This window comes from Athalia rosae, chromosome 5, assembly GCF_917208135.1.
Source record: "Athalia rosae chromosome 5, iyAthRosa1.1, whole genome shotgun sequence".
Lineage (NCBI taxonomy): Eukaryota > Metazoa > Arthropoda > Insecta > Hymenoptera > Athaliidae > Athalia > Athalia rosae.
In genome coordinates, this window is record NC_064030.1 from 5,775,149 (window position 1) to 6,054,124 (window position 278,976).

Genomic DNA, 278,976 nt, shown 5'->3' on the forward strand with positions numbered 1-278,976 from the left:
AAGGAGGTATCAATGCTACTACACCGTAAACGAACGAATGAAGATGAAAAGAATAGAAAAATATTCTCCGACTCGTGGAAAATCTTCACTAATGATATCACCAAACGCTTTTATTTATATTCTTTCTCATCTCGGCTTAAGTATCGATAGAGTTGGCATTATTGTAGCCATTATTCTTGTTATTATTATATAACTGCCTCCTCTTGTCGTTCCGTAGCAATTTTCGAACGTCCCTTTCTATGAAAAATCGCATCAAGATTTCCTTTCCTCAAAATTAACGACCAAGGAATCAACTTTGGATCCCGATTATATATCCTCCGCCTTATTTATACCCGGGAATCCGAGCAGCCCGGAATCAACCCGCCCGCGGGAACCCCAGGGGTATATAAAAACCGTCGGGACGTCGACCGCTCCCAGGGTCCTTCAGGTAGCGGAAATCGGGAACCTACCTACCCCGCGATTCCAGCTAACTGCTAGGCGTTGCAACGTCTACCTTGATCGCTGACCGCGCGCTACTTCGCTTGAGGCTAACAAAACGGTAACTGTATTATTACTCGCTTCATTTAAGTTAGATAACGACAAGTATACAACGGGCAACTCCCGTTCCCAACGAACCATCCGTATACAACGTACACGAACCACCAGCCAACATGGAAACCAGGGAACCAGACTGCAACCGCTACCGTGTAACGTCGTCCTACAATATCCGCTACATCTCTCGCCTCCAGCCTAATTACTTCCCGCTACGATAGCTATAGCGGTCTATCGCAAGAAAGATAGCCTCTTTCATTTTATTTCTTATACCCTAGTTTAATTAGTTTCCCGATAATACCCGCTATCTCACCTCTCCACCGACCGGGGAGCGCGCCGCTCTTGTCTCTGTGGACCGCTTTGAATTCGATTCGAATTATTTGATATTTTAGATTCGGAACCCAGAATCAAACCACCGCTTGGGTCTGCCCTGCAGCGTATCGTGGCCTTGACAAAATTTAACTCCAACCATAACGTCATCTGGGTCTACGCGAAATTTTGCCGATAAATCAAAACAGTGATCGTACGATTTTCGTGTTCGGGATCACCGACTTCACGCACTACAAACACAAAATATAGTTTAGTCTAGCATTGAACGGCAATGACTGGTCAGTAGAATTATTTATCTCAAGTATCACGTGATTTCTCCAGACACATGTACGAATTAGGAACAACCTTTGAACCATCAATTAGATATTTCTGTTCGACAAATAACTCAAGAGTTATAGCAGCATAGATAAGTTCGATATACGGGGTGTCCCAAAATTCGCGCCAAGTATCTAAGTACGTAGCGTTGATCCACGTGAAAAATATGGAAGTCGAGGTAAAAAATATCCCAAGTCTGACGAGTAAAAAGTAACAGGATGCCAAATTTCCGCCAATCGGTGTAACGGTTACAGTCAACGGTGCGGACCTAGGACATTTCTCACCTCGACTTCCAGATTCTGGTTTTTCTCAAGGATCAACGCTACGTACGTACCTACTTGGCGCAAATTCTGAGACACCCTGTACGTGTGGTTACACGTACGTTCAATAGTATGCCTACCAACGAATGGCTTGTGAGAGATTATTAACATACGCTTGTCAAAAGAATCGCGAGGGACGATACTGTACATACCACACAAGGCAAAAGATCCTTGAAACGTAATATCATTACACCGGCAAGTGAATGATCTGCGATGTGTTCTTTTGTAATGGCTGCTATTATTTCGCCAATTATTCGCGATGAATGTACAAAAGTGACCGATAGATGAAGTAACTGTTATCTTCTCAATGAAAACCATCCAGACAGATTAAAATTATTATTTCGTGGCCTTCGGCGTTAGCAGGTCGTTGATGTATACCGTACGTTTCACTCGACGTATATATGCTGCGTCAGTTGATATTTATCAATTATGTGATCCAGCATGACACGGCGAATCGGATCAATCGAGTATATATTCCGCTTGAGAACACTAGGTCGCTTTGTCCGACTTCACACCGAAGTTCATAATCTTCGGCAGTGAGATCTCTCCGACCATGAAAAGTTTATTTAAAGTTAACACCGTTATTGCGCTTCTGTGCATTTTCAGTGATGTTGCGAAAGCGGCGCGAATACTCGCGGTGTTTCCCACCCCTTCGATAAGTCATCAGGTAATTGAGCAATGTCAACTCTATTCGAAAGTGAAAGAGTGGAAAAAGAACATCGCGAAACAGTGGATTCCGATTATAAGGAGTAATGGATTAACATATGTCTCTGTACTTCTTGAACTAGGTTGTCTACCGTGAATTAACGGTTGAGCTATCGAAGAGGGGTCATGAATTCGTAATATTCACAACCGATCCGATCAACGACCCTAGTCTCAAGAATTACAAAGAGATCGACATGCACCATACGTACTCGTTGATGCCGGACTTCGTTAAAACCAGTGAAACTACTTTCATAACCGATTGGTGGGGCACCGCGGAGTCGATATTGGAGCAATTTTTCTCACATCCGGAGATGCAGCGAATAATAGCCCCGAATAACACCGAACACTTCGATCTGATAATGCTGGAATACATGTCTTGGGAGGCGACTTGTGCGCTACACGATCGTCTCAAAGCTCCGATTATCGGCATTATATCTCTGCAACTGTTTCAATGGGGACATTACGGAATAGGTAATTATGTGAAGCACATTACACGTGACCGACGAATGTGTAAATCTGAATCCAATAATTCGCACATTCCACGTGACACAGGAAACCCAACCGCTCTGGCTTATTCTCCGACGGTCTTGGATTCGTTCGACTACGACGTGACAAGTTTCTGGCATAGATTGCGTCTTCTTTACGAACACTCCGTCCAGGCTTTTGGGCATCGGTTTGACAACATGCCACGTCAAGAAAGACTCGTTAAAAAATACTTCGGAGAAAACGTTCGAGATCTTCAAGAACTGAACGCTGAACTGAGCTTAGTGATATCCAACACTAACCCAATACTTGGCTACCCAAGACCCAATTTACCTATAATCATCGAAGTAGGAGGTATTCATTTGAAAATTAAGATGAAGGGTTTCGAGAAGGTACGACTTCCGCACACTGTTCGACCGATGTCTGCGAAATGCGCGTATGGATTTTCACTTTATTTTTCCTCCGTCAGAACGTGAAGAAATTCTTGGACAGCGCCGTCGAAGGGTTCGTCTACTTCAGCTTGGGATCGAACGTTAAGAGCAAACATCTACCCGAACACAAATTGAAGACTCTGATGTCCGTCTTCGCCAGTTTACCTTACAAAGTTTTGTGGAAATTTGAACTGGATACGCTTCCGGGCAAACCGGACAACGTTTTCATATCGAAATGGCTCCCTCAACACGACGTTCTTGGTAATAGTTTGACGATTCGGCGAGTGTCTTACTTTTGGTTCGAGTGACGCTGACGGATGGACAAAAATTCATTCTGATTCCAGCCCATCCCAATATAAAGGTGTTCGTTTATCAGGGTGGATTGCAGAGCACGGAAGAAGCTATCACCTTGGGCGTCCCTTTGGTAGGAGTTCCAGTATTCGGAGACCAGATATTCAATGTGGTAAAATTAGTTTCCGTTCGAATTGCTAAAATGGTGCATTTCAACTCGTTGCCCGGAGAGGAACTCAGGAAGGCCATTGTCGAGGTCGCCTCGGACCCAAGGTGATTATCCGTAGTGATTAAATATCGATAAAAACTCAAGATTAGTATCGTCAGTGCTGTTAATCGGACTGTCCGACGTTGATGGGAAGAATATTTTCAAGTAAAAGTACGATTGGTTTTCAGTTGGAAAGAGAGAGTAATCAAATTCAGAGAACTGCTGACTGATCAGCCGGACACGCCATTGGATCGAGCCGTGTGGTGGACGGAGTACGTCATCCGGCACAAGGGAGCTTATCATTTGCGCCCTAAGGCACGTTTTCTGTCGTGGTATCAGCGAGAATTTCTCGATGTGATGGCCTTCGTTATCGCGATAGTATTATTGGTCGTTTATTTGACGGTGAAAATTGTCAGAAGGCTTCTAGCGTATATTTGTAGGAAAGTGTGCGCGAAAGTAAAAACAAATTGATGAAATATTTGGTGTAATCCTCGGTTTGATCCGCATTTTTGTAAAAAAAAAAAAACCTCTTTTTTACGCAATTCGATCGATGATTTTTCCGGCGGGTTAGAAGGGGGTCGAAGCTTTCGGTGGTTAAATTCCGAATGGGTAAAGGGAAATGCGGTGGCCATCGGCAGATCGAGCAAATGCTCAGGCTTCGAATCGACGGAACAAATTAGTCAGGTAATTGTCAGAGCGCCTTCGATGATGTTCGTCGATTCGATATTTGAAAATTATTACTATCGTTAGCTAAAGTATTCCACGATGGTTACACCTGCACGATCGAATTAACGCGGTAGTCGGTACAATCGGCGTTTGCTTTTCGCGACCAACGGGCTGTACACAAATAGGCTTTATGCATTCGGCAATTATTTGTCGGGGAATTTTCCTTCATTCCACATCGCAATGGTATTCGATACGAATATTATTCAATATGCATCGAGCGCACGTTTGATTGCGCTCGACAATAATTGACGTTTGTCCGTCCTCTGTCTGCCCGTATGCGCGTGTTCGTCGGAATAAGCGAGCCCTTGCTGTGGCGTGGCGGTTGCCGTGTGAAATAAATCATATAACGCACGGGGAACCGCGGAGCTCGACGTCGACGTATAATTGTTAACGCCCGCCAGATTCGCTTTTATACATTACTCCGTATAATATAATATACATATACGCCGAATTCATCGATAATTATTGTTCAGTGATCTCATCGTGTACGGCTAATCAGCAGGATGCCATTTTGTACGTACCGATTCTCCCCACTTCGGTATACGTTACAGCGCAACCCTCTTCTCGTCGAAATAAAATTTTCCGCCCAAGGATTCGCGAAAAAGTTACTCGCAAGAACTTTGTAAGCGAAACCACCGTGACACCGGTACCTAAGCAAGGGATGCAAGAATCCTGGGACAAAAGGGAGCCGAAGAGGTGCACGGGGGTCGGAAACTGGAGGAAAGCGAGTGCCTTTTAGGAGCTTAGAGATTACACTTGGAGCGAACGAGCGACCTGCAGCCTCGGAGACGTGAGACGCGTGCGGCGGAAACTGCACTCGCTGTTTCCCACGAAGGATCTGCTCAACTCAACTTATAATACGACCGGGGTTTGAGGGCATCCAGCCAGTCAGTCCCTTCCACCGTCTATTCTGCCTCGATTCGTATCACGTGGAAGAGGAACACCCTTCGAAACTGAATGCCTCGGCAGCTCTTCGTCTTCGAAAACTGTACGAGCTACTAGCCACATGCTCGGTTCCGTTGTATCGTCACCAGCTGAGAGACCTCTATAATTTACGCCCTGCTCTGGATTGCTGTCGTTTATTAGGATTGAATAAACATGACGGGATAACATCGCGCGCCAACGAACCACCTCGAGTTTAATCAATTATTTATAATTATCATTCTCTTTTAGGGGGATCTAGAAATAATCGCGGAGATCACCGACGAGGTGTTACAGTTTTAACGAACAACTTTTAATTCTCCTTGAAAGATATTTTCGTTCGATATAGGGTTGCCGCTACTTTCCAAACACGTGTCGCGAGAAATGTGTGCGTATGGAAAATGTGACGATTTTCATTACGTTGAAATTCTAGGGTTTGTTCGGTGATCTAATTAAATTCTCGAAGGCTTAGGATCCGACGATCCACCTGAAACTTGTATTGCCTCAATCTCTGGAGACAATCTTGTAAATAATTGTAGTAATTACCGAAGAGTCGCAGCAATGCAAGGGACAATGACAAGATAAAGAATGGGGTCTAAAGAGGGAGGATTGAGGTAAAGGGAACCCACAGTATTATTTCATTAGCAAAGACGATAAATTGATTGATAATATTGGCTCAAGTATTCCTCCCAACCCCCTGGATCCGAGTATCCTGTAATTTCTCTTTTTCCCTTCTTTTCTCTCTCTTCATTTCTTCATCCTGAGAGATCATTTTCGCGGAGAAGATGAAAACTTTTCTTCGCATCGCGTGCGAAGCAAACTTATTCTGGCACAGTATTTGTTTATCTCAAACGAACGAAACTATGAGGATATTCAAATTTTCAGGATCAATTACATCTCTCGCTTCGATCGCGTAGCAAGTGTGCGGTGGTGGCGAGGGCGACAGACATTGTACAGACCTTTGTACCGGGTACAGAGTATCTGTACCCACATAACTTACTAGGAACAATTCAGGATCGCAGTATACAAGTATGCCATTCAAAGCTTTACCTAAATGAATAACTAACTATGCAAATACGACAGGAGGACGTTCAATGTTTCTCGCTGTCCTTCCCGTCGACGATGTCTTCGTATCGTTGTCATCGCTGCGTCTCGACATGCTTTAGATGGGGAGAAAGACAAGAGCTGGAACATGCCCGTTAACCCTCTTCGTATTTGGCTCTGTTATTTATACATGAGAAACACTTTCGAGGTACTTCGCCCCGCTGCTGCCGCCGCTACTTCTGACGTAGCTACAGACTACTACCCCCCGCCTCTTCAACTCCCTGTAACGATGATTTTACGGTTACATGAACGGAAACGAATTGGCACTCGACGCTTTTCCTTCGCCCTTATCGCAACTGCCTTCAGTTTCAGCGGTTTCTGTAGCTATCGTTCGACTTTGGGCGAGAGAGCTCTTTGTTAGGGAGGAGATTTGCTTTTTGTCGAATTAGAATTGAAATTTGGCCGGGGAAAGTGAAAAGTTTTTTCGGTTTTCGTGAAAAGAGCGATCCCTTTAAGAATCGTTGGAATCACGACGATGTAACGGTGGCAGGTGTGCAACCCGCAACCCTTACAGACGAAGGAAAAGAACCACCCCCGGCGTGTCTCTAACCAAGCAAAGTAGTACGTGGCCCGTGTATTTTAGTTTCGACGAACGACGCTATTTATTTTGGCAACAGAGAAGAGTGGCGGTGACTGTGACTGCGACTACGACGTGGCAGCGCGTCTTTTTCGCGAACTGCGTCCCGCAAAGACGACGTCGGTTGTACCCCGGTACGATGTTCGCAGTCGACGCACGTTCACGCGACGGAAGCACACGGCATGCTTTGTGTACTCCGTTGAAATCAACAATGCTGTGGTACCTTCTAGGGTACGAGAAATAACCAGCCTACTAACGAGAACAGACGCGACGCCGCCTCCAACCCCCCTTTCACCCCCTCGCTCTTTCTCGAACCTACCAGAGTCCGAATATTCGCGAAGACAAAGAAAATTCAAAGGAATATGTACGTTCGCCAGCCTGTTTTCTTCGAAAGGAATCTTTATCGTAGCCAACTTGCCCAAAACGATAACCGAATTTTTTAATTCTTTGAAGAGACTCGAACTGATCATTTTGACGTCTTCTGTTCCGCTGCGTGAATCAATTTTTTCTTTCTTTCTTGGAAGGTATACACAATTGGGATTGAAATCGACGAGGCTGTGTGTATTAAATACAAATATATCCGTTTTATTAGGTCGCGTGAATATTAAAACACGTATCATTCAACGCCATTCACAGAAATAAATATCTACTTACAATATAAAACATATATACAATAAAAACTCACTCATTTGTCTCTTTTCCACCACTGTGATATCGCATTGGTAGTCATCGATGCTTATCATATTATGTACCCTATTTGCACTTTTTACAAACTAATGAAACAAACATTTTAAATTATGCGAGGCTACTCGGCTTTCTTCACTTCCGTTTTCTGCTTCGTGAAAACGAGTTGAGCCAATTCCGAAAATGGCGCTTCGATAAAGAGATGCAGCAGAATCGAGGGACCCATTACGAAGGCCACTTCACCAATCATATCTTTTGCCTGCGATACAAAAAAAAAAAAGCACAAATGAAAACTGTTCGGTATCATCGATCGACGGGTCGAGCAATCAACCCCCTCATCTGCACCGGTTTCACTTACTATTGACGGAATGTCTGTGTGCTTAGGTCCTCTCATATATCCAGCGAAACAAATAAGGATACCCAAGTGAAGCAAGAAAACGGAATACGATATTCGCGCCAAAAACCTCAGGACTCTGCTCGAAAGAACTTTGTTGACGTATCCTGAAACGCGAACAGCAAAGAAATGAAATGACAACGTCGCCAATATTCACTTATCGGCTCGTCGCAAATAGGAAACAAAAAAACAAAAAAAAAAAAAAAAAACCGCCGAACAAACCTCCGTATCCGTGATGGCAAGCGAAAATTGTCCACGATATAGCCACTGCCCAGACTGACTTATGAAATGCTCCGAAGTAAGCGTGCCTCCAGGTTCCCAAAGGATAGTCGACCGCCAGATATCCCAACGAGCCGAAAAGAGGCCAAAATAATCCAAAAGCCGCCAAGGCCCAACCGACGGTCACCTGCGTCTGAAATTCAGAATTCAACGAATCTTGATACGTTCTATTTCTGTCGCAGTGAATGACATATTTTCGAGCTAACAGTCAAATAGCTGCCTACCTTTGATAGGCTGACATTTTTGTAGTTGTGCATAACGTATCCAGTTGCGATTCCTATCAAATACGGCATAGCCCTCGTGTGCGAAACGAAATAGAAAGTCTTAACGTATGTGAGAATGGCAGTGTCGCTGAGAAAAAGAAAAAGAAAAAAACGATTACATATAGATATACGTACGTATACGTGGATAAAAATTCAAGCAGTCACATCTTTATGGTATATTAGTTACAGTCGTAATATTAACATCGAAGTTTAATTACGATATAGAAGGTGGTGCGCGGGTATTCCGTTCCAAGTTCTATGTTGAACTCTATGGAGCCCAATGCAATTTAATTCGTTGTCAGACAGCGGCTCAACTTTCCCGACACAATGCCGATTATGCGCTACACTATACCGCCGTAATCGCGGTACCCGCGTGTTGTACACTTTCTACTTGTGTTATGCACCTCGCTTTAAACTCGCAGTTGGATAACCGAGTCCCGCGTTCTCAACGTAACAGAGATTTCAGCGCAATTAGCGGACATTGAAATATCCGAACGACTCGGGTGGTACATCGTCCTTCATCTATGCATCGTTCGATACAATGCAGGATACCAAGTCGCACAACTTACTCGGAATGGATGGTTATCGGAAGCCCCGGTAATCGCTTGAAGACAATCGTAGCGTATTGTCCGGCCGTTGCGATCCCGGCCACGCTAATTAACAGAATCGATCCCAATTTAGGGTTTCGCCAAAGTGGGACCACGAGAAGCGGCGCCAAAAGGTACAACTGCATGTCCACCGAGGTGTACCAGGACTGAAGTAGACACTGAAAAAAAAAAAATTATATAAAAAAGATGGGAAAAATGATTAATCGTATTCCATCGATGCACCCCGATGGGATAACTTGAACATCAGTTTTTCTCCGATGAAACTCACCAAGTGGTAACCTTCGCTGTCGTTGTAAATGTAGTTATTGACGTATAAAACGGTCTTCCACCAGTTCCATTCGCAGGCAACTTTGTTCTCGCCGACCTGACGATTCCAGAATGGCCCGTTTCCAATTCTGTACATAATCGATACGTAGAATCCGATGACGACCAAGAGAGTAGGCGTCAATCTGAGGTATCTGGTAATCGCACTCTTCCAGTGATTCACCGTACGCTTTTCCAAGCCCGGGATCAAATTGTAACAACGCACCAAACCACCGATTACGAGAAACGTATCCACGGGAAGGAAGAAGTTCCAGAGAAGCATTAGCAGCGTGTATTTCTGGGTCTAGAAATTTCATATTTAGTCAACCAAGTGTGAACTTTACGTTTCCAAATCTGCGGTACGAAGTTAAACATTCGCAACCCTCGGACGTTTTAGGATTACCATTGAGATACGTAGATGCTTTTAACGCGGATTAAATCAGTTGATTTGCAAAGCAGTTACCAGTACAGTGAAACGTTAACATAACAACCTCTCGGTATTCAAACTTTAGCCGCATACATTTGATTTAGCTAAATAACTCAAGGTGGTTATTATCGAGTAAATTTCTGTTTAAAGAAAAAAAAAATAGTCATAATAATTATATTCAGAATAATTTACGAAGGATGTTTTTTTTTTCTCCGAAAATTGAATAACTGTGCGTGTAATTATTTGCATTGACGTCTGTTAAAGTTAACCGTCGTGTAAGACGTATGTCGTTCAATCTTTTGTGAAACCCGGGACGTAACGCAAATGATTCTAGTTATTTACATGCTTTCGAATTTTTTTTTGTGCTCGTAATTGTATATGCGAATGATCGAGCTAATCACGAGGATCGATTACCGCGTACGAACGTAGGCGGTTTGTTTCTTACATTGAAAAAAGTAACTTTGTCGGAGTAAGGGTTCGAGGCGGCCAGCAGTGCCTGATGACCCATAACGACCCATAATGACGAAATTCCTCGCATCCCGTCCAAACACTCTATTTGCCTGCTTGACTTACTGGGCGAAAAGTCGGTGAGCTTTTTCCACGAACGCTTCAGGGAGAACGCTTCCAATATCTTAGTGCTAAGTTGTTTTTCTAGAAAAAGTAAGAATCATGAAACACACGAGTACTGACAAGACCACGCTTTTTTTCCACTCGAACCAAAATGGTGACTCAAAATTTTTGATCGAAAGATTTTTGTTCCAGCAAATTCGACAGCTTGTCAAAAACACATTTACCTTCGTTCTGGATGTTGGTACCGTCGGGTCGATCGTTAATCGTGCAAACGATCACCGTGAATACAATACCAAGTACGCTAGATCTGTAGAAAAGTACATACGAGTTTATGAAAACTATGCCGCGGGGGCGAACGCAGAGTGTGAAGAATGAAGAAAAAAGGACTCACAAAATGAGCCGGTCTCTGAGAGAAAATTCTGAGGGTTTCGCGTTCGTGTAACAATCCTTGGCGTGTACGATAGCCTTGATGTCGGATCCTGGAAAAATTCGTTTCCCGGCGACGTTCATCATGATTTCAACGTCCATGTTCGTACATGTGGCCGGTACGCACATGGCCCATTCGATTCGTCCCGACCTTTGCATGGGCAAGGTCCCCTGAATTTGCGAAATAAATAAGCGGTGGATAAAAATTCGCAATTTACCAACTGAAAAATCGAGCAGATGTTCATTTGATTACAAATGTTCTTCTGCGATACGACGTTGCACGTCACTTACCATCGTCGTTTCGTACGTTTCCATAGTCATTCTACCGTACGTCATGACTCTAACATAATTTTGGAGCGCTTCGTACGCGGGATGGGTGTCTTTCACATCCATATTATAGATCGAGGTGAGACAGTATTGCGGTTCAATATCTTGAGCCGTTTCTATCCAAAGACACTCGTCGAAGTCTCCCAGGCTTCGTATGTTTCCCATCAGAACACCGTGGGGAAACTTTGCGCTGGCATCCATCACTGTGCATAGGAAATAGAGGCGACCGGTGTGAGAAAAATTGATCGTTATCTTTTGCGTCCAATTCAAAGACCGTATGAAAGTGATACGTCGTTTTCTACGCTCGGGAATCTGTCGGTCGTATCAGATAAGATTACATCGATCGCCGTAGTCACACGTTTATTCAATACTTTTCGCGAACCTTACCAAAGCCGTTGGGCTTACCGCTTCATTTACCTTACGTAAGAAATCAAAAATATTTATACGGTGAAAATTGATAAGTTGCTCGGTGAGGAGAGAAAAAAAAATTTATATGTGGGTATACGCGCATACACGTCGGACCGATCGATGCTCCGATCTGATCGTAATTGCGTAAGGTAACTCTCAAAGTCTGCTGGATACCATCAGGCATAACTACCAGTTTTTACTTTCTTTCGCGTTACGTAACATACGCCAGAGATCCGAGTAACGATTTCTTACTACTGAATGAATCGCGTGCGCGTGGGACACAAAATATTTATATATAATGACAAAAAAGCAAGAAAAAAGAAGTAACGTATCGCGTGTATATATATCTTTGTTCGATTGACACAGTTTAGTCATAATTATGTATTTCAAACGGGTACGAAACTTTTATTATTTCAAACGCCTGCACTGACCGTCGACAATTACGTCGATGCCTACAACTGTCACTTTCGTACCGGTTTATCGGTAATCACGGTGACTTTCACGCTTGAAGTGAAAAATAAATTTTACCAAATAAAGGAAGATCGTTTCCATTGATAACTATGGCCATAATTTTACCGCCGACGAATAACGATTCAATGTGAAATAGCAAAGGGCTAAAGGAATTACTCACTGCGAACGGCCCAGTCGGTGTAATTATTCAATTCCCTTAGATAAATCTCCGTGTCTCTTCGACAAGCGGTTCCAAGGCCATTTGGAAGCGGCACTAACGTCGAGACCACCTGGGTAATCCAATTTACAGGGGCACTGGGTCGCGGCGTTTCATTAAACAGTTCAACTCGCATTTCAGGCACAACGTGATCTCGCAGTGAATAGTTATCTTCGTCTTCGCTTCGGTTGATTTTTTGTTGAAATGCATGTTTCGGGGAATCGGCGGTATCGTTGCAAAAGAAATGTATACCACTCGTTACCACGGGAGGTAGTCGAATAGCGGAGCCGCTGTTTGAATCGTCACTGTTCGCGGCACTACCGCAACTGTCCAGAATAACATTACTCCGTACGTGCAGTACGTTCAGACACACACCGTGTAACACCATCAACCAAAAGGCACGCATTTTGACTGAGGAATTGTCTGAGAGAGAGCGTCGTCTTATATAGACTCTTTAAGATCTAAGGGCTTACATAAAACTCACTGACAGCAATCCCCAAACAGGATAGTCGCTACTCAGTTTCGGCTAGTGGCAGCAGGAAACAGAAAACCTCTCCCTCTCACTCGGACCGATTGCTTGGGAAGAATAGTCCTACGAACTAGTCGACGACCAAACTAGTCGAACTAGGCATAGAGTTGGGCACTTTCGCGCGCAGACTGGCCCCTACTAAAATCATTCACTTCTTATGGTTGTGGGTAAACACCACTATTACTGGATTTGCTACTCACTGCGGACAAACCACCTCGCCAGGTGGTTGCTAGACGGTTATTCGAGTTACCGCTTGCCCAACATTCGACCAACAATGACTGTCTCCCCCTACGCCTGGGATATTATATGTCCTCACATAGCCTAGGGTAACGTTTGAAAACATACCAACATCGCTAAATCAACAACGTAGGAAACTTCCGATCGTTCGATTTTCTATTATGCCATCGAAACCAGAATTCATAACTATGTCTACGTTTCTGAAAGCAGGTGTTTTTTTTTTGTTATCTACTCGTCATTTCAACATTTTTTGTATTTTTTTCTCCCCCTGACTCGTCATTTTTTCATCCGATAAAAATCGCGCTGCGAGAATTCCGTACGATTTCTTTCATTTTCCAATAACGTGGATAATATCGCCGGAATATATGTACATACAGCTAGCTACCTTATGTTCATAACTTCGGTTCTGCTCTGACATAAGTTTTTCAGACTGCGCGTTCTTCGATAGATTTCTTAATTACAGGAAAATTTGTAACATACCGAAGTATAAATATGTAAGTCGTGTATAACGTGAAGTAGAGAAAACATGCAGAAGGTTTCCATTTGTTTGATATTAACAGGAAATTACGTTCAATACATTAGATACAGCGATAAATTTGTTGTTTATTTTCTTTTAAACAATTGTTTAGTTACACCAAACAAAGGGAGCTCAACAATCATGTAAAGCGGTAGGGATACTATAAAGATGAAAACGAAATCGCCCAGGAAATCTCGTATCTGAAACAAAATCATGATAAATTTGACGATACGAATGTACCGATAAGCATAACACCGCGGATGATCGTACGAGATACGGTCAACGGAATCAAGAATCTCGTTGAATTTGGTAAAACTTGAACGAAGAAGATGATTTTATTTCAACACGAGGAATAGCGGTAGCTGGAATCCAGTTTTTCACGAAATTTTCCAGCATCATCTTTATGACCTCCCGTTTGAATGGGAGACCAATCTGATGGTTCCGAGGTTGAGTCAAAAGTCCGAATATATCAACGTGCAGCTGGTTATTTCGTAATAAAATCGGATGCCATCCTTGACCAACATTAACAAAATTTTTTAGCTAAATGTGAGTGTGTACCGACCATACTACCCTTTCACTTCTACAGAACCGATAAAATAATAATTCGAAAATTATTGTTTATCATTTCAGTCGAGTCTGCCCGATTGCCCAACGAATAAAAGTTCTTCCTGTTAAACGAAAAAGGAATAAGGAGGAGAGGAAAAAGAAAAAAAAAAAATGAAAGAAACACGTGACGAGATCGATGGTTCGTTGCCCGGGGTCGACATTTAATGGGTGGAATTTTTAATTGTCTAACTAAAAATTCCCGTGGGCTGCATACCGATATCAACGTGAATAGATCAACCGCGATGATACAAAATCATCACTTACGGTTATGTAGACATGCAGTTGCTTGGGTGCTTGAAGAACTGCCGCATTGTAGAGCAGCACTGCTAAATGAGAAAGGTAAATCGAGTAGCTCAAGCGTCCGAGCAACCTGAACGTATTGCAGGACAAGAACCTGTTGACCAATCCTGGTAAAAAAAATAATAAATACAATAAAAATGAATTGCAACGTATGCAACGAGTGGACGTCACAGTGGGGCAAACAGTTGAACTCGCGCGATCATTATCATAACGACTTTGTTGCGATTCATTCTCTTTCATTTCGTCATCCGTGATCTTGATCTCTTACCTCCGTACCCGATGTGACAGGCGTAAATGACCCAGGCCACAGAGACAGCCCAGGAGAAGCGATGAAGACCTCCGTAAAGGGCCGACTCCCACAGATTGAAGGTATGCCGAAACGAGGTCATGTTCCTGGCCCCGTAAAGAGTCGCGTACATAACGCCTAACGATGCTATCCACCCCGCGGCAACCTTCCACTGTTTCGTAAACGTGAAATACACGAGAAAAATAAAAACAACCAATCAAATTATTTAACGTAGGTACTATAGACGTGTTCTCCGTGTAAACGGCGAACTTTTCCGAAGTTCAAAAATGGAATTTCCATTTATGGAAATTTGGTAAGGCTCACTTTGTGCATAAATCGACGAAGTATAACGCAACGGGTATAGAGACTCCGATTCGAGAACATTCTTATCCCAAAAACAACAATTAAATATCGTACCTTTGAAAGGGACGCATTTTTCTTCTGCTGGAAAATGTAGCCTAACGCAAGTCCGACGAAATACGGTGACATACGGTTATGGGTCGCCATGTAAATGCGATGCGCGTACGAGTTGAGAAGTGAATTTCTGTTTGGATATGAGAGATAAAGAAGTTAATAAAACGAATACAAAAGAAGAATTATTCTCACATTCAGCCAGAGACGTTACATAATCTTGATTTCTGTAAATAAATGGAGCGTATCTTGGGCTCGCATGTGCAATAAGCTGCATCGTGAAATTACGGTACCTAAAGGTGAACATGTACGTTCCAGGAAACTCGTTTATCCAGGTGGTAACGAAGGGTAGGGCAACAGACACGATCGTCGCGAACGCGATGATCGATCTGCCGAAGAGTTTCCATTTCCACAATGGATACACGAAAAACGGGGCCAACAAAAAGAGCTGCATGTCCGTTGACAGGTACCACGATTGCAGAAGACACTGAAAAAAAATTTGACGAATGAATAGAACCGAGAAACGAGGCCAACATTTGATACGAAGAATGATTGAACGATCACCTTGTAATTGTGAGGCATGTAATTATTGATGTACAACAAATTTTGCCACCAATATTTTCTGCAAGCATCGGAATTCCTTACGACGTAAAGATTCCATTCGGGTCCCGAATCTAACCGATCGAAATACGAAACGTAGAATAAAATGACGATGAGATAAGAAGGTGTCAGACGAAGATATCTCTGAAGGCTGGATTTCAGCAGATTAGCTCGACCCTGTGCGAACTCCTTGGTCAAATTATACGAACGAAGTAGCCCACTGACAAGAAGGAAGGTGTCCACGTTGAAGTAACTGTTCCACATCGGGTAATAGACAAAATCGTCGTGAGTCTGTAACATGATTTTTTCAAACCTGGTATAGGTACGGCTGCGTAAGTTTACCATTTACCTTCATGTCTTCGTGAAAGAAATAAAAACTATTTTAATGTTAAAAACATCTAGATTCGAAAGAGTTTATCAAATATGTTTAAGCATCGGGCACACGGTTCAATTTGGCTTTCTCCGGAGAAAGTCTTCTGGATCATCGCGGTTGCGGCTTAAATAAGTTTTCAAAACTATTTCCGAGATGCTCTTGACGACAAACTTACGATCGTTAAATTAATACATGATTTACATAAATTCGTATTTTTCTTTTCTTTCCGGTTACTCTTTTCAACTGAGATTTTGCGTTCGTTATTTTGTTTTTTTGTTTTCTATATTTTTTGCTTTCATCTTTTATTCAAACCGTACATCATACCACTTACGTGGCAGACATTGCTTACGTTTTGGTGCGTAATAATGTGTGAAATTTCTGCCTTGCTTTTTTTCAATAAATTTTTTTCATCGTTTTTAATTATCTTCATAATCTTGATTCTTTACTTTTGAAAACAGCTCCTGCTTTTCTACGTCAATTATTCATTTATTTCTTCAGACTCGGTGCGTCATTTACGCAAAACTAATGTTCCCACATCCATCAAATTATTACCTTTATACTTTCGAGCTTATTGATGTAAGCAAGCTGGCCAATGAACATGGTTTGGTGCGTCATTATGACCCAAGCAGTCGACAGGGTTCTCATCCCTTCCAAGCACGTGATCGAGTCATTCGGGGGTGCGTCGAAATTCGTCAATTGCTTCCAATTGTCAACCACTGAGAAGGCCCGTAAAATTTTCACAAGGACTCCGCTTCTTTCTGGCACAAGGTCAAGTTCAATGTAACGTTATTCATCTAACTCGTGAGTACAGACATATTTGCCGGTCATCGGTGTTCTTTTATATTCCTATTTTATTTATTTATTTTTTTTTTTAATTATATATCGTGTCATTGCAAAACATCGATGACCTCAAGTAATCCATCATTGAATGCAACTATAGAAATTTGCTAATTACAAAAGAGACATAATAAAAATGGAGAGAAAAAAAAAAAACAATTATAGTAACTAATCGAAATTTCGAAACTCACTCACTTTGAACATTGCCAAACTGACAAGAAGCCGTTCCAATTATTGTAAATATTACAAGGCCCACGAATATCGTTCTGTAAAAATGATACGTACATCGTTGAAATTTCCGTACAAACGAGACTAAATTTAATCTCAATGTGCAGTCTGATGAGCAGGGATGATCATCGTTTCGGTAATCAACGAATATCACCTGTTAAATTTTATCTTTAAAATCATCAATAAACCGCACCTTCGTGCAACTGAACGTTTAAACTTGTACTCAGCCTTTCACCGTAGCCACGTGTTAGAAAGTAACAGTTTATAAGCAATGATGCTCGTTCAAAAGGGCATTGTAGGCAGTGCAGGTTTTGTGAATTAGGTACACCGCATTGTGCGACAGACGTACGGTTGCACGTACGTGCCGATGCCCATCTACCCCTAGATACGTATTCAGCTATTGGCATTATCTTACGTTACGAAATAATCGACGATCGTGAAAGGTTTCGATCGAGATGCTGCGCTGTAGCAAAGATCATCGTCCAGGTAAACGCCAACCTCTAATCCGACGTCAACGGTCGCTCGTTCGATTGCTTCTCTGGTCAGGATCGCGATGTCGTTAGTCGAGCACGTGGATGGAAGACAAACCGCCCATTTGCCGTATGAATATGTCGGTAGGATATGGGTGCCCTGGAGAAAAAGAGAGAAGCAAATTGATCGCTTCGATTATCGTCGGTCAATATGAAATTGAATCCCTGTATTCGATAATTAATTAGTTTGAATTGAAACGGATTCGCGACAGTACGATCTACACCGGTGTGAATCTCTGATGGATCGCGATGAATATTTCATCGTGACTCATTAACAATTAACGAAGTAAGTTTTTGTTGGGGCCAAGATCTGACCGCGCGTCGTGTTTCCGACTTTGAAATATTACGAGAGAAAAAATGAACAGTGTAAAAAATCACGGTGGCTGAATATTTTACAGTAATTTTGGTAATTCCCGCGATTTGTTATTTTGACCTCTCGCCTAAATTTGCGCATAGTACACGATTAGCAAATTTAATTAACGTATTTTTTTTTTCTAAATTTTTTCCCCGTATTTAACGTTGCGAGCAACTCGATTCTCGGGGCAAAGGAAGGCTTGACTCTGACAGCACGCGATCTTGTCTTGCGCAACCGGTAGAGAAAGAGAAAGCGAAAATGCAGGCGGCTCTGACATAACGCCTCTGTGCTCTCAATTCCAGTTCCCAATTCATACAGGAGATGAATGAACTCGACCGATTTCATCGATAGTAGTTACGATGCAATAACCGGAATAGCGTTGTACCCCGTTATTGAGATCCACACTCTCTGTCATAATTTTATCGGGAAGCAAAGTTTGAACATCTGTTCGGATTCCTCGTCCGGAAAGATAATCGAATCGAAATCTTGGATTCTTTTTTTCTATCGTTGGTTTCGATTTTCCCTTGATTTTTATCCGTTCGACTACGTGAGAAAAAAATCGTATCGCGCGCGACTAGAATAGCGGCTCGGAATCGCCCGACAACAAAATCGAACATCGTTTTCGCGACTGTAACATGCCGGGAACGACTAGGAGAGCAACGAAAGGTCGTCGTACAATCGCCGAGAATCCGACGACCGGCACCGCAGTATTCTAGAGCCGCATGCCGGCTGAAGAATATATTCGCACGATTCGTACGAACTGGCGAGGAATCGATCGACCCACAAAAGATAATCCGCGGCCGCGAGTTATCCAGAAATATCTGCCCAGACCGCGAACGGAGGTAGCCGATAATTTTGCGAAGTCTCATCAGTCGGGAATATCCGACGAGAGGCTCGAGATTCGCGAGAGGGCGCGATTCGAACGTGTGCTACTTTTCTAAAAGATGTTTTTGCTTTTTCATATTGGCTAATTATTGTTATCATTGTATTGAAATCGTGCCCGCTCCCCGTTCTCTATCTTTACTCCCGAAGCGTCGATGATGTAATCATAAATACTCTGCTCTGTACGAATTACATACGTTGACCCAATCGTCGCCGAGTTCCAGCATCCTTCTACCTGCCGTTACGAGATCGACGTACTTGTCCAAATCTTCGTTATTACTTCCCGGTAGCTGGGAGTACGTCAATCGAGCCAAACAATATTTTCCTTGATAATTGCCGGCTGGATGCTGGACGAGAAGACATTGATCGAAGTTACCCATCGACCTTATGTTCCCTGACAGAATTCCCGATGGAAATTTGGCCGTTGCGTCGATCACTGGAAACGAACGTGCGTCAAGTTTTTACAAGCATTAGTTTTGTTGTTCGTAACTGTTGTTCAGGAAATACGAACTACTTAGCGCCCAGAAATTCGATGCGTTTTTTACTGCTCTCAGGTACTCCAGTGTATCATTCCTGCACCTTTCGTCGACGAGAGATGATATCGGCTCCATAAATCCTGTTATCTGAGTCATCCATTGCGTCTGTTGTACTTCGCTGGAATTCACCGAGGACAAACAGATGCTGCAGACGATCCAAAAAACTATGAAATTATACGCTATCGTTGAACTCCGCATGGCTTCGATTTTCACGGCTTCGATTTTTTCTTTTCGCTTCTATTTCTCCCCCGTAACGCTGCAAACCGAAACATAAATTATTCATATGTTCGTCATTATCATATCACTTTTGTACTTTCAATGATTACTTTATTTTTATGCAAAGGAACGAAATCTCTGAAGAGTATTTAAAATCACGCGATCGTCCAATAATACTGTAATCGTTTGTATCCACGTAATCGGCAACACAAGGATGTCCTCGCGAATTCAACGAGCGCGTTTATGCAGTGATGTAAGAAATTTTACAATACTTTTTTACGAAACCCGCGGAAACATCGGATGTATTACATTACTATAAACACGATAACGTTAGACTGCGTCTCAGAACATATCCTCGTCACAGCATCCTCAAAACTGTCCGAATATATTCCGCGGAGAGACGCAACAATTAGCTATACGAGTTGGAAGTGCGCGGTTGTATCACCCATTCGGCTATACAAATATAACGAAACCGTACGTTTAATTTTTAGCAAACACACCTCGGTGTATATTGATTGTCTGCCTGACACATGGTAGGTATAATATTTGGCGTAGGTTCACCGTCGCAAATCTGCGACAGTGTCGCAGTGAATGGTGAAATATTCAGAAATCCATGGCTGAAACATCATAGCCCTACACGAGTGAGCCGTGGTTCGATAATTAATGCATTTTCGCGGTGTACTCGTCCGACGCGATGTTAGATTCCGAAAATTTTTAACGTCTATGTACGCAGCGTCGCCATGAGTTGAATTTGAAAACCGTCCCGGCCGAATTATATGGTCGCAAAATATTAAATATTAACTTTATTCGCATCGCTAATTCAGTCATTGGTACACAGTCGAAACTAAACTCACCGCCACATTCTTTCGCAACGTTTTCCTCTTCTTATGGGTGTACAAAAAAAAAAAAAAATGAGAAAGAAAAAATACTATTTGCGCAATATTTTTTTTCTACACAATTTTACACATCTTTCGTAAGGTATCGACGAAAAACGTGGAAATTCCGTTCAAACCAAATAATATCTAAGGATTCGAAAGTTTGAAGCTTGCACAAACGCTTCTGGTATTCTTCTTTTTGGAGAATCGGTCCAAGATTGTTTATGATCGACACGATAAACATAAGATCACGCTGCGGATCGATCCGGTTATACCGAAATTGAAGAAAAAATGAATACGATATTCGAAGAGTTACGTACGTTTGGGAAAAAACTTGCTGATTCGATGAAGAACCTTGATCTAAATTGCATGCCATTAAAATAACTACACATTACGAAGCCAATAACATCTACAAGTTCATCCAGAGGAGATTCATTTTCCCATTTGCATAGAGATGAATTAATCGATGAATTATTTATAAAACTATCTAGTGATAACGACTAGATAACGAGGCGCAGAGAAAGCTTAGCAGACAATGGCGGCACTTTTGCCAAGCTATTTCAGAAAATTCTCGCTTTTTCCTTAGATAACAGACGTTTTCACAAAAAAACGAAGACCCTAAAAGTATTGTTTCTCACAACTTTGATTGAATTATCAATTGAATGACACCCTCGACTTCAGATCTATTTCAAAAATGTACAGGTATTTCTTTACATTACATTATTAACGATTATATTAATCGAATGTATCGCGTGACAAAGTGATTTTGCGATATTCAATCACGCGAACATTCCAAAAAAATTTTCACTAGTGGCTAGACGATCTATGTAATTGCCCGGAAACGCTGATTGGGTTGTATACAAATTTAATTTTAAAGTACAACGCAATTGAAAGAAAAATAATTAATTCTGATCAAGTGTAGCGGTGACCTATGGACGACCTTCAATTAATGTTCGTAGGAAAACAAAACTGAATTGTTGTGGAAATCCTTCAGAAACTGCGACTCCACCTTCAACCCCAGGATGAACTGTACAATAGATCTTATCCTTTAATCGTCGAGTTACACGGCTGCATTAATTAAAAAACAGTTTATTTTCTGCGCGTTGTCAGTGAGACAATGTTTCGTTAAGTCGTGTGGAGTAGAAAATTAAAAAAAAAAAAAAAAGTATTAATAACAGTCCTTCAATCGAGATTGATAGGTAATATCTATCCAGTATGCAAAATTTTCTATTGGGGTTTTTTATAAACTTGGACATTCAGACCTACGGCGAGTTGAGCAGGTAGAGGATTTAATATTATACTTCAGAAATTATTCCGTTTTTCATTATCTGGAATAAATTATATGCATTTGAGTCAATCTGACCGAAGAGCACGATAACCGGAATCATATTGGAAATCGCGTGAACCTGAACCGCTGCACCGACAAATCAATTCGCTGATACCACAGATAAAATCTTCGAACTTGAATAACTAGGAGCAGATGTTAACAAGCGATGTAATAATCATCGATGATAAAAAATGACACATTTCTTAAACCGTTGTGCTTCGTTTACGTCCAGAATATGCATTGATTGGAAAAACTCATGAGCTCATTCGAATTTTTTACTGCACAATAACTGGTCAGTACGAAATTCCGTGCATCTGAATAAGATTTTATGAATTGAACTCTGTACGTTCGTGCGGGAATCGGTTCAAGAATTTTTTTGCAAAATGTACGAATGCTGCGAGGTTGTCATAACTCATAACGCATCGCAACAGGGTATATTCTTCTGGAGAACGCAATATGCATGCGGGAGCATAACTCTGGTTGCATGTGGTTAGGCGATGTTTAATAATTTTGGAGGAAAAAAAGCCTTGGAATATACGGGAAAGAGCGTGGGAGAATTCACCATTTCGCACGCATCTTTCTTCGTTGCGACAGAAATCTACGGAGAATTCTGAATCATTGGAAATTATTTGGCGAGTAAATTGTCGGTCAGAATTTTTTTTTAGTCATAGAACATTCGAATGATCAACCGATCGCGGAATCGTGACGCGTATTGACGCAGGCCATCGGTTGCACAATTTTTTCCGCGACAAGGTTTTTTTTTTTAGATACGTTAATGAAATGCCCAGTAGCGATATGGGGTATGAAAAATCCAGCGCAGGTATTTATACTTCTAACGATAATTCAGGCACCGTTGACTTACCCCTTCTCTTGTGCGAAATTATCATACGTGTACAAATCATTGTATTAATATTCAGCGATTTATGTTTGCAGAAGATTTATTCTTGGGATCCAAAAACTTGCAGATTTACATTCGAATCACAGTTGATAATATTTTCAAATTAAGTAATAAGATTCTGAATTATGATTTTTTACAGGTATAACGTGAGACGCTGACATCTTTCATTTAGCGTCGTAGGCATAGAAAATATCATGAGCAGTAACGGAAATTGCTGAGGCATTTAAGAAGAAATCATCCGACGTACCTGTTGTGGCCGCTCGTTACGTTTCTTTTAAAATCAGTTCACACTAATCCGCCAAAGTAAAACGAAAGTATTAACTGACATGTTGCTATCAAAGGCGCAAAATATCAATCTACACAACCTGATATCCAACTGAATTAATTAGGAATACCTCCTTCGCTGAACTACTAGCTGACGCGGAAATGATAATTCCAAATCTGATGACCGTTGCACATTTTGTCAAAGGTTGTTCATCTACCCGTTTGCGAAACAGCGCGGCATCGCGACTCAGGTTTACACAATCGGTGAAGGTGCATTTCATTATTGAGTAATACTATATATAAAGTAGCCATAAGTCGAAATGTAATCTTATCAACTTTTACTTTAATTACATTTTTTTGTTTTTTTTATTTTCCAATTTGATTTCTCCGGAACGAGCGGTACGATCTTTCTTTTCCTCCATCGGCTGCGGACGCTGCTTGTAAAAAGTGGGGGGAAAATTCAGCGCGAATGAACACCCATCCTGTGAAACATTTAAAGGCGCGAGCCACATGAACCAAAAAACCGAAACCATCGACTCTTGATTTTGCAAAGTTTCCCCCACGTTTCCCCCACGCTTCCCCGAGTCAGAAGCTACGTAAAAGATGACTGTACATATACATCGTTCGCAAATAGTAAATTGTAGGCTTCCCTTCTCCTTGAGCACAGCTGCCGAAACTGCCTTCGGTACTTCTGCAGCGACGATTTTCTGCTGAATTGCTAAAACAATCTGATTCTGCTTACCACTGACCAGTGGCATGTGAACCAGTTACATCACGGACACCAGACACGTCCAGCGAATTATAAACTTGAAGTGGACAACGAGGTAGTGCGTCAAGTTGATCGCAAAAACGCATTTCGCAGGCGATTGTCTCTCCCGAGTGACAAACGTGCTGAAGTAAAGTACACGTCGGTTGTTTGGTTTCTACATGAAAATTATAGTAACATTCGTAACGTTTAATTTGAAAAATGAAGTGCACGGGTATCCAAAGTAAATAGTTATAGTACTCGAAGTAATAGAAAGGAAAAAATCTATGTTCACATCGATGTGAAGAAAGACGGGGATTCTTTACTTACAACACCCTGATCTTCGGAAAATATCGTTTTCCCTCATAATTTGCAGTGAATGATCGTACAGGGAAAAATTTAATCAGACCCCGTTCAAGTGTGGTGAACGTTTAATGTTGTGAAATAATAATCGTTCAATGTCATTTATACTATACAACAACTGACGGGAAATGTTGGATTGCGAAACTAAAATTACCGTAAATAAAAAACAATTAGATGAATATTGAAGTGGAGTCGGAATACGTTGAGATATTCCGTTTGAAAAAAGACGCTTAAGGCAAATTCATGATTTACTGTGACTGAAAGAAAAAACGAGCAGAACTTTTAAAATAATCAATCATGATCTTAGTAGGACAATTATTGTCGATAATCCTTCTGGTAGGACTGATACAGGGGATCAAAATCGCATCCGCCGTATCGGAAAATGTGAACGTATCAAAACCGCAACCGTCGGAAAAAAGTGAAAAAGCGCAAGTCGAAGTCGTCTACGAAAATCATGGAGACGACATGCTTCCCGTCTTGTCAAGAGATTTGACGCTCCTCGGACACGCTATTGAAATGATCGACAACGAGGACTGCAGAAATCAGTGCAAGTTAATGATGTCTGGAATCCGTAATCTGACTTCTTGGGCCGTGAAATGTAAGACACATTACAAAACTTTATGTTAACATGACATACATATCAGTAGAAAAGAGAGAGGAATTTATTAATATTTTAGTCAATCTGTCGGAGATCACGATTTTTATTCATTTCAAACCCGTTCGCTTTGAATGCACTTTATTCGAGATGCTACCGAGTCCCCTCGAGGCGTCCCGTAGATTGTGACTGACCTCTCACATTATCGACACTCGATCATCGATTCGAAATATTTCAATATCTGTCCGTACTCGTCAAAAGAATCCGCCGACGTTAATTATCCCAACTTTCCCATAGTTTACGATGCGTCTGGAAAATTTCCCGAAGGAGTACTGGGCGGTTCGTTGTACCAGTTAGGAAATTTTGACGAATGCCTTCAGATCGGTCAATCCGACGACGCACCACCGGGAGTCTATGGCCAGTACTGTCTCGGTGAAGTCGGAATCGGGGTGCCCAATCTTTATCTCGATAGGAACGGTACCATCTGGGACGATTTCAGGGTATGACAAGTTCACTTCCCCGTTCGTTGTCGACCCGCTTTCCACCCCACGAATTAAAACGGACGAATGTCCGACCTTTCCCGCTTTTCGTTATTACCGAAAAAAAAAGTTTTTTTTCCATATTTGACATGATTCATTGACTCGTTGGATTCCTCAGCCTTCGAACGACAGATCCCGGCAAACGATCACCAAACTACACTGGGGTATCTGCGTACCCTCGGTATGCCAACCCCAAGAAGTCGAGAAGGTGGTCCGCACGGTTCTCGCCGTAGCCTTCAGTGGTTCTCGTTTGAAATTGACACCGAGAATCCCGGAGAAATCTTGCTACAAACAGACCACTGCGGTTTACTCTCCTATCGACATTGTTTACACGTGAGTAAGGATATCTAATATTGCAAATATACCGTATAGGAAATACCCGGTACACAATAAATTGCTCATGCGCAAATTTTTATTGCAAATATTATAACTTCGTTGCTTGATCATACATTCTTCGACCCCAAAAACTATATCGTTACCTCAGTCCTGACGCTAATTTATTCATCACATTCATCACCAATAACAATTCAGCGAAGACTCGAAGTATTCGTATCCGCTCGTGTGTCAATAGCGAGATTAAACTCTTCCTGGATGATCACCATTAATCATTCGAAGTGAAGTACTTGTACACGCGTCAATGGCTTCAGGCACACGCAAGCCTATGGCAACACTCGCTGGGAGCAACAACATTTTTTGCCGTTTGCTTATGCTGATTGTTTCAGAAACATTGAAATCATTTTATATCGTCCTCATTGTCGGTAGGTATGTGAGAAAAAACACAATTAAAAGTGAATCACACGGCCGATCGTGCACGCGATTTCATTTGATTGTCAGACGATTCGATTATGTTAGATTGGAGATGTTGTTCAATCTGGCCTTGCATGAGCACGTAACTCACACATTTGGTTACACATTATGCGATGAACCGTCGTTCGAATAGTTTTTTCTTGTTCCAAGTAATGACTGTTAATTATATTCAGCAAATCTCAAGGTTCGTGCGAGCATTTAAAACAAACACCACACAACGCTACGGTGATAAGAAAAACACATTTTTTAAACCCTTAAAAAAATGGTCGTAAGATAGTTATTGATCAACCTATTCAATATTCGTCGAAGTAATATTCGCAGGTACGAGAATCCCTAAAGATTATTAGGATCGAAAATCTAAGGCGATTCGAGCTTGTCGCGATTTTGTTTGAATAGAACAGGGAGTACAAGTACCTCTTCATTTTACAGATGCGCGTTAATATCGTTGACGTTTGTTCTGATCTTCGGAACAGCCTTTCATATCAAATACTTGGTGAGAAGTGAAGAAGTACCCGGAGGTGAGTGAATTTCGATTACGATTGACAGAGGACTTTGCATAATCTGGTTTTTCGTGTCACTGCTCGCACGAGAGGGCGATGATCCACTTCGTTTTTAATTTCTATTTTTTTTTATCCCAATCCGTCTTTCCAGGTTATTTGCCTCAATCGTTGCTGGCATTTTCTGTGATTTATAATTTCAAAAAGTTAAGAGGAGGAACGCGATCGACAGGAATTAATTTGGACTGTATTTCTGGAATAAAAGTTACCGCTATGATCATGATAATCGCGGGTCATTCACTGATTTTCGTCATCAGCGGGCCCGTGCTCAATATCAATTTTTGGCAATACGTAAGCAACCATATATCCGCTATTATCGACGATTTCACTCAAAAGCATAAGGGAACCGAACGAAAATACAGAATTCCCAATTCCAGGCAGTGACCAAAGTTGAAAACGCGGTCTTCCTCAACAACCCTCTTTTGGTCGACACGTTTCTTTTGCTCAGTGGATTCTTGGTGTCTTGTATCCTTCTGAACGAACTGAACAAAGGAAAGAGGATAAACTTCATCAACATTTACGTGATGCGTTACGTGAGGTTCGTGCATCGTAATAATCGATAGCCAAATATCATCGTGTAGAATAATTGTGAAAGTGATTTATTTCTTCAGGTTAACTCCGGCTTACATTCTCATAATCGGCCTCTACTTAACTTGGTTTCCGCGAATGGATTCGGGTCCGATGTGGTCTCGAGTGTACCTAGAAAGAGATAGATGCATGACTTCATGGTGGGCCAACCTACTTTATATAAACAATTACGTAAATACCGACAAACTGGTGAGTGTAACATTACGTGCATAATTCGATCGCACTTTTACTGCAAACTCGGCCGTAGTGGTTCTTAATAAGAAAAAAAGCTACGAAACTGTTTTTCGAGCGGATCGAGTCTGCGAATTTGAATCGTGACCGATTGTAATGTTCGTCAAAAATTTTCTAGTGCATGTTCCAATCGTGGTATTTGTCGGTCGATACCCAACTCTTCATTTTGGCCCCGTTCATGATATACCCGCTGCACAGGTGGCCGAAGATCGGAGAATCGATCCTGGCAACCGCAACGGCACTTTCGATCCTCGTTCCGTTTGTCATCACCATTAGGAACAGCGCAGATCCAACGTTGATGGTTTACAGCGCGTAAGAATTACGTTCAAGGATACCGCAATAACGCTAGGATGCTAACAGTGCAATCAATGATATATCAATGCGTGAAATTACTTTTTCGTTACGTTGCATGGTCGTTATTTTACTCAACATTTTCTCTCTACTCCACTCATTCTAGCGAACTGAAGGACATATCGACGAATAACTTTTTCCTAACAAATTACATCAAGACGCATATGAGGGCGTCGTCCTACTGCTTCGGATTGGCGTGCGGATACATCGTACACAGGATACACTTGTCGGGTCATAAGTTATCGAACGTTCGTTTCAATTCTCGTAATGTAATTCGATTCGCCGACTACATGATAATCGTGTAATTTCGTTGACATGTTACTTTTCCAGAACACAGTACGGATGGGATGGATTCTCGCGAGTTTATCTCTGATAGGTTCTTTGCTATCCATCACGATATTTTACGGACCCAGAAGAAACTTTACACCGATAGAAGCTGCGATCTATGCTTCGTTGCACAGAGCTTTTTGGAGTCTCGGTACCGCTTGGGTAGTGTTGGCCTGCGTAACCGGCAACGGAGGTATGAGAATATTTTTTTTTCGTCGGCTAGACAAATTGCAGAATTGCGAGCGACCGTTCGAACCTCTTATGCAACGCTATGCACTTTCGCTAAATTAGGCAATCTGATTGATCGACGCATGCGAGAGAAAAAAAATTGCTGAAAAGATATTACCGAGGATATTACATATCGTCTACGTTCGTTGCAGGTGTGGTGGCTAAAATCCTCCAATGGAAGCCGTTTTTACCGCTCAGTCGGCTGACCTATTCCGCCTACCTGGTGAATGGAATGGTCGAATTGCACAGCGTCGCGACGACGCGAAGCCCCCAATATCTCAATAACTTTAGCTTGGTAAGTAAGAATTTTTCATTATCTCGACGAACTCGTTAGAGAGGGACTTAAATTACCGTGACGCCCCACCGTGCCAAGGTCTTTGCGCATAATCATTGCAACCAAAGACAGAAATCTAATAATTCAAAAATTTCAATTACATCATTACCTGTTCGAAATAAGAAAATCTCCATGTTATGCGTACGCGTGGGCAGATATAATCATATGTTAATCGCATTATTTTACGGTGCGTACGTATAAATTTCGTACACATTACAACAACTAATTATTAAAGTTTGATCACTTCTGCGGTAAACCGATTCACCTTCTCGTTTTTGGATACGGAAGGCTGTCCAGATATTTGAAACTGCGTCCCTCGATCGAATTTCAATTGTCCTTGTTTTTCTGACAGACGCGACAGCTCATGGCTCATTTGACGGTCACGTTTATGGGCGCTCTGATTCTGTCGATGGCCTGCGAATCACCGATGCTCGGACTGGAGAAGATCGTTCTATCCGGAGGTGACTTTACTCTTAGATCGATGCGAATATACATTTTATATCACAAATTGAACAATCGACCTAATTCATTGGTTTTTCCATAACTCCAGGTAGAAAAAACAACAAAAATGATAAAAAGGATGAGAGCGAAGAGACCAACGCGACAGACGCCTGAATAATTATATGAAATAAAACCGAATTTGTAAATATCTACAAGTACCTGCTTCCCTTTTATTATATATACTGGATTATTTATCAATTAACATGGTCTGGTTTATTATTGATAGATTATATGATTCGACGTTTTTAGACACACGGAATCCCAGTTTTTTTTTTTCTTCGTAGCTAACTATTTTCGAAAATTCTTTCTTCGCCGGGATTCTCTTTTTTCCCGACGACTGAAACCTGCGCTTCGGTTCTTTACCCCGGACTCAAATCCGGTGATAAAACTTTTCGTCAACACGGTGACAAATCAACAATCATTCAACTTGATAAAGAGCCATTCATAGTTACCACTTAACTCATCACGTATCTCACCGGTAATAATCCAATAACACTATAATAAGCTCAGACATATATCGGCGATTATTATCAGAATCTATTAGCGGTAGAATAATTGAATTTTTAAATCTATCATTATCACGGAACACGGCAGTAACCTTGGTGGTCTAAAGGTTTATTTACACGAAGCTGGCAAGTGCTCCAACTTAATAACCCGACAGCAATATAACGTAAGCTAAAATTTTATGAATGAAAGCAGGAAACTGTATGAGAGTAATAACTAATTGTAGAACATGAATCATTCTCCAGCCACGAGCGGAGTAGATGTTGATTTTCATCGAATAAAATTAAAACTAAAAATTAGTTTTTCGTTCATCAAGTCGAAGTATACATACGATGACTGACAATAAATTCCATGGGTGCAGTATACAAAACGTTAAACCCTTGTGTTTTCTGATACTATTTTCGTCCATTGTTTGGAGCGGAATGGCTCCTATACGATTTTTCTTGTAACATCTGAAAGAAAACGATCGGTGGAATTTCGCGGTAAAAAAAAGTTGATTTATCGGACGATTTCAACAAAAATGAGAAACAGAAGCCCGGTGATGCGAAGTTCTCGTACACACCGGGCTTTCGATCGCAAATCACGGAACTGGATATGAGGTGCAAGTAACGAGTGCATGAAACATGTGGTGAATTTACGGATCTCGGACTCGCGGAACCCGTTGCAATTGCATCGACGATACCTCTTACCACCGTTAAAAATCCCTGCAAAGAATACACCTATAAGTATATTTTCAGCGGTGTGATACTCTCTGCAGGCGTCGCGACGCCCGCATTATATAACCAACGGAGTGGGAGTACTGGACCACATGGCTCAGCATCCCGGCGCAGACGCCCAGCGCCTTGTTCTCGTCGTGGCGGAGTAGCATTCAAATGTTGATGCTAAATAAAACTCATAGCTGCTGGGATGATGCCATATGCTCTAATTCTGCGGATCCGTCGTACAGCGACCGGCCGGGATCAACTTGGTGGTTGTGGCTCTGAGCGATTAGTTCGGTCTACGATTCGTTTGATCGTCGAAATAATTTTCACTTTTTGAACAGTGCGAGCCACCCTAATATTCGAACGAACTTCGCACACTGAGGCGGGTGGACCGGCGAGCATAAATGCGAAGGTGATGAGCTATGGCTGCCCCCGACCCGGGCATGGTTCGGTTTCGACGAAATCGCCGTGGAGTTCAAGCCAGTTTCACGATCCTGGTCTTGGTCTTGGCACTGCTGACGACTCTGGGCCATGATGGTGCGTGGGCCTTCCGTATACGGGACGGAAGTTCAGCATCGTCGGAGCTCACGCGACCTACGACGTGCAACCCTCTCCTCGGCAGGTGTACGGAAACGAGAAACCCGGTAGGAACATCGGCGTCTTCGTCATCCCCCACGCTTGGTATACGTAAGAGATTTGAAAGTTCGAACACTTCACCACCAAGTACGGCGAAGATTCAACAACCACTTGTTGAAGAGTCGGTCGAAGCGGTCGAATTTGACGAGGGAAAGTCCGTCGGTCGTTCGAGTTACGGCAAATCAAAATCCGTCAGATTACAACTGCGGACTCCGTTCGTTTCCAAGGCAAATATCGGCCGAGGAGGTGGGAAGTCAAACCCTCCCTTGTCGAGCGATGAAGACGATAAGGGCGAAGAAACTGAAGAAAATGACGATGACGATCAAGAGGGTGGAGACGATACTGATGATGGAAACGTCGACGAAGAAAATATGGACGATACCGAAGAAGAGAATGACGACGAAAATATCGGTAAGAGTGACGCCGAGGACGACGACGATGACGACGATGAGAAGAGTAATTCTGTTGACAACGAAGATAGTGAAATAGACTCAAATGAGTTGGATGAAGGGGAGGATGAGGACGAGTCATTGGAATCTGAGGCTTCACAGAATGACGACGAAGAAGCTGATGTCGAAGAAAGAAATACAATAGAAAACGACGATGACACTGATTCCGACCAACGTGATCCTAAAATTGGGAAATACACCAGTGGTAACGTTAGAGTTACAAATGAGCAGGAAATATCGAATGATAAAACAAATGTGAGAGTTGGATCTACACGTGATCCAAGGTCGGTTGAAAAGAAGATGATTAAGAGGACAGTCGACGATATCGCAGGAGTTGATGAAGTGCAAGCAGTCCCAAAAGAAAGAAAAGTGGACGTCAATGTGGCATCAAACAGTGATCAAATGACGAGTAGGCCAGTAAACTTGATTCACGTGAAAACAAGCGATGAAAAAGTTGCTGCTCCGAAATCAAAAATTATTAATGAAATCGTGCAGCCTCCAGCAAAAAGCAAAATGGACGCTGATAAGAATGTTAACGATACCGAAAGCGACGACGATGATTCCGATAAAGACGATGAAAGTGACATAGTGGTGGAAATTGCGCTTCCCTCACGAAAACTTGAAAAAGTTAGACTTGCTGACAAATCAAAATCCATGGAGGCAACAAGAGCTAAATCTTTGGAAGAAACAGCGAAAAAGACCGTGTCGCCAAATGTTGAGAAAGCTTCGAGTGAACGAAAGACAATCGAGCCTTCCAAACCGGCGAAGCCTTCTGTGCAAGAATCTGAAGTGAAATTTGATAAAAAATCAACGGAAACGATCGCTTCTACTGTCCCCACCGTCAATTCGCGGGAAACGAAAAAATCCAAAGTGCAAGAATCGGGAAAAACAATACCTCAGCAAAAAAAAGAAAACAAGCCACAGCCGAAACAATCCGAAAAAATGGCAGCCAAAGCACCTGGACCGAAGATAGATCAGAAGCCGGAAAGTAAGTATATCGTTGTCCGTTGTTCGTCCAATTACGTTTCTTCATTCTTTTAAAAGAATAAAACATCAAGGGATGATATGTTTTAACAATAAAAATATGTTCAACGTGATTTAGAGTTGAAACCGAAGCTTGAGAAACGGACAGGAGCTGTCGTTACTCTTTCGGAACTGAACGACCTATTACTGCACGTGCCATCGTTTACTCCAAATTTTACCGCAATAGAAGACCCGGTTTGTCAGCAGCATGGAAAAATATTTTTGCGACAACTTCGTGGGTATAAATTATGGGCTTTACAGAGTAAGTTCAACAAATTCTGTATCGCTATAATCTTAGCAGTTCAATAGGATTTACGCGAACAAAAAACCAGTGTCGACGCATTAATTTTTACCACAAAAAAATGGAGAAATTCAATAAGTTACGAAGTGACAGGGAATCCGTGGGAATGTCGTTCGGCACTTCGCCAAGGTAGCTACCATTATTCCCGGCCGATAGAGTTAAGAGTTGGACTTGTACAAGTTATAGATGTTAATTCAAGACCAAAGCTTCGTGTATCGCTCATGTTTGACTTTGTTCCAAATCCGGGACGAACGTAAAGTGAAATCGAGTAACTGCAACGGTGACAGTTGACGAGTTATATTGTAATTCCAGTGTTGGATGCGAGTGCTAAGCTTCCATCGGGTTTATTGCGTGGGAATCTGAATCAACTCGGAGACTTCGATCAATGCATCGGTGTAAAGGCGCACGTAAAGATAGACGAGAAGACCGTTAAAGTTCAGGGAAAGTATTGTCTGGCGACGATCGATCTTCAAGCGACGCGGCAGGAGATGAAAATTCCCGTGAACATGATGCAAAGTCGAGCTTTTCTCAGGGCCAGTATGAACGAGGTAAGCTCAGGGAATCGTGTCGTCGCCGATACCCGTCGCGTCTTGTGAACCTGGAATGTTTTCAGCCGGCGCACTTTATCCCACGATTTACAACCGTCAATTGGGCTCTCTGCGTTCCGGCTGCATGCTCGGCAGAAGATGTTCGGTCCGTGATGGAAAGTGCTTTGAGTTCTTACAACGTCTCGTTAGGGTTGAAGTTCAACGTTGGTCTTGACTCAGAATCTTGCTACGTCAAAGAAAAGCCGCAACCCTACTCCAAGGAAACAGTTGCCGTATTGTGAGTCCACTTACATTACTTGTAATTTCATTTACATGTCACAGAATCAACGGTACCGGTTCAATTTCGCGCGTTGTTTGAGAGCCAAAAACACGAAATAAAAGAATCATGCGCTAAGCGCAGGCAAAATCAAATTATTAATAGCGTTAACGCTGCAAGCTAAAGATGAGGTATAAAGCACGTTCCGGTTGGGACGAAAATAAATTCACGCTTCTGCAGTAGAAGCCAGGACGCTGCACCCGCGAGCAGTAGTGCACACCCTTGGCCTTGGACTTTATTGGAATGTTTAATGCCCCGGTCTTGATCAGCCAAGTATATTTTGATGCTTTCGTTTAATCAATTTTCAACCGGAACCCCTTATTCTCTGGCGCAGGTATTTTTACGCGATGACTGTTTGTCTGGTCTTCGTAGCGACGGTGCGCGATTTCATTGTCACCTCCGATGGACCAGGTGAGTGAAAGTGGAATTTTTCGCCCCAAATTACCTCGTATTGATTGGCTACACAGATTTTGTATGCCCCCAGGTAGCTACTCGGAGAGAATAATAATGGCATTTTCTTTACGTCGAACGACCACCGCATTGTTGGTGGACTCCCAAGATGGCAAAGACATTCGTTGTATACACGGCATCAGAACTTTGGCAACAATTTTTCTTTACATTGCTCACAAACTGATACCCATCGCCAGGATTCCATTTGCCAACAGAATATCCTTGACCGAAGTAAGACTCCGTTTCATCCCTGATTATTCATCGTTAATTCGCGCTCGTTTTTTTCTCTCTTCAGGTGGCCAACAGTCCCATAAGTTCGGTTCTAAGAGTCTCGCTTATCTACACAGATTCCTTTCTTCTACTCAGCGGAGTTCTTACAGCGTATCACATGGCCAGTGAGTTCAATAAACGCGGAGAGATAAGATGGTTTTGTAGATTCGTCACGAGGTTTATCAGGTCCGTAGATCTAATGTGATGATAACAGAGTTTTTTCACAGTCATTTCCGGTTTCCTACAAGATTCATTTCGCAGGTTGACCCCAGCTCTATTAGCGGTGGTGTATTGGTATGCATTCGTCATGGAGCATACGGGGTTCGGACCCCAGTGGAGTCCAGTCGTTAAAAGCAACGCCGATCTTTGCAAGAAAAATGCATGGACCAATTTGCTTTACATACAGAATTTCTTTCCATTCGAAGAAATGGTACTCAAACTTCTATAACGTCCGCTACTTTATTCGTAATATTGATCCATCTACACATTCGTTTACAGTGTGCAACTCACACCCATCAGCTGGCTTTGGACATGCAGCTGTCTCTGATAGCCCCAATGTTGGTCTTTTTCCTCTACAACAAGCCCATAGTCGGGCTGCTGGTCATACTTTTCTTACTGCAAGTTTCGGCTACCGTTCGCTACTTAGCTACTACGAGCAACTACTTGTCCCTGGTCATCTTTCACGGCATGACGTGAGTGAATACCGGAAAACCTCAATAATTTGTACAACCGATCTTTGAACCATTTCCATTTTATCGCAATTTCAGATTGAAACATCTTTACAAAACGGCCAACTTGACCTACGCTTTACCACTGCACAGGGCAACACCCTATTTGTTCGGTGTAGCGCTCGGAGTGCTGTTGCGTAATACCGGCAAGCAAGTTCGAATTCATAAGGTAAATCCCATTGAATCTAGTTTCTGTTTTTAAAGTATCAATAAAAATATTCCTGATCACCTAACAGGCGTTTGTATTCGCTGGATGGTTGACGGCTGCTAGTCTGGGATCTTGGTCGTTATTTTCCACATGGAGATTAGCCAGAAGGGATTATTCATACGACGTTGAAGAAGCAACGTTCTACGCTGTTATCTTACCAGTTTGTTGGGCTGCTTCGTTGTGTTGGATTATTTTCGCCTCGTACACCGAGCACGGAGGTTTGTACGACGGCGTACACGTGGACAAAAATCCACAAACTCGCCGTGGCAAGAAATCTCATGAATTACAAATAAACCTTTTTCAATCGCAGGTGCGGTGAACAGATTTTTATCTAGCTATTGGCTGGTCGTATTGAGCAGGTTATCATACTCCGTTTATCTGACACAATTTGCCGTATTTTTCTATAATGTTGGAACTACGAGATACGCATCAGAATTTCAAGTTCACAGAGCCGTGAGTATCTTTCGTTCGACACTTCGATGGATGGAACTTTTATTGTTGCGATCAACCGAATCGAAAAATAATTGAATTTTTGCTTGCAGATCGATTTGTACGAAGTAGCGAGTGTCATTTGCGTATCAATTGTACTGACGCTCCTCTTAGATTTACCTATGCAAGAAGTAAAAAATGTGATAATGGAATGCACAAATGACCCGGTAATCGAAAAAATTAGTTCTGTTGGGCATGATGCCGAAGTGACGAGAGTCGCCGATGAACAAGTTCCAGAAGAGCCACTGGAAATTCGAGAACCATTCGAATTCCGAAACGTTGATCCGGTCAATTGGGGGCAGCAAAGAAGGATCACGCCCGGAGAAGGGGATGAATATGCAGAAGACAACGAGCCACCTGAAGGCTGGACTTACAGGGACAATGAGAACGTAAGGACACAGTCGTTCGTTCGACGCATCGTAGACGAAGAAGAGGAACCGACTTGGGGCTGGACAAAAGGTCCTGTCCGAAGGATACCGAGACATAACATCGAGAATGATCGGGTCTTAGGAGCGGAAAGAAGGAGTCAAAGTCGACAGGAATATTCAGACAATGACTACTCCGACGAACCAAAGTTCGTGAAAAAACAACAAGGGCGGGATGAAGAGGAATATCGTAGGGATCAACGGTCGCAGTCCAGAGCGTTTGAAAGCAGAAGATCGTTGAGCAGGGACTTAGATGAAATTTCGTTGAGCGTGAAAAAAAGAAACGGTTCCATTCCGAGAACTGGAGAAATGAACAGATCTTCCGCGAAAGACTTTGCTGCAACCCCGAGAGAATTCGCGAGGGCAGAACGATCTCTGACAAGAGAAACTGACAATAATGCGATCGCTTCGAAGTGGAGATCGGACGAGCAACCATCGTGGGAATACACCAAACGGGAACGTTCGGCATCTCAGAGTGCTAGGGACGGCGAACGATTAGCGGTTAAAGGGTTAGAAGCACAACGGTCCGCGTTGAGATTATCAACGGGGTCTTTACCACACGCGAGTGGAGAATTTCAGGTGAAAACCTCGAGTGGGAGTGAAAGGGAGTCGAATCGAGAAGAGAAACCAAAACTTGCAAAGACAATGCCGCTGGAAGAACCGAGAGTCAGTGACGAAGAGGGCTGGGAAGAGGAACTCAAACTGCGCAGGGAAACGATATCGAAAACTTTACCCTCCGAGGAAACTACAGGAACCGCAAGCGAAGAGGAAGAGTGGAATGTTTTGAAGAGGCGCTCTTCCGCGGAAGGAAAAATGGCTTTACTCAATGACTCGGCCAAAATTGAACATTTCGGTGCATGGAGCATGAGAAAAGTACCACAAGGTTCCGACTCCGTTTCTCACGAATTCAGTGAAAGCGATGAAGAAAATTCTTACCACGGTTCGAGAAACGATTATCGCGAGACTCGACCACCGTTCCGGGAAAGTTACGAGACTCAGAGTGACGACGAGGCCAGCAGTTGGAATCCTTCGAGGCAACAATCATATACCAGTAGTCAGCCAACGTCGGTAGACGAGGAGGGGGATTCTTCTGCTTATGATTTTGTCCTGAAAAAGGTGAGCAAACGATCATCCCTTCAGAATCTGAGCAGAATATCGCAGGAGGAACCGGAACCCGAGGAAGATTCCGGATGGGATTTTGTCAAAGAAGAAAACACAGATACCGGAAATCTAAAGACCACGGCAACGGGGCTCTTCAAGCGTGCTTCTATAGTAAAAAGTCAAGCGAGCGAAGAAGACCCTGAGTATTTGCTACCGGAAAGACCGAAACTCGTGGAACAGGAGCAAGAGCACCCTTTCAAGAAGGCATGGCAAATGCAGAAATCAAGATCAGAGGAAGACGGTCCAACTGGATTCCTAGTGAAGGACAAAGATGCCAATCCAAAGACAAGCGGCGCTGAAAATCGGAAAGATAATTCCAAGCAGGAGGAATTGGCGAAGCGGAGACCAACGTCGGGTGGGCAAAAAGAAGATCTGAGTTACTTTGCAGGTGATGAAGCGGAATCAACTTCGGTTTCGTATCCCGCAAGCAACAGCGGCGATAGTGCGAATTTAGATTGGGCTGAAGAAGAAGAACGATCGGAAGGCAGCAGGTTTGATGATACGGAGCTGGAATCGACGGAATCGCTGGACAAAGAGATGCCGCTTTCGGAAGAAAGGGAAGAACAGAATCGATACTCGGAAGAGTTGAACTGGAAGTGGAACCAAGAAGAGACTTGACGATCGCGGAATGTGGATTTGAATGATCATTGAGCTGTGATTGAGTGATATTTATGAAAAAACAGCTGGCTGAAATGAAGGGCAATGAGCAGCGAATCCCTGTTTTGAAAGAAGCAATTCCGTGTGTTCAAAAATGTCGACTCGCCAATCAACCAATAAGCTAAAACGTCAATTAACAAATAAATGAAGGTAATATTTTGAGAAGAGGATGCTTGTACATATTCAAGAATTCGATTTTAGTTTACACGATCACGTAACCTTCTGTATAATTTTGAGATCGATGCTATCGCCTTTGTCATTGCTTTCAACATTTTTTCCCCCTGGAATCACTGCGCATCAACCCCTCAAGATCCTCTGCTCAAGATCATATATTTTTCCATCATATATTTTAGCTGACAAATTGCAATCATGCTGAATTCATTATTAGTCCCTCATTCATGGAAGAACTAATTCACATGTTTCGGGCAAGATCGAAGTCTACGTTTTACTCTTGATAAGTTAATGTTCCCCCATTTCTGTCGTTACTATTTCGAGTTCCTGCGTTGATTCAAAGTGCATTTGAAAGTTTATTTAGCCTTATCACTGATGTGACTCATGAAGTGGAAACTCAGAATAACAATGGATATCTGCATTCCAATGTCTAATTTTTTCACAATAGATTTGAAATTTAAATAGTAATCAGAGCCTTATCTATCAAACAGGCTCAAAAATGTCACAGTCATCGTTGTTATAGATGTCAATATATTTCATATAAATACGCTATTTTCTATCGAAGTAACATCAGGTACATCAAAAAATCTCACTGTTGATTTTTAATGAAAATTTTCAAGCAAACCGAGGAATTATATTTAACGACAGAACGCTAATCAATACTCGGCAATCGTTAACGTCCGCTCATAATCTTCCTAAGAAACGTACGTGGTTGGAGATAGCTTGACGATTTTCGTTTGTTCATGGAAATAACTTGGTATCGACACGAAAGCACGTCAAAGAGGATACGTTGTTACTAATCAATTTTTGGAGCGGAGAAATATATCGAATAATTTATTGATACATAAATTTCCGCACAACTAAACACAAGTACAAAATTAAAACATTATCATACAAAATGAAAGATGGATAAATATTTTACATGGATCGGATATAAAATAATTAAAAACTAATCAGTCTTCTGGGGGCATCGCTTTATTCCGAATCCCCCGCTCCAAGTCCTCCTTGGACTCTTGCATGAGAGAGGCTCGTTCTGCCTTCCGGCCACGATTAGACAACATTTTTTCCAAAACTACGACCGGCGATTCAAAGAATAAACTCAATGCGAAAGCGATCGGGATAGAGAGAGCGAGATCGCTCCACACCTCGCTGAACTGCAGAAAGAAACGCTTCCATTACAAAAACGGGACGATATAATTTTGGGATCAGCGGTATAGGCGAAATAAAAACTCACCAGTTCAAAGTCCTGAAACAAAGTCGCCGTTTCCGCCGCAGAATTTCTTGTTATTTGAATTACTATATGCACCAAATAAATGCAATACGTCAAACGACTCAAAGGCAGAAATATCGGGGCTGATAGAAACCTGGTCACGATACCTGAAATATTACGCAAAATTCCAGCATTTTTCGATGGTTTCGATTCCAACCATGAAAGTCTAAAGAATTCTAAATTGCCCACCTCCGTATCCTTGGGTCGTCGCGTAGACGATCCAAGCCATTGAGACCGACCAAGAGGGTCTTAGCAAAATAGCGAACATTATTTCCATGATCTTGTTGTACGGATGGGTGGTGTTATATGCGCGATGAGTGGCCCACCCGCAAAACAGAGCGAGAAAACAGGCCAAAATCCAACCACACGCGACTTGTGCCTAAAATAGTCATGCATGTGAAGCGATTGGTAAATTATAAATTGGAACTTCGAAAGATAGTCCGGTTATCTCGATACTTTACTCGACCGAGGTCTCTTTTCTTGTTCGCAACTTCGTAACCCAAAACAATACCCAAGAAGTAAGCGCAAGCTCGATTATAAGTCGGCTTATAGTACTTGTTGAAACCGTCCATGATCTTGTTTAAACTGTGCAGTAAGAATAATCGGTACACAAATTTGATAAATGGTCAATAAATGGACTGTCAATAAATTCCTCCGATAACAAGTCCACTCACTCATCTATGTCCAAGCGAACCAGAGCGTTAGTGTATCCGTTAACAGCGAGAACGATAACCGGTGTGATTACAGAGGCAATTAAAAAGACAACCAGTAGCCCGATTCCGTATTTTGGCCAACGGCATACGGGGTACAAGATAAAGGGAGATATCCAAAAGAGTTGCATGTCCACTGCCAGGTACCAAGTATGCGGCAAAAACTGGAGCATTATCGAATATTTATTAACGTATTGCCTATTTCGCGTATCGAAATTTGGTAAAAGAGCAGAGTAACTTACGCTGTCTCCTTCTCTCACAATGTTTTGTAGGTATAACAAATTGACCCACCAATTTTTCTCGCAAGGTGTGGTAAGAAATGCGATCGAACTCGCCCATAGAGGACCGTTAGCTACTCTGTGTAAAAGTACTGCGGTGAACAGCATAACAGCGGCAAGGCATGGTGTTAATCTGAATGGATAGATATTAATTAAGATCAGTCTACAAGGTGTTGAAAAAAAAAAAAAAATTATAAAATATGGGATTACGCAGCCCACCTGAGATAACGGTGGATGTACATCGTGAGAATATTGAAATTCTTCCCTGATTTTCTGGCCTTTATGAACAAATAGGCCATGAGAAATCCACTGATCACGAAGAAAGTGTCAACGGCAAACGTCGCAGCTTGTACGTATACAGCAACCCAACTATTGTTCCACTGTACAAATTCATGATGAAAAAGGTCTTAATTACGCATTATAAAATACTTGTGATTGTTAACAATGACCCCGTTATACTAACGGCGAATATGTCCAGAAAATTGTAGACCGGTCTAACGAGAGTGGTGACGTAACGATGACCAAGTACGACCCAACACATGCTCAAAAACCGTATTCCTTGGATGGAAGGCATGGTCTGAGGGTTGACTTTGGTACTGAGTAGAGCTAGTGCATTCGTGTAGAGCGAAAATTTAGAGATTTCGTTGAGGGCGAAAGACGCAGTCGTGGGATTGCATCTCCTCAAAATATCGCAAACTGTGCACAAAATTATGACACCGGCTACCGTTGCAAAGAAAATTCTGTAATATTAATTTCAATTAATTATAATTAGCTCTTCTGCAGGTATTCAAACGGGAGGAGAAAAGAAATTTTATCGCGCCAACGTACAGAGTCAAAATTTCACCCAGTGTAAAATCCTCCGGGTCGACTCGAGCACACGATGCACCATTCACTGAAATCCCCGGGTCGACCATTTGCGACAAATTCCTAATCGTGGAATTTACTATTTCAATGATTTCGGCTTCGCTGCAAGATTTCGGTACACATACCGCCGATGTAAAACCGAAACCACCGGAAGAAGGCATGACAGCCCTAGACGCCGGTGAGGATGCCATCCCGATCGAAACCATGCAATGTTTTCCCTGGACCGTAACGTTGTTGTACACTTTGTTGATCTCAACGCATTCGCTGTACATACCGAGGTCGCGAACATTTCCCTTCAAAATTCCCGACTGCAGTTTCGACCCGGAATCCACCACTGTTAACAGAAAACACCACCGTGCAGTAATTTTACAGTCAGTCACCTCTCGATACTCGAATCCCGCACAATCATTCGATTGCCGAATGACTGAAAATTATTCAAAAGAAGTTCTTACTCTGCAGAAGCCACGTCTCGTTGGCGGAAAATGCTTGCAACAGCGCGGAAACTTCATTTGCACAAGCTTCAGAATCGGCGGAACGCGTAAATGCATCGAGTCCATGGACCCAAGAAGATTCCAAGGAATCGATCACTCCCTTGCTCAATCCCTGCATACCTCGCGTCCCATCTTCCAAAGTCCCGAAAGCCAGACTCTGGGTTAAAGTGAGGAATAAAACTACCGCGTATTCGCTGCGTAAAACAAACATTCTGTTACTGTACTCTGTCTCTGATTGCGGGTCAGTATAACAGCCGGACATTAGGGACGTATAGATAACGCGTAAGTACTATGGTATATCTAGATGTTGGACTTTCTTGCCGTATTGGCTTCTTCTGACCAACTGACCGAACTTCCATTAGAGTCGCATAAATAGCCATTGATAATATCGAGTGGATGTTCAATGGGGGCATATAATGAGTAGACAATTGGAGTAGGATTTCGTATGAGATATTTCGACATGATCGTGTCTACCTGCAGCCGTAGCTGATTCCTTTTTTTTTTTTATTTATCTAACACATCAAGATCAGTTTGATTATTATAGGTCAAGTTTTTTCGCGGGATAGTGTAATCGCGATAGTTACATGGATGGACGCCACTATGAGCATCAGGGTGAGTGAGTCACAACTCAGTAGCGCTAGTATAGTGTATAACAATTTGATATTACATGTCGCGTTGAATACGCGACCTATACAAGAAATGGGCTCATAATTCATCATAGGTATGTAAAGTCAGTTCAACTGGGCATGAATTAATGGAAATGGAAACAATGGCAATTTTTTGGCTTGCATAGAACGATTAGTGAAAATCCAATCGATACTACGGGGATGTCTCAAAGATTTCTTGTAATTAAGGAACTGACAATTTGCAACGAATGCTATTTCTGGATTATACAGGTTGCCGTTTCACTACGTAATAACAGATAACTGCGTCTTCATTTAGTCGAATTATAGATAATGAACGTGACTAATAATCCTTTTTTCGACTGATTCAATTTTTGTCGCACAGATGTTCTGCTTTGACAGATGATTGACGTGGTTGTCTGCTTACATAAAAAACCCAGAAAGCATATACGTGAATTATACTCATTCATAGCGCATAATCGTAATCATAAATATTATCCTACCATTTTTCAATCAATCAATATTTTTTAATCATATATTTGCAGGTTTCAAGTTATTGAAGATTCGATATTTGACAGTTTGTTTTTCAAGTTTCTTCGTTTCTCAATTCGTAGATCATTGTCCTAAGTATAAAATCAAAGAATGACATGCTCTATTTTTGACTTAGAATTGAAGTTGAGTCGGGGAGCCCGAGCTTTGCTGGAGTCAGGTTGCCAGCAGCGTAGCGCTTTGTTGTGAAACGTCACCTTCGGGGCTGAGCAGAGGTGACGCCCCACAACAAACCGCGCGCCCGTGGTTACCTGACTCCAGCAAAGCTCGGGCTCGTTGGTAAATTGAAGAATTCGAATATTTCGACGCATGTATGGTTTGCGACAATTCAAAGTGGGTCCACGACTAAAACCAATCGATGGGTCTTAATTTTTCTGCTCCCAACAGCGGATAATTTATGATTACTCGATCCATTGCATGAGTAAAAGATTTTGGCTTTCAGAATTGGATTTCTGAGCTGATTATATGTGAGATTACTCTTGAGAAACCAAAAAAAAATTCGATTTTCGAGCAAAAAATAAATCATTCTTTTAATTGGGTTTATTATGCTTTTCTTACGTATTTTGACCTCAGGAATCCGAATCTGAAAGAAAAATTGATCTATCTCTAAAATTGACCGAGTTATCGCCAATTTTCAGCTTTTTGGGGTCAAAAATAAAAAATTGATTTTTTAGTCTATCCTAATGTAGTTTGAGCTCAGAAATCCGAATCCGAAAGAAAAATTGATCTATCTTTAAAAATGACCGAGTTATCTCCATTTTTTCGCATTTTTTGGCATAAATTTGAGGATATCTCGGAGGGAAAAAATCGTAGCTCAATTTGGACAACGGATTCGTGTTCCTGAGGTCAAAATACGTTAGAAAAGTGCCATACGGTCAATTTTGAAAAATAAAAATTTTTGGTCAAAATTTGAGATTTTTCCAAGGGGTACCCCTTACGATTTTTTCAAATTTCGGCCAAAAATTTTTATTTTTTAAAACTGATCGTATGGCACTTTTCTTATGTATTTTGACCTCAGGAACACGAATCCGTTGAGTAAATTGAGCTACGATTTTTTCCCTTCGAGATATCCTCAAATTTATGCCAAAAAATGCGAAAAAATGAGAATAACTCGGTCATTTTTGAAGATAGATCAATTTTCCTTTCGGATTCGGATTTCCGAGCTCAAATTACAATAAGATAGACTAAAAAATCAATTTTTTATTTTTGAGCCCAAAAAGCTGAAAATTGGCGATAACTCGGTCAATTTTAGAGATAGATTAATTTTCCTTCCAGATTCGGATTTCTGAGATCAAAATACATAATAAAAGCATATTAGACTCAATTAAAAAAATTATTTATTTTTCATTTTATAAAATTGAACTTTGACGTCGTCTCGGCGACGTGTGGATTTACAGGTATCGAAATATTCCATCGTCGGTTGGTTCGCGGCGATTCGTATTCCCAAGGAAATAAATCGACGTTACAAAGAGAAGAATGGCCGGTTATTGCGAACTGATAAAAAAATCATGAATTATACAGCGACTGATTGTGAGGGGTGTTCCCCCAGCGCAAAGATAGGACTATTTTTGTTTCCAATACACAATTGAATTCTACTCATGTATTATGGCAAAATAAACAATACATGCATATCCGATACAATACGTACTCCTTTATACCGTCGGTTATAATGAGTACATAAGATAAAGAGCGTTGCATAGTGCATCAGATATCAAATACATATGCGTGAACAGATATCTATTCGAAGATCATAATCTACTATTCCACTCGATTTAACTGCAACTATATCTATTTGATATTTGCTATTTTGTATTTGTGATATAAATTCCTAATAGCTCATTAATAACAAAGAGCTGTATCATAAACTCAGCATAGTGTCATAGAAGACAACACATACACACCTACATCAAAACAACGTTTCGAGAAGCTATACGCACTTCTTTGCGTTGCTAATTCAATAAACAAAAGGTACTGAGCAGACATTCATTGAATGAAATCGACGATAAGCTCTTGGAGGATTATTGATGGCGTGATTTTATATCGACGAGTCGCATTTCGAATTCCACCGATTGTGAGTTGTGAAAGGAAAGTAAAGTGTTGAAACTGTCGCGAAAGTTAGTTAGCCATTTCAAAAGCGGATGCAGTCCGATCAAAGCTCATCAGTTAATCGTAGGCGCGCGTTCGTCGTTTTCTGTATAAATTTCATCCAAATCTTCCCAGCGTTGTTCGCCTGCAATCATCAACATAAGCAGGTACACGTACAATCTTGATAAGTTTTTCCATAGATTCGCGATATCGTAAAAAATGCACTGAATTTCCTCGTACTGCCGGCTGATAAGATCGGAAGAGATCTCGGATTTTTTACCCCTTGTGGTATATTTCTATGATCAACGTCCATGCACGTGCATGATAACGAGGCGCTATATCAGGTGCTCTCTAAGTCAATAAAAATTCGCATCGTCCATTATCACGTTCGAAAGATATCATTGATTTTTTCCCCAGACCATGTATCATGAGGCTTACGAATTAGATTTACGTGAACTGGGTTCGTGTTCTTGAGACCAAAATGTGTCAGAAAAGTGACCTATAATCGATTCAAAAGATACTTCATTTTTGGCCCAAAAATTGAAATATACTACGTAATATTGTCTACGCTGGGAAAACTATTGCTGCTCTTCCGATCAGAAGGACGTCTTAAACGACATGTAAATTTATACGAGATCTATTTTCACTTTCTTGAGTTGATTTTTCTTACGGCTCTTCTACGTTCAAATATACGAGCAACTCACCACCTGTCGAGGACGACAACATACGTTCAGCTATTCTGCTACTGAACAAATTGATTTCGGTCGACGTTACTTTGCGGCATGCTAAATACATCACGTGTATGGTTTTTAAGAATTGTCTGTAAAATGGAATTTCTATAACCGAAGTGGTTGAACCTCTTTTCAACGAATTATATTACAAAAACAACATCGGCATCCCAATACCTGTTAGTTGTGAAGTAAAAAACGTGAAATAAAAAGTCACACAGCTAATAATTTCATTTACTTATCTTGATCTGGAAATTGAAAAAAAGTCGATTTTTTGCGTTTGGTATTTTTCTCACTGATCGGCAGATGATCACTACTCAATTCGCACATTAATTTTTTGATCATCCGATCAACAGATGGAACTTGATAATAGTACAAGTTTTTTCAGAATTGAAGGAGATGTGAAATTATGAACTGAAATTAAAGATTCATTTTTATTTATTTATGTACATACATTCTTGACCTAATCCCCAATCACTTTTCATCGGTTACTTGATGTAGTAGATAATATTTAACATGTGTGTATATCGATGCGTGCAACCAATGGAACCTGTTGCCATTCGGCAATGAAGATTTAATGTAAACGTGCCTTAGTTGATTTTAATGAACCTTTATCACTTTTCCGTTGGTCGTTTCGTTTAATTTCTGTCTCCCATTGAGGCTGTCACCTGTTGACGTAACTTTAGGCGAAAATGATTTTTTGACGACACGTTCCAAAACCATCATGGGAGTTTCAAAGAACAGACTCAAAACGAAACCCAGTGCTGTCGATACCACCAAATCGCCCCAAAACTGGTGCAACTGGAAATAATTCATCGGTAAGACAATAATACATGAAAATTCGCTCTGTGAGTATTCCTTACAATGAATTATACAGGTACGTTAATAATACTGGGGTACACGACTCACCAGTGCAAATTTCGAAAAAACAAAGGGCACACGTGAAGACAGTACCAGTACCATTTGCATCACAATATGCACTAAATGTATGCAGTAAGATAATCGGCTCAAGGGTAGAAATATCGGAGAGGATAAGAACCTCCCTACCGGACCTGAAACATCATTTGAAAACACCGTAGGTATGTTAACTCTGAATACAAACTTTCCGCAGATCTCTGTCGATCTGTCGCATCTAGAGATCATACGGTGACAAGTCACAGCGATTGGCAAACTGTTTAAAGTCCACACGGTGCATACGATCTTTTGATATTTATACCAACCTCCATAGCCTTGTGTACAAGCGTAAATGAACCACGCCATTGCTATTGCGCACGCGGGGCGTGCAAGAGCTGTGTAAAGTACTTCGAATACCAAATCGTATTCATTCGTATCGGCGTACACGTAGTAAGTAGCCAAAGTACAAAGCAACATCGTTAGACCAGCCAGTGCCCAACCAATCACAATTTGTAGCTATCAGATGAAATTCAACAGATTAGAGAAGCTGGCAACTGCATGATCGAACGTAAGGATATCGTATACTCGAGTTGAACATGATTACCTTGCTAAGACTATTCTTTACGTTCAGATCAATGTATCCTAGAAATACTCCCACCAGATAGGCGGAAGAGCGAAAAACGCTCGACATATAAAGGTTGAGTACATTGTTTTGTAATTCAGATTTACTGAAAAAAAAAAACTTGCTGTAACACTTGTTAAAGGTTTTTTCATCCACTCATCCGCAGTTGGAACTCACCTTGTCTCTGGACTCAATTTGAATACCCCATTTGAATTCTTATTAATTACTAGAAGAACACAAGGTGCAAGAACACTCAATAAGAATGATACACTGAGAATACTGCGAGCGTATTTTGGCCATCGAAATGACGCCAAAATGAGGATCCTCGATATTATGAAATGTTTCATTTCCGCTGCCAAGTACCAAGTATGTGGTAGACACTGAAATTTGACGAGTTATTTTCAAAACTCAAAATACAAAATTCAAATATGCAGCTTCTCAAATTATTTATCGTCACCATGTACGCAGCATTCACAGAAGTTTGGACGAAGAGAAGATTAGTCCACCAATTCTCTTCGCAAGGATCTATAATCAATTTCATCCCTTGATTCCATATAGCGCCAGAGCCGATGCGACGGAGAAAGAATACGGTTATCAAAGTTACGATCGCCAAGCTTGGCATTAATCTGTAACCAACACAATATTTTCACATGAATTCGGCCTAGTTACGATCGCAAAAAATAATCGATAATTCGGTTAGCGAATACAACACCTGATGTAACGGTGGAAGTACACCGATAGCAAGTTGATCTTTTCTCCTTTCCGAATTGATTTGAGGAATTGTCGAGTAGTTAAGAAACCACCAACAAGAAACGCCAAGTCAACCATAAAAGTTACCATGTAACAAAAAAGCGCCAAAGGTGTTGACTGCAACTGCAAACGGAAAACCATAGAAAAATCATACAACAAATCTTCTCAATCATGATTTCAAATCTTTATCGAAAATCACCGTAGGAATACCCACTGCTAAAACATCGTTCGCGTTTGCTATCGGTCCAAAAAACGTGACGAAAGCGCGATGGACTAACACAACCCAACACAAGCTCAAAACTCGTATGCCAAAAATGACGGGCACTGCGTCCGGAGCTGGTTTGGTGCTCAATAAATAACGAGAATTGGTGTACAAAGAAAATTCAGCAAGTGTACTCAAAGTAGAAGCTTCACCATTCGGTCTGCCTCTCTGTAGATATTCACAAACGGTGCAAAAAAATAGAAAAGCCACGATCGTTACGATGAACATCCTAGAAAAGGTAACCGTTCTTTGTTACACTCTTTGGGTGTTTCTGTAGTATTTGTCATTAGCGACTCACATTAGTAAAACCTCGCCTAGTGAGAAATCATCGTTCTTTCCCGACGAACATGTCACTTCGTCAACCTTAATACCCAACATTGAGATACTTGGAGTAGCTGTGATGCTTCGGTTGATCAGTTTGAGAACATCGTCATCGTTACACGACGATGGCAAACAGACGGCCGAAGTAAAAGTCAATGGACTTCCGAAATTTTGACCAAATGTCGATAGTTTTTGCAGTATTATCATGCCATTCGCATCATGGAATAACTCCGGAGGAACTGACAATGTGACCATGCAATGACTACCTCTAACGTTAGCAGGATTACGCTCTACCCCAACAGCGACACATTGATCGTACATTCCCAGGTCACGGATGTTTCCCTTCAGGATCCCCGACTGAACTTTTGATGCAGCGTCGAACACTGCGTGGAAATTGAATTTCCAATTATTTTAATCCTTGCCGTTTGTGCAGGTGATTCTGTTTCTGCTTCATCATATGCAAAGATTAAAATGATTTGCTTACTTTGAAGCGCCCAAACTTCACCGGCATCCGCACTTTCCCATAGGATATTGACATCCCTCGCGCATGGCGATCCATGTTCATGTGATCTTGTCAGATTTACAAGATTCGTTACGACGTCCTGAAAACTCACGAATGCCCTTTTCAAATTTCCCTCATGCTTGTTCGCCACTTCGTTCGAATGTACCGAAACGAAACTTTGCAGGGTAACGGTGAGCAGAAGAACTTTCACGTATCTACATCGAATGGAGAACATGTTGAAAATTGATGATCAAAACTTGATTGCGGGCGACGAAGACACTTTAGCGATACCGGTCATGGGAAAAATCCCGTCAATGCATCGAAATGCAACTGCCGCGTGAACTGTATCGTGCAGCAGGACGTTATGGGTAACAAGTCTCAATAACAACCAGTTCCCCCACAATTTTCCTTTCTCGAGAATCAACCAAACTTTCAATGATAATAAAATGCACGCATTACATCTCGCACAAACGTACGATTGATCCTTGAGTCACGAACATCCGAATCAAAGATCTTGACCTGCCAGGCGATGTCCTACTGACCCAGCTTTACTCTGGTAATTGAGAGATGACATTGGAACATGATAATTAGTTAATGAGATGATTGAAAATTCATGTGAATTTGTGCACAGAAAAATTTATCGGAGATCATAAATGAATGTTGTAAATGTCATCATTTTGAAGCAAGGAATTTTTGTGTAAGAACAATACTCAGCAAACACGAATGTGTGCTTAATCGGTTCCAACTCGACTCGAATAAGATATAATTAAAATACCGACTCCTGGATGACTACCGTCGATATTCCTTGGAGAGTCGAGTGTGCTAAAGAGGTGAAACGCAAATCGATGTCAGTATCAACGCCCTGTAAGAATAATTATTTCGTCGAAAAACCGGTTATCATTTGGTACAAAAAAACCTCGTATTTTATTTGCGCGCACTGTAGTAAAAACCAATCCCGATCAAGGTTACTCTCTTCAAAGGAGTGCAGCGATCGGGAAAAAAATCGAACCGTGCGTCATAGGAAAATATACGAAAAGAATTATTTAGCCGCAATTGCGATTGGAACAACAATCTCGTCGTATTTACTATCCTTGCAAAATTGATTTGGGAAAGAAAAATGTCTGCAAGCGCAACTTCTTTCAATCTGAGTAAGTTAGATCAAGCGGCTGCAAATTTCAAAAAATCTATCTAGGATGACATCACGTTATCGATAGGCAATAATTTATCAAAATTTGTGGAAGACCAGATCCTATATCTTCTCTCATTGTTAAGTTAAAAATTCGAGTATTTGCTTCTTTCGAGACTCCTGACTTATAAAAAAATCCTACACTATTTGGATGTCATTCCTCGACCGCGAAAATACGCCATTGGATACCATCCGTCGATTAAAATCATCGTGAAACATACTGAACTGCAGTTATCGTTAGTTGGTTTCTGTTTTACAGTCGATAAATTAGAAATACTACATCATTGCATAATGGTACTGATATTAAGTGCAACATTGACTGTTTGAAAATTATGAGAAGTTCTCCGTCAGAAAATACGTCATCCATCAGATGCGCCTGCACTTTGCAACGCGACTTACGCAACCATCAATAATTAAGTAACATTAGGCGGTGCTATTTGCGCACAGCATTTTAACGTACAATTCTTTTGAACATAGATCAATTGCGCACAGATTGATTGAACACACGAATGACTAACCGTTGGCTTTTTTTGACACAGCAGTGATCGAACGATAAATACATTCCCGCCAAAATCTGTTGGGCACAAAAAAGTCATTCGTGTGTTCAATCGATCTGTGCGCAATTGATCTGTGCCTCAAAAAGCTGTATGCTAAAAATGCTTTGTGCTGGTGTTGCTGTGGGCAATCGAACGGTGCGCAAATGGCACCGTCTCACGGAAAATAGAAAAGTCTTATTTTTGGATGCATGTATCTCAAATATCTTTGAAGAACAAAATCGAAGAACTCCTCGGCGTATTTCGATTTTTTTCAGTAGTGTACCACGCAGTATATTGTATTGGCGTAGACTTTCAATGAAGTTTACACCATTATGAGTATGAGGTCATAAATATTATAGGTACGATATTACCACAATAGATAAGGTGAAGAATAACAATTAATTGTGAGCAGGAAATAAGCGCGATTAACGATGTCTGTTTCAAAAAGAAATCCCTGTCAAATAGCTGCTGCGTTATCCAGTTGATATTTTTCCATTATTACTCGAGCTTTTTAGCATGCGTAGTTTCTCTGAATATAACGCAAACAATTTCCTAGGGAAGTGAATAAATAAAATAAAAAACCAGCGATTTGGAGTGTGAATTCCACAATGTTTTTCAAAATGTTACAACTGTTTTAATACATGTTAGAAAATATCATTCACTCTTACGTAAGTTGTCAATGATGTAGTAAGCTGCCATTATGTATACTCGTCGAATCACGATATTTGATTTCGAGCCGTGCATCTGATAAATGTGTGCAGATTATATCAAAATTGTCAAGTATCTTGTAATCGTGATTACTTAACACAATGAAATTATATTTTGATTCGCTCTCAGTTTTTTCTTTCGAATGGGACTTCATCTAATAATCAATTTGACTTCAACATATTCGTCAGCTCACGATCGTGGCTGTATTGTCTATTTTATGACAAGAATGGAACGAGAATATAGAAAATGATGCGACTATTGCTGACTCGAATCCAAAACATGTACGATATTAATCGCGCGGCGCTACTTCATATTCATATCACAATTATCACCCGCACCGATTTCTGTTTATAGGTACAGTGGACGATGTAGCAGGCGAGAAAAATGGTGCGCAGAAAAAATATCGTCGGTCAATGATGTTTGAACGAGCCTCGTTTAAGTAACGAACTATAGTAATAAATTCTTGGAGATAATTACTGTTTCAATGTCATCATCGTTACAAGTTCCACATTTCAGTGCATAGCTTAGGAGTAACTTGATCCGAACGCAAGTCTTCAAGTAATTGGCTTTTGGAGATTAGAATCTTATAGACGATTAGAAAAATGTAGCATTACATAATGAAAAATTCCACACCACACACACTGCAATAGTATCACAAAATTATATCGTAAATCGACCGAGCACTTAAAACCAAATGAGGAAAAAACTTAAACTAAAACGGAACGTGCGATAAGGAAGTTCAATCGTCACTGCATGCTGATGGTATCTTTCATCATGTATTTCGCGAAGTGGAAAAAAAAAGAGATAGATCGAATGAAATTATGAGTAGCTATAGGTCATTTTTTTTTTTGTCATGGTTTAAAATTCCACCGGTGCGATGAATTAGGTAATTCGAATGACTCGAGCAAAAGGATTACCGATATAAAACCTTCCTCTCTTTCAATTGATTCATATTCGATCGATGGGGTATCAAACTGGTGATAAAACGAGACCCGCGTGTTATCCACGTGGGAATGAAATTGGTAGTGGGGGGGTAGTGATGGGTAAACATGTCGATCCTGTGGGCGGCGTGTACGTAAAAGATATTAAGTGTAAGTTTCAGCTGCGTAACGAAGACTTGTGGATCACTTGTCAGTCGGTTGGAGGCGAGACTCGCTTCAAGAGTTCGGCGCCAACGTTCGCGTGGCCCAAAAACCTCCTCGCCTCCTTCACGTTTTGCCCGTTTATATTAAAATTCCTTCGAAGTGCTTCGTATTTATTTTATTTTCCGGCCTGAAGCAGTAACTGCAATACCTGAAATAATACAACAAACCTCGTCAGAACAACTCACGAAAATAGGAATTGAATTCGTAACTGCTAAATACTCAAAAATTGACTGACAATAAATAAAACTTCGTATCGTACCTACACAGTTGAACAGCGCTAGATCGTCTTTCAGAGACACATGAAATGCGTTTAATTGGTAGTTCGACGGCTCCTTGTGGTTTGTTTTTACCGGATGTAAGTCGAGACGTTGCACGATAAACTTGGGCGCTCATAACCAGCTCATAGATCAATAAATAGAAAAGTTGAATCACATGATTGCTCGGATATAGAGTGAAAAATATGCAACGGTCAAGTCTACTCTTCGATTGTACTAATCAACCCGCAGGATCGTTTAGTTTTTGAACAACTAGATTCAAAGACTGCACACATAGATAATTTGAAGTTTTGTTTGTGTCACTTCAAAGACTGACATTTCTAGTCTCCTCGCCGATCGAATAAATTTATACTTGGTGAGGATTTTGAATTTATCCCGTAGTCTTCCGTAATTAAAGAGAGGAACGAAGAAATATATACTATAAGATGATCGATTTGCTGAAACAACTTTTCAATCCTTTTCTATTAATTTCTTTATTAATCGGTCTAATTTATTACTACTTTACGGCTACGTTTGAGTACTGGGAATCTCAGGGGGTCCCTTTCCGAAAACCGAAAATTTTTGTCGGTAACTTTGGCCAGCTATTACTCTTCAAAAAATCACAATGCGAGGGTATTCTCGAGATGTACAACTGGTTCAAGAGCGAGCGATTCTTTGGAGTATTTCGCGTTCGTTCACCCGCCTTGTTCCTGAGGGACCCTGAGCTCATAAAAAGAGTTTGCGTGAAGGACTTCGCGATCTTTACTAACCGCGGAATCCCGGTGAACAATTCCCAGGATCCCCTTAACGGGCATCTGTTCAACCTTGAAGGTAGAAAATGGAAGAGCCTCAGGTCTAAATTGACGCCAACTTTTTCATCTGGAAAAATAAAAAGAATGTTTTATCTGCTGGCCGAGTGTTCGGACGAATTCGAGAAAATGATCAATCATTCTTTGACTGGTCATGAACCAGTAGAGGTGCGTGAGTTGGCTGCAAAATTCACCATCGACGTCATTGGATCTTGCGCATTTGGCATACAGATCAACGCATTGCATAATGAAGACTCTGCTTTTCGAATAATGGCAACAAAACTTTCTAAACCTTCGTACAGAAAGGCTCTTTGGAGAATGCTCCGTACTTCGATGCCCACCTTATTTAAAATTCTACGGGTGCAGGTCATCGACACTGAAGTCACTAAGTTCTTTAAGAATGTCGTCTCAGAGATGATCAAGGAACGCGAAGAGCAGGGCATACACAGGCATGATTTTATGGACCTACTCATCGAACTGAAAAACAAAGGAACTTTAGATATAGAAAATGTAAACGGTGGGACTCAGCCTCTCACTGAAGAAGATATTCAAGCAGCTAAAGAAATAGGTATATCGATTTTTTACATTCGAACAGTATTGAACGTGGATTAATTTAAGCTTGTGGAACATTAGGGCGACTTTCATTATATCTCAAGTCGTCATTAAAATACCCGAAGATAACGGAATAGTCAAATAATTGGAGCGATTACGTAAACTAACTACTAATCAATCATCGAAAATGTAAATACCGTTAGCATGCGTTAGCGCGTACTCTTGTTATGAAGTCACAGCTTGCACAGCGTCGTAAAACTGGCAATTGAAATCTTAAATTTAATCAACTTCTAAGCTTCATAGATTGATAAAATTCCGTAGAGTTTGACGTGAATCATGAATCATGGCTAAGGATAAAGATAAGGTTTTCTACGCCGATGTCGATTCGTAATCATGTAGATGTATCTAAAGCATTTAAAAATTGATCCAATATATACGCATATTATTTATGTTTATTTCGATCAAATCTACAAGAGGATTGAAGTAGTTCGAACTTCTATGCAGATATATTAAAGGCGAAAGTACACTATATCAATCAATCCAAACGATGTATCATACACATATCGATTCGTCTATTTCGAGCGTCATAGTGCACGTTTAACATAAAAACTGTCTAATACGATTGCATAATTGCATAATAACGAAATTACGTCGGTAATAAGCATGGAAACATAAATTTTCAAGCGAAACACTCGGTAGCTATCGATAGGAACATTATTATTGAAGATTGGAGAGTTTTACAATGGTAATATGCTTGGACGTGATGTCGAATCTAAACATATCGATAAACTACAGCTAACGCGCATTAATCAAGTACTTGAGAGCGATTAATTTTTTACTTGACCCTGCGGTTGTCAGCGTTATCGGTAAGGGAAGTGGGATCACTGCCCTAAATTTTTTTGTTGAGGTGCTTCGTTTCGCGTCCCAGGCCCCATATTGCGCGTTGGAGTGGTTCCTGTCTCGTAATTAATCAAACGGAAATAATATACGTCAATTAATTAATTCTATGTTACAGAATTGGATGAAAACGGTATAGCGGCACAAGCATTCGTTTTTTTCGCTGCTGGATACGAAACCGCTTCTGCCACAATTTCCTTCTGTCTTCACGAGCTGGCACTGAATCCTGAGATACAGGAAATGACGAAGCAGGATATTCGAGATAACATTGAAGAGCACGATGGAAAATTGACGTTCGAATGCGTCTCCAATATGAAATATCTCGATAAAGTAGTTTTGGGTAAGTTTTCGCCAATTTGGAATGTCAAAAGCTGACAATCAGTAAACTTCGATGTCGAGTTCACACTTATATCCCTATGTAGAGACCTTGAGGAAACATCCGCCGGCTCCGATGCTATCAAGGAGGTGTGAAGTGGCGTATCAGGTACCGGAAACGAAAGTGGTACTTCCTCCAGGTACACGTGTTATTATTCCTATCTACGCATTGCATCATGATCCTGAACATTATCCAGAACCTGAAATTTTTGATCCGGAACGTTTCTCTGAAAAAGTCAGACGAACTCGTCATCCTTTCACGTTTCTTCCCTTCGGAGAAGGTCCCAGAAACTGTATTGGTAAGAAAATATATGTACATTTCGCACTCCTGCGTATTTCTCCGCATAAAATGGAATTGTTCGATTGATCCCATGTAAAAGTAGGTACCTTATGACTTATGTGAATTCATTGGCTTATTACTTCCAAAGGTATGCGATTCGCGCTTCTTCAGACGAAGGTGGGGATAATCTCGTTGCTAAAAAACCATTGGGTAAATCTGTGCGATAAGTCGGCTGTTCCCATGAAATATAGCAGACGCAGCCTCGTCACGACTAGTGAAAATGGAATTTGGCTCCAGTTTAATCCAGAGAAATGATGATCAAAACCATTTTTCAAATCATGGTTGTCGAATCGGAGAATTTTCTAAAGGTATCTTCAGCTCTCAAACATATATATTATTTCATATATGTCGTGCAGAGTCCGACCTCAGGATTTTTCGAATGTTTATTACACCTACGTGAATACATGAATTATGCAAAACATCCGTCCGCATCCCCATCCATTACCGTAAAGGGCAAGCATATAAAAATACAATGGTGCATTTTTACGATAATTAAACGTCGAAAATGCGAATTCACTTCGTATGCGGCGGATACAAAAAGGTTGTATGAGATAGAATAAGCTGGAATGGACGCATTCTGCGTTTTTTTCTCTCCAGATCACGTTTCATCATAACATTTCATAAATGTCTACTATACGTATAGGTATGAACATCACTGATTCATTCCACACTCAGTTAATTGAACAAATCATAAGTTAATTTTTGTTCCAACTCCCTTACCCTTATCTGTAAAATATTTATCGCCGTTGAAGTTTTAATTAGGTGTATGCATTGCACACTTACGTTCTGACAGCTTTTATTTGTAGCATAAGCATATTTCGTATTATATACTTAGTCCATTAAGGTCGTTACATTAATATTCAAAAACGAGCATATTATTAGTGAATTGATAAGTATTTGTGGATAATACATCTAAGTTTGTGTAAATAAAGTGTATATTTTCCGAACATCAATCACATAGCATATTATAAGTTCGTGAATATATAACGTACTTATGATTTAATATCGAACCAATTGATGCAATGCAATGTAAAAAGATTTCTGCAATTATTTTACTACAAAACAGCAATGAACGGCGCCTCTCCGTTTGTTTCGCCAAGTCAATGAGAAAGTAAATTAAACCCTCGGATTCATTGCTCGTTCCAATCCTTAGCGTATGACGATCAATTAATACAAATGGTCTTCATAGAAAATTTAAATAGAATTTATTAGCATCAAGAAAAATGCAACCGAAAAGATACTGATGCATCATGAAATGAGAGTCCACGTTATTCAAACAAAAGTTTTTTTACCGAACAAAGTTTTATGATAAAATTCTGAAAAATGGTTCAAACGAATGTTTTTCGTTGATTTAATGAACACTTTTGTTATCTGCTTGGCACACATTTAGACAACACTTTTTTGTTGTGAAAAAATATTTATCCTGAGTAGTAGGAGATGAATTGATACGTATGTATCATGATGTTTCAATAATAAGTATTTGAATTTATAAACAAGTAGACCCATGCGTTTGGTAATCAACAATTTACAAATACTTTGAATAATTCAAACAAATTTTTTTATCTGACGCCCGAGGTATGGAAAAAATCTACTGTATGGCACGAAAGAAGATCAATTATCTACAACATACATATACTCTTGCTTGTGCTGTTCCGCCGAGTTAAAACAAACAAGATAATGAAATTTCTATTTATAACACGAGAAAAAAGATTGAATCTTCCCTTCGGTCGACGATTAAAGTGCGTTATAAAGTTTGGCATTTAATATTGGAGTTGAACGCAAAATTTTTGAATTTAAATTTTCGATTGCAGTTCGAAAGAGAGAGAGGGGATATGCAGCGTGAAGTTTGTTCAGAATCCGCAACTGACTTCGGTATGCTTCCTGACAGTAGTTCGATCGCGTATACACGGCGTACGGGATAGAGGACTTAGGTTGTGGGCTGTTACGGGTGTTACGCGTCTGTTACTGTGAATTACAAATGTCACGTCTCTGAACTGTGACGGTGTTTAGCTCCCACTTCTTGATTCTTATTCATGAACTTTTTATAAGAGCCTAATTGTAATACATTTATTATCATGCCAGGGTAAGTCTGACATTTGGTACGATGACATTGCCCTAACCACTTATGTATTTCGATTAATTTTTTTTATCTATTCTGTGACTTGCGGTGTTGATTATAAACCACGAATCAAATTTTTTAATCCTTGATGAGTTAAGAATATTTTTATCTTTCCATTTTTCCAGGTTAGATAACAACGTCAACTTTCTTCGGCTTATTCTCATCATTTGTGACTTTTCTCCTTATCCTCCTTATTTTATTTTTTACATTTCATAATACCACTCCTCCTGCAATTTTGTAAATGGTTGTGCGTTCAGAAATACGTGTATTTTTAGAGTTAATAAAAATTCTCAAAAATACTTTCACAAATATCAACCTTCCTTATACCTACTACCTTTTTCCTTATTCATCCTCGTTCTTTATACTTGAACTAGCAAGATCCTTCATCTCTGTAGAAAAAGTTGGCATTACTCATCTGTATTCGAATAGAAAGTCGTCATATTCATTGCAAAAAACTATGGATTCTATTCCGAAACCTATTGTAGTTTCAGGATGACTTTTTCTCTAGACAGTGTTTGCTACGCTCTTCATCTCTCTTCAAGATTGTTGCTTAAACTAGTTGTTATGAATTTTTGGTATCAAATTAAGTTATGAAACCTACGCTTACAAATTTAGTGAAATACCCACCTACGTTTACATGACAAAGTAAAACTTTTTCACTCAGCATAGTTTAAAGTAATATAACAGTATTTATAATTCATAGCAAGCTGAAAAATGTGCTGGAAATCTGAAAACGATGAAACAATAAATTCAATCACTTTGAGAATCCATCATCACGCAATAATAGATAATTTCTATCAAAAATTTTTTTTCACGTGTGGGGATAAACTTTTTTTTCAGATGTCAAACTACCGTGGGAATACACATACTCATAGGCAACCGGTGATAGATTATGATCGCCAATTTCAAGAGGACTTGGAACGGGCACAGGCCCTCAGCTTGGAAAGTTTGGCGCTAGAAAAATTTAGATTACAAAAAGAACAGCTGGAATATACTGGCCATGTTCGGCGGACCTATGATTTGCCACATGGCAAGCACAATAATAGCAACGATAATAGCATTGCAACTGAGATTGATGGGGCACCTAGCAGCGATGGGTATGATCTAACAAAACGACAGGCCAATAAATGTGATTTGAAATTGTATTATCCTTTACCTTTAGGCTTCTCTTGAGAAGTCGCCCTAGGCCAGGATCATTCAATACCGGTCAACCAAGAACTATGGCTATAATTGCGCCTCCACCTCCGGTTCCATACAGAAGAAATTCGTCTACATCTGGAGGTCCAAGTCGAGGATCTACAACTGATTTAATTAATTTTACAAGTCCCATAAAACAAGATGGTCTTGGTCCGTATTGTACACCACCACCTCCTCCACCGTTAGTATTTTTCTTGCGGTAATCATAATGATTTGCACTGTCTGCTGTATATTCGTATTGCTGGAGATTGAGCTCACTAATGCAACTGTATCTCAAGATCACCAAATGATTATACTATACAACAATCAATATCGACATGCATGTAAATAATATTTACAGTCTATACATTCCAAACTGCACACATTTACACATATTTGTGCAATCATCAGCAGCTGTTTTGATACTCAAGATATCATTGTGGCTTATTTGCTGACGACGTTCAATAATATTTATGTGAAATATAGCTGTCAATGATTCTGAAAATTGCATGCGAACATTAATTACTTTATTTTTCTTATGAAGTAAACCTTTGCTATTCAGTAAAGCACCAATCGAGCCAAAATGGGACAACCATCCCTCTTTGATGAAAAGAGTTCCAAGAGTATCTCGTAGTAATAGCTCTGCAAGCTCCCATCAGTCTCGAGCCTTGAGATATCACTCTCCATCACCAGGACCAAGTTCATCATCTCCTTTATGCACACCTGGAACACCTAGTACCCCTGGTATTAGTCCTGTAATGCCCAGATCAAGCAGCATTAATAGTAATCCATCGGATAGTATTCCACAGGTAAATGATAAACCATTACTCTTCTATTTGTGGAATGTTTTGTAAGTTTCTTTACAACAACATTCAGAGTAAGTCCATAGCTTCCAACTCTATTCAATAATAGTTTTTTTGAAGAGCAATTTTTGGAATGATTTCAGATTCCTCCTCTACCAGCAAACTATCGTTCATGTGCAAGCCCATCAGTATCCGGCGTTTCAACTCCGACATTTGCTGTGGACATCAGGCAGCTAGATGTCCTTAAAGTAATAGAGAAAAAACCAAATGGTAATCTGATAGACTTGAGTACGTTCGATCAAAACGAGGATAAAGCTAATGTCAGAGTTAGCGTTCTTGAGGCCTTTGACCCACTACTTGTAAAGACTGAAGTGAATGATGACGCCAGTATGGCAGCTAAGGATGGTAACAAGTCCATAGAACAAGGTACTATTTTTGCGTCCAGTGCAGTCTTGCTAGCAATTTATACTCAGCCTTTCTTTCATATATTCCACTGACTTTGTACAGATACAGAATCGCAACTTAGTGGATCAGTGTACGATCCTTTCGATCCATTCGACTACATGTATAGTACAAATGAAAGTGTGAATTCGGATCCAGTTTATGCTGCTGTTGAAAAATCTGCAAAATCACCCGCAATATCCCCAGCAGCACCTCCCCCACTTCCACCAAGAAACTCATCTGCATGGAACACCATTGAAAGACGACGAACGTCATTGGATCGTCGTGTGAGTATACCTTGAAGATTACTCCTTTAATTTTTAGTATTATGAAACCTACTTTATCAAATAGAATTGCTACATGTCCCCACAGCAAAAGAGACACACTCGGCTTTATGAAAATATTACAGTAGTTAAAGCCAGAGCATCGCTACATGATTGTGACCTCAAAGCCTTTCATCAAATGATTAAATCAGTCAGAAGTGAGTGGCTAGCAAAAAATTATTTTGGCAGTCCATGAAAAAATTTTCAGTGACGATTGTTTGTGGTATTTTTAATCCAGGTGAATTCCCATTCAATAACCCTAGTACAAATATCGGTCATATAGTCAGCTCTATGATGGAAAACATGTACCCGGATGGGACCAGTATAAAGATTGTCGTACACCCGCAAATTCCTACTGACAGTGAAGGACCAATTGCACCAATCTCTTTTACTTGCGATGGTGAGCTTGATCATCAATAAACTTTTCACAGATATAATAAAAGGTTGTTGACTCAGTCTTATATCATCTTTCAGTGAATTGTAGTGTTGAACACGTTATACTGAATGTAGCATGCACCTTAGATGACGACGATACAGTTAATGTGGATAAATATTGTTTGAGAGTCTTGGGATTGGCTGAATACCTCTGTCCAAACACAACTTTAGCTCAGTATGAATATGTACACCAGTGTATCAAGTTAGAAAAAGACATCGAATTGGCGATTGTTACCAGAAGGCAATTGAAACGATCCCTTGCTAGAACAGTAAGTTAGTTCACAAGACGAATGTATTTCACAAGATTTTTGAATTTTACAAACTTGTATTTCCTACAGCTACAAGACGATAATCGGGATCAATGCTTGCGGTTGGAAGAAATTCTACCCAATGAACCTGTTCAGCCAATATCCTATGACACGTTAATTATTTTGTTAGGTAAGTAGGGTATCTATCAAGATGAATTTAAATCTACTAATATTAACGATGGGCATGTCATTATATGTATTAATATGTATAACAGAAACTGTAGAAAAAGAGATGGAACGTGTCGAAGCAACTGCTCTACAAATGGCCACAGCTGAACATATTTCTAGTCTATTCTCGCAATTCAAGCCCCGTGGCGTTCTCCAGGCAGTGAAAGCAGTCTGTGCCTTGATGGGTAATATAGAAACTGTGGAAATAACGGAAGCCGTTGACAATTTTGTACATGCTTTTTGCCAGTTCTTGCCATCAGCCCACACAGCGAATAATGAGTGTAAAAAACCTGATGCCTTGCACGAAGAAGGAGATTACTCTCCTGTAGCATTAAGAACCAAATTTCCAGAAGTGATAGCCTCAAATTGTCATACAATTCGAGATGCTATCCAAGATCTAGTTGAAACCTATTGTCACGCATTTCGAGTTGATTTTCAATTAAATACCAGAGGAGAAAATCCAACGAGTAAGTAATATAATTCATGTACTGTGATACAATTCGAAATCTGAAAATCTCTACTCTCTCATAAGATTTGTTGTCCTCAAAATTTTGCGTGCTACCATTTTGATTGTTCTGAACAGATTTCATTAAAATTTTGAGAACTAGCTTCATTAATCCCTCTTCATTTAATCAAAACTTCTAATTATAAGCTTGATAATATCTATATTGTTATTGTTGCAGCTACGTTAGATTCATCTGAAGTCATTGATACAGTTCTTGTCAGAGTCTGCGCACTCCACAGATTGCCAAGTACTTGGAAACATGATGACTATATAATCGCTGCTCAAATATTCCATGGAACTAGACCTGTTGGCCAAGCAGTTGTCTCTGAACCCATGGCAATTAGCTCAAGCTTTTACCCGAGAGTTTTATTCAATGCTTGGTAAAATGTGGTGATTTCCTGTATCAATGATGTCTCCTTCACATTGAGAATATGAACATACCTAAAATCCTGCCACATTTTCAGGCTTGAATTTCATGGAATAAGTGTATGCCAAGTACCAAGAGAGGCTCGACTAGTTCTAGTAGTCTATGGTCGAACTATGCAACCTACTGAACACGATGCTTCCTCTTCAGCTGAAGGCTCAATGCATAAGGAAGAGCTCGGCTGGGGAGCGCTTCAATTTTGCGATTATGAAGGGTAAGCAATTTTATTATGTATTACGGAGTGCAACGAAAATATTGGATAGTTACACCGAACCAGATCGATGAAATTTTTGTATTGTTTGTTCACGTAGAGTAATGAGTCAAGGTAGCTATTTCCTCACTTTGTGGCCACCCAATGCAGATAAGAGATTAGGACCTGCTCCAGCACCTGGAATCCATCCACATGGTAATGTTCAGCCAATAATCGGACTAGAGCTGCCAGACTATGGTGGAAAAGTATTATTTCCAACGGAACTTCGAGATCACGATGTTAAATCTCTCGATTTCAACTCGCTGGATCATAATACCCAAGAATTGCTCATAGATATAACACAACAAGACACATTCTTCAGGTTAGTTATGAGGCTGGCGAATCATTTTCCGCATTTAAAACATCTTATTTTACAGGCCTCCTTTGGAAGAAAGAGAGATCTTATGGGAAAAGAGACATTATTTACACGACAGACCCGAAGCATTACCTAAAGTATTGCTTGCAGCACACAGTTGGGATTGGGCTTGTTTGCCAGACTTACATGCCTCTTTACGAGTTTGGCATTCTTTACCACCAGTTCAAGCATTACAGTTACTCCTACCCTGGTGTGTTTACAATACATTCCATCTTATATTATTTTTCGTTCTAAATTGTTTTTGAATAGTATTTTGCAACTACATCTGTTTGGAACTCAGATTTATAGAGATTCGCTTGTTGTATTTCAGTTTTCCTGATATGAAAGTCCGAGAAATGGCAGTAAGCTGGATTCGTGATCTAACTAGCGATGAACTAATAGACTATCTCCCGCAACTGTTGCAAGCTCTGAAACATGAGACGTACGAAGCATCTCCTCTAGCCCGTTTTCTTCTTGAACGAGCACTTCTGTCTCCTAGTGTCGCTCATCACATCTACTGGCTCTTGACCCAATCACTACCGGGCCAGAGTCCACAGGTACAGGTTCGAAGATCGCTTCATTAACATGATTTTTAATTATGTAATGCATGCTGATCCATATTTATTTCTCCCTCTGCATCTTATTACGCGCCTTAAAATTCGAATATCCATTTATCTTGATATCTAATCGTTTATACATTTATAATTTAATCTTCACTCTCAAATTTACTGCTGGTGTAATTTCTGGAAACAAGATAAGCTTGATTTTATACTCTTGTGATTTCGAACCATATCCTTATGAACTATCACCGTAGAACCTTATAAACCCTTGGAACTATTAGATTCATTCGATCAGACACTCCAAAGATGTCATGACCATACTGGAAAACTAGCTCATACAGCAATTGAATTTTAGAATTCTACCGATGGGCATGGAGAAGATGATGGTAGCAACGTTAGTGCCTTTCGCTACCATAGAAGATTACAATTAATGCTGCGAGCTTTGTTAGCTGTAGTTGGAGATGCTCTGAGGAACAGTTTTCTTACACAGCAATGTCTAGTCAAGGTAATACCTTCGAATTAAATTGTCCAACAATTAATTGCATATGATGAACGATTTACAGAATCTTCACGAGGTAGCCGAAAATATTAAAACTACCAAAGATTCCTTAAAAATGGAGGTCCTCAAAAATGGCCTACAAAATATCAACAGTCAACTAATGCTAAACGAGGGGACATGCTTACCTTTATCGCCGAGTATAGAAGTATTCGGAATTAATGTCCAAACTTGTTCTTATTTTCCATCATTTACCTTGCCTCTGAAGATCAGTTTTGTCAGTAGAGACAATGCGATCATTCCTGCGATTTTTAAGGTGAGTATTTTTTTTATTCACGGAATTGTTTTACGTTTTATAATATAAGCTAATGAGACCAATTTAGGATTGCGATCAGCATGCATTTAATCTCATTGAATTTCCAGGTTGGTGACGATTTACAACAAGACATGTTAACTCTTCAAATGGTCCGTATAATGGATAAACTTTGGCTAAAAGGTGGTCTCGACTTGAAAATGGTTACCTTTGCTTGTGTTCCAACTGGACATAAGCGGGGAATGATCGAAATGGTCACTAACGCTGAAACTTTACGGAAAATTCAAGTGGAATTCGGTTTGACCGGCTCGTTCAAAGATCGACCAATTGCGGAGTGGTTGGCTAAACACAATCCATCTGAATTGGAATATGAAAGAGCAGTAGCCAATTTCACCGCTTCTTGTGCTGGATATAGTGTGGCGACATACATTCTTGGAATCTGTGATAGACATAACGACAATATAATGCTCAAGACATCAGGGCATCTGTTTCATATTGATTTTGGCAAGTTTTTAGGGGATGCTCAAATGTTCGGAAACTTCAAAAGGTAAAACAAGCTAATTATTAACTTATTTATGTCATGAATGAATTATGATCTCCAAACAATCTTTTTCACTCATCAGAGACCGCACGCCCTTTGTGTTAACGTCTGACATGGCATACGTTATAAACGGTGGTGACAAACCCTCAGCAAAATTCCATCATTTTGTGGATTTGTGCTGTCAAGCGTTCAACATTGTTCGAAAACACAGCAACTTGATTCTCCATTTGTTCGGACTGGTGAGTATTGCTTTGATTTTATAAAAAATTTGGTAGCAAAAAAATTGTGCAGGTCATATTTTATCCACAACATAACTTGGTCCTGGACTTGGCTACATTAGGCCAGAGTTATAGCCTATTGGGCTTACACTGTACAATATTTGTATCCAAAAGTATTCAACAGAATTGAAATAATTGAAACATTTAAAAAGTTTCAGTTACTGAGATAAGCTAATCTTTGTTGCATAAAAACAGGAAGTATACTGTGATATGTTTTATTTTCACTCTCAAGAGTTGTACCACATCTCAGTAGAAATATCATGCAGAACTTTTTTATTTTAATCTATTAGTTGGAACAATGCAAGTACCATAAAGAAGATTAGCACAAAAAAAGTATAAGTGCAGTTGTCAACATCGTTTCATCTGATGAAACTTTCTTAATCATGGGGGGTTTTGAGAAAATTGAAATTTTTTAAACTCCAAACACGTTGAAATGATCAATTTCTAACATATATCGTACATTTTCAAAATTTTGAGATTTGACTTCAATGAATAGTCCCAAGCTATTTTCTGGGACCTCCCAAAACATCGTCAGATCAATTAAATTGCAAAAATATTATTCCAATCGTAACCGGCTGAGCGTGTTTTGCCTCAAGTATATCAACATATAAAAACCACAACGGTCTATTTTATTTATTTCAATGCTCTGAAAGAACAGCGGAAGGTCTTATCCTTTGGTGTTATCAGACTCCAAGCCACAATCACGCATAACGTATTAATCATAACCGGACTTGATACTCGGAATAGTTTCTGTTATTGCGAGAGTAGGCTGAGCGAACGTTCTGTGCTTCAATTAGGAGTGCGATACTTTTCATAACATACAGTGATATAATCGATTCCGTGAAAGTGTGTTATTTAACCACAGTAAAATCTTGTAAACAAAAATCGGTATACTGCTAGCATGCTATAGCTCCACAGTAAACATTGATACTGACAAGATGGATAAAAGATCATTGCTCCGATACTTTCAATTTTGAAAGCAATAAATAAAAGAGATTTTGCACTTGAGTATTTCAACATACTTGAATCGATCCTTTTTTCTAATGAGCAAGCCACAATAGTTTCTAAATTTTATAAAGATGGATAACTTAATACGGGCTCAGAAACTGCAGACTGAACTGAAAAACTCAGCAATGATTCGCCAGAAACAACATAATATTCAGATTAAGGATGATTTAAATAAATTGAAGATGAATTTATATACTACCCCTCAGATGGCTTCTTCTGGCATCCCTGGTGTTACAATGGATGCAGTAAATTATGTCCAAAAAGCTTTGCTTCCCGGCCAAACAAATCCGGAAGCTGCTGCAACTTTTGCTCGAATGATTGAAAGCTCACTCAAGAGTTGGTTTACACAGTTCAACTTTTTCCTTCACAACTTAGCACAACTCAGATTTTCTGGTGAACAAAATGATGGTGAATTACTATCATTTATTCCTCGTACATACACGTAAGTAATCCCTATATTACAATCGAAATATTCATAAACAGGTTGATCGACCCAGTCCTTGTCTAATGTAAAGTTACCATAACTAGTGTGCCTTAAAATTTTTGTCAATCTCTTTATTTGCAGAATGCTACAAGAGGGCCAATTGACAAGTGTACAAGTCTATGGATACCAAAAACGCTATGATCCAGAAAAGTACTACATGTACATATTAAGAATTGAAAGAAAGGGACACGCTGATCCTACTTACCTGTTCCGTTCCTATAAAGAGTTCTGTGAATTATACCAAAAGCTATGCATTCACTTTCCTCTTGCTAAAGTTGCCGGGTGAGTTTGGAAAAACCTGTTATATTTCCTTTCATGACAGCTTTTAACGAGAAAATGTAACTCAAATGTAATCTGGTATTAGGGCATATTTCGTCGGCAAACTATATTTATTTGCAGCAGTAGAATAACAATATATGGTATGCAACGTGATATGAATACAATCATTAACATATTTTATTTTACAAATCTGTGACTGGCTTTTGCAAGCAGAATATTATTACAATGCATTTGCTTATACCACAGATACTCCCACCATATGCATCTAAAATTATATCATTAAACTTCTACTATCTTGCATTTGAAAAAAATGAATTGACCATCCATCAAATCTATAGCTCTCAAATAAATTTATCATGTGACAATGTTCACTAGGAAATTGTGGATCAACTTTGAATAATCAAATAATAATTTGCTGTACCGCAGGCAACAGCTGTAATACTAATGGGCAAATGTTGACTATTAGGAATTTGAGTCTGCTACCTTCTCTGTCAAAAATAATATTACTTTATAATTATTTCTAAAACATGCTCAGCTCTATTACACATCAATGTCGCTAGCATGTGACGATTTTCTATCGTTTTTGATTAAAATGAATTGACCACCACCTTGGTCTGTTCTATTAGTAGCATTTATATCCAACTTCAATTTGGGCATGGGTGCTTTGTTTTTTTTTTTTCTGTATTCTGCCATATGTGTTTTTGATACTGGTTTAGGGGTGCTTTTTTCAATACTTAGATCATAGTCTTTTTGTGTCATATCTGCTGTCAGCAATACAGGATTTCCTACTTCAACAGCATGATAATTATCCTCTTCATCCGAATTCAATCCTTGGGTAGACCTGACCGATGATTTTCGTGCTGCTATATTGATGCTTGGCGGTATACCTTTTAATGAACCATCCTTACTCGTTCTTCCAGCTAGAGGATTATTCAACACAGGCATTGAGACTGGCCTAAGATTTGATTTTTTCTCCACTTTTATGTGACCCTTAGTTCTTGTGCTACTATTATTTGACACATAATCAGGTGCATCAAAACTCGATGTTGTCCTGTAGGAACCTGCCACTGCAGATGAATGTGCAGGCATTCTGTTCATTGTCATACGAGCCTTAAACCACTTGAATCCCATTTTTACTGACTTATTTATTCACTCTTGTTGAACTTCACTTTCAAATATTTTCTTGATCCCAGTTTATTTCTGCTGTTTATGCGGCTGCTCAATTGCATTGAAATACCTAGGAAAAAGTAATCATTCTCTTTAATCTTGTAACTATCACTTTATTATAATTAAATTTATATATTTTTTTAGTATGCTGTCGATTCCATGTCACCAACTATGAAAAACTCTTTATACTCTCGTGCATATTAGCGACGATTATTGTGCTACAAAGCCGTTTGGTTCAATCCCATATTTCCTAGAACTACGTTCCATGCATCATAAATAACTGCCCAAATTATATTGCTATTAATTGAACCACACTCTAATCAATATTTTGTCCGTTATCAACACACCTTCGCAGCAAGATAAATTAATCAGCATTCTTCCTATTTAATTATTACTGGTAAAAAGATAAAACACATCCATCGAATATCTTGATTATTACTAAAACTGAGAGTAATTTTCGATATCCACAAATAGGATGTAAGCTTTTCCAATTAGAAATTAGGAATGCAATGTTTTCTAATGTAACAACCATCATAAGGAATTGCAACTGCATTTTGATAATACTATCTGGTCTGAAAATCATTTAAAAATGTCACATTCATGCCATATAAACTTTATCTTATAGTTGATGTAGAACGGCACAAATATGATCGATTGAGCTATGAACTATTAACAACCTTGTATCCATATTATTTTTGCAATAGTAATTCCATGCCTGATAAGCGCTGTACACAGGTTTCATTACATTTGGTAGAAAAACACTGATAGCGGTCTGCGAAGCAAGCTATCAAGTATAAACTGGTATCAGTCTTAGCACTAGCAGAGCTTATCTTCAGATTATATGTACAATAGCCATTACCAGAATATGTAACATCACTCACCTACCACCTGAATTATTAAAACCACCAGGCTCCCACCACCTAAATTATTATTCTGGTCGAGGACGTCACTTCAACAACTCACTGACAATACTACATAATTGAATATTTAACAATTACTCGGAATATCTTCTGCTAATAATTTTAACATGATGATTTACTTCTCCTCTTATCGGAGTGTGATAAAATCAGCAATTTTATTTTTTTTTCTTACCCAAACTCATTATACAGGAGAAATTTGCAATTTTTTCTAATGTTTGAAAACAGCTGTAAAAGAGTAAAAAAAAATAGATATACTCTAAGGACTAATTTTGTATTACAACTGTAAATATTATTGTCTGTGCAGCCTTCCAAGTGGGATAAGCGTTGGACGTTCCAACATCAAACAAGTGGCAGACAAGCGGCGTGCAGATATTGAAAAGTTTCTTCAGAGCTTATTTAAAATGGCACCAGAAATATCGCAGAGTGATTTAGTTTACACATTTTTCCACCCACTTCTTCGTGATCAACAAAATGCCGACATCCATCTACGGAAAGTCAAAGGTAGAAACTCATAAACATAAGAAAAAGGTCGATACTGGTGGATCACACTGATTCTAGATTATCTCCATCAACTAGAATCATTTTTGCTGCAGTGTATATGAATAAGACATCAAATTGAAATTCAAAGAATTAATCAACTGCTGTCGTAGCAAATTAATTGCAATGTCATGTATTACTGTCAGAGATAATAGAATCAGATCCTATCAGGATGCAGTTATCCCTATATGAATGATAAACAATTTCATTCGAATTGTTACCACTTTGGAACAATTGATCTAGGCTGGATAGCAATGGTAACAAACGTTGGTTTGGAAAATGGGTGAATGTACTCGTGATACTTTTCTTCTTTTCTATGCAGTTGGAAATTGGTGGGCTGAAAAAAAAATTCGCGAGGATGGACAGATGGGACAAATAAAACTTTCTTTACACTACACACGAGGAGCCCTTTCAGTCATGATCCATCACGCCCGTGGTCTACCAAAGGTTGCAAATGCTCAGGAACCTAATACTTATGTGAAAGTGTATCTAAAACCAGATCCAACAAAAGCAACCAAACGAAAAACAAAAGTTGTTAAAAAGAACTGCCATCCATCTTTCATGGAAATGGTGAGCATGAATTTTTTTAATTCATCATTTGTATAAACATTTGTGTTTCTCACGTATATTTGATGAGGAATTTCACTTTATTTTGTTCTTGTACGGTAGCTTGAGTACAGAATGCCAATTGAGGTAATCAAGGATCGTACATTGGAGGCAACAATATGGAATCACGACACCCTTCAAGAAAATGAATTTCTCGGTGGCATCCGACTGCCACTAACGCGCTTAAATCTCACAAATGAAACTATTGAGTGGTTTCCGTTGGGCAGTGTTCGCTGATTTATGAAGGTAACAAGAATATAATGGAGTAATCATATGGATTTATACGAATTTTGATAAAAGTTAATGTTTAAGATATCGAAAGAAACGCGCATGGGTAATGATACAATTGTCTAATTCAAAACTATACTAATCGTTGAAACTAATTATAAGAATTGAAAAGTGATAATGATTACGTTTCAATTTAGTGTTGAACTTGCAAGGTATGAATTAAAATTATTGACCAATTCATTGTAGCTATCTTGTTGGCGGATAGAATTCTTTGCATTGCCCAACTAGAAAGTATCTTAACTTTCAAAGGAAGTATTTCGTCATTTTACATCCACATGCAATGCGTTCCAGTACAATTATTTACATTTATTATCTCTTCATCCATGTGAATCAAAGCGATTGTTGAATAACACGAAGAAATTTGTGAATATTATATTGCACAAACTAGGGCTACCTATTTTAATATTTGCTACTGTGGAGTCTTTTTTGTCAATACCTTATTTATTTGAAGTGTGCATGTAGATATGCACGTACATGTACATGTAGATGAATTCGTGCATACTAAAAAATTATTGTGATCAATTGTAATTGTACATAGAAAAATTTTCCATATACTGCCGATTCAGAATGTACTGAACGAAGTTTTTATCTATTATCCACATCACATTACAAGTTGAACTTGCGTATCAATTTTACAAGTCCATTCTTTGGTGTGAACAATTGTCATATAAATTATACATACATAATATCCATTTATGAAGAAATTTACTTATATGTATACATCCAAAATATTTCATTTATGTAGCAGTTCCTAAGGTGATGTGATAAGAATGAGTAATAGTTTTTGCTAATCTTTTTTTTATTGCTCTGATTATTTGATACAGAATATGCGTTGTAATTCATTAATGCACCACAATTGTAATGTATGAACCATTTCACCTGGAACAGCGAAACGGATGTGATCAACACAGAAAAATGAGTGATAGATTATAAGAACTCGTTTAGAGAATTGAGTGAACGAGATTGACGAGCCTATCCGCATCACGAAATTATGTCATTAATATTTTGTAACAATATCGTCGTAAATGCTTACGGGATTCCCGGTAAAATATCTGTATAAGTAATTAAGTTTATTGTCTGTTTTTCTCATTTAAAAATGCGATCTTCAGTTTATTATGTTCTTTTTCCATGTACACTTAAAAAGTGGATGTTAGCACTTTTATGTTTGATCGATTTTGATCATTGATTATGTATACGTCTAATTATGTCTAATTTATTTTTTATTTTTTCCAATCACTGATATCAATGTATTCAACTCTAGACTAAACCGAATCTAAATATGATCAGACTGATGGGTGCCTATCGTAATAACTGTAACGGTCTTTGCACGTTCTTGGGTATTTTTTACCCGTGCTCTTCACAAGAAATGAATCATTCACATCTATTAACTGGGGATGAAATTTACAAAATTATACAGCTAATTATTTCGCATAATTGAAAAAAAATATATATATTCCAAATAAATAAATGTTTTTGTTAATTGATGTATTTTTAGAAATGTTTTTCGTGATAACCGAATCTGAAGGCAAGGAAGATGTAGGTATTGAATGATGCAAAGAAGTACAAAGATTTATGGAGTTTTTCCCCACAGGAAGATTTATTGTTTCAAAATCATAACGGCTGTTTACACAGTTTCTGTATCGCGGGGTCCAGTTACAGGGCGATGATTCTTATACAAGAAGTCAGCGTACTGTTGGTATGGAGCCTTGGTAAGGGCCATCTCCTTCCACAAGTCAGGTGTGAGGTACGCATAGGTCTTGGCGATAGCAGCGTAAGTAGCCTTGGCAAAATTACCAAGTGTACCAGTTGATCCTCTGGCTGAAGTGTAACAGTCTTCAATACCAGCCATCTGTAAAAGCTTCTTGGGAACTGGCGCAGAAACGATTCCAGTTCCTCTGGGTGCTGGAATGAGTCGCACCTGAACTGAACCACACTTTCCAGTTACTTTGCATGGTACTGTGTGGGGCTTTCCAATTTTGTTTCCCCAGTAGCCACGGCGTACAGGAACAACAGATAACTTAGCCAGAATAATGGCTCCCCGAATAGCAGTGGCAACTTCCTTGGAGCACTTTACACCAAGACCAATGTGGCCATTGCTATCTCCGATCGCAACAAAGGCCTGGAATGCAAAATTTTTATTGATAAGGTATGATGATCAAAGGCATTAAAAACAGATGAAGAAGCTCTTTTTACTCAACATTCTATATATAAACCTGTCAAATAGGATTACCTTAAATCGGGTACGCTGACCAGCTCTGGTTTGCTTCTGGACAGGCATGATCTTCAGGACTTCATCCTTCAGAGATGGCCCGATGAAGAAGTCAATGATCTCAAACTCCTTGATTGGCAAAGAGAACAAGTAGATCTCCTCCAGAGTACGGATCTTGCCATCTCGTACTAAGCGACCCAATTTAGTTACTGGGACCCATTCCTTAACATCTTCCTTCCCACGGCCACGTCCACGCCCTCGCCCTCTACCTCCACGACCTCTCCCCCTGGACCCACCACGATCACCTCCGGCTCCACGAGAGCCAAATCCTCCACGAAACCCTCCACGTCCTGCTGCTGCTGGAGCTGCGGCTGGAGCTGCGTCCGCCATACTGAAAGTAGATTCAATACGATAAAGAAATTTTATGGCACTTTCTTGAATACCATTAACAAATGAAGGACCAAGCAGGAAAGGCACACAGGAATTGATACATTATTCAAATAGAGAACAGAGTCAATTAATCTACTAAATTACAGCGTATAAGAGGCGAACTTCTAGTGTGGAAATATTGCTTCAAGTAATCCATAAATTCAATAATATCTCTAATATCTAAATGAATATTGGTATCACGATCCCCATTATACACGTGGCGTGAAGACGCGATGGTTATGAGACTGAAAATATGTGAAACTATCGATCAGAATCGTCGGTGTTTTTTTGATACAGTTTTGAGACATCTTTAAGACATTTATTTTTCACTTCGTATGCCTAGATTTCCTTAAAATACTTAAAAATTAGAAATATTCACGAGGGTACTCACTTTAGTTCCCTTTGACAAACACGGTCACCAAAAGAAAGAACTTCCTCTTCCTGCGCGTTTTCTCCATAGGCGCTAGGGTCGAATTTTCTGTGGTTTTTACTCTTATTTTACAATTATAGTCACTGTCTCAGATTGCAGATGGAACTTGATTCTATATCCTCGCAATTCTCAAAAGTTAAAGGTGTTCCACGTGCGTGATATGGTGTACAAAATTTGTTGATATTATTTTGTGAAGTAATTAAGTCAATTAATATTAGTCACTGACAGTTCGATTTATTCCAAAATGCAACACGACGACGTAAGTAATCCTGCTTAGATATTTCGTTTCACAGTTGAAATAATGTTACATGTACTAACCTAGAATGTCTTTCAGGTTGTATGGAGTATAATCAACAAATCCTTCTGTTCCTTCAAAGTAAAGTGAGTTAATCAATCAATGGTGAAAAGACTAAAATATATTTTCATATAATTATGATACTAATATGTATATTTCCAGCACAAAGACCCAAAGGTTTTGCAGAAATGAATACAATCTTACAGGACTCTGTAGTCGTGCATCTTGCCCACTGGCAAACAGTCAGTATGCTACTGTACGAGAAGAAAATGGTATTATCTACCTATTCATGAAAACAGCAGAAAGGTATGCCTTTGCTAGAATTGTCTGTACTTTTAATTGGTAATTAATAGAGCAATATTTGATTGTGAGCTTGGAACCATTCTAATTTTGATTTCAGAGTTGCATTCCCAAAAAACATGTGGGAAAAAGTAAAATTGTCAAGGAACTTTGAAAAAGCGATTTACCAAATCAATGAGAATTTGCTATATTGGCCTGGATTTCTCAAGTCCAAATGTAAGCAAAGGTTCATCAAAATTACACAGTATCTTATACGAATGAGGAAACTCAGACTTAGAAGGCAGAAAAAACTTGTACCTCTTCAAAGAAAGATTGAAAGGAGAGAAAAACGTAGAGAAGAGAAGGCTCTCATAGCAGCTAAACTTGATACAGCAATTGAAAAACAACTTATGGCGAGATTGAAACAAGGAATGGTAATGAAAACTATAACCTTAGAGAAAAATAGATCATAATTATGAGTTTGAAGTACCCTTGAACACGTATTTCTATTATTATTGTTTTCTATTTTCCAGTACAACGACATTTATAACTTCCCCCAAAAAGTATTTGACAAAGCTATTGAAGAAGTTGAAGTTGAGGGAGAAAGTGAAGCTGAAAGTGAGGTATGTGTGTTTGATCATTGTGTAATTATAATGATGATGAATTATTCCGACGGAAATTATGATCAATTAGGATGAGAAAGAAGATGAAGTTGAGCGGGAGGTGGAAATGGAATTAGAGGCTGATGAAAGGGAAGCTAATCGTCCGGAATTTATTGCTGCTGATAGTGATGAAGATGATGATATTGAAGAAGCTTCTCAGGTGAGAGTATAACAAGATACTAACAATAAGTAGTCATTTTATTCAGTTGTTGATAACGGCTGAATATGAACTGTAACTCATATTTCAGAGTGATGAAAGTGACTCAGGACACAGAGAAGAAGTGCAACTTTCGGATAGCTTTCAATCAGATGCATCAGATATTGAGGTTTGCATCTTTTTTCGGACCAAATATTTTTTTCATGACAAGCTAAAAACTTGTATTCTTGCAGGATGCTACACCTTCAACTAGTAAAAAGTCTAGTAAAACTAAATCCGTCAAATCAGATAAACCTGATAAGAAAGCAAAACGAAGACCCAGGGTGGAAATTGAATATGAAGTCGAGGATGAACCGCGGCAACGAGTGCGAGCTTAGAATTTCGATAATGCAACCACATACTATATTTGTAATAAATCTATCTGCTAAAAGCTTATATCTTTCAAAAATGATATGATACCAGCCCTGATATTGCTTCCTTTTTACCTGTCGAATTCTCCATGAATTTAAAAATCCTCATAAATTTGAGGAAACGATAATTTCCGGGTTCCTGTCTGAAAACAAATTTCGAAGCATTCCTTCGTAGGTATAGATATTGGATCAACAATTGGAGGCATTATTTTTGACAAGTCTCGTAACATACCGAAGACTTTATAACGCATCGTGACTGTCGACGTTTGAAAATGGCGGTAAAACAACCTCCGCGATCATTTCGCAGTATCGAGGGTGAATCGCGTCTCTGCGATATCAAAAGGGGATGGCAGAGAATAGGGAGGATTGACAAACCCCTAACGGCGACGAAACACAGATGGCAACTCCATGGGGGTAGCCGTGATCGTGCTGAACGATAAGTTTTGTGCTAGAAGGTAACCCAATTATTATACTCATCTAAACTCTGCACAATATTCCACCCTTTGATACAGTAAACAAGTAGTTATTAGGGCTGAAAGAGTTATGTGCCAAAATAAACCCCCAATTGACAATGTCAAAACACTGCAGTATCTCAGCATTGCGTATTCCAGTGATCAACATACATATCATCAATTATGTTGACTGCGTGGTACTGATACATATTGTGATCATTCCGATAATCATAATGTACTTTAATAGACTTGTCAGATATCCAGCTGTCATTATAACGAATTATAGCGTTAGAGAGGTCAGAATTCAAATTTAAAAACTCAACCTTCTAATATCAATTTCTTGCTTGATGACACTTCTGCAAATAGCAGGAGTGGGTTATTTAAAAAAATCAATTTTAAAAACGAGGAAGTTGATGAACAACAGCTCAGTGATATTGCTTGCTAATCTTCACACAACTTTTTCTTTTTCCTTACAGACGATGTTCAAAGGAATGAGATCATGCACACGTTAAGATTAATTTCATCAATTATCGTAAATAAATAATACAAATTATGGTGCAGTCACATACATAATCATTCTGGGAAGTTATGTATATTTTCTAGACATGTATTCTAATATCAGTCATTTTACAAAAAAATATTATATCATTTCAAATATTGAATGACTTAATTTTTTAGTAATTTATCAGGTGGTCGATTCAATCATCATAGTTTGATGATATTAATAAATTAAATAAATGTTTGATAAAAGTTGACTGAGAGATCTTAAAATGGAGCTGAATAACGTTGGAAGCAGCAACTCAAGATCTGAAAGCTCAGTTTATTTGGCAGTGCCATTCAGGAAATTATGTTTGGTCACCGTCTCTCTGCCCCTGATTACTCTGCTAATCTGCTTCATTACGGCATATATATTTCAGCAAGATGATATCCATGAAACACACTGTAGAGTAAGTAGGGCAAGACTTCTACACCTTCTATTTTGTCATTTCATCTGCATATGGCATAAATGAACTGGAGCCGGTTTTGTCAAGTAAACTTTTTGAACAATAGTTGGTAAATACTGAAAATAATTTTTTGTATAGGTTTACAACATCATACCGTCAATTTCTGCAATCACAGGAGTATCCCCGCAAAGATATTTATGGCGCATAAGTATTGCGCTACATATAGGACCCAGAATAGCTATTGCTAGTGTCTATCGTTCCTATTATCACAGCATCCTCAAAGCTGTCGAAGAACTACCAAGAAAAATATTAGGATTTCGACTTTTGAATCTATGCTATTGGCTGAATATTTCTGAAGTAGCAGCTCTATGTGGAGTTACATATGTTTCAAATAGAGAGAATTATCGTGAGTACATATTCAAAGACCTGGAAATCATATTCATTTGAGAATTGTTGAAAAATCATTCTGAGTTCACCAAGCACAGTGTTACTTCAGCTTTTAATAAAGAATCAGGTCTTTTTTCAGCTAAAGTAGGTGCTGCATATAACTTGGTGTTTTGTATTTTGGAGTTATTGATTAACTTATATGTGTTTTGAACTGAAGTTGCACAGCTACACAAAGCCGACACAAAAAGGCGTGTTTTATTTCACTTCTGTTGCATCGGTCTGTGAAAACATAGCAAGATCTGAATTTTACCTGAATAACAATATCAATGCATCACTTTCCGTTTCAACTGGGGCTTAATTTTAGAATGAACTAATTGAATTATACTATATGTTTCATGGACCGTATTTGTATAACTTTGATTGGCAAAAAGTACCGAACATTTCAGCGGTTCATGAGAAGATCTTCATAGTCTTCATGTTCAGTTCGCTGGCATATATGCTCGCAGCTGTAAGGCTGGGACGCCTTCTAACTCCCAATGCACAAAGTTTGCAATATAAACAAGTGCTTTTCGTAATCAGTATCATCAGCACCATGGGTCTCATAATTTTCTTCCTGAAACATCGTCTACTGTGCCATGATATGGGTAAGCATTTAAATCAGATGAATGTGGACTGTAATCAAATCATATGTTATTCAACATCCTAGACAATTAAAGTATTGATACCACTTATAATAATCTTTTACATTAATAAAAATTTCATCACTATTAATAATGATTTTTCATGTTACAGCATTCAGCTGGTTTTCGCTCTGTGAGTACTTCATAGCCTCCGCAAATATGGGGTTTCATGTGACGGTGGTTTTGGACTTCCCAAAAGAGCATCTCGTTGTTGGGCATGGCTTACCTGCCCTAAAAGTGGATTAACCCCGTAGTATACCATGAATCTATCAACATTGTCCCAAAGTGCCTACTGCTTTTACCTGTAAACGCTAAGAGTCTGCCTTTGTTGCAAGCGGCACATTAACATCACATGTCGTCCAATTTTGTAAAGGTAAAACTGCACAAGTTCTGATCATAAAGTAGTATGAGTGTCAATGATATCCATATGTTGTTAGAAGAAATATTTTTCTTTCCAAGTAAAAAAACGATCAATCTCATCCAATTGACATCATAAATTTATGTTCATGTTCTTACATCCAAATTCCTAGTTCTTAACTTGATTGTTGTTCATCGTGTCGAAGAGATACAACTTCATTTCATCATGCAATAAATAGGTACCAGGCACAAAATTTTTCTAATGATAAAACTATTGGTGAAGTAACAATGAAAATTGCAGGAAAAAGAGAGCAATTAACTACCATTTGTGTTGCATTGTGTTAAGTTACACAAAAATAAGTTACGTAGACTCATAGCGATCACAGCAGCCACTTAACTTGCGTACACTGTGTTGCCAATAAAGTCAAGCAATTGCATCTGGTATATTGTACAGATGAATGCTATATAATTCAATGAAATAAATTATAATTGACTAAATTAGAATCTAGCGCTTCCAAATAGTGGCACCGAGCAATGGGCACTTGCTGGACAGTGAAACATTAATAATGGCCTTCCGACACATACTTTAAACTACGAAAATAAAAGTTATGATAATAGAATAATTTCGAAATAAAACACTAGAATGTAATCATGAAAATGCATCTGGTACAAGGGAAAAACGTATCACAATTAATACTGGATATTCAGTTGGTACAAACGACAGGTTTTTCTGATCAGTATTGTTGATATTAGACACATGTGAAAATCAGATGCCGATTAGCTTGTTGCAGGAACTATAACAACTACGAGGGATCAGTTTCAATGATTTCGAAAACTTCAAAGCGCACTAGTCTCTAGTTGAGTACGATCTAGTCAAGGTAATTTTATTTATCTATTTATCCATCGATTAATCAGTTAACTCCAGATGATATGTGTTTGATATGAAATGAAAATTCGATTGAGACGTTCAATGAATTCTTATGTACAATAATTTGAGTATTTCAGCAATAATTTGTACAACATTATTGGACTGTTGAACATAACTGGTACATTAAGACGTTGCATATTATCATGACATTAAATATTAAGTAACCAATTCCTAACATAAAACTAAATACTTGTACGACCAAGACCAAAATATGACGTCCAAAAAATATTATTCTGAAAACGGTACACCGTTTATAAGAGCAAAAAAATGGCTATTGACTTGTATCATCTTACTTTAAGGTACCACGAAGATTTTAACTATTTAACAAAGTTTGCTCATAATTTTTCACATACATACATAAATTTCAGTGAATGTGTAGTCAGTACCCGGGTTTTTGTTACCATTTATTCCTATTGGATTTCTGCTTGTTCTATTGCTTTTTTTCTCTCAATTCGTCTAAAAATCAACAATGTCACAAATTTATTTGTAATAACGACGATGTTGAATAGTTATTATGTTATCTAACAAAACCTGTAGAAGAATATATTAATACGGTACATGAGCGTGCTTTTTTTGGAGGACTATTTTTATTCTCCGCTCTTGGCCTGAAATTTTGTTGATAACATTAATTTGTAATATTATCATTAGGTACTCTCCCAAAAATGAGGAGATTTTCCATTTAAATATCATGTAAACTTAGATTTTTTTTTATCAATTTCTGTAACTCTCTATATGTTCATAATCGGCGTAAGAGTACTCAGTTGATTTGTATATTTGAAAATGTTGATGACAGATACTCTTTCAGTTTTAAATGTTTAAATATTGTAGCATATTAATTCGTAAAAAAAATTTATGGACATTACTTATTATACCAAGTCCGAACGTAATTGTAGATAGCACTGGCAAATTAAGCCGTTAGGAAGAAATTTTGCCAATAATTCATACGCCAGCTTACCACATGTATTGATAAATTTGGAAGTGCATATATTTCGAAACATTAAAATTTCGTGCATCACTTGTCTGCTCGCATTCGGTACCATGCGCGCAACTAGTTTCTAAAGGATTAATAGTACATCAGTTTTGCACATTTTTACTAATGAGTGTTAAGATAGCATGTTTTGATAACAATGTGGATACCTTGTTTTCTATCTAATTTCGTGATTCCAAAGTGGAAACCTCCCCTACTAGCCGCAAACATACCATGATATATGAACGGCCAAATATGACGTCGTTCGTTGTGTTAGATATGTCGTAGTATTAAGTTTATCGTTAATTGCGAAAAGCTCACGCTGTTGTACCCTCTCGCGTTCTTGCTTTAAGAGTGAGACGTACGCCATAGTTGCAAGTCGAATTATTTAATAGTTTTTAGTTGATGATTTAATATATTCAAACAGAAATTTGCTGTACTAAACATTTCGAGTGAACAAAATATTGATATACTAATTATTAGTTGCCTTTTAGCATGTTTTTTAGAACCGCACAATAAGTTTCTACATAAATCGTTGCAGAATGATGTGATTCTGTAACGTAGTGAAAGGATTCGTTGTGATGGTAATGCTGTTATAATACCGTGTCAATTAATATGATTAACAATTTAACAAATTAACCGTTCAATCACATCAAGTGATGTACTAAAGATACTGTTATTTTTTTTTTTGTGCGCAATACAGCATTTGTAGTGCGTATTGCGTTGCAGATCATGAATCAAGTGATGTATTTCAGGATGCAGAACCTCCGTTTCACAGTGAAATTGACACAATGAGACGTGGAAAAATGTTAAATGTGTATAGAGTATGCCAAAAAATGAATTTGACATTCGCCACCCACAAAAATATGTCGTTCAAGAAGAAGCCTGGCTCATTGTGTATAAACGAAATAATTTCCTTGTGAAATTATTATGAATTTAAAAAAAATTTCATTGTCGAAATGATATGCTTGATGATGATATCAATATACATGAAGTGCATATCAAATAATAATATATAGTCGAACTATATTCAGTGCACATCGTAGAATGTTGGGAAAATTAATAATTATGAATAAAATTGCACTGTAGATAATTCATATATTAACTTTAAATTTCTAAACGTCGGTAGTAAATCACTTGATTTCACATAATTCTATTCTACACTCATGATAGTCTCATGTTTTACTCTATCACACGTACTACAGTTTTCTATTACTGATTGAATAATTTTTATTCAAAATTATCTCACGTAATTGCTTCCAAAAGAAACTCGGCATTTTCCAAGTTGATCAGTTGATCAAAAGTAAACTAATTATAAATGAAATAGTGTTCAATGTTCCACTCCCCAATATTCGTAAATTGGTTGATTCATAGGTATTCACTTTCATTCAAGCGCCATGGCATCCGTATTTTCGTATCGATAACAGGCGTTTTATTTAATGAAAAAAACCAACCGTAATCCCTGAAATACTGCTTGACAACTTTCAGTGACCAAAAATATTGTTCTTCGAGCAACATCAAATTTTTTTCCAACTTGATTTCAATGCTGAATATGTAGACCCTGCTTATTACATAGCAATAAAAATTAGATCTATAAATCTAGCAGCAAAGAAAATGGAGCTGTTACAAGCAATATTATTTTTATTATAATTCACATTATTACTTTTGCTATAAAAATTATAACATACAACTAGCCAGTATCATGCAATTTCGAAAGTATTTGTAGTATAAGCTTATTGCCATATACAAGAATTATTAATTTTAGCATTTCTTTTCGATTTTATTTTTTATGAAAATGCAATGAGTATAAGAAATTGAATTCGATAAGCGTAGATAGTAGCCTGTTCGCGTTGCCGATGAAACGATAGGAGACATTAACTTCAGCCGGTTTAAGTGAGAAAATGTATACATGCATCTCGTAATAAAATTATCCGAAAACTTTATGGAAAAAATTATTCCAATAAAAACTAGCCACTGAGTTATACGTCGATACAATGCCAAAAGTGAATAAAACATATCTGTCGTAAGACTCACATTTGCCTACTGACACCGTTATAATTCAAAACTAAGCTCATTACACCGTTCAATCAATGGTAAAAGTTACCTACAAATAATATTCTTTTCTATTTTATTTTAATTTTTCTTCTATTTCTGCTAACCGTACCTGCGAAATATCCACTTGTGTAACGCATACATTTGTTAAATTATTGACTTCATTCTGAAACATTTGCTAACCGACGTACACAAGAATTTATCGGCATAATATTTATTGAAAAACAAGGGAAAATAAAAAATTATATGTAGAATTAATTATTTCAATTAATTCATATGATTACTGCAAAGCTTACGACGTGTTCAGCTTTTTTATTATCGTTACCTCTCAAATATTGTTTTTCGTAACGCTGTTCAAGATTCGGCCAATTCACGACCAAGAGAAAAGATCATGTAAAAAGCATTTTGCTTTAAAAATACGCATATAAGCTATATGGTGGAAGAGATTATATCTAAACTTCCTACACATTTAAGTATATAATATATTTCTCGAGATATTCGATCTAACTAGATGTACATAAGAAAAGGAAAAACCCTCTTCTGACAACGTAATATTAATAATCGAAAATCACTCGATTTTTAAGAAAAGAAATTTTACAATACCGTTTCAACAAGTGTATAAACAGACATGCTTTGTACGATTGTCGTTATTATATTTCTCATTGTTTATTTCTACACAGATATCATAGATATATTGAATATATCTATGCAGATATCAACTAACATAAATTTTCCGAAACCTGAATTTTCTATGCAGTTCTCCCGTCGTTGATTCGAATAATTTTTTCAACGCCTTGCACTATACGCGTAAAATCATAATATTATCGATAAACTTTCATGAAAATGGTTGAACATCGATTTCTAATACAATATTTACTCGGAGAAATATTTTATCACTGAAAAGGTTTACCTTTATGATATTTATATTGATCCTTATTATTGGCTATGTACAAATATGAATTTGTTGTACCTGCATCTGCCCGAATGTAAGGGAAAAATAATTTAACGGAGACCAGTTTTTAGGCCTGGTTTGCTTGAAATTAATTGTTCATCCCTTCTCCCTGACGTATGTTAAATGTTAACCGTATATATAAAAGTAATATAATTGCGAATAGAATTATGAAGTTTTATTTCAGCAATAACATATATTGCTGTACAATCGAACCCCAAGGTAGTTATTAAAAAAAGAAAGAAACAAAACGATGAATTGTTGTAACATAATGTAAATTCTTTATGTATTAACCTGTTGAATTATACCCTACATAATAATATTGTTACAATAATGGTGATTCCAATGGAGCCCAGAAAGGATAATTTTATCTAATCATGAGTATTTTGGATGATTGAATTTATTGCTTATGTATAGCACTTGGTAATAACAATCATCAATTAAACAATGTACAGATAATCGATCATTGAATCATTGGGCCACCATAATATTCGTATTTTCTATAAAACCCCGTCTCATCCTATTTGTATACATGCGAAAAATTTAAATATACGGTATTCCTCATATATTCGCGAATATCCCATACGCATATGCATAATATGGTAAAATCCTTTTTTTATTTCAGTTAATCGTTGTGTGGATACGAAGTGAATTCTAACGTTTGCTCGAAAATTTACGGGACGTTGAACGCTGGTATAAAACAATTTAGCTTTAGTAAAACCTTTCACTTTCGTTAACCTCGATCGTATGTATACATACGTATATTTTATATCTCTCGCTTGATTTTCGCGTGTGTGTTTCTGCTCGTATGATTCATATTAATATACCTCCAGGTTATATACAACTACGGAAGTTTAACTTACTCCGATGAATTAATCGCGCGGCGATCACAGAAATTTTCAAAGAGAAACATTATATTATTGCAGCAAAAACGGTAATTTACAAGTACCGAGATTTCATACCTTTAAATTACCTACATGAACTACCGCACTCGCGTTCACATAGGTAGGTATATAAAACACAATACAGGACACACATAGTGTGCGTAATTAATTCTTACGCCACGTTTGCTCATTTTGCTGTACAGTTCAGCAGAATATCACTTGACTAATGAGTACACAGGTACAGCATATACTCATGTACGGAAAACAATTAGCTTTGTGCAGAATAACTAAACAGGTTGAAAGTAATTCGCGAAATGTTTTAAAATGAAACGAAATATAGCTGGTATGTGCATATACTATAATCGGTTGTGTAATCTATGTACACAGACATATACATTTATTTCGTAATTCGACAAATACAAAAAAAAAAAAAACAATAATTATATATACGTATGAATTGATTGAATAAATTAATCTTCAGCATCATTTTTTAATTTGTAGTTCACTTTGGAGTCACTCGTGTCACGGTGAGTTTAGAACCTACTCTTTTTCGTAGATGAAGCCCAGGGGAAGAGGAGAATGAGGAAGAGGTGGAAGAGGACTGATTAGTTTGCCCATTCGTTAATGAGCCTTTTCTAGGGGCTATCACTTTTTCCATCCTTGCTGCAGCGAAATTTTTATCGACCTTCGATACCTCCATCTCTAACATTGTAATAATTTTATCTAATTTAACTAATTGTTGATACATTTATCATATAGGAATGCGACGAATTTTATCTCCTTGTTACTCTCATTCGATGAGCCAACGATAATATTCGTGTACTTGAGACTCGGTCGTGTAATTTATTATCATATTTACGCTTGTTTGTCTCTTTACCAATCGCCTACCGATGCTTGTATTTCGTAATTGAAACTGATCTGTAATTGAAAGAAAAAAGAGAAAAAAAAGTTCAAACCACTTGTCGCCTTATCTGGCTGAATCTGGCTGCTTGAAGGACTGAATAAATGGCTCGAATTACGCCGTATGATACCTATAGGTATACACATAGGCTGCGTATCGTGAACTCTTGACAAAATATTATAGCAAGACCGATTTCAATTTCAAGGATCGTGAAGAAAATTTGTGTAAATGTGCAAAAAAAAAAAAAAAGTTCAACGTACTAGTGAAACAATATTGATACCATTACATAGTACATGAAGAAATCGTACCGGAAATTTGACCGTGCCGATAGTTACAGAGCCTCGTTTTTGTTCTCCTGAAGTAATTGTGTGGTTCGTTGATATTGTCACAGATCATTTCTACGCTAGTCCGTGGTTCGTTTTTTGAAATTTCCATTCCAATAGAATTTTGCATTTGAAATTTCTTGTCTCTATGATCCGCAGCTATGATCGTCGCCGCGTCAGAGAGCTCGACGTCGCACTTGGCGCAATGCCACACTAAACGGGGATCATAAATGTCAAGGTCAAGGACTGGTGGCTGATGGCAAAGCGGATGGTAGACGTCCTCGCATTCCTGACACTCCAGGAGTATTAAAGGACCAAGTCTAGCTCCGTTGCAAACCTTTGAAAATAATTAGAAAAAAAAATCGAACGATCAACACTTATCGTATACGAAAAAGGATTGTTATACTTCGACCTCGAAATTTGAAGGAAAAATTAATGATAAGCCCATTACCTTGCAAAGGGCGCCATCAATCGCGCTAGAGCCTTCGTCGGGGATAGAAATAGTCGGGATGTCCATCCGGTCGACTTCTACGAGAATGTTCGTCATTTTTTTGTTAATATTTGTAGTGACTATTGCGGTGTCGAATGAATCGTACGTTTGGACTGTGGTGGTATTGAACGCGCCCTTCGCCTTTTTGGCGAGTCCTGGTCCATCATTCAAATTTACAAACTGGGTATTCGCGTTCGAGTGCAACGGATCTTGATTAGATATTCCATTTGACTGGAAATCCCGGTTTCCTGGTAACTCATGCATCGTCGGAGACGAAGATCGACACCGCATCCTGACAGCAAGAGTTTTTGCTGGACCGTACTTTTTTGCTATCGAAGTGTCCAACATTTGCCTTAACTTTTCAGCAGAATCATCATCCGTGGAATGAAGAAGACTAAGAGCTGCTAAAAAGTCCTCGTCCAATTCCCCGACGTTATCCAAGTCAGAACTATTGTACATCTGATGAGAGAATCATATCAAAATCAAGTCCATAAAGATCGCGGACGTGCAAGATGAAACTTCATAAATACAACCAATTAACCATACGGTTAGAATCCCTTCCTTCAAATCTAGTTGCAAACTTTTTGAATAGGTATATATTGATCGTAGTACCTTTTCCGTATTCAGAGATTACACGAGTCAATTATCTGGATGGTCCGATGCTGGTTCTGGTTCCTGGAGCCTAACTCCGGCGTGAATTGTTAAATAAATCGTTGACCGGGAAGACTTTTATCACGGTTGAATCGATAACTCGATAATTTTACGATGCTCTTTACTACGCTACTCCATTGTCTTCGATTATTTGTACGATGGCCCGAGGCTCCTCAAAAGCCCCTGCTCCAAAATGGGAAGAAATTAACGATTAGTGCCGCATGGTATCCTTAAAAAAAAAAAAGTTCACCGTGAAAACATGTGTTCACAGGGATGATGTAACAATCAAGCACGGCACAGTGAGTCGTTTGAAGGGGGAAAAAAAAAAATTAATACAGATACCGTTCGAATTTTGAAATGCACGAGAGTCAAGCGGACAAAGAACATCTTCGATTTCCACATCTGGTTTGCTGCGTATAACGTGGTCTGGCACGCTAAAGGCTCCAGAATCTGGAGGTTGGAGGTTGTATGGTCGGTGAGCATGTCGCTGGTTGGTAAGTGTATTTCCTTGTGCTTTCGCGTTGTAGGTATAATATCCAAATAATAATATCTCAAGCAATCCTGGCATACCTTGCTGGCAAGGAATTCGATGAAAATGTGTCGCGATCCTGGGAATTTCAGGTGAGGTCCTTCCCGGCCCCGGTCCCGACCTCCGCGACGCTTCGCCTTATATCTATATTGAATTTGAATATCCCTCAGACTTCCCTGGCGAAGGGCGTGATATTTTAATATCTAGGACGTGAGTAAATCTCTGCCTGCAGGATTCGAGATATTCCTATATCGCGTTATTTTACTTCACCTCTCTCGTTTCTACGTACATACGGAATGTTTGTCAAGTTTATCAAAACTCACATTATATTACACGTACCTAATATACAGAGATCTACACATTTACTGCGAGGAGTAAAAATATTTTCATCTTTGAAAATTTTTTCTCCAATCTAAACTTTTAAACTCATATTAACATAAATTACATACCTGTTTTCATTCAACCGAGACGAAGAAAGCTGTAAGATTTATTGACCGTCACTAATTCTTTACTTGATAGAATTAATGAACGTATAGGATGCGCAGATTAAGCGAAATGCATATAAGGCATAAACATATAGGAGGTATCATATGTATGAAGAAACATTTCTACTCGTTTATTGAACAAAATGTTACGTAGCTAGTTAACCGAGACTCGAGTTCTCCCGAATCATTTCTCCCTGCGTTGGTTTAGATTGCAGCTGCACAGTACAGCTCCGCATGATGCAGCATGAAAATATTCTACATTGCTGCGGCTTAATGGCCGTAGATATCGAGGGCTCGCAATAAGAACCACAAGAGCTCAATCGATACCTTTCTCTACTCGGATGTGAATCCCTAAAAAATTGCATTTTCTGTCATAATTTCGAGAGCAACAACGAAGACTGTTCCCTTATCACGCAATGCTCGATATTTCTGAAATCGGCCAGACAGACGTATCCCTCGGAAATCAAAAATAAAGAAAGTTCCGGACGCGCGAAACGGCCGAATCGTCTGTTTCGCGGGGGTATTGAAATAATCACTATCAATGAATGAAAATTAGAAGAAAGCGGAACTTTATCGGGACCTGTAGAAAAGAATTACGTCCACCCCATTAAATTGTAGAGAAATCAGACATTGATTCCAGATTGTCAACTGGATATCTATTATCCAGCCCCTGTAACGGTCGACGTAAGCAATCCCCTACGAAAATTCAGAGTCAAGAGCTTCGAGGTTGATATAGGAAGGAAAAGCCAGTAAATGCAATATCCAACGACGCGATATCCGATGCAATGGGCATTGCTAAGCTCCCATTGTTACCGTGTCAGAGACTCACCATCGCCACGGACAGGGATCACGAATTACCCGGGAGGGGGGTTTTATTCGCCCGGAATGGGGTGAAACTGATGGGGCGATGTCTATGGGTGAAGGGAATATCATTTGTCCAGGATCGTATTTATAGGATTCTGCGACGAGTTTATGTCCGTTATAGCTGTTTGGGGGTATTAGTCTCGGTTTCTATTGCATACACGCGCGTTTAGTACCTGCATGATTGTTGTGATCGTCTAGCTCCGCGTCTCGTTATCTGATAGCCATATTCCTTCCTACGCCGTGTTACGTACGTACACGTTACGTTCTACGTTATTTCAAAGGCCATTAGTATGCCGAAGGGTCTCGGAATCTGATGTGGAAACGTCTGCGCGATTTTCAACGCTCAAGATTTGCACCCTGATACGTTTATCGTGTACTCTTACGAGTGTAAAACCACGTAGATTCAAGCCTCTAAAATCGTCGATTGAATCAATACATTTTTACACGTGGACGAAAATCTACAAAGATTGAAACAAGGGGAAGTAATCAGCAAGCTTTGCAGATTTTAGGATTCAACTCATTTCATTAAACCTTATAAAATTGAAGCAAGTGAAAACCTGCAATCGTTTAAATCATCTCAATATTCTTTCATGGATTTAATTGTATTTAATCGTTTTATCAATCAGCAAAAATTTGAAACCCCGAAGATTCATATTGAAACGGTATAAAAGATTTTCGGTTCAAAAAGCTTAACTCTCGTACGCGTACTTTTTCAATCAGCGGTATTGTTGGTAGATTATATCGCGCCCGTGAAACTCTCCAATGCCTTCGTACTGTGGGTATAAAACGAAAAAAATGTCGATCCCAACCGCGTAATCAAATATACTGCGAATGGTGAGGACGCTTTGTGATTTAAAATGGGAATATCGGCTTGCAATTTTGCACGAGTTCACGTATACTCGTAACAGCGGTGCAAGAGGTTTGGATAAACATTTCATTACATCACTTAAAAATACTCGGAAATTTATTTGCAAAAATTAGTCAGCCCTTTAATTGTTCTCTTTCGTATAATTCAACGTCTACACGTTGCCGCAGGAGTCGAGTTTCTGTCAATATTAAAAATATGCATTATAATAAATTCAATTAATGCCACTATTCATGACAGTACGTAGTCTATTTTCATATAGAATACTGTGGTATCGTAATATGCAATTTAGCAGTTTTCTTGTTATAAGCTTGCGCTGCTGCAGGTGCAGTCAGTCCTCGGTGTCGATGAACCTGAAAATTCTTGGTACCAACTCGCTGAAGCGCATAAGTATTCCGCGTTATTACTTGTAATAAAGGCGGTTATATAAAAATGAATAAAAAAAAAAAAAGGTGGAATAATAACACAAATAGACCGTCATAAATTCATCTCTCGCCGTATACGGAGACGCTTCTGGTTCTTCTACGATGTTTAAATTTATTTAAACAACATATATTTGCACATAAAATAAACCACTGTATGCATAAAAAAGGAACTTGAGTAGGAAGAGAACAGAAAGGGATGTATGTAGAATAATGTGTATTTACACGGTATGTAACGGTAGCGAGGCTAAAATTGTTGACAGATTCACAGATAACCGATGTGCAAACGAAAAAAAGAATCGTGATTTGATTTGGGTCTACGTCAGGTGAACCTGTAAAGAAGAATAAATAGGGCATTTCCGAGGGTAGGAAGGAGGGATCATTTCCTCGCGGAAAAAACAGAGTTCAGACAAATTTAACAGTCAGCCTATCACCCTATCTCCTCTTCTTTCGGCTGAAATCCTAGCTGCCAACAAAAGTAAGGAGAGAAGAGGAAGCGAAAGAAAATTAGAGAAGAGGAGGCGTCTAGAGTCGGGGGCGGGAGTCAAACTCCCGCTACCGCTACGGCGCGCGTCATCGCGATGGTCACGTCGGAGAACAAGTGCATTCACACCGGTACAGTTTATGTGGCTGTAGTAGTTTCAAGCACGTTTTATACCTTGATGGTGTCTCTAACTATGTGCGCGGAAAAACGATACGATAAAATTCTGCTAAATCCCGCGTAAATGAGCCCCGGATTCAACTGGATGCCCGCGTCCCTTCTGATTCTCCGGGACACGTGAGCGAGTAAACGATCGTTGTATTTTTGTAATCGTGATCGGCGTAAGACCGCATTTAGGGCTGTTGTATGCGAAAAAAGAAATAAAAGTGCAAAATCCTTTGGTCGTGGAAAATCAACAAGTGCCCTGTTTGAATCCGACGCGAGGCGTCCCTCGTAGGTGCGTCGCGCTCGGCTTTTGTTCGTTCGCGTTCCATCGGGATTGTTCGGGTTGCGCGCGGCTGCAGGAGGCGTCATGACGCCGATCGTCTTCTGTTTTCTCCTTTGAACGCTTGGTGTCAGCGTATGCGCAGATTGGCTGCGCACTAGGCGTGTGCGTTGTCTGGATTCTTTGTGCCATTCTTGGCATACCAAAAACAGAGTAACTCTTCATATTTACGGACCAAATATCGTCCTAATTTCGAGAAAACTGCCCGCGGCGCACGTCATCTAGCCCCCTGGTAAGTACCCTTTGACATAGAGGTGATATTGGACATTTTGTAACCGTTGTTTCAGTAAAAATCACCACCAGAATGCCAGTAATGTGATCACGATTCCTCCAATACTTTACATACTTGTCATGTTTGCCACCACCGACTTCCGGCGACTGTGAGGCTTACGGTTTAAGCCCGTCGTGTGCTCGAGTGTGTGCAAACCGTGCGGCCACCAACAACATTATAAACCAAATAACAACAACAACAAAAACAAAAAACGAATGAAAAATCGAAATCGAAAAACGATCGAATAGAATCGTATATAATATTTAATTTCAAAAGAAGCAAAAATCAACGGCCAATAATTTTAAAATAAGAACGAAAACAAAAGAAACAAACAGAATTATCGTAAAGCGATTTAAAACGTGAATTGTGATGGTGAATTATTGATCCGCAGTGTCAGCGAGAAACGGCGTGTGTTTTCAAAACTGTGGCCCCAGCTGCGACGGATTACCCGCGGGAAAACAGTGCGAATATCATGTCCCTCTGCTACCTGAGAGGCAAGTGCATTGAAATTCAAATCTTTCATTAAGTCTACTTCAGTCTTTTATTTTTTAATCTTTTTTTCAAATACTTTAGTTCGTTCATTTGATCGCTATTCATTTTCTTCATTTTTATACTTGACATGCGAAACTCACATGCCGGATACTGAACTATGAGATGTTTGTGGACGCGGGAAAATGCCAGTGATATTTTTTTTGCTAATTGTTGAAGTGTCTCAATTGTGAACATTGTGTACAGATTATTATTTTTCCCTTATCGTCAGTATAGTACATTATTCGGTCATATTTCGCACGTTTTTGAAGTTGGTTCGTTCGTTCGTTGAATCGTCGTTCTATTGTGACCGTCTACGAAAGTAGATAATTAAATCTAAATAAATAATCGGAGGAAATTATTGATCACGTCACAGCAAGAAATCGTTGAAACTATATCTGTGAGAGACTTTGGATGGATGCTGTGCATTATTTTTGGAGTGAGTTCAGCTTTACTTTCATTTAAATCGGACCGCTTTCTTCGACGTTCTTCTGTTTCTGTCAGCGTCTGTCAGTGATTTTAATTTCAAATCTCGTTCGTTCGCGCCTAATTACGAAAAATTGACAAACGAAAATGGAAATCATCTTACGCGATACACAGTATCTACTAGAATCTCATCCAACGTGGTTATTATTTGTAAATTTATGAATAATTAGGACTGGAAAATTGCGCTGTTTGTAATTATAATTGTAAAAAGTACGTCCTACTGGTACGATCGCACGAGTAACGAATCAGCGGATGCAAGTTACCCACTACTACTTTGATTAGCAAATATTCAGCTGTGATTCATTTTCACCGTCAATATTACACGTATTATATCAGATTGACATTTAGATAGATCTTTAGGCGATCACAGGTTCCGATAAAAATCGACTTATAGTACTTGAGATAAGTCAACGTACGATTACGTTACTGCAAAATCAACGGCAAGCCGATGGTGCGTATTACACGATGATCAACCACGCGCGACATGTTCAAATAATTAGAACGTTAATGAATGGTTTAAAAAAAAAAACAAAATTGAAATGTCCGCAGTCGTGGTGTTGATTGTGCACTTTTTTCAATTTGAATTTGTATTTTTCACCGAATCGATTGAAAAAGTGCATTCGGCTTATTCCAGATCCAGATAATATCTCGATTGAAATATCTAATTTCATTCTAATTTTATTATCTCGGATTGGCCAATTTCCAATAAACTAACACCGTCGTAGTTTACGTAATAGTACAATTTGTAAATAATGACGTGAACATATTGATTATCTAAGGAATAATCTTGATACGACGCCAAGCGTTCTAAAGCCAACCCAACAAACAACGCTACCCGTAGCGGAGGCGACGCCGGCCGTCGGTAAGCATCGTCTGGGTTCTTTACTTACGTATGTAATGGCTCGGGGCTCGTTCAAGGTTCAACGGATGTAATTTAGAAACGTCCGAAAGTCATTGGGAAATCACCAGAAGGCTCAGAAAACGTGTTTCACTTGCTATTCTCGTTTAAAATCTGGGGATTACGGTCTTTACCAGCGTGAAATTGAAAAGCGAGTTACGAGAATCAAGAGCAATGGACACAAGCCTTCTGACGCGCGTGATTTTCATGTACGAAGAATCAAGACGAATGACCGAAAAATCTGCCCACAAACCATGAACAAGCATTTTCTCCAATTATCAATTCTCTTTTTCAATTTCCCTCCCCTCGCCAATCTTCATTTTATTTCGTGGGAGGATCAAACGATGTTCGGACAATCTAGGTATTTAATCCTAGTACAGGATGTCGGACCACGGTAAAAATTATTTTTAAATATCAGCGAGCATTAAAAATCGCTCGACCCTCGGTCGGGGAGCTATTGCTAGGCTCGAAAAGTCGTGGAATTTCATTAAAACCTCGGTAAATATTTTGAACAAATTATTGGTTAAACTTTACAGTAACGATATCATTTTTGTACATCATTCAACATTATTAAAATGAAATACGATACCGAGGTTTCACGTGTCGTGGGTATTACACAGTTGTGTCGAGTTTAAATCACTACGTGTACCAATGAAAACTGCGTTGAACTCGCGTCGATTGGAAACTCATTTAGAAATTGTGGGTGTATTTTTACGGCATACTCTTAACGAACCAACAACTTGTTTTAATTATCCTATTGTAACCATGCGGAATGGTGAATCGCTCAGATATCGCGGTGGATACAAGTCCTCTCGGTTTCGCAATTGTAGGCATATAACGAAGTCGTGACATAGGTATCTGGTTAAAATCTACCTTCCGAACCTTCGTTAACTCGAATTACAGCCTACTTTGAGTCCATAATACATATTCGCATAGGGTCATTCCTTTACTTTCTCGTAAAACTGTGAATTACGATCGTATCTCATTCTGCGACAGTTTCCAGACTCGTTAAGCCTCGGCTTTCTTTGTATGCGCGTATTATTTCTCTCTGCAACGTACACGAACGCATTCCTACATGCTGTTGCACCGTAAATACACCTATACGTGAACGTATACCCATACCAGGGCCTATATATACCCACACCTACGTTTACGGTATAAATAGGGTCTTGTCGTTGTCTCGTCTCGTCTCGTCTTGTGTCGTCTCGACTTGACTTGACTTGACTTCTCTTGTCTCGTCTACAAAGTGCGAGCAAATCGACATTCGCGGTAGTACCCACTGTCCGTTCGTACGTCGGTTCTTTGGTCGGTTGGTTTCTTCGTTCGTTCGTTCGTTCGTTCGTTCGTTCGTTCTGTAGGTATTTGCAGCAGCTACCGCTGTAAGTTAACGCCGCAGGTGTTTTCCTAGTTTGTTTTTTGGTGTAGACGGTGCCAAATCGTCAGGTCACTAAAATTACCAGCCCTTTTTACGCGTGGCGCCTGGTCGCTGTGCTCCGCGTCTCTCTTGTAATTCGAATCTCTTTTTACCCCCGGATCTCACCTATCGTCTGCAAAACCGCGAACTCCCCAAATTTAGAGGGGAACAGAACGTTCGCTTCGTTCGAAGATGGCCGATAAAAATCGAACGCAACGACGTTACGCCAGAGCCTAGATTCGCGGGATATCATAATCTCCGTTTCATTACGTGTACTACGTATACCTGCACATATCCCGTGCGAAGCTAGATACGGGCAACGTTTTATTATTTATCGAAAAACTTCAACCGAAAAACCCCGCGTAACTTCCCACTTTGATGAATATTAGATGGTAGGAAGTTTGCCTTTTCGTAGCGATGGAGGCTAGCAGCAAACGGTATAGCGGTCCCGGTGGTTGCCTCGAAACTTTATCCGTGAATTGGTTTCGGAAATCGTCATTTCTGTTGTACTCTGACGGGGCATTATTCTCCCGTACAAACATTTTGAATTTAATTTTTCACCTCTCTCTCATGTCCCGCAGCGTTCGCGGAAAACTCAATAGCCGTCTCGAAGTCAATGATCCAAAATAATTCCCTCTTTTATACACAACCACATGCATAAAGGAATTTCTTATCGATTACCCAATTACGCGGCTAAATACTCACCCCTTTCCCTACAAGGGAATCGGAATACCATATAATATTATTTTAAAGCATTACTTTGAATATACACGGGGTAAGGGTCAGAGTTACGTTAGCCCAGGCTATTCTAGGGATCGGTTAAGTCGGGGCCCTTTGCCGGGCTCTTGGAACTTACGTCATGGTACACATACACCGCCTTTACACCGCGTATACGTACACGACGTTCGTCGTACACGTGTGTGCGTGAAAAATACGGAGAGAAATATCGCGTGACTGTAACATGGTTGGTATGCAGACAGACGATCGGGATGGCGGCACACGAGTTCGAGGGGTTGTTCAGCCAGGTGCTCAGGGTCCCCTAATCTCGGCCCCCCTTCTTTGCCCCCCGAAACACGCAACCGCACCGAAAACCCTCCATAATGTTTTAGAAGTCCGCGTGCCCGCGTGTCATAGATATTATGTGTACGTATAATATCTATAAGCGTGCGCGTAGACATATGTGCCAGTAGACGGGGTGTCTCCGTGCAAAAAAATCATTCTCCAGCCTCTCTTTCGTTCTTTTTTCAAACTCATTTTACACCCCGTTCTCCGCTCGCGTACAATCGAACGTCCGCTGTGCACAGCATGTGTGTGCCTATGACATTGAATCGCCCAAAATCTGGGTTACGTAGTACGCCAAGACACGATTCTCCAAACGAAGGAAATCCTACATGAGAAATCAAATCGTTTGAGACACATGAGACCGATCGATGAATCTTCACTGTGAATCACGTTACCGTGTGCCCCCAGTGTTTACATCGCATTATGTCTGGTTGCCTGCCATCGTGCGCCACCTTGACTATAGCGCCAAGTTCATTCACGGACCTCAGTTTGTGACTTACTGATATAGCGTAAACATGGCGCTTGATGGCAGGCAACCAGACGGCGTTACACAACGCGGTAACGCCGGGACACGCGGTATATGCATATCCTATCGTAGTGGACCGAGGATATTCATATACGTTTGTAACGGAAAAATAAAAGGAAGAAGAAGGAAAAAAAAAGAAGAAACGGGAAATGAAATAAAGGATGTGAGACGTGTAAAAGAAATAGAACAGAAAGACCGGCGCAAGGTACCGAGAAAAGAGACTGAAAGTACGTGCAAATCGAATTGGAACTATATCGCAATCGTAAGATTGTGGGGGCGTCTGGGGCCCGGGGTTCTTCGGGTTCTCTGTACGAGGTCTCTGGGGTCCAAGAAGTGGCGCTTTATACTCTACGCTACAGATCGGTGTATGAGTCTTTCGCTGCAGGATCGGGTTGGCTCAAACCACTTCGTAGCGCGGTGTGGTTGGCGGTGGTTCGTTTATGCGCGAAGGGAAGAGAGGAAATGAGTTGACGAGGAACTACCGTGACGATCGGCGGAGAAGAGAAACGCGGTAATATTTCTTCTCTTTCTTTCCTTGTATATATTTTCTCCTCTCCTCCTTATCGGCACGGGTACAATCCTCGGACACACGTATATTGCCCTCGTATCTGGAACACGTTATTATTGCCAGCATCAATATAACCGTGACATTACGTTACAATAATTATCGATAAGCCTGGATCACCATCACCATCGCCATCGCCGTCGCCGTCGCCGTCGCCGTCACCTCGCCATTCACAACCCGAGCTTGCCCTCGCTGCTTGTGCGTCGCCGGAGGATATATACGGTCGTCGGTTGTGCTCCGAGCAGTCCGTAGTAGTAGTAGTAGTCTTAAGACCGGTCTTTGGTCTTATGCGGTAGACGCGATACGGACGGAAATCGGTAGGTATAACCTGGCGCCCGAGAAGTTTTGCCTGGCGTCACGACGCCCCAGTTTTACGGGTGGTTTACTACCCTGAGCTTAGGTAGAAGAGTGTACGCTCGTTCACCTACCCACCGAACCCTTGCACACCACTTTACGTCCCGTAATACGTACGCTTCAGGTTATTCCAAAGTGAGCTTACCCGATCAGGAAAAGATCTACCTTTCGGATAAGGAGATAACCGATTTGATGGTTTCTCAGACCGCATCGTCCTTAACACCGCATTATGTATACACGCGTATATACATAGGCTCGCTTACCTAGAAATAATTATCGACTGCAGTATTAAGGTACATGATTTCGAAATAAATTTGTTGAACGTACGCGCGATTCTTTCCGTCGTATGCAGGTATATATAATACATATGAAACGCTCGTACATCATCCCGCAGGAAACATATTATTCCCGTAATTCTTAGGTACATACATGAAGCTCGTGTATACGTATAGAGTCATTACTCGGTATTCGTGAGACTGGCCGCAAACTTATTACGTCTAATCGTCGATTTCAACCTTCCGGTGGTGCATCGGGAGCCTTTTTCTCTCGTACGTAACGCGCATCTTATTACATCGCATGACGAAACAGGTGCAGCCGGTTACTGGTCACGAAAATAAGAGAAGTGTGATATTTTAATTTCGACGAAAATTTCGTCTACGTTAATTATTAGTAACATTATTACGTTACTTCCAATTTCATGGGCATTGCGGTGAAGTATATGATAAAATGTTTTTATATATGTATATGCACCATGTGATATTTCAGTGAAGGTTCCTGATCTCTTAACTCGCCGTACTAAACCCGCGACTGCAGCCTTGGCGCTATTTTCAGCGGTCCATTAGTTTGTACGGGTGAGAAATGAAAAATGAAAAATTAAAGAAACCGTGAAACATTGCTTTCTGTCACGGAGCACCTCGTACACATATATATCTGCGTGAATTATATTTCATTTCCATAACCCCCTCGCCCCCTGTACCAAACTCTCATAAAAATTACCCTAAATCTTTTAAACTTTGGAGTCGAACGGGCCACAAAAATTTCTATCACGTGTAACTATAACTCCCGGTATAAAACGCCCCCTAAATAATACCACACGTTTCACAGTTTGACAAGAAATATCTCGCAGTCTGATTCATTGTCAGTGACTGCTCCCGAACACGACGAAATTGTAAGAGTTGGGTCGCTGCAACCTGTCCTTTACACCGAAAGACAGATCTCCCTTTCGCCGATATTATACCCGACTCAAACCGGGGGATCCGTGCCGAAAAAAAGAAGATAGAAAAACTAGAGTTTGAGGATTCGGAGGAAGGTAAGAAATTGAAGGTAAAACAATTTCGTATGATGTCGTCCCGTGAAGAATGAAAATGTGCCAAACTTCGTCTCAACCCCACCCGTTATATATATACCAAAACTATACACGCATATCGATCATGCTTCGTCCACTTACGGTTAACGGACATCGGGCTGCAGTTCTACAAGCTTGCAGTGAATCGACATTTTTATTTGCTGCGATGGATTTTCGGACCGCCAAAGGGGCCCCAGATACGAAAGAACATTGAAGAGAGCAAACCTGGCTCTGAAAATTTTCATCTAACGTTGTATAAATCGTGTAACGTTGTGACGTGTACATGTATGTATACGTATACGCGTACGGCGAGGTATACGTATACGTATACAACTACAAAAACACATTGCCTTCTTCTCTGCAGCGCTAACTGTAAACCAGTTTCTCCAGCCAGAGACCCTCGATTAGGCGGAGAAGTTGCCTCGGGCTAATCAGGTGGTTGTTACTCATTACGTGCCGCAGGGACGTAGCCTGGCGTAGGAGAGTTTCTTTCTATCTTTATCCATTTATTTATTCAGTTATTTTTCTCTTATCCGACTTTGTCATACTTCAGTTACCCCGCATGATAATGGTACAACTCTGAGATCTCTGGCTGTCAAACTCTCCTGAAAAAAAAAAAACGGATGCGTCGCCTCGGATTTTTGGTCTGTAGAAAATCCACCCTGGGAAAGAAACTCGGAAATCAGATCTAGATCTACACACGCAGTCGAAGTGGAGACGAAAAAATCGAGCAAAATCTTTCTTACCCCCACGTTCTGCACGCGTGAGTTGAAGCTGTTAATATAGATATTAATTATGTATACGTAATATACCCTCGAAGAGACGTACGCATGTCTTATATACGAAGAGTGGAAGAATAGGCAAGAATAGAAAAAAACGAAAAAACGAAAATGAAAAGAAGCAGAAGCAACCAGAACAGTGAGAAGAGGAAGAGAGGGGGATATCTGGGGAGAGACTCGTTTCACCCGCGGGACGTAAATGGGTAAGCGGATACCGCGATGAAGGTTTCTCCTCGTCTCTTCTTCGCGTCTCTTCTTTTCTCTTCTCTTCTCTTCTCTTCTCCTGCAGCAGCGGCGGCAGGAACTTCGTAGTGATATTAGACCTGCATCACTTCTACGTGGACCAGATTAGATTAACCGCGCGCGGTCATTATCGCTGGTAAAGTCCAGAGTCACGTCGAGCGTTTCGCCGGACGGACTCCCATTTCTATGTTTTTCGTTTTTCGTTTTTTTTTTTTTTCGTTTTTTTTTTTCTTCTTTTGGTTTTTCATCTACTGCACCTTTGCTCGCACACCAACTCACGTGGTTTCGTACGCGTGTATGTGTTTTCTTTTTCCGGTCCGCTCCCGAAAGCAATTAGCGTTCAAAAACACGACATTATACACCGTAAATAGGCGACAGAAGTAAAAGTTCGTTCTTTGAACGCGTTCGCATAAAGGTGAAATAGGAAGAGCAAAACGGATGAGGAAAGTAACAATAATGATGGCGATAGTAATAATAACGATAGTAATGATAATGAAAAGATCAAAGCAAAAAGATGATCGGACGCTTCACGAACTCTGGTTTCCATGCAGCGTCAAGCCAACGCGGGCTCCATGGCGACGGCGCAGCATCTGTCGTTGTCCTAGGCGATTACATTCGTGCGGTTAGAATTTTTATTCATAATACTCCGTGCAGATGTGATACGACACAAGTTCGATATTTCAGCTACGCTCGTTCGGTTATAGATTACTATTTTGGCGTGTAGACTCTGATTGAGTTCCGGCAGTCTCGCGATTACCAAACTATTACGTATCGATTGATTTTGTCTGGTGAAAGAATCGCGCGAATTACCGGATGCGGATGGACGGACGGATTGGTTGGAAGACCTCGCGAGTTCGTTAGATTTGTATCAAAGGTAGCGAGTAGCGCAGAGAGCGAAGAGGCTCGCTTCGTCGACGGAGGGCCGTTGTCTAAGTATATCCGCGTTATTTCTGGCTGGAGCTGACGCACCGCTTCTTCGACGCCTTTCCTTCTTTTTCCTCCTTCCACTACCGTCATCCTCTCCGTCCTCTTCCTCTTATTCTTCCCTCTTTCTCCTCGTCGTGTCTTACATCTTTTTCTTCCACGTCCTCTCCCTCTTTTTCTGCAACGAACGTCGCGGTCTCGCGAATCCACCAAAAGCGCACGTGTATAAAATATATATACACAACTATCCATCTCTCCGTACATAATTACATACACCTGCACTCCGCTCGCTTACATTCGTATACACGTCATTCGTATATTTTTATTACCCATTTCTTACATCCACATGTACCAAAGTACAATTACCCATCGATCACTACGTGTATTTTTATCGATCCTTTTTTTGTAACGGAAATTACGAGGAAAATTGTATGCATGTCACATCGTACCACGTACATAGGTGGGTATTTAAAACCATCCGTGGGCACCGGCCATTTTTATATTTTTTTTTTCACTTACCCACAAAGTGCGGAGCGTCGATAGATATGTTGCTTAAAAGAACATAAAAAATTTGATAGAGAGATAAAAAAAAAAAGAAAAAAAAGTTATTACCCTTATCCTGAGCGCGTAGGTGTATATTCATACGTGCGTCACTACTTCATTCAGTCCTTCCGCGAAATGTAAGAAACTTGAATTATTATGCCAATTTTAATTATCATTATCGCCTACTATTTACAACAGTTGCGGAATTAAATAGTTACGGAAACGGAGTAATTAAGTATAATTTGATACTGATGATGAGCGGGGAAAAATTGACGTTAATTTGTTGCGTTTTTGCAAAACTTAAGATTTAAATTATACTTTCTCGCATGCGATTTTCCGTATACAGTACGTACATCGTTTAAAAAAATATCTAAATTCAAATGTAATTTTTATTCGCGAAGAAGCTACGTATATCCATGTACACCGAACGTCGATACAACGGTGATTATCGAACTCAATGACACTAGTTTACAAATTTTATACCACCGATTATTTCGCCGCCGCTTAATTATTGCACGAACTCTTACTCATATTACAACGTATACGTATATCACAACTATACTCGATGTTTTTTCATCGTTTCGTACCGTGCAGGGATGAGTCAAGTAGCGGCATAATAAATTGCTTCCTAAAATACCTGCGTGCTGCGGCATTCGTATAACGTGTTAATGCTTCCAAAGTCAGAAGCTTTCAACCAGGTATATAATAATGCTGTTTCATTTCTGCAGTACACCGAGTAAAATATAAACTCGCGTCGCGATTTCAACTCGCCAAATCCCAAAATATTTTACTGCAGGACTTGCAGTACGATTATGTCATTATTTCATTCAATCTTTTCTCATTTACTTTATCGCTATATGGTTCGCCGTACACGTATATCACAGAATAGTCGACGAACTCTCTCTTCCCGCCGCACCTGAGGGGCCCTCCTTTATTATAATTTCCTCAACGTAATGTCCTAGAAATCCTATGTAGACAGGAACTTGAGGTGCCCTCGGTTAAGGGTCAACTTACCGAATTTACGAACACCTTTCGAACTCCATTCCGCTTTGAAAGAACGACCCTGAATTCACTGTAACACCGCCTACCGGCACCGGCTACCTAAACTTCGGAATCGTTTATGACATTCCGTATTCTGTTCCGCATGCACACGGACGAGGGTTCTTTTATTTCGTATGGATATTGCGTTTACACGAAAACGCTCTTTTGGCCGTAGGGAAAAGGTAGAATGTCTTCTCTCTTGACTCGCCAACGTCGGGCGTTTTTGAGGTGTTCGTATCACCTAGAAAAGAAGAAAAAAATCGAGCTCAGAATTTGATCGAGTCGATCTGCAAAGTACCATACATTTATAAGTATAGAGGTACACGTACAAGATGAATACGCGCAGCATCCCGCACAAGTATTCTCCTCTTTCCTGCCGCCGCAGCATCTGTACGACGTTTGTTATATGTACACGTGTAATAACCTGCGGAGTAAAATCCGTTGCACTTGTGAGAGGAAGCTAAAAGTTTCGGGTGAACGACGCGCCTCGTCCGCATCGGCCACGTGGGGCGTGGTGTTGGAAGATTTCGAGTCCGTGTTGCGTCTCGTTTACCTCCGCGTTTATGCTTTCGCGTTACGTCTCGCTCCTCCGATTCTCCGGCCCAACATCAGTCTGTCCTCGTATGAATAATTCATCGGACGACCTGCCGGGCCTGCATGGTTGGGACCGCCTTACCTCCGAACGCCTATACCACTTTGCTTAGCGTAGGTACCGCGCGTATCTCGCTACCTTGTCTACCTACCCACTGAGCTGCACTATCCAGACACTCGAGTCTAGGTTTGACTTTGGGTTCGGGTCTAGGTTTTTCTCAAAATTCATTGATCGCACGTTCAAATGCAGCTGGCGTAGCTCTTATAACGTATGAAAGTTTAAAACCAAACTGCAATGCGTGTAGATTTTGAGCTTTTTATTCAAGTCCTTTTTTCTATTTCTATTTTTTAATTTTCCAACAATTCCCCGAGTCACTTATACGTGAGAACATTCTTTGAACATCGTTTCAACCGAACGTTGTGAAAAACTTATTTATTATTTTCAGAAAAATTTATCATTTCAAATTCTGAAAGCTCTATGTTAATTTGCCGCCTCGAAATATTATCATTGCGTTATGATTTTATACATTGAGAATCGCAGGCTTCCTTCTCACTTCTTCCTTCGCTCTTCTCTTCGGGGTACGGTTTCTGGGTTAATCACTATTTTCGTAAGCGAGCAAAAAACCGAGAAAAAAGAAGGAAACGAATCACCACATGAGAAAAGACAACTTGAAAGAAGTAGAGTCATAGAAATAGAAACGAAAAAAAAAGATAATGAAATGAAAGGAAGAAAAAAAAAAAAGTTATAGTTCGACAAACCCGCGAAAGCTGGATCTTCCTATGGGGAAGCAACAGCACCAGATTTAGTCGACGGTTCGTTAAAACTGGAAGCGCATCTTCGCTGACAGATGTTCTCCATATTTTTTTTTTCATTCACTCGCTCCTCCCTACTGTACGAATCAGTTGGTTCGTTCACTCTTATAATTATATGTATAAGGTACTTTAATGCAAGCTGACTCAAGCACAAATAGGTATATATGACATTCTCGGGCAAATGATGGTACAGAATCCTATTCTCAAAAGTTGATGACCAATCAAAACTTGAAACGCGAGATGAAACGAGAAGAGTCTCGTGCAGCGAAATAAGCGTGCACTGATTAGTGCCGTTGCACTATTGATCTAGTTATCGCCAATTTTTTTGCTTCTTGGAGCAGAAAAATGGAGATATCTCGAGGGGAAAAATTCGTAGCCCAATTTAGCTTTCAGATTCGTATTACTGAGGTCAAAATACGTTAGAAAAGTGCCATACAATCAATTAGAAATCCCTAATGTTTCATCCCTCAAGACATCGAAAAAGTTTCAAGTTGAAAAAATATTTCGGTAGAAGTGGGCTCGTTTGACGTGGAATGCCCAATATGGGTATCACAATAACGTGTCTTCTTGAAAATGATCCGATTATTATAATTCGACGCCTCCTTTTATACACGGTGGACATGCGCATCTATTCATATCGTATAAGTAGATACATATGTATACGTATAAATGATTCTTTTCTCTCATTTATATATAAACCTGATTGAGTACGTACGCTATTATCGACGGTGTGTATGGCGTACGAAAGTCAGATCATCGGTTGCAACGTATGTCTGGCTAAACGCCAGTCCGACTTACCTAATTAAGTTTCGTCATCTGGTTGCTTCCCTGGCTGCCAATATTTGCAATACTTGAATCAAACTGGTCCGATTATAAACGACGTCGAGTCGTGTGCCGCGCCGCAGAACAACGTACGTACGTACGTACGTATATTTTTTCCCTCTTTTTCTGATCGTATAATATCATAAACGTGATATGTACGCGTTAGTATAATCGACAATTTGTTCTTTAATTTCATCATTCTACCGGACCGCCGATCGTCGGCGATGTTTTGCTGGAAATGCGTCGATACGCCTGCGAACCGTTACGGAAAGGATCGTGCATAGGTATACATACATACGCGTAAAGTCGCCGAGAGAAGTGAGGATATAAGGAGGAAGGACACTCCGCACGATCTTAGGAACGCAGGAATCGTATCGTGTATGTATATAAGGTAGGGACCAACTGCGGAGGAACAGAAGTGTACCTAACAGAGGCAGAAGGAGGACCGGCAGGAATCGTATTCGTAGTCGGGTTGTACGTTGCCCCGTTGCCCCGTTGCCCGGTTGCCCAGTTGCCGTTGCAGACCAACCCGGCTATATGCCCGGCATTCAATTTGGTATTTTTCTTTGTGTATCTTGAATAGTTCGGATTGTTCTGCAACGAAGGCATTGATATATCGTTCCGCGGAACCTTTGAGCTCGACTCCAAATTATCGTCCTCTCTCTACTTCGGTGCAGTCACGAAGCCGCAAGGAGCAGTCAATTTACCGAGCGGTATTTTTATCTTGGCCAAATCTTCTTGGCCCTCCTCTCCTTACTATACACTATACCCGATGCTGCCGTTCGTGCCGCCACTACTCCTCCTTTTTTTTTTTATCCCTTTTTCTTTTTCTTTTTCACGAACTTACCCTCGTCCTCTCCTTTTTCTTCATGTTCACCGCGAGAGGGGTTGTCCCTTAAAAATTATCCTGCACTTTCAAACAATTCTTCTACATGTTGCGGATCGTGCCACGCGGTATAGTCCCAAAATCTCTGATTTCCTCCCACCCCCATTTTGATTCTGCCGCGGTATAATTTTTCTTTCTTTTTTTCCATCGACGTTCAGATTGGATCGGAGTGACGTTATATCCAAATTGTTGAAAAGACAAATTTTTCGCCAACAAAATTAGAGTTCCAAGTTTCGAGTTTCTGCTTGACGAACCCGCGGGATGTAGCTGTGAAGTTGTAAAAAACTTGAAAAAAAAAAAAAAAAAGGAATTGTATAGGCAGCGGCCAGGAGTCGGATAGATGTTAGCTAACGTCCTACAGGTGTATGTATGTGTTTTACCTGGTCGAGTGTTATACCTGTACAGGTGGATGAGATTGCCTCGCGGTAGGTTTTCTTAGAATGTGTTGGATGAAGAGAGATGAATAGACGGACTTGAGAAAAGGAGGAAAGTACATCCTCTCGACTTCTCGCTTCGTGTACGAGGGAGAAAAAGAACCGAAAGTTGAAAGGATCGCAAAAAGGATACTAGAATACTAGCTGCTATAGTGGAGTAGAGAAAAAACCGTGGGAACAAAGGATGCGATAATACGATGTCTTCTCCTTGTCTAATTCCAACCCTTCGTTAGGTAAACGTGAGTGAGTACACGTCTTCTGGAGTCACAGATTAGAAAGAGTAGGTATCCCATTTTTCGATAACCCCTCCGAAAATTCTACAATTATTATCCGAGCAATGTTATCATTACTTTGATCGTTCGAATCGTCCTCAAAGTACCCCTGCCCCTCCTCCGCACCTTATTAATTTCGCAATGTATAAAGTTAGCGGTGCGCACAGGTGTATAATATACATAAATATACGCAATATGTAATGTAGAACTGGCGCATAATTTAGAATGAGTCATCGCTCGGTATGGTTAAAGTATTACTTACCTATGCATGAGCTACAAAATAGCTATAGGTATTCGTATGTTCACGGTGTGTAAAAAGGTAAAAAAAAAAACGAAGAGAAGAAAAATTAAGGCATATAATACAGGTATGAAAAACACGCACTTACGCGTGTCGCTTTACGGCTGTTGCCACCGCTCGCTCCTGGCTGCGTCATCGCGGCTGAGTTATTAAACTTATTTCTCTACTCTTTTTCGTTTTCCGTACGATATCATCTACCGTGTACGTTAATCCTAACGGGAATTCAGAAATTCGTATCTCATGACATAAATTCATCGAGGATTTCCCGTACGATTGCTTTACAATTAGACGGCGAACGTTGCGGGTGATCGAGAATCTCGTGGCGATCTCTCAGATTTCGTCAGCCTTCGTGGAATTTTTTACGATACGACGAAAAAACTAGGAATCGCACCGAAAAAGAGAAACGCATCCCCGCGACGATCCGTCGTGATTATTCCCTGCAATTACAGACGGCACACGACGGTAGGTCGTCCGTTAGAGACGTACGTTTGCACAGAATCCATCACGGTATGACGCGTGGAGTTCAGCGAGAGCGACGTTATTACATAGCGAGTAGATATATCATCGGATGTGGAAATTGCCGGGGGTCCCAAGTCGTAAAGTAAACGCTCCTGCATCATCGCGTACGCGCGAAATCATCGTTGTTACTTGATCGCCGCAGACGTACGCGAGTAATTATGTAAAAATCTATAATATAACGACGCACACAGTCAGCAGCGTTAACTAATCTAGTGGGTGGCGGGAGTCTCTCGTGTCAGGTGTTGATGAAATAATGACTAGTTGTAAGAGGCACGTGTCATACGGCGAACGAGACGCGCGTTTACATGTAGATACGCAGCTTTACCGAACCGTGTGTACGTGAGAAAATCGTTGACACCTTCGCGGCCCGATGGAAACAATGGCTTGTTATCCATCGGTTATCCATCTTATTGTTAATGTTTTCTTGCCTTGTATAGTTATCGGCAAAGTTTATAATCCGTATACCGATTAAATTTCACGCTAACTTATTAACGCTCGATATAACACGTGTGTATGTATCTACGTACGTGCGTATTGTACACATCTACCCAATACCTGGTCCCATGGGGTTTTCCATACGGAACGTGACTTCGCTTTCTCAAAACTCGGCCGCTTCGAAAAAAACTGGGAGCTTCCCTAAAAACTCTTTCTTCGTCAACTGCGTCAGTTTCGAAGGGGGTGTGACCCGAATAACACGTCAAATCCGTTTCGTCAATGGGGGTAAAGCTGCAGTCGAGGTGAACGAAGAGGAGATTCGAAAGATCGGCGAGACGTTAAGTCCTCTTCTCATCTCGCGCACGGTTCCTCCGGCTGTGTGGCACTTTTTCATCGGTCCATCTTACCCTCCTCTTTTCGTCGAAGACCCGAAGCGCGCAGGTAACGCGGTCGTGTCGCACCTGGTCATCCGGCTAACGTCAGATTCGACCGGTAGTACTAAACCATACGATTGCGGAGTGATCGTGAACGATTCTTGGGATCCGCACCGCGGGGCTAATGCGGCTTGCATGAATCAGCTGATTTGTCGTTTCACTTCAAAGAATAGCCCGGGGCAAAAACCGCGGCTCTCTCTCTCTCTCCGTCTTTCTTTCTATGTTCGTCGTTTTCTCTTTTTTCCTTTCCTTACCATCTCTTCATCGGTCGCAAGTATGTATGTACGTATATGTATAGCGTCCATCCTCCGTATTATCTCTCTTTCACTTTTTCTTCGTCTCATCTCGTCCCGTTCGCTCTCTTTCTACATCTAAATGATTTATGAATCGCGTCTAATACGGTTAAACGATACTCGACGACTTACAATGACGTCGATAAACATGTTTTACCGCGCTCGCCGTAGTCCCTTCTCTCGTATTATTTATCATCGTTCCATGTCAAACCTGCTGAACGTGTACGATAAAAATTTACCTCTCTAAAAATAAAAATACATCGGCGACGAATTAAAAACAATCGCACTGTATGGACGGTGACGCGCGCTGAGATTTCACATATAGTCTCACGATCATAATTATCACAGTTTGATGCCGGTATCCTATACTAATTATCTAGAAAAAATGAAGAACTCTACCGACACTGAGATAAAACGCCCCTATCTCTTTGTATCTCAAGTACCGTAGAACGTCACGATGATTAGGTGAGCGGATAATGCGCTAAGTAATCATTTTTTTTCGGCGCAATAGTTTCTTATCTTCATATTAGATTATACATACAAATGCGTAGGTTCTAATTGCGGAAAAAATCAGCACAGAGCTTCAGGATTTATCATTCTCGATCGTCCGAGTACAGCGCAATTGTGTCGCCGTAAACGCGACTATAGTTCGAACGTTACGATTTCGAGGTTTGGAAAAAATCGTGGATCCAACGATACAATCTATCAAATGCTTTGGATTATTTTTCGCCGGATTGTTACACCCGTCCATTGCCGTGGAATAAATTCGCAAATTTCTCGTACCGGAAGAAAGGAACCAGATTTGAAATACGCATATACCTACCGTAACTGTATTTTTATACCCGCGTTAACATTATTCCAACATTCAGTTGCGCTTTCTCCATTCCGACAAAAAAAAAAAAATGAAAAACAAAATAGAATAAAAAATTGCTCATTATGGGGAAAGTACAAACTGTGTTCTATTAATCCACCGTTACATATCTGTAACACATTCTAATTATTCCTAATCCAACAATAATGTATTTGCCACTTCCTATCGATAATGATTCTCGACGTAGGTATATTATCACAGGTATAATCGTACGCTTGTTGTTCATCGCTCTTAAAATTAGTCGCATTATGAATGAGTTAATACTAATCAGCTAGCTCCTCCGTTAGAGTTTCGACGCACCACCAACGAACGTCCGAAATTAATTATATACGTAATATGTACCGTACTAGACCTATACAGACCTTTGAGTAGATGAGGCCAAGTTGAAGCGACGACCTAATTTTTCCTAGTCATTCTGCAGTCTCATCTGCAGCGCCGCGTTTAAATCCGCCTTTTCACTTCGACTTTAAGTAGTCTCCCTTCTTTTTTCTTTCTCTATTCCTTTTTCTTTCCTCGCTCTTTTCATTTTCCACCGTGAAGGCTATCAACGACACTAGCTAGTGCGCAAAAGTTAAATGGCAGAAGAAGAAAATCTGAGGCCATTTAATGATGAAAAAAAAAGAAAAAAAAAGAGACGAATCAGAAAGGGCAGACTGATTGCGGGACTACGAGAGTGCAGCGATGAATACCTTCTGTACTGAATCCTCGTGCAAAACTGTTTTTTTTTTCTACAAGTTTTCATTTTTCCATTAATTCGCATCAAAGAAAATCGGTTATTTTCGCATTACTGTCTCACTCCGCCAACTGAAAATCATCATCTGCGTTGACTTTCGGTGCATATGACGATCAAATACTTTCGTCGGTCGTTCCACGGAGTTAACGTACCGTTGCGGTCAGGCCGCAACGACTGCTCGTAAAAATTCTGTGTAAATGTGCTGGAAAAAAAAAAAAACAAAGAAGATGAAAACGCTCGATCACACACCGATATATTGTAATATCCGCGGATTAACGTGAAAATACAATTTCAGTATGTGCGGTAAAACGAGCAATAATTAAGCCGGTACTATCCGTTACGTATACATATGTATACCAGTTGCATCGACGGTGTAACGTGGATATAATTATTATCGATCGACCGCGAGAATTTTCGTGCGCATAGCGAATGTCATAATACAGTACGATGATACAAGTACGTACCCTATATAAAGTCGAAGGTTGGCTTTCCGCAGTTAATTATTTCAGAGGGTCGTAAGTCATTCGTCTCCGGAAAAGTGTGCGGCGCGCTCACCCGATATAACGTAACACCTCCGCACGCCCGTAGACGCCTATCTCTACGTATATATCCGTACGTATAATCACATGCACATGTACGTCTATATATAGTACCGCCACATACTTGTGGAAAGATTTCTGGCTCGCGAGAAAAAGATACACACGGTGCATGCGTGACCGCGTGCAGCATCTGCGATATGTAAAGCACGTATCTATTTACTACGCTGATACCTATGACTGAAAACGACGCTTCGCGCGTACAGTACGCGATAAAAATGTGCCCGATTATTTGCCAAAATTTTCGTCCACCTCTTCTCGTCTCCTCGAAGAACCTATAGTTTTTCCCACGATACCGGAAGTGCAGCGGCTGATCGAAGCGCGACCCTAATCGATCGATGGCCCATTCACGTAATATAATCACGGGGAAATCCTTCTCTGCTTTCTTTTCTTTCTCCCAGCCCCGCCACTCATGTCGCAGATCGGGCGGATCAGTTCTCAAGGGAGTCTGAACGATAGGCATGATAGTCGTCGATTTGGTTTTTTTTTTCTTTTTTTCTTCTCTCAATTCGTTCACTCGTTCATTCATTCATGAATTTCTTGTTCACGAGTCTCGTCATTTCTCGTTTGATTTCTTTCCTCCCTCTTGATACCCTCGGTAGTTATTCGGTGGGCGAAAAAACGATCCTTATAAAACGCTTATACCGAGCGTATGGTATACGGTGTATATCGGTAGCTATGTACGGGTTTACGGTGGGGTCGACTTACGAAGTGAAGAGGCAGGCAGCTCTGAGGTACACTCAACTATTTTAACCGTGAAATAACTCAGCCCCTGTCAGGGTGGTGAGACCATATAAAAGTAGAAGAGGAGGTGGAAATTGTAGGGACCTTCAATCTCCACGTCGTGTATGTGGGACCTAAATATAGAGCAGATCGAAACACTCTTACTTTTTTTATTTGGTGCTTGGAGTACGCGTCGTACTTTTCACTTGATTTATATAATTTCAACATCAAACTGAATCGTAGCTTCCTGGGAAAGTTGAAAAATTTTTTCGTATCTTGTCGAAAACGCGCATCCTCATAGAAACTAGCTCGACACAATCTACAAAAAATTCATCGTCATCGAAGCCGCGATATCGTAGATTCTGAGATACTTTTACACCTGATTCGACAGTCGTTATTAAACTCGAAATCGGCGACGAGAGAAAAAGAGAAAAATTACGCTCGGCGAAAGTCACGTGTGACTTTACGATATTTATCATCCTACACGGTCGTACAGGTAAATTATTGGGAACGGTAATTTTATTGTATGTGTATACAGTACGTACTCCTATATTATAGCGTATAAGTCGAGATATTATATCTGGCGTTATTCGCAAAATTGCAACATCGCGGTAGAGTTCACGGTGCGTGGGCGTTAAAGGGTCATGGTGTATAGCAGAGGGAAGAGTTTACGTCTTGGTTCGCACCCACGTCCGACGCCTACGATCTCTGGCACAAAGATCAACTTCCCAATTATACAGCAAACGGAATTAAAGAAGTTGAAAAAAATCAGAAGACGAAAAAGACAGAAAGTGAAACGAAGAAAAGAGACGCGATGTCCGTACGGACGGACGTAGGCTTGCGGCTAATTCGCGTCGCGTTACCGAAAAAACAGTCGGACGTTAGATTGAAACGTTATTAGCAACTTTTTGCCACGTTTGTTGTGTTCCATCGCGTGATACGGAAGAACGTAGATCGCGAATTAATTAAAATCTGATTAGGGAGAATGAAAGATTCGCAACCACGTGAGGAATGAAAAAATTTCAAATCGCCTATTCTGAATATGCCGCGATTACGAGGTATGATAAACTTGTGCAAACGACAAGCTGAGTTTTCTTTCGTTGTATTTTCGCACCCACAGCTGTAGCAAGAAAGAAAAAAATACCTCATTGATGCTAAGTCTGTAAAATCGGAGTAATAAAAAGTTTGACGACAGCCGTTAAAATAACTGGCTTATATCATCGGATCGCTGGTATAGGTGCGAAATAAAATATAAATGATCGAGTTATCTCGAACTTTTCACTTTTCAGAGCGAAAAGATTCCGATATCTCGACTGGTTTTTGTCGCAGCCCGACTTGGTCAACGGATTCGTGTTTCTGGGGTCAAAATACCGATGGGAACCAGTCGCTCCATTGATTAAACGAATGAAAAATACATAAAATACAAAGAAGAGGTCGAAGACGTCTGAATCGCGAAGTACTTGTAATGAGAGGTGGTTAAAACACGGCGCGCGACCTGCGTCGTTATAATTATGATTCATTCGGTTAAATGGCTCTATTGATCGACACTCGAATGCCGATAGAACTGATTTATGAAAAAAAGGTAAAGCGATAGTAAAAAAGAAAAAATACACGTCTATAGACGTTTATTTGATGCGAAGATGAAGAACCGCGGTCGCGCGGTCCCGAGTCGTTTCTAGATATGCGGGTAGCCTTATTATACAATACCTGTACAGGTATCGTTGACCACGGAGTTTTAAAAAACCAATGTCATCAACGATTAGGCGAACAATTCGCCGTGTCAACGTGATTTTGCGTTCTTTACAGATACCCGTACTTATAATCTCTTATAAATCATACCCAGCTACCCCGTCGATCGCGATGCGACTAGTTTTTTTTTCTTTTGGAAGAAAGATGCAGTCGATTTAGATTATTTTTCGTTTCGCCGGTTCGTCGAGATCGTCGGCGAGTACAAAAGATCGATCGATCGATCGGATATCGGTTCAAGAAAATTTACGGCGGTACAAATAGTTGAAATGCGCGAGATGAATCGAATCCGCCGTGATGAATTGATGGAAAATATAACTCGCCTCTGACAACATAAAAACTAGTCAAATATAACCGCGTTTCTTGGCTGTCTCAGTCTCTTACGTGCGATGTGCTAATTGTGTACAACCAACAAAAAGATATCCGTTGCCGAAATACGTGAAAAAACGTAGAGTTCCAATTGAAATTGTTCTCCCATTGATCAAAAAATATTCGATATTAACCCCGGAATATTTCTCAGGCTTCGACACGTGTGCGTAACGAACGCGTAGCTTCGCAAGAGTAAGTTTCCTCCGTGTCGCATTTAAGAGCAAACTTAATACTTGGCAATATCCGGTGCAGTGATTATAGTTGCTAATCGGTCGCACGTCGTCGCATGACGTCTCGCCAAAGTTTAACTCCCGTACGCCATACGTACGTACGTACGTACGTATTGTAGAGTAGATGTATCGCTTTATTATACGCTGTGATATGCGAGTGCAAATTGTACACACAGAGATACACCTATTCGATGCGAAGTTATTTAACTAACGTTTACGTACATAATAATTAATTATAAATTACACTTCTCGTACATTTATATCTACATTAATCTCATAATATGCGCTTATTATAATTCAATTATAAGGGGTACGAGTAACGGGTAATTATCAATCCGCAGTTATTGACTTTTTGTTGCAGTCGTATTGCGAACTGAAAATTCCGCATAGCGACAAATTATAATGAGGCGATATTCGCATCGATCATCCTCCCTGCCATGCGCTATCGATTCGATAAATTATTCAACGCTTCACATCCCCGTGAAGATATCACCGTTCGGTTCATCGAAAAACGATTGATCGGACTTTCGTTAAACAATGATAAACAAGATCGTGACGAGGAGAGATTATAAAATTGCACATGTCCGGTATCGCACGTCATCTATTTATCCTCTTAATTTTTTCTTATGCGTTGCTAATCTGCGTACATTCATATTATTTTATCTATTATACCATGTGTTCGCTGCATAGGTATACATAATGAATATTATATTGTACGTATTACATGCTACTTATTTCACTTCACGCGCGGGGACATATTCATATTTAATATCGCATTGTATGTATACGTGATATAGGTATTCACATTTCGCGATCGTATACAGATAATGGATATCTGTAATAATTATAACTGCAAACTCGCCTTTTATCTTTCGTAGAATATCCTATGGGTATAATATGTTGTATCATGACACACGATATGAAATCTACGTCCATATATTTTGTTGTCTGTTAACAACGTAATCATTGTGCTCGTAGATTAGAAGAATTTGCCAAAGCTACCGGTCATAATTCCAATGTCCATTGATCTTTTTAATCAGTTCCTGCAAATACACGTGCAGATTTTTGCCCCCATAAAATATTTTCGTCGGATTACATCGCCGAAATATTAATTTGCGATTAGCGCAGGAATAAGTTAGCTGAATTTCGTCTTCGCGTAGTATAAAGAGTTGAAGTTGCTAAAATGGTGGTGAAAAAATGATTGATATTTTTTTAATCATTTTCCGATTTAGCATATTTCAATAAATACGTTTATTTCCGCGAAGTGGCAATGTCAAGTTCAGGAAAGACTGTGCATAATAATTTCATTCGGTTAAATATTCCGATTACTTTTCATTTTTCTTTTCTTTTTCAATATTAATTCCAATTTTTATTTCCTCTCGGATTGCGTAATGGAAATCTAGCGTTCCGAGCTTTACTGGAGTCAGCGGAGCCAGCAGCGTAGCGCTTTGTTGTGAGACGTCACCTTGGGGGCTGAGCAGAGGTGACGCCCCACAACAAACCGCGCGCCCCTGGCTACCTGACTCCAGCAAAGCTTGAGCTTCCTCGTAGACCGAAAAATTCGAATATTTCGACACATGTATGGATTGCGACAATTCAAAGTGGGTCTACGACTAAAAGCAATCGATATGTCTTATAATTTTTCTGCTCCGAACAGCGAATAATTGATGATTACTCGATCGATTACATCAGTAGATGATTTTACCTTTCAGATTTGGATTCCTCAGCTGATTATACGTGAGATTACTCTTGAAGAACCAAAAGAAAATTCGATTTTTGAGCAAAAAATAAATCATTCCTTTGATATGATTTGATATGATTTTCTTACGTATTTTGACCTCAGGAATCCGAATTTGGAAGAAAAATTGATCTATCTCTAAAATTGACCGAGTTATCGCCAATTTTTAGCTTTTTGGGGTCAAAAATGAAAAATTGATTTTTTAGTCTATCCTAATGTAATTTGAGCTCAGAAATCCGAATCTGGAAGAAAAATTGATCTATCTATAAGATTCAACGAGTAATTGCCATTTTTAGGCATTTTTTACCATAAAAATGGAGATATCTCGAAGGGAAAAAATCGTAGCTTAATTTGGACGACGGATTCGTGTTCCTGAGGTCGAAATACATAAGAAAAGTGCCATACGATCAATTTTTAAAAATAAAAATTTTTGGCCAAAATTTGAGATTTTTCCAAGGGGTACCCCTTACGATTTTTTCAAATTTTGGCCAAAAATTTTTATTTTTTAAAACTGATTGTATGGCACTTTTCTTATGTATTTTGACCTCAGGAACTCGAATCCGTTGAGTAAATTGAGCTACGATTTTTTCCCTTCGAGATATCCTCAAATTTATGCCAAAAAATGCGAAAAAATGGGGATAACTCGGTCATTTTTGAAGATAGATCAATTTTTCTTCCGGATTGGGATTCCTGAGCTCAAATTACATTAAGATAGACCAGAAAATTAACTTTTTATTTTTGATCCGAAAAAGCTGAAAATTGGCGATAACTCGGTCAATTTTAGAGATGGATCAATTTTTCTTCCAGATTCGGATTCCTGAGGTCAAAATACGTAAGAAAATCATATCAAATCATATCAAAGGAATGATTTATTTTTTGCTCAAAAAATCGATTTTTTTTTGCTCCTTGAAAGGTAATCTCACATATAATCAGCTGAGGAATCCAAATCTGAAAGCCAAAATCATCTACTCATGCAATCGATCGAGTAATCATCAATTATTCGCTGTTGGGAGCAGAAAAATTAAGGGATATCGATTATAATCTGAATATTAAAAATCTCCTCCCTTGCATTTGCTTTTGGTACAAGATTTTTTTATTTATATAGAGGGATTTCAATTTTTAATTCCTCTCGGATTGCGTAACGGAAATCTAGCGTTCGTATACTCACAGACGAACGTGATTATGCATTAGACAGAAAATCCTAATTAATGTATCGTGTTTTAATAAAGCCGATTGCACGAATAATTATGTATACGTATATCATTTTCCTCACGGTATCGCCGCGTCGCTTATTTCGCCTTCATCCGTATAGGTAACTTATATTATAACTCTGCACGGTGATTTTGCACACCTGCACCACCAGCAGCAACAGCAGCCGCAGTTTATGCGTCATATAGTTTATTATACCCACCCACTTATTTATCCGGTTCCACACAAAAACCGGTATCGTACCTACCTCGCGTCGTATACGTATATACGCATATGAGTGTCCACGGAATATCTATACCTCCGTATACTCGCATATTATATACCGATGAATATCTATAGAGATTTTTACTTTCTATACGTATGTATGCAGTGAGAAAAAACACAAATCTTACGCAAGACTTTAGCGCAGCCGCGGCGATTCCGCGATATATTCCAACCTCCGCGGATTTTCTACCGTTATGATATTCTCGTACGTGCTGAAACGCCACATACAAAGTGCAGCGATCATCTCGTGCGCGCGCGAATACCTCGTATGCACGTATCACCTTAGCTCTGTATTAACTCTGTGCGTAAGTTTGGAATGATCTTCGTCGCAAGCACAAATATGATTTCTTGTGAATCAGCTGCGCCGTATTTATCGTCGCTAATTTCTCATGTATGTAGTTGCGCCTCATTCGCGGTTCATGCATCGGTTGCACGTATATGCCCATGGTTATAAATAATAATGTTTAACGGTATACAGCCCGAGTCACAACTCGTGAGCGAAGCTAGACGCATATTATATGCTCATTTTAGTAGAAAAAGCACTTTGCAATTTTTGTTTTTCCAGTAGCCCGCCGGTAGCTTCTCGCAGGTAACTCCGTGCAGGTAAACTGGACGTCCCTCTTGACGAGCCGATGTACTTAATTCCATTGTTTCTTAATGAACGGGTGATTGCGGTCGGAGTATGTAAGGACGGATGCGGATAGATAGAGGTATACGGTCGCAGGGGTATCGAGGGGTGCGGTACCTATAGATAATTATGCATGCAGTGGACGCGGGCGATTCTTATCTATGAGAAAATCATCTTTGACTGTAAGCTAGCGATCGTCGGGAGAAACGGGGGCGGTGAGAGTAGCGTGTACGGTTGAATTGAACCCTTAGTTCTTGATCCTTTTCGATCCTCGTGGACCCGAACCTTTCGTAACAAAAGGACGATCTATCAAACGGTTGACTTGTTAGCCGCTCCTCGAAGACGAGGAAGAGACAGGGAGGTTATTTTGTTTCGCTCGCTCGTTGTTTCGTTGTATAAAAGAATGGAGGATTGATGAGTTTCCTTTGCACTGTTCTAACCATTCGGCGCAACGTCATTCTCAAGGAATAAGAATAAGAATCAAGAGAAAGAAGACGACGACGACGATGACGGGGGGGAACGTCGGGAATTGAGGATTGGGGATTTATCCTTTTACCTGTGCGCGGTATCGTACACTTCATACGAGTAATTATACGTGACTGCCTTTGCGAAAATAGAAAAAAGAAGAAACGTTCGAGTTCAGCAGCATCACCAACATTCGAATCGGTATTCGATTCATGAAATAATACTTGCGTAGCTGCACAACAGCTGCACCAGACGCTGCAAACGTAACGCTCATTCAGTCCTATGATCTATAGCTTCGTCAATTATAATTATAATATTCAAAGGTGAATCATTGTAATGTAGATAAATTACACACACAAGATGAAAATTGAATACGAGACTACCTTGTAGCCTTACAATGACGATCGATGTGTCAGAATATCTGCACCGTCTCGACCAGACTGCGTTGTAACTTTTCCTTGGAGTTGGAAAAGGCAAAAAAAAAAAACGAAAGAATGAAAGAAAAAAAATGAATCGGAGGGAAAAATTTAATGCACGCGGAAATGCGTGCATTAATTATTATCATCGTCGTTAGTAACAGTGCGGTATAAAAGGCTGATTAAATTCAAAAACGATGCACGCACGGTGACTGTGAGGAATGAAGAACTAGGAACTAGGAACGAGGAAGAGTAACAAAAACAAGACTTACAACTATTAAACATATGGAATTAGATTTGCAAAGAGCATTAAACGAAGCGCATAACCTGGAAACAGGTTGGTGTAATTCGTTCTTCGCCTATTCGCAGATCGTTGATAACCATTTTTATTTCTCCTCACATATCGTGGATGAGTCAAGTTTCATCTGCACAGATAATTTCGTTGAATCCGTCGATGCGATAATGAAAAAGTGTGCAGAAATATGGGGGCTGAATGAAAGTTTGTTTGTTTTTTTTCCTATCTTTCTCTCCTATAACATGAGTGGGCGGGCGGCTTTTTTCATCTCAAGTTCTCGATTCAGGAGAGTGTTGAGAAAAATCGTCACCCAGAATAGCTCATGTTTTGTCTCCGAAGTCACCGTGCACGCAGACCTGCGACGACGCGGCGTCGCGATGTTGCGAGTATACAAAAGAGGAGAGAATAGAAAGAAGAAAATGAAAGAAGGGAAGAAGAGACACGAAACGAAATAAATAAAAAAAAAAAAGAAAAACGAAAGAAACGAAGAAAATAGAACGTAAAAAGAGAAGCCGCGCGGAATCACTTCTCGCGGTGTTTTATACAGACCGGTAAAATACATATAAAACAAGAATCACGTTGTTGGCGAAGATAATAAAATAAGATAAAAGGTGAATAAAAGAAAAGAAAAAAAAAAAAATATCCACATTCATAGAATGTCGCGAAATACCAGTCCGAGAGATATTCCAGGGGAAACCTTCGGTAGGAAACTATACGGTGCGAGTTGCGAGGCACTCCGCACCGCAGCCAGAGAACGATCGGAAGGCACTTCGAAGGACAAATAAGCAGAAGAATGTCCTCGAAATTCGAACGAACACCCGTTGTTGCTGCGTCTGCTGTGTAAAAACAATGATAATAATTTAGCGGGTATCCTTACTCCTCGCATTGTCCTCCGTCATCTGTTATTCCAATTTTGCGTCTACCCGAAGAAAGAGAGAGAAACGCTCTGTACCGATGAGACGTCCCCCGCTTCAGCGCTCTCCCGATAAATTTACACGTTACATTTTCCGAGCAATAACGATAGAGAAGAAAACTGAAGAGATGATCTACTACGGCTCCTAATAACTATACGGCGGTGTAACTGAATGTAGATACGTAGACTCCGTAGAACGGCAGCTTGCTAAAAGTGACCTGTGCAGCGGGAGAAGTTATCGATAAAAGTAACAACAATATGCATTGTTCGCGAGGTATGCGGGAGGGAATTCAAGGTATATAACGTCGCATCTGTTTATACGTAGCGTAAAACGTTGGATTGCCATTGCGTTGAATTTCGTACGTATTATCCCTCCTTCCTTCGTTCGTTCGTTCGTTCGTTCGTCGCTACGTTATAATATACACGCAACCGTTGCACCACGCCACTCCTATCCTCAACATTGCGTATGCTAATTTACAGCTTCCACTCGGTTACCCGGACAGGACACGCTTGTACGGTGTTGTATTATAACCTGTATAGATGCAAAGACTCTTTCCGCAGAGCATTAAACACCGGTAACCGTACAACGAATGGATCCGAATCTGCGTTTCACGTGGCGAGGGTTGAAGTAATTTTTATCATAGAATCGAGATCGGCGGACGGTTTAAAGATTCCAATAGAAAAACTCTTCTTTTTAGCGAATGAAAAAAATGTGAGATGCGTCCTTCTTGGATCCTTATATTCTATTTTACAATTCAATGGTATAACGATCGCGATGCAAAAAAAACTAGATACTACGCGATGGCATGACTGACCTCGGATGGTTCTTACTACGGATTTATAAATGTCGAGAATGCAGCTCGCCACGAGAACGCATCCTTCGCGAGGTATTCGCGTTCGTTTTACCTCCGACTTTTCTATTTTATACACGTACACGAATCCACGTGTAAACCGCCGCCCTGGCGATCTCGACTTTTCGACGACCCAAGTTTTAACCGTAGTTTCGATTTTTCCGAAATAAGAGCCAAAAATAATTTACCGATAATTTCGGGCAAACCAAAGCTTCGGTTTTTCGATGACGTTTCGTGAGTCACGATATACGAAGGAATGTGCGAACGTCGAGTGTAGCGGAGACGACGCGCTGCACATGCAAAGTTGTTCGTGCAAAATAATCCGCGGGCTTGTAGCCATTGACCTCCCGAATAGCCGACGAAGGTGCAGAAAGGATTATGTAAATAAATAAAGGTTGAAATTTTTGCACGACCGAGTTTCGACTCTCGGTTCGAGAACGACCCGATAAAGTTGTGTTGGATATGTGCCATCGGGTCGCCCGTATCCAATTACAGCGGATATGTAATCGTGATTTTTTTAATTACACGAAGCGCGGAATGTCGAGGTACGAAGTCATCTCTCGTCTCGTAACGGAAGTCGCAAAGCGCGGATAAAACAGCTACGAGATCCAGTTCCGTTGATCATTTGTAACTCCTGAATTATATCTTTACACACCCGTACGAATGTGTACGTACATATTATAAATGTGCGTATGATGGAAGGAACATTACGTAGGCTGTAGCGGCGATACGAGGCGAGAGAGTCGACACGTATATCAATAAGCTTATAGCGTATACCGTATCGTATGTGGGTCGAAACACCGCGAGATATTGCTGGCGCCAAAGAGTAAGAAAGAAAGAGAGAAAGAGAGAAAGAGAGAGAGAGAGATGCAGGAACATGCAATGGCACGTATAATCTACATATCGGTATATTGCATAAAGTAGGTGGAAAAGTTGAACCGAAACTTTACCGCGATCGCGGAACAATAACGTTATATCACAGTTTGTGGCGTGCGTTTCGCGTGAGTTTCAACCTCGGAGCATCGATAATCGGGTAGGAAATTTTTTTTCCGTCCAAAATGCGTAACATGCAAATACGAGCGCGACGAACTCGATGGGGTATGCGGATGACAATTCCTCTCGCAGGTGGATATGTATAATATATACGTATACGGAATCTTGCGTGATGGGATATTGTGTGTAGAAACGTCCCTTATAACTTTCTTGTTACAGGAGTGCTAAATTGAAGACGGTAGAGCACATGCATATAACATGGCCCGAGAGGGTGAGCGCGACGCTGTGGCGCCGCGACGCTTGTACATTTCCTCGGGAAGTTGACGCGTCGCTGCATTGTTTCACGCATAGCGTAGTAGACCGCATCGGGTGCAGGTTACACGGGGGTTGCGCCGTTCCCGCGCTGACTTGATCCAAGTTTTTCAAATTACTTAGGTCGGCTGAAGGGGGAAAAAAAAACTTTTTACCACTCGGAGATTGAGAGAAAATGCAGCGGAGGAATCAAAGGCGGAAAAGTTTCGACGGTCGAAAAATAAAGGATCACCCCCTCCCCCCCCCACCACGAGTGTTTCCAATTACACCGTTTTACCGGCTACCACGAGGGGGTGGGGTGGGGGAGAGAGGGAGGAAAAAAGTCGCGGAAGAGTTGAGCGGTAAAACCGTTCGGAATATAAGTTGGGGATGAGGCAACGCGAACGTATAGAAAATGCGAAGGAAATGGTGAAAAAAATGGGGAAAAAGAAAACTGGATAAGGGGAATTGATTGAAAATAGATTGGTACTTTGAGAAAATACGGTGAGAGCCGTGGCTCGGCGGATCGAAGGAGGGTTGAATGTTGACGTTGACAAAGTGACGATTCACGAATCTACTTCAACCTTTGCTTTACCGGCGAATGGCCCCAACCCGAACCGGTTTTCCGGCCAGGTATATATATATATACCTCTCGTTTCTAAGGTAGTACGTAACATCCGATGGGATAGGATTGGATAGAATGGGATGGGATAGCTGGAGCTAGGCAGGTAGGTATATTCCTGTAACGTAGATGCCGACGGTGACGATACCTCTGACTCATCCCTTCTAGGTACCTACCTACCCACATTTCTATGACTATAACACCGGCTAGTCGATCTCGTGCACTCCGGTTTCCCTCCCGCTTGAATCTACGGTGTCAAGTGTATTTCCTGCCTTTCTCGGACCCGCCTTATTTTTTCTCCTCTTCGGATATTCCCTATTCCGTCTAATTCTTTCTTTTTTTTTTTTTTCTCTTTCTCCGTCAAAGTTGTTACCCACGAGAATAGCGTCGGTGGGCGTATTTTAGGGAACAGAAATTAGTCTCGAAGATTGAAGTTGTATCTTCATATTTTGGAATTAATTATTTCTCAAGTTCGAAGTTTAATTTCGATCATTTTATCGTTGATGAACCGTACCCGGTTGTCATTCGTTGGATCGAAACGGGGACGTGTTTCGACCCATCGTTCGCTTTGATCGTAATTAACAATCGCCTAGTTTTCAAGGAACGGAATTTCGTAATGCGGTACAGCTGCGTCCGCGACATGCGGTTTGATCCGGGTTCGCGTTAGGGTTGCTTCCAGGAATTTACATTCGGAGGAATAGCGAACGGAACGGAACGGAAAGGAGAGGCGTTCAAGGGGGTCCGGGGTAGGTTGTAACGCGAATTCACCCCTCCGCAGATGTTAACCTTTGAAATCTGCACGTCCCCCGTTTCTCCGAGGACGCGGACCTCCCGAAGAACCCGAATGGCAAGGTTACTTCCCTTGGAATACGTTTCGCTGACGTACGCTAATGAAATAAAAAAAAAAAAGGAATAAAAAAATATACAAGAAAGGAAGTTGAAAAATCGAGCAAAACTTTTTGTAATTTGTTCGTGACGAGATCGGTGGGTTAGGCGAGTCGTAGAAAAACTGTAGAAATCTTCGCGCGTTAGCCGCCGCACACAGCCAAACGAGTTTTGTAAACCCGGAGGGTTTTACGTTTTACATGAAACGGGAGAATCTCCGGGAAAACGTAAAAGGGAGATGTGAAGTTGTCGAACGTGGAAAGGAGATGGGTGGTTGTAGCGGTAAGTGGAGAGTAAAAGAGCAAAACGGAACGAGGTAAGAGAAAGACAGACGAAGCTTTGAATTAAATTAATTTTATCTCCGGAGAAACAATTCATTTACCAGCCAGCAGTCTCAGTCAGTTGTTGCTCCGGGTCGGTACCAGCCCCACCCACCCCGGGGATGGAGCTTTCGGGGGATGAAGGGAGGTAAAGTTCCCGGCTAATCCGACAAAATTTCATCCGCGTAGCCCCGGGTTACCGACGTGCCAGATTATAAATGGCCACTGGTGACATGTTTACTGTTTGTGGGGAAAACTTTGAATTAAGTCAGTCGCGTTAACTCGCTCCCAAAACCTCCGCAGTCCGCGATCCGAGCCGCGCAAACATACTATTACTCCGTTCAAGGAACACTTTGACAAAATCGTCGCTACAACAAACACCCTGAAGAGAAAATTGTTTCACGTAATTTTCATGGAACGAATGATATGAATGTTATTGGGAATTCCTTTTGTATAGAAAGTTTTTGGTGAGCGAGTTGTTAATATTATACGTTTTAATTTGTAACATCGGTAGGGATGGCGAGAGAAACTTTAATCAAGGTTAAATAAAGCGATAATGGATGAGGGTGGAGAGACTCCGTGTAGAAGTGCCCTTGATCGTGGCTTCTTAATTGAATGGAATTGGAAATCGACCGAAAGATTGGTTGGTAAATTTATTTTAATAGCTCGAGCGTAAAAGTAACAGAGACCGGGAATTCAGCAGCAGCAGCAGCAGCAGCAGCAGCAACAAGTGTGATTCTGAGAGGTGGGCTTTGCTCTAGGGGTGGTATAGCGGCGGTCGGAGGAGTCTAATCTTGTGGTGAGGGAGATTGGTAGTTTCAGACTTCTCCAATTCTCTCTTTCTCGTTTCCATACATTTCTCCGACTCTCTGAATCTTTTTCACTCTCTCTTCGGTCATTTGCATGTAAATGCCGAGTGAAATTTCTTCGCTAATCCAACGGCTTTGTTCCCCTCAAAACTGTGGGGGTAAAAGGAACGTTTAAGGGATCCTAATTCATTTTGTTCCTAATCAACTTTACCGGAGCGTGTTCGGGTCGTTGGTCGATGGTCGCATCGTAGGTAAAATCAAAAAGTTTCGAAGTACACACCTTTAACTTGTGAAAAAAAAAGAAAAATCATTCGCCGTACTTTCTTATTCTTATTTGTCTCGGATCTCATTTTCATCGTTTCGATGAGATTGAAAAATGTATAACTACTTACCCGGAGTGAATGTAAAATAATCATAATTCGAGTTGTATAAGCTCTTAGCTCGGAAGGTTGGCTACGTCACAAAAGTTCCAACGTTATAAAATATCATAACCTGGCGACGCTGACTTTCGGAGTTGAGTGAATTATTCCCTCGTGTTCATTAGCGCAGTGATAAACTCTCTCTTGTATAAGGTAATAATTTCCACGGTATCTTTCCGTCCATTTTTTGTTCCCCTTTTTTTCTCGTCATCTCTTTTTCTCTACCCCCCCCCCCCCTCCCTCATCCCTTTACGGGGTGACAATATTAATATTTAAAGATTCCTGTGCGGGGTGTCGCGACGTACCGGCGCGTGGCTCACGGGATTGCTCTATTCTCAGATTAGTAACGACGCCCAGGAACGCTCAGAGATGTGCCGCACCACGTCGCGTAGTCGTGTGTTGGAATATAAATTAAATATAATTAATTACGAAGTCACGTCAGCAAGGACGGCGAACGGGATGGCGGCTATGAAACGGGATGAGAGAAAAAGAAAAAGAAAAAAAAAAATAGAGGAGAACGACGGGAAGGACGGGGAACGTTGGCCCGCTGTAGCTCGTCGCGGAGTGGAAAGAGAAAGAGAAATGAAAAGAGGCGGAACGGGGTTATTCTGCGGGGTGAAAGACGTCGCGAAACGCTCCCGAAGTTGTGTCAAGGCTGTTCGAAGTTTAATTCGAAAACGAGGTACTCGAAGTCGCGCTGCACTTACGTAAATGATTGTGAGAAATTTTCACCCACTTTTTCGCGGGTATATTACTCGAGGAAAGTATCTCGTGCCCCGCCGCAGTTGATTAATCCGCGGCCATTAGATAATTTTCCAGAAACTCGGGGGGATAATCCTGGTGGCCGGTTCCGCGAAGTCGAAGTTAAATCGGTGGGCCGAACCTTTCGACGGGGTTCGGCGAGTCTTGATCATTTCACCCGGCCGTCTGGCTCTCTTATTTTCTCTCTCGAGTCTCATGTCCCATTTTCCAAACCCTTTCTACTACCGTAGGACACAATGCGCGAAAGGACGCGCGGTACCAAAGTCCACATTCACATTCACTCAACCCTCTTAAATCACGAAGCGTAACGTATGGCGTGCGCTGTACAGTCTTTTGCAAAATTATCAAATTATAATACAGCCCGTCTCTTTCGTCGTGGGTTCTCGGCAAACCTGAGGACGAGAAAAAAAGGAGAGCTTCTTCATAATTACGATTGTATAACGAACAAAGCGAATACCGCACGTGTTGCGGAACGGGTAGCGATATTTCGTTCCATCCATCTCATTGGATCTTTAAAAAGTCCCGTATCTGTCTACGTACGCACCCTATACGGTTATATGTACATAAATTCGTACATCACGGAACAGTGCATACTACGTACCTACGTGTGTGCGCGTGTGTGCGTGTTCCGATATTTTAATTTAGCAAAAATGTAATCACAATATATCGGTTTTGCGAATTGACTTTTCAATATAAATCGGAATAACCGTAGCACAGCTGGCAACATGCACGGACGCTGAACGTTACACGGAACCCCACAACGCTCGGTGGTTTATAAAGTTAGCATTTTGGAACGTAGCGTACCTACATACTGCAATGCTGCTATAGGTAGTCATTCATAACGTGATAAATCGGGTACCGTCGATGACGATAATAATAACAACAAGAACATCGTCGCTCGTTCCTCTTTTCTCTGTTCTCTGTTCTCTGTTCTCTGTCAACAACAGTCTGCACGTAATTGAAATTGTTCATCGGCAATGCAGTTGGTTATCCGCGATATTAAAATACGTACTTTGTTCTACCTGTATGAGGTTTTCAAATAAATCCGATCTGCAATGTAGCTGGAAACGGGATGAGAGATAACAAAAAGAGGTGAACGATGGAAAGGTCGGGAAAGTTGGCCCGCTGTTTAACGTTTTCATATCGCATGGCAAATTTTATCAGCAGCTTGAGAGCAACGGCGCATAGCGTTTTTGATTTCTGCATAAAACCTTCACTCGGAGTTTCAAATATACTCCACGTTGATTTCATAGTATCACAATGATTAGCGTCAATGAAACATTTTATATTCGTATACGTATGAAACATTTGTTCGGTTATAAGAGTTGTGTTGATTTTTTTATCCGATGAAAATACTATGACTGCGCTGGGGTGTGAAAAGCGTCTGAATGATCGAGGGGTGGTACGCGTTCCACGGTTGTTTCTGCTATATCAGCCGCCTCGGGCGATCCATTTCCCTCTATATAAATAAAAAAATCTTGTACCAAAAACCAATGCAAGGGAGGAGATTTTTAATATTCAGATTATAATCGATATGTCGTAATTTTTCTGCTCCCAACAGCGAATAATTGATGATTACTCGATCGATTGCATGAGTAGATGATTTTGGCTTTCAGATTTGGATTCCTCAGCTGATTATATGTGAGATTACTTTTCAAGAAGCAAAAAAAAATCGATTTTTTGAGGAAAAAATAAATCATTCTTTTAATTGGGTTCAATATTATTTTCTTACGTATTTTGATCTCAGGAATCCGAATCTGGAAGAAAAATTGATCCATCTCTAAAATTGACCGAGTTATCGCCAATTTCCAGCTTTTTGGGGTCAAAAATAAAAAATTAATTTTCTGGTCTATCTTAATGTAATTTGAGCTCAGGAATCCAAATCCGGAAGAAAAATTGATCTATCTTCACAAATGACCGAGTGATCCCCATTTTTTCGCATTTTTTGGCATAAATTTGAGGATATCTCGAAGGAAAAAATCGTAGCTCAATTTACTCAACGGATTCGTGTTCCTGAGGTCAAAATACGTAAGAAAAGTGCCATACGATCAATTTTAAAAAATAAAAAATTTTGGCCAAAATTTGAGATTTTTCCAAGGGGTACCCCTTACGATTTTTTCAAATTTTGGTTAAAAATTTTTATTTTCAAAAATTAATCGTATGGCACTTTTCTTATGTATTTCGACCTCAGGAACACGAATCCGTTGTCCAAATTGAGCTACGATTTTTTCCCTTCGAGATATCCTCAAATTTATGCCAAAAAATGCGAAAAAATGGAGATAACTCGGTCATTTGTGAAGATAGATCAATTTTTCTTCCGGATTCGGATTCCTGAGCTCAAATTACATCAATATAGACTAAAAAATCAATTTTTTATTTTTGACCCCAAAAAGCTGGAAATTGGCGATAACTCGGTTAATTTTGGAGATAGATCAATTTTTCTTTTATATTCGAATTCCTGGGGTCAAAATACGTAAGAAAAATGTAATATAATCAATTCTCAAACTACTTCACTTTTGGCCGAAAAATCGAATTTTCTTTTGGTTCTTCAAGAGTAATCTAACATATAATCAGCTGAGGAATCCAAATCTGAAAGCCAAAATCATCTACTCATGCAATCGATCGAGTAATCATTAATTATTCGCTGTTGGGAGCAGAAAAATTATAAGACATATCGATTGGTTTTAGTCGTAGATCCACTTTGATTCGTCGGAATCTATGCATGGGTCGAAATATTCGAATTTAATGCAAACAAGTAGCAATTCTAACACCCCATTGGGATTCATAGCTTCCTAAACAAATCCGCAGGCCTATATTCCGCATTTCCAAACGTCACCCCATCACGTCTAACGGCAATTTTGCCGGCCCGGACTTTTCTTGCTGAAAAAAAAATATATCGCTCAAATGACCGCGTGCGCCGACCGACCATTATACTATATACGCAACCCCGAAACACTAATAAACGGTCCACTCCAACGCCGAAGCCAAACTCAGGCCCGAACTCAAACCCAGGGTTAAAACTGCTTGTATATCTTCTCACGGGAAAGTCCAACCTCCCAAACCTGCAGCAGCATCGGTGGCTTCAACATCACATACACGCATACCTATACGGACGTATATTTATATCGATGGCCATAAAGGTATGTGGGTACGTGAATCACACGTATGCGCAGTATTCAAATTATATACGTACGCGAAACTCTCGGCTCGTTTGACCAGCGGAACGGAGGCTGGCGTGCAATTATACAGTACCGTCGTGTAAGCACGCAACGGAATCGTACCCCAACACATATTCACTTTTACACTATATAACACGGTCGTGCGAATGTGCGTGCACGTGAACCTCCGAGTGATTCACTGGGGTGCCGGTGCTTTGGCAAGCGCAGCTTTTGGCCAGAAGCCAGACCCTGACACGGGCGCCGACGTTCGCTTTAATTATCAGACCTTATTCATTCAGTTTCTCGCGTAACGGTTCGTTTCCAAACTTCCTACGAACCCGTCACGATCGCCCCGTACACCGTACGAAACTACTCGACAGATTCATCCGTCCTACTGCACACGCTCATTTCACTTATAACGTCTGCGTAAAGTATGCACAGCCGATACAAGTAAGTGTCTTTCGAATCGTACGCGTACCCGATACCATCATAATCGCACCGGATACATCTGATCCGGCGAACGCGACCTCCTGCCCCTCGTTTTCGCCAGGACACGAGGATGGTTCGTTCGAGAAATTGCGTAGCTCGCGGTGAACCCCCCCCGGTTTATGACGTAACGTAACGATCCACGATCAAAGCACCGGTGTTTCCAGGGTTGTATTAATTTCGACAGTTTATGTCTTGTCATTAGCATCGGCGATAAATCAGCTAGGGGGGAAAGGAAGGAGGAGAGAGAGAGTGGGGTAGGCGGCACCCTCGTCTCTACATCAACGTGTGGCGAGATTATGTTTGGTAGAACATCGCGCGGTCGGCAATACGGGGATGATGTTGATCGCGCGGTGGTGTTGCCTCGCGGTAGGGGGTGGTAAGTGCTAGCGGTAACGACGATGCCCGGTCTACGTTTCGACAGACGAATCCATCACGTGACCACAGCATGGCTCTCGGACCAGACGGTAACCCACTGCTCAACCTCCTTCAAATGACCTCTGAACAAAGAACGGAACCACTCCAATTCGTGGCAGAGATTATGCACAGGCTCCCTACGATCTATAGATCAAACGTAGATCGAAACTTTGTCGTGGACTCGGAACCAATAGCTTTCCACGAATTATTTCTCGGCCGGTACAATTGCTCTACGTATTAACGTTGAATTCTGACAAAATCTCAACACTTCTTCCAACGGACGGAACATTTTTGAATTCGGCGATCGGGCAGCAAGTTCTGAAAAACTTTGAGACGATTTTCATTCATCTCCTTGTTTTTTTTTTGTCGCTTCTGTGAATTTTCGATGACTGTAGGGACGTACGGGTTCGCATCATACGAACGAATTATACGTGGCAACGCAGCCACGATGAAAATTGAGGGAATTAAAAGTAATCACGGGCACATTTACCCTCGGTGATGGTATCGTTGCAACAACCGCAAAAATGTAACTGGACGTTAAATAAAATTCATTCAGTGAGTTCCCGCGGGAGAGCCGGGCGCGCGTTCGTCTATGGAACGGATGGATGCGTTCCAGCTAAATTACATGATTTTACGCACGCACGTATGCTTCTGTACACCTATGTCTGCCGCATCTGTGTACTCCGCATGCTGCTGCCGCTGCTGCTGTCGGTGTTCGTTGTTCGCTGCAGTTCAGGTTTATCTACATTCATGCCTGACCTGTCCCGTTAAAGTGCGTCGGTGCAACCGTACGGAGTGAGATGAACTCGCTTATCAAGCCCTCGAGGTTTTTATTTTATTAGTATCAATTTTCGTTATTAATTTCGTTCATCAACTTATCGGCATCTCTCGACACGAGTCCTCCAAAGTTTATGTCTCCATCTTTAGTTTTACGGCCGCCAAACATCTCCGAGACTTTGAAACTGATATTGGTGGCTATTTAGAATGGGTCTTCGAGTTCTACGCAACTACGTTAACAGTCGCTTGGCCGACTAGGACTTTGATCCTCGAGCGGTACCGTGAGGTAAATTTATGGTAAAACTTCACCCAGCGGAATTTGCTGGTGCAGCGCACTACCTGCACGTAGATATGGAACACCTTTACTGCAGCCGCAATCGTTAATCTCTCGCTATTCGTTATGGTAGTTTACGTGGAGTGGAAACGTTTTCCGATCCATCAAAGAAGAAATAAAACTGAATCGGAAGTGGTGCTGACGCACTCGAACACATTGCGGTACGGGCGAATGAATTCGCGCGTGCCGGGGTAGTAGTAGTAGTACGCGATGTACGTACGTACGTACGTGGTATCGCGATACGTTACAATGGCTTACAAACGCGACGCGCGATACTATTATTTTGCACAATTGCAGTACCGCGAGCGGTTTACTGAAACCCCCCGAACATCGCGAAAGCGGGGGACACCGTGGCCGCGGTAGGCCAAAATCATCATTCATCACTATTAGACCGCGATGTCCTACGGTCGGCCGCTGTTGCAGTTGCCGGCTACTATCGGTTAGGATTCGTTTACAATACCGTAAATCGCATGGTAACCACTCTCCACGTGGAATGTTGGATATTGGGTCTAAGCGCGGCGCTTGTTGTTTCCAGCAATGAGCAAAATTACGAGCGACCATAATTAAATGTATCGGGACGTAGTTGAAACGGACGATTTTTATCACACCGAGATATCTCTGGATCGATACGAATCGAACTCGTCGATGATTATTGTCCGTGCCGTTGTTCAGATTCGCTATACGAAACAACGATATTAGAAGATTTTCATTCCTGAGTTTCCGTAGAACGTAGGGGTGCCGGAGTTCGTGTATTAGAGCGAGGAATGGTAGAATTCTGGTTGGCTCATTCCGAGCCGCATTGCGCGCCACCGCAGTCTGCCTGAGTTATGTGCCAAATAAACCAATGGACCGTAACTTATGCGATTACCAAAACCGCACTAAATTATATTATTACCTCCATCAGATGGACGGAAGACTCACCGAGATGCGGTGCGGGCTTATCCTCGATTTAGCGATGTATTTTATTTATCGCATTTTTTTGTTTTGGCTCTTTTTTTTTTGCTTCGCATTCGTCTCGCTTCCCCATACTTCGCTATCCCATAAATCGGCCCGGTGGCGTATCCGTAATTCGACTCCTCAAATTTTCGCGTCGACGCGAAAATTTGAAAACCCTTGAAAATTTTCATTAAAATTATACCGACCATCCACATTCGCAAATCGAATATCAATCCACCCGTGACGCGAACGGAGAGCTTTTCGAGGAAGGGGAGGATAGAGGAGTCCGCCCGGACCGTACTCCGGACGGGACAACGCCGCGTATAAAATTCTACTCGGGTTGAAACAGCGTTAATTTTACGTCGAGGCAATCCATTGTGCTGGTATACACCGTTATGGCGAGGCCGCAATGAAAAACGAACGAACTCTGCACAGAGTTAGGATGGAGCTTGTTTTTATTGCGATAAACTGCAACTTTGTTTTACGAATTAAATCGTTTTGCGTAGGAATAACGTTATCGCATCCCGTGGGTACACGATTCGATGGTAATTTATAAACGCACCCAAATTCCTTTATCCGATGAAATTACTTCGGTTTTACTTTCGACGTCCGCGCTCACGTGAAAAGAAAAAACATGCCCACTTTCCCGCTCGGCCAACGCAGATTCCCAATGTCAAAATCGCGACATCCTGCGCTAATCTACCCAGCTGTCGTACGTCGAGGTGTCAAATCTCGAATATATTTACACTTCTTTCATTACTTCTTTTTTCTGCATCGCGGTGTCGAGTTCCCGAAGTTTTTTTTCTTTTTTTTTCATCTCCGCCACGAGTTGTCCAGTCACGGAGACGTAAATGCTGCGGATATATCTGCCCCGCGTTGAATTACAAATAGGCTGAAAATGAATTCGCATAAGTTTCATTTCGCAACTGCACCCGAGACATTAAAAACTGATTGTGACTTCGTACGAGAAAGATATAGAAAACGATAATAAATCGTTCGTTTTATATCGGAAAATATATTTCGAGTTGCGTAACTCGTTTTATATAACGTCTGTACCGTAAGTGCATCTATAACATTGTCTGCAGATTATAAAGGAAAAAAAAAAAACAAAATAAATAAATAAATAAATAAATAGGAATCGTTTTTACAACACTTTGCACTGTTCCCCGTTCACGCTTTCCACGGGCCATACTGCTACCGCGTCAGCGGCGAACACGCGTCTTTGCAAATCGTGAGTAATGGAAACAGCCGGACTTTTACGTGCATAGGTATATACCTATAACGTTGCCTCTGTAACTAGTCTCACCTTGGAACTTGGCGATTTCACTGCAACGGGTGTGAAAGTCAGGATATCCGCGTTACATATGGTACGCTGCATGATTTTTATGTTATTACACCGTACGAACATGGGCGCCTCAAGTTGTTGTTGGTTGTTGTTGTTGTTGTATTTTTCCTTTTTTTATTTTTTTTTTTTTCTTTGCGTTCCCCTTTTTACTCTCCGTCACATACCGGAGTGCAGATGCACCGAATATTATCGATCCGCAGATTTTGCCTACAACATACGCACACTCGCTGTTGCCGCAGCTTCTTTTGCTGCATGCGCGGCGTAATTTGTGGCGAGAATAGGAATAGGAATGGGCCTCCCCTCCCAGGGAAACGATATACTTCGTCTCTGCGCTGGTAAACCGCAGATTTTTAAAAGAAGAGCAAACGAATCGTATAACATTTTATATCGACTACTACCACCTACAGGGAATCGTGACATATTATTGACGGTGTATTATTTATTGATTTATTGATTTTTTTCCCTCCATTTCCTTTTTAATTCAACAAGTGTAACCATACGTCCTTTATACGTGACGCGTGTACGTACGCGACGCGTGTGGATATTTCCTCAATATCGATCAAACATAATATGTTACGACACGCAGATCTGCGTAAAGTATTCTTTCATTTGAAATAAACTGTTATCCACGCTTTCTTACACTAAATGGCGCATTAAAACATTTGTTCGTCATAAATCTTTGTTTGTAAGAAAAATGTCTGAATTGTAGGTGTATCCGCATCGCCGTCATCCTGACCTGCCAGAGAAATCCTCATGAAAGACTGGGAACTCAGTACTCAGAATAGCATCGGTATTGTAGCATTCATTTTTTTATGATTTTATATATTTAAATGATTTATCGATCACATGGAAATTGTATATCGGAAATGGTGGTGGTTTGGGTGATGGGATTACGTATAGTATACACGGTATTTTGCTGATTCCCTACGTGCCTGAGTGTTTCATTTTCATACAGATTAATTTATTTTTAGTTGCACTTCAATTTATTCAATATTCATATTTTACATGCCTCGCAATATTATTTTGAAAATTTCTAGGGACGAACGAAGTGCGTCATAAATTCGCTATCGCGGTTCGAAGGTTTTATCGACCCGCTTTGAAATGCTCAAATAATTTTCATCGGATGATTTCGACGATGTGCTCGCAGCAAACCCCCAAAAACCAAGAAATGCCGTTGATGCCATTAAAAAACGGCTGTACTTTTTTCACTCCAATTGCGTCACATGCCTAAAAGCTGAGCTTTTCTTTCAAACGAATCGCTCGTTTTTTTTTCGTTTCTTTGACGTTGACCATGAAAGAGAAAAAAAGAAAAGAAAACGAGCCAGTGGTAGATTTCAATAACAATAAATCTGGGTATAGATCTTTGTAGATAAAAAATTTATTTTAACCTCCTTTTCTTTGAACGCGATATTTTACAAGAGCTCCTAACACGTTCCACGAGAGATCAAAGACCCAACAATATTAACAAATATGGCCGATTCCCCCGTTGCGTAAGGGCACCGGGTTGTAAATGTATGCAACTATTTTCACCGTATGTACATAGGAGTTGTACATACGGCATTATACACACCTAATAGGTATTGATGTACGTGCGTTTTATTGCGTGTGCTAATTTATTCGACGCGATATTTGTGCACGTAATTTATATTGTGCTATTACGTTAATTATTTTAAACGCACGCGCGGTGTTAATTATCAACGATTTTACGTAACTGGCATATCATGCACTGGAATTCCGCTGTAACCGATTGCGCGTAATTAAAGCGGCCTTTTTTTTATTCTCATTTTTATTTATATTTTATCGATTTTTTTTTTTTTTTTTTCTTCTGTTGCTTCAAATCGCACACGTTCGTTTTCATCTGCTCCCCGAATGAATCAATGGAATTCGGGAATTTTTGCGCATCATAGGTACGGAAATACACGGAACACCGTGGTGGGAAGTACTTTGGGTATACCGCGCGAGGGTATTGTTGCAGGATTTACGAATTAGGGTCAAATAAAGCCCTTTGGGATTCGAGCGGAGCGCGCGTTGTCCGCAGGGGGGGCAGTAAAGGTCAGTTACGCGTAACGGGGAATCGTGCAAACTCAAACGGGGCTGCCGCCGCTGGTCAATCCGTGGTCGTAGCTTTCAAAGGGCAGCAGGTGTCTATTTTCTCTCTTTTTCACTCCGGCGGCTTTAACGATACCATAGCGGACGAATAAAATTGAAATTTAGACGCGACGAATTTCCCGAAAGGTTTTAACCTTTGAACTTTCGCGCGTGTGTTACATACGAACGTGCATGGGAATGGTGATCCTGAATTCCATTTCTGGAAAAGCGCGCGTCGCTATACCTCCCAGAAGTAAAGGGGGGAAAAATCTCAATTGATTACGTTAATGAAAAATTCGGTGAGAACTTAGTAGGTACGTGTCGACCATTGAATCTCTGCAGGGGGTTGTACCGCGTATAGTAACGGGATATACCGTTGCAGCAAAAAATGAAAAAATGAAAAAAAACAAAGAGAGAAAAAAAGGTAAACCAAAAATAGACGGAGGTATAAACAAAATATAAAAGTTGTGCAAAAGTTTTGAGGCTGTCGAACACCCCGGTAGGTATTAATACCAACGTAGGTATATATACGCGTACGATAGCAGCGAACAAATTATGGATATTCCGGTTGCGGTGAGCGTCGGGAATATAAGTTGCACGAAGGTGTGCAGATCCTGCGGTTGTGTAAAGCCGCGTAAAACGTTGGACTGTTTCTGGTTGGTGCTGCAAGAGAGAATACGTAAGCTGGGTAGTTGCAGTTACAGTTGCTGCAGTTTCTGTAGACGAAGGCAGGCAGAGAGTTGTTCGTACTTCGTATAATAGGTATATACAATACTATAATATCGGTTGGTATCGAGGTCAACTGGTTCTCCAACAGCCGGCAGCCGTTATAAGGGACATTGCAACACATTCAACGGGTTGGCGTGCGTTGTGTCGAAGCCGCCTTGCGCGCCGCGCGGCCCTCAAGAACTCCAAGAATTGCAAATGAATTATTATCATTGTTCGTCTCTGTTATTATTATACGATATATAGCTGCGAGTAATGCGGGATTAAAGTCACTATTGGAATACCAATTTTTCATTTCATTAGTCATTTCACTTTATTTTATCTCGTTTTACTTATAACCGCGCGCAATTCGATCGACCGTCCTCTAGCCGGAAGGCAACTTTCAAATTTCGAAATTCTCGCTAAATCGATTCATCATACGTTTCGCGTTGAGGAATCAATCGACGCGATGTCGGACTCTCGATGAATCGTTGACAAAACAAAAAAAAAATAAAAAAAAAATATCTCCCGATCATTTCCTTCCCGTTTATTATACCGCCGCGTACAACGCGCTTTATGCCCATCAATTCGTCAATCCATTCGTCATTTTTCAATATTCCCTCGTCTCAATTCACGCTGCTGCCACCCTATTATCGTACACGCACACACACACTCTTGTCTGACCATCCTCGTTCGTACATACGCATAGATATATCTAAACGAACGACAATTTCTCTCTGGTCGCCAGTTAGTCAAGTTAGACGTGATAATTAGTAACGTCCGTTACGGTTCATTGGGACGATGCTCATATACCTACAGTCCGATTATGGTGGTCGTGAACGCTGTGGTTTTAATACCACCACCCAGCCATCGGTACAACTAGCCCTGTCACCGATTCTAATTGTCGTTATTTCAGTAGACGGTCCGTTCGCAGCGGAGTGAAAGAATGAGAGAGTGGCGCTAGAAAAATAGAGGGAAAAAAAAAAAAGGGAAGAGAGCGTTTATTGGCTTCGGGGATCCTTCGGGGAGCCCGAAGTCACCACGTCACATTGGCGCACCGCTCACGGTGGACCCGTGGCCGTGCAGGGGAAAGAGCAATAAAAGAGGTGACGTGTACGACATCGACGTAGTTTGGAGAGAAATGAATAAACGGGAGAAAACGAGAAGTTTTTCACTAACGAGAGAAGGAGACCGTGAATTGAGCGAGACCGGATGAAGTAATTGACTCCGCCGTCGGGGATCGTAATTTTTCGGTGTTCTCTTCCTTTTTAAAAAGCACCGCGACCCGTTGTGTCTTCGTACTTTATTCCGAGGCCGATGACCACCCGCTGGAGACTGTAAAAATAACGAATTCCAAAAGACGTCGAAATCAGTTTGATTTTTCAGATTTTCCGCCAACGTTATCGCAACGTTTTACCCTCGTATATATGTATACGAATAAACCCCCCCAGCGAAGGCACGTGCAACCTCATCCATAGGTACCTACTCGAAAATTCCTATCGCTTCATTTTCCACCCCCTAAATAAACTTCGACCCTCCGCGCCGCGCCGCGCCGCCGCCGCCACCGCCGCTGTTGCCGACGATGATGACGATGACGATTGCGGTGATAATAATAATAATAATAATAATAAACGGGTGTATAGGTTGCTCGGTACAATAATCACTGCTAATGAAAATCATCGGCCTTTACTGTTCAAGTGCCCGTAATACGATCGGGCATCATCCTCCCATTGAATACAGCATATCCCCTCTGTGTAACCGTACGGCTATCCGGCAGGCAATTTGAATGGGATCGCGCGGGAGGGGTAGGGGCGTAAGAGCGTGTGCGGGAAAGCAGGAAAAGGACTTATATACCCACCAATTACCCTCCACTGTAACGTAATAATATAAGCTCGCATTCGCCGCCCTTCGTACCGTATACTTATAGCGAACGGTACAGATGGCCAAACAGATATCCATCTACCAGGGTCAAGACTCGAGAAATGATCTCCACGTCCTCAAGGACGTTTTACCCGATCAATATGAACGGCCCGTATATATAGCCGTACGCATTGTGCATCGCGACATACCGACCCCTGGATTCATTATTATTTTGCGCTCATCTCTTTTTTTTTTCGCAACCCTCATCCCCTGGGGTTTGCGTTTTTTTTTTTGTTTCTATTCATAAACGCGGCGATAGACGGAAAAGGAGAGGAAAACGACGATATTGACGCTTTTTTGTATTCCCCGTGTAACGTACCCCTTCGTTTTTTTTTTTTTTTTTTTTTAAATTTGAAAATAATATTTGGCGTATGTTTTATTTGTACAGGGTATCTACAGGTGTAATGTTCCCAAGTATTGATTTATCGACTTTTGAGTATGATTAATTATACCGGTATGAAACGTACTAGAGGAATTATCATACGGTGTAAAAAATTCCGCAGCATAGATTCTCGCGTGCAGAAACGTGGGAAATCTAATCGAGCTAAAGATCCTTACAGTTACCGCGTCGCAAACTTACATTACTCAGGAGTGATTGGTACCTGTACGGCCGCCATATGTTAAGTACCTTGGTCACAGTTTTTGTATATCGCGTATAGCCAATAATCGTGTTTTTTATTTGTCACGGTTTCCTTTGCTATCAATTATATATCAGCGTTCTATTGTCATTCTTTGTCACGTTTTTCCTCAACGACAATCGCACGAACTGCTCTCGTTCATTATTTCTGGAATTGTTATTTTTCAATTTTTCGTTTTCATTTTATTTTTGTTTCAAAATCGTAGCGAAACAATATAGTAGTTAAATTTCAGATAAAAACGTTTCGAGTTAAAGAAAAACACGTCAGGTTGATTCTCTTCTTTTTTTTCAATCTAGCTTCTTTCTATAAATATAAATATCAATTTATATTCAGTGGAGTTGATCGAAAATTTATTACCTCAAAACTCTCAAGGTGCTTTTTATTATTATTTCATGTATACAAACAAGTTAATGTGCATTGTACTTGATCAAAACAAAAAACTGCACATGTGGGTATAAAATAATTCTTTTAATCCCGTTGATCATTTTTTATTTTTTAGTCAATCTTTGTCCGTTCGATTCGTTCGATAACTCAGCGCTGAAATTGCCTTCTCCGTTGTCTTTGGAGTTTCGGAAGCCAACCGCGACGACGTGGACGTCGCGTTCTTCCTTAGTTTTGAAGATATGAAACCGAAAACCCCATCGCTTTGTAGATACGTTCAAGAACGTGTGCAGCGTTAAAATCGTTCTTCCGAGAACTTTGATGAACACTCAAAAAGATTTTCTTAGCCAGCGCTACTGCAGCGCAGTGGGTCCGGTGCAGCGATTCTATATGCGCAAGATAGACGGGCGTATTATTAGACGGATAACGCTCAGCTCCAACGTTCGTCTTAATTTACAGCATCCGCCGAGGCTGTACGCTGCATCGCGCTTCTGTAACCAGCGGGAGAGTGATTAATTTCCTCTAATTCAATCCGTGCATGCGCCTAATTGTTTATTTATAATTGATTTATTTCTTCATTTATATCTTGCACCTACGAATCGACTGATACAATAGTTCTCTTTTATCTTTTTTTGTCATCCCTTTTTGCTCTCACACCGTTGCATCGAAATCTTTGAAAGTATCCGTAAAAAAGAAAAAAATTATTTTCGGTACCGTTCAAATCATGGATTATGGTAAAGACTCTTTTCCTTCAAGGAAAACTTGTGGACTATTTCTCGTAGAAAAATCTAATTTTTTTTTTCGTTTATTTTATGGAATATAAAAACTGGCTACGAAACGATGGAGAGATCCATCCGTTCGTCGCATAGAAAATTCGACACCTTTTATCGATACCTGAATATTCGAAGGGGAATGACACGGGGGGTGGTTCGCGTACGTGTAGATCGTTAAGTATCGATCGGTGGTGGGGCTTTCTGTCGCGTAGGCATCGAATGACCGATTGACCAGCTGTTAGATATGTCGGCGTTTGTGAAGCGAGCATTTCTCTGTAAAAAAGCATCGCCTCTTTTCAGTCACCGCTTAACTCATGCCAACCCTTTTTTCATTCAACTTTTACCTTGTTCATTTTTTTTTTGTTTTTTTGTTTTTTCGTTTTATCCTCTTTCATGGTGAATACCGGTATATGGGTATGTGAACGGTTACACATTGTTTCCACTCTTTTATCTTTACGGGGTGATAAAGTTCCAGGCTTATAAACGCGAGTCATTTGATATCTATCGAATTTCATACCAGCGTCAAATCTTTCATTCCGTCTGTGAAAGTTTCGGCGATGGTTATACGATATTGTACAATGCAACTTCGAGCTTTGAAAACGTATCGAATTATCATCGTTCGACTATTTTGTTCCTTCGGTAATTTTCAAATACAATTCGGAAAATCGGAGAGAAAAAAACGAATAGGTCAATTTTACATTCAATTTCTTCGTTTCTTCCAAAGTTAACTCTTCCGATTCCAACGTAGATGATCCGTCTATCCTTCTGCAGTATATGTATACATATATGTGACGAATAACGACGAGGATAAAAATTTCTAGCGATAAATGAAAAAGTAAGGATATGCAAGAAACGGGATCGGTTACGAGGTCGTTGGTATATTTCTGGTTTTAGCCCCGTCGCTTTGAAACTGTGGATAAAATTGCAGCAGTTAGATGAACGCTTAGCGATAGCCGCGGTAAGATACGTGTCAATTAATCCGTATAACGTTCGCCTGTGGTACTATCGTATCGATCTGGAATTGTCGCGCCAAGTGATACGGAGTGATACATAATAGATTGTGCATTTGTTACGTGTACTTGACTCGTATCAAACTATGTAGGTATACTCATTCATGTACGCCACTCATACACATATACATATAGGTGCGTATTCACACGACAGACGCAAATAACTGCTAAGTTCGTAAGTGGTACTCTCTCACTTTGAATGTGGCTACTGTTACCATTGCTCTTGCTGCAAACTACCGGGCACGCCGGTATTATAAAAGAGTACTTGTAACCCAGTTCACCAACCGACTCCACGCGACGACCTCCTTGATCAAATATATCTGCTCCCTCGGGAGTGGGCTGCCCACATTTTCTGTTCGTTCGTCGAAGAGTTCGTTCGTAAGCAATGGTTTTTTTCTTTCGCGTCGATTCGATAAAAATTTACTTACCATACGGAATTGTACAATGATATTTTCGCGGTCTTTGAGATGATTAAATATGCCCGTGGAACGAGGAGGAAAAATATCGTTATCGAATGTTTTGTAACTGTATTTCATGAAAGCAGAATTTATATACAGTGCACATGCATGTGCAATGCGCGCGTATGCATTTGTCCTATCTGGTATGCGATATTATGCATGCATTCGTCCATACGACTAAATTGATTCAAAAGTAATTTACATCTGCGTAGGTATATTATGCATAATGTAAACGTGTTGAGTAAAATCTCCGGACTTACGTACGTACCAGTTCTGAATGAGGCTGAAAATGAAGTCGGTTACCGCTGCAGGTAGAGGGACCTCCATGTCCTACGCTCGATGCCGCTGGCGGTGGTGGTGGTGCCGATGCTGATGCTGTACGTGACGCAGGTGACGTAATTACGAAATCTGAATTTCTCGGACAAATCGAGCTGGAAGCATGAAACTTGACCCAAGACGAATGGGGCAATTGCTATCTTTGGAGCGACTCTTGGTACATGCGCTCACACCTATATAGCCTAATTTGATTCCTAACCAGAAATTAATTACTTAGCTGAACCGAGCGACCCGTACGTTAATTATTAGCTTGTAATTGCGGCGGGTAATGCTCGTTATTCTTGAGTATCGTGCGGGATTAATTAAACCTCCAACAATTTGTCGATGATATACAATAATGTATATTTTATGTAGAACGCCAAATGCACGTCAATTGATTCCGCAACCCGTTATAACGTTAACGCGATTCACTTCCGTATGAGGAAATCGATTTTATACTTCAAAATCCTGCAAGCTTTCATTGTCATTTTCCGTGCACACGATGTGCGGGATGTGTAGGTTAAAAAAATCAACCTTCCGATAGTTTCAATGCTTTTTTTCTGGGATACGTCATTTCATTAGTGCAGCATCCGAGTGGAAAAAAAAAATAAAACGAACGATCGTCGGCCACTTTCGCTTTTTTTCCTCTCTTATTTTATTCGACGATATTTTTTTTAGTCATCTTCTTCTCATCTTATTTTTTCTACCCTTTTACTTTTTTCCGTTCTCTGAATCGAATAAACGGATTAGTACACGGCACACAGGGTTCTTGAACTCAATTTAGTTATTACATGGGACGACGTCAAACAAGCCATTCAGATAGGCGTTTAATTACATGCATCCCATTCCTACGAATACGTTTGAATGTGTTTAATCGTATGTGGATATACAAACGTAAAAAGACGAGATTGCACACGTGGTCGAGAGCCACGCGGTCGATCACCGTTTATAATATGACGTGACTAAAAATATTAACGCAACGCGATCATGTAGGTAAAAGAAGCTTCGAGATCAACGGAAGCAGTTGACCAACGCACAATCGTAAAAATTTTACTCCCGTTACGAATAAATAAATCACTTATCTAATCACAGCTCGTAAAACTTCTCGCCGTTATATACGTACACACGCTGCACTTTCAACAGACTCATATTGTACGCGTAATACGCATTTTACTCACGACATAGATGATTGTTCGCTTCAATGACCAAGAGAGGATTTTCCGTTCATTCTTTGACAGTTAAAAATTTCTAATGCTCGATAAACTCTTCCGTATCATCGTACAACCATTGCCATTATACACCTCCTTTTTTTAAAAAAAAATTATATCTCAACGATTCGATCGCCTCGATAATATCGAAAAAAGACGATAGATGATAGAAAAAAATTTTTACTTATCGTCATTTATTTATCTATGTAAATTTATTTTTTCTTACAAATATTTTATAGCGGTTTGATATTAACGGGTCCGCGATTATTAATCCCGAATTCAATTTTTTCGCACGTTCGCTGTCTCGTTTGCTGTTCTGAAAATTCTTGTTTGACGGGAAAAATTTCGATATCTGATCCCGAGTTTATCTCACATGTAAATGTATCCTATCGGAGCTCGGATCAAATCGTTTTAATTCTGTTCCCCGTTTAGTAGAGTTATAGCTGATAAATAGTTTTACTTTTATTCCTTATCGCGTCTCTATTTTGTCGTTTTTTTTCATTTAAATTCGTAGTTTTTTTTATTTTTTTCTTCACGATTTCAGTTGTATTCGCTACTGAAAACAAGTTCTTACTGCAGTTCACCTTTGCTCTGGAATTTTATTATTGCGATTTTCGAATTTCGTTCCCAATGTATAGATAAATATTTTTTTTCACATCAATAATCGTTCATTTCAATCGATAGAATGTTAGCAATGTTCCAGTAATAATAATATTCCTTTTTTGTTCAATTTGAATCGCGGAAAGAGGTTAAAAATTGTAAATTTTATCACTTCTCGTGGAATATATCGGTTATCTGGTAAATTTTGATGGATGTAAAATTCTTTTTTCTCCCCATCCACGCGCCGGGTTTTATAGATCTATGTTTTTATCCATACGATAAGTCTATAACTTTTAATATACGTAACTGATGAAAAGTTTGCGCAAAGTCATTAATAATTAATTAAATTGTTAGCTGACGGACCTTTCCAAGAATTTAAAGAGCTTAATCGAGTTGTTGGAGTTGATAATATAGTGCAGCATTACCGCTCTCCCGGTCGCCTATAAACTTTTGCAATTCAACTCCGTGAACTTATCTTATACGATGGTATTATTCTTGACGTTCATCCCGAAACTCATACTTCGATCCGTTATACACGCTCGATGCGTTATATAATTTTCACTACATTATGTATTCTACGAATATTCGTCGTAATTATACGTCCTGTTAGTCCACAATTTACTTTGTTAGCCTTCGCGGACGGACCGAAGTGATTTTTATCATGGATTTTAGTAGTAATCTTGATGAAATAACAAAAGAAAAAATATACGTTTCGCATCAAGTAATTACCGAAATGCCCTTTTTCGGGGACTCACTTAGGGAATTACTTTGAATCGGCAAATAAATTCGAAAATGATCGATATCGCTTAATAGCATATAATGACGTTGAGCATCGCTCGCCAAACGAGGTACAGCCATCAAACTCGTCTACATAATCGTTGAAAAGCGAAGTGCAGCTGTGCAGCCCAACTCATGACCGGATTCGCGTCGACAATAAGACTGCGAAAGACGTCATCAGAAAACGAATTGTAATACCTAATCGCCACTCGACCTTTGATACCCTCCTTTGATTCCACCTGCGATTTAGTTGCAAGGTTAATTTGATTCGTTTACTTTGCAGCGCGCAAAGTTATAATCCCCGCAACCGAGTCGAATTGTTCTTCGCTTATCCATTCGTCATTATTCATTTATTTATGCAAACTGGGACAAACGTAGCGCCGAGGAAAAAAAAAGTCTTTCAAACTGGATCGTGGCTGCTTTACACCCCTACCCGCTCATTCGCAGCTATCGAACGTTCAGGAATTATTGCAAGGTCTTTGCTAGAGTCACGTACGTAGAATTATACTTATCAAAGTATGTTATATTCCTCGCAGTCGAAGCAACTCACATTAACGGAGCTAATAAATTAAGACCGTCTAGCGAGGTAGAAGCGGTTTCTTAATTACTCGTCAGAAGTCTCGAGTTTTCGAACGTTTCAAAGTTTCACGCACAGTATAATACTTTTTGATTCATTTGTTAATTATTGTCATTATTATTATTATTGTTGTTGTTGTTAGTGAGGTCATAATTAACGATCCGGCCAAGTTGTATAGCTTACGTTAAATTGCCTAAAAACTTATTCCTTATACGTCTTTTGAGAGAGAAGAAGAAGAAGAAGAAGAAGAAGGAAATATCCATGCGACTGTGGATAAAAAAGATAGGCAACGCGTTGCTATTATGACAATTTTCACATCTTTGACGGATATTCGGTTATTCTAACGAGACTTAGCGAAGCACTATAAATAACTTGACGTGAAAATAATGAAAAGAAAAAATAAAAAATAATGAAACGTCGATTGCGGTACGACGGTACGGTGAGCCGGAAGCCTGTAGCTTGCCTCTATGGGTCGACAAGGAATAACGCATGTTGGAAACGCGCGCGTTGGCGATACGACACCGAGAACGTACGGTTAACACAATATAGCTGGTTTATTATAAATTCAATGAACCATGGGAAATCCTGTTGAATCGTTAAAAGGCCATTGATTGTTAGCGTTTGTCGTCGGTTGACACGCGGACGTAACGTAATAGCGGGTACCTATAATAGCTGGGAGAGGGGAATGTCTTACGACATCCGTTCTCCTATACCTATGTATAATACGTGCAGGAGGTCTCGCGAACGACGATAACGGAGAATACGATTCGAAATGATTGAGAAGAAACAATCGAAATTCTATCGGTATACTATCTCCAACTGCGCAGTGTAACCGACTGCAGTGAAAATGGAAAAAAGAAAGAAAGAAAAAAAAATAAAATAAATTTGATCATCTCGAAAAGTGAGTAAGAGATCGTTTCGTTTTCATCGAATACACGTGTGACGGATTGAATCTTTCCGATCACGATAATTAGCCGGTCGTTGAAAAGAGCGACTGATGTACGTACGTCGGGTTTCGGTCCGCCGAGTCGATTGGCGTTGTGCCAAAACGTTGAGGTGGACAAATTCGCTCTCATTCAGAGTATGGCGCGCACGTGCCAGATTATCGGTAACACACCAGGGTCAAAAATATGACGCGAACGATGCCACCGTTGGCTGGCCGTTGGAAAAATAAATGACCATCGTCACCGGAAACGGAGAGAAAACTTTGCGCACCGCTAACGAGGTCCATCGTCTCTGATGTAACTCGGGATATCTTGCGCACTTTAGTTCGACGGTCCTTTCCCCACTAATTAACTTCTCCGACCGCGGTACGTTCGTTTCCGTTCAGAGTTTCTCAGTATATAGGTATGGTCATCGATTGGGAAAGATTGAAAATCCAATCTGCAATGTTGGAAGTATCCTCCGCCGTGATCAAGAGCGATTATTCGTACCTAGAGCGCGTTGAGAGGAAAAAAATAAACGGAGTAGAGAGCGAGAGCTCGAATTTGGATGAAAATAAGAATAACGCGATAGTTCGTACGAGGAGGTTCTCTACTGGTGTCCTCCGTCGTACCAGCTGGTGAGTCATTTGGTGACATTTGACCCCCACCATCCTAACGTTCGCCGCGTGTTGGCGTCGTGATGTCACAAGTGGTGCTCAATTCGAACCTGATGTTAATTCACGTACAGCACGTTTGCTGTATGGAAATTTGGAATTATTTGTTTCGACTCGACGACGATAAGGTGATTCGTACCGTGTTAAGCACATCGTCAAATCGCGATTCCCAATTATTCGATACACTCGTGTTCGCGAATAAGATGAGGAAACCGATATTCCCGTTGGTGCTTTTATTCACTTCGAATAACATGCAGAAGTTTTACATTTGCGGTTTATGTTTGAGATCGGTAAAGGTCTCCCTCATCAGCTCTCCGCGACGGTGAAAGGAAATCGTATCCATTATCGTATCGTGAATCGCGGCGCGAGGCACACCGGGTTATTGTGTACGAATATACCGTCTCGCAGCTGATGTTGGGTATGCCTGAAATTGTTGAGAGGTTTACCCCGCACGACCAAGGTAAGAAACGAACGCTTCGAGCGCATAATCATTCAAGAGGGTACCGCTACTGTTTTATCCGACGTTCCTTTCCAGGAACGCGCTCTATGCGCGGTGAATTTTGAGGCTCTCGGCTCTTCGTTCCCAAAAGTTGTGCAGGACCTAGAAAATGAATTAGCGAGGAGCTTGAAGGTGATCTATCGATGCCGTTTCCCCGCGAGAGTAGGAGGAGTGGAGCGTGTCGCCGACAATCAATCAAACGTCACACGCTGCAAGCATCGACCTAGTCTTAGTCTTCGTCTCCCTCTTGCCGCTGGCTTACCGAGGGCGGAGAAGGAGATTGAGGCATGAAGGTGCCCTCCTTCCTTTTCCTTTTCCCTTTTCCTTTTCCCTTTTCCTCGGTGCGAACACCCGCAGCTTTTCGTTCCCCTAACGACCTCGGCTCCTGGCGTTTGCCCAACTCCTTATTCTTCGTCTCCTTCTTCCGTTTCTTCGAACCTCTCGACCGACTCGACATCCGCCCTTGTTTTATTCACGGTTATCTACCTGACGCGCGACCCTCCGCCCCCCCCCTCCCCGCCACCGTTCTCTCGGACTATCGTTAATCCAATTGCGCTTAATTTCGCAGCGACAATGAGATCGATGATCCCCGGGGTACGGAGTAATCTTAGCTATTTATTTTCGTTCCCCGAAGGATTGTTCATCGCCGTAGAGGAAAATTCACAACCGAGCGAGCTGAGGACGACGTCTACGCGCATAGCCAATTTAGAAACTCGAGGGTTTATAAGCGTGATACTTATTTGCGTACAACTGCGACGTACATTATATTCGAGCCACTCTCGGAGATCTACTCCAGGAGGAACGGGTTAACGTCCGCGGCTTTATTTATAAATAGCGTCGCGACGCTCCTTCAGCGGTAGTAACTTCTCAGATAAAGTCACGGCTGCTGCCACGGTTTGTGGCGTACCGAAAAATCATCCGGACTATAAATTCGCTCGTGCAGTTATTGCGATTCTATAACACCGCACGCTGTGTATAATATACTCCTCGATTTTTAACCCCACATGTTGTTTCGTTTTTTCGTTTTTTTTTTTTTTTTTTTTCTTTACTCTCGCGCCTATATGAGACTTTCATTTCCGCTTCGACCGCTGTATCAGCGTTTCCACCCCAAGAAACCGGTTTTCTTCGTTCCTGCGAATCCGCACGCCCAATACTTTGCGGTCGTGTTCTCTTCCGCCCATTTTCCGGCGTTGATGGACATGACGAAGTGCAAAGTGCCGACGCCTTTCGCACGTATTACGTAGGTGTACGTACGTACATATCGCGCAGTATGTGCGTCGCGATGTACAGAACAGATGTGAAGCTGGACTCGAGAGCGAAAATTTCGAGAATACGGCGATCGCTACACCGTATTCTCGTGTTCCTTTGCCACCCGCGACAATATTAATGGCAAACTTTTTTTTACACGTGTGTTCCTCATAGCGGTTAAAACGATTTACATTCAACAAAACACGATATCGCAACTTCACCGAGTGTGAAAAATGTTAACGTTTTCGAAAGAGAGTTTTGACAAAATTGTCAGACGTATGTATATACGTATTCTGAAATTACAATCTTTCCGGATGATCCGCACTTAAAAACCGCGAACGACGTATGGAATCGATGCTCGGTCGCGGCTTGGGATAAGGTCGGATAAAGGTAGGCAAAAGTAGATACGAGAAACCGACACGAACTATCGCGTGCAACGCGCCAATGGCACTCCAAGAACTGGGTTATCATTACGTTATATTCCTATTACACCGGCTACGAGCACATACATATACATACATATAAAATCACGTTGTAGAGTTTGTCTCCGAAAATATTAATATTCAACTTATTTTCTTCGTGGATTTCAGGTCAAAATTTCAAACTGTAATAGTTGATATTATACACGCCGTTTGATACGAGTATACCAACAACGAACGATTTTATACCATCTCCGATTTCATTTCCGCGGATGAACCCCGTTAAACCCAACCCGTTTTCAATGTATACCGTATCAATTAAAAGCTGAAAGCAGTCGGGCTTCATTAATCTTTCCACACATCTTCATGTTTTACGTATTTATATATACGAAGGGGTAAAATGTGAGCGTAAATTTTACGAGATTAGTTCACCCGTATATCTTCCTTATTACCTTATTCCACGGTTGCAGCTGAAGATCCATTATTCCGCGTCTGTGTAGACCAACCTACGGCTGATTGTAAAAAATGTAATCTAATTCGATCTAATGGTTGTTGTCGTGTTAGTCGTTAGTTTCTCAGTCGGATTCGCTGACAATCGGCCGCATCGGTCGTACACCGAGCGGTTCAAGAGACAGAAACGCGGCAACAGAGCAGCGCCTTGACCCCAAGTCTCGTCCTCTTCTCCTCTCACTTTCCCTCTTTTTCTTTCATCCTCCTCCTTCCTTTCTTTTTTTTTCCACTCTTTCTCTTTTCATCCGAAAGATTCGGCGCCGCGCCCGACGAAGATGAACACAAAATGCTTCGCGCTGCATCAGCGCGCTCTCCTCTCCGTTGCATGACTTCGAATTCACCGCCCAACTTGGCGGTCGTCCCGCAACACGTTGCCCGATATCGCGGTGGCCAACTTCTTCGACTTCCTCGTACGCTGTACCGGCGTAATTTATTTTTATTGAAAAATTCGAAATTTCGTGAAAATTCTCGCGGATCAGAGAAGGAAGGAGGAGACTTCTCTTTCGCTTCTGTCGTGTAGGGCGCGGGAGGGTCCGATACGGATCGGTGAACATCGGACGTAGCGAGAACAATTAAGGTGCCATAAGAAAGTTTAATCGGCAAAGCAAAGTCGACGGGGTTTGAGGATCTTTCTATTCTATCCGCTCTCTCTCGAACTTCTCTCTTTCTCTCGCGTCGCGAAGTAGGTATAACGCCGAGAAAAGGCGTGAATTACGTGACGCAGATTCATTGTTCTCAGCCAGTTTAATTAATGCAGCTTCAACCGGCAATCTCACCGGTTCTACCCCTAGCCCTCGTTTATATATAGGTAGCGTTATGTACCGTCTCCGTCATTGGAAAAAGCCTTCTTCGTCGTACCGCGAGTCGAGGAAAACAAAATCACAGGTAATTCTGAATCTCTTTACAGACCATAGATCGATCGGCAAACTTATCCGTTTTTCGGAAAATATGGATTTTATGGAAATCGAATCCGAGTAATCCGAACGCTGTAGAATTTTCGGACGGTGATCGAGACGAGGAACCGATAGAAGGCGTTATTGTAACGGAGAATTCGTTCGACGTATACGGATATCTATCGTATGCATAGGGGTGCGTGGTGTAAGGAAATGGGGGATGAAAGGAAGGGAGAAAGGGGATGCGCGGTATCGTGTATTATACCCGCGAGTCCTCGCGTCGTATCTCTGAGGATCATTTAACCAGCATAATTGCCAAACATTGTTTACCTTGTTAGCAAAGTTTGTTGTTGGGTGGAAACTTGCGCGAGTTAATAAACAGCGGCGTGTGAACTCGCCTACAAACTGCTATCTTCAATTTGAAACCGTTCGAGTGACTATGATGATACTCATACTTAGTTTATACAAGGTGTCCAAAATTTGGATCAGAGGTGCGATTATATCGGAGATGATTCGACGAGTTCTTCGACCCATGGATGATGAATTTTTCTTTTCTATTCGAACCCAGGGGCACCGACTATACATTTTTTGCGTTGAAACAACGTTTGATCGCTCTGAAAAAGAGGAAGTCGCACCGCAAAATTCTTCAACTTTAGACGACGAATCATTTGCGAAGTAACGAAAGCTTCTCGTTCAAAATTGGACTCCCTATGCGTAGATGCTTCTTCGGGATACCCACTGTATACTTTGATTATCTGTGCAGCAAACTTTGAGTAATATAGATTTATTAGGATCACGCTAATTAAAGGCTCCGGTCGGGTATATCGGTATTAATTTTTTACTTTTCAATTTTCTCAGCGTTCACATCTTACGAATTAAGATGTCGCCGATATTATTATAAATTTATATGGTCTAACTCGAAACTCTGTAGCATGTCTAATTTTACAGCTGTTAGTAGATCCCCATACGCCCTCCAGAAACTTCGAAGTTTTCGAAATAATTTTCACAAGTTTCTCAAGAAGTTAGGAAATAATTCAATGTAACTGAAATTAATTCACCTTTACCGGTTTCATACGGATTCGCAACTTTCACCCTTCATAGTTCACTACAGATCGTCGATGTATTCGTAAGAATATCGTAATTTTTCGGTGAAAAATAATCGGTATTCAGAGTTGCTCAAGGATTTCATCTGCATCGTTGAAAAGAATGAGTAAAATGTATCGTTAAAAAATTCTCAGAATGTTTGTAAAAGTATCTTATAGCCTGTACGAGCTTTCATTAGCGATGCTGAGATCGTACGACTGTGCATTTCCTGCGTCTCCGTCAGTCTTTGGAATCGATAATCACGGTTAATTAACGTGCTCGATGCTGTATACGGTCGCGCGTGTAAAATGTACGCGAAACTAGTGAATTCCAAAGAATCTCCGAGGAATTAAAATCGATCAAACGGTCACAATTATTCTAGCCTATGAAGCTCCGATTTATCGAAAATCTATATATTTCTTCTTTCAAGTTTTATCGGTAAGATTCGTCAATTGTTAGAGAGTGTGGTACGAACGGAGTACGGTCGATTCCGATTATCAAAAAAACTTCGTTCCCAAGTCGGGTGCGAAGTTCACACAGTTGTGCAGTGCAGGTGCGACTCCGATATCAACTGGTGGTGAATTTTAAGTTCGTAAAAAAACGAGGATTGGCAAAACGATCGGATATCTCCTCATTCAACCGAATCGTAAATCAATCCGTGGCTGAGATAGGGATTGAAATTGAAGTTTGAAATATTCATTAATCGTTGCGTACGGATGATAGGTTTATATTATGTACGTTCGCTTTACATACGAGCGTTGTGCAATATCTCAATAATATCTATAGGTAGTATACGTATTACGTATACGTCTATCTGCACTGAAATAAATTTATCTAGAGCGATTCGTTCTTCGCGAATCTTCCAAAGCTATAATTCATTCTCTAACAACAGCTGTGGGCAGTATGTGCGGGTTCGTCGTGACTAATTTGTATCAATATCTGAATTTCGGACCGCGAAATTCGATTGAAATTTTTTCATCGCCGTTCCATAGTCATAACTATGTTCTCATCGAGTCGAGAAATTTTACTTTCCATTCGTCTTGAATCATTTTATTTCTGTTTACATCGATCCATACAGGACGAACGTGTCACGACGAAAACATTCGGATCTTTGCTATTATAAACTCGTCTTGGTTAGTTGACCGTTGGGGTGTCCCAGTCGTTAGTTCCTCTTCGTCAACGCATGACGACGTCAACATCTCCGTCTCAACAGCGACGCCGGTCGGCCTCGACCCCGACGTGAGTTGACTCAAAATTATTTAACGCTCACTGCGAGCGCGTAAAGAAATATAGACAATTTTCATCCTGTAGTACAATCCGAATTGAAGATTTTCATGATTATTTGTGCGTACGGGGCATTTCAGGTGAATTCGATCGGGATATTTTTTATCCAAAAGTAAATTTGTCTACGGTATTTTATCCAATGATGCAAATGCAGAGGACATGGAATTTGTTAGTTGATATTTTTTATTTTCTATTCTCAGATGCAAATATAACGCTGTATCCTCCCGCCTCTTTGTCGTTTCCGTTTGGGGCGTGGGTGATAAAAAGCGAAAAAATAAAAGCTTTCATGTACAACGTAGCGGAATGCGTACACGCTACCTGTGTATACTCTATGTACGTACTACGCGCACATCCACAATTACGTTCTATACACGTGCATGTAAGTACGCGCGGGTGTACATGAACTGAAATAGAAAAGTGCGATAAGACGAAGACGAAGACTGAGATACATGATGTACGTTTGTCGATGATCCGACGCGCGTAGGCGATACTCCGCTTGGAGCGGTTGTATTTTTATGCTTCTCCGAATTCGATAAAATCCCATAGGGTTCTTTGAACGATTCGAATACGACCGTCCCGTCAGATCAATATTTATCCGCACCGTATGCCCAATTCTTCATCTCATATATTCCGCGCGTTCGATCTCTCTGGCGGCTCATTCGCATGAGATGAAAAAAAAAGCTTCGTACGTACAAAAGCTCCGATTCAATCGGTTACTTGTACTACCATCGAGAGAAAAATGACAAATTTTTACTCCACGTAACTCGATACGAATTTATTTCATGAACAGTGGCCCGAAATCATCGACTCGAACCTCGTCCCGCATCGAAACCATAGAATTTTCGTTCCATCCTTTATTCGACTAATTTTTTTTCTGCGCCGGAAAATGAGAACTTAGATGGTCGCGCCTGAAGTGAAAAAAATTCCGGTCGTTCTCGCTTTTATTATCAAAATTATTACAGATACGTAGACGGAATAAAATGTTGACAAAAAAAAAGATGACAAAAAAAATTGAACCTCTGGTACATTGCATGGCGTCGCCAGTTTACTCGTGAAATGTACACCGCGATGTAATGTTAAACTGTAAGTAGGTACGCGTATAGAGTGAGCGATTGAGAATGTAATTCGAATCGACTGGTTATATGTACCCACCTATACACGGGTACACGAGGTAGTGGGATAGCCAGGCGTACATTTTTTTTCTCTCTTTTCTTTTTTTAATCTTCTTTTTTATTTGTACACAATTTATTTATCATACTCTTCGGGGATTCGTTTACCCAGTCTGTAACTTCACCTGAATCGAACTAGAGCACGTTACACCCGGCGCAAAGTCGAATAACCTCGACGGCGTCGCATGTTTTTTGTTAATACAAAGCTTAGAGAATCTGAAAAGATCAGTTTACCTTTTCTTCCCCTCCGTTTTTGACACAAAAAATTGATGGGAAAAAATTTTTCCCCACAATTTTCGTCCTCCGATCTCTCGTGTAGCGGACCGACGGTGTAGTATGACCAATACCGATGATGAGAAAGGGTTGGATGAAAAAATTACCACACCAAATCTAGTTTGGAATATTAATTTTTTCCCATTTCGATAAAAAAAAACACATGACTTTTCCGTTCAACCCATACTGTATTTTCGCAAATTATTTTACATTCGGTTACATAAAACTTTTCTACATAATTAAAAACGATTTTGGGGTCAAAAATTGATGTTTTATTTTACCGGGTTTTCTATGATATTCTTACGTATTTTGACCTCAGGAATCCGAATCTGACAGAAAAATTGATCTATCTCTGAAATTGACCGAGTTATCGCCAATTTTCAGCTTTTTGAGGTCAAAAATAAAAAATTGATTTTTTAGTCTATCCTAATGTAATTTGAGCTCAGGAATCCGAATCCGGAAGAAGAATTGATCTATCTATAAGATTCAGCGAGTAATTGCCATTTTCAGGCATTTTTTACCATAAAAATGGAGATATCTCGAAGGGAAAAGATCATAGCTCAATTTGGACGACGGATTCGTGTTCCTGAGGTCAAAATACATAAGAAAAGTGCCATACGATCAATTTTAAAAAATAAAAATTTTTGGCCAAAATTTGAAAAAATCGTAAGGGGTACCCCTTGGAAAAATCTCAAATTTTGGCCAAAAATTTTTATTTTTTAAAATTGATCGTATGGCACTTTTCTTAAGTATTTTGATCTCAGAAACACGAATCCGTCGTCAAAATTGAGCTATGATTTTTTCCCTTCGAGATATCTCCATTTTTATGGTAAAAAATGCGAAAAAATGGGGATAACTCGGTTATTTTTAAAGATAGATCAATTTTACTTTCGGATTCGGATTTCTGAGCTCAAATTACATTAAGATAGACCAGAAAATCAATTTTTTATTTTTGACCCCAAAAATAATCAATATGTCTGATGATTAGATTTCGGCAGGTTTCGAGTAATTATGTGAGCGATCACGTGATCTTGTCTCCAGAGTTTTATCAAAGCTTCGCTGCTGCTGTTCTTGTTGTACATGTAGAGAGAAAGAGAGAGGGAGGATGAAAGAGGAAAAGACACGAGCGCGATGATAAAGAGGGATGAACTAAGCGGAGCTCCGAAGAAAACAGGGAAAGGGGGTTGATGAAAGGCCAAAAATATGCGTCTCTTTCTTTATGAATTTTCGTTACCACGCACCCACGCTCGTAATTAAGAAGTACCTCATACATAGCCCCGTCCGTAGTATATAATAGTAGCTGGCTAAGAACAAACAAAATTCCTCCCTTTCATGCTTGGAAATTTTCCCTCCGCATCATGCTCCATAAACATCGCAGGTATACACATATATTTCACGTAATTATCGTATCAGAAATTAGTTGAATTATTCCATGTTTTTTTTTTTTTTCTTTTTTTCTACTCGACGCAGAAATCGCTATACCTCTTCCAAGACGATGGTCTTTCCTATTTTCGCTCCTGATTTTCTAGAAGCGAAAATAAAAGCGATCAAACTATTCGCGCCAATCCAAAGGCGTCACTTTGTCTCTCATCCGACGTCGTATACGGTGCACCGTTGGCTGCACCGACGACGACGGACTCTGCGGCGCTCGAGGCGTTCAACGATCGTGTGTCGTATTCGGTTTTTTTTTTTTTTCTATTTTATTTTATTTTTTTCTACTATCTATCTTTCGACGCCTGCAACGGAAGACCGAACCGGTTGTCTTGAGAAAAGGTATATAGCGTACCTCATGCCGCCGCCGCCGCCGCCGCTGTTGCATGCGTCTTCTTTTTTTGCTTCGTCTTCTTCCTTTCCTTCATTTTCTCTCCTCTTCTTCTACTTCGGCTCCTGATTCCGCCTCCCTGGCTACTAATATAAACCGCGACGTCGCTGATCTTCGGCCACAGCTGGGAAACTGAAGCCCGGAGGCTGTGGTCCAACGTCCGACACTCGCGGGGCACAACATTCGAGAGGTTCTATCTTGTATATCACGTTATGCACACCACGGCCAATCGATTTCCGATGATACGCTTTGTCTACTACACGATGACGGTGACGACGATGATGAAGACGTACGTCTCTGATCATCTCGTGAAACATCCGTCCGACGTTCATCTCATTTTCTACGAAGCGATATTCCAAAACGACGAAAGTCGGAAGTCTAGGGTCACCTCTGCAAAAATACCGACGCCGATTTTTATTCGACCCATTTGCTTCCGAAGTTGTTTCAATTTTTTCGTATCATTCGTCATCGTCAGCGCGAGAGATCTGCGAACGGATAGAAATCAATGAGAACGTTTATGGGAGATGTTCATAATTACGCGGTGTTTTATATCGTGTAGATGTATGTACGGTAATATCATTCCAGTGGGGAATAAATCGGTCGAGAAACGCTCGTGAAAAGGTTTCGACGAGAAAGTGATTCAGTCCAATGATTGTACAGCGTGGGAATCGTACCCGCTAAAACAATCGCTCAGGTTAATGATCATTGAAGGAGACATTTGCAACGTAGCAACAACTGCGATGCTTTTGTCTTCTCGTTATTATACCGTTGAGACAGCTTGAGGATCTCAGCTTCTCAGCTACCTGACTATCCGCCATGGTCATTATTTCGTAATATTTCTCTTCTCTCGTGTCGATTTTTCAGCGGTAGCTCTACTCGTTACATGTATCGCGATTATAACGGTATTAACTTCAATTCACCCCATTAGCTTTGCGTCAAACTACCGAATTGCTCGGTGTATATATATACACAATTAATCGCGCGTCCGGGTAAAAAGTTAGAAAACAAAAAAACTACCCCGCGTACAAAAACGGAGGTTTTATTTTTTTTTTCTTATTGCGCGCAACGTGGCAATTGTCAGGTGAAACCGTTTTTCGCTCGTATCGTCAACCTGCATCGGTCGGACTGCAATTAGGGCTTTGGTGATCTTTCGTCCGGTGCGACGCGATGTATCAAACTCACCCCGATGCGGTAAAATTTCAGCAGACCGTGACGTCGAATAATACCTTATTGAATTCGACATTCATAAGCGGTGAAATTCATTCAACACGATCTTCCGCAGTGAAATTGACACGTGCATTCAATGGACTACCTCCGCCTCTGTTTTCGCTCCCGAGGGAGAGGGAGAGAAAGAGGAATGAAAAAAGAGAGAAAGGAAATAATTACAAAGGACTTTATATCAGGCAGCGTATGTATACCATACGTAGGTACATCCCTGCATTGCCTATACGCGATCTTTAATTGCTGTCTCAAATACTCAACGGTTATTTGCATAGCCTTGAATAATGCATAACACCGTAGTCGAGTACCAGTCTGCGAAATGCGCATGCAAATGACTGACTTCAATTTATAATTGTCAACCAGGAACTATGGCCATGCACAATATGTGTACACACCTCCTGCGCCTCTATAAAGTTTAATAGACGAATAGAATACAATTTTATATTAAAGAACAAAAGACTCGTCTTCTCGTCGTCATTATATTCTTACACGTGTAATTCAACCGCGCATGATATGTTACGTACGTACACCGATACGGTATGAAAAATATGTGCATCCGTACTCCGTATCTGAGGGGTGAAGTAGCTCGGGATAACGAGTCTTTAGAATCCCCGTGTATCCCGAGTTGTAGTTGGCTTAATTTGAAGAAAAAAAGCAAAAAAAAAAAAAGAAAGACAGAAAGAAAGAAATTTAAAAAGCTCGTGCGGATAGTCGCGCTTTAAAAAAATTATGAGGGCGTGAAAAAATATTCGTTGAGGCGTCATAATGTGAATCGAATGATGATGATAATGATTATAATAATTCGTTGAATAAATGAAGAACACGCCGGGAGTGAGGAGAGCGTTAATTAATTCGAGGATCATTTCGATAGACGTCATTAATTGAAAGGACGTAATGAAATATGAAAAATCAAATTTCAACCGCAGAAAAATGAAGGAATTATCAAAAAAAAAAACAAACGGAGAAAAAAAGATTTGAATGCGGGGAATTATTGAAAAGGAATTTTGAAAAAATGTTTAACACTGGATCGGCGGTGAAGCAAACTTCGTACGCGTACGTAGCTGCACAGGTAGTTAGGTATACACGCATGTGAAGTTGCGGCGGTAAGAGGTCGCGATTGAAAAATGTATACGAAAGCCCATCACGTGTGCCGCTACCGTGAATACACGATGCAAAGTGGCGCCAGTATTTTCCTCGGCGATACCCCCTGAGCATCTGTATGAAATGTGTGCGTGTATATATGTAGGTACATATACGTGTACGTAGGTTGTACGCAAAGATAATGCACAGTACGCGATATGTGTAATACCGTAAACCACCGTTCACCTGCGCACTGTATCTCGTCGTTCTCCGTCAGCTCTCCGCTGCACGTTTAAACGTTTTTTTTCATATTTTTTCATTCCGCTATTTATATGCCCATACAACATACCTGCCGATGCCGTAGAGCCTCCTCTAACTACCAGCCGCAGCCACTGCCTTCTGAAAGCTCCGGGCTTAAGTGGCGCGAATAAGCGTGCTCCCGAAGAGATTGAGTTAAATGAACGTTGTGTTGCTGGCAATGTGCGATTTAATGCGCCTCCTCTATGTACGTACGTACTATAATATAACGTATACGTAGAGATATATAACCTCGGGTTCTTCTCTCACACCGACGCACCTCGAATCATTGCGATTCAACGTAATTCGCGATTTATCGTTGTGTTGTGTATCTGGATATGTATATTATTATTCATGTGTATTTCACGTACCTACATATGTACGTACGTACGTACATCCACCTACGGGAACACGTTCTACATATTTTAACATTTGAGAGAGATGCGAATTAATTACGCCATCAACGGTGAATGAGAATCCCACATGATGCACGATATGAACGAACGTCGCCATTTATGAACAACATATTTCTGCTCTTTCCCCCTTTTTTTTTTCGCTCTCGGGTTGTTTTTTCATTACGTTTCGAGTGGTAGCTACACCTCAACGCGCAATCGCACGTATCACTGGTTGTGATTATTTTTCAAAAAAGCAGAGAGATTTGAATTTTGAAAATTACGAATCGCTCAAATCGTTCGTCATGGGCTTGAAATAATGTCGGAGACTCGAAACGCAGCTAATAACTGAGCAGCGGTTCAACACCCTCAATTTTATTCCAACCTTCAAACTCGTAATCTGTCTTCTTGGAATCGTTTCTTCTCAACCCGTGATCTTCGCATTTCGAATTCATTTTGATTGGAAAATCATCGTATCGTAATCATCATTACGGCCCTTCAGTTTCGCGTGCTGAAGCTTCTTTTTTCCCCATCTCCCTTTAAAGGAAAATATTATTGCAGTATAATTTCAAACCTTCTCTAAGAAACACAACGTACAGGAACTAAGGAAATAACAAAAAGGACTGTTGATACCCTAAGAAATCGCGTGAATGAAACGCGAATAGGCTATGCGGTTATTACGATATTTTAGCCGCAGCTTTTTCCGTTGGTACGTAGGCGCAGCGTAGGGAACACAAGGGGGTAGTGTGAGAAAAGCCTGATCCGAAGAAATAAAATTCATCTCGCAACTCACGTTCTTCCGGCATCGGTACCTATCGTATATACGGTACGTGTTACATGCGTTTGCACAAGTGCAAACACGTATAACTACCGACAAGAAGACGTAATGCCGCAGCTTCTTCCACGATGCGATAAAAAATTCATCCCCATTTCCTTTCTTAATTTTACCGCTCGACGGTAAAGTAGTCTCCGCGTGTTTGTGTTTTTTGACGAGAATGAAAAAATATTTGAGAAGTCGTTCCTACACGATCACTTTTTGACTATTTTTTTTTTTTTTTTTTCATTTTTCATTTTTATTTTACTCCATTGAGATTGAAGCCTGCAGTATATTCGTGCGAGGGGTAGAGTACGAGTTACTTCCTACTTTGGTACACGGGCGTCTGAATTCTGATTACACCGTTCGTCGTCGGTTCCCTCCTTTTAATTCAGAATAAGGAGTGCCTTTCGGGCACCAACGGGCGCATCGCATCTACCTACCTTGCCGTAATATCCGCGCGCTGTACAACGGACTCGATCCCCAATTATCTTGTCAACGGTGCACCGTTATTTTCTTAATCACGCGATCGTTAAATTCTCTTTTTTTTCTTCTCTTTTTTTTATTAACAATTTGTTTTTTCATTTTTCGTATACCCTGCATACGTATACTCGTTCTTCACTTACCGATATACGTACATATATTTTTATAAGGTCGAGTTTTGAAGTAGCGAAGGTTGGTGCAGTTGGTATTGGTAGCGGAGAGGAAGGAAATTAAGGCGGCTCTCGTGTGCAAAGAGAGGTATGAAGGTGGGGAACGAAAAGGGAAATGGAGAGAGGGAATTCACCTCCCATACATATATGTAATATACGTACGTATATAGGTACAGTCGTTTAAAGACACTGATTGCAATAATGCCATGTGCGTTTAGTGTCTTCGGGTTAACGATCTTTACGCGTTATTTATACGTAATGCGTGCCGGTGTATGTGCGTATATACGTACATCTACCGTGCTCAATCTCTTTCTGTCTTTCATTCTTTGCGCAAGTTTGCTACTTTTTTTTTTGTATCAGTTTTTTCATCCTCATCCCTCTTCCCACAATATTACTTCTCTTTTTACGTATTATTTCGCGGTAATGGGTACGTACTACTACCTAACGGGTCGACCCTACGCGTTTAAGGCCTGGGAATTACGTTATTTCTTCCGATTATCACCGGACAGTCGTGACCCTGTCTAACGACGAAGAGTCCATATACCTCTACGAGTTTCGTTGATCTCTAGATTTATCTGTTATATATATACGTGTAGGGTATACCTAGATAAGTGCACACACACGACGTCTTCGAATCTGTAAAGATTTCTCCCCCGATTATTTTTATATTATCGAAACGATCATTGTCGAACGTGCGAAAGCTCTTATTTATTCCGTAAATTTTTACGAGGCTGGCAAGGAGAAAAAAAAAAAAGAAGAACCGCTGAGCAAATCTGATTATATAGACTGAGGATAAAACTTATATTACGATCGTTCGCAGACGATATAAAAAGAAGGGGGAGAAGAATAAAATTACGATCATAATACGATCGTCACCCAGGTGGAGAATTATCTTGCATCGAATTTCATGGGAATTCTCGATTTTCGCGTACATTTTACCTCGTCCTATGATCGATGATATCGTTCGTTATATTCGCTAGGCTTTATCCGATTTCTTTTTCTTTTCGCCACGACTTAACGTTCGATGGATTTTTTTTTTTTTACCGTTTCGCTCCTCGAGGGTTGAAGAAAATTAATTGAGCATTTTTTTTTTTTCTTTTTTCACAACTACAAAGGTCTCATCGAAGGGCTTCGATCCAGGTTTCTATATTTTAGCGAGCGAACATTTGATTCGAAACGATTAGAAAAAATGAGAAAAAAAACCAATACGACTGCAAGGGCGATAACCGTATGGATAAAGTTTTCACAATATCGAGTTTCGAACAAAGTTTTGACTATTCAGTGCAAAGTTGGTCGTATTAGGAGTTACATTTTCAATTATATATTACATTTCCCGACGTTTCCAGCTATTGTTAACCCTCTTCTATTATAGCAATTATAATTCGCCATAGCACTTTCCCGCGTCTTTCCTATAGCGGACCTACCCATTGTCCTAGATAAACGTAGTTAAACCCTTGACGATAGCAAGCCGGACTTTGCTCAGTCTCGTGAAATACTATTAACCCGAAAATTACACCGAGTCAGAACCGTGTCGCGTCGAAAACTGAATTCCTCCGAGATAAACCTATATAGCGTATGTCTATGCCGAATGAGATAAGGGGATGATAATATTCGAGTCAGTTATGGATGAAATGAAGCGAGGAACCAATTTTACATCGATTCGCATTCAATTCAATCACGAAGAAGTTGAGAAAGAAAGAAAGAAAGAAAAATACGTGGAGTGACGGTGGTGCAACACCACACAACACGAAACTAACCTACGTACGTACGTATATATGCATATTACGCGTGCAAGTTGGGTTATAATAAATCTGCAGTCATTAAATAGTAATTGATTTTCGCTGGTGTATATTACACCACAGCTGCCATAATGTCAGTTATTCGATGTATTTAAATGCTGAACTTCAAGCTCCGATAGAAAAGTTTATAAATCGGTTAAGATGAATAGCTTTTTAATTGCTCTTATGGTACAGCAATCTGCGGCGCATAAACAGGCGTTATACCAGCTTTGCAACTACGCGCAGGCGAGTCGTTTGAAAGCACACCAGACTAATTGTTTTGTTATATTTAAAAATCAAAACCAATCTCAAAGCAGATAACTCAATTCTTCATACCAAACTCCAAAAAAATCTGAGGTACCTCTTTAGATCTGCACGTTTTTTGGGCCAAGAATCGGCATTTTTGTTTTACAGAATTTTGATGCAATTTTGACGCATGTCAACGAAATTGTGAAAAAAAAAAAAAAAAAAAACACATGACGTCGTCGATGTAACGCAAATCACAATGTTAGGAGAAATTGAGCAGAGCGTTGCGAAAACGTGAGCCCACGAAATTGCTCTATATTGATTCTGACATAATTTTAACGTAGGATAAAATTTCAGGAATTTCATCCTCCAAGATTAATTTTGTCATGATTGACTCTCTCTTGGTGACGTTTCTCCGGTTACTCTCATACGACCTGCCTTGGGCAGACATTATTAAGATTCAATTAGCTCGTTGCCCTCCCAATTTCCTCGCAATTTTCCTTTTTCATTTATTTCGTGCAACGGCGTTATTTAGAAATCATTTTTTTTCTTCTTTTCTTCACATTGTTTCCGTCACCACCCTACCGTGATTCCTCGGATAGAATACAGAGGAAGGTGCAACTGGTAGAGGTAGTGAATCGAAAACGGAGAAAATGTCGCCACCGCTTGACCCGGGTAGCTTCGGCCTTTGGCACGAGTTTTTGAAAACGAGATTCGGATTTGGTCCGGGTCGCCACAGCTACAGGAGAGCTTTCGCGCGTGTGGTGTTTGCAGTTTAGCGTGTCCTATACGTATGTACGTATACATATATATATGTATATATACTTATATACATGTATATATATACACGTATATAGCTATCTACCTGCGCCGTATGTTGGCGTAGGGACAAGAGAGACGATATATAATGTTCCACGATATTAAACGGGACGCATTCCACCCTCTGCCACCACCCCCAAGCCATCCTATTCCACCCCCACACCGCTATGGATGGTTCCGTGTGGCTCCCCGGCCTACCCGGGGACCAGAAACTCCCCCGACCTGGTGCCAAGCCTCCCCTGCCCTTTCCGACCCTTGATCGTTATATGCCAAATTTACAGCTTACGTATTACCCGACGCTAGCAATGGGGCTAAAAGATACGCGAGCGCGATCAAGCGCACATTTATAATTGTCTTCGACAACGTTCGACGAATAAATCATCTCGCGGGTTATTTTCACTCGCGATTGTGAAAATAACTCGTCGACAATTTGAGGACTGATGATTCTCCATTTTTTTTGGTTTCATTGTTTTATTACCGACTGCACGTTTCATTTGCTTTGTCGTTGCAATCCACATAACTCATCAGTAGGTACGTTCCTCATCGGCACATGATTCATATGCGGCTCTTATTTACTTTTCTATTTTCCGTACTATTTAACTTCATTGGCTTTGTTCGTAAACTTTGTACAGCATGAAATAATTTGCTATCATTGTTAATTACTCTGTTCTTTCCTATGGCGGACCCGCTGAATTCATTGTCGTCATTATTTTCATATTTATTCGCGTGTGTTATTTATTCTCGTAAAAGGATAAAGTCAGTCGAGCTTTATTCATGGTATATACCGACCGAGAAAAAAGTCTGTTCCTTTGCCTCGCTTCTATCATCCCTTTAATTTTTTCCTTTTGCCTCTTTCTTTTATTGTCATTTTATTTAAAAATTTTTTTTTTTTTTTTTTCTCTCTACCGCGCGCACGTATATATTCACAGAAGCTAAAAGTTTGTGAACTCCCTTGTACCTGTACCATCATCGTTCCCTCGACAATTTCGACCCCTAACTCAACGAATTCTCGCGTGTAAAGTCGCAATATTTTTACAATTTCAACGAAATAAAAATAAAAATAAAAAAAAAAAAAAAAAATAGAATAAAAGATGGGGAGACACGACCCCTAAATTAGAGATCGAATAAATCGTGCGTTGGATTTATAATACCCACGTTTATCAGAGCGTCGATATTTCGAAATTTAATTTTTTAATTTCACGCCCCACTCAAAAAAATACGAAACCAATTCTTATCGATTCGAAGTTCGCATGTAAGTAGATGTAGCAAAACTGTTCGATGCAGATTTGATTAAATTCTGTACTCTTCTGAGCAGCTACTGTACATTAATTACATAGGTATAAGATCCGGAATTCAAGGAATAGTGTGCGGTGAGTTGAGATAATAATACGTTAACATCAACCTCCGATTCTGGGTTCCAATTCCTGCCAAACCACCGGCAGTTCTGCGGGGTACCAACCGTATGCAATAACGTGACATAATATCGGTCGCAAGTTTTCCTACCGGATTCGCGTTCGCGGTGAAGAGTTCCACGTGAACCAAAGTACGTACCAACCAGAGGCTCGGGTGTGTCGGGGGGGTTATCTTGCACTACCTCGAAACCTCGCGATCGCGCATGAATTCCGGAATACCACCTACCATCTCACCTCGTACACCCGCGCGGTCATTTCGGAATTGGCAGAGTCCACAGGGGGAAAAGGGGCTGTACGTTTATAACCCGGCTATCCCTCTTGCGTATTTTCATCCCTCAAAATTCCCACGATATTATGAGACGAGCTTTATCGCGCTATGTGAAAATGGCTTATCCAAAAGACACGCGTGCATCGTTACATTTCTTCCGTCTGTATATGGGTGTATGGCAACTCGGAAAAAATTCAAGTTCTCGATTCGAGAACGAATGGAATAGATGTATAAATAAATTAACAAGAAATATACGGAAACAATCGAATTTTATAGGATCGCATGTACACGCGTTCGGTTTACGCGTGAGTACATCGCAAACGGTGCTGTTTGTATCGACAACGAATTGTTATTTGCTTTGTTCGGGGTATCCGGTATTACAGCTAAATTATCCACCCCGTCCCCACGCAAACTCGATACATACGTACTCCCGTGCAAATCTCGGATTCCATGCGAGCTTTTAGCATACGCGCGTTGGTGTGCGCACGAAAGCACCGATATTCAATATCTGCTGCTGCGTGCACGTATACGTGCGGACAAACACGAATAATAGGTGTACGCATGTACACTTTATTTGCCAGCTCGTATACAACTGTACACATACACATATCTATATCTCCATAACGCCGTACGTACGTACGTACACCGAGAAATGACTCCTCGTTTTACTCACGTTGTGCACTGCGATCCTTTCGAACTACAGAGAATATTAATGCATCAGAGTTTTCATAAACCGCCAAATTTACCCCCGTCCCTACAGACGCAGGTGTATATATTTCTATGCGATTTTCGAAATCGTACGTCGATCCTTTGTAAACGCGTTCAATGATCGTGGAAAATCTTTCCAGGTATTACACGCGTGAACGTGTGTGTACGGCGGGTAACGTGTAATCATCGCGTCTCTCCGTGTGCAAACGAACGTACATTTCGTATCGTACGGTATACAATACCCCGCGTCGTTATACGATCTGGAAGTCAAACATATTTCGTAATCCGTTCGTCATCGGCTTTCGCGCGCAGACTACGAAACGGACTCGTGTGCAGCACGAACGTGTACGGGGGGGACGTTGTGTAGCTGCCCAGCAGACTGCTAGACTGCGCGTTACAACTAGACCGACTTAATTAACGGCCCGCTCTCTGTATCCGTGTCGTACGTGTATACGAGGGACAAGAAAGCCACGCTTAACCACGAGACAGACAGCGATAATATTTATCGTAGCAATCAGTTATGCCGCTCACTGTGACCAGGAAGCCACGGAACGCCGAACTACCGTCCATTTAATCTACGCGTATGTATCCATATTCATGCTACTGTAATGTACCTGCAATGAAAAATCACATACGCAACGTTATACGCGATCGGCGAAACTTCGTTTCGTTTCGTTTTTTTTTCTCTTTATTCTTCTATTTCGTTCATCCCTCTGCGACGTGTACCGTAGATCCTGGACTCGTTTCGTTCGCAAATAATTATGTTCAGAAGAAATGGTTTCTGTAAGTTTTACGTGAAATGCATGCGCGATTGCGAAGAAAAATCGGGGTGGAAAGAGAATGAGCTTTCCTACCCCAGTACGACCACCCCGTAACAAGTTTACTGTCTTCATATCCGTTCTGTTCGTCGCGTATACGCATAAATGTATTATCGTGCAATTTTCCGGTTTGGAGAGTGCAGGAAGGCTGCTGCCAGCGTGGGGAAACCTGCGAAGGGTGGCTACTTGCGAATTGCGAGTAAACGAGTAGAGTACGTAGAGCTTATCCCTAGTTCGTTCCACCCCCAAGAGGCGGAGCTGCCGCCTACGAGCTACCCCCACCGCAAAATCCACATCGGCTCGGTTACTGATACGCGATATCAAACCACTTGTTGCGTTCAACCTCCCGCTATTTTTTGACGTGCTTATTTCACCGACTCGCGTTATTAAGGTGCACCTACTTCTCTGCTTCCCTCTCCACGGAATCGACGCCCCCGACGATACCTCGCCTCCTCACCCCGTACCCGCGATTCTTGCGCTTTTTTGCGGGACTCTCCGCTCTCCGCTCTCCCCGCACTCCGCACTCCGCACCTACCCGAATCCCCGGATTTGCATCATCCCCGTCATCCTCGTCAACTCGCCTCCGCTGGTGTTCCGTGACGAGAGGGTTAACCACCCGACGACGCGTTACCCTCCGACCTCCTACCCAACTACCATACCTTATACTCCGCAGAATCCGTCTGGCCGATTCACTCGATACCGGGAATCTTATGAAATTCGATACAGTTTATTTACCCACATCTTGCGTGGCAGTGCTAAAGTTTCCATTGATCGGAAAGTGATACACTCGACTTGCGTAGGTATGGGTACTTGCGAATATCAGAAATTCATATCGATCGACGACTTCAAGTTCTTATCCGATCGGATATTTACGAAAATTATCAGATCTTCGTACCTGTACACTTGAAATATGGTTTTTTTTTTATTTTTTTTTATTTTTTTTCGTAAATCTATTTCTGTTTATTCTTCATGCGATAACGGCATGAAATTTGATTGGGTCGATTGAGTTTTTACTTCGACGGAGGGTATATCTATACTCTTGCACTAGCAATAATAAGTGATCGTAAATAAATAACTGATGAATTTTACGACTTTTCTATGATTACAGGCAGTGCGGTGGCTGCAGCCGACACCATTTCCTCACCGTGGACCCCCGCGAGTTCCGGGCCGCCGCCCGATGCCAATGGCTCCGGCTCGGATACAAAGAATCTTGACGTTGGCGACATCAGCGATGTAAGTCGACGAATTTCTATATTGGGGTGTTTTTTGGAAAAAAAAACTTTGCTTCTCTTTTCTCCTCGGAAACAGGCTGGAAAGTTTCGTTCGGACTCAGAATATGCCAGTTGAAATTTCAGCTCTCAATATCACCATTTACACGTCCCTCGTCGCACTTTGTTATGTCTGGTCTGTTATGATTTTTCGCTAGATTCGCTGCTTCAAAAGTTCGTTTCATATAAATTGAACTTTGACCTCTGATTCAACCTTAGAACCAGTAGATTGAGCGAAACGTCACAACAGACCTTTTTTTGTGGAGCGTTCGATTTTCCACGAAAATATGTCTTTGCCGACTCCGTACAATAACACGTTGGCCAGCAACAGAATTCGAAAGCGAGATATAACATTTTTCCTTTTCACCTTGTTTCCAAGTAAAAGAAAAAGCCAAAGTCTCTTCTGGAACACTCTAATCTATTTGATACCTACCAACAATTATCGGACATGTACATTTTCGGCACGTTTTGATAACGCGATTAGAGGGATGCAGATTTAATTTCTCCCGACAATCCCCGTAGGGGGTGAACATAATTCGAAAAGGTGTATAGGCGGTGCAATATAACTGGTACCGTATCTACGGTATATTTATAAATTTATCGTACACGCGATATGCATATCCGTGTACACGTACGTATATATATATATACACGTATGTTTATCGTACGTGAACGTGTGACTAAACGTTAAGAGTCGCGTATAAGTTCGATATGCAGGATAATCGGTAGCTATACGTCGGCGCCAACCACACTGTAGCGAGATCCGATCGGATATAGTAACTCATATCGTTGGTACGACGCCAGTAGAGATCAGTGCTTCATTCTTATCAGCGGTCTCGTGTTCTCGCTGATATATATCGATCGGAAATCGGTAATCACAAATCGTGGATCGTAGATTGTTTGTAATGTCAGTTATATATATCCGCAACTGCTGTGTGACTCGTAAATCGTGATTCATGAAGCGTTACTACAAGATTTACCCCGTGCCGCCTGTGTTATGATCGTGGAAAATCCCTCGGGTGTAACTGAGCTGGTTACCCGAACGTTCGCTTCCGCTTCTAAACTCGCTCCTCCGGGGATGCTGGAGGCCAGCGTGGTCGGTTATTGGGGACAGGAATACGCCCTTTTTGGCACTTGGCCCGCCTTCCTAGACTTGGTATAAAATAGCGATCGTTGCGTTTTTTTTTTTTTCTCAAAACCAAAACCAAAAAAAAAATCACATCGAATCTTCTTTTCAAAACCACTTGTTTTCCGGTACGCAGGACGAAAAGGATTTGTCGGCAGCGGATGCGGAGGGTGTTTGGTCACCGGATATCGAACAGAGCTTTCAAGAGGCGTTGGCCATTTACCCACCATGTGGTCGACGCAAAATTATCCTTTCCGACGAGGGAAAGATGTACGGTGAGTATGAAAAAAAAAAAAAAAAAAAAACTGTAACACTCGACACATTTGAAGCCGTTGCCCTTCGGAGCCATCTTCAACGAATTCACGAATCTTCATTTGGATCGCTGATTTCTCAATTGAGGGAAAAAAAAGTATCCATAATTCAGCGGTCCGGGGAGTGAGGGGGGGTGGTAGTGTTGATGAAAAATCAAACAACGGTTGAATTGAGATGGAATTCCCGATATACTGGATTGTTATACGTCGACAACCACCCGTTAAATAAAGGTACCACTGTACTCGCAGTGTAAGTCTTTCTTCACGCAGAGACTTGGACAATGTCGACGATAAGTCCCTGGGACAGAGGGAAGTTCGTACAGTCCGGAAATATATAGGTAGAAATAGTGGATATATCTATCCCTATACCGCCGAGTTTCTCGGAGCAGCAGCTAGTAGTGCGCTATACCAGCTACCCTGTAGGGAGTAACTTCACGTCGTCGTGCTTCGCGTTATTGCTCGGTCTGCTGAGGTCAGTCTATACGTGACCGCCCCGATATTGCTTGCCCACATCGCCATCACCATCGTGACCGCAGCCGAAGCAATATTCTCCATCACGGTTGAACGGAAAACGATCTACTGGACAAGCTTTATTCCGTTAAATCGAAGAGCTCTCTTCCTCTCCCTCTCCCTCTTTGTTTTTTTTTTTTTTTCTTTTTTTTTTGTTACCCCTGCCTTTCTCTCTGATCTCATTGCACATGGATCCCACTGCACCAAAACATGTTAGCGACGCTGATGGTTATTATTTCGCTAAAATTGTTTCCCGTCTGCGCAAAATATGGGAAAATGAATTATAACGACACGACGAGTTTTCTTCCATTTCGGCCCGGTTGAAAAGCCGAATTGGAAGCACGCGATCGTTTGTCGATCGCGATGCCGAGCGATCTGCTCGACGGTTCTCGATTTTCCGACCACTCGAATCAGAATTAATTCCAGATTCCAGGCGAAGTGAACCATACGGCGAATAAAATTACGACCGCAATTTTTTACCGCGTTATCAATCGGTGAAAAGAATTAGAAGAGTCCGTGGGGCGATGGTGTTTCTTGGTTAGAGCAGAGTAAATATTTAGCGAGTGGGTACTTGAATTGATTCATTACCGTACAATGTGTTTTAATTTTCATCAAGCCCTGAATGAAAAACGGCTCAGCTCACTCCCTGTTTCTCACACTCTCAATTCTCCACACCCCACGGCGACGACCTAACCGTCAGCAGCAGCAATTCAATCGCGGAGTAAAACCTGCCGACTGCTTAATTCAATTCTCGCGTCGTCGGATAAATGAAAACATTTCATTTTACTTCTTCCCTATACCCCCCTTGTAGAAAGTTATTATTCGTTTGCCGTCTGCGTTTATACATGTAACGCGAAGTTCCGTACGGGTATAATACATCCAACATTACATTTTCCTTTACACGTTTTAGCTTTTTTTTTTTTTTTTTGCTCGTAACTCTGAGCCGAGGGAAAATTTTCAATCAAGAGAAACGCCATGGAATAGACAACGGAATAAAGAAACGCCCGCGTCAAAAAGCTACGTCGAACTTTCATTTCGGTAAATCCGTCGAATCTAGACGTAAAAAAAGAAAACAAATTCGTTCTGCAGTGACCAATGTACATGCAAATTGATGGAAAGAAAAAAAAAAAAAGAATCGAACGAATGTCTGATTTGTTTTAAATGCCATTCGGAAGCTCGTTTGTTGAAAGAGATTCAATACTGTCGTCGCCGAGACTTTTCATCGGATAAAACAGGTGTAGGAACCGGAGAGGGAGGAAATAAAGGGGTCGACGGAGGGACGAAGGGGGTGAATCGAAGGTGCGGAAAGTAAATCGACTTATCCAAGCTAGTAAACTTTACCCGTCACCCACCAGGGCTTTCGAACTTTAAATTAATTCGCACTCGTTTCCCGTGGAATTCGAAATCGCGCATCCGGTAACGTCTCTAAGCAAAAGCAATAAAGTCGATTCAGCAGCGGCAGAGAAGCCGAGTGCGGTGCGGCGGTGCGACGAAGATGCTGGACGGACAGGCGGACGGCGATGAAGAAGGGAAAGGGAGCGGAGGAACGAAGTGGCGGAAGCCCGCGCGGATGGAAACAAAGGATAACGAGGCGTGAGGATCGTTTAACTCGATTGCCCATCGATCCTCTCGCAACTTATTTCGCCATCGCACCCCCTCGACTCTCCTCGAGAGGCCTCATTGCGTCCCTCGAGAGCCAATAAAGGATTAGCCTCTCCCTGATTAAATATCCCTAAGCAATTTATCGCTCTACCCTCTCTTACTTACTCCTCCTCTCTTTACATCGGGGGAAAAAACTCTTATTCCACAATCTGTGACCTATATATATATATCCGATCTAATCAAATACCCATAAACTAAATCCAACACTTATCCGCCATTCAATTTTTATCGTCATTAAAAACTCCCCCATAGACGATCAAAATTTTTCAAAATTTTATTCGTAACACGGCGTTAAATTCGCATCGGTGTTATTCAGAGAATAGAATTTTCGCATCGTTGAATTACATACTGTATTATATTATATATACAAAGAGAAGAATGTGTCTGGATTTGAGATTTATAGGTACGGTTGTACATATGTACGAAGTACCTGCATGTATCCTACCTATGCGTACGTAAGTACTCGTTTAACGGGCTCACTCGGCCGAGAATTTCAACGTCGTTAACAATAAAAAAAAAAAAAAAAAAAGTAAAGTAAAGTAAGAGAGAAAAAAGGAAAATGAAACGAAACGAAACAAAAAAAAACATCAGTTACGGCTGGCATGCCAAACGATCCTTGAAACGGCGTAGAGATATTTTCTTAAAGATTGTACTCGACTAACATCGAATTCTTATTCTTACGAGAATTACTCTTTTGTGTCGGTCGCCCGTTACGCGCGCATATGTTACACTATACCCCCTTCATAACGTAATCCTACTCCGATCTTACTTAAAAAAAAGCACACAGCTGACCACCACCTCTCTCCGCTCTTTTTTTTATTATACTATCCTCGTATCTTTCATCGATTCGTTCCTCTTTTACCGCTAATAAAGATGATTTCTTTGACGCACGGAATCGCGTTTAAATACTCTCGTGTACACGTACGCTGAAATTATCCGAATAAAATTCGGGGCAATTTGGAAATTACGCGGGACAAAGAAAGGAAGAAAATATTTCGGTAACCCCGCGGATCGCTGTTATATGGTATATATATACAAGCCACCGGTCGCGTCCTTTCCGGATGTTCGCTTTAATGTAACGTGCAAATTGTTCCCTCCCTCCTTTCCTCTTTCCTCTTTTCTTCCCTTTCCCTTCCTCTCCCCCGTATCCCCTTCCCTACCCCCCCCCGCAACCCCCCCGTCGACTCACACAGGTTTAAACAAATGTTTCAGGCGACACAAAACCACCGGAGCGGATTGCCTCTTGGCAAAAGGCAGGCATCGTGCAAGCTCCGAACTATATTAACGAGTTGTTCTTTTACCATTTTCTACGACGCGTCGTAATTCCTCGTCCGGATCAACGGCCCGACCGTCGATCTCTTCGCCATTAATGCGAGACCTTTTTTTCATTGATAATAATTTTTTTGCATCCTCGCATTTTTCCCGGTTATATATAGCGAGTCACTCTCGCTGCAGTGGATTACTTTCAGTTACCCCTTCGTAGCCCCCCACCCACCCCCCCGTTTATGGGACATCAAATTAAACGATGTCTCGTTACGCCATTGTGCGGGTGAATCGCGAGGCGTCACGTTGCGGAAGTAGTATACCTACTCCAAGTGCACACCGAGCAGGGTATTAATAGGTATACGACCTTGATAGAATGCCCGACGAATCGGGGATAGCATAAACTCGGAGGAAAAAAACGAAAGAATAAGAACAAACTTGAAGAAACGTGCGCGTTACATGTGTATTCACTTTTACTCGTGGTTTAAACGTGACCAGAAATGAGGAGGGAACCTCGACGGCTCGCGTTTTCAAACTCCACGACGACATGGCCGGCGATCTTGAAAGGGAGGCGAACGGTGCCGGCGTTTGAGGTAGAGGTAAAGGTGGAGATGGGACGTAGGGATGGCGACGGTGTCCAGTTATTGACCGGCGACAGGGGGATGGCGCGTCTCGACGTCCGGAGCTCTGGAAAACGCTCGAGTCGTCGTCGTTGCTATCCGTGAAAGCGTCGCGACGTCCCGCACCGTAGCGCGGACTACGGCCGGCTGTAATCGCCCATCCCCCGCGCGGCAATTTCACCCTCGTCGCTACCGATGTTTTTCAAAGCTCTCTCATTTCCGAGCCGTTCGCCATTTTTAGTCGGACCTAGTTACATCTGCTTATTTATTCATAGATATAACGTTAGATACGCTATGAATTCAGCCGTTACAGGGAGTCGAATATTTCAGTGCTTTCCGTCACAGGGTCCGTGATTAGGAGGAATTCTTTTTACGATTCGATGATACGATTCGGTAGACGTACGACTTCTCGGAGATACGTTTTTTTCAACGGCTTTGAATTATTGATATTCTTCGAAGAACGTCAACCCGCCATTTGTCGACGCGCTTCGAGAGGGATTGGAAATATTCTTTATCGTGCGAGCACGAATATCTGAGCCACGCGAGAATACGCGTATATCGTACACATTTATGAATACTTTGGAAACACACCGCGGGTCGCGGGTGTTTTCGATAGGTTGTTTCATCCCTCGCTCTACTTACCCCGACGGCCGATGTCTTCGGAGTTTCCTCGATCTCTGTGGGAATAGAGAAAAAAAGTCACCATCTCAAACGCGAACAACTACCGCGAAAATGGAGAGGTATGAGTATCGAGTATCGGTGGTAATAAAAATACCGAACGATGCGTGAATGTATGTCAAAACCATGAGAAGGCGTTTCCGAACTTGTTGTATAAATGTAAATCTCATTTAGAACAGATGGAATAATTCGATGCATCGAACATGTTCCAGTTGTGTTACGTGTACACGTACACGTATAGTATATAGTCTTGATTTCGAACTGGTAAACGAGTGGGGTGAACCAGCTTTAATAAAGTGTTTGGAATAGCAAATTCGTTGATCCGTAAACCGAATTTAGTCACACGCTGCAGGGTGTATGCATTTTCACGTGAGGGAATCATCGGCGCTTTGGTTTGCATTTGTCCTATGGGTTGGTAGCATTAAAATTAGTTGCCTATCTAGCCGGCAGCTATGGTGTGTATAAATTAAATCAATCCTAGCCCGAATTCACTGCTAAATCAACAAACCAATCCCCGCCGGAAATGCGCCGTTGGAATTGTATATATTTCTACGCGTCCAAAACCAACAATCGATATTATCAATACCGAATATTGGCGAATACGGATTGCATCAACCGGACATTCCAATCGTGAGCTTTCGCGGTTTCGAATCAACCATAAATATTACATAATGATTCCCTCGAATCTTTCTGCCCCACGAACCTATCCCTATACGTCGTTAACATCCCTGATTACAATATCGATCGAACGTTAATCCAAACGAATCGAACGTGTGGGGAAACTCGTATATGCGACTAAATCCAAAATGCGTCGTGCAGCACCACTTCGTTGTTCCGATATATCGATTCCAGCGTGATATAATGTTGCGTTGTTCGCGGAGTATATGACAGTCGGGTTGTGTGTATATACATACTAATTCCAGACCGGCTGTAGGAGGACGGCGTTTGTTCGGATCCATCGCTAGAATCCCGGGATTCTCTCCATATTCCCCGGGTCGACAATGAAAGGACCCCCGGCTCCTTGCTCTCCTTGCTTCTTGCTCTTTGCTCCCCTTCTCCCTTCTCCCGCAGGTTCGCTCTCTCCCTTTTCCCTCCTCCGGTCGGATATCCAGGACGGGTCGCTGTCGCCGTCGCTGCGCCTCGGCCGATGTAATAATCTGCTTCGCATTGTCCGTCTTCTCGGCACGAGCGAGTCCTTTGACATCTCGCCGAGTTTAATTAAACGGGAGCGTAATGGTCCTGGACGGTGTGACCAAGTTGACCAGGACACGACCGAGGCGTGGTTATATATAGACACCGAGAATATGTCCGCTCTCCTCGGTGGTGGTATATATCCGACTACCCCCAACCCCCTCCCGCCCCCCGCGACAATTTCGTATGTATTATACACGCGCCACGCGAGGGGTCAGCAAATTTATTTCACTTCCTCCTCGACCGTATACACTCTGCCGAACCTCCAGTCCCGCGGGGTGCCGCACTCAACGATGGGTCTAGTAATGGGTCGTTGAACTTTCCATTCACTTTACGCAATCTTTCTCTCCACCGTAACGCGCTTTCGTTTCACCCCCTCAAACTTACACCACGTTCCGCTTCGGCGGCGAAAGCTTCGTTTTTTTCGACGTCTCGTCGTCGTCGTCTCGCGCCCCGCTAATTCTTCGGATGTTGACGTCGTTAGCTTATCCTCATATCCGATCGAGCGTCAGACAACGAAACTTTAACCGCGAGGTGCCTCGTCATTTGACTACGGGGCTTTTCACCCTCTCCAGGTAACCAACCACCTACGCAACGAATCGACTGCGCGACACCGTTGTACGGTGTCGCGTTACCGCGTGTACAAGAAATTGAATCGTCTCCCATATTTCAGGTACATGGATGGGGTATACCCTATACTCGGGCCACGTTACACGTATAAAATAATCCTATCGTCGTGCGGAGCGGTGATTATAACATTATTACAACGCAGGAAGACGCGGTACTAAGAGTAGGTATTTAGTAAAAACAGCTGAGAACGAGCGGGAACGTACAAGTGTTCCTTTGTTCGGAAGCTCCGCGTCTCTTGTTTCTAACGAGTTTGGAACGGCATTTGATGGAAATAAGGTACCTCCTCGAGGGTAGGCGTATCGCTATATACGACGTTACGTGTAGCGTGTAGACGTACACACGAGTACCTACCCCCCACGTAGGACTATGGCAACCGGAGTCGCGAGTAATCGTAACTTCGCGAATTAATTATTCATCTTCGCGACAGACACAAGGCGCGTCCGCACCACCCGGTGGCGTAACTGCTCCGCTAACTATTACTATACTACAGACTAGACTGCGAATAAATAACAAATATGAAAGAACGCGGGCGGTTGGCGCTAATTAAAATACCCACTTGGTTCGCGACGGAAAAGTAAAAGAAGGAAAAAGGGGGGTGGAAAAGCAGACGGGGGGTGACGACAAGGGATGAGGACCGCCACGCTACGCTAGACATCTTCCCCGAGATTTACTCTTAACGGAAGTCGAGGTGAAAAAAAGTACGCACCCGTATTAATATATACACGAGCTCGATACACGACCAGCTTCGAGAGAACCGCGTTGCCATCTCGGAGCCCCCCGTGCGCCGTGTATATTTTTTATCTGATTCTTTTTTTTCAACTCTCCTCTCCTCTCTTTTCTCTCTCTTGTCTTTTTTTCATCAGACGTCGAAAGAGGCGGGTGTATGTATCGCGAAGTTCATCAGAACTTATATTTAATTAGTCTCGACTCTTATCATTTTATCACGGAATGTTTCCACTTCCATGTGTTCCGCGTGTACGCGAGCTACAATTTCTGTCGGATTTCCATGCGTCAGTTGCCCCGCAGGATACGAACCCTGAGAAAATGTTGTTTGCGGTATTAATTACGATTATTATGTATACGTATAAAGTGCAATGTATATACGTGTAAAGTGATTTGCATAATTTTAGCATCGGTCGGGGGTGAATCGAGTCCACGTACGCGATGAATCGAGTCCACGATAACCTGGAAACGTTTACATATGTAATATATTTTTCATAAGTTGAAGTTCAAGCACTCAACGTATCCGCTTTCCGGTACGCGGTGGAAGAAGGAGACGGGGGAGGTAGTGAGTTAGCGGTGTGGCTTGGTTCAACGTAACCGTTGCGCGGGGCATAAGAGAGGAAGAAACGGGAGAAGTGGGTAGGAAAGAGAGAAGATAGCCGAGGAGCGAAATGGAGGAGGATCAGAGCGAGAGCGAGAGGGAGTAGAAGCGGTCCGATGAGCTGAAGCGAGACGAGGAGGGCGAGAGAAGAAGAGGCGATAGAGGAGGACGTAGCGCGGGGTGAAAACGGGGTGGAGAGAACTCGGGCGCCTGGCTCAGTGGCAAAGAGAAAAGGAGCGGATAGAAGCGCTAGGTGCGGTAGGAGGAGAAGCAAACCCGCGAAGGATGGCGCTGGAACGACGGTAGGACTGCCGAGGGAAGAGAGGGCGGAGAAGGTGGTTACAACCCCCTGAAGGGTGGCGAAACTATGCGAAGAATCTGCAATTAGTGAACAGAGAGAGCGGAGAGTGCGCGAGGGGGGCGAGGGGGGGGGGGGATGGTAAGGGAGGATGAAGGGTCAGGGGGAGAAAAAGGCGAGGCGGCGAGGCGCGGAACGAACCGGGAATACGGGGATCGGGGGGTAAGGCCAAAGGGTGGGAAGACGGGCGAAGAAAATGGAAAGAACGGAAGATGGATGGAATGGCGCTGCGCGAGAGGAGGAGGACGAGGGAGGGGGAGGGGGGGCGGAATGATAAGGCACACGGAACGACCGGGACACAACCATAGGAGGGTCTTCGTTGTCGGGTCACCGTGTCAGGGTGCGATCTTCGCGTTGGATTCTATACGTACATATATTTAAAAGGATGTACACGTTGCCGTCTCCCTGTGTCTTCCTTTTCCAGACTCATATACCACCGCGTTGCTTGCAAGGATTATCACAGAGTGTAGAATGTGGATAACGTTCGCCGATTGACTTTAGGTGTTTCGGTGACGTTACTCAACTTCGTTTCGGTATAGCGGATGTAAATTTCGATTGGTCAGTCTGAGTTACGAAGGATTCTCGGGAGGATCAAGTCGAGCTTGTGCACGCGGGTCTCAATTATTGATTTCATATTGTATTTTTATAGCCGTAGACGGTAATTCCTGGCATGGAACGTGGATAGCGTTATACAGTAGACGCGTACATCCTACCTATATATTTATGCAACTATACAGCCACGTGAATTCCTAACGAGATTCGGTATCTTGGCTTTTGATGTTCGACAATTTGACTAATCGGACAAACTATCCTGAGAGCGCTCCATAGCTTGAAGGACTCTTGAGGACCTTACGATACCGAGGAGGTCCTGTTTGCAAACCATTCATTAACGTCGTGTTCCGCAGTTGCGGTGACTAGCGGTAATAGTGGCTATTGGGTAGAGAAACAATGCTCTCGGAATATATGGACTCACCCTAGCCACGTAACGATGAGAAAATAATAGGTGTATAAACTGTAGTAGACAAGATTAGGCAAATACTCTCGATATACGTTCAGCCATTTTCAAGCTACTCGACCAATTCACTCAGAATTTAATATCAAAGGTCGCCTCAAGCCTCCTCAAGATCCAGCCAAGGTCGACGACGCTTCGCGATACTCCAGACGATCCCCGCAAGTGGCAAATTTATCAGGAAAATTCGAGTGATCCGATAATTTGCACGACCGTCAAAATTACACGTTCATTTTGACCACACCGTAACGATTGCGTGTAAATCCAAAGGAACTTGCAATTAGTATACATAGAAAATCATTCCGTCGCAAGCCTGACGGAATATGAACGAATTTTATTAAAACCCTCGGACTTTTATGGAGCACTTCTGTTAAAAGTCCACTCGAGGAAACTGGCGTAGGATTCCATATATATATATTTATACACAAATATACCTACGTATGAAGTATAAGAGGAGTAGAGAAGGTGTGCGGCAGCACTGGCAGAATAGCAGAAGTAGAAGAAGCCGGGGTCTAACCTCGGCGGTAAGAATTCGTCGGTAAATTCCGAGAATTCCATTGCCTTTCCTACGTCACTTCCTGTTTCCTGATCCACGACGAGACTACCACGTAACGGGGTGCTCCGCAAGAACGTCCGGTAGCTGCTCGCGACCGTTTTTGAGGGGTGCGGAATGCTCGGGGCGAACTCCGCGGGAAGAAGGTTCATGGCGGAGCCATTTAACGGTCTTTGCGAAATTGAGTCATCACGCGGTTCGCCTGGAATTTCGAATATTTTCCTCCCGATTTCCACCCCGCTATACCTCCGCCCTCCCATTTCTCCCTTTCCAGACTACCATCCTCAAAAACCTTCTCCGCCCCCTTCTTGTACAGGGAGTCATCCCGGCCCACCCCTCCAAGACGCCGAAAGTCCCCGACGACTTCGACTCGGGGCTTGAATCACGGAAAAAATACCGTCCATCACCTTCTTCGAAAAGAGAATCCTCCTCTGTACCGCGTACAGTCGTGACTCCGGAATTTCACATGTTTCGTCACCGTTACTCGCGCCTTCCAAATTTTCTAAAAGCACTTCCACCAAACGATTCCTGAGGATAGAATCTTGCCTGTGAAAATTATTTATATCGAGGTTTGCATTATAAAAAATGGAGGCTACTGCCGATAATTTGTTGAGTCTTCGGTTCGAAAATAGACATTCGGAGCCCTTTTTTCATCTGTGCTTATAGTTTTGCAAATCTGCATTGCCTGTGTTCTTGTAATATCTGGAATATAGAGGCGCCCCTCAACGAGATTGACCTCGTTATCTGTTAAATGCTGTATATTTGGGTTTTGTGCATCTGCCGTGAAATTCAATATTCCGCGAGACTCGCGATGTTCGAGAAGCAGCAACTCTTTTTATAGAGGTATAGAAAGCGGGGAAGGCACGTCTACCTTCCTTTGAAAGCGGCGTTTTCCTTGGTTAGACACTTTCCACCTCGTTCGTTGGATCTTCGCGCACCCTTAAGTCACGAAATTAATTAAAATTCAATTTCTGCTGAGTTTGAATTCCCCTCTCTCGGTGAAACTTTTATCACCTATATACGTTTCAATCTTGAAAATTTCACCCAAATTAAAAATAAAATTGAATAGGGGGAAAAAAAAAAAACAGCAGCATTCGTCGTTCGTTCCAAAAAGTTGCGATTATTTTTTCATTCGATTGAAATTAAAATCGATTTCGCTTTCTTCCAACGTTTATCTACTTCCTTCCATAATTCAAAGTTGTCAGAACTGCGAACAAGAATTACCGTTATTATGCCGTTATCCTGCTGGTTATGCAGCGCTTGAAAAATTCTCTTATCAGTTGCGTAACTCGGTGACATTCCCGAGTCAATTTCTCTGGTCACGCCGCATGCCCAAGACGCCATGATCAACTTATTGCTTATCAAAACTATGCAGAGCCTGTTTGCTGCATGGCCGACAAGCTGTGCCTTTTCTCGCACATTTTTCAAATTTAATTTCAACTCGAAATAATTCGAACACCCTTTGCGATATGTACAGTGATTTTCGCTCCGTTAATTTTCTACATAATAATCTCACCCTTACGATTAGATTATTCTCCTATTATTGCGGTAATAAATGGAAATATTATCGTTGCCTCCGCATAGCGCTGAATTTTCAAAAGCATTACTGAGCCAGTTGCAGCAAAAAAAAAGTACATTCAATTCCTTCTGATTTTTTGAAAATTTAATCATTATTCGGTATTTGTACTGTATAATATAGTACATAAAAATAGCGGGATGAAGCCGATCCGTCGGTTCGGAGTGTAAATCTGTTTATTTGATGTTCCCAAGCGGTCGCGTCTGTTTCGCGTCCGTTGCGATGGCCTCTCACGTAGCTTTATATACTAGAGCTAGTTTATGGCCGAGAATAGGTGTAGAGGGTAATGCCGTATTTATTTTTCATTCCATGGGAAATGATGAGGCGGCGGTAAAAGAAAAAGTAAAATCGAAAATCACCGTTCAACCCCGAACGCCCGTTTCACGGTGCTTTCTCTCAGCTACATCCAGAGATTTTAATCTCGCGGCAAAGGCTATCGGTGTGCTTCATTTCAACTTTTTTTCTCGCTCTATAGCCGAAGTAGGCGAGGGTTGCAACGTAAGCGTAAATATAGATTCGTCCCGGCTTCGTTTCTCCGTTCGAACAGTCGTTTGCACTTTGCTGCGAGCTTTTACTCGTCGCTTCGCTCACCGATATAACGCGCCCGCTCAATTACAGTCAATCGGAGCGGCCTTTGCTGCAAAGGTTCAAGTGGTCATGAACAAGAAACCGTACGGGCTATTTTCGAGACCAACTGATCCAATAAAACGTCGAATGATATCGATGGGAAACAACAACAGTTCACGGCTGACCCATTTTTTCAACAGCTTCTTTTTGTTTATTTTTTATCCTTCTGAATTCAGAGGATGGATCGGAAAGGCTTGAACGAAGCTAGAATTTTTCGATTTTTTGTTTCAGGTCGCAACGAGTTGATCGCACGGTACATAAAACTCCGAACTGGAAAGACGAGAACGAGGAAACAAGTCTCGTCGCACATCCAAGTACTCGCAAGGCGAAAACTACGGGAAATTCAGGCGAAGCTTAAAGTGGTAAGTTAGTAAGTTATAATTCATTGAAAAATAATTTACCTCTCTTTTGACGATGACACCCGATACGTTGTAAACATGACTTTATAGCGATATCTGGGCTGGGCGTACGTTGCGTTCACCAAAAAAAGCTCGACGTTACGAATGCGAGTAGAAAAAAAAAGTACGTCATGGGGTCACGCATATATTCAGCAACGATGCAATTTGCAGATAGAATTCATTATTGTGCATAGCGCGATAAGAGAATAAGTGAGAGAGCAGTGGAGAGTTTATTATATGAATATTTCATACAGCAACAGTACCGGTATACCTGCCTCAGGTTCAGGGATCCTGCGAATATTATTCACGGTTCAAACGAACAACGCTGCGGTTTGTGTTAAACGTCATTCGAATAGCATCGTAATTTTATCGTTATGTACTCCACCGAGATGACTCGTAAGGTTTATTCATCCAGTCGAATCGAACTACAACAGTTGAATGCTGCATTATATATTTAAGTCTTATTTTGAGATGTATGAGGTGGTTTTATTATTACCTGGCACCGACGCCCGACGATATGATATTCGTACTGTATAACAAACGACGTATTTGTTCGAAATCTAATCTGATATTTTTCGTAGATATAGGACCGATAATCACACGCGATCAGTATTTCGTACATGACAAATTACTCGGTGCGAGAACTTCAAGTTCACTTGACTTCAAGTGATTCACTCATGTCACTCAACGTGTCGGTCAATTCCATAATCGTGCACTTCATTATCTCAACGCGTACTGTACAATCAAAAATAAAACAGTCTTAATAAATTCATATACATGTATTGTTTCTGCGGATCGATGAAGTGGATCTTAATTTTCGCGGATAATTTATCATCTTTGTTATGCTACATTGTTCGTTAGAATAAATAAATTATTCGTGTAGCGCGATGTAGATGGACGTGTGTGGGATTATTTCGTTGATGAAGATGATTTTTTATTTATTTATTTTTTTTTTGGTTGTTTTTTTTTATCTACTTAATCAATTTGTCATACCCTCTTTTACCTCTATCTGTGCTCTGATGGGTGCCATTGTTTGCAGCACTTTGCACGAATCAATGCCCCTCTTCCATGCGTAATTAATACTCAATGAATATAGTGTATGCGTTCAATTTGCTGAAATTGCTGCAGAGTGATTCGATTAATCGCGTTGGATTCATATACCTCCAGTTTCGATTGCAAATATCGCGCAATTTGTAGCGTATCTACCGTATAACTGGGTATAGGTACACCTGATACTGTACTTTTTAATGAAATTTTGGGTATTTAAAGTATATTGAGAAAAACAACATGCAATATGCTACAGGCTCCGAAATTCAAAAAAACTGACAACATTCAAACAATTTTCACCTCAGTTCATCCTCCTGTAACTATCGGTCGGCGCGGAGATGATATTATACATAGTCGGAAAAGAAATGTACGGAAATATAGAGCCGCAATTCGGAACTCTCCTACTCCTTGAAACTATATGGGTTGATCCAATAAGCTGACTCTCCTACCACGTTCCTCCTTCACCTCGTGTTTCATCCCCTAACTCTCGACCCTCATGACTCGCCGCTCGACCCCGCGCACGTTAGCCCTGCAAATCCGAAGCTTCTTGGCTCAAACTTACCGCTAGTTTAGGCAATATCGCGCAAATCACGAAACTACCAGGTACCTAAGCAATACACCTATATGCTACAACTTCGACTTCGTCGAGTGAGGAAAACTTTCACGCCTTCAGCGTTTAGGATTCTTCTCGTTAAAATGAAATATGTATTCTCATCGTTTTAAGGTCGAGCACTTACGATTAGTCAATATGACGTGAAACTTGGTGAAATTTTTTCAATTTACTGTTTCGCAATTTTTCTGTATTACCTAGTCTTGTTCTTGTTTTTTTTTTTTCCTGAATGTTTTTCATTTTGTGAAATAGCATTCACTCTATTCGCAAATTTTGCAGCCAATCCACCAGTTTTTCTGGATATTGCACATCAGTCAACTAGAGTTTCCTTTGATTTCAACACTAGATGTACATGTTGAATAATTTCAAAATTATTTTCATCGAATGGAGACTGTTCATGCAACATGTTTGACGGTTTGGTAGGATTATGCTGCCAAGGAGAAGACATTGCAGACAATGTCAAGCATGTCCAGTGCCCAGATAGTCTCAGCTGGAACAGCGATACACAACAAGATGCCCCCCGCCCTTGTGGGGCCCCTTGCCCTCCACACTTCCACCCCCGTCTCCTATCCCGGAGCGGTAAGTCCCACGACATAAAAGAAAACCCCGCAAACTCGTGAAATTTATTGCGAATCATCACAAGCTTATAACATTTAAAATAATGTTGTACGTGCTGTACTAATAATGAGATAACAACTATATCCTAAACCAAATTTATAGAGACGTTGCAATTTTGAAAATTATCAATGACGTTGCATTTAAAATATTTTTTTTACTCTTCATTTTTGATTTTTAATCATGAGATTATTTTGTGCGTCACCAAATTCACCAAGAGAAAAAAAATCTCTAACATGCTCTCCGTTTATTTAATGTCGTTGACTATACCGCATTTGTGTTTGTCTTATTCGTATTTCACTTATAATAGGTATATCAGATTTTGAATCAATTGAAACGTGTATTTTGATGGAATGTAAATTTTAAGTAATACTCTAAGGATATGAGGCTTATTAACAAAATGAACGCTGCATCAAAGAGCTGTTGATCGTTTAAGCATTTTCAGTTAGCATCTTTTTTGAATCTTTCAAAAATTATAATCGGCTAATTTCCTCACAACCAAACTAACTCCTTTACCAAATCATAGCTACGCGCCCTTTGGGGGCTCCCTTGTTGTGTATTGTTGAAATGTGTTTGCTATCAAATATCGTCAATGTGGCTTACGAACTTTTCCATACATACAACTGTTTCTAATCACTATATAGCATTTAATTGTGTACGTCTTGGGTCTTAATGAATTTTCATTACTTCGAACTCTGTCCAAAACCAGTGAAAGAAATATCGTGTGATATATGATCAATTGATTTCATTGATATATTCTTTCATTTCATCGCAGTTACATTGGACACAAACTTTGAGTTGAGGAATTAAATACATTGCAGGATACTTGATCTGCAGAATGCGAAATGAAACTTGAATATCTTCGTTCTTCTAGCAATTCTGGCAACCTGGTTTGCAACCAGGTACATCTCAGGATGTCAAACCCTTCCCACAACCAGCATATACGGGAAAACCAGCTACGGCGGTGTCGAGTGGTGATATGGTGCAGGCGCCACCTCCACCGCCCTGGGAGGGTAGAGCCATAGCTACGCATAAACTTAGACTGGTAGAATTTTCGGCCTTTATGGAACAGCAAAGAGAACCAGACACCGTGAGTTTTTGTGATGATTGTAGTCAGTGATTCCAGATCAGATGTGACCTCCGTCATCTCAATTTGTGAAAATGTATTTATTTTCTGTTACAGTATCACAAACATTTATTCGTCCACATAGGAGGTTCCGCCACCTATGCCGATCCACTCTTGGAAGCAGTCGATGTCAGACAAATATACGACAAATTTCCAGAGAAAAAAGGAGGCCTCAAAGAATTGTATGACAAGGGACCTCAGGCGGCCTTTTTCCTTGTTAAATTCTGGGCAGACCTCAACACCAATATTCAAGATGAAGCGGGAGCTTTTTATGGTGTCACAAGCCAGTGAGTAATTTCACTCATTAGATGAACTCGCATCCGATTACGGAGCTTTCAAAAGAAACCACGACCAAATCTCATCGAATCTGCATCAAATCAATCTTTTGTATTTCAGGTATGAAAGTAACGAAAATATGACGATAACATGTTCCACAAAAGTCTGCTCGTTCGGTAAACAAGTCGTAGAAAAAGTGGAGACTGAATATGCCAGGTTTGAAAACGGAAGGTTTGTCTACCGCATCCACCGTTCACCTATGTGCGAATACATGATAAATTTCATCCATAAACTAAAACACCTACCTGAAAAATATATGATGAACAGTGTGCTCGAAAACTTCACCATTCTTCAGGTAAGACCACCCTCCTCATTTTCCTCTCGCCCTGATGACATAACACTGAAACATATATTGAGCTGAATTTTTATTTTAATTACAGGTTGTAACGAATAGAGACACACAAGAGACGTTACTTTGTACAGCGTATGTATTTGAAGTATCAACGTCCGAGCATGGCGCGCAGCATCACATATACAGACTGGTTAAGGATTAGTCTGTTTAATCTGCTCGCCACGCAGCCATCCACCCCCATCAGTGCCTACACTCACTACTCATCCACACATATGCATAACACACTCATTTTAAGGAGACCATAGAGGATGTTTTGGGCAACCCTTTTGATAGTCGGATTAAAGCCAATAGATGAATACACCATTATGGTTTGGAGTTCCAGCGTGCTACTGTTTCTATCAATTCAAGCAGACCGGCCTACAACAGGTAACATGAACAATTTTACGCTAGCATTGAAGCGGTATGATCGGAAATAAGTTTCATGCCATGTTCGATAATTGTACTTTTCTGTTGGCCCTACGCTGTGTTATTTGTTGATCCTCAGGTGTTGGATTAAATTCAATGAAACGACCAGGTTGAATAACTTATACGACATGTGATAGACAAATTTTAATGTGAACAAATTTTCAATGCTTTTACGTCGATAAAAAAAAAAAACATTTTTAGGACGTATGAAATGACTTGCGTTGAAAAAGTATGTTTTCGATCGGTTGTTTGGTACCAATCGACGTGGTTGTTTATATTTAACTTGCTTAATATCCGTGAAATTTATATTCTGCGTAATAATCACACATGCACCCAGAGACATAGTAGCGTACTAGCCAGCCCGAGCTCATGGTTAATTCAAATATCCAATTTGCAGTAAACTTATGGTGTTTCAACTTTATTTTTGTAAAAAAATTTTATATATCATGTACACAAATTTCGACTTCGAAAGTTTGGAATAGCACGAGGCAACAAGCATAATACAACATGATGTTCATTAGCCGATTAAAATCAAAGGTCCAAAGAGTAACAGGCTAATAGTAACGTGCAATAAATATTATCCCTAGTAAACTGGTCATAAAAATTAGTGAAATGAAAGATTGTTAAATAACATTTTTATGAAAAATGGATAGCTTGAAAAGATGAACGCAATTTGTTTGAAAAAAAAAATGGTATTTTGTTGAATAAATTACTGAATGCAAGAGGAAACAAAAATAAATATATAATATATGACAATAAATATTGGTGAAGAAAACATGTCATACTGGAATTTGGAGCGAACAAAAAACTTGGATATCGGAGTGGCGCAGTACCAACATTACTTAGTATTATAGTTTTATTATTGAACTAGCTAATAGGAGATCAGACAAGACATCCACACGCAGATCACATATATTATTACAACTAACAATATATGTTGATCAAATATTACCGCAATGATTATGATTTACATTGTTATAAATGATCGTGTATAAAGATATCGAGGTGATTCTAAGTTTGAATGGAAATGAAAAGCTAAAGGGATGCCATTACAAATTTCTAATCTCCTGGTTTTAAATATTTTTTTATCAGTGGCAAGAAGAGAATAATACTTTCGCAGATTTTTAATTAAACTCTATATAAGTTGTTTTTAACATTTTACAACTTACGCTAAGGGCTTTTTTGGAGCGTCTTCAATTTTTAATCGTCTCTCGGCCAATGGGAGGGGCGATTTGTTTTTACGCATTGAAGATTATTATCGACTGTTGATTTTTCATTTTAACAGTAACTACTCAATTTTTGTGCGAACCCACCCCCTTTTTTGGCAGCAACACGTAGAATAGAGAGATGTGTTTGTACTTCTTATAATCAGCCTACGTTATATTTCTAAGCCCTTTTTCTTCACTGTAGCTTATAAACGAATGACTGTCTTACTTTAGCGTACTGTTTTCATTTCTAACTTTACATTTACTACGTTTAAAAAACAACGTTTTCTTAGTACACACGACGGCCCCTTTTCAACAGACTTGTAACTTGGCAGGTTTCTGGTTTCAAAGCCCAGGGTTTCATTTACAATCATCACCATTTCAATTGCATTTTCAACATCTTAATGTGAACATACTTTACGTTCAACAGTCAAATCTTGTACTTAATTTTGCTGAGCATTTGCCATAAAAAATTGCTTCCAAACATCAATTTGATTGCAAACAATCCTTACCGTATTTTGTCTAACAGTTTGCCAACTACCCAGTATTTTTCGCATTAAACCCTGGTAATTTTGAATTGTAATGTCTCATTCTCAAAATCAAATAATCAACATTTTCGGATCATTCACGGTCTCTCATACCCATCATTTCATTTTCTAAAAAAAAAGCATATTCATGGAATTTCATAATTACTCTATATTCTCATTTGTTGTCTGTCTTCAAGCGAAACTTGCCTACCGAGCAGCAAATTAACACGTTATAGTATAGCTGGAAAAACAGATATATTTTAAGGATACGTTACTATTAATTACTGTATTGTTACTTTGATTATTATTACGAAACAAGTGGCAATGTATTTTGATCTCTCTTTTAGTCAGAAATATGCTTATCTTTTTCTGGGTGAGAAAAAAAGTTGGTAAATGGCTGATCGAATGAGGAAAACTTTTATTTGAAAACAAAAATAATTATCAATATTATTATTATAATTATTACATTTATTTTTATTCGCAAATTGGCAGCTTCAGTACTTCTTAGTTATTGTTATTTTTATAATAATTATTTGTAAAAGAAATGATTTTGTTTGATAGTAGGTGAAATATGGTTAATAATATTTTAGATTTTATTTCTAAGCTAAAAACAATTTTACATATGAAAAAAGTCTTTTTTTGATTTTTTTTTCTTCTATTTCATAGCACGCAATATTAACGAGTGATGTTCAAATAAATTTATTTTAATTATGTGTGTTTTTTTGTGCGGAAGCAAAAAATTCAAATCGATAAAAAAATTAAAAAAAAACCGGCACTAATATTATTAACATTAATGATTTTAAAATAAGCGAATTACATTTATAAGGAAAGATTATGAAAATATATATTTATCTATGTCTTCTGTGAAGATAGAAAATAGTACTCTCTCATTCTATATTGATGATATCGAAAAATCAGTAACCAGCAAAGACACAAATGGCAGAGTAATTTTGAATAAAGAAAAATCAATTCTCATTGTACCCGTTAACAATTGGTACAGCACATTCAGACTTGTTAAATAACTTTGTATATATTTACATAAAGACCATCAAAAATTTACATTTCAACGACTACATATTGTCATCGTGATATAATTTGGTATACAGCGTATCAAAGCACATATTAATTTTTTCTTCTATTTTCTTACTTGGTTGTTTTTTTTTCTACTAAAAGCACAACGATGTATGCTGAAATTCTTTCATTTTATCCGAAGCAAAGTTTTATGTCCATATCTGGAACTGCCATATCAATGAATTGAGCTTGATCATGATGAAAAGTTTTTAAATTATCTGAAAAATAAGATGAAGAATACCTAATTGTATATTATATTATCATGAATAAAAAACACAAAAAAACAAAAATAAAAAAAAAAAACGAAATGAGGATCAAAGTAGTTGACTTAACGAGTAAATGAAAATAAATGAAATATATCATTAAATTAGAGGTTTAAAAATATAATAGAACTCAGTATATGTACAGTATTTGAAAAACATGTTTATAATTTGTATGGAAAAATAAATAATTGATAAAAAAAAAAACCATAGGTCGCTCCTATCATCTTTCAGACGAAAGTGAACTGATAGCTTCACCAATTGGTTCGATAATTTCCGTAATTTGGAATGCTCGGTTCTCAAAAAAAATGTATCTTTATCAACATTATAACATCACGAAATTTTAATTTTTTACCCTGTTCAAGGGTAAGGAGATGCAAATTAAGATATCAGCCGCCATTCACCAGCGTTAATGATTTCTGGAATCCTCAGTAGAACAAAATCAAGTCACCGAAGGACTGATGATCTCTTGAGCGAGATCTAGAAGAATCAAGTACGCCTTTTAAAAAGTTATTATATGTTGAGTACCAACTCTAACATCACCATTCCTTTGCAGATTTATAGACAAAACGGCAGCGGAAATCTTTCAGCTTCAATTTACATCCCCATTGATTTTATACCCAAAGTGATTTATCAGAATGCATTATCATTTATTTCAGACGTCATTGACAGTGAAATTCCATAGAGAGTCTGGGAACGAGTCAGCTTGTTTGCATATTGTTGTTGTATCAATAATTTCATATCCCGGACGTAGGTAGATATAGAGGAATGCATTATTCTGCGTATTTTATTTAGTGGGATCGTGAGACGGAAAAATTTCAGAGTAGAACTGGAAATATTTGGAAGCGTACTGTAGGTGCGCGAGTATCATTAGCTTCTCACACTTGCATTAATGTAGTTCGAATACTCCTCAATCGTACGCGTTATGCGCCAACTTGATTAAACAGGATTTTAAAACATAGATTTGAATTATGGAAATCTGTTTCGTTCGATTTCAGACTAATTTTTAACATTCTGATCCGTAGCACGCGTACTTAATTTGAAATTCAAATTCAATGGACCCCTCACTAATTTGTAAGGATAAAAAATGAATCATTTATCCACGTGAATTGTTCGGTCAATCGCAGGGGAATTAATTTTTTTTGCTTCATCAGTATTCAATTTTCAGTGTTTTCTTCTGGAGGTACCTTTCCGTAGAACAAGTTTGTATGTTCAAGCGTGCGCTCTTCGGGAGGTTTTTTATTTAATACATAGAAATGCGCAACATGCATTCCAAACGAGCCAGATGTGTAGTTCACAGTCTGAATGACGTATTGACGACACTAGAGATTTGCGAATAAGTTGCATTTCATACCGAATCGTATAAATGCCTGTATTCGTTTTTGTATTTCAAATCAGATCTAATAATTTAAACTTGGGTCAACAAAAACATGAGCTGACCATGAGATGATTCAAGTCACCTCACAACGACATTTCAAATGACCAACTCTTGAACTTTATGTCGATCCCCACCCGATACCGATGTGATTAAAATCTATACGAATCCTTGATCGACCGAAATCCGATCATTATAAACTCTACGCTTTCCGGAAGATCGCTGTCATTATTTTGTATCACTCGACGATGAGGTCAGGTTGCTATTCCTTCTCGTGAAACTAAGAGTCTAACACGATGTATTTTTTCCCAAAGAGCAAATCTTTGATAATAGTTTCGCTGTTAATTATATTAGTTGTCGATTTAGTTTGTGGTAAATTAAAAGAGGAGTTTATACGTGAACAACACGATGTTGGAAAATTACTTACGAACTATTTGAAAACTCCGTGGATCAATTTGAACAGTTCGTGGGCGGACGAAGTAAATACCGATTGTAAAAATGACATCGCAACGCTTTACGAAAGCGCTGATGCTGGGAAATTATGGGCCATTCAAAGTAAGAATATTCAAACTATACTCTTCCAAAAGTTGATTTTGTAATATTAGCGAAAAATAATTCAGGAAATAAACCATCATACATAGTTATCATCCATCCGAATCAGTGAACAAATTTATACGTACAGTTACATCGATGCATTCAGGTACCAAGTTTCTATAAAAACCGCGCGAATCTATCCGATCAAAATCAATCAAATGATTCGGTGTTTTTTGAATTCTACGGATTAATCGACATCTTGGAATAATTAATTGATTGATCGAAGTTTTACGGGTACTTCCACATTTCATTATTTCTGTGACTGTGATCGACAATTCGGAAATAAAGTTGAACTTATCAATTACATCTGTAATTATATTTATAGTGTTGGATGCGATGTCTAAAATCCCATCCGGTATCCTGACCGGGAATATTGTGGATCTTGGAACGTACGACGAATGTATCGGGGCGAAAAATGACGACAACTCCAATAACATTCAGGGCAAACATTGCATCGTTTCTATTGCCATACCTCCAGAATTTTCAAAAGATCCCTCAGAAATTTTTTTCTCGCAAAAATTATCACCCTACAATCAAAGCCCCCACGTTGCCTACAGTTTGAGTGCATCTTTGTGTTTGCCGTCGACTTGCAAAGTCGATGACGTTATCGGTCTCGTTAATTCTTCCATCCGGAGTACACCAGCGTTAGCAAAAATCGAAGCCAAGACACTCTACGCCACATGTTCGGAAGTCGAATCCGAAGATCCTTTATTTTTGGGAAGAGTTTTAACCCTGTGAGTTTCGGACTGATCAAGATTTTGATTTCTTGATTGAAAAAAACGCGTAATCTAAAGTTTGCCAATTTATTTTTAGATCTTTGTTCACGGTCGTACTGTCACTTTTGATATTCAGCACGGGTTGCGACTTGATGTTAAGATCTGGATCCATCAGACCATTACCCGCTCTTGAAATATCCGCAAAATTTTCATTGTACACGAATGCTAGGAAATTATGCAGCATGGAAATAGCCCCTGGGACATTACCAGCAATTTACGGAATGCGCTTCATTAGCTCATGTCTGGTCGTTTTGGGACATCGGATGATTATTCTTCTGATGAAACCACACGTCAATCTAACATATTTGCTCACAGTAGGTCTCACATCTTAGATTCAAAAGTATATATCCCCAAATACCTACAAGTGTAGGAGAAATATAAATTAATCATGCTCGTTGTACAGTTGAGGCGTACACCGCTCTCTCTGATTGTTTTGACGCTACCCTTGGCAGTGGACACCTTTTTTGTTGTAAGTGGTTTCCTCATGGGTTACCTATTTCTGAAAGCTTTGCGCTCTGGAAGAAAAGTTAATATTCTACAGCTGTACTTGCACCGTTATTTGAGGTGAGTGAAAACGTACAACTTTCAAGTACATGTACGGAAATATCCTTTAGAATAGTGAGCAGAGAAACGAAAAAAAATTGAAACCAAAAATCGGTTGGGTTTATTTCAGACTGACACCATGCATCGTTTTATTATTGCTAATGAGTATATACATTCTTCCCGTACTCGGTTCGGGACCAATTTGGGGACCATTTTTCGGGATCATGGGCAAATATTGTCAGAAAAATTGGTGGACGAATCTCCTCTACATCCAAAATCTCGTTGACCGTGAAGAAATTGTGCGTAACATATGTGATATTTGAAATCAACCGGATATGGTAATATATTTTTATACGGAATATTGCAACTATCAATTTGTGTGTTCCCGTAGTGTTTGCCGCACACTTGGTACGCGGCTGTGGACATGCAACTTTTCTGGATAGCACCCTTTGTTATTCTTTTACTGCATCACCACCCAAAAATCGGCATCACCTTATGGAGTGTGATCTCGATTGTTGCGTTAGTTATACCGGTCGTTGACCTTGTGATGAACCAATACAGCGTTTTATGGAACATCAACAAGGAGTGAGAATTTGAAAGAAAAAATGTTTTTATCATCACCTTAATTAACATGATTTCCAATCAACTTATCAATTCATATGTTTTCTGCAGCATAATAACGATTTATCGGGACTTCTTCAATTACTACAGTGTTACTTACAACCGAGTGTTGCCCTATTTTATCGGATTATTTTTGGGCTATGATTTGGTAGTTAACAAAAGAAATCTGTCAAAGGTAACGACAATTTTATTGAGAGATATCACTGTACTTTCAGAGCATATTCTAAAAGGGATTTGATTTTCATAAATGAAACAGATACAAGCTACCATCAACTGGATTATAGCGATAATGTTTCTGATGATCTGTTTCTTCGGTACGTATTTAATCCAGCCTAATGCAGATACTTATAACGAAGTAGTAGAAGCGGTTTACGTTACGGTTGCACGCTTCGGATGGAGCACGGCTATGGCTTGGATCCTCTACGCGTCTACTCAGGGATACGGGGGTGAGGAAAAAAATTCACCATAGCGTGTTTCATTTACGACAAATCATGCAAGCCCGAAAATTCAAAATTATAGGCCCTGTTACGAGCTTCCTATCGTTGCCAGTGTTTGTGCCGCTGAATCGTTTATCCTACTCAATATATTTGGTGCATCTCCTGATTCAAGCAACCGGTAACGCCGCGCAACGTGTGCCCGAATACCTATCACCCTTCGGTCTGGTGAGTGAATTTTTTTCAAATTCCAGTGATTCAAAAATGAGCTATTCATTCATCATCGGAAATGTGTTCCTTTTTTTCTGTAGATACACATATTTTTTGGTGACTTGATGCTTGCTATAATCGCGGCGTTCTGCCTTAATTTATGCTGCGAAACGCCGGTGATTGTTTTAGAAAAAATCTTGAGAGCTCAAGAATCTCCTCCGATCACGTAAGTATCTGTCATCGGAAAACACGTCATTTCGGTTTCGATCTTGTAACATCAGTCGTCATTTTATCTCTAGATGCCAGATTTATGAAAATCAGGTTTTTCTCTGTATTTGAACGCATTTTACGTATCACCTCTAACGAATCAATTAAATTTCCATAGACAGCATTTGAATTTTTCGTAAACTACAAGACTGATTAACATCAAAATATTTGATAATAAGGATCTTCCTTGCATACCCATATCCGCCTAATGTGGGACTGTTAATGATACGAAAAAATCAATTTTCAGTAAACGCCCTTCGATAATAAGCAAAGAAAAACCTCTGGACGTAGTCAAAGGCTATTCAGACCTGATCAGAAGCCGAATTGATCCCAATACGGGAACGAACACGATAACAGTGAGTATTCCTTAAACGGAAAATATCTACGTCACAATTTATAATTACACGATGGTGTAAAGGATTTTCCATCAAACGTTTACGGTTTTTTTTTTCAAGTCTCAGTCCGATTTCTGGGAAACGGTATCTGACATACTCAACGCATTGGGGAAGAAGTCAACAAAAACCCCCGCAGAATTAGCTAAGGTGAATATCATTGACCAAATAAATTTTATTCTCATTACTTCAATCATGCGATCCTGTTAACGCGAACACATCTTATTTTTCTCAGTCGTGGCAGGATTGGCAATCGGTCAATAAGATGAACAACGAAAGCAATTGGGATCAGACCAGGCATCAAACTACGATAAATGTTGAAAACGGTCCTTGCCAGTTGCAAACTGAAACGAACAGACTTGAAAATGAATTATTATTATTTTTGGTTTCCATGACCGACGCCATGGACGATCCTATAAGTGGCAATGATTCCGAATCCACATTCCCGGAACAGAAATTCAATGGTTTGCAAAACGGTCATCCCGCTGGATCTCGTTTCACACCGACAAATAAGTGAGCAAAAAATCATGAAAAATCACCAAAATTTCGTGTTGACAAATTTCAGATTTTCATCAAAATGATTCGATGTCACTTTTGACTCCGTATCTTCATCACGCTATATGCTAATTTGAATAAGATTCTATCATTCGTAAAAGATAGGTCTTGGCGTGTGATATAAGAAGATATGTAAATTACATCTGTAAAAATTTTTTAATAGATATCCTGTTCACTTAAATAAGACTTTCTGAGGAGTGACAACTCATGTAAATGTTTTTACCATCGCACATAATTGCGTAATTTGCAACACGAGATGTATGCGATAATACCATGATACGCGATCTCATTTTTTCGAACTCGACGTCTCCGAGCATTGAATATCCGGAAAGTGAATCCGAAAGTGTATCTCGAATATTTATACGCGACTGAAGATTATCTAATATTAAAAAATTGTACAACAAACAATTTGCTGGAACCAGTAATGCAATGGATGGACTAGTCAAATTGTGCAGAACTGGGTAACCGTGCCCTCTAAATTTTTGAGACTAAAATTTCTCTTCTTGTTCTCCAGAAGGGGCGTAATATTCAAAGAAAAAAAGGAGTGTGTCACAATCTTTTTGATCGAACAGTGTACCTATCTAACGTAAAATAGTGAAATTAATAATCCAAAAAATTAAAAGAGCACGCGAATCAATCGATCATATTTTATTCGACGTACATTTCACATTGGAGAGAAAAATTAAATGTAAGTTGTAAATAAGTTGAATTCTTTATGCCTGTTTTTCGTTATTCGTAGCAAATGGAAACATCGAAGTATAATGAAAGCGGCTGATAAAATTATACATATACAATAGTGTTCATATTTGACTGTCAAGATGCTGCCAGCCTATCGTATCATAAGTTTTGCGAATCCATCTCGTTCCCCCCCCCCCCAAATTATCTGACGTCAGACCAGATTCTGAATATCAGATATTCATCTCGCATCAAATTTCAATATTTCAAATAAGTACTAATAGTATAATTGACATTTATAAACCGCCTGGGAAATATTTTATTTGTTTATTATTTTTATTTTTTTATTCACGTGCGGAAACGTGTAGCATTTTATCTTTGAGATTCATCACATCCATCTAAATTGTTTATACTTCCAGTGGTCATTGAAAAATAAATTCGTATATCTTTCATGCAAAATTGCGAGATAATGCATCATGGCGCGATTTAGGAACCACCAAAAACCCCAATCCAACCGTTTAGTATGCATATATAACTGTGTAATTTTACTACCTGATCGTTCATTTTCGTCGTTTTCGCGTCACGACTATCAGTTGATTTTTATTGTTTTTTTCTTTTTATTCTTGCTGAGACGGACAGTTTGAAATTGTGAATCATTTTATTTATGTAATCATGTGGGATTTCCATCCGAAATTCTCATGTACACACATATATCTATATCATCAGCAAACACAGCGATTTAGAAGCTAACATAAGTTCAGAAGTTTGAACTAAGCAGAAAGTTCCGCTGTACTATCATAATATTTCATGAGAAGCCATTAACGTTTCGGAAATTAAAGGCGAATAATACTGATATAGCTTCCTAGATCCTGAAGATTTGACTCATAAATAAGGCACATCGGATGTTGATTCAAATTTTTATGGATAAATCATTGTCGCAGTTAGGGCATAGCACCGCATATTCAAAATATTAAGGAATATTGGTTGAGTAAAGTTTAACGGGAATAATTTTATTGTACTTGATAAAAAATATCCGCTTGACGTTCGACATCACAGATTATTGAATATAAATGAATCATGAAGCCATACATTGACCGATCATAACTGCTTCCCTAAAGTCCTTTCATTATCATATGGATATGAAAAACGAATTGTTAATCATCATAATCAAATATGAATTGGTCTACGGATACTAGAATATGATTTCATAAATTATCTCATCTATTCAACAATTTTTTCGTCGGTACAATAGCATTCTAATTCAGTAATCATATTCAACGACGACTTGGCGAACATGGCAAAAAAAAATTTTTTTACGGTATCTAGATCTATAATTGATTAACGATAAATTATATTAGAGATACAGCGCGTTTTCCGCTTTTTACGTACGGAAAAGTATGGACATTAGCGTGACGTACGATGTATACACAATGATCACAGATTTGGTGAATGATTCCTTTTATTTTCAAAATATATGATTGATTGTATTTATTATCAAATATTGTATCGTTTAATTTTAATCGACTCCTTATACCGCAGAGTTCGATAAAACATTAATATTATGCGTAGTGGTCATACAAGTTTTTGAACAGCTCGTGGTCGATGATGCAACAATTTTGATTTCAAAAGCAGCATCATGTTGTCATTGAAAATTTCCGCCTATTACCAAAACTTATGGTACGATGTCTCTGCGGTTCAATGAATCTTGGTAACACTGTGTATTATGAATATTTTTATTGTGAGAATATTTGTCTGTAGGTATAGAAAACTGAATTCGCACACATACTTCAGTTTTAAAATATCACGTGCATTAAATATGTATTTACTGTTAGGATATCATTATCACTGTACATTAAGCGTGCGAACCTAATTTTGTAAAATAAAGCATGCAATGTGTATCATTTGCGGTTTAACAATAAGTAATGGTCTCCAATGTATTTCATTAACGTATAAATACTCAATTTTGTAAAAACATAATTTTTTAATTAACTATTTAAGCACCTTTTTCCTGAACTAATCAGATATTGTACGAACAGATGCAGTTATTAATCTTCTGCATGAACTGGAAATTTTATCTCTGTAATTGGCAACGAATTGAACTGTACCTTGGAAGGCGGCTTATTTTCCAAGATTTGTGATTACGAGGTCCAGAGCTACGTCTGTAAATCAAAGTTGAGTAAAAAATTTTTTTCCAAATCCATTCCAATCGAAATCTAATCCGTTGAAATTTATTATTCTGTGCTTCATGCAGAGATTGTGAGAAAATTGATTGGGCGATTTCGATGTATAAAGTTAAAGTCCGCCCAGAGGGCCACATCTTTGATCATTACATTTTTTGTTCAAATAATGGACTATACATAAAGCTAAATCTTTGCATTTGGACAGATTAAGTCTCAGACCATGCGATTAATATGCTATTCAAAATCAGGCTTGATCAATTCCGAATTCTTAACGTTCATAAAATGTAAATAAGCGAGATAAATCTTTCTATTCATTCAACGGTCCTTCTGTTGTCCGAAAATTTCCGCGATACAAGATATCAGCTTGTACTGCCGGGAAATGAACAAAAGTCTCATCTTATCAGGCCTCCCATATCGCCAAGGTGACCTTGTATTTTGAAATTTTGAAATCACTCAACATTCAAAATTCATCATTCGAACTTTTTTTATCATTAAGTGGCTGATTGGTCACCAACACCTTCGTTTTTTTCAATGCAATCGACTACAATTTTTATTCCTCAGAAATCTAGATAATGAAAATCTGAGTCAGAGAATAGTTTGTTTAATTACATTACTTGATTTATTCATTTTATTTATTCTTTTTTATTCGTCAATCCATTAAAAATTCGAAAAAAAAACTTTTATTTTTACCTCACGCCAAGCGTTAGGAATTGATGTTTATCTATCTGTGATGAGTTTGGCGTCATGTATTTTGGGTGAACTTGAATTTGCATTGAATAAGAATTTTGATTAAGATTATCAGCAGTATTAATTATTTTTTCTTTCACTTCATTTGCTAAACTATTCGATCGCTATATCACGCGACTGTATACCAGCAGGCCGTATGAAAGCTAATGGACGAGAATTTCATCTAGAAGACTGTTTTTCAGTTTATGAAACTTTGAAATTAGCTTCTGTAGAGATACTCCAGGAATCTTCCAACGTTAATAACTTAAGAAGAAGAAGGTCTTTTTTCGTAGCTTGAATTCATCAATGCTATAAATTTGTACATAGGAAAATAACCATCGTCGCCCACACAACCATTTATTATCGCAACCGAATCGTTAAATTCAAATATGCAAATCCAAATCTATATTGAAATGATTCTTCGTTTTTAAGCCGTTCACGCTTCTTATTATCCTAATAATACATTTTTGTTCAACTTTTGATAAAAGCTCGACTAAAAAGGCGTAATCACCTATAATTTGATTATACAAAAGGTTTTGATGGTCGATAGTCAAATCCAAGCAGTAGTCAGTTAACTTCCTGTGTATAAAACATTCCCATTTCAAAGTTTTCAATTAGTTCTTACTTTATTTGATAAAAACTATAACGTCTATTCGTTGGCTACACTTAAAAAAGCAGCTGATAAAATCCCAAAATTTTTTAAAATTCAAGGAAGAATTTATAGCCGTTCTGATTAATTATGAGCATGAGGTATTCTCGTAGCCATCAACGCGAATATTTAAAAAAAAAATTCATCTCCCTAATAATTTTAAATTTGATCATACTACAGATATATTGAACTATATCTATGATTATACGGACTAACATCGTTTGAACACTAACCACATGGTCATTGGTCACCTAACATAAAATACCTACTTTCGATCAGGTGATTCGATCATTCGATAACGCGAGGGAACACTTCTCAGTTTTTGCTACTGTTTAAAAAATAATATACAGAAATTGATCCAAATTTATGATTTCTTAGACACAATCTATATGCGGGAACGTACAATACCTAATTAGGCAAAACTGCCATGTATCTCATTAAATCATTTTTCAAGGTTGATTTAGATAATTCTTTATACCTTCGTTATCGTTTTACGGTATCTTTCTCCAATCTTTTAAAACGACTCTCATTCTTTAACTGTCTAATTACAGTCCCAATATTCATATTTTCAATAAAAAACACGGTGGATGTATAAAAAAACTTATAAAAGCTAGTCACGTGTCATTTAGTTTTACATTTTATTTTGTACAGCAGTTCGATGATTTGAATGCAAATCAATCAAGGAAACCGTCGAATTCCAATCGAACATAATATATGGAATCTTAACAGAGACGAAAATATAACGTACGAACATATGAACTTATTCTGAAATCAACAATCTTATTCATATGTGTAACCATACAATATTACTTATTCCGATTAGCGAAGCCGAATTCATTAGACCAAATTGCGGGTTATAACTATATCCTTCACCTTTATTCAATCTTCATTGATTATCGAAGTTTGCCTTTCCGCAAACGTGTGCTGTGAATTTTGAATTTAAAGGAAAGTTGGTGCAGAAGTAGTCAAAATCTAGATTTTTTAGAGATAGCGTCGCCTTTTGTTCTTCCTAATTTCGTAACTAATGAGAATTGGGATCTTATTTTCCAATGTATTTATTTTTTACTACTCTCAATAAATTTCATTTTATTAAAAAATTAGTATTGAAGCCATAACTGTCCTCAAATTAAATAATATGATATATTCATACCACATGCATTACATTTGTACTTTGCAACAATAAGTTAAATGGGCCTAGCTCTGCGAAAAAAAATCTGGAACAAAATATTAAAAGAAATCATTTCGAAGCTGATCCAATTTCATACTTTTTAGTTGAAACCGATTTCAAAAGTAATTTTTTCTTGAAGAATCAAAATTCCGCTTCTAGATTGCGTTAATCGGTTTACAAAGTTATGCCGAATGAAAAAAAAAAACGAGAGAATATTTTACTAAGGCGTTTCTCATAACGGAAGGTTTAAGCTTTAATTCATTGGAATTTTATTCAACTAACAATAAGTGTATATTTTTCAGAATGTTATGAGCGTTTGAAAATCGACCACCATGGTGCAGATCGTGGTGTTGTTCTAAGCCCAGTGCAACCATATGAATACGTTGATAAATGAGCAGCAGCATTTAATCGGCGTTTACTACAAATACGTTGTATCAAATCTGGTCCATGGAGGACCAGGAAATTCCTCCATAGGTAATCCGGTTCAATTTCCCATCGTAAGTGAAATACTAGTTCTGTTCGTTTCAAAATAATACCGCGGTAGACTGCTACTGCATTGGTCGCATTCTCGCGGCAAAAAAGTGAACCCCTTGAACTTAATCGTGCTAGCCTACAACGTATAGTATCGGTCTATGTGTAGTACGTACACTGATTTTTGTTTACTTCCTCGTTCGTGATCTGTTGAGCATTACGTTGTGCGATTACACCAAGAACGCGTCATTGCTATCATAACTACCGAGTAACTGCCTTAAAAGTTCTGTTCAGCTTGGATTGTTCATGTATAACGAGTGAAAATCTTAATCTTGATGTCACAATGAACAGTAACAACTACTCAGAATTATATACGTGGTACTGATAATTTTTGTTTGAATATAAATTGAATTTATAAAAGCAGCTATTCAGTTGTGTTGTATATTTACATCTGGGTTCCCAATATTGTGTTTCATGATCGCTGATAAATAAATTTGTATTTTTCGTAGGTTTGAGAAATCTGGTATCATATCCAACATTAGAACGCATCTCAGACAAAATCTGGTAAGTGCTCTGAAACATGAAATACCCTTCCAGGAGGGCAAAGGAGACATGAGGTCAGCAAAGCAGTATGTTTATGATATGTTGATTGCTGAATACTTACTCAGTTATAATTATGCTTACACTTTGTCCGTATTAACAAGCGAAGCACCGCTCCTAATTAACTTAAATCAACGAGTAGAACCTTGTACTTTTAATCCTGGGAAAACTTGCAAAAACAAGCTACCCAATGATCATGTCTACCACACACTCGAAACTTTGGGTATAGACCCCGATCGATCAAATGGGAAACAAATTTTATCAAAATACAGCAATAGTGATATACCACTGATTCTTTGCATTATAACATGCCTCACATCTCAACTGAAAAGTACAACGGTGGAAAGAGAGGTAGAAAAAAATTGTATGCAAAATCAATACGTACAGACCGATTGTTCAAGATCACTTGATACTCAAGAACATGATATTGCAAAAGCAACAGAAAAACTTTATCAACAAAAATCAATGTTCGATACACAGTTGAAAAACAAGGAATTAGAATTAAAAAAACAAGCCTTAGCAATCGAACGACAATTATCATCATTGAACGAGAAACTTCATCATGCACAGGTATACCAAAATTTTATTTTGGAGAAAGTGATCAATTCCAACTAGCCAATAATCGACTTTGAGCTTTTGGGAATGAAAAATATCAGTAGACCTACAAGCAGTTGCCTAAATTCAATCTGCAATTTACATACACTATTATTGAATAAATATTCCCTGCATTGGATAATCATTAATCATTGCGTACACATCAATTGCAGAATTTAATGCAAATCGTTGATGCAAAGGAAAACCACCTAGCTCAAACGAAAATAGAAAATGAACAAGTTATAGCCGGTAAAAAAATGGAATTATGTCTGAAAGAAAAATTACTGTCCCAAGAAGCGGATAGGTTTGTTACTATCGTTTCTATCATATCTATTTACCAGCTCTAACCAGTTCATTTGGATTTTGCATGAATTCGGCTTTCATTCAGATTGCAGAAAGAACGAGACAGTTACCAAAAACTTGAAGGAGATACGAGAAAATTGCAGATTGAAGTGACCAAACTAAGGAATCAACTTCCTACTACATCATGTGATCTACATATGATCAAACAAGATGCCTGGGTACAGACGGATTTGCACAATAGTAAGAATACTTCAGATGACATATGTATTTTAAGTGACGAAAAGCAAGAATTGTTCAGTCTAATTAAAGAACAACAGTCACGAATAGAAGAACTGACTTTACGAGCCATTACATTGTCTAGACAATTGGAGGAGGCACAATTATTGAAATCGTCCAAAATTGACAGTCTATCCAATAACATGACCAGACACTTGAATATTAATACTATAGTTAGCGAAAGTAGTTCAACAGAAGACATTTTGCAAGACGCAAAAATGCGGCTTAAGCGGCTAGAACAAGAGAGTTTGAGAGCAGATGAGTATTTTTATAATTGTATTGCCACTTCGCCATAATAAACTATAATTGCAAATTGAAAGCCATCATATCCTGATAATACTTTTGAATCGCCTTCTCGAAGTCTCCTACCTATTATTTAGTTTTTTATGAATTTATTCAACTCTCAAAATAAATAAGTAGCTCTCTGATTTCGATTTGGCGATAGCATGCATGGAAAATAATGAAAAGGGAATGATTTCCGAATAGTTTATTGTATACAATGGATGTATGCGCGATATACAAATTATTCACTATGCTTTTTTTTATTGTTTCGAAATCTATCTTAATTACATACAACATTCAAACATATGCTATAAAGTGTAAGTCAAACTTCTTCCATTGAATTACATCACCTTCGCTTTGGATCTGAACTCCGTCTAGTAATAACTGGTTAAGGGAGTATAGAACATAATTGATAAATGTCACATTTCTGAAATTAGAAAAAAATCACATATATTGATCATCGACATTTCTGTCAATCAATCATCATAACCGATAGAAAAGGATATTGTTTATCTCGTGTCTCACGTCCTTCGCGTTCGTGGACTCGTTCTTTTGTGTATGGAGACTTTTCCTGAAAACACATTGCTGCGTGAGCCTCCAAAAATTGAGGTATGGATGAAAAAGTGATTTGGGTACTTGTTAGTATCACCTATTTATTCCCTCTGGGAATTGTTACTGTCTTCCAATTCGCCTTTTCAACATACTTGAAGCGGACGTCTTTAAGAACTAAGGGGACCATGCAGTAAATGTTAAAAAAGAATGAAACAAGCAAATAATATTAGAAATCATATCAACCACACTAGAGGTCAAAGGAATGATTGGTTTCAAGGAATAAAGTTACATACAGGCTGTGACGCTTTCATGACAATACATAGATTACCAAACCATGACAACCAAAATCCAAAACCTGTTGGTTATATTTGAAAACTGACCTTATTATAATGGTGTTTTTCTCGATGTTCTGGAACATCGCCATTTTGATGGGTTCCTTTTGCTATAACAGAGAGTTAACTTTCATAGGTAATGGTGTAGCTGTGAATGGTAAAAACTAACTACCCTTGACATTTGCAAAGACAATTTTATTGCCAAGTGGTTTATGCATATAATATAAATGTGCCAAACATCTTAAGTACCTCTCTCGTCATCTTTTCTTCGTTTTTGTTCTGCTGGAACAACAGTCTCTTCTGTTCGATCCTACAAATAAAAGAGAACAGATTATTCACTGACTCATTGATTCATTATCAATTTAACGTTATAGGTTTCGTACTCTTTTACGACCGAGTTTTCGTTCCCTGCGAAGTTCTTTCTCTTCATCTGTTCGTACTTTTGTTTTCCCAGAACGTTCTTTCTTTTCTGCTACTACTTCTGTTCTTCTATTTTCTTGTTTAACCTACGCCACAAAAATTAGACATTAAAGTACTGTGAGTAATCAGTAAATGACTGCTGCTAGTGTTAACAAATGAAGATTATATACAACACTTACTTTAGGGGCATTCTCAACTTTTCTTCGCTTGGTATCTGAAACCAAGATATGACAAAATCAAGGACTAAGTAACATGTAAGCACACTAATAATTGAAAGCTTCTAGTAAGCTATCCTAATTCTAACTTTATGTTAAGAATTAATTATTCACTCACCCCTTTCAGGTGCATCTGGTGATGGCCCCGAACTCCCACTACTATTAGATACACTAGACAAATCACGATCTAAATTGTCCAGTCCCCCGCCATAATAATGTTCCTCCTAAAAAACGTTGCGTGTTTTAAAATGATTAGAGCATTCGGCGAAATCCCAATTGATCGATATTTTTTTTTAATAGTAACCTTGTAATATTTTCGTTCTTTTTTATCCACAGTATCATCTGATTTGGGTTCTTCTTTTTTAATGGGTTTTTCCCTTCCTTCCAATAATTCTTTGCCATCTTCTTTTTTACGGAGTTTTTCGGAATTGTCGCTATACAGCAAAGTGAAGAGGCATATATTAAACGACAAGCAGGTGTGTGCTATATGACATATTGCAATAAACTTACTGATGAGTTTGACCGGACATGCTGCGTTTCTCACGTAGTTCCTTCCCCTCTTTTTCTGTGCGTAAATCTCCGTTATTAATTTCTTTATTTACAACCCCGTTGCTAACTTTTTCTACCGCATCATCATTGGTAGACTCGAGATTTTTTCCAGCCTAAGCAACCAAAAGGTCATAGAATTCGATACATCGACAAAAATTTACCAAATTTTGTAGACTGGGCACCATATAACAGACCAAATCTTATTCAATATTTTCATGTGCATAAGCAAATGATACTGACCTTATCTCCAACGTGATGAAACTCTGATTCCCTGATCATACTGGACGCCTTCGCTTTGAGCTGTCCGCTATATGACATTGCTAATACGTGTAAGTCTTGCCGCTGACTACGCTCTTCGTCACGTACTTTTTCAACTTTTCTCTCAAGTATCTGAGAGAGTTTTGCCAAGACGGGAAAGTGTGGCAATATTTTAATCAATATTATGAGGGAATTTCTGATCTGTACGTAATCTTTGGAATCCAGACAAACTACGATGGCCTACGGAATGTAATGTCATTTCATTAACATAAGATTCAGGAAGAAAAGTGCAGGTGAGCACTGCCATTAAATATACGAACATACCTTTGTTATTTTGTAATGCCACTTGTGACATACGTGCCGGTAATTTTCGAATCCAACCATGTTATTGGCTTCTGAAAATTGATTGCTGACGCGAAATTTAGTCACGAATCCAGGATAATTACTGCATTCCTGAGAATATCAGAAAGTGTTGATCAAAATGACTACTCAATGAATTGACAAAATACTTTCAGTACAATCATAAATCATACCTTATTAAAAATAGCTTCTTCTGAATGCCATCTCATCACTGTTTCCAACATAGCACATAAAAATCTACCATATCGATTTGCCTCATTTTCCGTACAGGATGTTACTGAGTAAGTGATATCACAGAAGAGCTGTAGAATTTTTGAATGATTTGAAATGGTCCAGAATCATTACAAATGGCACATAAAAATTGAGTTACTCACTCTATCATAGCAAAGCAGTGTAGAGAAATTCGCGGTCTTCAACGAATGAATAGTGTGGACGAATTTGGCGCAATACATAGCATCAACGGTTGTGAACGTGCATCGCGGGAATAAACACAATTGTAGGAATTGTGTAATTGTTTCATTCTTAGCAGATTTTGCACTTCGTGACAAGAACCATGAGTCTTTTTCTTGCCTGAAAAGATGATTTCATCAAATATGATTTTCTGTATTTCCAGCAAAAAATATCCATGAATTTTGTACGGAACTAAATTTCTTCTTACCTTAAATAGGCAAAGACTTTTTCAACGTGTTCTTCTTGTTTTTTCTTTTCATCTTGTAACTTTTCAGTCAAGGTTGTGTATCGTTCTTGTTCTTTTTTGCCCTTGCTCATATTCTAGTGAAAATCGATCAGACAGATGAAGTACACATGGAATGATGATGCTAATTATCAAGTATTTTGTTGATGTAGATGCAAGCAATAATGAAATGGATAACAAATGCGCTACTTAATGATTCAAAAATAACGAACCATATCTTTGGAATCAGCAGCTTGTGTGGCGAGTTGTTTGAGCTTATTGATTTCCCTTTGATAGCTTTCCACAGGAACGTATAAGTCGAACATCGAAAGTGACCAAAACGTAACTAAAAACTGAGGAGAAATATCTTCCCAAACTTTCAGTGGATGTAATGGTCTGACAGATAGAGCAACAGGTGCCATAACTGCTTGTGCCGCTTCTGCATATTTTGCTTGTTTCAGGGCACTCGACATTTTCTTATAATTAGGATCAGCTTTACGAAGTGCATCATATTTCATCTACAAAAAATTGCTTGCAATAAAAACAAATGTCTCATATGGATAAAACCGCTATATCTAAGATATGGACGAGATAATTCAGTAACCGCAAATTATAGGAGGATGTACAACTTACGTTAATGGCATGTGCGAACATTGGTCGAGCAAGAAAAAATGCAACATCAGAATGGATATGATTATCTTGAAGCATAGAATGTATCGACGGTAGCCGTTCTACGTATTCATCAACCGTCATTGTCGATCCCAAAAATGTTCCAAATTGAACTAGTGTATCTTGACACTGATCATATAATTTCCCTATTATACACATTCATGAGTAATTTCGAGAACAATCGTTCTTCTGAAATAGAATAACAATAAGCAGGTTATATACAGACCTACAAGTTTCAAGTGAGATTTATCGGTTTCTCTATATACAACACAATGTTTCTGTTGCGCCATCAACAGACATAAAGCCACAGCTAAGTCGTGCTCTGAAAGTGCTTCTTTCAAACGTTGCGACGATTTCTTTGTGTTTCGAACTTGACTGAAGTACCCAGCCTGAAAAATTCATAAAATGATTCTTGAGTAATGCTCTCAACTCTGCCAGACTATGGGTAAAAAATGAATAATGAAATTACTTCATTTTTCAGGAGGTCGCCGCCTGCCATTGCATCTAACTGTTCGCGAGTCATTTCTTCAGCAGCTTCGATGCCAGCCATTTTTTGCACGATCTCTTTCACAATTAACAGGTCTAAGCTGTAAGAGAAAAAACAAGCTTAAAAAATATGGTGGGCCCAGCCATTTGTACCAATGGCTTCGAAACAAAATTATGTACCTTTTTTGTGCTTTAAGTTGATTGGCCACATACTGCAGAAGGCCGGTAAGTTCAATATTATACTTTTTGAAAATAGCTCCGCAGAAAGAAGCGAGCGACTGTAACCACAGGGATATGCTAGTGCCGTCGTGTTTGAATCTATTCCTATCAGCTCCCGCTAAAGCTTCTACTAAACAATAACCGAGTATGTCATAAGAAATATTTGTCAAATACTTCAAAGAATCCACAACCGGCCCTGAAACCACCAACAATTATGATATACAGTGAAAAGAATGACAATTCTAAATCAATAGATGTTAGTGGTTGACACTTACCAATAAGATTATCGTACAATTGGATTTGTACGAGTACATAGTCAAATAAAACTCCTGGAGATGAATGGGTTAATTTACCAATAGATCTCCCAACAGGTTTAATGGTTTCCTTGCTAACCCGTTTCATGATAGATTTAATTTTCTTTTGAGCATCTGCCCTCTTTTTCAGGAGCGCTGCATGTTGCAAAGGTGTATCATTTTTCCATCTGGCATAGAGACAGTACCGACTCTGGTATGGGTAATATTTCAAGATATTCCAAATTTCTTCAGCTACGCAACAGTTGCAGTCCATAAATGAAAGAGACGGCAATAAAGCCACGTCTAGTATGGTAAGAACATCGTAATAGAGGCTGCTATTTTTATTTACTGGCTGCTTATTTGAATCTAATTCGCATTGTTTCATAGCAGTCTGACATAAGCGCATAACTTTGTACATTAAAATTGCGTCATGATGTAGGTTTGGTCCGAGTATCACCAACATTGGCAGTAAGCGATCATGTATGTCTTCTAATTTATGAAACGGCTGCGGAGCCAATGGACTCTTCATAGGAGCTACTTTCCTTCCAGGTAACTTAGGTGATATGATGCAATATCTGAAATTTTTATTAAAATTATGATCTCTATTCAAACTTATAGGCCAAGAAAGAACTGTAAGCTGTCAGACTTTCATCACTCTGTTGTTGAAAGAAGAAGGATATCTTTGATGGTACAAAAAAAAAATCATGAATAATTTTGTTACTCACTTCCTGTAGGCTGGCTCTATAATTGACTGAATCATTCTGCACAATGCCAATGCAATAGGGCGTTGGTCGGTGAAACAATGATCTGGTAGACGACTGAATAAATTCTGAGCAATTTCCCATGCACCGACTTCTAACAATGCCTCACAAAGTCCGAATTTCTGATTGGTACTATATTTGTCCTAAGCAAGAAATGATAAAAATCATTAAATTCAACTATATGTATTTTGCAATGACCAATCAAACTTTAAGTCACTTTCAAGAGATTATACCTGTACAATCTCTTTTTCTTCCGGAACATCTTCCTTGTCTTTAGTGGATATAACACTCATTTTTTTCACGTATTCTTTAGCTTGTTTCATTGCTGATTCATGATCTTTGATTATATCTTTATCTTCTGGTACAAGCCAAGGTAAAATATCATCTAATTCAATAACATGATGCTGTAACATCAATGCTGTGACTTTCTGTAGGGAAAAGGGTGTAGCTGCTGTCGTTGAACGGTATTTAAAACCTAGAACCTCGCAGAGTACTTGCTGATCGCTCATGTAAGAACGAATCAAAGGAATAAAAAGACTGTCATCATCCGGGCGATTCTCAAAGGTTTCAAGCAAAATATCGAGCACTCTGTTAGGATCAAGATTGAAGTAACCTGCAATACATGCGCAATTTATTCTCATTATAATCAGTTTTTATCCCACTGATATATGTCTATGAATGAGGACTTCGATATAATTAATACTGAACATTTGATATCATACCGATTAGAGATTTAACAATTTCCAAGGTAGATGCAACCTCATGTTCCTGATATTCTTGATTTAATTCTACTATTAGTTTGGAATATCCTTCACTTTCTTCGCGAAATAAATTAAATTTCCGTTGTTTATAACTAGAACAATAAATTTTTCATAGTAATGCTTACATTCGTCAAAAACATAGTTACGATTTAATTTCCAAATAAATTTTTGAATTAAATGTTTGGGGTACGTACTAGAGTTTAGTTTTAACTTTGATAAATTTGGTTTGAAAGTTGCGATTCTTTAAGGTCCCAACATCTTGCAGAGTATCTATTTCCAGGCGTTCTTTAAGAATTCTATCTGTTAGAAACTGTAAAGTGGAAAAACAAAGTTATAGTTACGCGGCTATACATGGTGTCTTTATGTCAAATATTTTTTGAGTGGAATAATACCTTTTCAGACTCTTTTACAATGTAATACAAATTGTTTCGTTCATCATTATGTGCTTCAGCATCAATTAAGGTAAATATATCCACAATTGCTGATGGAATCGCACCATCGATATTCTGTAAGTAAATACATAGTGTGAATCTGGTTCATCTGAATGAAGTACTTGCAAAGCAGGAGCCACGACATATTTTAATTAGCCAATCTTACCATGAGTTCACCCAGGGTCGTCACGACACTGTCTTTTTTTAGATTTCCACGGATTCCATTGGATATGAATTGATATAATCCTGTTTTCCATTCTGAAATTGAGATCAAAAGCTACTTTTTGTTCTTAAAGCATGGATGCATCGATCAACCAATCTTTGGATTAGCCGTGAATTTCTTTATACCAAACGATGTAAAGCTCACATAGTCCAAAAGTGTGGTATGATATAAATGAAAGATATTAAGTAAAAATAATAATAGTCTTCATGGACTGATGATGAAATAAGTTCCAACTGAAGATAATAGTTGATTGCAAGATCAGCAAAGACCAATAAACTTCATGTGGAGGCTTCCAGATAAGAGATAAAAATATATAATCACCTGTTGTGTTTCCTTCCTTATATTTTTGCTTGATTAACTTGAGGCTGCAAACAGTTGGTAATTGGATATTAACTCTTCAGAAGAGCGAGAAACAGGAGAGATAAGTTGCGACCATCAATTCACAGAGAATGCAGTATTTTCAATTCAACATTAATCAAATTCGATTGCAGCGCAATTTCGATATTCACTTACAAATCAATTTTTCCATGCTTATCCCATGTTTTCCATAACTCAGAATTCCATACTTTACCAGCCATTTTAATATACTATACAAAATTTAGCTTACAAACATTAGTATCAACACCACAGGTTAACGGAGACCATTTTACGGACTCGCGTGTGTGTTCATAAAATAGAGAATCCTGAAACCCAGGAGGCACGCTCAACGTTTCGACCGCACACTACTGAAATGGGTATTTTTCAGTGCGGCAGCGCGCAGACCAACTGTGTTTGTTCTGCGTTCTCAAACGCGTTTTTTGTAGTTCCACTCGTCGACCATACGAATTGCCAAATTTCATTTTTTAAAAGTCGTTGAGATTTATCGCTGTCCTTATCACCTTCATTTGCTATGAATCTGTAGGGTCTAATTCTGCCACTTCTGAGGGTATTTAGAAAGGGATGTAAAAAAATAGGGAACAAAGATTGTCGTTTGAACCTGTTGGCAGTACGCAACAAAAAACACAGGTCCCACCGAGATTTGAACTCGGATCGCTGGATTCAGAGTCCAGAGTGCTAACCATTACACCATGGAACCTTGTTGAGATCTGAAGAATAAATAAATTTTTGTTTTCAAAAAAATGACTCTAATCCACGCATGTCTGAAACTCTGTGGGTCAACCAGGTCCACTTTGGCGAAGCTTGTGGCCTTTCACTCTTCGGGGTGAAAGACACTAGGGACTATAGTCTTTGCTCAATTTTCAAACGATTTCAAAAGATTTTAGGGTCTGAAAACACCAAAGTCTTTGCCAATTTTTCAGACGATTTTGAAGGATTTCGGGATGCGAAAACACCAAAGTCTTTGCTAATTTTTCAGACGATTTTGAAGAACTATGGGGTGTGAAAACACCGAAGACTATGGTCTTTGAAAATTGTCCGGGGTGAAAAGCACCGGATTTATTTCCGAATTTTCGTAAATTTCTTGAGATGTTTTCCTATTTTTTCCGATTTTTTTTTGGATTTTTTAATTGATTTCCAATTACCGCATCTGCACTACCTCCTGGAGGTGCATTGTCGTCTGAAACCAAAGGTACATCATCCGAGAATTATTCCCGATTTCTCCCTGATATTTTGTAATTTTATCTGAATTTTTTCGATTTTTTCTGGATTTTTGAAATTATTTTTTACCTAAACCGCCCCTGGAAGGGTGCGGGCCTAGAGAATGAATTGTCCGGCACTATTATAATACAGCTAGCGCTATGTGGCGGAATTGTCGTGAACTATAGGTCCCAAACATCTCTGACCCGCATTACATTGCCTGACGTCAAGGGGCAAGAAACCTTGTATTTTAGTTCACAAAAATTCCGCCACATAGCGCTAGCTGTATTCCGAAGATCAGTCACGTGGCCTTTTAAGGGCGGGGCTGAAAAATAGTGCCGGACAATTGATTTCCTGGGCCCGCACCCTTCCAGGGGCGACTGAAATGATAAATAATTTCAGAAATCCAAGAAAAATCGACAAAAATCGGAAAAAATTGCAAAAAATCTGGGAAAAATCGAAACTGAAACTGATGAACTTCGACCCAAAAGATGTGCAAGAGCGATAGTGTTTGGTGTTTTTGAACCAAAAAATATGCGAATTTCATAGTCTTTGCTGTTTTTCATCCCGAAAAATGTGCAAAGACTATGGTCTTTGGTGTTTTTCGCGTCCGAAAATGTGCAAAGAGTATAGTCTTTGGTGTTTTTCGCGTCCAAAAATGTGCAAAGAGTATAGTCTTTGGTGTTTTTCGCTTTCAAAAATGTGCAAAGACTATAGTCTTTGGTGTTTTTCGCTTTCAAAAATGTGCAAAGACTATAGTCTTTGGTGTTTTTCGCGTCCAAAAATGTGCAAAGACTACAGTCTTTGGTGTTTTTCGCGTCCAAAAATGTGCAAAGACTATAGTCTTTGGTGTTTTTCGCGTCCAAAAATGTGCAAAGAGTATAGTCTTTGGTGTTTTTCGCGTCCAAAAATGTGCAAAGAGTATAGTCTTTGGTGTTTTTCGCGTCCAAAAATGTGCAAAGACTATAGTCTTTGGTGTTTTTCGCGTCCAAAAATGTGCAAAGAGTATAGTCTTTGGTGTTTTTCGCGTCCAAAAATGTGCAAAGACTACAGTCTTTGGTGTTTTTCGCGTCCAAAAATGTGCAAAGACTACAGTCTTTGGTGTTTTTCGCGTCCAAAAATGTGCAAAGACTATAGTCTTTGGTGTTTTTCGCGTCCAAAAATGTGCAAAGAGTATAGTCTTTGGTGTTTTTCGCTTTCGAAAATGTGCAAAGACTATAGTCTTTGGTGTTTTTCATCCCGAAAAATGTGCAAAGACTATAGTCTTTGGTGTTTTTCGCGTCCAAAAATGTGCAAAGACTACAGTCTTTGGTGTTTTTCGCGTCCAAAAATGTGCAAAGACTACAGTCTTTGGTGTTTTTCGCGTCCAAAAATGTGCAAAGACTATAGTCTTTGGTGTTTTTCGCGTCCAAAAATGTGCAAAGAGTATAGTCTTTGGTGTTTTTCGCTTTCGAAAATGTGCAAAGACTATAGTCTTTGGTGTTTTTCGCGTCCAAAAATGTGCAAAGAGTATAGTCTTTGGTGTTTTTCGCGTCCAAAAATGTGCAAAGAGTATAGTCTTTGGTGTTTTTCGCGTCCAAAAATGTGCAAAGAGTATAGTCTTTGGTGTTTTTCGCGTCCAAAAATGTGCAAAGAGTATAGTCTTTGGTGTTTTTCGCGTCCAAAAATGTGCAAAGAGTATAGTCTTTGGTGTTTTTCGCGTCCAAAAATGTGCAAAGACTACGGTCTTTGGTGTTTTTCGCGTCCAAAAATGTGCAAAGACTACAGTCTTTGGTGTTTTTCGCGTCCAAAAATGTGCAAAGACTATAGTCTTTGGTGTTTTTCGCGTCCAAAAATGTGCAAAGAGTATAGTCTTTGGTGTTTTTCGCGTCCAAAAATGTGCAAAGAGTATAGTCTTTGGTGTTTTTCGCGTCCAAAAATGTGCAAAGACTATAGTCTTTGGTGTTTTTCGCGTCCAAAAATGTGCAAAGACTATAGTCTTTGGTGTTTTTCGCGTCCAAAAATGTGCAAAGACTATAGTCTTTGGTGTTTTTCGCGTCCAAAAATGTGCAAAGAGTATAGTCTTTGGTGTTTTTCGCGTCCAAAAATGTGCAAAGACTATAGTCTTTGGTGTTTTTCGCGTCCAAAAATGTGCAAAGAGTATAGTCTTTGGTGTTTTTCGCGTCCAAAAATGTGCAAAGAGTATAGTCTTTGGTGTTTTTCGCGTCCAAAAATGTGCAAAGAGTATAGTCTTTGGTGTTTTTCGCGTCCAAAAATGTGCAAAGACTATAGTCTTTGGTGTTTTTCGCGTCCAAAAATGTGCAAAGACTACAGTCTTTGGTGTTTTTCGCGTCCAAAAATGTGCAAAGACTATAGTCTTTGGTGTTTTTCGCGTCCAAAAATGTGCAAAGACTATAGTCTTTGGTGTTTTTCGCGTCCAAAAATGTGCAAAGAGTATAGTCTTTGGTGTTTTTCGCGTCCAAAAATGTGCAAAGAGTATAGTCTTTGGTGTTTTTCGCGTCCAAAAATGTGCAAAGACTACGGTCTTTGGTGTTTTTCGCGTCCAAAAATGTGCAAAGAGTATAGTCTTTGGTGTTTTTCGCGTCCAAAAATGTGCAAAGAGTATAGTCTTTGGTGTTTTTCGCGTCCAAAAATGTGCAAAGACTATAGTCTTTGGTGTTTTTCGCGTCCAAAAATGTGCAAAGACTACAGTCTTTGGTGTTTTTCGCGTCCAAAAATGTGCAAAGACTATAGTCTTTGGTGTTTTTCGCGTCCAAAAATGTGCAAAGAGTATAGTCTTTGGTGTTTTTCGCGTCCAAAAATGTGCAAAGACTACAGTCTTTGGTGTTTTTCGCGTCCAAAAATGTGCAAAGACTACAGTCTTTGGTGTTTTTCGCGTCCAAAAATGTGCAAAGACTATAGTCTTTGGTGTTTTTCGCGTCCAAAAATGTGCAAAGAGTATAGTCTTTGGTGTTTTTCGCTTTCGAAAATGTGCAAAGACTATAGTCTTTGGTGTTTTTCGCGTCCAAAAATGTGCAAAGACTATAGTCTTTGGTGTTTTTCGCGTCCAAAAATGTGCAAAGACTACAGTCTTTGGTGTTTTTCGCGTCCAAAAATGTGCAAAGACTACAGTCTTTGGTGTTTTTCGCGTCCAAAAATGTGCAAAGACTATAGTCTTTGGTGTTTTTCGCGTCCAAAAATGTGCAAAGAGTATAGTCTTTGGTGTTTTTCGCTTTCAAAAATGTGCAAAGACTATAGTCTTTGGTGTTTTTCGCGTCCAAAAATGTGCAAAGAGTATAGTCTTTGGTGTTTTTCGCGTCCAAAAATGTGCAAAGAGTATAGTCTTCGGTGTTTTTCGCGTCCAAAAATGTGCAAAGAGTATAGTCTTTGGTGTTTTTCGCGTCCAAAAATGTGCAAAGAGTATAGTCTTTGGTGTTTTTCGCGTCCAAAAATGTGCAAAGAGTATAGTCTTTGGTGTTTTTCGCGTCCAAAAATGTGCAAAGAGTATAGTCTTTGGTGTTTTTCGCGTCCAAAAATGTGCAAAGACTACGGTCTTTGGTGTTTTTCGCGTCCAAAAATGTGCAAAGACTACAGTCTTTGGTGTTTTTCGCGTCCGAAAATGTGCAAAGACTACAGTCTTTGGTGTTTTTCGCGTCCAAAAATGTGCAAAGACTACAGTCTTTGGTGTTTTTCGCGTCCAAAAATGTGCAAAGACTATAGTCTTTGGTGTTTTTCGCGTCCAAAAATGTGCAAAGAGTATAGTCTTTGGTGTTTTTCGCTTTCAAAAATAAGCAAAGACTATAGTCTTTGGTGTTTTTCGCGTCCAAAAATGTGCAAAGAGTATAGTCTTTGGTGTTTTTCGCTTTCAAAAATAAGCAAAGACTATAGTCTTTGGTGTTTTTCGCGTCCAAAAATGTGCAAAGACTACAGTCTTTGGTGTTTTTCGCGTCCAAAAATGTGCAAAGACTATAGTCTTTGGTGTTTTTCGCTTTCAAAAATAAGCAAAGACTATAGTCTTTGGTGTTTTTCGCGTCCAAAAATGTGCAATTACTACAGTCTTTGGTGTTTTTCGCGTCCAAAAATGTGCAAAGACTATAGTCTTTGGTGTTTTTCGCGTCCAAAAATGTGCAAAGAGTATAGTCTTTGGTGTTTTTCGCGTCCAAAAATGTGCAAAGAGTATAGTCTTTGGTGTTTTTCGCGTCCAAAAATGTGCAAAGACTATAGTCTTTGGTGTTTTTCGCGTCCAAAAATGTGCAAAGACTATAGTCTTTGGTGTTTTTCGCGTCCAAAAATGTGCAAAGACTATAGTCTTTGGTGTTTTTCGCGTCCAAAAATGTGCAAAGAGTATAGTCTTTGGTGTTTTTCGCGTCCAAAAATGTGCAAAGACTATAGTCTTTGGTGTTTTTCGCGTCCAAAAATGTGCAAAGAGTATAGTCTTTGGTGTTTTTCGCGTCCAAAAATGTGCAAAGAGTATAGTCTTTGGTGTTTTTCGCGTCCAAAAATGTGCAAAGAGTATAGTCTTTGGTGTTTTTCGCGTCCAAAAATGTGCAAAGACTATAGTCTTTGGTGTTTTTCGCGTCCAAAAATGTGCAAAGACTACAGTCTTTGGTGTTTTTCGCGTCCAAAAATGTGCAAAGACTATAGTCTTTGGTGTTTTTCGCGTCCAAAAATGTGCAAAGACTATAGTCTTTGGTGTTTTTCGCGTCCAAAAATGTGCAAAGAGTATAGTCTTTGGTGTTTTTCGCTTTCAAAAATGTGCAAAGACTATAGTCTTTGGTGTTTTTCGCGTCCGAAAATGTGCAAAGAGTATAGTCTTTGGTGTTTTTCGCGTCCAAAAATGTGCAAAGAGTATAGTCTTTGGTGTTTTACGCGTCCAAAAATGTGCAAAGAGTATAGTCTTTGGTGTTTTTCGCGTCCAAAAATGTGCAAAGAGTATAGTCTTTGGTGTTTTTCGCGTCCAAAAATGTGCAAAGAGTATAGTCTTTGGTGTTTTTCGCTTTCAAAAATGTGCAAAGACTATAGTCTTTGGTGTTTTTCGCGTCCGAAAATGTGCAAAGAGTATAGTCTTTGGTGTTTTTCGCGTCCAAAAACGTGCAAAGACTATAGTCTTTGGTGTTTTTCGCGTCCAAAAATGTGCAAAGAGTATAGTCTTTGGTGTTTTTCGCGTCCAAAAATGTGCAAAGAGTATAGTCTTTGGTGTTTTTCGCTTTCAAAAATGTGCAAAGACTATAGTCTTTGGTGTTTTTCGCGTCCAAAAATGTGCAAAGACTACAGTCTTTGGTGTTTTTCGCTTTCAAAAATGTGCAAAGACCATAGTCTTTGGTGTTTTTCGCGTCCAAAAATGTGCAAAGAGTATAGTCTCCGGTGTTTTTCGCGTCCAGAAATGTGCAGAGTATAGTCTTTGGTGTTTTCCGCGTCCAAAAATGTGCAAAAAGTATAGTCTTTGGTGTTTTTCGCGTCCAAAAATGTGCAAAGACTATAGTCTTTGGTGTTTTTCGCGTCCAAAAATGTGCAGAGTATAGTCTTTGGTGTTTTTCGCGTCCAAAAATGTGCAAAGATTATAGTCTTTGGTGTTTTTCGCGTCCAAATATGTGCAAAGAGTATAGTCTTTGGTGTTTTTCGCTTTCAAAAATGTGCAAAGACTATAGTCTTTGGTGTTTTTCGCGTCCAAAAATGTGCAAAGACTTTAGTCTTTGGTGTTTTTCGCGTCCAAAAATGTGCAAAGACTATAGGTCTTTGGTGTTTTTCGCGTCCAAAAATGTGCAAAGAGTATAGTCTTTGGTGTTTTTCGCGTCCAAAAATGTGCAAAGACTATAGTCTTTGGTGTTTTTCGCGTCCAAAAATGTGCAAAGAGCATAGTCTTTGGTGTTTTTCGCGTCCGAAAATGTGCAAAGACTATAGTCTTTGGTGTTTTTCGCTTTCAAAAATGTGCAAAGACTATAGTCTTTGGTGTTTTTCGCGTCCGAAAATGTGCAAAGACTACAGTCTTTGGTGTTTTTCGCGTCAAAAATGTGCAAAGACTATAGTCTTTGGTGTTTTTCGCGTCCAAAAATGTGCAAAGACTACAGTCTTTGGTGTTTTTCGCGTCCAAAAATGTGCAAAGACTATAGTCTTTGGTGTTTTTCGCGTCCAAAAATGTGCAAAGACTATAGTCTTTGGTGTTTTTCGCGTCCAAAAATGTGCAAAGACTACAGTCTTTGGTGTTTTTCGCGTCCAAAAATGTGCAAAGACTATAGTCTTTGGTGTTTTTCGCGTCCAAAAATGTGCAAAGACTATAGTCTTTGGTGTTTTTCGCGTCCAAAAATGTGCAAAGACTATAGTCTTTGGTGTTTTTCGCGTCCAAAAATGTGCAAAGAGTATAGTCTTCGGTGTTTTTCGCTTTCAAAAATGTGGAAAGGCTATAGTCTTTGGTGTTTTTCGCGTCCAAAAATGTGCAAAGACTACAGTCTTGGGTGTTTTTCGCGTCCAAAAATCTGCAAAGACTATAGTCTTTGGTGTTTTTCGCGTCCAAAAATGTGCAAAGACTATAGTCTTTGGTGTTTTTCGCGTCCAAAAATGTGCAAAGAGTATAGTCTTTGGTGTTTTTCGCGTCCAAAAATGTGCACAGATTATAGTCTTTGGTGTTTTTTATCCAGATAAATGTGCAAAGACTATAGTCTTTGGTGTTTTTCGCCCCGAAAAATGTGCAAGGACTATATTTCGAAACAGTCAATTGTGGACGTGCAATTCGGTATTCGATCATTGCAGCGTCTCGTACGTAGATCCTTTTTCGAGGCAACGGCAGTATGGCCTTAGCAGCCGAAGCGATTTGGTCGTCAGGAGCGACAACGACGGTAGCGCGTACATCCTTTGAGAAGAGAAAGAAGAAGCTAGCGAGGAGAGAGAGACATATAGTGAGGTAAAGAATAGCAACGGATTAGTACGCAGTTACTGCTGCGCCATATATTTTGTTGACCATGTGTCCAGAGTCTAGTTTTGATTGAGCAGTGACTCGGGAAGTAGTGTTTCGTTTGATCTACATATTCTCAAAAATTGCTTGAAAATCGGTAGCTACTGTAAGACCTATATCATTGAAAATTTCGTGAATTCCGTAACTCGGAAATTTTTCCATAAGCACTGGTGAGCATAATTTTTTTACCGTGACGATTGCATGTTCGGGCTCCCAAATGGTCAGCAATTTTTCGGGGTGAAAAACACGAAAGACTTTAGCGTTTGCTTATTTTTCGAGCGATTCTTCGCGATTTCGGGGTGTGAAAAATCTGCCAAGTAATTCTGTTCCCAAAATTGAACAAGTTATCGATCTGAAAGGTGAACATCAAGGATATGTCAATGGGATTCATTGCCAGCTTGATTTAATCGACGTCTTCATGTTCGTTACGCCTTCCAACGTAGAGAAAGCGTCCTGGATACGAACGAATAAATTACCTTTTGCCTCGAAAAAACGTCGAGCTTATGGCCTCAGATATTTTACAAGATTCACGGGGGAAAAAATCTTCGACTGATTAGTCGTCGTAATAAGACACAAAGATCCGTAAACTGATCGGAGTTCAATTATTCGATCGATGATGATTAATTAACAAGTGCATCAATTCCGGCACGAAGCAGTATATTATATACTAATCGAACGAATCGCAGCTAATCATGAAACATCCGATCGGGGGCGTGTAATTTGGTACATGGTCAACAGAGTACACATGTGTTGCAGGTCTTCCGTCTTGGATTCGACGGCAGTTGGGCTTCGGCGACAGAAGCGGCGACATCAGGAGCGACATCAGTAGCAAAGCAGGTCCCTCAGAGCGACGATGGAGAGAGAGAGAACGGTAAGCAAAACTTCACATAGAATTTAGTTGAATATGCAAACGTTTCTATATGTATTTCGATCACTTGCTCTCGACTATTCATACTAAAAACAGTTCTTATAACTATGCTCACCCGGGTTCTGACAATTTTTTAGAATCCTGAGAGATGATTTTCAATTGAATCATACGCGTTTCATTCTGTTAGCCAGAATTTCGAGACAACTAATTCATCGATCTACTAATACATATTAGATATAGCTATTATTCTAATCAACTTTCTATACTGAATTTTTTTGATTTGTTTGGGCCGTCAATAATATTTTTCAAATGGCTCGCGCGACTGTTTCGCATTGTAATTCGATTAAGTTTTCCATTATAAGCTTCGCTGAATAACGTATTGCAATAATGCACTCAATGCAGCTCCGGAAAAATTCCTCGGGAATCGCGGGATGATTTACCAATGATTCACTCAATTTCTTTTCCTGATGAGATACGGAAAAATTTATTAATCTCATTCGTGGATACAAAAAGAATATAAATATAAGTGATTGTTATATCGTGATTCGATTTGTACATATCATAGTTTTTTTTCTTTCTGGTAGATGACCATTGCGCGATGAAACCAAATCAGGACATCGACGAGTCTTTCGGAAGATCGACTCTTCTTCATCCTGTTCCAGTAGAGCTGCATCTGCAACACACGAGACGTACAACTCCTTTTTTTGCAGGGGTATGTTTCTTTTAATTCATCCCTTTCAAGAGTCCCTGGTATTATCCAACATTCAGAGTCTTGGTACATGTATTGCACCCCCTTAGAAAATTTTCAAAATCCTCCTCATAAAATCAGATCACCCAGCATTACCCAATCGACTTGGTAAATTCATACAACCCCATAATAAAATTCATCAGACACGCCAATAAGGCAAGACAATAATTTATTATCATATAACTTGGTACAATTTATTATAATTCAAACGTCTTATACTTATATGCCGATAATGAAATAAGTGATACATTATGTAAGTTATGTAATCAGTTGACTAATTGTATATTTGTTATTTATGTTACAGGTCGCATATCTTCCAACGTCGGAGATGCTGTCTCCACAGTTATGACCCCCTGGACTTCCCCTGTTCATCAGGGGGAGTCCAGGGACCCGTCCCCTGGGACTGCGCGGCCTCCCACCGCCCCCGGGGTCCCAGGGGACCCAGTCCCCGAGGACTTGTCTCCGGGGATTCGGTATCCCCGCTGGAGGGGATGCCATATCCCGAGGGACATGTCCTCGGGACTGGTCTTCGGGGACGCAAGTTCCCCCAGGGACACGTCCCCGGAGATGCGGTATCCCCGCTGGAGGGGATGCCGTGTCTTTGGGGGCGTGGCCTTGGGGGAATAAGCGTCCTCGAAAATCCCGGGAAAAGGAGGTCCCAAGCGGACACTTTGTTTTTCGTTTCTCTAGAGAAATCAAGAAAACGAGTGACCGCTTGGGACCTCCTTTTCCCGGGATTTTCGAGGACGCTTATTCCCCCAAGGCCACGCCCCCAAAGACACGGCATCCCCTCTAGCGGGGATACCGCATCTCCGGGGACGTGTCCCTGGGGGAACTTGCGTCCCCGAAGACCAGTCCCGAGGACATGTCCCTCGGGATATGGCATCCCCTCCAGCGGGGATACCGAATCCCCGGAGACAAGTCCTCGGGGACTGGGTCCCCTGGGACCCCGGGGGCGGTGGGAGGCCGCGCAGTCCCAGGGGACGGGTCCCTGGACTCCCCCTGATGAACAGGGGAAGTCCAGGGGGTCATAACTGCAGCGACAGCATCTCGGAGTACCTGAAATATACGAAAAGTGCATTAATAATGACGTAATATAAGAATATGTTATTACCAATATGATATTGTATGTCAATATATTAATTAAATGTTATATTATATCATCTGTTAACATATTACTGCCAATGTGATGTTATAATATATTACATTGAATATATTTTCATAATATATTCTAACTTATATCTTACTGATACTTATTTCATACCTGTAAACGAATTGTGCGATGCCATGTAACTCCTGCCCTTCGTGGTTGGAAGTTGAATAAGTACTGCGATGAACTAGGCACCGTGATGACTGATTGAAAGTCTGAAAAAAATGTCATATAAGAAATAAAGTAAAATTGTAAACCTGAACCTAAGATTTATTAATAAATTTGTTGACGATATAACGGCGAAGATTATTTCTAAACCTTTGATAAATTCTCAATCCTATGCATAGACGAATTATAGTGTTTGAACGTGAGGACCGCTATCCCTCACTTGAGAACATCATGATGGAATAGGTACTAATACGAGAGTTCATTAATGTGTAATTAATTATACCTAATTGTTCGAAATTTCAACGACAAAGGATATTCTTAGCACAAAGTTACGGCGCCAACTTTCTCTATCATGTATACGAGTGAATTTGGACATCAGATCCAGATTCCTGAGATTGAAAGATATGAATAATCTTTCTGAACCCAAAAAAACGGTAAGTCTATGGCCTTAGGTTTTTCTCATAATTTGGGACGAAATTCAATAATTTTTTACATAAAATTTCCCATGGTATCCTCAAGTTTTTTGATTTCAGGAATCCGAGTTTTTAATTTAAAATGATCTATCTGCAAAGTTAACCGAGTTATCGCCAATTTTTCGCTTCAAAATCAAGGATATCTCGATGGGATTTATTCCTAACTCAATTCAGCCGACGTATTCATATTCCTTGTGCAAAAATACGGAAGAAAAGTGTCCTGCAATTCCTATCGCTATTCCAATTAATTATAATTAATAATTGTCATGATTACGATGCTTCTAAATTTGATTGCATTTTCTCGTGGAAAAATACTATGACCCTCATGCACCCCCAATCAAAAATACGAGGGATACAATTGTGAATGATCAAAGTTTTCCGTTTTTGCGAAAAGATCTCAATCTTTTCCACCATCGAGGTCAAACGTTACTTAAAATCTATCAAAATTTTGCGTTCCTACCTCGAATTCATTGAGACGAATCGCGGACCGATCGGGAGCATCGACGCATGCACATGATAATCACGATACAAAGACATCGCTCACCACTGCTTATGGAAGAATTTCCGAGTTACGGAATACACGAAATTTCCAATGATATAGGTCTTTCTGTAGTTACTGATTGTTAAATACTTTTTCCAAATATGTAGATCAAACTGAACACTACTTCCCGAGTTATTACTCAATAAAAACTGGAAACCGGACTCAACATATAAAAGGTTCGTATGATTTTAGTAAAGCGATATTCAACTAAATTTTGTAAGGAAGATTGCTCACCGATCGCTCTCTCCATCGTCGCTCTGAGGAAACTACGTTGCTACTGACGGAGCTCCCGGTGTCGCCGCTCCTGTCGCCGAAGCCGAACTGCCGTCTCATCCAAGGCGGAAGACCTGCGACATGAATGTACTCTGTTAACCATATACCAAATCACACGCCCCCGATCGGATGTTTCGTGATTGGCTGCAATTTGTTCGATTACTACACATATACCGCTTTGTTTCTGAATTAATGTACTCGTTGATTAATTGTCATCAATCGAATGATTGATGTCCGAATCGCTTGTATAAGATTGGAGTGATGATCAATTGAAATGGTGAGAAAAGCAGAAAAACGAAAAAGAGAGAACTCCGATCAGTTTACTGATCTCTATGCCATGTTATAAGCAAATGAACCAATTTATGAAAACTCTCATCGGTCGATGATATTCCCCCTCTTCCCCGAATCGTGTAATATGTCTGAGGCCATAGGCTTGGCGTTTTTTCGGGGCGAAAGGTGAAGTAATCGATCTAATTGTTTCGGAACGCTTTTTATACGTTGGATTGTGTAACGAACTCGAAGACGTCGTTCAAATTAGGCTACAGTAATGAAGCCAGTTGAGATATCTTTGATTTTTTACAATTATTTTCATTCTGACGATGAGCTGAACTTACTCAAGTAATTTGTATTCTTGTGGTCAAAATACATTGGAAAAGTGTCCTGCAATCGAATTTGAAAATACTTCACTTTTGACCCCAGAATTGGAAAAATCCAAAGGGGTGCCCCTAGGATTTTTTCCTAATTTAGGAGTCGATATTCGACTTTTTTTGTTACAGGGGTATGCCAGTTAATTTCATGCGGTTTGATCTCAGAAACACGAAGCAATTGACTATAAATTAGGCTGACAATGAGATTAGAACTAATCGGGATTTCTCAATTTCTTCGTTGCGGAAAAACTATTGTTGGTAATAACTGCCCGTTTTGATTCGTAGATATGATTCAAATATTATTAATTTTAAAACAAAAAAGTTGTATTAACTGTCGTGAGCTCGAAAATGAACGATTAAATTTTCAGCCACCCTTTCGTAATGTACAATAACGCAACGCAGGGAAAGAACGAATTTTTATTCGGAAATTTTTTTTTTTTTTTTGTACACCGTGTGCCTCCAATTCTGTAGTATAAGCCTGTGCTTGGGTATAGCACAAGGGACAGAATTGAACTCGTTGGGTATACTCTGATCCATTGACCTACCGCACTTTTACACATTTACTTCCCTAAACGGTTATATACAAATTTGCGGAAGTACCACGTCAAAGGGATGCCGCCACTTGAGTCGATCAAAGGGGAGATTGATGAGGTGTGAACAAGATTTTCATCAGGTGCAGACAGCTCGTCTGACACCTGCTAACAATGGCAACTCAAAAAAACAAAATATAGACAGGAATTTCACACCTCATCGTCTATTCAGACGCTATAAATTATGTTTAAATTGCGGCACGTGCCAGCTGCCAAACCGCCTGACGCACGTGTAAAAATCGGGCTTTGGCAAATGCAACGCAGGTTGGCCTTTTGGATGTTGAGCACGCCGCCGACCTGAGCATGGAGAGCCTTGGTCTTATATAATACGAATTTATTTTCTATTGCGAGAAAGCCTAGTAGCGCGAGGCGGTACGCCGCGCAATGGTAGGAATACGAACAAGATTGAGAGCGCTCGAGCGCCGCGCGCGAAAATATGAAATCTCGAGCTACGTAACCTGCCATCACGTTTTACTTTTCGTGTTTTCCAACACTTTTGGGGGAAAAACTTCCAATTCGTGGTTGTAGTTTTTTTGACATTTAATATTTCAGCTTTTTATTCATGCCGCGTCGAATTCGTTGACGCTAAAAATGCAATAATTTTTTTCTGAAAAGTTTGTCTCAAACTGAACATTTTACGTCTCTTGATGTTTTCCCTGGAGCGAGCTGTCATTGAGGAAACGTACATCGAAGTTTTCGTTTGTGTAAAAATCGTGAGCTTCGAAAAATGCATGAAAGAGCTCCGATTAAAAAATGCTTTTGGTCTTATTCGCCAATGTTGTACTGTTTGGAGCGAAAAAATAGAGATATCTGATTGGAATTAGGTAATCCGTAGCCAAATTTATTTGACAGATTCGTGTTTCTGGGGTCAAATCACATAAGAATAGCGCCATTCCATTGATTTTGAAAACATTTCATTTGTGGTTCAAAAATCAAAAAAATTCAAAAGGGGACTCTGGACTCTTCAGATCGATAAATTGGCGATAACTTGTTCAATTTTGGGAAATGAATTATTCGCCCATTTTTCACACCCCGGAATCGCAAACAATCGCTCAAGATAAATTAGCAAAGACTACAATCCTTGGCGTTTCTGTACCCCGAAATCGTAAAAATTCGTTCGAATTATCAGCAAAGACTAGAATCTATGCCGTTCTCACATCCCTAAATTCCGAACAATCGCCCGAGAAATTAACAAAGTCAATAGTCTTCGGTGATTTTTTGGTGAAACACCGAAGACTAAAGTCTTTGCTAATTTTTCGGTTGATTCCTAACGATATCGGGGTGAAAAAATACCGAACACTGTGCGCACGACGAGAATGAATTGTAGCTGCGGAAACTAAAGTTAACTTCAAAAATATTGTTCCATTCCAGTACGTATTTGACATGAATTTTCGCCGATCAATCTAATTGTAAGCTGAAATTCGACGACTCTAATCATGATCATTAAAATTGATAGATTTTGTCAACGATGTTTGGTGTTTTTTGTCTTACCGATAATACCGACGAGTGGTAATTTAAACAATAACCAGCTGCCGGAGAAGTGGCCTCCCGTCGGATGTTGCCCGTGTTACGACTTGGCATTACAGATGCCACTACCGAGTCCTGTCCGCGAGGAGCACCGCAGCTTTTATCTGAAAGTTCAGTGTACCAGATTTAATTGTATGAGTTGAATGATCTGGTTTTTTCATTTTATAGCAGATCATGTTTAGCGGTGATTAACGACAGGACTTAACATTATAACATTTTGAGTATATAGATATCAAACTGTTAACCGGTAGACTCCTGCATTGCGTACAAGGTGTATAATAAACGGGTCTCCCGTTACTTTATCATCGCGTATTAGAACGCAAAAAAAATAAAAAGTTTAAAATATAAAACAGATAAAATAAAACAAACATTCGAAACATGTATTTGTCGGATTTATTAGCCGTTAAGTTGGAAGTTGCATCAGCCAGTTATACATATAATTGTAAATCACATTGCTGTATATACGCGCGAGTCAGGGTATATAGCGGGCAAGCTCTCGCAATGAAATTTCCTAAAAGGATCACTGCACACTTCAAAGTACAATCTTTGTTTTTATGGGTTTTCCGAGTCATAGAAAACGTAAATCAAGCTCGGAATATCCCTGAGCTGTAGTTATCGCTAAAAATTGCGCTACCATCTCACCCGTATCATAGTTTACACCGCGCGAGCTTGCGGAGCGCGTCTGATTTATAATTTTTCAAAAATGAGCACGGGTAGACGTAACGCGTCTCATTGAAATTAAACCCATCGGTTATTCGGCACTTGTGTGGAAATAACCCAAAGCACGCGTGATTTCGACTTCATAGAGAGAGGGGAGAAATTGAGAAAGAATCGCAGGTGCATAGTTCGATCGGATTCCCCGACCCGGTGAATGGATACCAAAAATTGTACGACTGGCAGGGCCTCTACTTTTCTCGCGGTCACGTTGACCGGAAAAATGGAATATTCACCGATTATCGCGAAACGGTGGAATAGAATGCTTCGTAGACAGGGAGGTCTACTTCGTTCGCCAGCTTTTGAGCTCGCAGTTTCAGGTAACTTGGCGAGCAGAATCGGAGGAGCATAAAAATTCCGATAATTGAAATTCTTTGGAAAGACGTATCCGTTGCACCTTGCATATCTATACGGTTCGAGAATACCGATGGCGTCTCTATCGGCTATACGCAACGGGTAAAGAACGAAGTGGTCGTATGGGTTTCCAGAGCCGCCCATTCGGCGAGACAAAGGTTTGTGCGCATCGACGCATGGGCAGAACGAAGCGGTTCAAGCGTCGCCCGGATGACAATGACTCGCTTAGGGAGGGCCGGGCATTGTACAATAGGTTGGCGATGCGCCTGCCTGGTAGCAACCCGCACCCTCCTTCGTTCCTCACTTTCCTCCCGCGCTTCCCTCTTCGCCGCTGGCCACGAACCGGTGGCCTATTGTTATCAACGGCGTGAGGGAACGTGCCTCTGGGTACGTTATGTGAATTCTGGCCACACCCCGTAACGCCAGCCAACGGGAGGGCCGCAAAGCCTCCGCAGTTTGGCCTGCACCCTCTACCTGACCCCTCCGCCGCCTCTGGTTCACAATAGCCATATCCGCGAGCTTTTCAACATTCCCTGGAATACCTGGATTCCTGCGCGAATCCGGAGGAATCCGTCGTAATCGGAGGAATCGAAACCGATCTTCTATACCTATATATTTCGTTTGTTCGGCTTTTTGTTTTACGAGGGGCATCGTCGCGATAAGTTTCATTGCCACCCTCCGATGAGGTGCGAGAAACCGTATAAAAGAGAAGGACAAAAGGCGTGCGGAGGATGATTTTTCAGTGACCGAGCTCTCGACATAGAAAGGACGAGAATCTGGGATGCGACTTATATGCGAGTATTTCGCCACCAAATGAGCAAATATTCTTCATAGGATAGAAGAAAAATAAAAAGCAGAGAACAGTGATGCGCGCGATCGTCGGAAGACTCGGGGGCTTGAAAATACTTCTGTTCTTCGCAAATTACACCCAATTTTTACGATTGCGTGCTTTTTTAAGTCATGACTCGCGGGAGGATGTATAGACTAGATATACCTTCGCGGGATATAGGTACAGCCGGTGGGTGTAGAGGTAGGTATGTTCACACGGGGGTACCCTGGAGGCTGTGTTCTCTTTCGCGGCGGGTCGATAGTCTGCGGGCCACCAGCCAACCCCTTCCATCTCCTCCTCCGCGTTCCTCCTACGTGCCCATCCTCGCCCATGGCAGCATCCTACCCCTACGTTGGTTCGCCCACTCCTGCACCCTCCGTTCTCCACCCTCGGCAGGTACACTGCGTTGATTGATCGTTTATCGATACGCAGGGAGGTAGGCCACCCCCGGCCGGCGGACCGAATTCCGTCTCCTTCTCTCCCTCTCTCTCTCTCTCTCCCCGTTACCGTGGCACCCCCTGCACGATTCGGCATCTCGCTCGCTCTCTTTCTCTTTCCCTCGTTCGAACATTACACATTTATAAGCGCGTTAAACACGGGCCGCATCGGTGGCACAGAGCGGTTGGTGTATCTCCCGTTTCTCCCTTCCCAGCACCGTCGGGGCCATAAGCCCCGCGTAACTAACCCCCGGATTTTCCATCCCTTTCTCAACCGCGCGGTTATACGTAGCGAGGGCTGGATCGGTTTTGTGTGTAGGAGGAGGACCACGGTCGATTGGTGTCTCTGTGTGTTTGCACGTTTGTAAGCGCCCGCTGTACATCAATGTTACGATGCGCGCGTCCGCCCCCATTATTTTCACCCCCATACCCCTATCCCTGCTTCACCAGCCCGGCCGCAGCGCTCTACTCCCCGTACGCGTATAGAGAAGCGACCCGACGCGGCGGGGGTATATCCCCCTGAATCCAAACACAAAACCGATACGTACCGATATGGCCTTCCGCTTACCATTCACTACAAATAGTAGCCGATGGAAAATACGGTATATACGTGTAATATACCCCGCACACACCCTCCAAATATATATATATATATATATATATACATCCTGCAACACCATCATTTATACCGCCCAGAAAATACACCCCGCAGGCGTACGTACACATTTCCGAATAGTCTATATCAATTTTTAACGCTCTTGCGATTTATTGCGGTTCATATTCTATCTACTAAAAACATAGCCGTATTATAAGGGCGTATCGATACACGCGCCGGTGTGCTGTGGGAAAAAAACTCGGTACAATTTTTTATACATTTATACCGATATACCGCATCGTTCAATTTATTTCTTTTTTTTTTTTCCTATACACAAGCTTTTCCCATAAAGAAATTCGCCCTCCCCCCCACCCCACCCCATCCCACCTACGTATACCCTTACATAAATATGTGTATATCATACAGCACGATTATATTGTAAACTCGCACGGATAATTTTTCTCACATGTAACGTTTTGTGACGTCCGAACTGTTCTGTGCCCATATACCCAGAGGTATTCAGAAAGCTGTATCGTCAAACGCGTATATGAGTATAAGTATACCGCGGTGACGACATCTCACGTTGTCACTACAGTCGTAAGCATCTCATACGGAGTCCCTCTCAGCGGGTGGGTGAGACGTTACGAGAATAAGAATGGACCTTCGGTGACGGAAGCGATTCTTTTTCAATGCGGCGTACATCTTTAGTATACGTCACGCTGTATTGAGTTCAGCCCTAAAGCATCCGCCGTACATAACGCTGATGTCCAGCAGCAGCTCCCGACGATCGTCGCGAACGCGGCGCGCGAATATCATCCGCAGGGTTAGAATGCTGAATTCGAGTTCGGAATTCCGAACGATTCTTGACGATGTTCGTGTACCCCGACATGTCCACGCATTTACGTACGATTAGGATTCGTCGTAATTGAGTCGTTCGATGATGATGTTACGTGTTTCAATAAATGTGTAGAATTATAGCGTGTTGAGAATTTAATTTGCACTCGCAGATTCCTGCATCATGACTAGTCGACGTAAAATGTAATTCCGATAATATTGAGATTCCATCGGGTTATATATTCTGACGTGATTGGTATCGCTGTACGCGATCGCATGGTAAGTAACGATTCTCATTTACGCTTCTGGAGACAGCGAAAAAGTAATTAATTGATCGGACGTTATGACGAAAGTAATAACGAAACCTTTTTTGGCCCTGCGTACATCGCGCGCCAGAATCGATAGCAATTTATTAATTTATTAATTTCTAAAATCACATTCTTCAATTTCTTGTTCGACCTGCTGCGAGCCGTGCAACTCCGATGTACATTCATTATCTTAGCACATATATGATCCGTGACACTCGTTTTACTTACTCCGATTTACCCCATATAACCGCCGCGGGATCTACATTAGCTATAGAGGAATGGCAGAGAGGGTTGATTCTGCAACTCAGCTCGAAACGCCCCACTTTGTAAGCTCTGGTAAAGTTATACCTCGTTACGCGGCAATCGTTCGAGTAAACCTCCGGGTAACCCGATACCATGATTGGCATAAATTTGACGCCTTATCGAACCTACACCGATACACGTCCGCCGCAGCTCTGAAAAGCACAAAAAAAAGCACATATACGATAACATAATTTTGTGCCTTGTTGTAATTAGAAGATTAAAAATAGAAAAATGTGAAAGGAAAAAATCCGTTCGAATAAAGGATGGTAGAGAAGAATTAAAAAAGAATATATATATATATATATGTGTAAGCTGCGTGAGACAATCTGATTGAACGATCAGGAGCTTGTTATTACTTTTTCTACTCGCGTTATGCTGCTTCGAGTGTCAAAGAACGTCGCGCGACGAAGTGCCCGAACGGCCGGGGTAGAAGTTGTGAGCCATAGAGCGTTGATGATAAAACGAACCCGAAGACCTTGACGCTGATGCGTCGTTCCGTCGATCGGATCACCGTTCGTAATTATAGTGAAAGAATTAATTGAGCTTTCCATTGGAGGAGGCGCGACGTACTTGTACACACACGCCTTGTATATTTATGTATCAGCCGGGTGTACCTTGTAAGTGTGAGCTAAGGTGACGACGGAGACGCGGGTGCATCGCAGGGTAAGAAGACGCAGCAGCTCCGACGACGTCGCGCTCCCCGATGATGCTCCCTGGCCACTATAATATAATGGAGTCGCAGCGTCTCCGTTCCTATATTCACAGAATACACCCAACCGACGTCCTTTTCCGAGCCGGTTTTGTCGTCCGCTCCGATGCGCCTTGCCTCTCAATTCTCATTTATTCCATTGCCCGTTAATTGGTAGTGCAGAGAAAGTTGGTTATCAAAGAAATAGTGTTGACCAAGCGCCGTAATGGTACCGCTCTGGGTATATATATATATACATATATTTGTATGCGTACACGTACCTCGTCACACCTACGAACAACCCACCGTAAATACGTGTACATACGAACCTACTAGGTGCATACGTTACAAGAGGAAAAAAGAATGAGAAAACGAGAGAGAAAAAGTAAATGACAAAAAAAAAAAAAAAATATCAGACCTGGCTTAATATGTACAACCGCATACACTTATAAACTATGTATATATATATAGTGTAGAAAATTTATGCCCTACTAGAAAAACCGAGATGCTCTACCTTCTGTCGCTTCTCGGCAACGGCTTTTTCGTTATACACTGCAGCTCTTATAATATTTTATGGATAACACTGCAGCGACGATGTTGATTTGTCAAGACGGTTCCACCGTGTGGAAATAGTTTTTATTTGATTACACATCTCCGGACCGAAGCTCTTCGTTTCTTCTCAGGAGTGTTTCGATGTCTGTACCACGAATCGTATAAACGCGATCAACGGTCGCGGTTCGCTCGTTATTATCATTGGACGGAATATTATAAACAAGTTCGACTTGCATCTCTTGCGGATATATCGGACGCGTTCGACGTCGTCGGTTTTCGGTAGGATGATTACCACCAAGCGCGAGCGAATGCGGTGGCGTTCGTTTGACCGCCAAAGATCACTCGGTTACGCGTATAGCCTGGCTGCGGTTAAGTTTATAACGAAGACGTAGATTCGACTGGTCCAGAAATGAAAAAGGAGCGTTGGCTCATTAAATATCCAAGTTTCGGAGCAAACTGTGTAGTAGTTATAATATCGGGGCGTGTACGCGTTTAGCTTTATAACGGACGTTTAGGACCGTTCGAGCTTTGAAACCGGGTACGGTGAATATTCCAAGGAAAGCGTGTTGTTGTTGTTGTCGTCGTACGTGTATAGGTGCCATACGCCGTGTCTCACGGGTTCCTTTCCTCGGGGTGGTATACAAGTACAAGCGCGTGTATACAACGCCGGGCGTGGAAACGGAGACACAAGTATTTAGAAAATGTCGAAACTTTCGAAAGGAAGAAGCGCTTTTACCGGGGCCATAAGAAGCTGGGAAGTCAAACTCACCATCAGAGGCGTTATCCGAAATGAAAGCAGCCTAATATATCTCAGCAGCTACCGACCACGTCGAGCGAGTTATACGGAGATCCCGGTGTGTGACTTGCAACACGCCAGTTAACCCACCTTGTATCCCCCGCGTACACTCTCTCGGTGATCATTCCGATGCCGATGCCGCGGCAGGTCTCTCTTGTACCTATTTCTCTTTACTCCCCACGCAGGACGAACAAATGACTCTTTACAAACGAGCTAAGTTTAGTAAAGTAACGCGCTTGTTTTTTTTTCATTATCTTTAGCCTCGCGCAGACCGTATTAGAGAACATAACTTTACTCCGGCGTACATCTGAGGGAGCACATTCTTCTTTCTTCTTCTTCAACTGTACGGAGCTCATCGATTGTATTATTTCGTTGCGCTACGTGAAACGATTAAAGCGAGTCAACCGTTTAGGGCGCAGGACAGTTTGGTCCGGTATGCATGGATATAATGGAGTGTAAAAAATCGTTGGTCTAACGATATCTCTCTATATAAATGAAAAAATCTTGTACCAAGAACAGAAAACAATCACAATCGACAATGTTTAGATCTTTCCTATGATTTTTGAGCAAAAGATAAATCATTTTTTTAATTGGGTTTAATATGCTTTTCTGACGTATTTCGATCTCACGAATCCGAATCTGACAGAAAAATTGATCTATCTCTAAAATTGACCGAGTTATCGCCAATTTTCAGCTTTTTCAGGTCAAAAATAAAAAATTGATTTTTTAGTCTAACTCAATGTAATTTGAGCTCGGTAATCCGAATCCAAAAGGAAAATTGATCCATCTGCAAAAATGACCGAGTTATCCTCAATTTTTCGCGATTTTTGGCATAAATTTGAGGATATCTCGAAGGGAAAAAATCGTAGCTCAATTTGGACGACGAATTCGTGTTCCCGAGGTCAAAATACATAAGAAAAGTGCCATACGATCAATTTTTAAAAATAAAAATTTTTGACCAAAAATCGAAAAAAACGTAAGGGGTACCCCTTGGAAAAATCTCAAATTTTGGCCGAAAATTTTTATTTTTAAAAATTGATCGGTTGGCACTTTTCTTATGTAGTTTGACCTCAGGAACACGAATCCGTTGTCCAAATTGAGCTACGATTTTTTCCCTTCAAGATTTCCTCAAATTTATGCCAAAAAATGCGAAAAAATGGAGATAACTCGGTCAATTTTAGAGATAGATCAATTTTTCTGTCAGATTCGGATTCGTGAGATCGAAATACGTCAGAAAAGCATATTAAACCCAATTAAAAAAATGATTTATTTTATGTTAAAAAATCGAATTTTTTTTTGTTTCTTCAAGGGTAATCACACGTATAATCAGCTTAGGAATCTAAATCTGAAAGCCAAAATCATCCACTCATGCAATCGATCAAGTAATCATCAATTATTCGCTGTTGGGAGCAGAAAAATTATAAGACGTATCGATTGGTTTTAGTCGTAGACTCACTTTGCTTCGTCGCATCTATGCATGGAGCGAAATATTCGAATTTCTCAATTCACCAGCAAACCCGAGTTTATCTGGAGTCAGGTAGCCAGGGGCGCGCGGTTTGTTGTGGGGCGTCACCTCTGCTCAGCCCCGAAGGTGACGTCTCACAACAAAGCGCTACGCTGCTGGCTACGCTGACTCCAGCAAAGCTCGGATATCGATATTATATGACAAAAATGTAAGGTAATCGAATAAGAATTAACAGTATGGATGGAGAAGCTGACCATATAATCGCGCATTTATAGGCAATATAGCTGTCCCATCGAAGATGCCTACATTCAGGTGTTTTATCTCTTCGCGTTGCGGTTACTAAAGTAAATATCCGTGTAATAGCCGTGCGTTACGTGACGTGCCTTATTTCGTGCGATAGCTACTTGAATTACCCATTAAGACGGTATAATGGAATAAGAAAAAGTACAAGAAATCGGAGAAAAAAAAAAAAAACGACGAAGATTAAAACCGTCCTAGCGTTCGTATAAAGTTGGTTTAAAATATCATACCCGATAGAGGTTCGATCTCACAGCTATTAACACTATGACGTCCGCACGTCTAATCTAGATTTTTTCGTGTCGTGCCGGTGGAACTGACTTACATCATTTCCAACACCAACGTGGAGCCACCGGCACTTACCCGATAGTTTTTGCATGGCACCAACGTGGAGCCACCGGACGTCATAGTGTTAATACAAACACCGATTGGAGCGTTCTCGCGTTTGGATTGCTCCGCGTGTACGTTGCGCGATCGAGAAGCACCGGTGATACCGCGATGCCGCTGCTGCTGCACCGCGCCTTTTTCTCTCGAATATAACGCATCCTCGCTATTAGCCGTTCGAAATGCTCGGACTCGGACCACCCGGAGCGGTCGGTATCTGAATTAATTATATTTGTTTTAATATAAAATCCGCGTGGTGTGATTTAGTTGACCGCCACGGGGGTAACTGGGCCTCTGGCACATAAATAAGTCCCTTGCTCGTTGTCTTGTTCTTCGCCTCCCGACTGCCGCCTCTGCCGCCGCTGCCGTTGCTGCCTCCGGGGTACCGGGGACCCGCGGAAGACGACTTACACCGGGTAGTAAGCGAACATCGGAATATCTCGCGCCGTGCACAGCCCGATTTCATACAAGTATACATATACAGACGACTAGTCGGTGCAACACACCGTCCGTCGTGTCGGTGGAACCAAAACCCCGGTGTGAAAGCCGGGTATAATTTTACCCGCCCCGAGACCGGCGTATAACCGGCGTGTACGTATATAACATCGGTTACGGCTCTCCTCTCCGTTTTACCCGGTTTTCAGAATCACCTGGAACACGATACGCCGCGTCGGTTGACGCGACGCGACCCTCTTATTCGGGTGCGCGTATCGTACACTGCACGCGTGCACCTCGCATATACGGTCCACGTTATCACGCGTTACATCCGAAAATATATGTAATAATATACAGCCGGTCGACTACGCGGTCAAACGACGACCCGCAGGTGTGGCTAATTGTGAGATGATTAAAATTTCTCACATATAATCGCGTGTCCGGATACAACACCGTTCGTTTCCAAAACCATTAGAAACAAACAAATCTATTCCGCGGTCCAGCGGTTCGTGTTGGTGTCCTTGTGCGACCTCGCCTTCTCGATCACATACCTGCCACTGATTAGATTTCACGTATGGGAGCCGGTTAAGTTATTCAACAATTTGCATATACACGAGGTCTTGACTATACATATATATATGTATGTCCAAAGACGCCTGTGTATATAAAACCCCCTCGCCTTACGTTCTTGTTCATTTTTTTTTTCTTCTTCTTATTCCTTCGCACAATCTGGAATATACCTCGTGGCTAGTTTACCTACTCGACTTTTAATCATACGCCGATCGATATCGTGACAATTTTTTTTTTTTTTCCAGGAAAAATGATGATCGAAAAAATATCCCATTAGCGCACGTGTAACGGAGTGCGTACGTGTATGATACGGGCTACGCGTATGTTACGCCGTCATATACGCGAGGGGAAAAGTCAGCGGAAAGTTTTCGCTCGTGTATCGCAGGTAAGCGCGTATGTTCGTATTTATACGGAATACCGGAGGGGTAATCGATTGGAACCTTTACGAATCGTTAATATACCGATTACACAGAGTCTTCGGTGTTCCGGTGATTTACGCATCCTGTCCGTACTCACCTACGCTGTAAAATTACTCGTAGGTATTAGAAGAGGATGCGGCAGCTCCTGATTGTGTATAAATTATCCCTAATTTCACAGACTACCGACAGTTATGTCGCGGACTGCCGAAACTCACTGGGCGCACGCACGCTACGCTACGTACGTACCCGGCTAACGATCGTCGTTCGTTCGTTTGAGAATTATTCCTCGGGTGGCCCCGGGTCTCGTCCGGTAAAACCGCGGCCGTTCGAAAATCATCTCGATACCATATCTGGTAGCCGTATACACGGCGATACGTTACAATTCGTGTAAACGTCGTCACGCAGGGGCTCGTGGCGAGGTCCGCCTGCTCGGGGATCAATCGTCCCTCTGTTCGTCGAGATTTTGACGACGACGTCGCCGGTCGATCGCGCAACAATAATCGATCGGATATCATCCGGGCGATCTCGGTGGAAGCGCGGTACCGGTCATCCGAAGAGGATACGTACATACATACATACATTCCGAGTCAAAGCTGGGAATCTCATTAACGGAAGGTCGCGATCGAGACTTGCGTGCCGAGCTTAAAGGAACGAACGAAACGGACGAATAAACGAACCTGAGAAGAAGAAGAAGAAGAAGAAGAAGAAGAAGAAGAAGCAGCGGCAGCGAACTACCTAGGGCCCCGGCACACTGTCCAGGATATCGAGGTCTCCGCTCGGCAGCCCACTAATCACCGCTAATGTTAATATTATGCAGCGGCCACAATGCTCCACGTGGAGTCTCCGATAACCCATGCGAACACCGCGAGTCGTGAGATGCATGTCGAGTTCGCATGCGATCGCTCCTCTGTCTCTTTTATAGTCGCTCATATTATGGTGTACCCGCCAGCCAACGGTATAATAACCGGCGACGACTACGACCGTATAGGTATGTACGTCGAAGAAAATCTCCCTACGATAACGTAAAATCGGAGTGACGAAGCACCGCGATACGTGGCCGTGTGTACGCGCGGAGTCGCGAGTCAATTTTACCCGGTCCCGCGAACCCCGCGATATTCCCCCCGCGGACGTTGCATTCAGAAGCTATGCATACGTCGTACACACTACCTAACCCGTATGAAAACCATTGCCGTTTCGCATAGCACGCGAAATATGCACATCTCGGCATTCAGTTGCGAGCCTCAAAGGTCGTCACTCTTTCCAACCGGGGTAATCATTCAACGAAAGATTCTCTCACCTGCGCGACTAAGTGGACGTCATATCGTCGCGACGTCGGTTGTACCGGAGAAGAATCGCGACTATTCAATATATTTTATATGTATACGTACGTACGTAAGTATACGTAGTGATAATAACGTAACTCGTATAGAAGCGTGTTCTGCCGACGCGCTTTATAATGACATTCAAAAGTCTTTCGACTCTCTGACCCGAGGGCTGACGTTACGAGCTACTTGAAATCGTCCGCTAGGTTCTACGTACCCGAACCGTGAATTATCGAGCCGAATAGTTTATCGCTCAATGTATATTATACATACATATGCGGCGTAGAGTCCCGTTCATACCGTAGACACCAATCGACTCCAACGTCCGTCGACAATGACCCGGAGATATAAGGAAACGAAAAGAGAAACAACCGACACCTCTTCAACGGTCCCGTACTCGGGAAACGACCTCCCGAGTAGCGTCTTCCCTCGGTCGTACAACGAGCAGCGAAAAATGAAAATTGGAATGATTTTTTCTGTCAATTGGTTTCAATGAACAAATTGGATCGGGAGCGGGTATAGCCCCTAAATTATTTCGCTCGGTTCCTCGCTGCATCCTTGACACTACGTGTGTCGCCCGGAGGCCGTGACCCACTTGGTCCGTCGAGCATCCTGCGGAGCCACCCCCTGAATAGCGGACCGCGGGCGGTGTGCCCGTATAGGTGCAACGCGTTGTACACGTACCGCGGTGTAATAAACGGCCCGCCTGACGTCCCCGTACGCGTATACTACGTGTACATGGATATCCGGATATATTGTATATGTATATATGTACAGGTAAAGGGACACGCGTGTGTATACGGTTTGTCTTACCGAGGCATTCGGAGAGCACCGTATATAGTCACCGAGAGATTTCCACCTTTCAGTGACCGACCTCTTTGTTAACGCTGTACCACTTTAAGTGAAAACGACCATTCACGCGGCCGAGGCGCGACAATAGTTTGCGCCTCGTGAATACGTTAGAAGAGTCGGACGGACGGACGAACGGACGGACGAACGGACGGACGAACGGACGGAGCACCAGTTCTTCTCAAAGTGGCTACACAATGTATAACGTACATAAAAGTAGTAGTGGTCGCCTTCCGAGACAGGAAAGTAACCGACGGCGACGACCAAAGAGTATAAGTCCTATCTGGTCTTGCGGAGCGCGCGCGCGCCGCGCCGGTTCTTTACTTATGGACGGACGTGAACGACGCACGAGGCGAATATACCTGTGCGCTGTTATAGCTGCAGAATGTTAAACCGCTACTATTAAGGATCTACCTATTCCCGGTCCAATGATAAACGACACGCGAAAATCAATCGAGATAATTAAACTCTTAATTAACGAGCGATCGTTCCTGGTTTCCGTGGGTATACAGGTAGGTAGGATATATGATTGAAATTATATCCCCGCCGGGGAGCAGTTCGACATAAAGGCGAGTTCAGGTATTTCTTCGGAAAGAGAAAAAAAAGAGAACAATATCGTTAACCGGTATTCGCGAAACTAGGTGCGAAAAGCGATTTCGGTATAACGTATGATAATAATGACGATAACGATTCGCAATTTCTCTTATTATAATACCGGGGGACCGATCGACGATCGCGTACATAATTTTCGTCGAATCGATATCGATATATTGTCGGTTGCCGAATAGAAATGGGCCGCGCCGGTCGCGTCGTACACGAATGTATTTCACACGTCCCCAACCGAGGCAGAGTTACGCATCTCTCCCGAAATCCTCGCCCCGCGTCTATTCCTCCTTTACAAAATCTTCTCAAATCTCGTGTCCCACGATTATTAATTGAACGTGCTTTTTTCCCCGAGCCCCGTGGAATGTGCCGTTAGATTGATAGGAGTGTCCGAGGAGTCTGTCTCGGCGCGCGCGCGTCCATCGAGGTGGTTTAGAATAATGAAAATCCATTAGTTGGCCTCTCCGATGCAGCATCGGCGCAGCATATCGGCCCGATAGTAATGATATTCATTTAGGGGCGTACGCTGCCCGTTGAATCGGGCCGCGTACACGATCTCCCTTATATATATATACACACACTTTATGTAGTACACGTGTACGCAGGTATTGGTATATACGCGGGTATACGTACGTACGTACGCGCGTGTACCGCGTTGTCGTGTATTTATAACGGCGTGTGAATGTGTTGGACACGAAGAAGGACAGGGCGCACGCATCTGTATCGCGGCGGCAAGAGCATCGGCATCGGCAACGGGCAACGGGCAACGGCGACTCCGGAGCATCGCGCGTCGAAAGAGCGTATAGGTACATACAGCTGCGCGCATGGCCAAGACTCCGAGCAACGTCTTGGCCAGCCCCGGGGTCGCTGACTCGTACGGTCGCCGATCCGTCAGTCGATTACTCTGGGGATCTTACGTGAACGTGGAAACAGGTTCTTGGAATCCGGTTCTCGATTCTACATACAACTCTAATCAACGCGGTTAGATTGCTGCTGCGTCCTCCGTCCGTCCGTTCGTCCGTTCGTTCGTTCCTTCGTTCGTTCGTTCGTTCGTTCCTTCCTTCGTAACTCCATCCTGCGGGCTTTTTCGATTCCCGTCCATCGTTGCGCACCTTCGTACCTAATCGACACCGAGTTACTTTCCTCGCTCGGAATCACAATCGATCCGCGTACACCTTGTGGGGAAAAAAAAAAACAAACAGTAGATATTCGCCAAATTCCGATTCGAGAGTCGTCCGGAGATCCCTGGGAATGGACCGAACGATACCGGGGACACATTTCTCAGAAATATCGTAATCAGCGTCTATTATTATCGTCGTCGCGATGGGAATAAACGAGTAGCATCGTCTCGGGATATTATGTCGACCGGTTATACCGCCGAACTCGCTACCGTACGACAACCTTTTTTTCCTCCTTTCTCTCTTTTATCGCTGAAAAAAATGTTTTATTCTCACCTCGGAAACCGAGGTTGGATTAACAGCGCGATGTTTAGCAAAAATAAGTGTAATCCCGTTATCACTGGAGATCCATCGCGCTGGTATCGAGATAGATGTTAATATTTATTCTTTTTTTTTTTTTCTATCTCGTTATCCCGAGACGAAACATGCGAATATGAATGTTCGTCGGATCGTGATCGGGATCGTGAACAAGGTGCAGCGTCCGCGAATGTAATTGTCGGCGTATATACACATCACAGTCGTACGCGTCTTGTTCCTTAAGAAAAGTCACGGGATCTCATTCACCGCGCCGCCAGGCAACTTGACCTTTGGATCTTTCAGGTGGTATATCGGCCGGGACGCTAATAGTTTTAAAACACGCGATTTTCAAGATAAACGAGATTCACTCCCACGGGCGGTCGCGTGCATCTCGTACGCGTATCGTGACGCTATATTGATATTCCCTTGGCGATGCACACCGCGGTGACGCGATACACCGGTGCAACATCGGCGTCGCTCGCCGTTCGGGTGTACCTGAGAAACGCGTTCGAGGAGAGATGAGTATTGAAGAAGAAAAAAAACAAGAAAAAAACAAAACGAAAAAACAAAAGAGCTTTCGAAAAATGAATAATGAATTAAGAGGGAAATAAGAACGAGCGCAGGGAGATCCGAATATATCCAACGTGAAGGTCGTCGTCGTCTACCTGTCAGGTGGGATGCATATAAGCGCTTATGTGTGTGCGCGTAAGCGATGAGAAACCCGGCGTTCCCGGGTTCGCCGTAGCTCGTACACCGAACTTCGTAATACAAATCGACTACGAGTCGGCCAATGGCACCTCGTTAACTTTGACGGGGGCGCGCAACAAAGACGTCCACGCGGATGATGTATCTGCGTGCTTTACGACTTCGAGTGCTGGGGCCTCTTAACGGCGGTAACGTACGCGCGCCGCCCGCGGTCCCCGGTGGTCATCGTGGCCATTTCATCTAACACCGTCGAATATCGCGTTATAAGTAATAACACCGGCTCGCGAAAAACTCGGAGCCAAACGAACGGTTTCGCCCCGTCGAACGGGAGCGCGAGATTCGCGAGGTTTTCCGGGGGGGGTGGGGGGCGCCAAGGACGCTCATCCCTTAATTAGATATGCGCGCGGAGCTCCGCGGAGCGGTTTGCGAGCAGGTAACTCGCGACGCGAAGCGAGGCCTGACAGTTTTATCTGGTAATCGCATCTGTAGATTTCACGCTTGTTGAAGGTCACGATACGCGCCTCGTATATTTACGACGGTTACACTGCACGCGGTATGATACACCTGAATATACGTACTGTATGGCCAGCGCGCGCGCGCCCGCGGATCCCGTCGCGTCCCGCTCGTGCGAAGTATTACACGAAGTATATGGAAAATGCAAAATGCGGATCATGCGATCCGGCGGCGCGTCTACTTCGTCTTAGGTTCATTTAACTTATTGCATTCACTCGACCTCGTCGTTTCTTCATTTTTATTTATTTATTTATTTATTTATTTGTTTATTTGTTTCATGTTATTTTCGTATCGCCGGGTTACACGCGTACACCTGCATCGTAGCGTCGTGGTGCTCGCGGGATTCGATCGGGGATCTTAGCCGATTGGTATTACATTTTGCGGACTGACCGCGCGGAATAATGCGTATAATTATATCGCTATTTTTTAACGGAATATCTCTGCCTCTTTATAAACTCGACTGCGAGTATCTCGACCATTAGTGGCACGAATAAAGCTTCTTTTCAAATCGCTTATTATTTGTACAGAATTCTCGGATACGCGGAGCGTGCGACGTATATTACACTTCACTCTCGACTGACAGCTGTGGGATACCATTAAATAGCGCATTTTTGCGCCGGCTGCAGCGTTCCGCAGACCGAGACGACGACGACGACGACGACGATTCGTCGTCAGGTTCATCGGGGTCAAGTTCGAGTCGTATTGTTTCCCTGATTGACACCGTGACCCGTGACCGTGAAACGTTTGACTCCGGGGTACAAGAATTACACAGCGGGCATACCTGCGCGATCCGGCTGTAGTACGTGAATCTCGTCGGTAAACGAACCGCCTTTCACCCGAATTAATAAATTATCAAACACATCAACCGGCCAACATCGGCGTCATTCGCCGCGGGGAATCTGAGGAAAAAAATAATGAGAGAAAGAAGTTCTTGGGATAGGATCTAACACGTGATACACTCCGTAAATCTTTGCCGATGCCCACTGATCCTCTTCGCCATTATACTGTATGTAGTATATATATCGGGAACGAAACGCGGTCTCCGAAGCAAGAGAGAAAAATAAAAGCAAAAAAAAAAAAAAAGAGAAGAATAGAGAAAAAAATTGACGGCGTGAAAACGGCATTACGCGCACGGATCACCCTCAGTATAATGACATTGAACTCTGAAATTGAATGAATCGAAATTGAGAATACACGCCATCGATCTTAGCGCGTCCTCGTCCAATCACCGCGTAATCAGACGTCTCCGGACGACGTTTCGACGACGTATTTACGTAGATGGATTCCTTCACTGCGAGTCATAACTGCGGGGGGAAAAAATGTATATACACAGGTCGCGAAGACTCTTTCGCCCGGTCGACGCGCGACGCGAGCGATGCTCGGGGGTCCCCGACGCGCGGGCTCACCTGCGCCAAAAAGACCCGCGGCGGGTCGCGCGGGTGCCTCATCCCCTCGGGGGTCGTTTCGGGGGGGCCTCGCGTGTGACAACAACCGAGGGTACCGAAAAATGAGCACGTGGTCGGGGATCGGGTCGCACGACGCGGTCGCGGGATGGAAGGTTCAGCTTTCCGGAGGAGGATTTGGGCTCGGGTTCGGCCGCGAGAGAAGATCTCGCGCTCCGACGGGACCCCGTACGTGGTGCACGGAGGATGCCGCGTCGTTGCCTCTAGTGGAGAGACCGTAGCGAGAGCACGGAGCGGAGAGCTCTCGGCTGCCCCGGGGCGCTGGTCCGACGACATTCCTGCCTTCGTTCTCTTCCAACCTCTTCGTTCTCGCCTCTTCATTCTTCTGCGCTGTCCGTCCCCGTCGTCCTACCGAGGACCGGGCATAATTTTATCTCCCTTTAAAAAAACTTGAGCGCTCCGGCTACCAAATTTAGATTCCGAGCGACGGGCGAAACACCGCGACTTTGTCACCTGCTTTCTTTAAAGCGTCGCGTCCGTTCGCCGTTGTCTTCACCTTTTTGTTTTTTGTCACCCAGTTACGCGACGGGTACGGGGGGAAACGAGTGCGCTTACGTACGTAGCGATTCCCTTACCGCGTAGACGGTCGTCAAGGTATCCTCGAACGGAACTTTATTGAATTACGTATTAATTAATTTAACGGCGTTAATTAGTGCGCGGGGCCAATTAACCGGCTTATTAAGCCGTGGATGCGGAGCGCATTTGAAGTAACCACCTCGCCCCGTGGCTACGAGCGGGCGACCCCGCATCCCCCCCGCCCCCCGGCCGATACAATATGCAAGAATTCAAAGAACTGCAAAAATGCCCGATGCACTTTCTACCAATTAGCCGGTTCGCTGACTATCGCGGGAGAGCTTAAAGCGATTGTGTTATACGTCTGGTGTACGCGTCCGCGTATCCGTGCGTATATTTATTTATCTCTCTGTACGTATAGCGCGTACACCGCGATATGCGAACTGTTAACCAATGATATCGTACGCGTAGCTGTGTCTATATAATACCTGCGGAACACTTTCCCCGCGCCGACACACCATGGAAGTAATTTATCATCGTCTATTATCTTTTGGTCCGGCCTACACCCTTTACAGAAATTTTTCGTCACGGTACAACCGCCGTGTATATAATGTTATTCAACGATAGTAGGAGAAACCTTGAATTTTTGTAACCGCGCTCACGGATAATTACCAGAATCACAAACGGCTACCTCTCTATCATTAGCGTTGCATCGATCGTTGCGCTAATTATTTTCTCCTCTCGAAGCGAACGCCAACGTTGCAAAAATGATCCAGCGATTAGAATTTCTCTTTCGGTGTTCGCGGTGTTTTCGTTGTTAAATTTCGACCGGACGCACCGCGAGATGACCCCCCGTGAACGGTGGAGTGTAGAAGTTCGGTACGCGGATCGCGTCGAGCTCGGCTTAATTAATACGGGTATGATAAATTGAGAGAGTCCCCCCGGTACGGGACGAGCGAGTAGGATGAATGACGGGTAATGAAGTAAGAGGAGAGTAGTAGCGAAGAAGAATGCAATCGGGACGGTGCAGTTCGACGGGGGAACGCGGGGATCCTCGAGAATCGGCGGTGCAACGGCGGGCGGCGGCGGGAAGCGGAATCCAGGCATCCGTATCGCGCAGCGGTAGCTTCGGTGGCTCTCTCTTAGCCTACAATCTGTCTTACATATTCATTATGGCTCGAGGGTGAGTGGGTATTATCTTAGATGGCCGGTTTCGAACAACGTATAGCTTGTAATTTTCATGGGGCCCTTCTCGAGGCGAGCTTCGCTCTTAACCCTCCGGGTTTCGTTGCTTCGACGTCCTCTCGACGTCCTTTCGTCGTAATATAATGGCAGTTCTTTAAGCGCAACTTCGTGCATTGGCCACGTACCGTACGTATGTATCGAGTGTAGGATATACACCTGTACGTACGCGTAGGTATAACGCGCGGTTGTACTCGCGCCCTACCCGCGCCCCGGGTGACGCGTTGCGATACCTCGCGCCAGGTACAGAGTCGAGTCGAGAGGAGCGCGACGCGCGTGGGTCATTTCCCCAAGTCTTGTAAAATAAGGTTTAAACGTTCGCTGGAATAGGTAGAAAATAACTTCCTCGATAATTCCGTTTTCCCCGGAATCGCGGGGCCAAACCGCATTATAATATCAACCAGCGATGTGACCGAGATCGTTAAGAGAGGGAGAGGGTAATACACTCGTTCGCGGGTTCGTTTGAAACGTTATTTAGCTCGGTGTACTTTTCAAAACTGGATTTGTTTAAATTCTCAAGTGGCGTATTATTACGATCGCGGGTTCGTTATGAATGAGTTAGAATTATAATCACTGCCGACCCTCGAGTGTCCAGAAATGTAATTATTGCAATCCCGAGAAAAACACCGGTGTGTTATACTCGACGTTCCATATATACATATACATATATACATAAGTCAAGTCGTTTCGGTTTCAAAACGTCTCTCTTCACCGGCAGCTATACGTAATAATCTACGCTTGTAACGTAAACTCACCTAGGTATACAGGAATATATTATTCGCACACTCGCACGCGCCGGACAGTTCGCGCCTACCGTAAGTATACTTCACGCGTCGACGTGCTCTATATAGGAGAAATTTACGACACCATTCTAAAAAATTTGCCCGATGCCGACTGTCAAATATTAAAACTCGACTGTTTTTCCATCCCCTCGGGGCGTTGTATTTACCATTGGATTTGCACGAATGAAACCACAAGGTTTCATAGCGTATTACACCTTATTATATCCCGCGCCGTGTACCACCCTGCCGTGAAACGCCTACAACTTTATGCCTGTAATACAACGCGTCACTGAACACCGCTAAACTGTCAAGAAACAAATACAGGCGGTTATACAGATCGTGAGATAATTGAGCGTACTTTATTACACCGTATGGAATCTAAATATCGCGCGCCCACGCTTCGTAAAATACCCGAGCGAAAGCCGTGCGATCTAACGAAAGGTCGGTATGCACGCGCGGGGGGTCAAACGATAAGCGATCGTAGACATACAAAAACACTCGATATACCCGAAAGCCAGAAGTCGCGTCGCGCGAAGGGTTCTTCGGTCGAGGATTGTCGCAAAGGGCGTGCTTCGTGGTGGGTAAAAGTGGTGCGGCGACGCTACGTGGAATACACCTGTGCCGGGGCGCAGCGAGCGTCAAGATTTCGCGGAGACGAAGCAGGTGCGGGTCCAGGGAGTAGAGTAGAGTAGAGTAGAGTAGAGTAGAGTAGAGGAGAGAGGAGAGGAGCGCGGAGGTAAAGGGGTTTGAAGGTAGTTATAGGTGGAGTTGGGGAGGAGGGGGTGGATACAGCCGTGCGGCACAAGTACAACCAACAATAATCAATGGAGTAGCTGCAGTGGGGTGTGGCGCGCAGTACCGGATGGCGGCGCCTCTCGCTGTCCGTCGTCGTCTTCGATCGCAGTCTCTTGCACTCACCTACTCTCCACCCCCCCCCTACCGCGACTACAACCCTTTCGTTGTAGGTACGTACGTACGAGGTGTGCGGAAACACAGAGGCGAGGATGCGCGGGGCGTGTAGAGGTGTGTAAAGGTGAGATTTCCGAATTACAAATGAGGAGAGTCGTTCCGGTGAGGAGGAATATTTTTTTTAGATAGTGACGAGCTTTTACGAGATTTCGATCAGACAAAACAGTTTGGCGGGTCGGTCGCTGACGGCGATTAAAGAGTGTAGAAACTCGTTCCCCGTTCCTCGGTATCACCGTTATCCATTAAAGTCGAGTTCGAATGAGGACGACGTTGTTCGGAAACGGAGGAGAAATAAAACTGATGATTTTTTCAGTAATTTAGGCAGACCTTTCGCCGAGGAGAATCCCCGGTCCCCCTCTGTATCCGCGAATTTCACAATCGCTCGTCCCGCGACGTTTGGCTGCGAAAAAGAGGCGAAGAGCCAAAATGAAAGTGGAGGATAAACGCAGCTCGCTCCTTATTCAGCGACGGCCTTGAATCGCATTACTGAATTTCCAATGTCGTCGCGGCGGAGCCGCTGATGCGGGTTACTGTTCGCCGTCTCAAGGATTCGCTAGTCAGCGCCAACTATTGCACGTTTATATCTCGGATGGAAGAAGATCCAAGATTCCTCGAGTTAACGGCCGACAATTTTCCCCCAGAAATTCCTTACACGTTACAACGTTAGCTGTGTATATATTTACCAGTTGAAAGTTTTAACCGGCAAACACCGAACGTTGCACGCCACGGAGATAATTAGTTATCTGGTTTCCGCTGACGGGTTGATTAACTTCTAGTCGTTATTAATATTCACTCTAAAGGACCTTATAGATAGTACCAACTTGTGTTTCTGCAAGCAATAATTCTGAAGCCAATATCTATATATATAGAAGTTGTGCGGTGCACGTATAGGTTCCATTACCACCAGCTATGCCGGGTTTATGCGGAAATTAATTTCGCAGTAATAATTAAACCCTTCGAATTCCACCGCTGTCGTATATATACATATATATATATATACCTGAGAATTGGTGAAATATATTCGATCGCGATGTACCGAGCTCGCCATAATAAAACTCATCCAAATTGGAGAGAAACCTTCCGAGAAAAACCGGGAGATGAAGAAAAAAAACAAATCGAGACCACTTCAATTTTTCCGCCCATACAAACCACCGGCGGTTAATCATTTCAATGCTTTCGAACAAACGAAGAAACGAGCAAGAAATAAAAAAAACAAAAAAAAAAAAAAGGATGTCTTTCCATGTAATAATTACGTCGCTCCTTAACTGACCACCGAGAGCGCGGGGAACCTCTCGAATGGGACACGTAGGTGTAAAGGAACAAGAGAAGAGAAGAGGAAAGAAAAAGAAGAAGAAGAAGAAGAAGAAGAAGAAGAAGTAGGAGGAGGTGTGCCGGTAACCCAAGGTGAATCGGATATTGATCTCTCTTCAGGTAACTCCGGTTTGACGCGCAAAGAGCGATGATTCGTGCGCGTACCGATGCGAATATATACGCGTCGAGTGGTGGTGGTCGTCCGCCGGCTCGTACTTAGGACACACACTCACCACCCATTATACACGCGTACGATATACCCGTACGCGTTCTTACGAGGTCCTTGCTACCGTCGCGAGATCGTGCTCGTTTTTTTCAATATTTTCCTTCGCAGACGCGGCACACGGAGAGTCGAGGTACGGAGTACGCGTACACCGCGTGGGCGTAGAGTCAAGGGGGGAGACAAAAGGAGGAGATGTGAAAAAAAAGAAAGAAAAAAAAAAAACAAATAATCGGGCGAAGAGAGAACGGAGAGAAGGAAGAGAAGAGAAAAGAGGCGAGTCGATCGCGCGCGCCCGGCGGCAGGTGGATCGGCGGGAACGGTGCGGTGAAAAGTTGGAGCGGGTCCGTCGGAGTCGGTAGCGGCAACGGGAGGAAGTGGCGGCGGCATTGAGGTGGTCAGCGCGGCTTCCGGCGACCCCGTTGACGGGTATTCGTCGTTCGGTGTTCGCCGTCCTTTGCCATGTACCGTGCGATGTCGGTGGCACGTGCCCCGTCGCCCGTTCGCTGCACAAGCCAGAGAAGCCAGAAGCAAGAAGCCAGAAGCCAGTCACCGAAACCAACGCCGAGTCATTCCTCCGCTGTCATTCCGCGCGGTGCGCGGCTACGTACGCCCGCTCTACGTACGACGTCGATACTTTAAAGCAGCACTGTCATCCCTCTGGCCATCCCGCTTCCATTCCCTTCTCCTTTTCCTTTTCCTTTTCCTTTTCCTTTTCCTCTTCCTCTTCCTCTTCCTCTTCCTCTTCCTTTTCCCTTTTCTCTCTCGGCTTCTTGACTAGTTCATTCACCGGTTGCTTTCATTCAGTTTAGTCCTGTCGTGCGCTGACGTGCACACATGTGCCTTTCGAGTTTGGTTCTCGTTGTATGTATATATAGATGTATACGGTACGTGTATACGTGACCCGGCTACGCCTGCCTTTTATATCTGGATGTATAACTGTGTGAGACACGCAGCGCAGCGAAAGAGCTTCCGTTTAGCCCAGGGCGATCACGAAGATCACCGTCAGACACGGTGGCTGACACTGTGCACGGATAACAGCGGAGCAAGAGCTTTATAGCTTTCGACTAAAGTCAGTCGTATATAGCGAAACTCCGCAGCTCCGACTCCTCTAACGCGGCATATAAGCCTTGAGCAGTGTAATTATTCTTCCCCTTCTTATTTTTCTTGTCTTACGCTTATTTTCAACTCTGTTATATACGGCCTTTGGTACAGAGCCTGTATTATTATACGGTCATTATCACTTTGAATAATTTCTCACCGACGCCGTTTACTCATTTTCAACCGATTTCAATCGACATTTCTCACCCCCGAATAGACTTGTGAGAAGTAGAGAGAAAAAAAATCATCGGATTAATGAAATCTAGAAACTGAAGTAACGCGCGCCCCTCGTACCGCGAGGGATGATTTTTTGTTTTTCTACACCCGTTGCATCGCTACCGCTGCGGCGGATAATGACGTAGTTTTGTATAAACGCTTTCGACACGACGACGTCTTCGAGAATGAAGCGGATGCATCGGATCAGCTGCGGTGGCTTATCTCTCGTCTGTGTACAACCGCGTACGTATACTTAGCGCGAAGAGGTGGGCATCGGGGGTGTTCCCTCGTACCGCGAGGGGCTGGTGGTTAAATATTCGAAGCGTGTTTCTTTCCCACGTGATGTACGCGGCTCGACCGGCTCAACGGGGGAATTTCTTCCGATTCACGGTGAGTCGCGGGTTAAACTAAATGATCGTCGTGAAATCGTCCGTTGTAAATATAACGTGAATAAAACAGGGTGAACGGTGGCTCGCCGGTTTGTCCCTAACTCGTATTATGTATTAGGAACTCGTAGAAAATCCCGAGGCATTGTATCCCTCTGGATCCCGCAACGACCCGCGAACCCATTGTACCCTCGTTGTCCTCCTCCTCCTCCTCCTTCTCCTCCTTATTCTTCCACCTTCGTGGCTCTTCTTCTTCTGTTAGGTGAATAAAGAAGATTTTTCGACACCACTTAGACCTACACTCTCGGCTGCGGGGTGACACAAACACAACTCATCCCCTTCGACCTTACCGGCGGCTCTTTTATTTATTCCCGTTCCCCCCCTTACATCAACCCAATCTCACCCTTCTTTGCACGCATCCGCGCCACCGTTGGCGGCCCTCCTCTTTTTTTTTTTCGTTCGCTCACTTCGGGGCTTCCTCCGAAATGCTTTCAGACGAGACATTGCTCGCATTTCAACTACGTCCGGCGCCCGCTAAGAACAAGATATCTCTTATGCGCAATAAAATAAACGAAGCGCCCGTTCGGTACACCGATTGTGCAACGAGCGACAGGATCTACGGCCAAACGAATCCGATCGCACGATGAACCAACCTCGATCTTGGCGCTGGTTTTTTATTTTATTTTTTTTGTCATTTTTATTTTTTTATTTCTCTTCGCGAGTTTCTTTCATTCTCTTCAGGCCTAGCGGGTTCGGCTTAGCGCCTCGATCGAGCCTCCGGACTTCGGATCCGTCGAATATAAGAGAGTCGAAGCGATGCAATAAATAGCGCCGGTTTAATTGACTCTGGAAATATCACCAGGTATATCAAACGTCGCTCATTAAAATTGAGAATCCGTAAACAGTCGAGATAAACGTCCCTCTTCTGACCCAATTCCAAGGATCATCAAGCGACGCTGCTCTGCCCTCGACACTTTATACCTGTGGTCAAACTTCTCACCGCAGAGCGGTCAGTGGACCGATCAGAACGAAGAAACTTTGAAAAAATGATGTGCATTTTTGCCAATCTGTGATAACGATATAAACGTCGCGACTTCGATCGGTCGCACTCACAAGTTTTATCGTCCTAACGATACAGGCGAGGAATCGCGGTTTCGAACAATGTTCATTCAACGGTGCAATTGCAGCAGATATATATATATTATCCGCGAATGTCGCAGGTGACCTAGATTTTCGATAGTCACCTTTGCAACGACGTATCCCCCACCCGGGGCGATCCTTTTGTGGTTAAACGAACCCCGATCGGCACAATCGCCGTGTGGAGTCACGACGTCGGTTATTCTTTCGTTTCGGTTTAAAGCGTCCTTGAGATCAGCCATGCAAGTTGGTTCGGAGCGATCGATGGTACGAAATAATAATTAGCCGTGATTCCGAAAATATTTCGAAAACTTGTTCTCTGTATGCCTAATATTCAGAAGCCGCGGAGCGAGGTAGAAAGGAAAATAATAGTAAAAAACTAAACGATGGAAAATTATAACTATCCAACTGGTTTTCGAATGATTTTTTTAAGTAGAATTATCATAGAAATCGACCGCGAGTCTCGGATCGATGTTAAAGAGCAAAGAGAAAAAAAATAAAAAAAAAAATAAAAAAAAAAATAAAACCAAGAAGGAGAAGAAGAATTAGGAAAGAATGCGTATGAAATCGTCGGATGTAGCTAATGGCTATTAAACGTATTCCAAATCGATGCCGCAACGACGATCAGGTGCACCGGTGTTCGTATCGGAGGTTCGCGGTAGCGGCCGCGTTCGTTCCGCTCTCGCTCGAATCGGGCAAAATTGGCTCTCTACGTCTCTACTAGGTTGGAAATAAGAAGCCGCGCTGATACACTGATACGAGAGAATGGATCCCCGGCGCTGCTTCGAAGAGCCCTCCGGCTAAAAGTTTTGCTTATAGCATTGCGCAGAGCGAGAGAGCGCGCGCGCGCGCGGGGTGAAACAAACCGGTCGTAGGATCGGGATACCGGCGTAGGTATACCGCGTGTCTGTTTCGTTTACTGCGTGCCACGCACGGGGGCCAGGGGGTCAATCTCCTCCCGCGGGATACGTGCCACTTCTCCTATAATATTCACCCGACGGGAGGTCAGGCCCTCATAATTTCCCACCACCACCCCACCACCCCGTAACGTCAAAACGGAGTCGATCGTGCCACCGATAGTACCGGCTACATCATTGCGATTACACGGGCGTGCACGTATATCCCTCGTTCGGATGCAACCGTACCGAGGATCGTGATTAAAAAATGCCCCCAACTCGCGCCGCTCGGAGTGATCCGAGTCTCCGGCTGGAGTTTCGGTTGGAGTTCGCTCGGCGAGGCGCGGGTTGCGGGCCGCGTTTTTCCTTGGGCACAAGGACCAACGTTTTGCTTCTGTTCTCCCGATCGAGAAACCAGTTCATCACTATTGAATGGTTAGCCTTGTCCAGATGGCTTATCTCGTTGCGCACGGAACTTAGTAAGCCATTGTCATGCCATAGAAGAAAGGCCGCGGCGTCGGTAGCTCAGAGCTGAGAGCGCGGGGATCGAAAGCATGCGGCAACGGTTACGCGGCTACGATGTTAATACTTGCCCGTTTCATCCCATACTCGTAGCGGCTACTCGTACCTCCGAGTCGGTGTGCAAGCGCAACTTCGTGCCTCCCTCTCGTTACGTTTATCCGACTGTTCTATTTGCGAGAATTCCCCCGCAAGCGCCCGCAGGAGACTCGAGCGGTGTCATCCTTGTTGCGAAGGGCGAGTCAAACCGCGCGGCGAACGGCCCGCAGCAGCGGCATCGAGGCAACAACGGTGTGGGATCGTTTGAATAGCGCTGGCCGGAACCATTGAAGATGTTAAGTTGATTCGAAAGGGGTTTTTTTTTTCTGTTTTTTTTTCTCTAGCGAACGATATTTAAATCGCGTATATTATGCGCCACCGCGTTACGATCTCCCACTTTTCAGATTGGTAGCTGATCATTTGCCGAATGAAATACCGGACAATGAGCCGGCCAATCAAGATCTGGAAATCCATTGGCGCGTAGAATGACCGATGTATCTACCGATCGCGATTCGCGAAACGGTGTTAGTGCGACTCTGTGTACGTGTTCCATGTAGAGAAATAATACCGGCGCGCGTGTACCGCAGAGATGTACATCTATGTGAACTCTTTAAATTGGATGTACCGCATCGCGCGGCGGCAGCCGAGCTAACGCTGCACAGGTATATCGAACTGGATTGTATTGGAGCGAAGTTTTCCCAACAAAATACAGTCGGGCATTAATTCTAATTAGAAACGGGAATCGGTAGCGAGTTGACATATCTCTGCAGCGGCAGCGGCAGCGGCGGCAGCAGGCGGCTGCAACGCGCGTACGTTTGTAGCAGTCAAGAGTAGCTCGGTACAGAGTAGACAGACGAGTAACCTATTGGCAAATCTCTGTAATCTGGTTTATTAATTGGTGTACCGTTTCCGTTGAAGCTGCGATCGCGGCATACGAACGCTATGTGGAAAATGCAAATTACAAGTGGGATTAATGTTTAGCGCAAATGCGTTACGTAATTTGTCAAGCATGTATACCAATTTACTGTATATCATATTGAGGGATTAGGATTGATCGCGTGAAATGGAATATGGTTTCATTGAAAATATCAACCTCCGCTGATGCAGCACCGACGGCTCCGACGATGCCGCGCATTCGTTTCAATAAATATTTTATATTTATACGTGGAAATTGTTGGCGATCAGCGGGCGCGCGGCGTCGATATTACGGTGAAACTATAAAAGAAAGACCGTGACGATCGCTGTGACGCTGCACAAACTAAATGCCTGGAATTTCCGGGTTACGTGTGCTTTGGCTCGATGAAAATCTGGCCGCTTGTCGTGCGGCGTTGAAACTAGTAAAACGGAAATGTTTGTTTTCGTACAGATAGTACCCCCGGCCACCATACACAAACGGGGATTTATTTGTCTATCGTACCCGCGCAGAGACTTTTATATAAAAAGAATGGAAAAAAGAGCGCGCTGCCAGCCGTCTAGGAATCTCTACCCGTGGTCGTAAAGGACGGCAATTTGTTTGAAAGCGACCTTAAATTTGTTACTTTGCCAATAAATTTACTTCGCTCGACGAAAAGAATAAACCAGTAATTTATAAAAAAAAAAAAAAAAAAAAAAACCCAGCGAAGCTGACGCCTTCTCCATTCTTCATCCCCTCGTCTCACTTTATTTTCGTTCAATGTGAGAGATATTGAGCTGTAAATTTCGAAGAATTTCCTTCAAAAATTCATTTATTCAAACTGTATAATATTTTTGTATATTTATGTTGGTATCGAAACAAGCCGTTGCAGACGTTACTTTACCATCTGTTTGTCTATCGAGTCATAGTAAATTTCGCAATGCAAACTGACCGCTAAAATACACTCGCTGCCATTCCGGTAGGTACCGCGATTTCAATATTCCGCGGAGCACGGGTTTCAGAAATTTGGCAGTGTTGTAATTTACGTTGAAAAAAAAAAAAAGTTACCGCGCGAACAGACGGTTAATTGTTCGAAGACCGAGGTGGGTCCGGGCGTGAAGTATTAGAGCTGAGTGGAGAGAAGAGAAAAAAAAAAAAAGGATAAACGAATAAGAGAAATAGAAAAATTTACAAGCTGACTTATTGTTAGTACAACGCATAGATATTCTCTTTGTCATGATGTTAAAGTCTTGAAAAAAAAATTTTTTCAATAATTAACGCTCGGAAATAAAATAAGCTTAAGGGTAATGGGCAGAGGCGGTTGTACGGCGCGGTAAGAAGATTTGTTTAGATTTTTATTTAACACCGATTCTCTATCATTTTATTTCTATTTGCTATCCTCTTTTTTCTCGTATATGTAATGAATTATTGTTAAAACCTCTTAGGTTTTCTCCTTGTTCTTTTTTTTTTCTCTCTCTCTCTCTGCCTCTCTCTCTCCCTCTTACCGTTCCACAAGGCAATAGCGCAGTAATATCACAAAAGATTATTTGTTATATTCTATTTTTTTATTCTACTTCTTTCATCTACGAGTGGTTCTCTCGCGGCCGCAGTTCCGGGTGCTAATCACGTTCTGAAAATGTCTAAAAGCAGTCTCTTTGTCGATCGTACGGTGTACCTATTTCTTTTTCTTTTTTTTTTTCCTTTTTTTTCTCTTCGTTTCTTTCCATTATTATGCTATGGACACACAGACGCGCGCACGGTCTTTTCAATAATAGGTTTATGGAAAGTAGGTTCGCTTAAAATTTCTGGTCAACCTATTATGACGACGGCGGTCTCCGTTGCATGGAATATATCTGCGCACCGAAAGAGTAATGTCTAAATTTGTAGATATAATACAACGTCCAAAGTTCCCATCTTGTCAAATACGTTAAACAGTCGTCCTGAATACATTAACATTAATTTACACATTTTGTCAAATTGGTTTACGACATAACAAGGAGGTTGTAAAATAATTTTCACATCTTGTCATTGTGTGCTATTTACTAACGATACTTCTTTACGTAATGAACGTTGCGTGCGATAAAGAACGATCGAAATTTCGCCGATTCGAACTGCGAAGCTGAACAAAATGGAAACAAGATTGAATCGCCCGAATTTTAAAAAAATTCGTCGAGTTACTCGCGGTGCAGCGTCGTTCGTACGGATCGCTAAAATTTCCACTCTCATAGCCTGACAACCGGTGGGATGATTTAAGAACCGGGAATGTTCGTGCTACTCACGCGTTACTCTTGATATTCACGCCGCTGTAAAGTTCGACACGACGATGTTACGGTTGCGGGTGTGAGATATCGTGTTATGGATAGGGTGCGCTGATCTAATTGATCGGAACTGGGGACGAGCTCAGGATATGACGCGAAACTATTGTGCCCCACATTATTATAATATATTATATATATCCTCCGCAAGTGATATACCGCTGCAACGTCCGCGAGAGAGAGAGGGAGAGAGAGAGAGGAAAAAAAGGAGTGAAAAAAACGAGGGAGAGAGTGACGAACCGAGAGGGAAACAGTGTATGTACAAGGCAACATTGTTTCAGTCGATCTGAGGAGGTACCCAGCGATGTAACTGTCAAGTGTCCGGCATTTTTTCGAACGGTATACGTAATCGCAAAAAACCGCGAATCAAACGGCCCGGTTTCCGCCATAGTGCTTTCTTCGCGCGAGATAATCAATCGGGTTGCGAATCGCTTCGAGATTCGTCCCGATCTGACGTCGTTCAGTGTCCAGCGAACAGTGTCGTTCGGCCGCGAGACCGTCATCTGAGGAGATGAGGGAAAAATTCTGAGGGGTTGAAACAACCGGATAAAAACGCCGCCCATTTTTGGAGACTCAGGTCAGATCTCGTTCAGAAATTTCACATATATCTCCTACTCCCGCACCACCGCATGGGTGCAAACGAACGTAGAAAGCTTCAACTCTTGAGCTGCGGAAGAAGAGAGCCCCGAAGACCGAACAGGTGATATTGTCGTTAGAGAGTTCGTTCTCGTTGGCGCGCGACTCTACGCGTTTATGCCAACTCCGATTTTTCCCCTCTCTCCTCACCAGCCGTCTTCCATGTTCTCCGTAGCGTTCGAAGGACATATCAATCTCGTAGAGTTCGAGGTATGGGTAACGGTGGCGATAACAAAAAAAAAAAAAAAATGCAACGATTGAAACGATCCCGATGAATCGCACGTGCACCGCTACCCGATCATTGCGCACGTGATTTTCCGTAGCAACAATGTCGGCAGCGGCCGAGCAGAGTCCCGCGGCGGAACGTTGATCGTCCACGAGCTCCTCTGGCTTCTAGATGTTGCAAAAGGACGTTGCGAGTTTCCGATCGCGTTGTCCGGGCGGACGGCTAGCGAGTGAGGAGAGTACGCGGCGTATGTGTGTAACGTCGTGGCTACTTGGTACGCGAGACGCACCGCGCGTAATTGCGCGCCTGTCTTGAAATTATTCATCTCCCCGGCGTCCCGCCGATCCCACCCCGTCGTACCGCCGCTCCACTCTACCACTCCGCTCCATTCCACTTCGCTCCGCTCCGCTCCACCCCGTCGATCATCCACCCCGCGACCGGAGCGGAGTAGCCGAGCCCAAGGTACGGTATGATAATGCATAGAAGTGGCGGTCATTATACGAGGGCCACCTACCATCCCGCTGGACGCAGATTATACACCTCCTCCTCCTCTCCTCTCCTCTCCTCGCCGCTCTTATTATTCATCTCTCTCTCTCTCTCTCTCTCTTTCTATCGTTCTCCTCTACTTTCGTTCCCTCGTAGCCCATGGGGCAGCCGTACGCGTCGCGGAATCCGCGGAGCAGTGGTGGTCGGTGCATGTCATGCCTGACGCAGAGTAGCCGAGGCAGCTAGATAGACCCGCCTAGATAAGTGCTGTCGCGAAATAAGCGTTCGTTCGCCGTCTGTGTGTATCTCGCTGAGCTGTTTAGTTATACACCACCGTATGAATGAGATTGAAATGAAATGAGAAAACCGTATCTGCTGTTAAAGCCGAGATACACAAAGATCGCTGTTGCAGATCACGACTTTTTCCACTATAAATACACTCGCGCAGCTGTGTTACACACATGTACGCTATTTAATTATCTCGTTTGATTTTCTCGTATGATTCGATAATTTACCACATTGATAAATAACCAAGCGAGCGAGGAATGTCGTTCGTTTTATTTCTGATTAATAAAATTGGAGCGATAAAAATTGATCCGCAATGGACGTTAGGTATCCATACAGGTATATAATATACTCCGTGCAACCTTCGGCGATCGAAGATTGTTCTTTGGAGTCGGTATAGCTAGCAATGTTGAAAAAAACAAATACTTTTCTTGTACGCTGATTGCTGTTTACAATATTCCGTGTGAAGAAGAAAAAAAAAAAAAAAATGGAATCGACACGCGTCGCAAAGTGAATTGCCGTTCACACCGGAGTGTTACTTATATACCGGGATATACGCTCACTAATTCTGGTTGATCAAGCGGAACGCGAGAAGCACTGGAAAGAAAAAAAAAAAAAAGGAAAGAAAGAGAGAAAGAAAAAAAAAAAAAGACGAAAATGAGTTGCGAACTACTCGCGACGATCGTGATATGCCGCTTATTACATTTGCTGAAAAGGGAAAGTGGTCGTTTGACGTTCAGAATTTTTCTGAGTGTTAAACAAACTGAGAAATCGAATGTTGTTATAAGCTACGAACGGCCACCGCTCGTTCACGATGAGTCTACGATATCTCATTAATTCTTAACCATGAATTCTCTCCCATAAGCGTTATGGGATATTTCCGTAGCGGCATACAATATCCGTAAATGTTTATGGCCGCCATGACTATGCCCAAGGTAGTTGGAATCGGTGTTTAATTTCGAAGGAGTAAGCGTACCCCGGTAATTGAACCCGACCAAGTTTATTCTCGAACTCGCATCCTGTTACAAAAAAAAAAAACCGAAAAAAAAAACCAAGAAAAATTATTGAAACAAAAAGAAGAAAAGTAACAAAGAAAGGACGGGAGGAAAATTCTGCATTCGCAAAGTATATCCACAGGATTTACACGATGTAAAGACAATCGCAGCGTAAGCCCATTGAGAAAAGAGTCAAGCCAATACCCGGAGACGACCGCATTTCGTGTACGTTACGGTAGTACAGGTTCACTTTTTAACAGGACTGCGCGGCCATATCCTACTTGTTTTTGTGAATGGGAATTCCCCGCAGTTGTCAAAAGACACACGTACGTTCGTGGGAAATCTAGATCCCGGGAGTCTATCGGTCGTTCGATCGACACGATTTTTTGATTCGCCGATGTTTTTATCACGGAATTCAAGATCGAAGTTTATTTCTCAAAAAACAAACGGAGGAAGCTGTACCACCACGCACTCGTTTCTATGCGCGTACGGTACGGTAGAGGCCGTGTCGGTTGGAGTCGCGCGACCAATTATGTTAACTAAAATCGTTATCGCTGTTGGGAAAAGCGATTGCGTTGAAAATTTATCACCGCTCGATTATCCCTCACCTTGGAGCGCAGGTTAGAGCAGACCGCGTCTAGTTGCACCTGACGTTCGGGCGCTCGGCCGGGTATTATATCTCGGTAAGATATCCCCGGAGTTCGACGAACCCGTATTCCCATGCCGAGTTCAAATCTGGTATCAGTTTTCATCTCTCTCCCGTAAAACCTGTACAGTGCAACACATAGCTGGACGTCGCTGCTTTGGCCGCTGATGCTGCCGCTGTTGCACCGGAGAAATAAAACAATAACAACCATCCTACGAGAGCCGAGCAAAACAAACCCTCATCACGCGTCGCGAGAAGACAACTTTAAATAACCGAGAAATTAATGTCCACTCGCGTTGGACAATGTGAACCAACGCGAGAGTCGGACGGACACCCGGCGTCCCAAGGACCTCCATTTTTCGAATACTAGCCCCGCGCGATCTTTTTTGGCAGCCGATTCGCGCCAAGGTGAATCGTCGCTCGTCGCGTCCCGTGGAGCGGGACAAAAATCTCTAGCGGCGCGTTTCACGACTATAAATATCTCCGTGTTTCGAAAGCCGTGCACGATGGGACCGGTCAGAAGTGGTTCCTCTCGAAACGAAACATTGACACGTGAAAACATCAAGCTCGTTGCACAACCGAACGAACGGACACTTCTTTGGTGCCTGATGGTACAGCGACTCGAACCGCGCATCCGAGTACTCCTGGAAGCTGGACGCATGCACCGATGCACCCCGACGTGAAATAAACACGAGCGTGCCTCCGGTACCGTTCGAAAACGGAGCGCGAGACGCGGATCACCTGTGCACGGAGCATCAACTGTTACCTGCGTGTGCGTTATATTCGAGCAAAGTCGCGATATGCCGCGTGCCGTGTGTACCGGCTCCGAAGTAGCCGGTCGCATCGGGAGCGAAGCGGAATGGCTTCGACCGTGGCAGGATGGAGGGCATGCAAGAATGGCCAGTGTAGCTAATGTATTCCGGAGATGTGTGCTCATTATTCAGTGATAATTAATTGAAGGCTATAAATAAGCTGGGTCGAGCATAAATAAATGCTTTGCATGAAAGAAACTGGTAATGGTGACTTTGACGGACCGTTTAAACCGGAATAATATGGAGTACGACTCCGGATATGGCTGGGGACGCGGACCGTCCGGTTGCGCGTCCACCGAACGAACTGATCCGAGGTGCGAAATAACGATCTTCGCGATTTTTTTCATCCCAGAATTTTCGAGATTTGGATCGTACATTATACGTGCGGAGGGTGGGTCGAGAAATGACTCGGCTGAATTTTCGGTGTCGGTACGGTTAGTCTTGGCGGGACGAGAGCAGGCGGGGGGGGCGAAGTGTTGAACTCGTTAAATGGGTCCCTGCGTGCAAAGGGTTTCGAATGAAAAAAATGCGCGCATCCTTGCGCTGTTAAATGGCCGGCCGTTGGGTTTCATCGAGTCATCCCAAGGGACTTGAAAATCCGGTCGCATTAAGATATCTATCGAAACAACGGATGTGCGCCATTAAACTTTTACTTTATTTAGCAGCGAGGCTGCCGCGCTCGGGCGCTCCGTTCTTCCTCTCGCTCCTGCGGCAGAAGTCTGTAGCGGTCAGTTTCAGAGCTCGTCGTCTTTGGTCCGGACTCAGCAGCGGCGGTAGCCACGTATCTCTTATGTCCTATACGAACGCGAGGGTCTCGCGCACACCCAAGGGTGAAGGGGTACGGCGAGGCTGCGGTTCACCTCCGCATCTACCGACGATATGGAGCTTAAACGCGATGTGATTGTTTCTGAACGTGTAATTATTATTTACGTTTGCTTTTAATGATCCTCTTTTACGCCCCGGTATACCATTTAGAATTGCTAATGATCGCGTACGTCTAACCGCTGCCGATATAGATACTAAAACTCATTACGAGCGGCCTAACTAATTGGGCGCATACGTATACCTACGTCCGAACTCGCGGCTCGCCGATGCTCTTTCCCCTCTCGCCGCGCGCTCTCGAATTGTATAGCGCAGCGAAATAAGAATCGCATGTGCCACGGACGGCGATGATCGCCGTACGGAGACGGGTGGAAGGGGGGCTATATTTAAACCTCGGAAGAATTTACGGTATATACAACATATACCGGCGTTATAACTTATTATAAACTACTCCGTAAAGGGCAAAAATTCAACATGGAAACTCTCCACGGTGGATGATTGCGGATTAACGCTGCCGCTGCAGCGTGCCCCACACCGTCCCGGTAAGTCGAACTGCAGCTCGCGCCTGCAGCAGCGGAGTTCTCAAGCTCTCGTATTTACGTGGATGTATATATACATATATACGTGTATATACATAGATGCGCATGATTATCTTATATACCTTTACTCGGGACAGCAGCTCAGTCTCTCTGTTATTATTAATGCGATGTTTTAATCTTCTTGTCGAGTCGCGAGACGTAAGGAGACAACCGACGTTGGTGCAAAAAGTCACGGAGCTAGGCGGGTTACCGCGGAAGAAGAGCGCTTTCCGCTAGTTGTGGCAAAGTTTATTCCCGTTCCACCGCGCGTAACGCTGTAATACGTTACAGCGCACGCTGCAAAAGCATATATATAAGAGGAGCTGATCGTCGGAGTCTGTATTAGTCGCGTACGGAGCCGGTCAGTAAATAAGCGCGAAAAACAAGAAGATCGTTTTCATCCACCGTTGCGTTTCCCGGCGCGCGATACGGCGGAACGCGTTATAACGTCGTCGGCGCGACAACGTCAAGCTCCTCGAAAGCCGGCAGAGGTCCGGTGCCCACCAGACGTAGAAAGTAGAACACGTCTGTAAAGATATTTATTTTTTTTTTTTCTTCTTTCCATACAAACTCTTCTTTTTCCCCGTCATTCTATTTTCTATTTTTCCGAACGGCGAACGAGGATCAGGATGTGGATAGGTGTGTGCACGTGGACGCCGATCTCGCGTCCCGTCGCTCCCCGATACCGACGGTTAACGGAGCCGAATGAACGCCTCACTGATTTCGACTTATCGTAAACGTTGTCCGGATAACCGGGACCCGCGGAGGCCCGCGATGTATCGTCGAATCTCAACGTCGTGACGTTGATGATTTCAGACGGAGACGATAGCGTTGTAATCGCGCGATCGGAATAAGCTACGGCAAAACGGAATGCCAACACGTCCCCAATCGTTGCGGTGAATCTAACGAGAAGCGCGCGCGCGCTCGCTCGTTCGCTCGCGAGATTATTTCCTCTCCCGTTGAATTTCCGCGTCGCTACGAACGATGCGGTGAAAATTTTCGAACGACGAAAAAAATCGGCGGAACCGCGCGGCCCGCGGACAGAATCGTCGCGGAAAGTGCGAGACGCGCGCGCTGGCGGGGGTTTCGGTGAAAAAGTATATCGAGTCCGCGAGACTCGTCGATTCACGGATTCATCCATCACGCAAATAAGAGACTGCAAAGCCTTTCTCGTTATCCGCCTACACTATATTACCCATCGAACGGCATACATCATTCCCGACTCTTTATAAGTACTATCTATAACAGCTCGTGGAACATTCGCAGGTTGTATTTATACCCTCGTGCGCATGAATAAACTGAGGTCTTGAATTCGCGTGGGTCGGCCACCGCGAACACACCGTTTTGAATTGATGTAGCGTACATCATAGCGGACAATGCTCGTGCGGTATAACCACATCCGTGGCGTACAAACGTTGTCCCGGAGAGACTCGCCAAAGATTTTCTCTCTACGTATAGGACGTACGCGTGTTGCCTTCGATACACATCCCCCGTACGAATTATTGTTGTGCATATCGTTCCCCCCCCCCTCGGAGTTACCTCTCTCTACGACGGGTACGCGATAAACAATTTTCTAATGCCGGTATACTCGTCGCGTTACACCCGGAATCGATGTTCGCGATCTCATGCACCGTGTAATAATTCCTCGGTACCGAATAGAGAGAGAGAGAAAGAGAGAGAGGGAGAGAGAGAGAGAGAGAGAGAGACGAGAGGGACGTTCGTTTACTTCGTACATTGGAAAACTCGCCTGGCGCGATCGCGACCGGGCGCGCGCTCGAACGATTAATGTTTCCACCGATCAATTGTGTCTCCGATCAATTACCTCGCTGCAAAATCGATCGACGCTTCTCATTTAATTAGTCAAGTTCGTCGCGTTGGCTGTACCCGACGACTGCTTTCGTCCTCGGGGTCTAGCTTCTCGCGTACCTCATTTGCTCGGATACACCACACACGTTTCCAACGGTTTGTTAAACAATATTTTCACAGCTAGCTCCGGGCGGATAAAATACGGATGTTTCGTTCAGATGCAACGGTTTACTTCGTATGTCCAGTACGTCCGGACTCGCTTGTCCGTAACGGACTCGAGCCGCATGGATTTTCGTTTCGTTTTCGACGCCGGACCGAATAGGTGCAGTGTACAGCTGGTGCGAGCGAGATGAAACCGACATGGAGAGGGTGAGAGTGCGGTGCCGATACGGAGCGAGAGATGAAATGCGGGCTTTGGAGAACGACGCCAAAAGAGAGCGAGAGAGAAAAATAGAGGAAAACGAGAGAGACAGAGAGGGGGGGGGGAAGAAATCTCGAGTCGGATGGGCCCCTACTGACACCGAGGTGTCGGCCGGTGCAGCCTGGCGTGCTGTCAGCTTGTCAGACGTCAGCCCACGCGCGCGGCCCTCGTCGTCGATCCTCTCTCCTTATTCCTTCTCCGACTCCCTCTCACTCGCCCCTTTTTCCCATCTCCTCTCTCTCCCCCTCTCTCTTCCTCGCTCTCCTCATCCTTCTCCCGGTCCATTCCACGGTCCCGGTGCAACGCGCAACACAACTGCACGGTGCAACTCCGACGCGGTTCTTTTCAGAAGTAACACGTCACATCGTAGTCACCCACACGCCCTGATAACCGTGAGAGAGAAGAACGGAGAGAGAGAGAGAGAGGGGGAGGGAGAGGGAGAGAGAATGGATCAAGTCTAAAACGTGAGGGCGAGCACACGCCGCGCGTATAATATCGTTACCTCTTTCACCGTGAGCGTGTGTTTCTCGCGAGCTGAGATGGTGTGCGTGATCACCGGGTTGCACGCGTGTATATATGTCCACACGGAGACGTCATTAGTCGTAGACGCGTGTCAATCCCCTCGGACTCTCCTCGTTCCCTTCGTCCTCTTCGTGTCCCCCCCCCCCCCTCCTCCCCCCGCGACAACCGACTCCGGGATTCTGTATCTCGTTTCCAACGTTTTTAACAAGTCCGAAGCGGCGAACGCCGTTCTTCCTATATACGTTCAGCTCCGCTCGGACCAGAACAGGTGTCCGGGTTTACCTGCTTATGTGTAAGAGTGTTGAAATAGAGAAAATTCCTAGATGACGTTGAACCTGTATAATATGATGCAGTATTCGTTATACACACGCCGATACCTCGCGTCTGTGTTGGGAAAATTATTACACCCGATATGTGTATGTACACCACATCGGGGTAACGTCGTTCCTGGGAGATTATCGTTCGTTGAATGCATATATATATATATTTATATTTAGGTATACCGCGATGCCGTTTTTTGTCCGAATTCGACGAATTCGAAGATCCGTTGAAATTTTGGCTGACCGTCCGACTCGTGTTCGTTTTATTTGATTTTTTTCTTTGGCGATTAATACGTTATAAGCGAATGTCGCGGTACAGGCCAATTTGGTTTTCTGTAAATTGCGCATCGTTCGTAACAAAATGGAAAGATATATAGACGAGATAAGGATATATACAGCCTTTAACGACCTCGAGAGAAGCGCGTTTGTGTCGTACGGTACGTACACGTCTGTTATAACGCGGATAGGAGAGAAACGTAAAAAAAATCAAATAAATAATTAACGTAGTGCGAAAGATCGATTTTTTAGCGACGGATGAAAAAATAGAGAAGCCGAGTAAACGCGATTACTCTGCCGTTGGAATTTTATGTACCTCAACTGATAAAGTAATAGCCTCGTACCGCGTACGCAGCCGTATCCGAGAGAGTACCGTTCCCGTAATACATATATCCATATAATTAAAACTAACCATCGCGCCTTATTATAGCGGCTGTAGAAACTCCTCGAATCTCTACAAATGTGATGTACATACTCGCATCGCGTAAAAAAAACAAAGCAATTCATAATCGAACGGCGGATTATAAAGATTCGTATGATATACGGCGAACATGCATGCGTTACGCCATCGCCAAAAATTCGTGCGATATAAAACGCTGAATAACGGCCGGATTCTTTCCTCGGCGCACGTTCGCGAACGTATACGTATACATTCGTGTATATACCTGTGTACGTACATACGTGTGTGAACGGTTAATAAAAGTTTGAGAAACTGCATAACTTATAGTAGGGAATCCTGACTTGACTGCTCGGCCAGCGGTCAATGGTCGAGCACCTGTTCTCTACTAAACTCCCAGGTCAAGGCACGTCTAGGTTGTTGGGAGGCCGTTTCCCCTACCAAGTTTTGCTGCCGCTGCCGCTGCCGCCGCCGCCGCCGCTCCTCCGTACAGACTTCGACTTCCTCGCGGGCAACCCGGAGAACCTGCACGCACACTTATTACCCTCCGATAATCTCGGTTATGATATGTACACGTACGTAAATACGTGTACGTGTACCGTGGCAACATCTGATCTGGTATGGAAACGCGCACGCTGCCTCGTGTGTCTCCGCCGGGGTCGTGTGTGTGCATCGGAATTATGGGGGTCAAAAATTTACTTAGTTATTCATTAGCTGGCGATCGATGAATTTCGGTAACCCTGCGGCGTGGCGATTAGTTTCATCGATTATCACGTTAGAGATGTGCGGCAGCGAATAATTCAGATTATGGATTTGATTGCAGGCGTCGTACGCGCCGTTGACGAATTTTTCGATGGATTATTACTCTTGAAGAACCACAAGAAAATTCGATTTTTCGGCCAAAAGTAAAGTAGTTAAAGAATTGATTGTATTACACTTTTCTTACGTATTTTGACCCCAGGAATCCGAATCTGGAAGAAAAATTGATCTATCTCTAAAATTGACCGAGTTATCGCCAATTTTCAGCTTTTTGGGGTCAAAAATGAAAAAATAATTTTTTGGTCTATCTTATTGTAATTTGAGCTCGGAAATCCGAATCCCAAAGAAAAATTGATCTATCTTCAAAAATGACCGAGTTATCCTCATTTTTTCGCATTTTTTGGCATAAATTTGAAGATATCTCGAAGGGAAAAAATCGTAGCTCAATTTGGACAACGGATTCGTGTTCCTGAGGTCAAAATACACAAGAAAAGTGCCATACGATCAATTCTAAAAAATAAAAATTTTTGGCCAAAATTTGAGATTTTTCCAAGGGGTACCCCTTACGATTTTTTCAAATTTTGGCCAAAAATTTTTATTTTTTAGAATTGATCGTATGGCACTTTTCTTGTGTATTTTGACCTCAGGAACACGAATCCGTTGTCCAAATTGAGCTACGATTTTTTCCCTTCGAGATATCCTCAAATTTATGCCAAAAATCGCGAAAAATTGAGGATAACTCGGTCATTTTTGCAGATGGATCAATTTTTCCTCCGGATTCGGATTCCTGAGCTCAAATTACATCAAGATAGTCTAAAAAATCAATTTTTTATTTTTGACCCCAAAAAGCTGAAAATTGGCGATAACTCGGTTAATTTTAGAGATGTATCAATTTTTCTTTCAGATTCGGATTCCTGGGGTCAAAATACGTAAGAAAAGTGTAATACAATCAATTCTTTAACTACTTTACTTTTGGCCAAAAAATCGAATTTTTTTTTGGCTTTTCAAAGGCAATCTCACGTATAATCAGCTCAGGAATCCAAATCTGAACGCAAAAATCATCCACTCATGCAATCGATCAAGTAATCATCAATTATTCGCTGTTGAGAGCAGAAAAATTATAAGACGTATCGATTGGTTTTAGTCGTAGACTCACTTTGATTTATCGCACTCCATGCATGGGTCGAAATATTCGAATTTCTCAATTCACCAGCAAACCCGAGTTTATCTGGAGTCAGGTAGCCACGGGCGCGCAGTTTGTTGTGGGGCGTCACCTCTGCTCAGCCCTGAAGGTGACGTCTCACAACAAAGCGCTACGCTGCTAGCTGCGCTGATTCCAGCGTAGCTCGGGTTTGCTCGTAGACCAAAAAATTCGAATATTCAGAGCAGACATATGCTCAAATTTATAGTAAAAAAGCGATAAAATGGCGATAACTCGATCAATTTCACAGATAGATCAATTCAACTTGTAAATTCGGTTTCTTGAGATCAAAATCTACAAAAATAGCATATAAAATGGAATATTTTTTTTTGACTCAAAATCGACAAAAATCCAAGGGCCCCCTTGAATTCTTTCGATTTTTGGGCCAAAAATGAAGTATTTTCAAAATCGATCGCAGGACTGTTCCAACGTATTTCGACCCCAGGAACACGAATCCGTCGAATAAATCGAGCTACGAATTTTTCTCATCGAGATATCTCAATTTTCCTGCTCCGAAAAGACGTGGAAAGCTAGGGTCGAAAGAGTTTCGTCAAGTTACAAAAAATATTTCGGCAAAAGTAGCCCTATCGACGTGGAATGCCCTGATACGTACTCGTGCGCGGTTCGTATTCTTATAGGTTCGTGATGATTATTCATAACGTCTCCGATTCGCAAAAGCGCACGCACACACGATGCGCCTTGCACGTTCGCCTTATAGCTGCGGACGGAACAGCAGCAACAGCAGCAAAAGAGAGGCACACGGCGTACCGCGCACGGGGTGGTAGTCCACTGCTGCGTGTGTTATAATCTCGGTATCCCATATATCCACGTACAAGACATGCCTACCATTTTAAATATGCCATCGTGTAATTCATAATAAATGACTTATAAATGTAATGTACTTTTTGTAAAGTCTCTCGCGATCCTGCCGCGCTTCGGTATCTCCACACGCGGCCGATGTGCGCTTTGTTACTTTTTATCAATGTTTTTTTTTTTTTTATTTCTCCTCTTTCCCTTCCACTCTTTCGTTTTCGTTTCCTTCAGCCTTTTTTATTTATTTCATTTTTTTTTTACACACACAAACTGCGGGCTGCACGACTCGCTGCACCGTACCGTTCGCCGTACCATAGTAAACCACGTGAAGGGCCTAGAGGAGATGAGTTAGGAAAATCCGGCTCGTACGTTTCCTCTCCGTTTTTACCTTTTTTTCCTCTCATCTCTTTTATCTCTACTCGTTTCTTCCAACTACTCGCGATAGATGATGAGGTATCGTATACGAACGTGTATATATCGCACCGCTTGCTGCAGGTTGTTTACGCTACATACACTACAGCATCACGTTTGTACTTCGGACAAGGAAGTTTGTCCGTTTGCACGTACACACATAATTATCGGCAGACCGTATCGCTCTTCAACTGTGGAGTGTTTAAACTCTATATCGTTAAATTCTTTTTTATTTATACATATATATTCTTTTTTCTCATTTTTTTTTTTTTAATTTGTTCAAAGAATACTTTGTTGTCGCTGCATTCGGAGGTCTTTCATAAAACGCCGAGTGTTTGTTTGAATGAGCACATAGGTATATATATACTATATATGTATTTTTCAACAGTTTTATTTGGTCAGAAGTGTAGTGGCGGTGATTGTTTTATTCGATTTTTATTTTTAGTCACGTTTAGTTCGATTCGGAAAATTGGGGGAGTTTGCGGGTATCGATGCGCCGGAGTTTCGTATGGGTAAGGCGAAGGAGAGAGCGAAAATTTAAGTCCTCGCGTACGGGATCGGCGCTTATAAGACGCCGTTTGTACGAACAAACAATCTAAAACTTACTATAAATAAGTGTACAGGTGAGGGTAGAGCGAACAAGGTAGAAAAGACTCGCACGCCAGTACCGGGAAAGATTCCCCATCTGCCTCAGCGGGGTGCCCCGCTAAATAATGCAATAAAACAAGAATTATGGCGAGGTAATGCTATTTTATGTATAATTATATGTATAACCGACCCACACGAGTTCGCCCGGTACGAACCAACACCGTTTTTACCATACGCGTGTTTCGGTGTCGATCGCACGGATAACCGGATTACTTACTACCTCAGTTGCCTCCTGTGCAGCGTTTTTAATTGTATGCATAATGGAGTCGCGTCATCCGATTGTTTTACGCTCTACCCTTCGTATAATTAACGGGCATCCACCGTAAACCAGAAAACCCCATAAACCATCCGGGGTATGTATACGTGCAACATATCACGCAATATTTAAAATACAAAAAGCGCAGAACGGAGAGAGAGAGAGAGAGAGAGAGCGCGAGAGAGGGAAAAAAGAATGGAGAAAAAAGAAATCATTCGTGTACAAACGAAGCGACTATAAATTTGCCCCGTATAACGTGCAATATATCGAATCTTGAGAAAATCCTCGCGTCTTATATAAGCTACTCTACTTCTTTCACTTCTCGATCTTCAATTATAAAAGATATTCCGTTCAAGACGGTATAGAAAAGAGCGAGAGCAGGCGGTAGCGGCCGCAGTAACGAGTATCGTCCTTCGAAACTTTGATATATTTACTGGTTTTATATCGGTCCCAAAGGAGAGGAAGAGAAAGAAGAATAAGAATAAGAAGAAGACGCAGAATAATAAGAGAAAGAAGAATCGGGATCGGTATAATTTATAATGTGTAATATGTAAAGTGGTAATGGAAGGTGAGGTGTATGCAGCGGTTGCGCCTACCTTTGGGGTGAGCAGAGGGGTGGCAAGGGGAGGGAGTCGGGGCGAGAGGGAGACGCTCGGAAAGCCACCGCTTGCGTGTCGAGTCTTAATGAATGCAAACCACGATCCGACCGTCCGAAGCTCTCCGCTACGAAGGCAGAAGCAAAGGCGACGTACGGTCCGGTCCACCTCTCCCTCCCTCCGTCTTCACTTTGCTCCCGGGACCTGTTGTTTTCCAGTCCAGATAGCCTATAATTTTTATTGTCACGGGAGAAATAGCTGCCTGATGGAGGTTCGCGAGGCTTATCTTCGCGGTCCTTCTTTTGCACTCCTGTCTCGCTGTTATACCTCGCCCTTCGTCCTCCCCCCCTTCCCCCTCCCCTGCCCCCCTGCATACACCCGTGTAGCTACGTACGTGTTCTTTCTGGATATTGGTATGTGAAACTTCGCGGTAACCACTCCGTTCCATCTCCTCTCTTTATCCCTATCTCCCTTCTTTTTCTCCTCTCGCTTTCGACCCCTTTTCTCTTCTCGCCTCCTCCCTTTTTCTTCTTCTTCTTCTTCTTCTTCTACTTTGCGAGCGGACCCCTCGATTCCACCTTGCGGTATATAACATAGGTGTATATATACGTATTATACCTCCGACGCCACTTTTCGTGCGTGTAGAAAACCCTGCGACGATGACCAGTCTGTGAGTTTCATATAACCAGTACCCTAACGTCCTCGCTCCTCGCCTTAATTGCGGAGCGATTGCGACTAAGGACGTCCTTTTTCGCGAACGAACGTCAAACGATCCTGCTTCACCGTCGTTACTATACCTTGTAATACTCTAAGGACGAAACTTTGAAACTTCCGAGAAAGATGTCCGATTTCTTTATCCACCGGCAGTAGCCTCCGATACTTTTTTTTTACCGCAGCGATTACGCCAGATGCTCGTCATCCTCGTGTCCGTTTACCGTAGAGTCACCTTACGGAGGATCCAAAGTTGTAAAAAAAAAATGTATCATCACCGCTGCGAAGATTTTCAATCGAATTCCGTACGTAATTTAGATGCAAATACATCGTGAGATTAGAAGGACGACTGGATAGATCCAACCACCTGTACATCGGTGTCGTCGACCGCGCGCCGAGTTCGACTTTGCCATTTTATTCCTAACGATTAACGGCGAGACGCGATGTGTAACCGATGGGGTAAAAATCGTGGAAATTATTGAGGGAAAATATATTCATTCGGCCACGTTCGTCTCGGATTATTCTAGATGATTTAAATACAATAATAATAAAACAAAACGAGAGAGGAAAAAAATTTTTCCGCAGCGTATAAATTGCGATGTATGTACAAATTGTGAAAAATCGGAACGACCGGTTATACAACATGCGGCAAACGTCGCGTGTATAATTTTGCCAGCGATTTATTTAACGTGAACGAGGAGGGGTAAAAAAAAATCAGTGAAATTAAACGAGAAGTAGAAAATAAGAGGAGGGGTGAAAGCAAAAAGGAAACGACAAAGAAAGACGACAAAAGAAAAAGAAAAAAAAGATAAGGTATGCAGATAATCCAACAATGTACAATTATTTCGTCACGAACATCGCGATGGATGCGGTCCGGACGAACAGGTATCCATTAAGTTCATTATAACGGTTTAGGCTTGGCTTGAACCATAAAAGATTCAAACGTTAGAAGTCCGGTGGTGGGCCATTCGGACGTTACCCGTTCAGTTCTGACGTTTCAACTTGGAGACTAACCTCCTGTTATAACAACAAAGTAAAGTATTTGAATAGCGAGTTGGTATACCGAAGGCGGACGTTACGTTAGTCAAAGAATGGACGTTTTCCGTTGAGCAATTGATTGGTCTCCGCGCTTGTAACCGTGCGTTTAATACTGGAAATAAACTTGAAGGGTAAAGGTGCCTCACACCGTGTGATTGGTAGTAGGTGAAAGTAACGGTTTACCCGTTGCTCTCAACATTCATCATCCGCGACCTTAAGCGATAAAAACTGACGACCAATTTATTATCAATGTAATTACAATATCAAGTACGCGCGGTTGGATTTAATTTTATCCAACGCGGTACACCCGTAGTACACCGACGCTACACCTTGGAAGCGTCGATACCGGGATACGATAATGAGGCGACTGGCGATTATTAAAAACCGCGATTATATCAATCCACGCTGTCCGTCACTCCGCACGTTTTATCGATTCCGGGCGAGACGGAAATCCGAAATCCTCGAAGGAACGAACAACGGTCGAAGATTCTCCCTTCGATACGTCACGAGAGGATTTTCGACGCCTCCGACCGACGCGCCGGTCCCTCCGGCCCTTGACAAGGGTTCGCCGCGTCGAAGGTTCGCCTCGACGATGTACCGATGTACGTACGTACCCCGTATACATATCGTAGGTATATGCGCTACAGCAGAGTCCCAAATAGTAGTCGACTAATTGACAAATATTGACGTACGCGGTATGTGGCTAGGCCGGGGCATTCAGCTTTGTTTGCCAGCTGACCTCACATGCGCGCACTCTCTCTCTCTCTCTCTCTCTCTCTCACCTGTCACGATGGTACGCGAGGTGGAACAAACTCTGTGTCCTCTGCCACGAGAGGAGCGCCGGCCGCGATATCTTCCGGTCCATTTGCTCTCGCCACCCGACCCCCGTCCCTTTAAAATAGACGCCTACCTGCTACGCACATGTTCCCTCCGACACGACCGGACGATCCACTGTCGGATCTGGTAACCGCGTGCAGGGGACAGAAGAAACCTCGGAGGAAACTTTCTTTCGGCGATGTAATTGCCTCGTGGCAAAAGACGCTGCGCTCGTTTTTTTTCTTTTTTCTCTCTCTCTTTTTTCCCCGGATCCACCTGATGGGTTGGCGCATTAAAGGGCTGAAGATTTGAATTGGACGATTGGAAGGTGCGTGGGGATGTGTACGAACGTGTATATATATATATAACATCGGTATCGGGGGAATTGAATCGAAGGATTTCGCTGACGTAACAAGCAGTCAGTCAGTCCTTGGTCGGACTAACCAAAGAAGCATTTATTTGTGTCCGCCGGTGGTGCGCCATCAGCAAAGGATTACGGTAATCCCATGCAAATTGTTAAAGTTGAGCCATTAGACAGAACTAATGTGATTTGTTTGGGCATTTGAAGTGGAAATATAGAGAGGACGGAGAGACGAAGAGTGAGAGAGAGAGAGAACTCCGAAGGCAGAAAGCTGTATCGATGGGTTTGACAGAGGATTTCCCATACAGGGTTTTGGCTCCGCGTTCGAGAGGGTGGATACAGCCTTGGAAGGGATCTACCCGTCTCTCCGTAGCTCTTGCGTCATTAGTCGAATGACGCTCGGTGGGACCCTCCGTAGAATGAGAAACTTCACGCCGTTGTACATCGGATGTATTTGTACGAACGAACGGAAAACCGCTTACCGCAAGCGTTCGTTTTACGCGTGTACGCCCGAAACGATCGAAAACCTCGTTCAAGCATTTTTCAATCGAGCTATTGGCATATTGCGTAATTTCGATTCGTCCGGCAATTTCCAAAGTGACGAACGAATGACCTTTCGTTTTACACGTGGGCAAAAAAAAAAAAAAACAAGGCAGACGTGTGTAACTTGTTAAATAAATTAAATCACGACATTTACCTGAACGGGCCTCAATCGCATTCCAACCGTGAAGATGTTGCAGTTGATCGAGTGCACTCGTACGTACACCGTACGAGTTGTCACGAGACGCGCACCGGCGTGTGAGAATCTCGTCTTGATTCTGAACTACGCTGAGGATGGTGGATACCTGTAGAAAGTTTACACACTTTGTTACACATTCATCGAGATAAGAGTATATAGGTACTTCCTACCCTGTGCGGAGAAGCGGTATACGCAATTAATCCGCGGCACCGAAAACATGGAATTCTGGTTTAAAAATACACCTGGCAATAATAATCATTCGATATTATCACCAGGTGAAACGAACCGGCAGGTATGCGTAACGCACAGCCGTTCCTTGTTATTAATTTCCTTCAGCTCGCGGCAAACCAAACGAAGAAGGCATTATCGATTAAAAATGTTTTACCGAACTTCCATCGAAAGCGTAGATTTTTAGAATCTTTATCCCGTAACGAGTGCATCTGTGGAGGTGATTCATAGATTGGCTATTTTCATATCTGTTAGTCAACACTGTACGCTGACGTAGACGCGAGTCGATTACGCCGGAATGAACGTTACGAATCTGCACATATTCAGAGATATGGAAAAAAAAATCCGGGCACATTCGGAATGCAGATGCAGATGCAACGCGAGTGTAACGTTGTTATTCTCGATGCTACGAAGTGGTATCCAGCACCGGTCAACGTATCGCGTTTATTTTCGCGAAAGGATAAATGCAGCGTTCGACGAGCTCAGCGGTAGTTGAAAAAAAAATTGGATTTTTATATTTTTTTTTTTGTTTTTCTTTTATGTTTTCCGTACGATCAACAGGTTTTGAGTGAAAATGGAGGAAATACAACGTCGGCTATCGGGAAATCGACGAAGTTAATAAACGTCCGAAGTCAGAGTCCGGCCGTCATGATAACGTCGGATTAAAAATCGGACCCGAGTCCGCGATGAATCGCGTTCAAATGGACTCGAGTCGTTGCGAAGAGTTTGCGAAAAGAAAAAAAAAAACAATCCGTACGGTTTGTTCTCAGAACAAAGTTTTTGCTTACGATCGTCGGGTGGTAGAATAATCGAGGTGCGAGTGGGACGCTTCCTCGCAATTATTCTTCTTTTCTCGTGCTCCGGGAGTGACGGTCGCGCTGTATACAGTCGAATATCGAGTGGCTGGCTCCTTAGGAGGTCCTCGTTCGCGTCTCGTCCAATGTTCGTTGCGTAACCGCGAACGCCGACAATACAATGGGTATTAGTTGAGAAGTCTTTCGTTTGAATCGACGAATTTTCGTTTGAAAGAGAGCGGTACGGGTACAGGTGTTACGGACCAACGTATCCCGGAGAGGGTAACGGGATTTTAGAAAATAGCGTTCGTAATTATACAGTTGCGACACACATTATTTGTTCGAGATTGTGTAGCGAGCGGCCAGTTTCGAAGCGATCTTAACCGAAATGAGCTCGGGAACGGTAAAATGTTAATCAGTTGAACACAAAAATATACTGTTTTATAACTGGCTATAAATAACGACTTTTTTGCCCAAAATCTTAACACTAGTATTCCCGCATGCGTGTATGATAATCGCATCGCGATACGTACGACGGCCCCCCCCCCCAGCCGTACGAATTACGAATTGGGCCTAATTCATTACGTGGTAATAAATATCGGGCTTTGCCGATAATTGCTACTCACGTTATATTGAGCGGAATATACGCGACTTCGAGGGAATGCGGGGCGGCGTGACCGCCGCGCTTACTATATTTTCGCCAGCCTCCTCCGTACCTCGGAAAATTACGAGAGAGAGCGCGATAGAGGCTCGTCTAGAATTTCCAACTCGAGAGTCAAGGGTCGCTTTCTTCGCGGTGTTTCATCCTCTCGCATTGTTTGATAACACCCGCTTCATTGTCCTGCGAGCGTTCATCAGCGCATTCATTCATCCCGAGTCGCGTGTATCGCGTCTGCTGGCTTCTCCGTTTTCCTCCCTCACCGCGCGCTCGCCGTGACGCGTTTCACCCTCGTATATTCTGACCGTCGGTAAACTTGTATCCGAAAAAGCAGCTCGAGTCATCGAGATTTCGACGGTTCTCGTAAAATATTGGAATTTCCAGGTTTCGCTGCTTTTTGTTTCGAGGTGGAAGGCGAGAACGCCGAGTCGAGGGGTGTCGCGGATCAATCGGCGTGCAGTAGAACGAATTCCGCTGTCGTCTTAAACACCCCCGACGCGTCCTCGTATGGCTTTGAAATTGTATTTCCTGGTTGTAAACGCGGGAACGAGGTGTCCTGATGGAATATTGGTGCGGATATTGTTTCGCCGAGTACGTTCGAAGGGTGGCAACCGCGTCAGACAATGAGCGAGAAACTCGAAACAGGCGGCGGCGGCGGCGGCGTCGTTCTTGGGAACGCACACGTCGCACCCGCTCTACGTATACATCTTTGCATATACGTATGCATGTATGTATGAATAATATACGGCGCGTTACAAGAGAACATGTAAATGTCGCCGTCGCCCTGAGCCATCAATTCGTACAAACACCTCCGGCTCACCGAACACGCGGATTTCGGACGCCTAATTCATCTGCTACGCCCCCCTCGATTCATGGAAATACAATTATCGCCTGGCGCAAATATAGAGAGCTCGCGCAACCAACGACGAATCCGCGGTGTGTAACGACGCACGATTGTTACTACCCGTGCGGTATATTGCGTTAAAGCAAACAATGCCAAAATGACGAACGGAATTCCGAGTCGGCTCTAGATTTTCACCGACAACTCACCGCCAAAGCGAAGCGGGTTTCTCTCCTGCAACGATTACGTCGAACGAATCGGACAATCGTCGCGGCTATATGAAAAGTACATAAGCTGCGCTGCACCGCGAACGAATTTCCATTCAATGAAAGTCCCTCCCTCCCTACGTAGCAGTGGTAGGTAGGTAGGTAGTCGGCGAACGGGTTGAACGGAATGAAGTTATTGGAAAATAAATAAGGCGGTAAACATTGTTATTCCTTCGGCGGGGAAAAGCTTTCGACGGGGGGTGGCGGGGGTGAGTCCTTGACCGGAAATGAAAAAGAATCAGGGGGATCGCTAATAACTTTTCAAAGTTAGCATGCGGGAGAGAAGTTGTCCGGCGAGTGGGTCGGTTTGGGGTGGCGGAGTGTACGTCAGCTATCGGAATGGTATTGGGCTGATCGGATACAAGGAACTCGATCTTAGTTTACTCGGTAGACGTTCGATTCTAGGAAGTTGGCTCTTACCAGTAGTTAGATTGGCGCGGAACGCCTCGCCTCTGCTGTACAGCATCCGAACCCGCGCCAGGAGGCGAGGGGGGTACACAACGCGGCGGCGGCGGTGGCGGCGGCGGCGGCGTAGGTAACGTAAGTAAGGCGAGATTCGTTCCCGACTCATATCCTGGGGCGTCAGCCGCATCGTCGGTTCTCTCCTTTGCACCGTCGAGGATATAGAAAAATCCTCTTCCATTTACTCGCCCCTACTTCGGAGCGTCGACGATATAAAACGCTCTCGGAAATCACGCGGGGACGAACGTGTATCCTCGCAACGTTCTCCGTTTCTCCTGTACATTTTTAGTCCCACTAATTTGGGCGTAATTAAAACTATTATTCACTTATCTCGGTTGTTATTATCAACCCGTTCGCGAGGGATGACTTCCATAGAACGAGGATGAATGGAGGACGAGAGAGGGTGCGGAGTTCCTTTCGTCGGATCGGGAGGTCGGAAACCGTGAGAAACACGTAGCTGCAGTGGATATCGCGGCAACGGCAGCGGCGCAACGCCCGCGTATCCCCGTCGCGACGTCGTGTAGAAACGGGAGTGTTTCAGACAACCTAATTACGTCATCGCGTACATCGAATGCCACCTTCCTATAGAGGAGGCGAGGCGAGGCGAGGTGAGGTGTTCGTGCCTTTACACCTCGCTTCCACTTCCATCTCGCCGTACAGACACTGGAATCGCGATTACGTATTATACGTACATACTACGTCCTCACACCTTAGGGACTTCGAGTCTGCGACGCTTCGCGCACACCTCGAATCCAAAGTGACGGCGACGCACGGTCGTCTGGACGGCGGTGTAAAAACGGGGGAAGAAAATCAGAGATAACAAAAAAATAATTAACTAAAAATCGACGAATTAGCTTGCGTTGTTGCACGCCCGGTCGTCGCTACGTCAACGCCCGATATTCTCGGATCCTTCGGAGCGTCGCGCGACAGGATCCTGTCGGACCAGTGGAATGAGCGCGTTCGTAGTTTCACGCGAAGACACTGCGAGCTATTAGACTGGGGGGGAGGGCTTATAAGCGTTGAAGAAAGAACTCGTCAAACGAGATTTGAATTTCTCGACTGCGTGCACCGAGCCGATAACTTTTGACGTTAACTTCCGGTCTACAAATATTTCAAAACGATGTCTACCTCGATAATCGAGGTCCGTCGATCGCGCGAGAGCCCAGGGGCGCCGTGTGCTTTTCATACGGGATCAGAATTTTTTCGAGCCCCCCGTGTAAGTCGCGCGAGGCATTCTCATTCTGTTATTATTTATTTATTCGACGAGCGATTCGCGCACGGCGAGCGTTTGTCTATCTTTAGTAGTCCGGTTCCATTTGCAAACGAAACGACTTTTCAGCTCTTCGATATGGGTACTATTTCGCGTTCCTCGCGAGCCGAACGTGCATAAAGACTAGGATTCCTTATGCAATGTCAATAAATATCGATACTTTATGGCGTATGAAGTTGTATTAAATGCCTACACGCGAGGATTATTGCCAAGAGTTCCTCGTGCTTATAAGGCTCGCCGGCGTACGTCCTCGCGACCGGAGACTCTTTATGCTATCTGCCCTGCGGTCATGCCGCCGATTCTGATCGAGAAACAACCAATATGAGTATATTATTAGCAGCTCTTTATTTTCATCCGACTACGTACCACGTCCGTTCCGAATACGAGACTATTATCTTCGGGTGAAAAAGAGAAGAGAAAAGAAGAAGGATAAGCAACCCCTCCGGCATTTTTCACAAAAACATTCACGAAGACGAAGCATGTCATCGGGATTCCGATAATGAACGATAATCTAACAGCTGTGAAAGATGTTTCGTTCCTCCAGATTTATTTTTTTTTCTCGCGATTCCTTTTGTTTCACTTGCGACAGGTAATTTTCTCGAAGCTCAGAGAGGGGAAGGATGAAAAAGAAGAGGGTCATAGGCAAGATAAATGGAGTGAACGGATGACGGAATTGATTTGTAGCGTCCGATCGCCGGCGCTCCGCGGTGTATGTCAGTCGTTTTAATTCTCGGATTTCTATATATATTAATTTAGCAAAAAGTGGAATGGAGATTTACTGCCACCGTACGGCGATTATAACGTCCAAGGATCGCTCGTCTCGCGTATGATCGTAATAGTAATTATTACGTTTACAATTTCCGCATAATTGTCCGTATTTCCAATGAGACTTATTTATTTATATTTTTTTTTTCAATTTTTTACGCCTCCTTCTTTTTTTTCTCCCTCCATCGTGGTCGTCGTCGAGTTACAGTCGAGGCGTATCTCGCAGGAGTTACGTAGACAACGTACTTGTACTGTACCTACCGTACGCGCGGTGATTGCGTCGCACGTTATAGGAGCTTGGGGCGCGCGGTAGTGCGGCGGCACGAATTACCCGTCCAGTTCCTCCGCGTGCAGCACGCGTACAAGAATAACACGAATGCCTATAGCTCACCGCTCCATTCCTGAATCGAGCGCCTTGCGGAAAGTGCGTCTGAGGCCTCTTGATTAATAGCCTTAATTAAGATATTTAATTGCTTTTATTTTTATTTACCCAACGTATAATGGCGATGTCGCGACCGATGAGATTGCATTCTAAGACTATGCCGTACCGCCACCAGCCAACGGGCACCGGACGAACGACCACTTAGCGCCCGTCATCCTCGTCCAGACTACGTTCACCTCGCTCCGATCCCTTGACCATTCGCCGACGACCGCCGCGCGATACGCACACCTACCCGTTACTCGCGCACATCCGCGCGCTCGCTCGTACGTACCCACGCGCGAGGAACGAACGATGAAATTCGCCTACCGCGATTCGGAAAAAATCGTGGAAAAGGAAAATTTTCAACGTTCACGTCTCTTACGTTCGTACCTACCGACCGAATCCCGTTGGTTTGCCCTTCCGAAAGCGCGCGGAGAGCAAAAGTTCGGCGATAAAAGAGAAGGTGTTACACGTACGGAATAAGAGTGTGCGGAGTCCCCTATTGTGCGGATGAGGAAAGGAGGCCTTGTTGCGAGGCGTGAAACAATGCGGGGCAATCACGCGTGAAGAAATCAGTGATTGTTTCACGAGTTCGCGTAGGACTGCCCGCCCCCCCGTCGACCCTCCTCGACGGCTCCTCTCTCCTTCTTCACCCTCCCTCGGTCGTTGAATGTATCCGAAGTTGTCCGACGGTGTACACCGTACACACGTACAACCCGACTACTCTGGCTGGCTGGCTGGAGTACGTGTGGCTTCGTGACTTTGTGGCTACCCTCCTCCCCCCCCGACTACGCGCGACGGCGGTTATATTCACCTCGACGTTTCGCCGTCGGGGACCCCCAACGTATACATCAACGAGGGGTTGGAAACCGGCTCTTTCAGAATAGAACAATCAGCCGCGAATCAACGTAGAATCAGGCGAGCGCTTGTTCCGCGTGTATGCGCGGGGACCGCGGACATCGGAGTTTCTGAGTGGCAAAAGGCGATTATTGCAATTATTCTACGGAAACCCGGCTCCTTCGTAAGCCCGTGGTGTACACGTTACTCGTACGTACGTACGTACGTACCTATGATACGCCGCCGCGCGCGGAAGAAGCCCGTTCCATCGTACGTGCGACCGAGCGAAGGCTTCCCTCTCGCCCCTTCGGTGCGCTTGGATTGCTCATTGTTTGCGGAATTAGAGCGGACAATCGAATTTTTTCCCTTTATTTCATTCCTTTCGTTTCTTCGCCTTTTGCCGATAAGGGGACGCCGAGGGGTAGAAAATATCGCGGATATTCGAATAATAATAAAATACCCGGTGGTACGGGTGAGCTTCGGATTTCCCATATACATGTATACGTGTGAAGCGTGAATCGCGCGGTGTGAGGTCTTTCTCAGGTTTTTGAAAAAAAAAAACAAAAAACAAAAAAAACAAACAAATACGCACCGCGTGCGTACCGCAAGCGGCTCGGTTGTGGAGTCGCGACAATGAAGGGAATAAACGGTATCGCTTTTTTACCGCGACACTCGTCCTCGAGATTTCTATAGGTGCGGAGAGAGGAAGAAAAAAAGGAAGAGGAGGACCGCGTGTATATATTCTTGTCGGGCCGTGAGTGCGCCGCATCAGGCATCTGCATGCCCGCGTAGCTACACTCATACGTATACGCCGGTTTTTCTAAACCGGCGGGTTGCGCGTCTCTCTACCGTCGGTTGCACTACCTACACCGCTCCTGACAAAACAAAGAATGGAATTTCTAAAGAGTTCGAGTCGTCGTAGTCGTCGTCGTCGTCGTAGTCGTCGTCGTAGTCGTCGTCGTCGTCGGCGCCTACGATATTGTTGTAATCCTGGTGTGTGGAAACCGCGACGCGAACGACTAACGACCGCGACCGTCGTGCACGGATGAGGAGTAGGTGTGTACAGGACCTCTCTCCGATACTTACTCCCGACTCCGCGTTACATCGCGTGTGTGCGTCTCTCGCTCGTGTAAAACGGAGACAATGTCGACTCCCGTTCAAACTGATGAAGTGTCGTTTGTGTCACTCGGCAATCTCGTCGACCGCGACACCCTCGACACCCGTTATTCTTCCGGTTCGCTGCCGATACACTCGCGTAGGTGTCGCAGCCCTTCGCTCCGCTCCGCTCCGACCCTTCGGGGGGGGGGCGAACAATATTTTCAAACTCGCCAACCGTACGGGGGACACAGTAATTAAACGCACCGACATTTAACGTCGGATTTTATTCGAAACTTCGTCCACCGCACCCTC

The 278,976-nt window shown here is 41.6% G+C and overlaps 18 protein-coding genes, 5 long non-coding RNA genes and 1 other non-coding gene across 41 annotated transcripts; 13 read left to right on the forward strand and 11 right to left on the reverse strand.

Annotated features, from left to right (window-relative positions):
• The first annotated feature begins 395 nt into the window (after positions 1 to 395).
• Positions 396 to 5,467, forward strand: LOC105687979 (UDP-glycosyltransferase UGT5-like). 2 transcript variants are annotated; one of them, XM_048655697.1, is made up of 6 exons: positions 396 to 538; positions 2,285 to 2,672; positions 2,754 to 3,076; positions 3,154 to 3,376; positions 3,460 to 3,679; positions 3,803 to 4,156. In XM_048655697.1, exons 2-6 carry the CDS (start codon positions 2,396 to 2,398, stop codon positions 4,083 to 4,085), a joined length of 1,326 nt encoding a protein of 441 aa, XP_048511654.1. In that variant the 5' UTR covers positions 396 to 538; positions 2,285 to 2,395; the 3' UTR covers positions 4,086 to 4,156. The 2 variants fall into 2 exon arrangements, with proteins under 2 accessions (XP_048511654.1, XP_012259384.2); XM_012403961.3 differs by lacking the exon at positions 396 to 538 and adding an exon at positions 612 to 2,163 and having other exon boundaries at positions 3,803 to 5,467.
• Positions 5,468 to 7,504: 2,037 nt separating this feature from the next.
• On the reverse strand, positions 7,505 to 12,862 carry LOC105687997 (nose resistant to fluoxetine protein 6-like). Its single transcript, XM_012403986.3, has 11 exons — positions 12,263 to 12,862; positions 11,188 to 11,426; positions 10,862 to 11,067; positions 10,695 to 10,777; positions 10,346 to 10,551; positions 9,439 to 9,777; positions 9,132 to 9,328; positions 8,524 to 8,650; positions 8,243 to 8,432; positions 7,985 to 8,127; positions 7,505 to 7,885 (listed from the first exon to the last, which is right to left on the reverse strand). Exons 1-11 carry the CDS (start codon positions 12,702 to 12,704, stop codon positions 7,748 to 7,750), a joined length of 2,310 nt encoding a protein of 769 aa, XP_012259409.2. The 5' UTR covers positions 12,705 to 12,862; the 3' UTR covers positions 7,505 to 7,747.
• LOC105688086 lies at positions 11,435 to 14,286 on the forward strand. 3 transcript variants are annotated; one of them, XR_007278533.1, is made up of 4 exons: positions 11,435 to 11,780; positions 13,694 to 13,890; positions 13,975 to 14,127; positions 14,212 to 14,286. It is a non-coding gene; the product is annotated as an uncharacterized LOC105688086 (long non-coding RNA). The 3 variants fall into 3 exon arrangements; XR_007278532.1 differs by having other exon boundaries at positions 13,694 to 14,127; XR_007278534.1 differs by lacking the exon at positions 11,435 to 11,780 and adding an exon at positions 13,028 to 13,153 and having other exon boundaries at positions 13,694 to 14,127.
• On the reverse strand, positions 13,648 to 22,866 carry LOC105687961 (nose resistant to fluoxetine protein 6-like). The gene is made up of 12 exons (XM_048655696.1): positions 19,852 to 22,866; positions 19,501 to 19,781; positions 19,187 to 19,425; positions 17,638 to 17,852; positions 17,190 to 17,260; positions 16,710 to 16,915; positions 15,749 to 16,075; positions 15,478 to 15,671; positions 15,191 to 15,317; positions 14,756 to 14,945; positions 14,452 to 14,594; positions 13,648 to 13,781 (listed from the first exon to the last, which is right to left on the reverse strand). Exons 2-12 carry the CDS (start codon positions 19,721 to 19,723, stop codon positions 13,668 to 13,670), a joined length of 2,049 nt encoding a protein of 682 aa, XP_048511653.1. The 5' UTR covers positions 19,724 to 19,781; positions 19,852 to 22,866; the 3' UTR covers positions 13,648 to 13,667.
• A 350-nt stretch (positions 22,867 to 23,216) lies between these two features.
• On the forward strand, positions 23,217 to 29,469 carry LOC105688084 (nose resistant to fluoxetine protein 6-like). Its single transcript, XM_048655695.1, has 13 exons — positions 23,217 to 24,811; positions 25,106 to 25,308; positions 25,466 to 25,680; positions 26,584 to 26,672; positions 26,806 to 27,002; positions 27,089 to 27,249; positions 27,323 to 27,488; positions 27,649 to 27,842; positions 27,988 to 28,129; positions 28,212 to 28,401; positions 28,589 to 28,731; positions 29,123 to 29,231; positions 29,321 to 29,469. The coding sequence occupies exons 1-13, from the start codon at positions 24,511 to 24,513 to the stop codon at positions 29,383 to 29,385; spliced, it is 2,175 nt and encodes a 724-aa protein (XP_048511652.1). The 5' UTR covers positions 23,217 to 24,510; the 3' UTR covers positions 29,386 to 29,469.
• A 1,208-nt stretch (positions 29,470 to 30,677) lies between these two features.
• LOC105688083 lies at positions 30,678 to 44,729 on the forward strand. 2 transcript variants are annotated; one of them, XR_007278529.1, is made up of 14 exons: positions 30,678 to 32,549; positions 32,664 to 32,846; positions 33,198 to 33,433; positions 33,499 to 33,710; positions 34,084 to 34,160; positions 34,234 to 34,430; positions 34,495 to 34,655; positions 34,731 to 34,899; positions 34,968 to 35,161; positions 35,237 to 35,366; positions 35,434 to 35,623; positions 35,716 to 35,858; positions 35,948 to 38,287; positions 44,491 to 44,729. XR_007278529.1 is itself a non-coding variant. In XM_012404121.3 (13 exons), the coding sequence occupies exons 1-13, from the start codon at positions 30,899 to 30,901 to the stop codon at positions 38,096 to 38,098; spliced, it is 5,694 nt and encodes a 1,897-aa protein (XP_012259544.2). In that variant the 5' UTR covers positions 30,678 to 30,898; the 3' UTR covers positions 38,099 to 38,302. The 2 variants fall into 2 exon arrangements, 1 of the variants encoding a protein (XP_012259544.2); XM_012404121.3 differs by lacking the exon at positions 44,491 to 44,729 and having other exon boundaries at positions 35,948 to 38,302.
• LOC105688085 (nose resistant to fluoxetine protein 6-like) lies at positions 39,130 to 42,253 on the reverse strand. The gene is made up of 10 exons (XM_012404123.3): positions 41,883 to 42,253; positions 41,395 to 41,764; positions 41,030 to 41,306; positions 40,786 to 40,946; positions 40,531 to 40,699; positions 40,253 to 40,452; positions 40,040 to 40,163; positions 39,768 to 39,957; positions 39,543 to 39,685; positions 39,130 to 39,462 (listed from the first exon to the last, which is right to left on the reverse strand). The coding sequence occupies exons 1-10, from the start codon at positions 42,181 to 42,183 to the stop codon at positions 39,262 to 39,264; spliced, it is 2,136 nt and encodes a 711-aa protein (XP_012259546.2). The 5' UTR covers positions 42,184 to 42,253; the 3' UTR covers positions 39,130 to 39,261.
• Positions 44,730 to 46,326: 1,597 nt separating the features above from the next.
• LOC105687993 (nose resistant to fluoxetine protein 6-like) lies at positions 46,327 to 50,021 on the reverse strand. Its single transcript, XM_012403983.3, has 10 exons — positions 49,240 to 50,021; positions 48,733 to 49,138; positions 48,387 to 48,663; positions 48,135 to 48,295; positions 47,880 to 48,048; positions 47,600 to 47,802; positions 47,405 to 47,528; positions 47,127 to 47,316; positions 46,816 to 46,958; positions 46,327 to 46,707 (listed from the first exon to the last, which is right to left on the reverse strand). Exons 1-10 carry the CDS (start codon positions 49,490 to 49,492, stop codon positions 46,507 to 46,509), a joined length of 2,127 nt encoding a protein of 708 aa, XP_012259406.2. The 5' UTR covers positions 49,493 to 50,021; the 3' UTR covers positions 46,327 to 46,506.
• Positions 50,022 to 52,750: 2,729 nt separating this feature from the next.
• Positions 52,751 to 57,012, forward strand: LOC105688066 (cytochrome P450 6a2-like). Its single transcript, XM_012404101.3, has 4 exons — positions 52,751 to 54,463; positions 55,463 to 55,684; positions 55,767 to 56,018; positions 56,148 to 57,012. The coding sequence occupies exons 1-4, from the start codon at positions 53,533 to 53,535 to the stop codon at positions 56,312 to 56,314; spliced, it is 1,572 nt and encodes a 523-aa protein (XP_012259524.2). The 5' UTR covers positions 52,751 to 53,532; the 3' UTR covers positions 56,315 to 57,012.
• On the reverse strand, positions 53,824 to 54,787 carry LOC125501043. The gene is made up of 3 exons (XR_007278530.1): positions 54,645 to 54,787; positions 54,237 to 54,372; positions 53,824 to 53,965 (listed from the first exon to the last, which is right to left on the reverse strand). It is a non-coding gene; the product is annotated as an uncharacterized LOC125501043 (long non-coding RNA).
• Positions 57,013 to 57,164: 152 nt separating the features above from the next.
• Positions 57,165 to 72,327, forward strand: LOC105688065 (phosphatidylinositol 4-phosphate 3-kinase C2 domain-containing subunit beta). 4 transcript variants are annotated; one of them, XM_048655694.1, is made up of 26 exons: positions 57,165 to 57,798; positions 57,871 to 58,142; positions 59,019 to 59,275; positions 59,341 to 59,556; positions 59,899 to 60,163; positions 60,301 to 60,583; positions 60,665 to 60,885; positions 60,971 to 61,079; positions 61,160 to 61,321; positions 61,396 to 61,625; positions 61,695 to 61,794; positions 61,880 to 62,299; positions 62,516 to 62,717; positions 62,802 to 62,975; positions 63,073 to 63,333; positions 63,389 to 63,577; positions 63,698 to 63,929; positions 64,282 to 64,431; positions 64,490 to 64,738; positions 64,846 to 65,282; positions 65,359 to 65,515; positions 66,769 to 67,004; positions 67,128 to 67,328; positions 69,717 to 69,913; positions 70,272 to 70,519; positions 70,619 to 72,327. In XM_048655694.1, the coding sequence occupies exons 3-26, from the start codon at positions 59,019 to 59,021 to the stop codon at positions 70,790 to 70,792; spliced, it is 5,370 nt and encodes a 1,789-aa protein (XP_048511651.1). In that variant the 5' UTR covers positions 57,165 to 57,798; positions 57,871 to 58,142; the 3' UTR covers positions 70,793 to 72,327. The 4 variants fall into 4 exon arrangements, with proteins under 4 accessions (XP_048511651.1, XP_012259520.2, XP_012259521.2 ...); XM_012404097.3 differs by having other exon boundaries at positions 57,165 to 58,142; positions 63,698 to 63,923; XM_012404098.3 differs by having other exon boundaries at positions 57,165 to 58,142; positions 59,917 to 60,163.
• Positions 58,228 to 59,511, reverse strand: LOC125501044. The gene is made up of 3 exons (XR_007278531.1): positions 59,335 to 59,511; positions 58,806 to 58,905; positions 58,228 to 58,567 (listed from the first exon to the last, which is right to left on the reverse strand). It is a non-coding gene; the product is annotated as an uncharacterized LOC125501044 (long non-coding RNA).
• LOC105688069 lies at positions 67,407 to 69,484 on the reverse strand. 3 transcript variants are annotated; one of them, XM_012404106.2, is made up of 2 exons: positions 69,374 to 69,484; positions 67,407 to 68,562 (listed from the first exon to the last, which is right to left on the reverse strand). In XM_012404106.2, exon 2 carries the CDS (start codon positions 68,454 to 68,456, stop codon positions 67,866 to 67,868), a length of 591 nt encoding a protein of 196 aa, XP_012259529.2. In that variant the 5' UTR covers positions 68,457 to 68,562; positions 69,374 to 69,484; the 3' UTR covers positions 67,407 to 67,865. The 3 variants fall into 3 exon arrangements, with proteins under 3 accessions (XP_012259529.2, XP_012259528.2, XP_012259527.2); XM_012404105.2 differs by lacking the exon at positions 69,374 to 69,484 and adding an exon at positions 69,170 to 69,306; XM_012404104.2 differs by lacking the exon at positions 69,374 to 69,484 and adding an exon at positions 68,840 to 69,033.
• An 85-nt stretch (positions 72,328 to 72,412) lies between the features above and the next one.
• Positions 72,413 to 73,958, reverse strand: LOC105688068 (40S ribosomal protein S2). Its single transcript, XM_012404103.3, has 3 exons — positions 73,873 to 73,958; positions 73,074 to 73,443; positions 72,413 to 72,962 (listed from the first exon to the last, which is right to left on the reverse strand). The coding sequence occupies exons 2-3, from the start codon at positions 73,440 to 73,442 to the stop codon at positions 72,468 to 72,470; spliced, it is 864 nt and encodes a 287-aa protein (XP_012259526.1). The 5' UTR covers position 73,443; positions 73,873 to 73,958; the 3' UTR covers positions 72,413 to 72,467.
• A 55-nt stretch (positions 73,959 to 74,013) lies between these two features.
• On the forward strand, positions 74,014 to 75,739 carry LOC105688067 (protein MAK16 homolog A). The gene is made up of 8 exons (XM_012404102.3): positions 74,014 to 74,170; positions 74,246 to 74,292; positions 74,369 to 74,512; positions 74,607 to 74,919; positions 75,019 to 75,108; positions 75,179 to 75,307; positions 75,396 to 75,473; positions 75,538 to 75,739. The coding sequence occupies exons 1-8, from the start codon at positions 74,156 to 74,158 to the stop codon at positions 75,679 to 75,681; spliced, it is 960 nt and encodes a 319-aa protein (XP_012259525.2). The 5' UTR covers positions 74,014 to 74,155; the 3' UTR covers positions 75,682 to 75,739.
• A 246-nt stretch (positions 75,740 to 75,985) lies between these two features.
• LOC105688191 (post-GPI attachment to proteins factor 2-like) lies at positions 75,986 to 83,752 on the forward strand. Of its 3 annotated transcripts, XM_048655048.1 has the most exons (6): positions 75,986 to 76,169; positions 76,643 to 76,752; positions 76,856 to 77,113; positions 77,249 to 77,516; positions 77,944 to 78,141; positions 78,290 to 83,752. In XM_048655048.1, the coding sequence occupies exons 3-6, from the start codon at positions 76,937 to 76,939 to the stop codon at positions 78,421 to 78,423; spliced, it is 777 nt and encodes a 258-aa protein (XP_048511005.1). In that variant the 5' UTR covers positions 75,986 to 76,169; positions 76,643 to 76,752; positions 76,856 to 76,936; the 3' UTR covers positions 78,424 to 83,752. The 3 variants fall into 3 exon arrangements, with proteins under 3 accessions (XP_048511005.1, XP_012259727.1, XP_020709198.1); XM_012404304.3 differs by having other exon boundaries at positions 76,643 to 77,113; XM_020853539.2 differs by lacking the exon at positions 75,986 to 76,169 and adding an exon at positions 76,182 to 76,462 and having other exon boundaries at positions 76,643 to 77,113.
• Positions 83,753 to 84,501: 749 nt separating this feature from the next.
• On the reverse strand, positions 84,502 to 88,736 carry LOC125500976 (integrator complex subunit 12-like). Its single transcript, XM_048655356.1, has 3 exons — positions 88,731 to 88,736; positions 85,990 to 86,487; positions 84,502 to 85,875 (listed from the first exon to the last, which is right to left on the reverse strand). Exons 1-3 carry the CDS (start codon positions 88,734 to 88,736, stop codon positions 85,498 to 85,500), a joined length of 882 nt encoding a protein of 293 aa, XP_048511313.1. The 3' UTR covers positions 84,502 to 85,497.
• Positions 88,737 to 90,006: 1,270 nt separating this feature from the next.
• On the forward strand, positions 90,007 to 187,825 carry LOC105688148 (protein scalloped). 6 transcript variants are annotated; one of them, XM_020853506.2, is made up of 10 exons: positions 90,007 to 91,062; positions 91,493 to 91,595; positions 166,069 to 166,193; positions 167,491 to 167,629; positions 179,898 to 180,028; positions 182,145 to 182,300; positions 183,211 to 183,426; positions 183,520 to 183,749; positions 183,859 to 184,093; positions 184,179 to 187,825. In XM_020853506.2, exons 2-10 carry the CDS (start codon positions 91,574 to 91,576, stop codon positions 184,290 to 184,292), a joined length of 1,368 nt encoding a protein of 455 aa, XP_020709165.1. In that variant the 5' UTR covers positions 90,007 to 91,062; positions 91,493 to 91,573; the 3' UTR covers positions 184,293 to 187,825. The 6 variants fall into 6 exon arrangements, with proteins under 6 accessions (XP_020709165.1, XP_012259656.1, XP_048512203.1 ...); XM_012404233.3 differs by lacking the exon at positions 91,493 to 91,595 and adding an exon at positions 132,917 to 132,997 and having other exon boundaries at positions 90,009 to 91,062; XM_048656245.1 differs by lacking the exon at positions 90,007 to 91,062 and adding an exon at positions 132,917 to 132,997 and having other exon boundaries at positions 91,108 to 91,595.
• Positions 187,826 to 189,186: 1,361 nt separating this feature from the next.
• LOC105687958 (nose resistant to fluoxetine protein 6-like) lies at positions 189,187 to 196,032 on the forward strand. Its single transcript, XM_048656340.1, has 13 exons — positions 189,187 to 189,548; positions 189,913 to 190,321; positions 190,401 to 190,677; positions 190,767 to 190,927; positions 191,037 to 191,205; positions 191,298 to 191,491; positions 191,579 to 191,702; positions 191,784 to 191,973; positions 192,047 to 192,189; positions 192,273 to 192,397; positions 192,686 to 192,794; positions 192,894 to 192,980; positions 193,066 to 196,032. Exons 1-13 carry the CDS (start codon positions 189,290 to 189,292, stop codon positions 193,345 to 193,347), a joined length of 2,529 nt encoding a protein of 842 aa, XP_048512297.1. The 5' UTR covers positions 189,187 to 189,289; the 3' UTR covers positions 193,348 to 196,032.
• A 3,380-nt stretch (positions 196,033 to 199,412) lies between these two features.
• Positions 199,413 to 201,353, forward strand: LOC105688128. Its single transcript, XM_012404196.3, has 4 exons — positions 199,413 to 199,632; positions 199,764 to 200,424; positions 200,622 to 200,752; positions 200,837 to 201,353. The coding sequence occupies exons 1-4, from the start codon at positions 199,598 to 199,600 to the stop codon at positions 201,321 to 201,323; spliced, it is 1,314 nt and encodes a 437-aa protein (XP_012259619.2). The 5' UTR covers positions 199,413 to 199,597; the 3' UTR covers positions 201,324 to 201,353.
• Positions 201,354 to 201,499: 146 nt separating this feature from the next.
• LOC105688127 (THO complex subunit 2) lies at positions 201,500 to 209,234 on the reverse strand. 2 transcript variants are annotated; one of them, XR_007278691.1, is made up of 29 exons: positions 209,025 to 209,234; positions 208,833 to 208,876; positions 208,455 to 208,546; positions 208,250 to 208,363; positions 208,052 to 208,167; positions 207,819 to 207,949; positions 207,330 to 207,709; positions 207,061 to 207,239; positions 206,318 to 206,910; positions 206,004 to 206,238; positions 205,807 to 205,924; positions 205,564 to 205,726; positions 205,302 to 205,483; positions 204,902 to 205,186; positions 204,654 to 204,766; positions 204,370 to 204,565; positions 204,169 to 204,297; positions 203,960 to 204,088; positions 203,618 to 203,875; positions 203,339 to 203,490; positions 203,133 to 203,262; positions 202,947 to 203,052; positions 202,793 to 202,827; positions 202,577 to 202,699; positions 202,443 to 202,503; positions 202,242 to 202,303; positions 201,959 to 202,035; positions 201,816 to 201,880; positions 201,551 to 201,686 (listed from the first exon to the last, which is right to left on the reverse strand). XR_007278691.1 is itself a non-coding variant. In XM_012404195.3 (28 exons), exons 1-28 carry the CDS (start codon positions 209,087 to 209,089, stop codon positions 201,656 to 201,658), a joined length of 4,287 nt encoding a protein of 1,428 aa, XP_012259618.2. In that variant the 5' UTR covers positions 209,090 to 209,233; the 3' UTR covers positions 201,500 to 201,655. The 2 variants fall into 2 exon arrangements, 1 of the variants encoding a protein (XP_012259618.2); XM_012404195.3 differs by lacking the exon at positions 201,959 to 202,035 and having other exon boundaries at positions 201,500 to 201,686; positions 209,025 to 209,233.
• Positions 206,745 to 207,282, forward strand: LOC125501162. The gene is made up of 2 exons (XR_007278692.1): positions 206,745 to 206,884; positions 206,954 to 207,282. It is a non-coding gene; the product is annotated as an uncharacterized LOC125501162 (long non-coding RNA).
• A 280-nt stretch (positions 209,235 to 209,514) lies between the features above and the next one.
• On the reverse strand, positions 209,515 to 209,586 carry Trnaq-cug. The gene has a single exon. It is a non-coding gene; the product is annotated as a tRNA-Gln (tRNA).
• Positions 209,587 to 216,979: 7,393 nt separating this feature from the next.
• LOC125500914 lies at positions 216,980 to 219,072 on the forward strand. Its single transcript, XR_007278374.1, has 4 exons — positions 216,980 to 217,184; positions 217,771 to 217,885; positions 218,467 to 218,594; positions 218,935 to 219,072. It is a non-coding gene; the product is annotated as an uncharacterized LOC125500914 (long non-coding RNA).
• The last annotated feature ends 59,904 nt before the right edge of the window (positions 219,073 to 278,976 follow it).

Bases quoted from the DNA above. Each gene is read 5' to 3' on its own strand.
- LOC105687979 (XM_012403961.3), top strand. From the start codon at position 2,050: ATGAAAAGTTTATTTAAAGTTAACACCGTTATTGCGCTTCTGTGCATT. The intron at 2,673-2,753 runs GTAATTATGTGA...CACGTGACACAG, and splicing joins ATGGGGACATTACGGAATAG to GAAACCCAACCGCTCTGGCT. The intron at 3,680-3,802 runs GTGATTATCCGT...ATTGGTTTTCAG, and splicing joins GAGGTCGCCTCGGACCCAAG to TTGGAAAGAGAGAGTAATCA.
- LOC105687997 (XM_012403986.3), bottom strand. From the start codon at position 12,704: ATGCGTGCCTTTTGGTTGATGGTGTTACACGGTGTGTGTCTGAACGTA. The intron at 11,068-11,187 runs GTAAGTGACGTG...TCGCAAATTCAG, and splicing joins AAACGTACGAAACGACGATG to GGGACCTTGCCCATGCAAAG. The intron at 8,128-8,242 runs GTTTGTTCGGCG...TTCGCGTTTCAG, and splicing joins TTGCCATCACGGATACGGAG to GATACGTCAACAAAGTTCTT.
- LOC105687961 (XM_048655696.1), bottom strand. From the start codon at position 19,723: ATGCGGAGTTCAACGATAGCGTATAATTTCATAGTTTTTTGGATCGTC. The intron at 17,853-19,186 runs GTATGTAATTCG...CTTTTTCTCCAG, and splicing joins TCGGCGACGATTGGGTCAAC to GGCACCCATATCCTACCGAC. The intron at 15,318-15,477 runs GTACCGTAATTT...ATATCCAAACAG, and splicing joins ACGTACATGTTCACCTTTAG to AAATTCACTTCTCAACTCGT.
- LOC105688084 (XM_048655695.1), top strand. From the start codon at position 24,511: ATGATCTTAGTAGGACAATTATTGTCGATAATCCTTCTGGTAGGACTG. The intron at 27,489-27,648 runs GTGAGTGTAACA...AAAATTTTCTAG, and splicing joins ACGTAAATACCGACAAACTG to TGCATGTTCCAATCGTGGTA. The intron at 28,402-28,588 runs GTATGAGAATAT...CGTTCGTTGCAG, and splicing joins CTGCGTAACCGGCAACGGAG to GTGTGGTGGCTAAAATCCTC.
- LOC105688083 (XM_012404121.3), top strand. From the start codon at position 30,899: ATGGCTGCCCCCGACCCGGGCATGGTTCGGTTTCGACGAAATCGCCGT. The intron at 34,431-34,494 runs GTAAGACTCCGT...TTCTCTCTTCAG, and splicing joins ACAGAATATCCTTGACCGAA to GTGGCCAACAGTCCCATAAG. The intron at 35,624-35,715 runs GTTTGTACGACG...TTTCAATCGCAG, and splicing joins CTCGTACACCGAGCACGGAG to GTGCGGTGAACAGATTTTTA.
- LOC105688085 (XM_012404123.3), bottom strand. From the start codon at position 42,183: ATGTCCGGCTGTTATACTGACCCGCAATCAGAGACAGAGTACAGTAAC. The intron at 40,700-40,785 runs GTGGGCTGCGTA...CTATCCATTCAG, and splicing joins TACATCCACCGTTATCTCAG to ATTAACACCATGCCTTGCCG. The intron at 39,958-40,039 runs GTAAAGTATCGA...TGACTATTTTAG, and splicing joins AGAAAAGAGACCTCGGTCGA to GCACAAGTCGCGTGTGGTTG.
- LOC105687993 (XM_012403983.3), bottom strand. From the start codon at position 49,492: ATGTTCTCCATTCGATGTAGATACGTGAAAGTTCTTCTGCTCACCGTT. The intron at 48,664-48,732 runs GTGAGTCGCTAA...TACCTTTTCTAG, and splicing joins CTAGGCGAGGTTTTACTAAT to GATGTTCATCGTAACGATCG. The intron at 47,529-47,599 runs GTGAGTTCCAAC...TTTTTTTTTCAG, and splicing joins AAATTGAGTCCAGAGACAAG to TAAATCTGAATTACAAAACA.
- LOC105688066 (XM_012404101.3), top strand. From the start codon at position 53,533: ATGATCGATTTGCTGAAACAACTTTTCAATCCTTTTCTATTAATTTCT. The intron at 54,464-55,462 runs GTATATCGATTT...TCTATGTTACAG, and splicing joins TCAAGCAGCTAAAGAAATAG to AATTGGATGAAAACGGTATA. The intron at 56,019-56,147 runs GTAAGAAAATAT...TTACTTCCAAAG, and splicing joins AGGTCCCAGAAACTGTATTG to GTATGCGATTCGCGCTTCTT.
- LOC105688065 (XM_048655694.1), top strand. From the start codon at position 59,019: ATGTCAAACTACCGTGGGAATACACATACTCATAGGCAACCGGTGATA. The intron at 61,626-61,694 runs GTAAGTTAGTTC...TATTTCCTACAG, and splicing joins AACGATCCCTTGCTAGAACA to CTACAAGACGATAATCGGGA. The intron at 61,795-61,879 runs GTAAGTAGGGTA...TATGTATAACAG, and splicing joins CACGTTAATTATTTTGTTAG to AAACTGTAGAAAAAGAGATG.
- LOC105688069 (XM_012404106.2), bottom strand. From the start codon at position 68,456: ATGGGATTCAAGTGGTTTAAGGCTCGTATGACAATGAACAGAATGCCT.
- LOC105688068 (XM_012404103.3), bottom strand. From the start codon at position 73,442: ATGGCGGACGCAGCTCCAGCCGCAGCTCCAGCAGCAGCAGGACGTGGA. The intron at 72,963-73,073 runs GTAATCCTATTT...TTTGCATTCCAG, and splicing joins GTCAGCGTACCCGATTTAAG to GCCTTTGTTGCGATCGGAGA.
- LOC105688067 (XM_012404102.3), top strand. The intron at 74,513-74,606 runs GTATGCCTTTGC...TTTTGATTTCAG, and splicing joins TTCATGAAAACAGCAGAAAG to AGTTGCATTCCCAAAAAACA. The intron at 74,920-75,018 runs GTAATGAAAACT...TCTATTTTCCAG, and splicing joins CGAGATTGAAACAAGGAATG to TACAACGACATTTATAACTT.
- LOC105688191 (XM_012404304.3), top strand. From the start codon at position 76,937: ATGGAGCTGAATAACGTTGGAAGCAGCAACTCAAGATCTGAAAGCTCA. The intron at 77,114-77,248 runs GTAAGTAGGGCA...TTTTTTGTATAG, and splicing joins TCCATGAAACACACTGTAGA to GTTTACAACATCATACCGTC. The intron at 78,142-78,289 runs GTAAGCATTTAA...TTCATGTTACAG, and splicing joins TCTACTGTGCCATGATATGG to CATTCAGCTGGTTTTCGCTC.
- LOC125500976 (XM_048655356.1), bottom strand. The intron at 85,876-85,989 runs GTAATGGGCTTA...TTATTTTCAAAG, and splicing joins TTGATGGCGCCCTTTGCAAG to GTTTGCAACGGAGCTAGACT.
- LOC105688148 (XM_012404233.3), top strand. From the start codon at position 132,961: ATGAAAGACTGGGAACTCAGTACTCAGAATAGCATCG. The intron at 132,998-166,068 runs GTATTGTAGCAT...CTATGATTACAG, and splicing joins CAGTACTCAGAATAGCATCG to GCAGTGCGGTGGCTGCAGCC. The intron at 180,029-182,144 runs GTAAGTTAGTAA...ACGGTTTGGTAG, and splicing joins TTCAGGCGAAGCTTAAAGTG to GATTATGCTGCCAAGGAGAA.
- LOC105687958 (XM_048656340.1), top strand. From the start codon at position 189,290: ATGTATTTTTTCCCAAAGAGCAAATCTTTGATAATAGTTTCGCTGTTA. The intron at 191,206-191,297 runs GTGCGTAACATA...GTGTTCCCGTAG, and splicing joins TCGTTGACCGTGAAGAAATT to TGTTTGCCGCACACTTGGTA. The intron at 191,703-191,783 runs GTAACGACAATT...TAAATGAAACAG, and splicing joins ACAAAAGAAATCTGTCAAAG to ATACAAGCTACCATCAACTG.
- LOC105688128 (XM_012404196.3), top strand. From the start codon at position 199,598: ATGAACAGTAACAACTACTCAGAATTATATACGTG. The intron at 200,425-200,621 runs GTATACCAAAAT...CATCAATTGCAG, and splicing joins AGAAACTTCATCATGCACAG to AATTTAATGCAAATCGTTGA. The intron at 200,753-200,836 runs GTTTGTTACTAT...GCTTTCATTCAG, and splicing joins CTGTCCCAAGAAGCGGATAG to ATTGCAGAAAGAACGAGACA.
- LOC105688127 (XM_012404195.3), bottom strand. From the start codon at position 209,089: ATGGCTGGTAAAGTATGGAATTCTGAGTTATGGAAAACATGGGATAAG. The intron at 205,484-205,563 runs GTCTGTATATAA...TGTGTATAATAG, and splicing joins ATCTCACTTGAAACTTGTAG to GGAAATTATATGATCAGTGT. The intron at 203,263-203,338 runs GTAAGTTTATTG...TTTGCTGTATAG, and splicing joins ATGTCCGGTCAAACTCATCA to CGACAATTCCGAAAAACTCC.